Source organism: Myotis yumanensis, unplaced genomic scaffold (assembly GCF_028538775.1).
Source record: "Myotis yumanensis isolate MYYU_CA2020_CCGP unplaced genomic scaffold, mMyoYum1.0.hap1 SCAF_7, whole genome shotgun sequence".
Taxonomy (NCBI): Eukaryota; Metazoa; Chordata; class Mammalia; order Chiroptera; family Vespertilionidae; genus Myotis; species Myotis yumanensis.
In genome coordinates, this window is record NW_027223758.1 from 57,931,920 (window position 1) to 58,177,591 (window position 245,672).

At 39.8% G+C, this 245,672-nt stretch overlaps 3 protein-coding genes and 2 pseudogenes across 5 annotated transcripts; 4 read left to right on the top strand and 1 right to left on the bottom strand.

Annotated features, from left to right (window-relative positions):
* Positions 1-20,163: 20,163 nt before the first annotated feature.
* On the bottom strand, positions 20,164-133,032 carry MYOM1 (myomesin 1). 2 transcript variants are annotated; one of them, XM_070420567.1, is made up of 38 exons: positions 132,890-133,032; positions 129,561-129,897; positions 115,014-115,154; positions 110,445-110,676; positions 108,906-109,063; positions 99,941-100,033; positions 97,892-97,980; positions 97,720-97,782; positions 96,485-96,649; positions 94,473-94,634; positions 88,024-88,165; positions 85,049-85,248; positions 83,176-83,232; positions 78,393-78,517; positions 73,171-73,354; positions 72,147-72,321; positions 67,879-68,000; positions 66,397-66,684; positions 64,340-64,536; positions 61,027-61,153; positions 59,855-60,039; positions 55,013-55,127; positions 46,019-46,175; positions 44,116-44,222; positions 43,949-43,993; positions 41,318-41,454; positions 38,814-38,958; positions 38,013-38,072; positions 37,415-37,482; positions 34,148-34,261; positions 33,439-33,526; positions 32,372-32,410; positions 32,176-32,281; positions 28,875-29,041; positions 26,328-26,364; positions 26,048-26,070; positions 23,731-23,786; positions 20,164-20,936 (listed from the first exon to the last, which is right to left on the bottom strand). In XM_070420567.1, the coding sequence occupies exons 2-38, from the start codon at positions 129,872-129,874 to the stop codon at positions 20,646-20,648; spliced, it is 4,974 nt and encodes a 1,657-aa protein (XP_070276668.1). In that variant the 5' UTR covers positions 129,875-129,897; positions 132,890-133,032; the 3' UTR covers positions 20,164-20,645. The 2 variants fall into 2 exon arrangements, with proteins under 2 accessions (XP_070276668.1, XP_070276669.1); XM_070420568.1 differs by lacking the exon at positions 66,397-66,684.
* A 1,572-nt stretch (positions 133,033-134,604) lies between these two features.
* Positions 134,605-138,278, top strand: LOC139013494 (astrocytic phosphoprotein PEA-15 pseudogene; annotated as a pseudogene).
* Positions 138,279-147,224: 8,946 nt separating this feature from the next.
* LOC139013997 (myosin regulatory light polypeptide 9) lies at positions 147,225-157,078 on the top strand. Of its 2 annotated transcripts, none has more exons than XM_070420570.1 (4): positions 147,225-147,346; positions 152,740-152,938; positions 153,589-153,750; positions 156,581-157,078. In XM_070420570.1, exons 2-4 carry the CDS (start codon positions 152,755-152,757, stop codon positions 156,751-156,753), a joined length of 519 nt encoding a protein of 172 aa, XP_070276671.1. In that variant the 5' UTR covers positions 147,225-147,346; positions 152,740-152,754; the 3' UTR covers positions 156,754-157,078. The 2 variants fall into 2 exon arrangements, with proteins under 2 accessions (XP_070276671.1, XP_070276670.1); XM_070420569.1 differs by lacking the exon at positions 147,225-147,346 and adding an exon at positions 151,412-151,484.
* Positions 157,079-160,456: 3,378 nt separating this feature from the next.
* Positions 160,457-177,863, top strand: LOC139013998 (myosin regulatory light chain 12B). The gene is made up of 4 exons (XM_070420572.1): positions 160,457-160,564; positions 171,942-172,140; positions 174,974-175,135; positions 177,368-177,863. The coding sequence occupies exons 2-4, from the start codon at positions 171,957-171,959 to the stop codon at positions 177,538-177,540; spliced, it is 519 nt and encodes a 172-aa protein (XP_070276673.1). The 5' UTR covers positions 160,457-160,564; positions 171,942-171,956; the 3' UTR covers positions 177,541-177,863.
* Positions 177,864-243,324: 65,461 nt separating this feature from the next.
* Positions 243,325-243,870, top strand: LOC139014610 (peptidyl-prolyl cis-trans isomerase A pseudogene; annotated as a pseudogene).
* Positions 243,871-245,672: the final 1,802 nt, after the last annotated feature.

A 245,672-nucleotide genomic window follows, 5' to 3' on the forward strand; every position in this document is an offset into this window, starting at 1 on the left:
TAATCCTATTCATGAGGGCTCCACCCTCATGACCTAATCACCTGCCAAAGGCCCCACCTCCTAATAATATCACTTTGGAGGTTAAGTCTTAACATAGGAATTTGGGGGAAAACACAACATTCAGTCCATACAATCACAATATTTCAAAGATACCATCATAAGCAACGACTTTTTATTTTATTATTATTTTTCTAATCACCACCTGAGGATATATTGTTTTTAAAATATATATATGTTTTTATTGATTTTCTTGAGAAAAAGAAAGAGGAACATTGACAGGAGAGAGAAACATCAACATGTTGTTTCCCATACCCATGTGCCCTGACTGGGAATTGAACTGGCAACCTTTCGGTAGATGGGATGACACTCAATCAACTGAGCCACACTGGCCAGGGCAGAGTGTTTATGTTCCCCCATGTCCCGCGTGGTTCAGGGTTCAGGATCTGGAGAAGGGGCTGCACACAAATGAAAGAGATGAGACAAGAGATAATTTGAAAATATTGGGGGGACAGGCAGGCAAGCCCAACTCAAGGGGAAGGACTTCCACTGGTGCCCAGGCCTCGCCAGCCTTTTATTCAATATTGGATACACATAAAGCCCTTAGGCAGGCAATTTCGATAGCAGACAGACTATCTTAAAGGTCAGTAAATATTAGAAGGATTTACTCTGAGACTATTTGATCAGGAAATAGCTTGAGCCCCCATTGTCAGGACTAGACAATCGGTGCATAACTCAGGCCCTTGCCATGGGTTCAAGGTTCACCAGTGTTCCGGGATCCTTGTGTGCACTTCTCTGCTAGTGAAGACAATGGGCGGCTTCCTGCAGCAGAGGATATGTTTTTTCTATTGATTTTAGAGGGAGAGGATGGGAGTAAGAGTGAGAGAGAAATATCAATTGGTTGTTCCCAGACTGGGGATAGAACCCAAAACCTAGGTATGTGCCCTGATAGAGAATGGAACCCCCAGCCCTTTGGTGCAAAGGACAATGCTTCAACCAACTGAGCCACCGGCCAGGCCAAGCAACATCTTTTCTGAAAACAAGAGAACTAGAGCACTGAGCCCAGATATCCATCAGCTTTCACTTATTTCCAATTTTCTCCCCCTAGAGCAGTGGTTCTCAACCTTCTGGCCCTTTAAATACAGTTCCTCATGTTGTGACCCAACCATAAAATTATTTTCGTTGCTATTTCATAACTGTAAAGTTGCTACTGTTATGAATCGTAATGTAAATATCTGATATGCAGGATGGTCTTAGGCGACCCCTGTGAAAGGGTCGTTCGACCACCAAAGGGGTCGCGACCCACAGGTTGAGAACTGCCGCCCTAGAGGTACCAGACTAACTCAGATCCAACTAAGGCCCTCACAAGGGCCTTATTTTGTTCCTGCACTTGAAAAACCTTGCCCTAAGTCATGCCTGCATGTCCCTCCCCATCTCTTCACATGCTGGTCATTCCCAGCCTTCCAGCCTGAGCTCAAATGGCCCCTCCTTGGAGACTTTTACTGATAACCTTCTTATCCTTGTTTATTTTCTTCTGTAATTGTCTGTGTTTGCTTGCCATTTCTCTTCCCTGCGGGGCTGTACAATTCATTAAAGCAGGACCCCGCCTATTTTGAATTTTTCTCTCTCTCTGCCCTGTGAGAACACAAAAAGATGCTGTCTGAAAACCAGGAAGAGGGTACTCACCAGACCGCCCGTGCTGGCATCCTGCCTCTGGAACTATGAGAGATAAATTTTTGTTGTTTAAACCACCCAACCTGTGGTATTCTGTAATAGCAGCCTGAATTACTATGACAGTGCTCAATAAATATTTGTTAATTCAATAAACAAACTTCTAAAAGCTCAATGTAGTTTTAGTTCTAGGCTAAATTTATGCTGATAAAATAGGATAACAGTGGCTCATTGCACAAATGTCAGAAAGATCCTTTGTTTTATGAAAAGATTCAAGACAGGTTTTAAAAGAAGTAACTTCACTTTCAAAATTCTTTTAATTTTCAAATTTTCAGGAGCATGACAACAAGAGTACATGAAGTATGGTATATCCATATCTCTCCCACATATGCAGTATTTAACTGGCAAGATTGCTAAAGAGTCTAATGTCTTCCAAATTTAGTAAACTTCTAATGAAATGTTTTCCTGTTTCATTTCATTGGTAAGAGCCATAAAACAGTTGGCAAATCAATGAACAGTAGTGACATTTCTTTTAAACTTAGCATCATAAATCTCCTTGGCTTTAGAGAGGCACACATATGTGGGAGGTTTGGTCTGTTGTAGTTAGTGGCTATTGTTTACCTTTTGCAAAAATTTCAGAGGTGAATGAAAGTAAGAGGGAAAGCACAAAGCAGAGAGGTGCTATGTATAGATGTGTGTGTTCTGAGTGTGATATATGTGTGCAAACATGTGTTAAAGGATAGAGCTGGGCCCCACCAGCATGGCTCAATGGTTGAGTATCAAACTATGAACCAGGAGGTCACAATATGATTCCTAGTCACATGCCTGGGTTGTGGGCTTGATCCCTAGTGTGGGGCATGAAGGTGGCAGCCAATCAATGATTCTCTTTCATCATTGATGTTTCTATCTCCCTCTCTCACCCTTCCTCTCTGACATTTAAAAAAAAATTTTTTTTAAGAAAAAAATAAAACACAGGAACTGAATTTATAGAAGCCCCTTAAAAGAATATGGAATAATACAGTAGGAAATATACAATTTAATTAAAGCTAAAAAAAAGGTGGTAACTATTAAATAGATTTTCAATAAAACAGAAGATTGAGGAAGAAAGATGTCCTAAATATACAGAAACTAACAGTGGAATTTGGACACATAATAGAAAATTTATTATCCTATATAATAAAAGCCCAGTGACCAAAACAGTGGAATGACCACAACGACCAGAGACCAGAACAACCACGGCCCCTCCCCCAGCTGGCCCCATTCCCCAGCGAGCAGTTAGGGGTAATCGGCAATCAGGCAGTCAGGTGAGTGGTTAGGGGCAATTAGGCAGGTTGGTGAGTGGTTAGGGGCAATTAGGCAGGTTGGTGAGTGGTTAGGGGCAATCAGGCAGGCAGGCAGAGGCGGTTAGGGGCGATCAGGCAGGCAGGCAAAGTGGGTAGGGGCGATCAGGCAGGCAGGCAGAGGCAGTTATGGGCTATCAGACAGGCAGGTGAGCAGTTAGGAGTCAGTGGTCCCAGATTGCGAGAGGGATGTCCAACTGTTGGTTTAGGCCCAATCTGCAGGGATCACTGTGGGATAGGGCCTAAACTGGCAGTAGGACATCCCCTGAGGGGTCCGGATTGCGAGAGGGTGCAGGCTGGGCTGAGGGACACCCCCCCCCCCACCCCCCCGTGCACAAATTTCGTGCATCAGGCCTCTAGTACGCTTATAATTGTATGAAGAATAGAATAAATTAATGTTTACAATTACATATAGGTGAGAAATTTTTAAGAGTTTTACTAAATAAATTTAAAATACCTATTATGGGATAAGTATTTGCGAGTTACACATATTGTGAGTACACCTTATTGTTGCAGGCCCTCCCTTGGTTTCCCATGCCTCCCGCTTTGAGTCCAGAAACATTTTATTATTCCTGCTTGGTTGGTTCCTGTGATTAGGCTTGCTCAAACTGCTGTGCCTGCCCCTGCCTATGTTCCACCTGCTTTGTTTTTCCACTGGACCCCTGCCCTGTCTGCCTGCGTTTCAAGCTACCTTCTCTCAATAAGAAAGGGGTTTGGACATAGAGCAGCCAGCAAGTGAGAAATACCTACTGCAGGGCCAAAACATGAAGCAGAAGTTATAAAGTGAAGACAAACATTTTGCTTCTTAAAAATTGCTCTTTATTGGAAGTTGGTCCTAAATATATGTTAGCTTTATATATCAATTAAGTTAAATACGGTCTCCATCTCAAACATGTGGTTTACCATTTCATGTTTTAACTTTTTGCAAGAAACTTACAAAGGAAATTCATTTTTTACACAGTAACAAAGAGCATTTAAATATATATTAAATCACATTTTTACATAAGATTTATTTTAAGTATTCAAATGGGCATTACCTATAACTTCTGTGGCTTCTCTGGGTAACATTATAACTTATTGGATAATAATAAGATCATAGTCTTAATAAGTGCTTTATATGTATATTAACCCCATCCTCACAATAACTCTAACTGGCAGACATTATTATTATCTCCATGTTACAGATGAAAAGCTGGTGCCCAAAACATCAAGTAACTTGCAAGGTCACACAGCTAACAAGTGGCAATTGGCTGCAGGTTGGCAGGCTCCAGAGTCTCCCCAACATATAAGCCAAATTAGCATATGTAAGAACGTGATCATCATATATGTTCAACTTTATGTAATGCCTTTGCAAAATTTAGTTTTTCCCATACATTGTTTTCTGCCTTGCCCCACTAAAATGTTATAAACCAGGGAAATAATGACATCTTAATCACTAGGAGTACAGAAATAGGAAACTTTTAATATCTGAACAAATCAGTGTAAACAGAAGAAATCATGAAAAAGGCACAAAAGACAGAAAATACTCTTTAAAAACGTCTTAAGGGCATTGCTAAGTCAGCCAATCTCCTTCACCTTTCAACCATAAAGTTTATTTTTAATTTCTTGGGAGACAGTGGTCTTTTCTGTTTTTAACATCTCACAGTACTATAGACAAACACACAGACATAACAAAAATGAAAGAACAAGTCTGAATTTAAAATAAGGCAAAAAAGCACAGGGCTTTTCAAAGGCAAACATTAAATAGATCACTACTGAGCATCTATACTTTCACTATGTAAATCAGAAACGTTAGAGACTCTAATCAAGTTAAGTATGATGACACACCTTAGAGAGACACCATTTGGAAACCTCATTTTATATCTTTCTAGCTCCTGATTTTACCTGACATCTTTTGTTCAAAGTTTTCGTCCATGAAGTATATCTCTGCACACATTTCCATGTAGGGCCCTTTTGTTACTTGTCCTTACAGGTCGCTTTCTTACTCTTAATCTTGTGCTTAATTTCTCTTCAGACCTTTGCAACTCAGTTCTTGCTTCATTGAATTTCAGTGTTTGTGTTGTTGTTTTTCTGGATATTCCAGTGGAGTCATATGGAAAGATGCGTTCTCTCTCTCTCTCTCTCTCTCTCTCCCCAACGGGCTGAGTGAGGCGATCTCTGTGTGAGAAGATTATTTGGGCGGATCCTCACCACTGTTTATCAGCAATCAGTTGGCTCTGCAGGGGCAGCATGGATGGAATCCTGAATGACCCTGCTGCCCTAAAACATGTTTCCTACCATGGACCCCAGAGTTAGCATTGGGGGCCTATGTTAAAATAAGATGAGCTTTCAAAAGGGATTATTAGTGATTTCCACTAGGAGTCCCGTCACTCACCTTGAAGTACACTGAGGGAATGGAGCTCGGGACAGGGATGTCAGGAGGGGGCTGGTTCTTGGGACAGGAGGGCTGCAGCGGAAGATAAGCCTGGCCTGAGAATCAAAGCCCAAGGCGGGGGAGTTTGCTAAGAACTAGCATCAGGTAAGTGTGCTCCAGGCAGAATGTACAAAGGAAAGGTGTGGAATACAAAATGGAGGAATAATGATTAGTTCCCAGCTTGATTAACTGCTCTAGGCTAACTCGGATTAGTTACATTATACCAGGAACTGTTAGTACAGAAGAAATGAATACCAACATTTTCCCCCTGTGTCCCCATCAAACCTGAGAAAAACAAAGTAAAATTCACTTCATAGAAAGAATTTTTCTTATGTAAAGTGAATGGAGAAATTTGTTAGGCATCCCATTATTTTTTATTTTTTATTTTTATTGATTTCAGAGAGGAAGAGAGAGGAAGAGAGAGGGAGAGAGAGAGATGGAAACATCAATGATGAGAGAGAATCATTGGTTAGCTGCCTCCAGCACACCCCACAATGGGGATCGAGCCCGCAACCCAGGCATGTGCCCTGACCGGGAATTGAACTGTGACCTCTTGGTTCCTGGATCAATGCTCACCCACTGAGCCACACCCGGCTGGGCACAATCCCATTCTTTAAATGAAGAATATGATCAGTACATTAAATGAAAATATGATCCTATAATTTAGTGGCCTGAAACTTACTCAAACCAAAATGAAGAAGGACGTGGGAACTGGAAACATAGACAGCTGCCATCTGAATAGAGGAATCGCTGTTTCTGCTTCCTGTTGCATTTATCCCTTGGCCCTCACCCAATCTGGAAAGCCTCCTGGAGATCAAGACTCTTTTCCAAGTTCTATTCTCTCCTACTTCACCCCTCCCACCTTTCCTCTTCCGGTCAGAGGCCAAGCTTTCACTCACCTCACAGGATACAGAAGTAGCACCAGGCTCCTTGGGGAGGGTCATGGGAAGGTGGGTTTTTCCATGCAGCATAATAAAGGAAATCAACAGGTGCTTGAGGCAGCGGCCACTTTCACTCACCATCCTCGTCCAGGACGTCGTTCTCCTCATGCTCTAGCAGCAGGTCACAGATCCATCTCACAAAGGCTGGTGAGAGAAAGTAACTGGGTCACCTGACATGTGGCCTGGGCACAGCGCTTCACCTCCCGGAGGCTTACTTTGGCCATCTGAGCCTGAACTGCCTTATCGGCTGTATGTATTGCTTTATGGACACCAAAGTGACATCCCAGCTAGGAAGCACTCAAAAACATATTTCACACAAAAATAAATAGTAAAACTTTTTTGTAAACTACTAGTAAGAAAATTCCACAAAAATAAATTCCCGATTACATACAGTTCAAATTATTTCTGTTCTACAGAGGGGAACAGAAGCCTTTCCCACTTTCATAACATGTCATTATTTCCCCTTTGAAAGGTTACCCTCAGGAAAACACGGCAGGGAGTAATGAAGGGAAGTGGGAAGAGAAGCCCCTTACTGTACACCTACTATGTGTCAGACACTCTCCCGGCACTTCTTAAATGAATTAACTCATCAAATCCTCACAAAATCTTCATGTGGTAGACACTGCAATATCCCAGTTTTCCAGGGGCTGAGGTGGGGGATCTAACTTTCATACAGTCAGAAAGTGGAGGGTCTGAACCAGTCTGTCTTTGTGATTCTGCCACTACACTGCGGCTCAGCTCACTTGCTGATCTACAACAAGTGATAACAGTCACCAGGGGAGCAAATTTACACACAAAGGATTTATTTTTGTGCCAAATGGCCTCTAATCAGTCAGACTTTTAGCATAAGACAAAGAACTTTTGATTGTGAGTAGCAAGATTTGAATAGATTCACTTAATGAAGTGAATAAGACCCCATCTCCATTGCAATATTTAATAAGATAGGATAGAATCTGATAAGAAGTCCCATAGGTCACCTTCTGTTCCAGTCAGATTTTTGGTCCAGCCTATTGATTGGCTCTCTACAATATTTTCTGTGCTTTCTTCCATTGTAATAGCCTGGATTCCTACTTAGGGAAGAAAGGAAGTTATGAAAGATTTACTGAAAAGCTTTGAAATGCATATATAATCAGAAGTCAGGGCTTCTGTTCTGGCTTCTCTTGCATGGCTGTCGTAGTACCAGTAGCTTCACCTACACTGTCTCATGCCCTTAAACTACCTCTGAAAAGACCTCCATTGTGGAAAAGTAGTCTGTGAATTTCAGAATAGCAGAGTTAAAGGTTTGAGAATTATCATAGGTCTGGTCTAGTTCTCGCTTGCTGAAATGGGTGAACTGTGCAGATGGGCCACCCACAGATGGCCCAGGCTTGGGTTGAACAGAAAGTATTTTCTCAAGAATGTCTGAACAGAGAGCAGATCCTGGTGGAAGGCAGCCAAGATGGAGCAACGCAATGCTGAGCATCCTGGGAAGGAGTCCAGAGAGGGCAGGGGCTCCGTCTGTGAGGAGGCAGGTGGGAAAGGCCACTCAGGGTCGAGGCTGGGCTGTGCTGGGGTGGTGTGCTTTGAGGGATGCTTATGTAAAAGACCAGCGGAGGATGAAAGGGATAAAGGCTAAAATGATAGTAAGGAGGCTGCCCAGGCAGCTGTTAAACGAGCAAGACAGTTTGGGTGAGAGCCAAGGGATAAATGCAACAGGAAGCAGAAACAGCAATTCCTCTATTCAGTAAGATCAGGCAATGGCAACAAAATACCAATTACGGCTTGGTTTGCATTCCATTCTGTAAACATACGTGGAATGTCTGCACTGTGCAACACCCAGTGCCAGATGCAAAAGAGGAGCAGTTAACTCTACTAAAGTCATAAAAGAAAGATCAGAAGGACAAAACACTAGTGGCAGGAAAAAACTAAGAGGAAGTCTCTCTATAGAGTTCTCCCAACCGTCTGACCGCCATGGCCTGAGGTGACCTCTCTTCCTCTGAATCTGCCTGTATTATCCAGGAGGCACTTTCTTGAGGCTTCTAACTTATACTCAGCTCATTCATTGGGAATGAAATATTTATGGAGAAGCTACTATGTACCAGGAGCTGGGAGCTATAATGAGGCATTAGACTCAGTCTCTGCCCTCAAGTACCTTTCCTCCCTTGCCTGGCTCCATTGGTTTGGGGCCTAGTCTTTCTTTTCAGCTAAGCTCTTGCTATCACCCCAGACCCCTGACCCCTCGGTTCCCATGTGAGGGTACATGCAGCACTGCATTTCCAGTGCTTGGTGCCTCAGCTGCCACACTGCTGACAAAGCTGCACGCCACACACCAGTTCCACCCCCCACCCCCACCCCCCCAACACACACACCCAGTTCACCTCTTCAGTCTCACCGGGCGATCCTTTACACATCCTGTTCCAAACCCTCCCACCCTTGCACTTCTACTCCATCTACCACCTGCTCCTCACATTTTTTGGAATCCTGCCCAAGTATATCAAGAAATGCAATTGCCTTCACGTTTTCTCCTGCCTTTCCCTCAGGCCACCTTTCCTGCTCTTCTGTCCCCGAGGAAAAACTACCCCTTTTTTGTCATCCTGTAGCTTTTCCAGAATGCCTTGCTTTGTGCTTACAAACATACATCTCCTATCCTGCTTTCATCCCCAGCTCTTCCGTCTTCCCAGTGGCCACCGGAGCTCAATCTGCTCTCTCCTACCTCACCCCACCCCGCGTTCTGCAAAGGTCACTGCTCCTGAAGAGGTCACTGGTGAGAGAATCACCACTCACCTGCCTGTGAGTCTTGGGCTGTCGTCTTCCATGATTTCTGTGCCACAGCGCATTCCTGTTTCTCCTTCCATTTTTCCACAGCCCTTTTCCAGGCCCTGTCCTGGATCCTTGTTCCATCCAGGAAACAGGGGTGTTAACTAAGATTCTGACTCTGGTACTTGTTTTTTCTTCACTACGTCCCCTTTCCTGGGGAGATCTCATACACCCTGCACTGCTGCTGTCACACCGGGCCAGTGTGTCCTAAATGTGTGTATAGGGACTTGATGGTCTCCTCAGTTTCAGACCCGAGTTTATAATTGCTTGCTAGATATCAATTGTAATTCAACACATCCAAAATCAGATGCATTATCTGTTCCCCAAATTCTACTTCTTCTGACTTGTATATCTCAGATAAACACATTACTGTCTTCCCAATGTTCAGGCATGAGGTCTCAGTTGTCTTTGATTCCTCCCCTGTCTTTCCTTCCCCAGCCACACCACCTAACACTCACCAAATCCAGCTCTTCCAGAACGTCCTCACATCTCTGTCCTCTTTCCTATTCCTCTGCTACTTCTGCAGTTCAGAACTTGGAGGCATGTGGTACAGTTGGAAGTGTGGAGGCTTTGGAGGCTGACAAAAAGTGCATTTCCTTTCTAAATATTTAAAATCCGATAGATAAATGCAGGGGGAAAAGATGAAGGCGGCATACCTGAAACTGTTAACAATGGTATAGAGTGGGTTTATAGGTGATTGTGTTCTTTTTTCTGTCTTTGTGCTTTACTATGTTTTTGTATGAAAGCAAAATCAAATATGAGTATGTTTCGTCATCAAGGAAAATTCCAACTGATTTTATTTCCTAGCTGTGCATATATAATTCTGCCATAAGACTTTATTAACTTTAACAAATAAAGTTTTTAATTTACAGTATTTATTCTGACAGCATCTATCATAAAGAAGCAATTGACTCAAAATGAGTTACTTGATTGTAAAAAGAAATGATTCTTGTCAGAAAATAACAAGACAAGAAGGTACAACATTCTTTTCTGATAATATATGATTTTTTTTTGTAATTAAATTAGCCTACTTGGGAAAATGCAGTTAATGCAGCAGCTTGAGCTTGAAGACATCCTGTACTGTAAGGCTTGGCAAAAATAGTCCTGACATCTTCCTGGAGTCAGAGTGGGAACACTGTGGGCAGGAAATGACAAGTTATAATTGCAGTGACCACTGTCCATCTTGCTGGACACAGGAATCAGCAGGCTGCCCTGTGTTGTGCTACCTTCTACCCCATTTCCTGTGCTTCTACCAGCCTTTTCTGAATCCTATACTTTACCTCTTCCTTATCTTCCCCTCGCTATAGAACACGCATTGCATCCCTCCTCTGAGTTCAGATAATAGCATGTTGTCTGTACTTTCCTTATGAACTTGTAGTTTATGTTATGATTCTTCATATTCCTGTCATTGCATCTGGTAGATGTAGCACCCTGAGGGAAAATCTCCATCTTTGTGTCCTCAGTTTTTGCTCGATAAATATCTGTTGAAGGAATAAATGTGTGATAACAAAAACAGTCAAACTCACCTATATTTCCCACCTGAAGTCAACTGTTGAAAAGTTACAAAAATCTCTGATCAATAATTGACTAATTTTAAGACATCACATGCTTAGCAGAATTTTTGCCAGTTAAAAAAAGAAGAAGGGGGGGGGAGAGAGAGAGAGAGAAAGAGAGAGAGAGAGAGAGAATGTCATGCTGTAACCCTGTGAAATTATCACTGGCTCGTGCAAGAGGTCCATGGCAGAAAAGAACTGAGTTAAAATATTTTTTTTCCCAATGATTTGCCTGATTTCTATGTAAAATACTTTCCAGTAAACACTTTTTGATTTTTTTTCCATTTTAAAGGGAGTTCCCAGAGTTTGACTCTTATTTTGAATGATGTCTTTGTAACAAACTGCCTCAGTTGACAAAGCACACATGGCATTTCTGTAACTGTGGCTACCATAGAAATGAGGAGCAGTGCCAAATGTTTTACTATTTTAAGGTCCTTACGTAATTTTTTGAGAGCTCAATTCCTCTAATCTTTAGCACATATGTATTAGATATAATATGACTATAATACAATAACATACAATTATATATTTATTTATTTTTATATAATACATAACTAATATAATGTTAATAATATTTAATTATATCTCTCTAACCCACCACTATAATAAACATTTCAAGTAGTGTGAGTTTGGTGTTTTTTTTTAAACTTCTAGTCTCTTATTTTGTTTTAAATTATTTATCAATAAAGGTCTGAGGACTTACTGGATATCTTCAGCCTTGTGGTGATAAGCTTTTCCCTTCATTGTAGTTTTGTATTATTAAAGTAGGGTGGAAATGGGACAAATTAGCTTTGCATCTGTGCCTTCCAGGAGATCAATTTGCCTCCACTTCATAGAAGTTCTTCACCGGTCATTGACTCAGATTCTAGCAGAACTAGGGCCATCAAAATGTGTCTTGTTTATAAGATAGAGTGATTTTAGCATGACCATATTTTAAAACACAAATAAAAAAATTTTGCTACTCTAGCTAAAATAGTCTATCATATTTTTATTCATAGCTTTTATATTTCTTTGGTGCCTTATATTTTTAGGCAACAACCTTCTTTTTTTAATCCTCATCTGAGGATTTTTTTCCATTGATTTTCCAGATAGAGTGGAAGGGAGGAAGGAAGAGGGGGAGAGAGAGAGAGAGAGAGAGAGAGAGAGAGTAACATTGACATGAGAGAGAAACATCAACTGATTGCCTCCCGCATGTGCAATGACCAGGGCCAGGCATCGAGCCCACAACTGAGCTAAGTGCCCTTGACCAGGAATCAAACCTGAGACCCTTCAGTCTGTGGGCTGATGCTCTAACCACTGAACACACCAGGGCCAATGACCTTCTCTAATACAGCATTATAAGTACCGAGCAATTTTATGAAATGTTAACAACCATAAGGTAGCCTAGATAAGAAACAAAATTGCTGATTAAAAGCCTGAAGAAATATAAAATTGACAAAAGTCCAATTAAAAACCTTTATAGAAAATAGTCTAACTCTTTATAGATAAGCAGTTTATGCACTAAAGCCAATAAATGTTCCCTTCTCTTCCTTTTCTCCCTTCACCTCCCTCTCAGGCACTAACACACTGAGCAACTCTCATCTTGCCTCACTCTGTCCAGTGAGATGGAAAAAAACAATTCTGTCCCCAGTTCAATTCCATGACTTCCAAGAATGTCTGTCCAGAGGTCAAAACTTTCGGTGATTTTCCACTCACACCAGACATGAACCTGGCTGGAAGGCAGGATTTTAGAGTCTGAGGGCGCTCTACCACTGTGGGCCAGCCTTTGGTGCCGAGGGGCTGACCCAGACCAGTGCTAAGTCAGTACTTGTTGGATGAACATATGAGTAGAAAAAGTGATGTATTGTATTTGCATTAGTATAAGGTATAGGTAATTGCCTTCTATTTCAGTTTTAAGAAGAAAACAAGGATTTTTTTTCTTTTAATCATTTCTTCATCTGCACTTCAACACTGCTAAAACTTTCTCCTGAGAGGGAGATTTCAGATTTCTAGATTCTGTTCCAGCAACGAGTTGTTCTCTTCTCCCTCTGCCCAGTTTTCTTTTCAGTGAAACAGGAAGTTCCTCTTTGCAACGTGGTTCCTGGTTTTGGATGTGTGTGGAAGAGACACGACTCATGTGACATTTTGGTAAAGGGGACTGGACTCTGGAAGCTCATGAACTGGATAGATGCCTGTACTGACGTAAATCTGAGAGCAAAGAGGGTTCTGAGGCCTGGTTATCTTTCCATCTGGAAATATTAAGCTGTAAAGAACCGAGGGGACAGAGGAGGAGGTGTGTTAATACATATGTGCTGCAGTTGGCATGGAGACCTACGTGGAGAGGTTTTCTATGGGCAGTTACTGGGCAGACTCAGTAGAGAGATATCCTATATAATAAAAGCCTAATATGCTAAGTGTCCAGTCATCCGGTCGGCTGTTCAGCCAATCAAAGCGTAACATGCTAATGATATACTAAGGCTGCTCAACTGCTCGCCATGATGTGCACTGACCATCAGGCAGCAGTCAGTCAACCGGTCGACCAGTTGCTATGATGTGCACTGACCACCAAGGGGCAGATGCTCCAATCGGTAGGTTAGCGTGCTGCTGGGGGTCCAGCCAATCAGGACTGAGCGAGATGGGCCAGACATGCCCTGGAGCCCTTCCACGGTCCCTCCCTGGCTGGCCAACCTCCTGCGTCCCTCCTGGGCCCTGATCATGCACCGGTGGGGTCTTTTGGCCTAGTTTGTGCCCTCTCACAATCCAGGACCACTTGGGGGATGTCAGAGAGCTGGTTTTGACCTGATAGCGGAACAACTGGTTGCTATGACACACACTGACCATCAGGGGGCAGACACTCAATGCAGGAGCTGCCCCCTGGTGGTCAGTGCGCTCCCACAGGGGGAGCGCCACTCAGCCAGAAGCCAGGCTCATGAGTGGCAAGCGCAATGGTGGTGGCAGGAGCCTCTCCTGCCTTCATGAGAGTTGGACATCCCCCGAGGGCTATTGGACTGTGAGAGGGCGCAGGCTGGGCTGAGGGATGACCCCATCCCCCGAGTGCACGAATTTTGTGCACCGGGCCTCTAGTGTTTAGATAAATAGGATCAACCTGAGTGATCAAAATAAAATCTACATAATAAACACTCTGATTCTGAGACATGTTTCCTGGTCTCTGAAAGAAAACACTTTGACCAGCAATGTGGTTTCAGGGGTGTTGGGGTCCTGCCCCAGCAGGTCCAGGGGTTCCCAAAGGTGTGGACAGAGTTGGCGAAGAAGGAAGGACACAGAGACAGCATTCAGTTGGTCATCCTAGCCAGGTTCTCCCATCAGGTTCTCCAGCCAGGTTCTGTCTTTTATTGTCTTGTTACATCGGTATTTATATCAGTTGATTTTAATCCTGTCAATTTCTATTCCAAAGGTTAGGGCGTTTCTTATCTCCATTCCAGGGAGTAAAGACTATGTAGCTTAAGGGTGATTGTTTGTAAAGTGATTAACTACCCCCCTGGCATTTAGTTAAGGGGTTTTATTCCCTCCCTAACTTCAGGGAAAAATCCCTACCTGGGGAAACAACCTTTCTTGGAGAGGTGACCTTGGTTAAAACACACAGCACCCAAAAAGGTGAGCAAACATATTAAGAACAGTATGCCATATACGCCAGGTCCCTTGAAACATATGCTGTGCAGATGTTTCTTCCCTGCAGCGACTGTGTCAAGCAGCAAGGATGGACCGGCTTCCGGCACAGGGGTGCCAACCTCTCTCTCATTTAGAACCAGCTTGTGGCAAATGGTGGCTTGCATGTAATATCATGGGCACTAGTAACACTTTAGGCTGAGGTCTTGTTCCTATGGGTTATGCTCCTCGTCCTTTTTACTTTATTTATTTTGTTAGTTTAAAAATTTTTTATCTTTATTGTTGAAAGTATTAGAGATATTCTCCCTCCTTTCCTTCATTGACCCACTCCACCTCCATCCCGCTTCCCCACCCCCAGACCTTTACCTCACTATCATCTGTGTCCATGGGTTATGCACATATGCATACAAGTTCTTTGATCTCTTTCTGCCCCCCTCTTTCCTGCTTTCCTCTGAGTTTCCTCAGTCTGTTCTATGCTTCCATGACTCTGGATCTATTTTGTTTGCCAGTTTATTTTGTTCATTAGATTCCAAATATAAGTGAGATCATGTGATACATGTCTTTCTCTGACTGGCTTATTTCACTTAGCATTATACTCTTCAGGTCCTTCCATGCTGTTTCAAAGAGTAAGAGATCCTTCTTTTTACATTTGCATAATATTCCCACTGTGTAAATGTACCACAGCTTTTTTACCCACTCATCTACTGATGGGCACTTGGGCTGTTTACAGATCTTAGCTATTGTAAATGGTACTGCTGTTAACATAGGGGTGCATATATTCTTTCTGATTATGTTTCAGGATTTTGAGGATCTATTCCTAGAAGTGGGATCCCTGGGTCAAATGGCAGTTCCATTTTTAATTTTAGAAGAATCTCCATACTGCTTTCCAGAGTGGCTGAACCAGTCTATATTCCCACCAGCGGTATACTAGGATTGCTTTTCTCTACATTCTTACCAGCACTGGTCATTTGTTGATTTATTGATAGTAGCCATTGTAGCAGGTATGAAGTGATACCTCATTGTTGTTTTAATTTCCATTTTTCTGATGATTAGTGACTTTGAGCATTTTTTCATAAGTTTCTTGGCCATCTGTATGTCCTCTTTAGAGAAGTGTCTATTTAGGTTCTTTACCATTTTTAAATTGGATTGTTTGTCTTCCTTTTGTTAAGTTGTATGAGTTCTTTATGTTTTTTAGAAATTAACCCCTTATCAGATATTTCATTGGCAAATATGTTCTCCCATGCAGTGGGATCCCTTTTCATTTTATTGATGGTTTCTTTTGCTGAGTAGCTTTTTATTTTGCTGTAGTCCCATTTGTTTATTTTTTTCTTTGTTTCTTTTGCCCTAGGTGACGTATCAGTGAAAATTCTGCTACATGAGATGTCTGAGATTTTGCTGCTTATGGTTTCTTCTAAGATTTTTATGGTTTCATGACTTACATTTAAGTCTTTTATCCATTTTGAATTTATTTTCTTATATGGTATAAGTTGGTGGTCTAGTTTTTTCCTTTGCCTTTTTTTTTTTTTTTTTGCATATACCGGTCTAATTTCCCCCACACCATTTATTGAAGAGACTGTCTTTATTCCACTGTATGCTCTTGTCTCCTATGTCAGATATTAATCGAACATAATGGATTGATTTCTGGGTTCTCTGTTCTGTTCCAATTATCTCTATACGTGTTCTTGTGCCAGTACCAGGCTGTTTTGGTTACAATGGTTTTGTAGTATAATTTGATATCTGATATTATGATCCCTCCTACTTTGTTCCTCTTTCTCAAGATTGCTGTGGCTATTCGGGGTCTTTTTTGGTCCTTTTTAAAGGAGAGAGAAGAGGCAAGGGAGACCAAGAAACTCAAGATCAGGGAGGAGAATACTCCTTTCATAATGTATTCAAGGCAGGGTATATTTTGTTGCCAAAGTGTTTTAAATGACACTGAGTTGCATGTTCTTCTCTCCCCTTTTCAGAATGAAGACATTTGTCCTTAAATAGAGATAGAAGGGCACATGTAGTGTCTCTGGGTACCTGCAGGATATGTGTGAGCTTTCGGACAAGTGTTGTATTCTTATCTCTTCTCAACACTAGACTATGAGAAAGAATGTAAAAAATATAGTATAAAAAGTCACTTAGGCCCTAATAACTTTGAGCTAGGTAATTCTGAAATTTTACCTAGCTCATAGTTATTTTAGAGACTGAGATTTAAATAGACATATTCAGTTAATTCTTCAGAAGTGTTTAAATCATCTAAGACTTTTGTTAAACACTTTATCTATAAAGCCCTCAGGTAAAGGTCAAAATGCAAATATCTAAGGACAGGACATAATTATGAAATTACAAAAATTCAGAGTTCCCATAAAATCTGTGAATTTTATCTAAATGTGTTTCTACGGATAGGCAAAGCAAGGCTGAGGAGTAGAACAGAATAAACACTTGAAATTGTGCCAGTGGTATCATTAACGCACAAATCACTTTTCAGTTGAAGTAGTGGATTCTCAGAAGTAATCAGAACACACAGTTTGTGCTAATAACAATACACTGTTAGTTTGTACCAGAAAAACTACAGAGTACCTGGAAGTGTTCCAGTAACTGCCAAAGCAGTAAAAATAAATAAATAAAAATAAAAAATAAAAAAAATTCCTGATTCCATACCTGAGAGAACTGGATTTTATTTCCTCTGTTGTATAAGATTTGCTGCCCTAATGCAGGTTTATTGATGCATCACAAAGATGGGAAGGTTTTGTGTTTTTGTTTGTTTGTTTTTTAATATATGGCATAAAAATTCAGAGTTCCCAGTATTTTCACTCACCCTTTTTCTTTTTTTGTTGTTGTTAATCTTCACCTGAGGATATTTTCCCATTGATGTTTAGAGAGAGTGGAAGGGAGACACAGAGAGAGAAACATCCATGTGAGAGAGACACATCAATTGGTGCCTTCACACAGGCCCTGACCAGGGCTGGAGATCAAGCCTGCAAGTACATGCCCTTGCCCAGAATTGAGCCTGGGACCCTTCAGTCCCCAGGCTGACACTCTTTCCATTGAGCCAATGCCCCATATATTTTCCTGCCCCATATAGTTTCCCCCCCATATATTTTACCTGGTTTTCTAGTTTATGGTGGGAGGACAATTTCCATAACAGTAATCCTTTGTGGGAAGACACAGCAGTCCCTTGTAGTATAGTTTTACATTGGCTTCTCTGGGGCTCCGGACATTAGCCATTTTTATGGTAACACTGGGCTTAGGATGCTTAAACCATGTGGTGCTGTAAGTGTGGATCCCACAAGTATTCAGTACTGGCTTGAGGAATCGTTAACTTTGTTTTTCTACCCAGAACCACCCCCAGGCAGATGGCAAGTTTCCATATAGCTTCTCCATGTCAGTTGGTGATATTGTTACTATTCCCTTTTGTGTGTTTTTTACTACGCTACCCTTTGTGCTCACAGCCTTGTGCAGAGATGTTGGTATGAAGCTCCCCATTATGAGCAATCTGAGTTCACGCCTCTCGTTCTGACGGGTATTAAAACTCTAGCCCCAGGCCATAGGGGCTGTAGCTGGGTAATATTATTTTTGCATTATGGTATCTGTGCATATTTGGTTTCTATGTACTTATAATGGCTTAGAAAATTTATCCTAGTAAGTAGCTTAGTTTTATGATTCTGACTTAAAATGTTCAATGATTGTGATTTTTATGTTACAGTCTTACTAAGTTTATCTACAAAGAAGTACATTTAAGAGGACTCAAATTTTTCCATATTTATGTACTTAATTTTATAGGTAATTAAAGTTATTTAAGGTCTTGCAAAGTTTTTGTTTGGTAAGTCAGAAAATAGTACTTAAAATGGAAAGAAAATATATTAATTTATAAATACAGTTTAACAAATTAAAGGGAATTTAATTATACTATAAAGTACCTTCAGTATAACTTTTCTCAATAGATAGATTTTTAAATGAAAAAAATGAGATTTTAAAGCTCAACTTCAATAATTTAGGAAGCTCTAGATTTTTAATTTTATTACTTTAATATATTGAATATTAATTTTATAAAACTAAACTCTGAAGAGTATTTTCTGTGCTCCCATATAATCCTTTGTATACCAATAGATCACATTTAGCAGGTCACAGATTCATGAATTCTTATGTTAAAAGGACCTTCAACATCAAATTGATAGATGTGTAGTTTTAGTTCTTTTTCCCCTCTAGAAGCAACAGCTTTTTATCTAAGCCATCAAATAATAGTTGATTCAGTTTGGTCATTATAATGGCTGAAAAAATTCTAATAACCACTTCATTGAACTATGAATATGAAAGCCATTTTTCTCCCTCACCGTTACGGTGTTCCAGAAAGTCTCTGCTGGATGGCGTGCACCTTAGTGATAGTCTACTTTGATTTCCTAAGCTTTCAGACAATTTCAGAATTTAGAACACATTGTTTTAAATGCTGTTGTTTTTAATCCTCCCCGAGGATATGTTTCTGTTTGTTTTAGAAAAAGAGGAAGGGAGAGGGAAAGAGAGAGCAAGAAACACTTATGTGAGAGAGAAACATCGATTGGTTGCCTCCTGTAGATGCTCCGAACAACCAGGGATCAAACCCACAACTATGTGCCCTGACTGGGAATCAAACCTGAGACCTTTCAGTGTAGGGGATGGTGCTTCAACCAACCGACCCACACTGACCAGGGCTAGAACACATTGTTTTAAAATTGTGTTTTTATTGGATTCAAAATCCTTCTTGTTTTCTCCCCAATTTGACTCGAGTGGCATGGAAATGAGAAATGGGGTAGTGGGTTCTGCTAGCACACACCTCCCTCCCCACCTTCTCCCAACACTGGGACTCTGCTGTTGGTCTCGTGAGGGGTGCATTTAGGTTCTGTGTAAAGTCTTAGGGGCCTCTCACCTGCACAGCTCCTTGACACACAAACCCACCCCTACTTCATCCCTTTCTCCTCTCTCTGCTCCCAGGCTGTGTCCACTTTCCTTCTGGGTCCCCTTGCCCAGAAGGAGCCTCCTTGCTGAGGGAGGGAGAGCTTTAGACTGCTTAAGGTCAGCGGCCCTCCATTGGGTCCCCTTGACTCTCAGGGATCTCATTACTTGCCGTGCCTGCTAGTGACAGTACAGCATCTCTCTCCTGCCCATGTTCAATGTCACAGCAATAGCTTGGGGCACTTGGCTGGACAAGGGAATTGGCAACAGTCAAATGAGATGCAGTTTCCAATCCAGAACTTTGAACAGGAGAGGATTTGTAGGTGCCCCTTCTAACAGTGTAAGAGAATCTGTTGTCCCATTCCTGACCCTTGACAGGAAGAGGGAGAGAGGAACCTGTTTTCACCATTACTATTTTCCTCCAGTGGTGTGTGAGCAATTGTGTGTGTGTGCGCATGTGTGTGTGTGTGGAGGGGGGCGGGGGGGGCGGGGGAGAGGACTAGGAGTTGGAGAAGAACCAAATTTTCTAAAGCAGAATGCTGCCTGTAGGCATGTCCTGCGAAGAGTAGGCCCCGAATCTGGCAGTTCTCTGAATTTAGAATGAGGGCTCTTTTTTCCTTAGTCACCAATTCCAGCACTAGACATCCCTGACCCTTTTATTATCCTTAATTGACACAACTCATTCAATTACTTTGTGTATCTTAACAATGGAATAAATTAATTGTCCAGTAAGATAGCAGATGTACAGTGACAGAGCAATTTCACACCTCTGAACCTCAATTGACCTTGGGTGACTTACCTGATGTTACTCTGAAGGTACTGCTCTAAACCCAAAGGAATTTAAATCAGAAGACGAGCTACAAGAAGCGACAAGAGAGATGCAGCAGAGACCCAAATGAGCAGCCAAACAGTAACAATGAGAGAAACACTGATGAAGAAGAGAAAAGGTGTGAGGACTGTTTATTAATATCGAGGAGGTTCCAAATCAAAAGACCGCCAACCGAAATACACACTGCTATCTCCACAACACACGAACATACTGGTTTGCTTAACAACTAGTCTCGTTCTCGATAGGATACTGGAGCATAACTGTAATCTACATCCAAACTCTGCTCCACAGCACCTTCGTCTGCTTTCTGATCATTATTCAATGTCCCTCTTTTTCTGGTCTTTTGCTTAAAACCCTTTCCTAATATCTGTGCTACCAATGGTATTTTCGTAACTATTAAAATATTAGTTGGTGCTTTTTAAAAATATGAATAAAAGATTTGACCATCCCCACTCCCCTCCCCTAAGCCAAAAATAGGGAGTAGAAAGCACAAAGACTTCCTTACACTTAACCAAACCATTTGCACATGAGTAGTACAAGGTAGCCTAAGCAAGATTCCTTTGTGTGCCCTCCCAGCGGGTCTGGTCACTTGGACTTATCGCCTTTCTGAGGCTTCGCGGGAGCCATCCTCGCCTCCTCCTCTGGGATAAACACACTGATGGTGAAATCGATTGTCTCCGAGCCATACTTGTTCTTCACAACCAGCCCGTACTTGCCGGAGTCGGCAGTGGTCACCCCGGTGACAGTAAAGAAGGCCGTCTTGCCGGCTTCGAACCTGAGGTTGCAGTGGTCATCCGAGTCCAGGGACTTCTCGTTCTTCAGCCAGGAGATCTCCGGAGTTGGGTCGCCCCACACGGTGCAAGTGAGATTAAGTGTCTGCAAAACAGGTTTTATGAGAGGAAAGGAGAGATATCAGATATAATGATGATCCAACTTCAAAGTTCTTCTGATGGTGTGGCATGACTCAATGGAGGATAAAGATAAACCTCCCGGATCAGGGTTTGAACTTGTTATGTATATGCACCTGTGTGAGTTACAGTTTGAACACAAACCTGAGAAGGTTTCTTAGGGACTCGGATTTGAGAATGCTTATTCCAGATCCCATCTCCATTTTCACTTTCATAAACACGTAAATAGATGCCTTTTACTCTAAAATGGCATTTCAAACTCTGTCTCAGTAGAGACATCTCATTGCCACAATCACCACCTGCTCACATGTGCATTTCAACTGCGTCACAGGGCCCAGCAGCAGAATCCTAACAGCTGTTTCAGATAATGTGACTAATTTTCAAATTCCATTTCCTTGTTTTATTTCTCCCCCAGACTCTACCCAATCTGTTTCATATACAGTTGTAATAAATAATAGAGAGATCCTGTGTACCCTTACCCAGTTCCCCTCATAGTTACATTTTGCAAAACTACAGCATAACATCACAACCCGTACAATGACATTGTACAATCCATTGATCTTATTTAGATTTCCCCAGTTTTACTTGTTTGTGTATGTTTACTTCTATTTAATTCTATCACCTGTCTAGATTCATGTATCCATCACCTCCATCAAGATACACAACATTTCCATTACCACAGGATCTCTCATGTTACCCTTTATAACCACCTCTCCCCACCTCCCAATCTCCCAATCTCATTCCTAATCTGTCTTCTGTTTCTAAAATTTTCTAATTTCAAAAACATTATATAAATAGCATCAGACAATATGTAACCTTTCTGGATTGCCTTTTCCACTCAGCATAATTCCCTGCAGATTCATCCAAATTGTTGCAAGTACCAATGATTTGTTCCTACTTATCACTGAGTATGTGCCATGTTGTGGTCATATCTCTAAGGGTTATCCGGCCCGTTTTGAGCTATTAGGAATAAAACTGCTAGAAACATTTGTGTACAGGTTTTTACGTGAACATAAGTTTTAATTTCTCTCTGATAAGTGCCCAGGAGTGCAATTGCTGGGTCATATGGCAAATGCATGTTTCATATTTTAAGAAATTGCCAACCTGTTTTCCTGAGTGGCTGTACAATTTTGATTTACATTTCAACCAGCAATGTGTGAGTGATTCAGTTTCTCTGTATCCTCACCAGCATTTGTTGTCACTATTTTTTATTTTAGCAATTCTGATGGGTGTGTTATGGTATTTCAATGTGGTTTTAATTTGCATTTCCCTGATAGCCAAAAATGTTGAATTTATTTCACATTTTAAATTTCATTCTCGCATTTTTTTCTTCCTAAAATCCAGTAATTATAAGAAAAATAACTAGGGCACACAGGGAAAAGGATATCCTTCTAAATGTCCTTCTATAGAGTCTTACAGGACCACCTGTGATCTCTTCTATAAGAGTATCTTTTAAAATTGCATAGATTAAGAAATCTGTTTTCTTTCCAGGATTAATTAGCATTTCTTACTGAATTATTCTACAAATACATTTCAAGAAAAATATGAGTCAACCTATTGCCATTAGTCTTCTCCAAGTGGGCCAGGTTTTGGAAACTGTGATTACTTGGGGGTTAAGACTTTTAACAAAACCAAACAAAACTAAGTACCTTAGATGTTATGGAAAACTATTATCCATATTCTAGATCTGAGTTATAGATCACAAAGTATTTTCACATACACACTGTCTCTTAATTTTCACTATGACCCAGTGAGTTGCTTATCTTGAACCTCGTTAGGTGAGGAAAATGGAAAATAGAGTTTAAAACAAAAGCAACCCTGTAAATGGTTGAGCTTAAACTGTAGTCATGTTTCACTACGAAGAAACACAGGTGGATGAAACCTACCTCTCACTAAACTTTAGATATACCTTGTTTTATCACTCTAGTTCCAGTCACCCATCATATGTCTTCATTATCATTTTGAGGTGAGAAAAGGTTTTATTCTACTATAAATACCCATACCCCTATGGCTGGTATATTAAACTTGTTTTTTGTTTTTATTGATTTTAGAGAGAGAAGAAGGGAGATGGATGGAGAGATAGAAACATCGATGAGAGAGAAACATTGATCAGCTGCCTCCTGCATGCTCCCTACTGAGGATTGAGCCCGAAACCTGATCATGTGCCCTGACTGGAAATCAACCGTGACCTCCTGGTTCATGGGTTGATATTAAACCTGTTTTAATGAAACAGGGATGAAGAAAGAGAATCCAGGTTAGAAATTATGTTCCTTGCTTTTCAGAGATTATTATGGAGCTAGGTGATACTAATTTAAAACTTACGAACAGAAATCAGTTTTCAACTGAAATAGAGCCTATCACCATTCATGGAGCAGCATGTCTCCTTTCAAAGGTGAGGTGTTTAATAAGACAGCCCCTTTGCCACTAGGTGTTAGAAGTCACTTCTTTCTTCAATTACACTTGTCATGTAGTTATGATTGAACATTTTCTACTCCTTGTGATTTTAGAGGGTAATTCTAGAAAGATACTAAGTGGTCTAGATGTGCCCACATTAGACAAACTTGCATCCTGATGCTTGGCCCAAAATATTAAGATGATTGGAAAAATGGCTGCATTTTGAACCTCGTATTGGCTCTTCTGAAGTTAAGCATAAGTAGCCATTGCATAGGATGGTATGTATCTTAAAAGATAGAACAAAGTCTGAGGCACTGGAACCCATTCCTAGTGTGGAAGAAGCAGGGACAGGAGTGCTCCATGCTTACCTTGCCCTCCTGGATGGTGACCACATCGGGGAGACCACCCACCACCCGGGCGCGATCTGCAAGAATAGGCATTTCTGGTTAATCACTGAAACATTGAGCATCAGCGATCACATTCACAAAACCACCCCAGGGAACTAACTTTCCAACTTAGTCTCCTTCTCCTTACAGTAACTTTATACCTGCTTTTAACATGCAAAATTTAAAAATGATCCGGTGATGCTGAAATGTTAATCCTTCTTCACACACATATTTCATGAGTGCAGAAGCCTCTATCTGTGCCTAAAATATCAGCTTGAGATCTCTTTGTTGGATCAAGACCTGCTCTATCATTTTCATGGCTATTTTCAGTCCTGGCCCTTCTGTAGCTCAGTGGGGCTCAGCTCGACAAGGCAGAGCAGATCACTATGGACAGCCTCCAAGCTCAGTGTGGCCTCTTTTATGGGCTTCCCTATGATGAAAAAAAGGTTGCATAATTGGAAATGTTATGTCAGGGAGATCTGGCGGTTCGTGCAGACATGGGCTTTCTTTGAGGCTTTCCCTATAAACCTTCCCTTTCTCGTATCCTGATAGTTCTTGGTAGCACTATGCAGGGCTGCTGTCTATGGCCATGAGTATAAAGGCTTCAAGGTGAAGGGACAAAGTGCAGCCAAGGTGCTGAAATCCAGGGCTGACTCCCTAGCCGAGCCATGTATCCTGTGTGTGACTGCTCAGCCCCAGGGAAGGACGCCTTTTGTAATTCACTCAAAATCACCCTCTCTGATACCAATGCTGTGGCTGCCGCTGTCTCATTTGTAGGCCTACTTCATGAATGTGTAGCTCTTGACCCATATTTCTACAATTCGCTTCTCCACTAAGTCAGGCTAAAGCTTTAGCTGAGTGTTGACTGCATTCTCCCACTGATTTCACTGCACCTTACACCACTTATAAGCCCAAACCATCATCTGGGTCCCTGTGCCACTTGCTGTGTGATATTAAGCGTGTCACATCACTGTGTGGACCTCAGTCTTCTCATCTATAGAATGGGGGGAGGGTTGGATTAGAAATGTGCACAGAGTCCATGGGATTCCTCTGAGGGGGCAGGAGAGAAGGTCAAGATGGGGTATTGAGTCAAGGAGCCAATGAAGATAACTGCTTTGACCTACTTTATATATTGGGTCTGTGTGGAAGATTTTGTGTGAATTAAGTGTTCCGTGGCTTGTAAAAGTTTAAAAACACGGAGCTAGAAAAGCTCTAACATCTCTTCCAGCTCTAAACTGCGGTGACCCAGTGATCTTAGGAAACTGTTCATGAACTTGAGGGAAGGCCGGGCTTCTTGCCCACAAGAGAGTTCAAGAATGGGGCGTGGCTGTCAACTGCTGCTGCCTCGGGCTTGGCTTTGCTTGTGTGTCTGAGTGGGAGGGACATACTCGGGTGCCAACAAGAAAACTCCCTGCCCCTGGACACTCCCCACAGGCCCCTGGTGCTGCCTTCTGCCCTATTCACCACCAGCAGCCACCTCACAAGCCAGGGCCTGAGCGGGAGAGGGAAAGAGCAGAAGGCGGAGGACAGCAGCACATGGCAAAGGTGAAAAGTTCCATTCTGAGTCGCCTGGAGCCACTGCGAGGCAGACAGATGACTTCACTTCCTACTCCTTCCCCTGCTCAGGCCCTTTCCACTCCAGCTCAGGACAACTCGAAGTTTTAACCCTCAACATTTTTCAAGTCATGCCTCCCCCACTGCTAAGGAACCAGAGTTATTATGACGAATCAGTCTGTGACTTGTGGAATGCCATAAGACCGAGTCCTTCTCGAAATCTCTATGTGTGAAGCAAACAGTTGATAGAACTCGTTTCTGGGTGGACTTGACAGTTTGGTGTGTGTTCACCGGGACTGTGTCCAGTGAAATGAAAGGGAGGCCTTCCTTACTGGGGGCTGTCTCTCCTATGGGGCTCTCAGGAACACGTGGAGTGTTTGTGATTTACCTGATGTAAATGTACGAAGATTCTCATTTCTTTTTTTCTTTAATGTACCCAAATGTTTCTGATAAGCTGTGCCTGCTGCAGGTGATTAACAACCTATTTTATGAGTTGCAGCCTGGAGATTTTTCCAAATCGCTGGCTCAAGTTAAGAGCTGGGTGACATTCCTATACTGTAACCTGAGACCTTCTTTTCATAGACATCCTAACTCAAGAGACTAAATGAAAACATATGTAGAAGGCCTAAGATTAAAAAAAAGAAAAAAAAACTACTTTTACTCTTTTCTATCTGCAGTTATAATAGAAAATAAAAGTTACATTTTGAAACTATGCTAGGAATAAACAAGAACAAGGCTTACTTACTTTTCTCGGCAATGGCAGCTTGTCTGTGGTTGAGAGAAACAAACACACACACAAACAAAGAAGAACGTGGCGTTAGTGGTGTTTCAGAGTAGCTAACCTTGACTGTGTCTCATTGCCCCACAGACATCCTGCTGTTCAACAAAGCAGTGGGGAGACTGGTTTCACTGCCCTTGTCTAAAGGAAAGCCCCTCCCTGTTATTCAGATGGGGGAGCAGCACGCAGGGTGTTCCAGAGAAATTAGTGCATGCACTTGGCCTTTGCGAGGCAAAAGAAGACTTACTTTAATCTTTGGAATTCGGCATAGGCTTCCTCATAATCTTTAAGGGGGAAAAGAGAAGTTAGAATTTGCTCAGCCAGAATTGACAACACAGAGGGGCTGTTTAAATTCACCACATGAGGTCAATGTGATCAGTGCAGACAAAAATAAGCTGACCCTGTGCCTATGTGTTCACTCTACAACTTGATGGACTTAAGTAAATACTTTCTAGGTAGAAAATATGAAATAGTGGACTTCAGAAGTTCTCAGTTCTGTGAGAGGCCTTCAGCTCTTCAAACGGGAAGGCCAAGAATTAGCTCCACCAAAGATAAAAAGGGAATAAAGGTCTGTTTCAAATAAAAGTTGGTTGTCTAATAAGCATCCTGAGCTTCAAATAGGCTTTTCTCTTATTAAATTATCCCACATGCCATCGCCTCCTAGCTGGACAGTTAAATGTTTCTATGTCCCGTGGTCTGGCCCACCTATTTGTATTAAAGAGCACAAGGAATTCCTGCAGCCACAGCGCGTGCCCGTGCTTGCCTGAAACAATGCTTCTCTGTCGTGCAGAGAAGAGATAAAAGGCGAGTGAGACGTGAAAGGAGAGCTACAGAGTTCTAAATAATCTGTTTCCCTGAGCCTGCGGGGTGAGCCACTTGGAAGACTTCAGCTGAAAAGGCAACTTCGTTTTGAAGTCTCTCCCACCTTGCCTTTAAAGAGCCTCTGTGGTCCAGGAATCATAATATTGCACAGAAAACATTTATATAACACTAGTCCACCCCCTTCCTTTTCCAGATGAAAAAATGAAAGCATAAAGCCAGGCTTAATGTCTCTGGAGGTAGACTAGTTAGGCTAAACCAGGCTAAGAGTTCAGTACTCTTTCTGCCCACACCAGACTGAGAGAGTCAGGAACGGGCGAACCAATCTGCGTTGGGTGGCCGTGTCCGGCTGTAAGACAATCCACAGCCTTTTGCTTAAGGGGGACTTGAGAGCAGGGTAGTTAAATAAGCCCTGATGGGCCAGAGGGTAAAAGAAAACATTTTTAAAGTTTTAAATCTATCCACTTCTTATTTTCCTTTTTCTACTGTGTTTCAAAGTATCCAATAGTCTGCAGAAGGAATCCCCTGTCACTGTGGGATGTGACCCAGGCACAGTGTGGCCCTGCGAGTGTAGCCCCGGGGGGGGGGGGGGGGCAGCCTCTCATTCCCTACAGAGACCCTTCAGCAATGATGGTGGGCGGGGCAAGGTTAAGAGACATTACAAAACCTCTCAAGGCAGGGTTGAAAGACTGTTCTCTAAATTATGAATCTACTCTCTGAGGATTACAACACTGAGAGCTATTACATATTTAGGTTGCATTTTTTTTTTTTTCAGAGAGGAAGGGAGAGGGAGAGATAGAAACATCAATGATGAGAGAGAATCATTGATTGGCTGCCTCCTGCACACCCCCTACTGGGGATCAAGCCTGCAACCTGGGCGTGTGCCCTTGACTGGAATCGAACCCAGGACCTTTCAGTCCGCAAGCCGATGCTCTATCCACTGAGCCAAACCAGCTAGGGCTAGGTTATATTTTAATATATGAAGAAGTGGAAGAAAAAGTCAGTCCCCAATCTTTTCTGGTAACTTCATACAGACTATTTTTTTTTAAGGAAATAATAAATAAGATGAAGAATACAGTACTAGGAGAGAGAAATGGCACAGTGTTTTTAATTTTTTATTTATTTGACTGTATGTTTTAACTTTTTAAATTTTAAGTAATAGCTACACATCGCCTTTCTTCTATGTTCTTAGGTGGAAGCCCTTTTTCCTCATCTCCTGTGACTTTCTTCTCTTACCTTCTCTCTCCAGAACCACCCCTCCACCCCCATTCTTTCAACCGATAACCATAAGGATCCAACTTTCCAGCTTCTTTCTGTCCTCAGTATTTGTCATTGCTTAGTCACACTTATTCCCACCCCTGCCCTGGATCTCCACCCTTCCATCCTTCTGAACTCTGATACATCAATTATTCCCTTCATTCACATCTTTAGTCCTTCCAACTCAGCGGATTTCTTGGAATCCATGAACATGATCACATTTCAATCCCCATAAAAACTATGCTTTTCCAGTGTTTGTCCTTGCTCAAGTGACAGTAAATCAATCTGCCTTTCTTTTGTATGCATCTTGAAAGAGTAGTGCTTACTTTTCAATGATTCTCCAACCATTGAAATTCTTGACTTCTACCACTGTGGTTGAATTTAAACTGCTTTACTAAAATCTCCAATCATCTTCCAATAGGTAAGTGTATTGACCTCTTATCACCCTTCATTATTTTTATTTATTTTTTAATATATTTTTATTGACTTCAGAGAGGAAGGGAGAGGGAGAGAGAGATAGAAATATCAATGATGAGAGAGAATCATTGATCGAACCCAGAACCTGAGCATGTGCCCTTGACTGGAATCAAACCCGGGACCCTTCAGTCCGCAGGCTGATGCTCTATCCTCTGAGCCAAACCACTAGGGCTCACCCTTCATTCTTTTTAAAAAGCTCACTCCTCTATAGTAAGTTTGAACCTGCAGAATATCCATTTACCTTGTCCAGAAAGATCCACTGTCTTCTGGTGTCCTGTTTTGCCATCAAAAAGCTCCATTACATATTTCCCTTGGTCATTCGGAGTGGGCTCACTGATTTGCAGCCAGATCTGCTGCTCCCCGGTGACTCCGCTCTTAACTCTGTCTGTGTACTTAATAGCAGTCCCACTGTTCAAATCAAAGAAAACATCATTATTGTTTGCTTTCATCCAGAGCTGACCTTTACTTTGTCTCTTATTGATGGTCTTACCATAAAGTTTTACAGGCTTTCAAATAATATGGGATCCACATGTGGTCTACAGCTTCAGAGCAATGATGGACCCCGAGTCACTAAACTTGGATTTCAAGACCCAGGGTGAAGGGTGAGGGAGAGCGTCTGAGAGGCTCACATTTAACTCACAATAGCAGTCTGGGGCCCAGGCAGATTGCAACATCAATACTTCTCAGTGGTATTAATTATCTTTGGTTTCGCTTGGGCTTATTTGTAGGACTAAGGGAATCTTTAAAGTGAAAAGGCCAGGGAACATATTATGTTACTGTATATTTCATGCAGATGCTCTATGAATATAAATCGGATTTTACAAGCTAATCAAAAACAGACCTAAGGAGGTTCACATGTGGCTGGCATCTATTGACATATGTTGTTAGAAAGCTATTTAAAACACAAGTAATTATGCACTAGTAAGGCCAAGAGTGAATGAAAAGGAGAGTTGCTGCCAAAATGAATGAGGCACCTTCTCTGTCCCTGGGTGTGAGTTTTGCAGTGTTCTACAGTAGGTCAAGAGCAGACCCAAGCATTGTGTCCTTTGCAAGAGAATACAAGCAAATAGAATCCTTTGTTTTGTGATCTGAGGATCTAGAAATGTCGCTGTTATAGAGGAAGTAAGAGAAAGGTAGAGGTAGATGTACTCTCAATGATGTTAAAAGTAACTTCAAAGAAATAAGGGGAAAAGGCACTAGAACTACTTAATTTTATTAACAATTATGCAAAGAGAAAAGACTAAGGTATAATCCCGAAATGTTCATAATATGACTAGGAAAACTATGGATAATATATTATAAATACTTTCTAACTTATAATATGATATTATAAACGTATTTTCTAATTCTGTTTATAGTTACAATATGCAAAATAAACTTTAAAAAAACCTTGAAAAATAAAAATCTCCACCAAAAAGTTTGTTTTCAAATAGTCAGCTTTTTCTTATACAGTACATTCTATAAAAGATATTAAAATTAAAATGCCATAAATTGTAAGACAAAGGAACCTATCTGTATCCATAGACTTTAACCTGAGCAATATATTTGTCTTAGAGAGCTAGAAAGACAGTTCTCTGCTTTGCTATAATAAATGTTTGCATTCTTTAATCTCTGGCTAACATGCATAATAGTACCTTAAATTTGTAAAGCACTTTATGGTTTACAAAGTGCCATTAATTTCATTCATTTGTTGGATCCATCAGTGTTATGAGATAAAGCAGGTATTATTCAGTGAGACTCAGAAAATTAAATAACTTGCTTAATATCAATGGAAAGGGAGGAGCAATGTCAAGACTAAAACCCATTTCAAGTATTTTTTTCATCATGTCACATACCTACATAAAAACAGTGAACACAATCCTTGACTCCTGAATCTTTCATAGGCAGGTGGATACAAAAAAACATTTATTTAAATGCCTAGTAAACCAAGTGATGTAAGAAGTTTATACCTTGTTAGTCTAATAGCAATTTGTTCAGAACTCAGTGTTCTAAGTTTTCTGAACAAGTAATTCTTTTAGAGATGATGTATAAAGCTTTTTGATTGATGATTCAATTACCTCATCTTCTCTTATTCTTCAGACTGATATATTAGAATGTCTTAGATGTCACAGAGGAATTTCCTGGGATTTGATCTATTTTAATTTATACTTTCCTACAATATATTCTGAAAGAAATTGGATCAAGGAATGAAACCCCAAGATTTCTACATTGGACTTTCACTTCTCATTTTTTAAGAATTCAGGAAATTAATAATAATAATAAATAAGACACTGTTCTACATAATAGGAAAGTCATTTTAAAGAAAACACAAATGGTTGTTCTGTGGGACCCAGCTCTGGTTAAATGTTAACCAAGACTTCTAATGCAACTTGAACACAGGGCCAGTGCCATGACAGGGGGCCTCTGGAGCCAGGCTGCCTGGACTGAGCCCTCCATCCACCACTTTGCTGTGTGACCTCAGGCAAGTCACTCCCCCAGCTGGAACTTCCTCTTTACTGAAGTAAGAAGTATCTCTTCCAAAGAGTTGGGTATGTTAAATGAATTCATACATCTAAATGGCTTGGAAGTACCAGGTATATTGTAAATACCCACTGAAGGGAAGATATAAACATTGTTATCTGTGTCCTCCTGGCGGTGCCGCAGTGACCTACTGCTCAGGGGGTCTCATCAGACTTGGGGAATGAGTGTCAGCTGCATCCTTAGTGTGGACTGAAGGCGGCTGTGCCCCATCAGATTTCTCTGCCAGGCCGCTGCTCTCTTTCAGCTCAGGAAATTTCAAGGAAGCACAGAGGTTAGGGTAACATCCACAGTATAAATGGGAGAACTGGTTTGACTTACAAACCCATTTTGGCTCTTGGAATCCCAGAGGTGAACCTGAATGGAACCCCTCTAGAACTCCACAAAGGAAGCCCGAGTTCAGAACAGATCTTCAGGCTCAATTCAGTTCAACTACATTTTCCCAAAGTGATCTTGAGACCTTCAAAGCCTTCCGAGGGAGGACAAGAAACATGCTAATGAACAACTATGCCAATTGCTACAAACAACAATAACAAAGCTGGGCACTTCTCAGATTAGGCTTCTTTGGTGAATTAGGCCACTAATTAATATAGTGGGAAATTTAGTGTCTCTTGGTACATGCTGCTTCAGTTTTGTTCCAGATCATAGCGTGGGTAGCTGTGTGTAGAAAGAGAGAATCAGCATCTGGCTCCGGATACTTGCAAAGCAGAAGGAGCCCAAACACAACCGTCTGGAGGTGGAGGTCACATTATAAAGATGTGCACGAATTATGGCACTTCCCCGGTCACAAAGACATGCTCCTAGGCCTCACCGGTTTCACCCTCTATGTGTTGAGGCAAAGTGTTAACTCACACAAAGGGAATAGCCTGGGTGCTTCTGTCCTATACTCATCAACGTCAGGCCTGAGAAGTCAGAAGACTCCTTAGCTGAGAGTACAGAGAGTTGCTGTTGTTTTTCCAACTTTTTTTTTCTTCACTTCAATGGAGAAGGAATTTCTACACAGCAATTAAGTTCCCATTACTTACTTGTGGGACCAGTTAACTTTCAGGTCATCCAGGTAGTAGGTAACAAGAGAGTACAGCCGGATGCCCTCAGCCGTGCTCTGAATTTTCAGGTCTGACGCAGACAAAGCTGAAAGAAGAAAATAGCATATTTCATACACCTGTAAACCCATCCAGAAGAATAATGAAGCACTGTCACGGTGAGAACATTTTAACTTACCTATTTTTTTACATACTTCAGTCATCAGTTCTTGAAAGGCTGTGGATGGAGATTCACAGACAAAGCTTTAGCAAAGAAATGCTCATTTTAAGGTCAAATCTCGGAACTATCAGCATTGTGCTCTCAAAAATATTCTGTCTGGTGGAGGGTACTGGTCACAAGATAAATTTGTTGACCAATTGAAAATAAGTGTTCTTGGAGTGAATAATTCCATTTTTATCAAGTTGTAAAATATCCTTGCTCTTATTTTGATATTTTCCCCTCCAATTCTCTAACTTTTGTCACATTTACATTCTAGAGAAAGAGCCACAATAAGATTTCCAGGAAGTTCCTTGGCTTTAAGAGTCTCTTCTTCTTAAGTCCCAGGAAGCCTTAGTTCCTATTAGAGGAAGTTTTCTTATCTGTGTTATCAATTCATAATACATTAACCATCTATAAATCTGATATTTTGCAGCCTAATAATGTTTTTTGCCAATAAACACATTTAGTCCTGTCTCCACCAAGAGTTAGGAAGGTGAAATCAAAGTCAGACTTCTGCTGTTTGTTAGCAATATTGTTAAAGATCTTGTTCAGAAACAAAATTGGAAGTTTGTGGGTCACATATAGGTCTTTGCTATCATGATGTATTATGTCCTTAGTAGTCTCTGAAAAGTGAAAATTACTTTCATGCTCTGCTAATAACTTAGAGGCTTAGAGTTTCATATATAAATCTTTCTTGTCATCATTTAAGGGTGGATTATTTTGCAACATGCTTCTCACAGTTTTTGATCCTGTAACATTTTTTATAGGGTTGAAACAAAAATGATGATTTATATTGAAAATAAACCTCTGGTGGACTGTGGACTATAAATTCTCTGAGGATCAAAAGTACACTTCTGATTTCTAGGGGAACTTAGAATGAAGTATTTTTCAATATAATAATAGTTCACTCTGCTGGGATTTCCATTAAAGCAAAATCTGTGGATAAAAAAAAAGCATGACTTTGATCACCAGCTCAGTCTCACTCATAATTCTGGTAACCTGTATGTAGAACACACAAAACAGACCCCAGCAGCTGCTGGACTGACCTTCATCCACAAGCTTCAATCTGCTCTTATCTTTTCCTCTGTCGTCTTTCAGAATAACTTCATAAATCCCAGCATCTTTCTTGGAAAACTAAGGAAGGGATACATATACCACATTGTAGCTTATTGTGGCCTCAGAGTTGGTGTTTGCATTTTTAAAGCCCTGTTATTTACAGAATTGCCATCAAAACACACACTGAACAACATTTAACCATGTGAGCAATGAATAGTTTGCAGATAAACCTATCCATTATAATTTGACCTAGCAGTCCTGATTTTTCACCCTCTATGGCTATAATTGATTTGAGACTTAATAAGCCCATATCTTTTACTCTGCCTTCATATATTTGAAAGGTATGCTCTTTTAAACAAAAAGGAGATAAAAATCTACACTTATGTGAATACTATTCTGATGGTACTTTTAGGAAACAAGTTATCGTTAGGTTCAAGAGCAAATGAAGAAGGATCCACTTAACTCCCAGCTGATATTGGTTGGATACGTGAAAAATCCATGCATATCACAAGGTGAGTGAGGCTTTTGTGTTCCTACAGCTTGTTTTTTAGATGAAGTCAGGGCACGGATCTTTGGAGCAGTTAGAAGTAAGATACTACAAATGCCCAGGACAAAGGAATACAGAATCTAGTCTCTGGTTTTGGAGAGAAAGTAGGGTGCAGAACTAATGTATTACATTTTACACTTATAGTCACCTACCTCTGTTATAAGCAGGGTACATATACCATCCTTAAAGTCATGCTTTTCATCCACCGATATCTCCCTTTCATCTTTATACCACAAAATATGGGTCTCCTTCTTAATATTTGCCACCTAGAAGAAAAACCATAATTATACTTCTTGTAATAAGGGAATGCAACTCTTATGAGTAGTTGTTAATGTGGCATCAGATAGAAGGAAAAGCACTAACCTTAGAGTTAGAAGATGCTAAAGGAATTAATTCAAAGCAATTTTAACTGGTAAAGAGTTTAGAATAAAGTGAATACAAATGGATAAACCTAAATCAGTAGCATCTTTATTTCCAGCAGTAAAACTTGACTTTAATAGTTCTAGTGGACAAGAAAAGAAAAAATAGATACATACACACTAACATACAGACAGATTTAAATGAAAATAAAGATCTGAAAACCATAGGAAGACAAATCCTATCAGATTAAAGTATGGTCTGTGTCACATGATAAAACAAATGGCTTATCAAAAGAACAGAACAAGTAAGCCTTGAAATATATATCTAAATATTTTTAAAAAGATAAATGAAGCTTTGCAAAGAAATTTGGAGGGGGATTATGTTTAAATTTTTAAAAATAAGATTACAAATTTTCATCTGTTTGTTTATAGTTGTATTTCCTCTTTGGGGAATTGTAAATACATTTGTCCAGTTATTCAGTTAATCATCTCACTATACATATATCTAATCATTATGTTGTAGACTTTAAACTTCTGGGTTATATGTCAATTATAACTCATTAAAAACAAGAATATTCAAGTTTTAAAATGTTAAAACATTTTGGTTAATAAAATAAGAGCCAACACTGGTAACAACATAGTAAAACCAATACAAATGCTCTTTATGATCCTGTAAACTGGTTTCTGAATTATAGAACTTGTGTTGCTAGGCGACATTGCTTACAATAGAAAGTACCCCTGATTGGAGAGCTGCATCCCTCCCTCCCAGGACTGGAAATGGACCCCATAGCTTTGGGCTTCCCTGAGTGTATTGATTCTTGTAATTTGTGCATGTCCCTTGTGGGGACCCTGGAAGCTCTGTCTAGGGAGTTGTTACAAAGGGTATGGGCTCCTTGAGGAATGAGGTATTTTAAAAGCTACGGTGTTTCCTATACCTGACCAAAGCGGATCTTATCTCCTTGCAACTGAGCTGTCATCTGGAGGTGGTGCTTCCAATATGCACTCCTACAGGAGAGGAATGCCCCGTACCGCCCTGCAGGCAACCTGGGGTTCTTACCCTACATTCTTTTGAGTAGACTAGTTCCAAGTGGGGCCCATGATAGTCCCATGAGTCTGAATGTTTGGCTACACATACTGCATTAACTATAATGAATATGTAATTGCCAAATGTACGTAAATTGCTATAATAATGCAACAAAGAGCTATGAAAGGACAGAGGAAGGTTCATTCTACCTAGACTGAGAAGGGGAAGGCTTTATGGAAGAGATGACTGACATGGGCCTTGAGAAAAGATTTTATCAGAGAAACTGAAAGAAGGCAGCCATTCCAGACACTGTAACAACATCAATACAGTATTATGATTATTCAGAACCTCTTTCTAGGCTCCCCTTGCTTGTCCAGAATCTGGGTAAGAGGCTAATTCTCCTGAGGAAAGCCATCAGATGGAACACTAGAGCTCACCACCCAGAAGGCTACTGCAATAGGTAGCACAGAAAGAAGGAAGATGGACATGTGGGTCTCCCTGGTTTATGGGGTAGGCAGTGTGCAGGAGAAAGTCAGTAGGGGGCAACATGGAACTGGACAGCTAGGAGAAGAGGTAGTGAGGGTTTTAGCTGCTGCCTGAGAAATTGTTTTTTAAGCTTTGCCATTTCCTGAGAGGATAAAACCTACAATTTATTTTTCTTTTTCTTTTTTTTAAATATATTTTATTGATTTTTTACAGAGAGGAAGGGAGAGAGATAGAGAGCTAGAAACATCGATGAGAAAGAAACATCGATCAGCTGCCTCCTGCACATCTCCCACCGGGGATGTGCCCGCAACCCAGGTACATGCCCCTGACTGGAATCGAACCCGGGACCCTTCAGTCCGCAGGTCGACGCTCTATCCACTGAGCCAAACCGGTTTCGGCAATTTATTTTTCTTATAGATTTATGGTAGACTGCTGTTTCTTTAAATTTCATCAGACCTAGAAGAAACTAGGGCACGTGGATTCTGGCTTTTATATGACAACTACATGCCAAATGCCAAAGCCTCACTTCTCCCTTGGAGTACCTGTTCACCATCACAACCTTCACACTTCAACTTCATCCAGCAGAGTTCCTTATCCAAAACATTTTGATGACTCACTCAGCTGAACACCACCATGTGCTAAGGTACAAAATAATTCAGGACGCAATGTGAATTGTTTCTTCTAAATCTTTCCAAAGGCCTCATTAAACAATTGATTCTGGGCTGCAAACACTTTACCTCTCCCTCATGGCAGCATGGTGATCTCAAAACCAGTAGCAGAGCTGGCCAATACACAAAAGTATTATCGTACTAGTCACACAATTTAGATAGGAAATTGCTAAATTTTCATGGAAAGCAGTGTAGCTGGAATGATTCTGGAATAGATCTACCACTTAAAATGTAGATTTGACCTAAAACGAAGACAATGTGAGATTCTTCTGAGATTAACAATTTAAAAATAAAGGGGGTGTGTTGAACAGGTGGAGCACAGAGGCTTTTGAGAGCAGTCAAAATACTCTGTACAATACTATAATGGTGGACACATGTCTTTTACACAGTTGTCCATGTCCACAGAATGTACATCAAGAGTGAAGCCTAATGTAAACTACAGACTGTGGGTGATAATGATGGGTCAGTGCAGGCTCCTCAGTTGTAACACAGGAACCACTCTGGTGGGGGATGTTGTCATTGGGGGAAGCTGTGCATGTGTGGGGACAGGGGGTTATATGGGAAATCTCTATACCTTCCCTTCAATTTACTGTGAACTTAAAGCTGCTCTGAAAAAAAGTCTTACTTAAAAGCACACACAGAATAGTCTGTCCTTATTGACTAGGGTATGTGTAATGAATAAGAATGATCATGTTGCCTTCCCATATTTTTATGTTAAATGTTTCTTACAAACCAACCATTACAGTAACATTCAGCAGTAAGGATGTGTTACTTATCATTTGGTTCAAATGGAGGAGATGAAAAGTTGATCTTCCTCTTCTCACATTCTATTTTATCTTTATTTCCCTTGTTTCAAATGTTAAAAATTTATCTCCTTCTTACCTTACACTTCAATAGTACATTACATTCACCAGTCACTTCCCAGCTCAAATACTCAGCAAAATGTGGACCTAGAAAATATTAATAATATCAGTGATCACTCTATTAGTCATGAAAGCAAAATCAAAGCTCATTCTTTTTTTTTTAATCCTCACCCAAGGATGTTTTTATTGATTTAAAAAAATTTTTTTAGAGAGAGACAGGAAGGGAAAGAGAGAGAGAAACATGAATGTGTGAGAGAAACATTAATCAGTTGACTCCCATACTCGCCTGACCAGGATCGTAACTGCAACCCAGGCATATGCCCTGACCGGGAATCAAACCTGCAACATTTTGGTGTTTGAGACAATGCTCCAACCATGAAAGCTCATTCTTAAATTCTAATGTGATTTATATTTGAAGTGAATTTTTTATAACTCAAGATTCCGTTTTTAAACATTTTAGATGAATACCTATTTAATAATACATATTTTCAATTATTTTTTATTTGTAGCCGTATTAACATAAGTAGTAACATTGATTTTAATTTGTTGTATAAATTATCTTGGAATATTTTGTTCAAGAAACTGAAGCTATTTCTTTATTCACTGATTGTTTTTACCTTGTTTCCTGATCCATTCTTGCCTCTGGAATTCAGCTTCTTTCTGGAGATTTTTATAAACTAAAAATTGAAAAACAAGAAAGTAAGAAACTGAGTGGAGTGGTATAAATGTGCATGACAGTCACTGTGCTAAGTGATTTATGTTCATTATTATAACATTAGTACATCATGACCACTTTATTCATTTTCAGTCTTCATAGATGAAGAAATAGGCTTGGAAAGGTTAAGCAATTTGTTCAAGGTCATGGAGCTAGGAAATAGTGAAATAGTACTGGATATTGGAAGTGAAGAGAGAAGGCCACGCTCCCATTGCTTTGTTAAATGCCACATTTTAAATCTTGATGGTTCCCACAGTGGTTTATGGCAGCTGAAATACAATCTGATGTATGATTAATTAATGAGGTATGCTCTACTTTTGCATATTTTTCTTCTTAATTTAAGCAATTTAAGATAAGCACACATCATAAGATAGTATCACAGTTTGTTTCTGAGACACATATACAATCTTGGTTGTATTGCAATGTCTTCACTTTACTACTTTTAGTAGTAAATATTTGTTTATAGATGAGATAATTTTTATACAGTTCTGCCTGTAGGCCGGGGATAAATTTGGTATTCTTTGAAATTAACTTTCACTTCTATGTAATGAAGTACTATGGAAAGTATTAACTGAGAATTGTATTTCAAGCAAGGGAATCCAAACAAGAACAATTCCTACTACCTTCCACATGACCACTTTTGTGCCATTTTCATTAAAGGGAGTAGCAAAGTATCCCAGTTAATGTTCCACAGAGTTCTTACCATCTCCAATGAGAACAAGAGTAGAATGGCCAGTTGCTCTTCCATCTTGAAGCTGGAAAGTATATGTTCCCTCATCCTCATCCAGAAGCTTGTCCATGAACATTTCAATTATACCAGTGTTTCGGTCAATATGCATCTTATATTTCTTCAATGTGAAAAGGAAAAAAGAGAAATTAATGAGGTAGATATGATGACAATAAGCCTGATAAAAGAAATACAAACTCCAAAGAATCATAATTTTAAAAAAATTTCTTGTTAACACTTTTTTTAGATGAGCACATTTTCAAAATCTTGTATCCAGGAAAAGTAAAATATTATGTGGAATATATGACTGTGACCAGAAATGATTACTAAAGGACTGAAATTTAATTTTTAAATATAAATAGAGTTCTGTTGTCCCAAGTCACAAAATGTTATCCAAAAGTTGTTTTTAGCTTAATCTCTTCACCTTCTTTCATAAAAAACATATATGCATAACCCATGGTCACAGACAACATTGTGGTGATGACCAGAGGGAAGGGGGGTGGAGGGGGGGTGAAGGGGGGGTGAAGGGGGGGATGGGCACATCCACAATAGGGTCAACAATAAAAATGAAGAATAATTAATTAATTAATTAGAAAGTCCAACATCTCCAAATTTAATTACCCACTCTTAATTATAGCGGCATCTAATAAATCACGTGAGTAAAAAAAGTTGTTCTTAGATTTCCATTTACATTCCAGATTACATTTGTTTTAATTATCAGAATAATGCAAAATTAATTATAGGCAGTATGAGGGAAGTATTTGTCTCATTATGGCTATAGCCCTAGTATCTAGCACATGCATGGTATGTAGCAGGCAATGAATTAATATGAGAAAAAAATGCTTCCAAAGCATTTGAAATCCATTGGCTCCTAATGAAATTGCCCTGTTAGACTACGCTTATTTTATCCTGTTGCTTGGGCAACTGTTTTTTTCAGTGTAAAGATAAATCTTAGCCCATGGGCGTACCAGTCCAAGTTCCATAATGAAATTGAATTAATAAGTTTTTCTATAAAGTGCCCATGAAGACTCAGGTCTGGGATCAACTCTGTGGTGCAATTCAGGTCCTGGAGCCTCCCCCAAGGAAGCCAGTCTCCATCTGAGATCACTTTTTGCTTAGCTTTCTTCTACCTCCTTTGTTTCCCTGACCCTCTACTCCTGAGAGTACTTCCCCGTAAATCACTTGAAACTCTACTTCAGAATCTCCTTCTAGAAAACCTGACCTAAGACAGTATTTTCCACCCAGTAAAACAGTATGATTAGAGCCTAATGCAATGACAATAAACTGTGTGTGCATGCAGCAACATGTAAGCGTGTGTGAGCACATGACAGGGAGTGGGTCTCTGCACACATGTGCACGAGTGTTCCCTCAATGGCTGTGGTGGCACAGAGTGGTGCCAACAAAGTTTTTCCTTCCTTTCCACTGGCCAGGTGGTGGTCACAGCAGTTTATGAGAACATTTGAAAACAGGGAAGAGATGGGCCATGGTGGATCCGTATCTACACATAATTACTGTATGAGTTGAAAAGGAATAAAATGCATACCCATCTACTCGTTATAATACTCATTCTTTCCCTCACTAATGACCCCTCAAATGTTTCAAAAACATCTTGATCAGAGGAGAATAGGTTGTTAATAGTGGCCACAAACCATATCTCTCCCCTGTCTTTTCAGTCTCCCATTTACACCCATGGTAACATAGGTGAGAGCCAGGGCCCCTAAACCCACGTTCTTCAGTCCCACCAGGCACTGGCCAGATCCTGGTTCTACTGATGTCTGGAGAGGGCAAATAAAGCATAGATGTTGTCATTCTTTCTATGGAAACTATGCTTATGTTAAAAGCAAAGAAGTAGATATAGATATACACAATCACCTATGTAAATAAGATACGAATGGACATATACACACAGATGTATAGAAAAAGACCAAAAAGTACATACCATTATGTACATCAAAAAGTTATAAAAATTTGTGACTTGTTCTTTCTAAGTCTTTAAAGTTTTTTACAATAAGGATGTATTGCATTTTTAACCAGAAAAGCAATAAATATATTTTACTGCAGTTTTTTTCTGAGCCATTGAAACAATTGAGGCCATTTCCTCCATATAAAGAACCAAGTCCCTGCTGGGGATTCTGAATTGAGTATGTGAGTTTGGGTCAGGGTGCTGGCTCCTCTGCCTTCTAAAGGGAGCAGCTCTATTTCATGGATGATTAAACTTCCTGATTTGCCTGAGACAGCTGTGTTTTATGACTTTCGTCCTGGGAAAATTACTAGTATCCTCTTTCATTCTCAAAAGTGCTCCACTTTGGATAGTATGAGACAATCAATTTATGTTTTTCTCTGCATTTTTTACATGCGAAATTTAGACTCCCCACCCCACACCTAGTGGTTTTCATAACAACTTACCTGCATTCTAATAGGCTCCCCCAGCACATTCTATAATAATATAGAATATAATATAATAATAGTGTAAAACCTACCGGCCCTTCAAAAACTTCCTTCTCATTAAATACGTAGTTGACTTTGGCATTGCCAGACAGCTTCTCAGCCTGCATCCAAAACCGGACCTGACCTTTCTCCAAAATTTCAACTGCCAAATCTGATTTAACTGCGACAGCTATGACAAATAGAAATAATAATTATATTGGTAACCAATTTTATTGACACAGATTCTTCCAACAGTGAAAACACACTCAATGGAAATGGCAATGGAGCACCTTGCTTCTTGAAAAGCCTGGAGGTAGTGAGAGCGTTGGAGGGAAAGCATGGCATGGAAGGATGGAAGACCTGGGTTCTAATTCTGACTGTCACTCTGGGCAAGTCATCTGCCTTCTCTGAGGTGCAGATGTCTCCACTGTAAAAATGCAGAGGATGAACTTGCACCCTGAGGCCCTTCAGTTAACCTTTGTGACTCTCTACTGTGGCTTTGGCTATGTATACCTGGTGTGTAGGGACGAAAACAAAGTGCAATGAAAAGAGTCTTGAGCTGGCCCCAGGAGAGCTGGAGCCTAGTCCAAGGTCAGCTACTAACAAGCTGTGATATTAGGCAGGCCATTTTGTATATCTGGGCCTCATTCAATTCATTTATAAATGAATGAAATTGAACTGAAAGCCCTAATTAGTCAAGATAGTCTCCTGTTTCACCATTCTGTGATCTTAGAGTTACTTCAAAATATTTGGAAAGGAGTTCAATTTTATTTTTTCAACAATTTATCTCCCTCTGGAGGTTCTTTAAAATGTTTTTAAAAATAAATTTTAAAAAGAATTAATTTTAATTATATATATAAGATGAATCTAGCTTGTCATTTAAACTCTACCTACCCCCCATGGTATACCAGTTCATTTAAGTTCTCAGACCAAACAAAAAATTTCAGAGGCAAATAGCGAGTCACTATTGAGAAGCTACATTAAAATATCACATGGATTACCTCACAAAGAAAGTGAAAGAACCATGTATCTCTGATTTATACTTGTATCACTTAAGCCATTTGAGTCTGAGTGAAATTTTAGAAGTTGGCTGACATCTCTTAAAACTAGTTTCTAAATTTCCTGTAATGTGAAAATGTTCTCTACAAAGCCTCCTTCAGTCGATAGTTCTGTACTAGAGGTGGCTCCAGGGCATACTTTGCAGGAAAAGCATGGTTGTTTCTCAAAGTTTAGTAGTCCTTCTACTTCCTTTAGGAGAAATCATCACCCTTAAACCTATCTCACAATTTTATGTAGCACTACTACATTTTAAATTATAAGCTTCTTAAACTTGTACCAAATGTATATTAATATTTATTTGTATTTATCCTAAAACTACCCTTTTCAAGCTTTAAGGGATGCCTTTTATTTGCACTTTTATATTCACTGTAAAACTCAGTTGTTCCAATACAAAGCTAAAAAGAGGTTCAGACCAAACCTCTACCTTCCATACAATTTTAAAATATATATAACTGTTAAGACACCACTCATGGTATTATGTTTCCAGTTTTATGGTGACTAAGCATACAAAAGAGAAATGGTTCTCCCCTGGAATTCAGAAAGTCTGCGTCCTACATTTACACCTTCCTATGCTGCTTTGCTGAACAAAGTTGGTTTTGAGAACATTACAGCTGAGGCCAATAGTCATCAACCTCATCTATCAAGTACAATGATCAATCATTCCTTAGGAATGGAAAAAGATACCAGGAAACTGATTTTAGAGCATCAATTTTTTAAAAATTGCAGTCTCATTTGAGAATTTCAGGAAAGCCATGCACCCTCTCCCTAGAAAAATGCACATATACAAACATACAAAGTTTTGTCTATAATCTGGGTCACAGTATCGTTTCCTGGTTCTGAAATTCCCATAGTAGTGAAGGAGTTATAGTTTAGGGATTAATGAGTTTAAAAAAATCGTGATGTAAAAGAGTGAGTATGTGAAATACCTTTCTATTTGTTTCTCGAACTCTAGGGTGTAACTTTCTGGATAAGTCCCTATTTTGGTCAATAGGTACCAATGACAAGAGATCTTATCAGGCCAGTGGAACTTTCCGAGTGTCATTTCAGACTTCTTTCTCTTTTAGGTGTCAAATGTGAAATTTAATCTTTTATGTGGAAAATGTTTTATTGGAAGGTTTGTAGATAGTTCAGAGAAATTCTTTTTCTGACCAAGGCATCTTTGACTTATTTTTCAGGACGTTAAAGTGATCGGCAGGTAATATCTTTATTTAGAGGTATGATTCTTCTATTAAGTGCCAACATTAAATTGATTAGGAGATTACTTTGCCTAAAAGACACAGGAATTAATGTGCCCAGAAAAAAAAATAAATAAATATATGATTCTAAAATGTGTAGGCAAAAAGAGAACTTAATTATGAAGCTGTTATGCCTATGTAATCTGCCACTTCTCTATGAAACAGAGCATGAAATATGGTTCCTATTTTAGTATTCTCTTCAGCTCTTGAGAACAATGACAAAGATAAAAGCAGCACTTCTAGAAAGTGCATCTGTAGCTACCAAGCTATGTTCCATTATCTGTTCTCTAGAGCCTCTTCTCTTAATCCTGTCAGAGTTGTTATCTGCCCTATTCCAGAAGTCACCACCTAGTAGGATTGCTAAACTGTGAAAGCATTGTGGACACTTACTTGGGAACTTGTGCTCTTGGCTGAGAGCAAGTAAACGTTTCAACTCTGTAGGGAGAAAAAAAGAACAATTAAACCTTGAATTACTAAAACAAACGTCACTTGATGATAGAACATCATTGAGAACTCAAAGCAGCTTGGACTTGTGAATGAACTGGCTTTAAACTTACCTTCCTCATCTATCAAGTAGCTTGCTGCTATTCCATCAGTTTCTGTTACATCACAGGAGTAAATGCCCAAGTCTTCCATCCCGAGTTCTTTGAAGGTAATTTTTGTCCTTAAGAACAGAATATTTTTGTAATAAATGACTCCACATGGCATCTGGAGACCTGGGTCCTGCATTGTTTCTAGGCATTTGCACATGCTATCCCCTTCCTTTGGAGTCCTTATTGACCTAGTCATTCTTGCTGTTTCTCGAAGTCTTTCCTGACATTTTCCTAGGGGTGATGGTGATTGGAGTGGGGAGCTGGTACAAATTTCCCATCCCCAAGCTATGCTCCATACCTATACACATGTCAAATAAAGACAATTTTAGCTGATCAGCCCTTGCTAGGGAGCCTGGGTCACTCTCTGGCCTCCCCACAACAGGGCAGAACCTGCTGTTGGTAATTCTGGTGCCTGAGTTGTCATCCCCTGAACTTCCCTTTTTGAGGCAATCAAACATTCATTGGTAGTGCCTATTTCATTATCTCTATGACTCTACTGTGTGCTTTTAGGAAGGAGATCTATTTCGCTTACTGTTGTATCTTCCAGCATCCAGTGCCTTCTCTGGCACATAATATGTGCTTAATAAATATCTGTGGAATGAATCGGTCAGTGGTCTAGTTCACTGTGTTTTCTAACTTTGGTGAGTCATATTGCTAGACAGTGTCTAAGATGAACCAAGTATTCAAATGTTAGTCAAATGCACAAAGTGAAAGAAAAACTTGTAGTTTGATGATCTTTTCTTGGGCCAATGTATGTTTTACTTCAAGGACTTTATAGCACAGCAACAGTAAAATGTCTTTTAATGATATTCTTGCCATTCTCTAACAAAATTATTATTTTTTTAATTTTTGATATATATCGGGGTACTTTATAATAGAAATAATACTTGGGAATATTTTGCAATCCAGTGTGATTGGTATTATAAAGATATACACCTGGGTAAGTGAGGCAAAGTGAAAAGAAAACTCAGACGCTTGGGGCTAAAAGGATTAGATCATAAAATCAATCCCCTTCACTCTCACCCATTCTACAGGAAAGTAAGCGGAGGTTCGTGGAAATTAAAAACTGCTCCAGGTCACACAGCCAGCTCCTGGCAGAGCTGGAACTAGAACTCATCTATTCTGTGCTTCCCACATAGAGTTCTTTCCAGTGCATTACTGTGTCACTCACAAGTGGTGGTGAAAAAAGCAGAGCAGATTATACCTACCCCATTTAATTTACCCTAACTTGAATTGGCAACCAGCAAGTTCTTCCTTGCTCCCTCCCCATAAGCATCCTCACCATTACTTTAAGATTTAAAAATCTGTAGAATAATGAGAATCATTTTTAAAGCTTACTTTTAAGTCAATCAAAGCTCTTCTAATACCATAAATGAGATAGCACTTTAAATGAAATAATGTGAAAAGTACTTTATAAAGATTTCTTTGTTGTTGTTTGTTGTTAATTCTCACCCATGGATATTTTTTCCTTTGCTGTTTTTAGAAAGAGTGAAAGGGAAAGGAGTGAGGGGGAGACACAAACACACACACACACACACACACATCGATGGTTGCCTCCCGCTTGCACCTCAACCGGGGCCAGGGATTGAACCTGCAACCCAGGTACATGCTCTTGACCTATTGACTGGGAATTGAACCTGGTATCCTTTGCTGCATGGGCTGACACTCTAACCACTTAGCAAAACCAGCCAGGGCAAGGTTTGTTATTTTTTAAGGTTTATACTGATTACTACTTTTTATATTACATACCAGATATAAAATATTTATGATTCATCTCTTTATACTATTTGAAATGGAAAGCAAAGAGCTTACTTCACCCTTCTATTATGAAAAGGAAACCCATGATTATAACTGAAACAGTCCGTACTTGTTTCCTTTGCTTTCAACTTCCAAACGTGCAGAGTCCTCAGTGGCTACATAATCTTTGGACCAGGTGAACTCAGAATTTGGAGCCATCTGATCACACTCAAAGTTCAAGGAAATGATTCCATCATCATTCACACTTACAACAAGCTCTTTGGTTCCTAGAAGAAAAAGAAGAAGAAAAAAGAGGCACTGATATTTTCTGGTAAAAATCGACCAAGAATTCCTTGATATCCTTTACTTTAGCCTTAAAGCAGGGCTTTGAGCTTGTGCAGGGAAAAGCCCCAACTGCTCACTGTGACTGACATTTTGTTCTACAATTCAACTTTTATACTGTAACAGGGGATTAAACAAAAGTGTCATGTTTGGCCAGGACTGAATAAAAACTAGGTGATGTGACTGATGGCTCAGTTATGGGAGTGGGTTGATCATAAATAAGGAGAGAAAGGCAGCATTGGGAAAAAGGAAAGTTGAATGATCCTCATCAGGACTTAATTCATGACTTTGCATTAGAAACACCTATATCTAACTCATCATCAGTTAAGGATAGATAAGAGATAAGAAAACCAAAGAGAAATTGAAGAGGAGAAAGTAGAGGCGCTAAGAATTGTCTATAGTCACATGTTCAAATTTTGTAGATCATTTAAGAATGGAGAAATAGATGAAAACTTGTTCTGCTGATGAGGCAACCATAAATCAATCTGAAGATGCCCCTCTGGATGGGAACAACAGCAACCTAGAAATGACTGTTATGAAACTGTACGGAAATCTAAATGAAAACAAATTACAAGAGACCCATATGTTTCAAGATTGGCATTTAGAATTTAAAAGAAAACAATTCTGTTCATGTTTTGACTTCTTTTATTTTTGAGAGTTATACTAAATTGCACCTGCATGTAATATAGCAATTCAAAGAGAGTTTGTACAGCATGTAAAATGTTCACATCTACATCTAAATCCAGTTTGAAAGGTAAAATGCTCTTTTTGAATTGACATGCATTAAATGACCAGTCTAAATGTGGTGTGTTTCCATGTATCAGAAAAAATATATATTTGATCTCAAAAGGTGCAACTTTATTTTTTAAAAGCACAAAATCTTTTCCAATAGATACTTCCCAAGGGATTGAAGGTTTTCTCTTTATACGGTATCATAAGATACCCTGCATCCTGGCCTACTGTCAGGGGAAAAAATTGCAAAATGTCATTCAAGGGAAGGCCAAAATAATATGAGTGCCCAAAGAGTGAGCGGTGACCCGAGGCTCCTAAGCCTGGCAGTTGATCTAATTTGTGTCCTTGTTGATGGCAGTGTGTGCTTCAGTTATAAATGTCTAAAAAGTGATTTTTAACACATGGGAAGCTTAGGGAAGACTAGGTCTAGGAGATTTTAAAAATGACTTTTTAAAAAACAAACAGGGTTAATTTTATATTTGGCTATATGGGTAAAAGGAAATAATGATCAATTAAAGAATTCTTTCTTAAGTGAAATGTCTATCATGTATTACTTTGAAGGGGCTGTGTCTACTCCATTGGACAGTGTAGACCATGTGTTACTTCTATTCCCAGTAACACATGACTAATCCTTACAATCCATTGTTGTATAACAAATAGTGAACAAGTACTGTACTTAAAACCTAAGAAAAGACTAACACCTAAGTGTGTTGAGGTTTAGGCAGTTATAATACACAGTTAGCATGACTGAGTCACAGTGAGAATGTAAATCGGAAATATTCTATATATCTGTATTGTTATGAAGAGGGAAAGAAAGCAATGGACGTTATCTAAACCTTTCTTGCTATTTGTATAAAGCCCATTTTGAAGGCATGGCAATTGTTCATATTAATCATTCATTGCTTATCTGTAATCCCTTTTAAAAGGAAGTGAATCACCCGTATGATTGCTGTTTATTATATTAGAGGTACGCCTTAAGTTTACAACAGAAAAAATATTGCTTAGGTTAAGAATCTTGTTTTTTACTAAGACAAACATTTGACTTTTCTGGCAAAGGAGTCACAAACTTAAGAACTAGAAACAATTTAATTAGCTTAGCCTTTCTCTCAATTCCATAGATAACCTTTGCGCTCTAATACTTCACCCATCTGGAATATTGCCCAAAACCAAGAAGTAAGAAAAACAAGCCTCTAAAAGCTAGTGCTGATGTGACAAAGTCCACACATTAGTAGTATTTCTGGTAACTCACTGGAAAACTCCATAGGTTGTCACTTGGAATCTATACTTAGCTTGAGATGATTCTAACAAGCCTCATTGGTTGGTTTCTCTCAGTAGATTAAATTCCCAAAAGAGGGAGAAGTAAGATGCTACTATTAACAGGCACACTGAGAATAAGGAACATGACAGCAGGAGAGGAGACAGAAAATGAAAAAGCAGGCCCAAAGACATTATAGCAAGTTTTAGATTAAAATTTGTAATTTAAAAATAAGTGATTGTCGGGAGAGTCAAAAGATGTAATGTCAACTAGTACATAAGAGAGTTTTTCTCATCTGTGAAGCTTTTCTTGATCAATCAGGTCAAATCAGCACATTGTAGACAATATAGTGGATCGGAAAGAGAGGCATGAATATTTCTTCAATTTGTGCACAAAATTGTGGCTCTGATGAGTGCTATTGGTTGATTTATTTAAACTATATTTAACACTTCAGTTTTAAAAATCAAATACTCATTAAGATGAGTATTTTATTAGATTTTCACTTTTCAAAAACTTCACTGGTTGATTATTTTATTGAGTGTAGGGTTAAATTCTACGAGAGTAGGGATTTTTTTTTCCATATTTTCCATATGTATTTATATGTGCCAGGGATTGGATTGAAAAAAACAGATTTAAAAGAAAAATGTCAGTTTAGAATTGCAACATTTATTTATTGGAACTTGTTTTCAAAACTTGAGTGTAAAAGCAAAATTTTGATAGATAAAATGAAAGTCGCAATAAAGAAAACATTCTAGGCACAGTGGGTTTCCTACTTAATTTTATACTCAGAATGCAAAGTTTGGTTTCCTCTTTGACAAATCAGTGATGCTGTCAACTTGTTACAGGACAGCTCCCTGAGTGTGTGTGGAGGGCTCTCCTCTTCTCTATGGTTCTTGTCACTCTCATGAGAGGAATACAGGCAAATGACATAAAGCAGCATCAAAGCAAGGCAAGTGAATTTATTAAAGAAGCAAAGCAAGCCAATTTATTAAAAATATACTTGGCATAAAGCACAAGTGGGCAACTCAGCTAGGCTGAGTGTGCCCTCCTGTGGAGGTTCAAGGGGTCTTACACCCTTCCTTCTATAGGTTTCAAAGTCCCCTGCCAGATATCTTGGGTAGCAGTCTAGGTTTCGAAGTTCTCTTCTACATTGTTGGGGCTTATCTTGGAATGTTTGTACATACATCTGGTTATCTTGTTCTAAGCCGGCTGAGTTTTTTGCTTAGTGGGTGAGATAAAATTCCCACTTCTTTTCCCCTTCCCCACTTTGCTGCCCTAGCAGCTATCTATCCTGCCTAACATTCCTCAAGTGATATTTGTCCTTGGGTTTAGCTGGCACAAATGTCATTAATTGGATCTTTGTTCTCTATTTTCCCAGAACAAGGTGATTTAAGCTATGTATTATCTGGTTAGGGAGGAGAGGTATAAACCATTTGCTCTCAAGTGTCCTTGGTTGGGGAAGATAAGGTCTTTTGATTCACGAGCTGCCTGTAAGCTCTCCAAACTGTTTGGCCTTGTTTAATTTTCTTGTCTCAGTTTTCCCATTCCACTTGCCCAGGAATTTTTCAAGTTTCTTACTATCCTGCCACAAACTGGCCGAAAATATCATTCTAAAAATAATATAATCAGAATCTCAAAACTTTGAAAAATCAAATTTACTGAAAATAATTGCAATATTAGTTATTTAAGCATATTTCTTGAACTCCAACAATTCTCATTAGAAAATAATGTTTAGTTAGAATAACTTAATACTGTATTGTAGAGAAAGAATGCAGTTTCAATACTATCTCTGTCCGAAACCGGTTTGGCTCAGTGGATAGAGCGTCGGCCTGCGGACTGAAAGGTCCCAGGTTCGATTCCGGTCAAGGGCATGTACCTGGGTTGCGGGCACATCCCCAGTGGGGGATGTGCAGGAGGCAGCTGATCGATGTTTCTCTCTCATCGATGTTTCTGACTCTCTATCTCTCTCCCTTCCTCTCTGTAAAAAATCAATAAAATATATTTAAAAAATTACTATCTCTGTGTAAACATAAGACAATGTTATTGGGTTATTGTCTTAAAAATGGTCAATGCTACAAGCTTGTTGCCTATTTGTCACATGAATTACAATGCTGATGCTATCAGACTCTTTAAATAGGCTTTTCAAATTCAAAAAGTTCTGTTATTAAGTTTTAATTAATTTGTTAACATAATTCTTTGAATAAAGGTGCTATTTTTTTATTTTTTAAAAATATATTTTTATTGATTTCAGAGAGGAAGGGAGAGGGAGAGGGAGAGAAACATCAATGATGATGAGAAAGAATCATTGATTGGTTGCCTCCTGCATGCTCCCTACTGTGGATGGAGCTCAAAACCCAGGCACATGCCCTGACCAGGAATCAAGCTGTAACCTTTGGGTTCATAGGTCGACACTCAATCACTAAGCCATGCTGACTGGGCAATAAAGGTGTTTTTAAAGAGTGACTCAGTAGACCAAGTATTTTACAATAATACCTAGAATGAAAAATTGGAGTTGCATTTGGAAAAAAAGGTAGACCTTTCTTGCATTCTGGGTATTTTTGGAAATACTTTAAAACTATTTGAAAAAAAAAAAACAAAGAATAAACGAGAAGAGTTTAAAGCAGAAGACATTTCTTGGAAAATTTTAAAGTAGACTAAAAATTTTAAAAATGAGCTCAGAGTTTTTTGTATCTGAAAAGGAAAGACATGTTGGATTGTAGATTTCTCTTTGTATAATAAAGACAGTGTATATGTTAATCTGGAAGGGCCAATTTTTCCACAAATTAAAATCTCAGAGAAGTTAAATAGTAAGATTCCTTAAATAACGGGGTACTGGATGCAGAGTGGGCAAAAAATTATATTCCAATTTTACAAAAGATATATAATACACTATTCAAATGAATGGTTCTTTTTATAAACACTTAACGAAAAAAAAGTGAATTAATGTAATCAGTTACAAGTAATACTGGGCTCCCCTATATTTAAGAGGAGGACCGCTGGCTGACCCACCACTTTGCTTCCATATTGCAGCCCCTGTTGATGCTTCTCTCCCAGCTTCTCTTCCAGCTTCAAATATACACTAAATAACATGACCAGGGTGTTCATTACAAGGTATCTAGGGTTCAGTATACATGCTGTGGCTTCAAAACAGAATCACACTCACTGACCTAAACGTGGTAGTCATTCATTAGTTTTTCATTTAATAAGTGACTACTATACACCGGGTACTAGGCTCTCAGCATATAGAGAGTAAAGACAGTTTCTATTTTGAAGGAGGCCATAGTTTACAAGCCAGTTTCATGCTATAATGTTCACCCAAGGAGCTAAACAAACAAACAAACAAACAAGCAAACAAACAAACAAAAATGAAACTGTGCCCAGACTCAGTACTGGAGATTCTGATATAATGGCCTGGAATGGAGTCTGGAATGCAGGCAGTATTTTCAGAAAGTATTTGCATGATTCTAACGCACAGCCAAGGTTGGGAAGTACTGTTTTAATGGATGAAAGAGACCAGTGATTAAGCAAATACAAGTGCAGTTTTCTAAATCAGTTGACTTAATCTTTAATAGTAAGCCTGGCTTCCTCCTCCAGAATCCTTCAAGACCACCATTAGGCCACTGAGCACATATTTACATTCTCAGCCCTACCATGTTCTATGACTAACCAGTTTTTAGAAACTGGGATTGGTTAGTGGGATGTCAGCCCAATCCCAGATCATTATTTCATCTGGTGCTGTGTTCTTCTAACCTGCCTTGCTCTAGGTGACCACGTACTAATTTCCAGTAATCCAGTTTCTGCCTTGTGTCTGGGTTCTTTTGCCCATCACCTGAAGCCTCCTGCCCACTGCTGTTTCTCTGCTAAGAATAGCTGTAGCCTGTACTGCCAGTTATTTGTTGCCCTCCAGATCACCTGCCACACCTTGGCAGGTCTCTTTCTTGTCTCCCGTCTGATCTGGCTCACCTTGCTTCCATCTCCATCTCACCCCAGGCCTGATGTAATCAACCCAGATACTGTTTGATAAATATCAAATATCAAGAATAGAAGTGCCTGTCATGTACCAACAAATATACACTAAGTAATTTTCAGCTTATTCTTCTTGTAAGTATTTTTTAGCTAATAGATTTCTTGGTAGAACATGGCATGGTCCATTTTCTAGATCCTCATTACTATTAGATTTTGTGGCAGTGGCTGAGCTATTTCTACTGGCATCTTAGTTGACATCAAAGGGATACCCGTGATCCTACAAACCCAGTGGATTAGGTGAACTTTTAAGTGGAATTCAAATTACACTTGAGGTGTCCTGTTAGATGTATTCAAGGTTTGCTGTTACATGATAAGCTTTATTTTCTATCAGAAATTTTAATAATGCATTCCAAAAGAAGTCGTTCTTCTGAAATAACAATATGGGTTTTATATCCCAAATCTTGAAATTGATAACATGCTCCCCACCTCTTCCCATCCATTCTAACATAAAATAAATATCTGGTTAAAAGTAATATATTAGCATTTAACAAAATTAACAAATACAGACAACCTTATGCTACATATAAATTTTTACAAGGAGTTATAAAACTTTAATACCTAGCTCATGGCCTTTTCAGCTATAGGAAATATTTTATGAACATCTATCTAGCTCTCACATGTTGTAAACTCTGGCTTTTCCACCAGATCATAAGCCTAGTATACATGACAAATGCCACATTACTCTACTTCTGGTGTCTACACCACATCTCAAAAATCACATGTTGCAAGAATGAATGTGCCTGCTACATATGGAACAAGTCTAAGTGTCTCCTGGGTCTTGGTGCTTCTTCATGGCAAAACATTTTGACTTTGTGCACTCCAGGATTCTTTTCTAGGCTGGGGTCCAGTGGTTCCCAAGTGGGGTTAATCTGGTGCTATTTTGTGATAATGTCTGTAGCTGTTGTTTGTAGTTACATTCTGGGGATGGAATGGCCATACCAAAATGACTTTTGGTGCCTATTCCAAATCAATGAGACAAAACTCTACCCAGGAGCCCACCAGCAGATCCTTTTTTGGTGATAAATTTTTCATAGTGAAGGCTTCATTATGGCATGCATGGTCACCTACCACTCTGAAGCTATTGATGAGAAAATAATAAATCAATTTAAGCTTTCTTCAGCCAACCGGATTTGGATTCCGGTGCTTAAAGTGACTAGATTAAGATTTTAATTTACCCATGACTAGATTAAGAGTTTACTTTTATAGTAGTTTCAATGTTCTACTTACAGGGATAGACTCTGTAGTTGGGTCCTTTTACATGTCCATTTGCCACCTTATATTTCCTCCTAGTTGGCACATGAAGGATCTGATTTCTATAGGAATATGTATGCTGGTGTCTTTGTGTGTTCCCTTTTACTGGCATATATGTTCCTAGCATTTTTTTCTGTTTTCTTTGCAAAGGGGACTTATAGAGGTATGGCACTCTCACCAGCACACTTACCACAGTTTGTTATAAGAAGGTCACTACTGTACCACCTAGCTCTAGAGAGAAGTAATAAGAATAGTTGAAAGCAGGTTATGAATAATAGGATGAAAGGGACAAATACTTCCTTCAAAGGGTACATTTGAGGTACTCTCCATATAACAAAGTGAGAGCAGAGTTTTCTGTGTTTACATTGTTTTCTCATCATAAAAACAAATACTACATTATTTATTTCCATCTGAAAATAAGGATAAATTAAAGTGTAACTGCTTAGATTAGAATGAATATAAACTTAAAATAACTGGTTAATATTTTTTTTATCCTTTCTCATTTCTAGTGCTTTCTCTTATGCAACTTTAATGAACTGAAATATATAACACTGAAAAGTGATAGCGGTTAAATGACAAAGCAAACAATTATTATATATTGATTTGAAACTATTTGCACAGTGAACACTATAGACTTTGTTCCCATAACAAAGGGAAAGACTGTCTTGCCTAGTCCAATCATAACAGCTCTTAAAACTGTGAAGTGAGGGCTGCCTCAACTCTATAGATCATTCAGTCAGGCCTGCTGTTAGTTTAACCCAGGGGTCAGCAAACTATGGCCTGTGGGCTAAACATGGCCCATTGCCCCTTTTTTTATGGCCTGCAAGCTAAACATGATTTTTACATTTTTAAACAGTTAAAAAAAATCAAAAGAAGATTAATATTCCAGGACATGTGAAATTATTGAAAATTCAAATTTCACAATGCATATAATACATTGTATTATATAATGCATATAATGCGCACAAGAAAGTTTTCTTGGAACATAGCCATGCTTACTAGTTTATGCACTGTCTATGGCTGCTTTTGAATATTGCAACAGGAACCAGGTGGCCATAGAGTAAAAAATATTTACTATCTGGTCCTTCACAGGAAAAGTTTGCTGACCCCTGGTTTAAACTAATTTAAAAATCTTGCTGTTGTTTAAGAATTGTGATTGCTAACTGCTGTTCTAGCTTTCCCTATGATTGGAAAAACATTCTTGTGGACTTTATGACCATGGTATAATAGGAATAATGTCCCAGGAATGTATGCTTCAAACAGTCAGTCCAGGACTCATAATTTGATCAAGAACATCCCTGTTTTTAGGTAGGAACCAGAATAGCCCTGGACCATCTCAAACCTGGCTAAGCCCTGTACTGAGGCTCCTATGATGTGGTAAATGACTGTCATGCCTAAGGTAATACTTATCAACTCATCAAATACCCATATATTGATGATTTTAAAAACTAGGGAAAGCACAGAAAGTTAGGTTGAATGTTACTTTGGTATCTTACACATGAAAGAGCAAAAGCCCACCTGGTCGAGTTTCTGCCACAACAGGCCCAGCAAGGTCGGACGGCTTGCCAACACCTGCCTGGTTTATGGCTCGGACACGGAACACATAGCTCACACCCTCCTGGAGGCCTTGCACCTGGAAGAAACAGGTATAAATACAATGGGCATTTTGTGTCACTTAAACGTAAGTGCTCTTCCTCTGTAATAACAACTTACAGTTGACCCTTGAACAACATAGATTTGAACTGCATGGGTCAATTATGAGCAAAGTTTTCTTTCTTTTGAAAAAAATTATATTGAATTTATGATTGGTTAATAAATTACATAGGTTTCAAATATACAATTCTACAATACATCATCTATATATTGTATTGTGTGTTCTCCCTCCAAAGTTAAGTCTCTTTCCATCACCATTTATCCCCTCTTTGCCTTCTTCTATCCCCCCCATACCCCTTTCCCTATGGTAGTCACCATATTGTTGTCTATGTTTATGAGTGTTTGGGGTTTTTTTGTGTGTTGTTTTTTTTTTTGCTTAATTCCTTCACCTTTTTCACCCAGCTCCCCAACCCTTCTACCCTCTGACGGCTGATAATCTGTTTTCTGTATCTATGAGACTGTTTCTATTTTTTGTTTGCTTGTTTTGTTCATTAGATTACACATATAAGTGAAATCATATGGTATTTGTCTTTCTCTAACCAGCTTATTTCACTTAGCATAACACTCTCCAGGGCAATCCATGCTGTTGCAAAAGATAAGATTTCTTTCTTTTTTTACAGTAGTATTCCATTGTCTAAATGTACCGCTGCTTTTTTATCCACTTTTCTACTGATGGGCACTTGGGCTTCTTCCAATACATGGCTATTGTAAATCACACTGCAAAGAACATAGGGGTGCATATATTCTTTTGAGTGTTTTGAATTTCTTCAGATACATTCCTAGAAGTGGAATTGCTGGGTCAAAAGGCAGTTCCATTTTTAATTTTTTGAGAAACCTCCATACTGTTTTCCACAGTGGCTACACCAGTCTGCATTCCAACAGTGTACAAGGGTTTCCTTTTATCCACATCCCGGCCAACACTTGTTTGTTGATTTATTGATGATAGCCATTCTGACTGGTGTGAGGTGATATATCCTTGTGGTTTTAATTTGCATTTCTCTGATGATTAGTGACACTGAGCATCTTTTCATGTGTCTATTGGCCACCTGTATGTCCTCTTTGGAGATCCTTTGCCCATTTTTAAATTGGATTGTTTGTTTTCTTGGTGTTGAGTTGTATAAGTTCTTTATAAATTTTGGATATTAATCCTTTATCAGATGTATCACTGATGAATGTGTTGTCTCATTCAGTGGGTTGTCTTTTCATTTTGTTGTTGGTTTCCTTTTCTGTGCAAAAATTTTTAATTTGATGTAGTCCCATTTTTTTATTTTCTTTTGTTTCCCTTGCCCAAGGAAATACATCAGGAAAAGTATAAATGTCTGAGATTTTCCTGTCTATGTTTTCTTCTAAGATTTTTATGGTTCCAAGTCTTACATTTAAGTCTTTAGTCCATTTTGAATTTTTTCTTGTATGGTGTAAGAAGATTCTGTAGTTTCTTTTCTTTCTTTTCTTTTCTATTTCTCTTCTTTTCTTTTCTTTTCTTTTCTTTTCTTTTCTTTTCTTTTCTTTTCTTTTCTTTTCTTTTCTTTTCTTTTCTTTACATTTTTGCATGTACCTGTCCAATTTACCCAGCACCATTTATTGACTGTCTTTACCCCATTGTGTGTTCTTGCCCCCTTTGTCAGATATTAAGTGACCATAGACGTATGGGTTTATTTCTGGACTCTCTATTCTGTTCCATTGATCTGTGTGCCTCTTTTTGTGCCAATCATAGGCTGTTTTGATTACTATGGCCTTATAATATAGTTTGATATCAGGTAATGTGATACCTCTAACTTTGTTTTTCTTTCTCCAGATTGCTGAGGCTATTTGGGGTGTTTTGTGGTTCCATACACATTTTGGGAATATTTGCTCTACTTTTGAGAAATATGTCATTGGTATCTTGATAGGGGAATTGCATTGAATCTATAGATTGCTTTCTTTGGGTAGTATGGACATTTAAATAATCTCAATTATTCTTATTCATGAACAGAGTATTTGACTTCACTTATTTATATCTTCTTCAATTTCTTTCTTCAGTATCTTATAATTTTCCAAGTATAGGTCTTATACATCCTTGGTTATATTTATTCCTGGGTATATTTTTGATGAAATTATATATGGGATTGTTTTCTAAGTTTCTTTTTCTTTTTAAAATTATACATGGGATTGTTTTCTTAGTTTCTTAATAATAGTTCATCATTGGTGTATAAATATGCCACTTATTTCTGGATATTAATTTTGTATCCTGCTACTTTACTGAATTCATTTATCTATTCCCGTTGTTTTTTGGTGGAGCCTTTAGAGTTTTCTATATACAGTTTCATATCACCTGCAAATAATGACAGTTTTACTTCTTCCTTTTCAATTTGGATGCCTTTTATTTCTTCTTCTTGTCTGATTGCTATGGCTAATATTTCCAGTACTATGTTGAATAAGAGTGGTAAAATCAGACATCCCTGTCTTGTTCTTAATCTTAAAGGAAACCCTTTTAATTTTTGCCCATTGAACATAATATTGAATGTGGGTCTGTCATATATGGCCTTTATTATGCTGAGATATGTTTCCTCTACTTTCACTCTGGTTTCAAATTTTAAACCCCAAGATTTTCATTGTTTAAGAAGATGTTTGCTAAGAAGTTATTACATGTGTGTCACTGACCTAGAGTTATAAGAGTAAAGGGTTATAAGAAAATTTAAATATGTTTTTATATGACAGTTCCACTTTATAACTTTTTGTGATTTTCTTTGGGTTCAGCACAATCTTATTACTATTATAAAAAGTGTTACTATTTCACCAAATATTATCTTTTTATTTTTAAAATATGTGATGTTTAAAAGCTATATTTCATTTGAAAGATAAATTTATTACACACAGAGGGTGCAATTTTTCCCCATAATGTTGGGATAGAGATCATTATCCAAAATGTGATTTAAATCAAACAAAACTAGAATATATTTATTCAACTAAGCAAAGTGTTTGTGACTATTCATTTAAATGAGCTACGTGTTAAATCATTAGGATTTTAATCTAATAATTTAATTGTATTGTGTTTATGATGATGGAATGTCACAATGTAGTGATATCTTTCACTGTAGCTAATAGAGTTTTAAAGTGAATTTTCATCTGTAAATGAACTTGATTTAGGTACAGGCTAAATTTACAGAGTTTGATGTATTTAAATTCTATGTTTAGAAATAATGCCAGGTAAGTGTGGATTTACAGAAAGGAACAGAAACATTTCCTTGTTGTGATAAAAATAGAACAGTTGCCAGGTGTGTGCCACATCTGCACCTGCCACTAAGGTAACATGTGGCTGTGAGTCAGATTTCTGCATCATGACACAGGCGGTGAATCCACATCCTAGTGTCTAGTCACTGGAGTGACAGTAACACCCTTCCACTCTTAAAGGAATAATGACCTCTGGCCTTACTTCACCCCAGTCAGGTCCAACTTCAGGCTCTTGGTAGACTGATTTAGAAATCATCCTGGCCCTAAACATTTACCACCATTATCCAGGATGCGCCTGGCCTTTATTTTACATTGGCCTCTGGGGGTTTCTTTGCATCTAGAGGCCTCCTGACTCATCTGGACAATTAAACAGCATCCTTGGCTCCAGACCGTCCTTGACCTTTTGCTAAATTGGTATATGCTAAATTGAGTCAATGGCATAGTGGGTGTAATGGCTTAAGGGTCATTTCTCCTGGAGCACATATATACATTTTTTTATGGGGGCTATAAATGCCTTCACTCCAGAGATTAGCTGACATATGGTATGAACTTTAGTCCATAGTAACAGATCTACAGGAGTGATCTTTTAGACCAGGTATACTTTGAATATCTTTTAAGGCCCACCCTCTAGGCAGTGCCTATTTTGTCAACAGATGGGGTGGCACACCAAATGCAGTGTTCAGCTTTCTGCATGACTGCGGTGAAGCCACACTTCATTCTAAGTAACAAGAACTAGAATCAGACAGCCCCTAGTTTCTGAGGCCCTACAGTGGAGTCAGGGTCTCTGGATTCCGCTGACAATAAGGGAAAACATTCTTTTGAGATTTCCATTTGGGACAGGTGAGAGATTCAGTGGTTTTGGCAGAACAGTCTTTGGTAGACAGAATTGGAAACTGGTTCAATTAGAACACTCTAGAGGAATCTGGAAGGCAATGACATAGATAAGGGTGAGGATAAGGTCAAGAGTTGAGTGAACCCATTCTACTCGCCTCTGAGAGCTCACATGAGCACAAATGTGAGGGAGCAGGTTAAGTGAGACTGGGCAAGACTCAAAGGAATCAGCAGTTAAAGGCTTACTGGCATGAGACCTATAAAAATAGACCCTCAAATCAAAAAACACCTTCAAAAGAATTATAGGAAGGAATAAGAAAGTCAGCTTTGAGGAATGGTAAGTAAAAATGTCTTAAGACTGTGAGTAACAAAATGTGAGGTGGGTAAGTGGAGGCAAGAAGGGGAAGAAGACTAGAGAGAAGAGGACTTATGGATGTTTTCCAACGCTAGGCTAAGGAATTCAGGTAAAATCTAACCGAATTGTTTTAAGCATCAGAAACCTTGCCAATCCCCAACCACTGCCAAATGAAAACTTACCAGGAGCCCAATGTCTGACACAGACCAAAGCAGAAATATTGTCTTACCTTGCTAACTTTTAAGTTAATATCATTAGAAGAGCCTTTTATCTTTTTAAACAGGTCTCTCAAATTATGAGCATCCTCCTACCTTCAGGTATTTGTTTGTCAGAGCTGCCTCATTGAGTCCTCGCCATTGGTCATCTTTGGCATTGGCCTCCTTCACGTCCACAAAGTAGCCAGTGACTGGAGTCCGTCCAGAGTGGATTGGAGGCTTCCACTGCAGAACCAGGGAGGTTTTCCTGACTTCACTATACTTGAGATTGTGTGGTGGTCCTGAGAAAGAGAAAGTGCATCAAAATCATAATGGAGATAAGAAAACTCAAATACGTATAAATCTAGAACCACATTTGAGGTCTTACAGCTGAATCTGAGGCTGTTTTTTGTTTTGATTTGTTTTCAAATCTACCATTTCCATGGAAATAGGTATTTTGTGGTCATTACATATCAAGTTTCCTCATTGCTCTACATCAGTGATGACGAACCTTTTGAGCTCGGCATGTCAGCATTTTGAAAAACCCTAACTTAACTCTGGTGCCGTGTCACATATGGAAATTTTTTGATATTTGCAACCGTAGTAAAACAAAGACATATATATATATATATATATATATATATATATATATATATATTTTATTGATTTTTTTGCAGAGAGGAAGGGAGAGGGATAGAGAGCTAGAAACATCGATGAGATAGAGACATCGATCAGCTGCCTACTGCACACTCCCTACTGGGGATGTGCCCGCAACCAAGGTACATGCCCTTGACCGGAATTGAACCTGGGACCCTTGAGTCCGAAGGCCAACGCTCTATCCGCTGAGCCAAACCGGTCAGGGCAAGACTTATATTTTTGATATTTATTTTATATATTTAAATGCCATTTAACAAAGAAAAATCAACCAAAAAAATGAGCTCACGTGTCACCTCTGACACGCGTGTCATAGGTTCGCCATCACTGCTCTACATCATCCTATTAAGACTCTGTATGGACAGCAGGTGGTTAAGGTCAGTTCAAGATGCTCCTCAGAGGCTGGAAGGAGGGCCCCGATCTCGGCCCTGATCGCTGGCCAGGCCTAGGGACCCCACCCGTGCATGAATTTCTTGTACTGGGCCTCTAATTATTTAATAGTATTGTAAAAATATTTTATGTAAACATGAGGAACCAAGAGAATTCATTTCCTGCAGAACTTGTCTATACAGCACTTAAATTTAGCTCCAAGTGGTAGGGTTTATTGGAAGAAAGTCTGAGTTTTCAGGATTTACCTGGAACAGCAATGGTCCACTCTTCACATTTGAAGCATTCGCTTACTGCCGAGGGCACTCCCAACCCAGCGATGTTCATGGCTGCCACTTGGAACTGATACACCGTGTTTTCCTTCAAGTTGCTGATCTGCAACGTAGATAATATCACAGAGAGTGAATGTTTCAGGTTTGTTTTCTCTAATTATTCAACATTTTATTTATTTACCTCCTGTGTTGAACACACTCTAGAATGACTCTCAGTGAATCATACCTTTTTGTAATCTCTCCTTGAGTATGGGCGAAACAAGTGACCTGCTTCTAGCCAACAGAATATGGTAAGGGTATTGGAATATCAGTTCTGAAGTTATGTTACATTATAAGACAAAGGAGAAAGGATATTTCATATGTAATTAAGGTTCTGAATCAGTTAATTTTGAGTTAATAAAAAGAGAGCCAGATTATCCTTGGTGGGCCTGCCTGACTTTGATATTGTAATTTATAAGAAGAAATATATATTTGGGCCCTAACCGGTTTGGCTCAGTGGATAGAGCATTGGCCTGCGGACTGAAAGGTCCCAGGTTCGATTCTGGTCAAGGGCATATACCTTGGTTGTGGGCACATCCCCAGTGGGAGGTGTGTAGGAGGCAGCTGATTGATGTTTCTCTCTCATCGATGTTTCTAACTCTCTATCCCTCTCCCTTCCTGTCTGTAAAAAATCAATAAAATATTTTTTTTTTTTAAAAAGAAATATATATTTGGTCTTTGCCAACATTCCAGGCACAGGGCTCCTAAAACCCTGGAAGTTTTACAAAGTGATGCAAACTTTAAATGTTCTTTTGTTAATGTTAATGAAATGGGGAAGCCCTTAGGTAGTCTAGGTATTGGGCTGGTTGCTAGGGAAACCAATCATGTGATTAGAAGGTTGGAATTTTCAGCCTCACCACTGGGAAGGGAAGAGAGGCTAGAGGTTGAGTTGGCTAATGATTTATTCCATGCCTATATAATGAAGTCTCCATAAAACTCCCAAAAGAACAGGGTTCGGAGAGCCTCCAGGTTGGTGCTGGGGGAGTGGCACTCTGGAGAGGTCATGAAAGCTCATTGGCCTGTCCCATATACGTTGCCCTGTGCATCTCTTCCATCTAGCTGTTCCTGAGTTACATATCCCTTTATAATAAACTGATGATCTAATAAATAAAATGTTTCTCTGAATTCTGGGAGTCACTCTAACAGATTAATGGAACCTGAGGAGGAGGCTGTGGGAACCTCTGATATATAGCCAATCAGTCAGGTCAGAAGCTCAGTGACAACCTAGACTTAGCACTAGAATTTGAAGGGGCGGCGGCAGATTTGTGGGATCAAACCCTTTACCTGTGGGGTCTGATTCTATCTCCGGGTAGAGTCAGAATTGAGTTAAATTGTAGGACACCCAGCTGTTGTCAGGGAAATGTTGGCAGTGTAAAAATAAAGGAGAGCCCAGCCAGTGTGGCTCAGTGGTGGGGTGTCCATTTATGAACCAGGAGATCACGGTTGGATTCCTGGTCAGGGCACATGCCTGGTTGCAGGCTCGATTCCTGGTGTGGGGTGTGCAGGAGGCAGTCGATCAATGATTCTCTCTCATCATTGATGTTTCTCTCTCCTCTCTCTCTCCTCTCTCTCTCTCTCTCTCTCTCTCCTTTTCTCTCTAAAATCAATAAAACTATATTAAAAAACAAAGAATAAAGGAGAAACACACAGGAGAGAGTGGAGTTTTTTTGAAGGACTGACTTTAATCAGATAGGGATTCATAAAATGGGGTTTGGAAACTTCCTGAATAGAAACACTGTCTCAATGGTCATCAAGAAGCAAATGCCATTTTGAGAACCGCCTAGCCCCTGGCATTTGGAGAAGGGCAGCCTCAGACCTACAGCTGCCAGGAACTCAATTCTACCAATAACCTCAAGCTCCAGAGGAGAATGCAGCCCAGCTCACTCCTAGATTGCTGCCTTGTGAGACCCTGAGGAGAGGACCTAGCTAAGCTGAGCCTAAACTTCTAACTTGTGGAAATGGTGCTCTAACAAACATGGATTATTTTAAGCCACAAGGTTTATGGTAACTTGTTATACAGTAATAGAAAACTAATGCATGTACAGATGAAAATTAAATGAATTCTAGACTAGGAATAAAAAAATTCAAATTCTTGTAATGTTTCTGCTCTTTATTGAGTGACCTAATATTTTCTATATCCCTCAGTAGGAATTAGGTTATTGTGAGGGCAAATATATGTAATAAAATAAGGAATATGAACACATTTGCAAAATAGAAATGGTGGAATATATTAGTGAAAAAAAATCCATGGACTATACAATCCTTTAAACATTAAAAAGACTTAATAAATGGAAGTATTGCTGGAAATAGCTGCATTAACAAAGCTTACCTATTGTATGACTTAAGCCAAAACAAATATAAATCCATGATCCAGTCTACATCTGATTTGATCAGAAAGTCATAAGTTCATCCAAAAGTGGGCTTTTCTTGTCAGTTATTTAGGATATAAGTAGAATATAGTGGCTATGTATTATAGTAGCAGATTAATATAAACACCCTTTTTGATTAAACACATACACTCCCTTTAAGAAGAAAACATCTTTTTAATTATGGGGAAACCATGAGGTAGAAAACTTGGATCTCAAAGTCCTTTATTTAGGTACCAGGGTTGCTTTGGGGCTCTATTACTGTGACCAACCATTACAGTTTTCCTGGGAGTACAGGGTTCCCAAGGATGTAGGACATATGTGTGTTAAAATTAGGAGAATCCCAGCCCTGACCTGTGTGGTTCAGTTGGTTGGAGCGTTGTCCTGTATGTCAAAGGGTGGCAGGTTCAATTCCCAGGGCACATTACCAGGTTGTGGGTTTGATCTCCCATCAGGGCATGTGTGTGAGGCAGCCAACCAATGTTTCTCTGTTGCATCAATGTTTTTCTCTCTCTCTTCTTCTCTCAATTAAAAAAAAAATCCAGATTCATTTGGATTCTGGGATTCTTGAAGCTAGTGGCATATTTGTTACAGATATTTTGTAAGTTAATTTTTGTAAGCAACATTAGTCTTCACCGTAAGTATACATTTCATAATAAAGATTCTAAGAAATTATGCTTATGTGTATGAATAAACATATAAATATTCATCCTATTTATCTTCATATACATTTTACAAAACTCATGTCATTGCAGGCAATGAACACTGGAGAAATGACATGAATCTTTTACAAGGTGCTGGGCATATGCATGCATGTGCAAATGTGTGCGTGTTGAGGATGTCACACATGTGACACTCCACACTACAGAAGGTCACATTCTTACCTTATATGCCTCCTCACTGACAGCTTTGATGTTGGCTTCTCTCCATTTTCCTGGTACCCCATCAATGACCTCACGATAGTTCACATAATAGCCAGTGATTTCAGCCCCTCCACTCTTATCTGGCTGCTTCCATCCAAGAACCATTGAGTCACGAAAACTTTCAAGACAAGTGATATCATAGGGTGGAGATGGTGCCGCTGTTGCAATATGAATACTTGTGAGTAGACAGAAATGCATCTATGATTCTACGTACATTAAACTTGTTTCATGGTTCCATGGTGAAGGCACTAGGTCTTGTGGTATAAAACTAAAATGTGGCACCCATCAGTAACTTGGCATTTGATTTGGTGTATGAGAAACAAATTCACGCAGGGCCAAAAAGGCACTGCAATTACTATTCTAAAGAATTTTTTTAAAAAAACTACCTCCCAGCCCCCAAGAGGGATAAGTTTGAAACATTAAAAGCAAAATGGTGCACTATCCAGCGAAATGATTCCGTTCCCCTGAAAAAGGAATATTTTCCTCAAGATATACATTTTTGTTTCATGATGTCATTTTGTTTTTATTTGATCCTTGAGGAAAATGGAATATGTAAATCAATTTCTGCTTCAATTCACTTATTGAGAATTTCCCTGTATTTCCAGAGTTATTAGCATTTAACCATTCAGGCGCAGGTACCCTGGTGAGACATTATAACTATACAGATTCTGTCTACAAACAGGAAAAATCTTCTGAGGTTAAATGTCACCTTTAAAATTTTTTTTATAAATAGGCACAATCTTCTATGTGATTTTTTTTAGTACATAATACTTTTTGTATCATTATTTTTAACCTGATGTTGGAATATTATTCATATAGTACAAAATATCATATAGCTATTTCCGTGTTTATTGGTGTCTAGCCATAAAAATATTTGGAGGATGTTTTAAAAATCTTTCTTCATTTATGTGGCTTTGCTGATCAACTACTGAAATTATAGTTTTTTATAAAGATAGAGAGGATGTGGTGGTAGAAAGAAATCTATCTAGATATGCAATGACTAAAAAGAATTTTCTAAACATTTATTTGGCTTATCAAATATAAAGAGACTATCTCATTACCATTCAAAAAGAATCTCAGAACAGTAAATATTTTAAAAATAAAATACATTTGTTTCTCTCTCCCCAACCCCAACCTCCTTCATTCTCTACATTTTACAAAAGAGCACTCTTACTCACTTTCTCCCTATTTCAGATGTTAAACAAGAATATCCCATCTTACAGTGAGTTGAAGGGACAGATAAAAGTGTCAAAAAAAATAGGAGCTGTGACAGAAGTTGAAGGTGGGGTAGAAATAGAGGATAGATGAGAGGTATGTTTTAATGTATCATTACATGCTTATTATTTCATTTTTTTTTAAAAAAAACACCACATTGTCTGCTAGAATATATGTCACAAGTACCAATTATCTTAATCAGAAAATCCTTAACTTACTGATAGTCTTAAATAAATCCGTATTGGACATGTGGGTCATATATCATAGAACATAGCTATATGTGATTATAATACCCTGTTAAACTGTTCATGGCAATTCAAAGAGTAATGTTACTTTTAATTATTTTAATTAAATATGAAGGGTGATTTGAAAACCTGAGGATGAACAACAGAAGTTGATAACTCTAATCCTGGTAAAACCTCCCTTCTTTGTGAAATCCTTTTCCTATGCATGTACTAAGTAAGACTGTTGCAAAGAACCTCACAAAGCTATGATGATCAAACCTTTCCTGCTCTCATCTCTAACTCCCTTAGCAAAATGAGGCCAGGCATGTATCTGCCTCAGAAACCTAAAAGGACTGTATAACCAAATTACTTTAAATATGCTATTATCATTAAGCACAATGAGTTATGTATAAAAGCCAACCCATAAGAGATTACGAAAGTATTGCAAATAAATAGCTGAAAACATAAAATTAAGAATAAACATGAAAGTGAACACAGATGGAAGAATGTGATCTAGACAATGAGAGGTGAGGATGCTGATGGAGACAGATGGAACATTTTTACTCTTTGAACTCTCACCTATATTCTTCTTCTTTTTTGGATCATCAGACTTACTTTCCCCCTTAAGAGCTGCTTTCTGTGGTGGTGGGGTAAGCTCCTCCTGAACTGTTTCACTTACTTTACTCACTTCTTTTTGGCCCAGGTTGTGAGAGCTACTGGGTAGTGAAGGTTTGCTAAGTTTGCTATCAAGTAAAGCATCTTTCTTAAAGGCTGGCTGGGAGGTTTCATGCATGCCTCCCCTGGAATCTGTTAGTCCACCAGGTGCATCATTCAGTTCAGGCCACACATCTGGAGACACTCCTCCCCCTATAATCGCCAGATAACAACAGAAACACTTTAAGCCCAGGCACAGTGTAAACTGCTCTTACTTAATAGAACAAAGAGAAAAACATTAGCACCACAGACAGAACAAAAACAATCTCGGTTTAATGGAAATCACTTGGGTTTGTCAGAAATATGGAGAGCATAGATTTCACATAATGTACACCAAGGAAATATTTCAATTCTCCATATTCTGGAAAAAGAAGAAATGAGAACAAAAAAACTACAGACGGAACAGGAACAATTTTGGATTTGCAGAACCCAAGTGTACACAAGAGAAAGCAAATCTCAGATATTTCTTGGAAGATGTAAGTTGTATTATTCAACAGAATGAGGGGAAAGAACCATAAAGTACACAAAAGACGTAACATTAACGATCCTGATTTTATAACAGAATGATGCACATTAGTGAAATATTAATGGTCTGTACCTCTCAACCTCAAAGCAACATGTTCACTATTGTCCATATTATAAGGAATATTAAAAAGTAATATGGAACACTAACTGAAGACAATTGATATTTAATGATCTTTCTCTTTAAATGTGTTGCTATATGACAAATTTCATTTTGATTGCTCTGAAATTTCAGGGTCCATTCCCCATGTCATCTAAGATTGCGAGGTACATCATGTACATACATAGAATTACTTTGTTACTGGTTTTATTCTGTTGGTTACTTTGCAAGCAGAGATGAAACATGATTAAGCCACCACAGGTGTCTTTGCAGGAATTGTAGAGGAGTTTATAAAAAGCATGCTAATGTGCTGTTAGTGAAAATAAGCCAGGCTGTGTTGCAGATGAAATGGCTTTTAGGTACAAGATGATCTGTGTTATGGGTGATATACCACTTCATGGAATTGGATGGCCCTTCACATTCCCGTGATGAGCACGAAGTTAGAATGGAGTTTCCCACAATGGGAAATATCTGAGGAAACTTGGACTTGTGAAGATGAAAAGGCTACAGATGCACAGAATCTGGATAAGTGATGAAGATCTGTAAAATGACAGCTATGAAAGGTTAATAAGATGTCACCTGGAGTCAGAGAAAATGATCATTTGAGGGTGGAATCATGGGGCAAAATTAGAAGCTTTAAACAATTTCTGGAAAGGATGGTATCTGCCTTTATAACTTAGAAAAAATCATTTTTTTCTTAGCAAAGTTATGCATAAGGAACTTACCAATAGCAGCTTTTACTTCAATTGCTTCTGAATCCTGTGAATATTCACTAAGTCCAGCTGCATTAACTGCTCTGACCCGGAAAATATAACTTTGACCAGTCGCCAATCCATGGCATGTAAATCTGAAAGGAAAGGAAGTTTCAAAAAACTTTCCTAGGAGAAAATTAGAGAAGATGGTTGTTAACTTAACGAAAGATCTGGCTTTATGAAAAAGAGTCATTTTTTGTTGTTGTTGTTGTTAATCCTCACCCAAGGATATTTTTCCATTGGTCTTTTAGAGAGAGTGGAAGAGAGAGGGAAAGACAGAGAGAGACATCGATGTGAGAGAAACACATCGATTGGTTGCCTCCTGCACGAGCCCCAACCAGGGCCCAGGCCAGGGAGAAGTGTCCAATCAAGTTACATGCCCCTGGTAGGATTTGAAGCCAGGGTCCTTTGGTTTGCAGGCTGACACTCTCTATCCACTGAGTCAAACTGGCTAAGGGCACGATTCATTTTTTAAAAGGAAGAAAAAGATGTAGAGAGATGCAGGTAACATGTGCTTTAGACAAGAAGGCAGTTAAGGCAATTTTCTAAACTCTGTCAAACAATGAGGAGCCCTGGTATTCCCCTGCATAAGTCCCTTAACCTTTCTGAGCCTCTGCGTGCTCATCAGCAAAATGGGGATAATTATATCTACATAATAATTTTGTGTAAATATTGTCCATAAAGTATTTAAAGTACCCATTACAAGAGATTCATTGTACTTGTGAGGGCCTGCATATAGGAGGCATTTAATAAATAATAGGTGGCATAAATAATATTATTAATGGCTATTTTAGGTGCATACTTATAGCCATAAGCATAGGTGGCTCCTCATCACTGAGGCCTATTCCCTGCCTTTCTGCATGCCAGGGGAGGTATAATTATTGAGAAATTTTACTTGAATTTGAAAGTAAGGTGAAAAATTGGCTCCAGAATTGCCATTTAGATATAAAAATTCAATAATAAGGTGTGAATTCATGGACAGTTTCACACAAAACAACCTCACTCTTTAATAGCTATTATGGTTATAAATAGCTGTTTCATGAATCACTGTAACATTTTAATCCGTTCTAAGGACTGTAACCAGAGGAAATAACAGATCTGCTAATGACTCTATTACTATTTGCATGTTGAAATATTTAACAAAGGCAGCTACGATTTACACCAATCCTAAATTTAGGCCAACCCTTAGGCCAGCTCAGTTCAGCGAATATTTACTGAGCACATCAGTGTTCCAGACACTAAGTTGGGTGCTGTAGATACTATGACGAATAAAACATGGTGCCCGTCCTTGAGAAGCTCCCATCAGTTTCTGGAAAGACAGGCTTTCCTCCATGAATGTTTCTAAATAGTCCCAGGAAAATACTGGGAATACAGAGTAAAAGTGAAATGAGCAAACAAAAGCAATGAATCTCTTGTAAAACACATTGCCTTCTCCCATTAATTGGTTTGTCTCTATTCTCTCAAGTTTTAGAAAAGAAGCATCCTATGGGGGCGTCTTTGGACTTACCAGGTACAAGTGGTCAAAGAAGGAGCTGCCTAACAAGCTGCCAATTTTGTGGGTGGAATTCTCCTCTCAGACTGGCCCTAAATCAAAGGAGGCCCAGATTATGGGTGCAGGCCAGAATTCATCATCAACTTGCAATGCTGGTTGATAAATTATTTGAGAGCAAGAAAAATAACCTTCCTCACATTAGAAGCAAAGTGTTGGCAAAATATTCTGAGTGTCCTTGGTTTGGTTATTTATGTCTCATTACACTGAGTGTAATCATGTTGATGTTCAGAGTCTGATGTTTTCTTCTGTTCATTTAAAATACCTGGGCAATTTGGTTAGCTAGTGCCTATTAGATCCTTAGAATCTAGTATAACATTGGCTATTAAAGACAAGAACAGAGGGGTAAAAAAGCAAATAGCATAAAGAACCAGAAAAGACCTACGAAATGAACTCTTATCATAGCTGGCATTAAGTATTTCTAAGTGTTTAATATAACAAGTAAGCCTTTTATCAAATATATTGTAGTAGACGTATTCAATTTTAAATTCATTTGGACATTTAAAGTACAATATTTTTTTCAATCTCCCTAATTTAAATGATAGAATAATGAAGAAAGAAATTAAAGAAGATACAAATAAGTGGAAGCTTATACTGTATTTATGGATTGGAAGAATTAACATCATTAAAATGTCCATACTACCTAAAGCAATCAATAGATTCAACACAATTCCTATTAAAATACCAATGGCATATCTCATGAATCTAGAACAAATACTCCAAAATATATATAGAACCACAAAAGGCCCTGAATAGCTTTAGCAATCAATCTGGAAAAAGAAAAACAAAGTTGGAGGTATCATGCTACCTGATATCAAACTATACTACAAGGCCATATAAAACAGTAATGGAACAAGCATACAGATCAATGGAATAGAACAAAGAGTCCAGAAATAAACCCACACTTTATGGTCAATTAATATTTGACAAAGGAAGGAGGAATATACAATGGGGTAAAGACAGTCTATTCAATAAATGGCACTGGGAAAATTGGACAGATACATGCAAAAAAAAAATGAAACTAAACCACCAATTTACAACATACACAAGAATAAATTCAAAATGGATTAAAGATTTAAATATAAGTTGTAAACTATAAAAATCCTAGAAGAAAACATAGGTAGTAAAATCTCAGCTATCTCTCAGCAATATTTTTTCTGCTATATCTCCTCAGGCAAGGGAGACAAAGGAAAAATAAACAAATAGGACTACATCAAATTAAAAAGCTTTTGCACGGCAAAAGAAACTATCAATAAACTGAGTGGGAGAACTTATTTGTCAATGATACATTTGAAAAGTGTTTAATATCCAACATTTATAAAGAACTTTACCAAAAAGGACATACAGATGGTCCATAGACATGTGAATAGATGTTCAATGTAACTAAGCATCAGAGAAATGCAAATTAAAATCACAATGAGATATCATCTCACTCCTGTCAGAATGGCTATCATCAATAAATCAACAAACAAGTGTTGGAGAGGATGTGGGGAAAAGGGAACCCTAGTACAACTGCTGGTGGGAATGCAGAATGCTGTAGCCTCTGTGGAAAACAACATGGAGTTTCCTCAAAATATGAAAAATGGAACTGCCTTTTGACCCAGTGATTCTACTTCTGGGAATACATTTGAAGAAATCTAAAAAACTAACTAGAAAAAATATATGCAATCCTGTGTTCACTGCAGCATTATTTACAATAACCAAGATCTGGAAACAGCCCAAGTGTCCATCAGTAGATGAATAAATAAAAAAGCAGTGGTAGCCCTGTCTGGTTTGGCTCAGTGGCTAAAGCATCGACCTATGGACCAAAGGGTCTCAGGTTTGATTCCCAGTCAAGGGCACATACCTCAGTTGCAGTTTTATCAGCCCTTGTAGGGGTGTGTGCGGGAGGCAACCAATCGATGTGTCTCTCTCACATGGATGTTTCTCTCTCTATCTATCTATCTTCTCCCTCCTCCTTCCCTTATAGAAATCAATAGAAAAAATATCCTCAAGTGAGGATTTTTAAAAAAAATAGCAGTGGTACATTTACACAATGGAATACTACTCAGCTGTAAAAAAAAAAAAAAAAAAAAAAAAAAAGTCATCTTACCTTTTGTGACAGCATGGATAGACCTGTAATGTATTATCCTAAGTAAAATAAGCCAGTCAGAGAAAGACAAATATCATATGATCTCACTTATATGTGTAATCTAATGAACAAAATATTTTAACAAACAGGGTGGAAGCAGAGGCATAGATGTAGAGAGTAGGCTGGAGGCTGTGTGTGCGGGGTAAGTGGTAGATGAAAAGGAGGTGAAGGGGTTAAGCAAAAAGAAAATAATATATATAACACATAGGCACAGACAACAAATGGTGATAGCCAGAGGGAAAGGGGGTGGGTGTTGGTGGACAAGTGCAAAGAGGGGATAAACGGGGACAGAAAGGGACTTTACTTTGGGTAATGGGCACACAACGCAGTATGCAGATGATGTTTTATTGAGTTGTACACTTGAAATTTTTACGGTTTTGTTAACCAATGTCACCCAATAAAAATTATAAGGAAGTATTGAACTATTTTTAAAAATCCCTCCATTGGATGTTTTTGCTGCTGTGTGGGTCCATGGCTGTATTTCCTCTTCACAGCCTCTGTAGCTCTAGTCAAATGTCCCTACCACCTGAACACACACACACATACACAGAGTGCAGTTACCGTGGGCCCTTCACCGGGTTGTTGTTGCAGGGCTCCCACTTGCCAGAGCCAACAACACTAGACTCTATGTAGTAGCCAACCAGCTCCTTAGCATCTTTGGATTCCTCCCATGAAACTACCACTGATGTGTCTGTATTTCTGCTTGGGATGATGTTGCCTGGAGCCTTGGGGATATCTGAGAAAAGAGAAAAAAAATGTTGAACTCAAGGTCACTTCAAAAAATTCATTCTTAACACATGTGAACAAACACACACACACATAAATTTTATATAACTAATCATATCAAATATATGGTTGCTTTATTTTATAATATACTACAGGCCTGGTGCACGACATTCGTGCACTTGGGGGGAGGAGGATTCCTCAGCCCAGCCTGCACCCTTTAGCAGTCTGGGAGCCCTCGAGGGATGTCCAAAAGTCAGACACCCTTAGCGCTGCTGTGGAGGAGGGAGAGGCTCTCGCCACCTCCGCTGTGCTCGCCAGCTGTCAGCCTGGCTTGTGGCTGAGCAGTGCTCCCCTTGTGGGAGCTCACTGACCACCAAGGAGCAGCTCCTGCATTGAGCATATGCCCCTGGTGGTCAGTGCATGTCATAGCGACCAGTCATTCTGCCATTCAATCAATTTGCATATTACCCTTTTATTATACAGGATTGTTAAAACTAATAAATATATTAGGTTGAGAGAATGATGATAAACCAAATACCCAGGAACACAGTAACCCACTCCAGAAAAAATACATTATCAATACTGTTGAAACTCCTGAAGAAATTTACTTTCAAAATTTGATATACATAATAATAAATTTTAAAAATGTATCTGTCAAATATAGTCATCAATTAAATTTGTAATAGATAAGAAAGATGTCACCACTTTTACTTCGTAATATGTATAAATATGATGAGTATATATATATATATATATATATATATATATATTTATATTCTAATAAAATTTTTGCTTTGGAATTTTCCCTTGAATTGAAGTAAAATAAGTTTATAGCTGTTCAACCAAGCTCTACACTTACCAAGTTTGTCCCCAACCACAGTCACTTCCGTTGCCTCTGAGGGCTCACCAACTCCTGCTGAATTAGAACAGCGGACACGGAATCGGTAGGATTTCCCCTCAGTCAAGTCGAACAGAGCGAAACGGGGAGACTTCACCGGGAGCTCTGTGTTCACCCGCTGCCAGTTTTCTGTTTCCATGTCACACTGCGGCCAGAACAGTGAGACCCATTGAAAGCACGGCAGGAATAAATGGGAACTCTAGGCAGGGCATATCAGGGCTATTTATGTATTTCCTGTTATTTGAGTTGAGAGGGTAACCTCTAAAATCCTCGCAGTGCCTTTCATGATAATGTCATTTGTGTGTGTGAGGGTAGAGAGTGTAAACTCCCCCTAGTTGAGCTGCTGCCCACTGAGGAATAAAATTCTCCCATGCTTTTAATCCGTTAGTTTATGGCTTTCATTCATTTTGACATACTCTCCCCTGGGGAACACAGAAGCAATTATCAGTCATTGATACTTTCTCAATAAAAATAATAGCTGCCTTTCACTGTGCAAAGAGCTTTATTCACCATTGTCAGTCTTCAATCCTCTAACTATGCTCTGAAGTAGGCGTTGTGGGGGTAGTATTTTGTGATTATCAAAGTTTTCCTGAGGGGAGGACTTGGACTTGGGAGGTTTAAAAGCAGCAATGTGTAATAGTTGGGTGTATATGAACCTGAGCCAGACTGCGGGGTTCAAATCCTAGCTCTGCTCTTACTAACTGTGTGGCCTTGGGTCAATTATCTACCCCATGGGTGCCTCAATTTCCTCATCTACAAAATAAGCATGATGAAAATAAAAGTATTTCCCTCTTAGGGTTACCATAAGGATTAAGTGGGTTGACAGGCGTGCAGTGCTATAAACAGTGCCTGGTCCTGAGCAACATTCCTGCTGGTAGGAACAGAGCTATTGAGGGATGCTGTCCCTGTCTCTGACATGACCAGATTTTGACAGGGGAATAAGAGGAAGAGCTCAAGACATAAGACATCCGAGGAAAAGACCACAGTAGGATAGGGAGCCTGGGAGCCCTAGAGACCAATGCATCCGATTCCCTTGTTAATAAACCCCTCATTTTCAACCATTTCAGGGCTTAGGGACATGCTGTAACTGATGTTAAGCCTGTGGCCATGACAGGCAAGTGCTTTATGTGCATGCAAATCCCAGGTAAAAAGCTCCACGGAGAAGTGCAGGCATGGCGATAACCTAGGGGCAGCACTGCTATGGGCCTGAACATTCTGGAGATGGAAACTTGCCACAGAACAAGAGCACGGGGGAATTTCCCCTTGGAGAGGTCAATGTATGGGAAGCAGTTATCAGAAATCATTTGAGACTCAGCTCAGAGGATCTGGCATGTGGATGGTTCTGTGAATGTGGCCCAGGACCTGTGCTGCTCCCCCAACACCTTAGCATCTCTGACTTTTTGAATGTGCCACCTGTGCCTGTGCAAGCTTCTCTACTCCGGCTACACAGTGAGCCTTCACGTAACACTGCCGACAGGTTCGTGGAAACTGCAACTTTAAGCGAAAGGATGTATAATGAAAACAATTTTATCACAGGCTAATTGATATAAACAAGAATTACATTTCTGCCCTAACCGGTTTGGCTCAGTGGATAGAGCGTCAGCCTTCGGACTCAAGGGTCCCAGGTTCGATTCTGGTCAAGGGCATGTGCCTTGGTTGCGGGCGATCCCTAGTAAGGAGTGTACAGGAGGCAGCTGATCAATGTTTCTCTCTCATTGATGTTTCTAACTCTCTATCCCTCTCCCTTCCTCTCTGTAAAAAATCAATAAAATATATTTTTTTAAAAAGAATTACATTTCTACAGCATATTTCTGTCACAAAAAAACCACCAAATTTCTAAATAAAGACCTAAAACACATCTAATATTAAACACTGAAATAAATGTGAGCTATACACAGATTTAAGAATGATTAATAAAAACAAGTAAGATAATGCTTTTCCAACCTGCTTATTCCAGTTCAGGGTTGTGGGCAACCTGATACTGTCTTGGCAGCTCAAGACACAAGGCAGGAAGGTACCCTGGACAGGACACCATTCTGTCACAGGGCCACTCACACCGTGCCCCCCCCCCACACACACACACACACACACACTCACTCAGACTGGGACACTTCAGACACACCAATTCATCTCACATGAATCTCTGAGACGTGGCAGGAAACTGGAGTACCCGGAGAAAACCTACACAGACATGAAAACCTACAAACTGCACGGAGACAGTGGCCCCAGGCCCGGAATCCATTTTCCCCTCCCTTAATGCGATAAGGAAATGACGAGGAGCGAAACTTAGGGGAGTTACAGACTTTGGTGGGGAAATTAGTTAATGTGGCCAGAGGACATGTTCAACAGAAGCCAACTGACTCATCGGGAGAAACTGCCTCAGAACTCGGTGGTTACTATGTCATTCCTACAGAAAAGATTGTAATTGCTGTCACAGTGCTTATTCAGAACTCTCTTCCTGTGGAGCACTTCAAACAGATTCGTGAGGGTGTGTATTAAACACAATAGGGGGTGAACATTTATCATTCTATTCTTGCTCTCCATTAGAAGAAAAAAATATTCGCTAGGGATAAGAAGGAAGTGAGGCATCCTCCTCAAAGGCTGAGCTAAATGTCCTGATCAAAGAAAAGAAATGAATAAAGGGAAACCACAGACCCTAGCATTTTAAGCTCCAGTACATTTTTCTCAAGAGCCACGGATTTGAAATAATTAAAAAGCCATAAAGATGTTTACATATTAATTTTATGATTTTACATAATTTGTATATACCTATATATCTATAGCTATATTTATTTTCTGATAATAATAGTCAGGAAAGGTGACCTAATTAGAGTTGTGAAATTAAATGGTCAGAATAGCATTAAGATAAAAGAGGGGGGCTTTTAGGAAAGTTAATTGAGCTCCACAATATTTTTGCAAAAATATGTATTTTCTCTGATTTTGCTGTGACAATAAATTGTAAAGTAAATAATATGTTATCAAGCTATTTCACACTTTTATAAAATTTTCTCTCAAGGACAAATACTGTATGATCTCACGTGTAGAACCTAAAAACAAGCAAACAAAAAAAACAACAATCCCAAACAATCCTCCCCAAAACCGAACTCAATGATACAGAGAACAGATTGATGGTTGCCAGAAGCTAGGTGTGGAGAGTTGTGCAAAATGGGTAAAGAGATTCAAAAGATACAAATTTCCAGTTATAAAATGTCAGGTAATGTACAACCTGGTGACTATAGTTAATAATACCGTATTGTAAAAAATAAATAAAATACACAAAAAAGTATAAACGCTTGTTTCATTAATTGTTCTAAAAAATGGTGCAGAGCTGCCAATAAAAATGTAAATATTCTTATATATAAACTTATTTTTATTTCATTTTAAAAATTATATCTTAATCAAAACTTTTCTAACAAATGGATTTTGAACCTCTTTAATTAATTTATTATATTTATTTTTATTGAATATATTTGACTTATAACATTGTGTAAATTTAAGGTGTACAGCATGTTACTTTGATACATTTGTATATTGTAATATAGTTGCCAATATAGCAATATTTATCACATTGCATAATTATGGTACAATATTATTGTCTATGTTCATGATACTATACAGTAGATCTCTATGGCTTACTTACTATTCGTTACAAGTTTGAACCTTTAAACACCATCACTCTTATGCCCCCTTCCCATTACCTGGTAACCACAATATTACTCTCTGCTTTTAACAGTTTACTTTTTTAGAGTCCACATATAAGTGATATCATACAGTACTTGGCTTTCTATCTGACCTATCTCCCTTAGCATAATGTCCTCAAGGTCCATCCATGTTGTTTGCAAACTGGAGAATATCCTCCTTTCTCATGGCTGAATAATATTCCATTGTGTATATGTACTACCACATCGTTTTTATCCACTGATGGGCATTTAAGGTGTTTCCATATCTTGGCTATTGTAAATAATGCTGCGATAAACATGGAAATGCATATATCTCATCAAAATCCTGTTTTGCTTTGATATGTTTTCTTCATCTCCCTCCTCCTGCCACCCCCATGCCATGTATTTTTTTAAGACACGGAGTCACCTCGAGTACTACTTGTAAAGTTAGTGTCCTTATCTATGGGATTTACCTTTAAATGTAGCCAGTATCTGATTTCTTTGCCTGGGTGCTTCCTTTAAATCCTGTTTCCATCTACCCAGAAGTGGGATTGCTGGATAGGCAGTAGACATATTTTTAATTTTTTGAGAACTTTTATATTGTATTTTCTAGTGGCTGGACCAATTTACATTCCACCAATGATCTATAAGAGTTAAACTTCATTTTAGTCAAATTCTCTTTACATACTCTTTTCTAGTAGCAATTATCCTGTTGGCCAAGAACTTCTCCCACTCCTAGGCCCTATGCCTGGCAAGGTCTCCTATGTTTCTGGCTTTGCAGCTGGGGCAGCTCCCCAAATAATGGCCCGTGCAGGTATTGGCTCTTCTCCATTTTCTGGGCATAAATACTTCCTAGAACTCTCCTCAAGTATGAGTATATGATAGATTCACAAACAATTCTCATGATTTCACTCATTTTAGGCCTGCATTGTATGCTGCCCTTTCTAACAAAGTAAAATATACTTGTAAGATATTTGAGGGAAAGAACTAGCCAATATGTTATGTTATTTTTTAATCTCTGACCGCATCCTACAAACTGCACATAGAGTAGTGCTGGTCAAATGTGTGGCAGCATGCGAGGACTTTCTGTCTTCAACTCTCTCAGCCATTAGAAAGTATTTTAACTTCTATTCCTCTCACGCATCTACCCTTGCTGATGCTCATTCCCTACTGCAGAGGGACAAGGAGTAGAGAGGTGAAAAGCCATCACTAGAGCAAGGGAGGCAGAGAAAGTATCCAGAAAACAGTGTGCTACAGGAAATCTGCAGTTTCAGGAACCTCTCTTCATAAAGGATCATGATTTGGGGTCCGTGGACCTCTTAGAAGTCTATGGATGAGTCTTAGGGTCCAGAAATCCCCTCAACTTTCCAGCAAAGTTCTGTGTGATATATATTTTTCTGTGGAGGTTGTTCACAGTTTATAAAGTTTTAAAGAATTCGGGACAAAATGAAAATTTAATCTCTGCTTTTAAAAGAAGTCTTCAGAAAGTGGCATGAGGTAATCATGCTGATCCCAGAGTCTTACCTTTTCCACGAAGTACAGGATGCCCTCATGGCCACGCTGGCCAGGGGGTTTCCAGCTCAGCACCACGTAACTCTGGGTGGCCTCGGTGACAGAGAGGTCTGTGGGAGGTCCAGGAACAATACCCTCTGAAAAACAACAAGGAAAGTGAGGGGCACACACTCTGGGAAACCCAGGACACTCAGGCACAGATGTTTCTCTATCGCTGAAGGAAGACTTAGTTACTGCTTCGTAGGATAAAGAAGTACCTTGTTTCTAAAATTCCTCCTGAGACAGTCATTCCTAATTCAAAGCCACAGTTTTACTTTCTTTGCTGGACAATTTTAATTTCTTTATTAGTCCTAAAAAGCAGCTGTAATGACACAAGTTATCTTTTATATATTTACCAAAAGGAGTGGAATAATAGTTTTCTAATGCAATTGATTGATTGATTGACTGATTAAAGTTTTCTAATCTTTAAATTACAATTTACATAATATATTAGTTTCAGTTGTACAACATATGGTTAGACATTTATATAGTTTACAAGGTGATCCCTCTTCCTAGTACCCACCTGACACAATACAGAGTTACTACAGTACAGGGTGGGGCACAACTTCTATTAGCTTTTTTAAAATAGAATATCTTTTCAAGGATGTTTGAATAGCAAACAATGTTGGAATATAGACAGCATATCCTCTAGGGCAGTGGTCGGCAAACTCATTAGTCAACAGAGCCAAATATCAACAGTACAACGATTGAAATTTCTTTTGAGAGCCAAATTTTTTAAACTTAAACTATATAGGTAGGTACATTGTTATTAACTTAATTAGGGTACTCCTAAGGCTTAGGAAGAGGCACACTCAAGGGGCCAAAGAGCCGCATGTGGTTCTCGAGCCGCAGTTTGCCGACCATGGCTCTAGGGCAAAGAGTTGACTGTTTTCTGACCAGGATAACAAGAGGTGATATAGTTCTCCAGAGAAAGTTTGGTTAGGTTTGGTAGACGCCCCCTAATAAGATTGTGGTTTCCTAAGTGTAAGACTTCTCAGCTGAGACACAAATATGTGTGTGCAGCATCCACCTCTGCTGCCCACATAACCCTGTGGGTTGGTGGGGAGGGGCAAGGGAAACCAAAGAGAATATGAAGCTCATGCTGTCTGCAGTGCTGTGAGAAGAGTCCCAGGAGTCTCATGTCTCTTGCCAGTATCTATGAAACATTAGCTCGAAAGTAGGGTAAACTTTTAGACCCTCTGTGGTTCCTGACATCAAAGTGATCCCTCCATGTGAAACAACTACAATACTGAGCAAAATATATGAAATGACTGTTTACAGACATTGGATATTAGTCAACATCGGACAATGATTCCCTATAGATAGAAAACAATTAGGTGAGTCCTGCCATAGTCCTAGCTTGCTGTGTGGAGAGAGTTTCTAGGCAGCAGCTCACGAAGAGGAGCCCAGGTAGAGCCTGGCAGTCTCCCCGAGTGGAGGAGAGGCTGGACTTCCCAGGAGAGTAAGGCATCCACAGAAAGAATCATAGGGATGAACACTGGAGGAAAGGCTGCCCAGAGAGCGAGGCTTCAGAGATCTGCAGAGGGTCCCTCTGGAGTGCTCACATGAGTGCTGATCAGCTCATACATGGGAGGAATCCACCTGAGATGGGGAAAACCCACACAAAAGAATTGAAGGGAACAGTCTTCAAAGCTCACGTTGGGCCTGAGAGAATTCATGTTCCCACCAGCTGGAATGGAAATCTCCTAATTCTTGGGGCATCCGGAACAGTACTCAGGAGGGCGTTTCCTCTGTAGTGAGGCCAAATTACTAGACTAAAGGCTTCTCTGATTACACTCAACAAAAGCAAGCCTTGAAAGGATTATTTCCCCAGAACAAATATTAAGAGTATTTATAAAAATACGAAAATATCCATCACCAAACACTGTAAATTCAAAATGTCTGGCATCTCATTAAAAAAAAAATCAAGTATGCAAGAAAATACAAACCATAATGAGGACAAAAAAATCAATCAATAAAAACAAAACCAGATAATGTCACAGATGATAGAATTAGTAGACAAGGACATAAAGAAGTTATTATAAATATATTCCATATGTTCAAGAAGATAAAGATTGAACATGTTAATTAAAAACATGAAAAATATTAAAATGATACACAAATTCAAAGATTTAAAAAGAAAAAAAACACCACTGGCTGGAATTCACAGCAGGTCAAACACCAATGAAGAAAAGGATGCCCAGCCGGTGTGGCCTAGTGGTTGAGTGTCAACCTATGAACCAGGAGAACACAGTTCGATTCAGGTCAGGGCACATGCCCAGGTTGTGGGCTCGATCCCCAGTGGGGGGCATGCAGGAGGCAGCCAATCAATGATTCTCTCTCATCATTGATGTTTCTACCTTTCTCTCCTTTTCCTTCCTCTCTGAAATCAATAAAAATATATTTTTAAAAAACTGTCCATCAGAATCATACACACAGTGAAGAGATATTTTAAAATGAAGATGAAATAGGGACTCAACAAAGAAAAAATAAAATAAGTCATAACCATGAAGCCAGCACTACAAAAAATATTAAATGAAATGTCTTAGGTAGAAAGAAATATCAGATGGAAATTGAGATCTATACAAAGAAATGAGCAACAGAAATGGTAAAAATGAGTGAATATAGAAAACTTTTTCTTACTTTTTAAGTCTTTTTGAAAGATAAGCTATGATTTGAACAAAAATAATAACATTGTACTGTATGGTTTAAAATAAATACACAAATAAAATATATGATAACAATAGCACCATGGTTCAGAGGGGAAATGAAATAATACCATTGAAAGTTCTTATACTACTTGTGAAGTAATATAATATTACTTGAAGATAGGTTGTGACACAATGTATAATATAAATTCCAAACTACTATAAAGTAAAACAAAGAAGTATAGCTAATAAGATAACAAAATAATAAAAAATACTTAATACAAAAGAAAGTAGAAAAAGACGAAAAGGAAAACAAACAGATGGAATAGACAGAAAACAAATAGCAAGATGGTAGGTTTAAGTCAAATCATATCAATAATCACACAAAATGTAAATGGCTCAAACACCCCAATGAAAAAGCAAAGATTATCAGATTGCATAGATCTAGCTTTTTTGTACTGCCTACAAGAAACATGATTTAAATATAAACACACACATAAATTAAAAGTAAAAGGATGAAAATCAGATGCCATGCTAAACCTAATCAATATAAACTTGAAGGTTATATTAATACCAGGCAAAGCAGATTTCCAAGAAGGAAAAAACACATTACTATGGATAAAGGGACTTACTTCATAATAATAAAGTGGTCAATTCATAAGAGAATATAACAATAAAAATGTTTATGCATCTCCTAACAGCATCGAAACACATGAAGCAAACCTTGTAGAACTAAAAAAAGCAACTGATAAATATATCATTTAATCAGAGGTTTCATCACTAGCAATAATTGATAGCACAGTAGATAGAAAGCCATCTATAATAATAAAAGCATAATATGCTAATTAGACCAGGCATCCTTCTGGATGATCTTCTGGAAGAAGCCGGGGCTGTGAGGGAACCACAGTCCCAGAGGGAAGCCCGGGTCCCGGGTGCCAGGGGGAAGCCAGTGCTGGTAGCCAAGGAAAGGAAGACCTACTCTTGCATGGATTTCATGCATCGGGCCTCTAGTTAAGGATATAAAAGACAATTGGAATCCCAGCAGATTTTTGTAGAAATTTATAAGCTGGTTTTAAATTTTACATAAAAATGCAAACACTTAGAATAGCCAAATAAACTTGGGGGGAGGGGAGATTAGAGGACTTATACTATCTGATTTCAAAACTATGAAACTTAAAAAATAAAAACACCCATAAGGCTTATATAGCTACATAAAAGAGAAAATAAAATTTATCAATAGAGATTGCAGAAATAGATCCACAAACATGCAATCAAATTCCATGTTACTTGGGAAATGCAAATTGAAACCACTATGCACCCACACTATGAAATACCACTATACACTACTAGAATGTCTAAAGTTTAAAAGACTGCATGCCAAGTACTGGTGACAATGTGGAGCAACTGGGGAACTCCCATAGAGAAACTACTGATGGGAATGTAAAATGGTACAACTATTTTGGAAAACAGTTAGCAGTTTCTTAAAAATTAAACATAAACCTACCATATGACCTATCCATTCTACTCATAGGTATTTATCCAAGAGAAATGAAAGCCTACGTCACACAAACACTTCACAAAGCTTTCATAGAAACTTTCAATGGTGAATGGATAAACTGAAATGAATTGATACAAACATCAACATGAATAAAACTAAAAATAATTATGCTGAGTAAAGGAAATCAGACAAAAATGAGTATGATTCCATTTATCTAAAATAGTGGGCAATGCAAATTACAGTGACAGAAAGCAAATCAGTGATGGCCTGGAGATGGGGAAGAAATGAAAGGGAGGTATTACAAAGGGATGTGTGGAAATTTTAGGGGTGATGGATATGTTCATTATTCGAATCACAGGTGTCACACGTGAACACATCTGTAAATACTGTCAAATTGTACATTTTACAGGCATGTGGTTTAGTGTATGTCAATTATATCTCAATAAAACGTTTTAGGAAACGCTTCTCTGACAATATAAGTTACTTTATGATATCCAAATGCTTCAGAATGTTCTTTCCAAAACATCTTAATATGCAGTGTTCCATCCACTACAGCTAACCAGCAAAGCCAAACACTGGCAATAGTATTTGAGGGAAATGTAGCTTTTACCTCTAGGTTCCTCTTCAGTGACAATGATCTGTCCAGTCCAGGGTGCTGAAGGGTGGCCTGAACAGAGATAAAAATTAAAATCGCAAACATTCACAACAGCAGTTTCAACTGCACTTATAAACTGATTAACTGGCCAGGTTAGTCACAAATGGGTTTCTTACTAGTTGACTTATGTATTGTTCTAAAGAATCTTACTGAGCATGTATATGGTATTGTGTCCTTGAAGAATTCACAATCTGCTGGAGCTTGGAACCCACCTCAACTGAAGTCGCCATTTCTAGAATTGTATTTACACAAGGGAGGTAAATAACCTGTGTTCAATTACTGTTCCATATAGATCTCCTGAAACATGTAGGCTCTCTCACACCTCCTTAAGGGAGAAACCTTTCTGGAACAATTGCAAGCCCAGTAGCTATTTATCTGTCATCACAAAGATGAAAGAGGAGAGGAGCGCTGATGGTGCAGTAAAGCTCAACAAAAGCAATTTCTTGCCATTGCATTCAAAAACTGCTGTCTACAAAGGAAACCAGTTTAGATCTTGAGTGGGGGAAATGGCTGAGATGAGGATTATAAACTTAAAAAGGAAATTCATGTCTGTGATCCCACAGATACCAGAAAGAGAAAATTATTCAACTCTTGCTCTAATCAAAGGACTTTTGACCAGATTTTGTGCAAAAACAGAAAGGTAATAAACAGTATAACTTATTTACGCTCAAAGAAATCTTATTTTTATTGGAATTTATAGAAAAAGGGTAAATGAATGTATGAGATGGAATTAGGAAAGAAGCTGGATGTTAGGTGAAAAGTGATCAGAGAGCTATCAAGTAGTGTGATTAGAAAAAGTCTCCAGAGAAAAAGTAGCATTATTTTATGATGCTACTACATGTACTTAAGGTAAAAAAAAAAAAGTAACATTGCAGCCCTAGTCAGTTTGGCTCAGTGAATACAGCATCAGCCTGTGGACTGAAGGGTCCCAGGTTTGATTCCCGGTCAAGGGCACTAACCTTGGTTGCAGGTTCCCAGGCCCTGATTGGGGTGCGTGCAGGAGGCAACCAATTGATGTGTCTCTCTCACATCGATGTTTCTCTCTGTCTCTCCCTCTCCCTTCCACTTTCTCTAAAATCAATGGAAAAATATCCTTGGGTGAAAATTAACAACAGCAACAACAATACTGCAAATAAACCACAGACCAGTAGTCCTCATCTAAGGTGAGTTTGCTCCCCAGAGACATTTGGTAATGTCTGGAGATAATTTTGTCACAAGGGGCGGAGGGGATGGGGGAGCGCTATTGGCTTGTAGTAAGTAGAGGCCAGGGAAGCTGCTAACATCCTATAATGTACAGTGTAGATCCCCATAACATAGAATTATCTGGCCTAAAATATCAACAGGACCAAGGTTGAAAAATCTGGTATAGAGTGAAATGTTAATTTACAACAATTCTTCTAATGCCAGTTTATGGTTCCTTTTATTGAGGGTGCCATATGGGTTCCCATGAAACAAATGCAGAGCATAATTCATGTACCGTAGTTTTGACGTCGATACTTGGAGGCTAATTGGATGAACAGATTATTTTTGACTGTCTATAAGGAAACTCAAGTATAGATCAGATATAATGTTGTTTTTCCTTTAATATAAAGAAACTCATTGTACTGAGATATTAATAGTGAATAGATGAGTCAAAAAACAAATACTTTTTTGTTCTCATGCTCCTCAGTTCTCCTCCCCACCTTAAGGATTTTCTGATCAATAAAGGATTTCTTATTCTCTGTGCCCTCTAGTGGAAGGGGGAGGAATAACTTTGCAATGAGATCTGTAGTTCTATTTTAAAAAAAAAAAAAAAAGGTTCAGGAAGACCCTAATGAAAAATGCTTACTTCTAAGTCTTGCTTTCTCAGCTGGATCCAGAGCAGCTGCAGGCTCAGAAACACGAGATGGTAGACCTATTCCAGTTTTATTCACAGCCCGTACTCGGAATATATAAGAACGACCTTCTAACAATCCAGTGACTGGGAAACGAGCAAACTTCACAGGTGTGTCATTGCATTGAGACCAGCTATCTGTGCCCACCTCACATCTAAGGGAAAAAAGAGCGATCAATAAGAATATTAAGAGAAGTATGGCTAAATTCATAGTTCCAACGCTGCAAACCTACCAGTTGCTTCAGATTTTTCTACAAAATATGCAGCTCAAGTGTGGTTCAATAGTTATTTAATTGAACTCAATTCCACTCAACTGTAATGTATCTTCTCTAACAAGAAAAAGCAGCTCAGCTCCTTCTTGACACAGACATGTCCTTTGACCACACTAAAAATATGCAGCTAAGGGCCTTGGGTGTTAAGTAGAGGAGATATGATCTGGGATGGGTTGCGGGGGGGGGGGGGGGGGGGGGGGGAGAAGCAGGCTGGTATGTACAGTCTCTACATTGAATAGACTAAGGGGGAGGATTGGTCAAACATCTGCCTGGCTGATGTCTTCAGTTCCACCACTAGCGACTTCTTTAGGCATTTTTGTTTAAATTATGGAACTGTTGCTGAGAAAGTTAGCACCTTAAAAGATACTTATCTGTACTGTAGTTTAGAGAGAGCTCACTTGATGGTCACTGCCTGCTGTGCAGGTGGGAGGGCAAGGAGGGTACTGTAATTGTTTCTTAGCAGATGAGATTCATGAGATGCAGTGAAATTCCCAGGCCTGGATTTAAACACTTGAAACCTCAGATTTCTAACTGGGTGCTTTTCAACAGTTGATGCCTGGGGATAGAGTGGCTACACCCCAGGAGACAAAGATGTGAGTTCTATCATGTTATAGCCTGATCCACAGGGCTTTAGAGGTTCAACATGTGATTGAAGTAACTCATCATTTTTCATGAGTAGAGTACTGGACTTTTCATTTATATCACTTCCCCAACACAGCTTTATGTCCAACATCTATAATTCCCAAATGATTCTCATGGAGGCGGGGGGTGGGGGAGTTCTAATGGCAATGCAAAGGTGGTTGTAGCAGGGGATTTATCTTTATTTCCCTACCATCACCCTTCCTCTTTGAGATAAATATTTTCCTCAACTTTATGTAAAGTGTTAGCAAATATAGCTTCACTCCTTGCCTTACATCCACTTTTCCCCTAAATCTTCCTTTGTAGAAATTATGGAGCTGTTATAAATGAATGTGTAAGGCTAGGACAATTCTCCAAACTGCCCCTGCCTCCTACCCTCTCTCTGTAGATTCTGTTGTGGTGACCCAATGATCCTACAGCATGCTTCCTAACCCTCCTTTGGGCAGGACAACGGTGGAGAGCCGCTGCTCTGGAGCTGTCTATAGCATGGTGGAGCAGAAAGAACACGCACAGCCGGGCTGCTCTCTGAGTTCTAGTTCTGCTAGAGTTACACTATGTGACTGTGTTTCCTCATTAGCATGTGGCCTTGGGTCAGCTACTCATTTCCTAATCATAATAAGAGTACCTACCTTTCAAAGGATGGTTATGGGTTAGTGGTCAATATATGAGAAGGGCTTAGAACAGTGCCATTCACATGGCAAATGATGAATAAATATTACTCATAGTATTGTTATTTTTTTATTTTGACTAAGACAAGAGAAAAACAAAATGTACTTATTGTCTCTGTTTTTCAATAATTAAAGTTTGAAAATCCCTTAGAAATTTGCCAAAGATAATAAGGCAGAAATTGTAAGGATGCAAAAGAATCTGTCTAAAACTTCACTGTTCTTCGTTACCAAAAAATAAAATAATGTAGAAGCATTTAGTATACAATTAAATAGTATATAATTTATTATAAAGTTTTCTCTGAATGGTATTAAGCCATATATATATATATATTTACTTACTGCTATAAATATCAGGCTTAATATACCTTGGTACAACTTCGTTGTATCATAGTAGCTAAATTATCTGTTCCTAATAGTTTTTACAACCAAATTTTATTACTCAAAAAATGGAAAGAGAATTAGAGCAACTATTTGAATAGGAACTAAGTCAGACAATAATTTATTTAGGTTGATAATATAAAATTTTTATCTTTGTTGTCTAAAGTTAGTGTATAAGTAATATGTAAGACCCAATTACCATAAATCAAAGTCTCTAAGTTTTAGAGAATGTAAAAAGTAAGAACTTGTAGATAGAACATAATTTAATACTACTGATATTTGTGATTTTTTTCTAATTTGAAATCACTTCCTGAGATTTAAATAAAATTTTGTTAGTATTCATAAAGTATTATTATTCATGTAATATTCTTAAATTGTTGACATACTAGGATTATGGACATTAAATATATTGAATACCACTTATTTCACTTTTAAAGTGACCTCTATTAGATCTATGAATTTATAGTTTTCTTGCCAAATTAGTGACTTGTGCTGGTCATCAAATTCAAAGGTTATCTTTGGAATTTAGGTATATACCTATCGATAGCTATATCTATATCAGTCTACATCAGAGGTCCTCAAACTTTTTAAACAGGGGGCCAGTTCACTGTCCCTCGCACATTCCACACATGCGCACTGCAGGCCCGGGACGAGTCAGCTGCTAAGCAGGACAGGCAGCGGCGGCAAAAACACCCGGCGGGCCGGATAAATGTTTTCAGCGGGCCGTAGTTTGAGGACCCCTGGCTACATCATCTATACATACACATATATATGTATATACATATATATTTATATGAGAGAGAGAGAGAGAGAGAGAGAGAGAGAGAGAGAGAGAGAGAGAAAGGGAGAGGGAGAGGGAGAGGGAGTGAGAGGAGACCAGAAAAGAAAATATTTCACCTAGAAATGGTGGGAGAAATCAAGCATGCATCTCTATGGCCAAATCACTCTAACTAAAGTTAGACTAAGTACTAACTTATCAATAAAATATCCCAGAATAGGACTCCCTCCATCCACAGCTGGCTGTTTCCAGGTGACGATGATATAATCTTTGTTGGCATCCACGCACACCACATCCAAGGGAGAGGCTGGGGCTCCTTCAATCTCTGCATCACCATCTGTGAAGATACAGAAGGATCCCATTAGCCCTCTTAGATGTGCTCTGAAGCACTCAGACTGGGTTCTTAGTGCACACATTTCAGTGGCTACATCTTTGACCCCAGTAGAGCAAGCTTCAGACTTGTAATTCACTTACCAACATAACAATGTGTGCTTTTCACCATCAGTACAAAGAACATTATGTTAGAAAGGGCTCTAAAAAGAACCCATGCCCTTTGCCTCATGGCCCTTGACTGTCCAAATGTTCTAAAAGAAAATAAACACGTAGATGTCGAGGATTGCTATCAGAAAAGTCAAATGTAAGTTGTGCAAGAAAGTCTGTTCTTAAGATATTCATTGTGTAATGTTACTCAGAAACTATGAATGGCTCCAAAGGGGAACAAATAGCCCTCTCTGTTACCCTCTGGATGCATCCACGAGAGAATAAGAACCATGAAGCTTTGCCCACTCCTATGCTGGGCACTACTGTTTTGGAAAAGAAAGGAAAACATTCATTTCAATCAAATGTTTGTTCCCGAACTGAAGATATTTGCGAAAGGAACTCTGATGCAATACCCACATCTGAGTTTGGGTTATCTGAGTTTAGTAAAAGTCCAGGATTATACAAGCAACAGAGGACAGTGATTCTTTATGAAATGGGATCCTCTGACAGTGGGGTCCTCTCAGCAGTGTCTTCAAGCACAGCTAAGTTGCTGAATCAGGGATGTTTTTAGGAGGAGAGGAAGAATAGTAAAAATAATCAGTAGCCTTTTAAAGGAGAACAATTAAGACAGGAGGCAAAGTCCCTGAGGGAAGGAATTCACGTTTGACACTTTCTTCTGACATCTGGTCAACCCTTTCATAATTGGAGTTAGTCTGAGAGGAGGCTGAGCCCTGCAGGAGCCACTTACCCAAGGGAAAACACTCTCGTTGACTGAATAAACACTTTGTTTTTCTATCCGCTACACTTGTGTAAGTCTTCTGAGTTACTAAAACATTTGATATCAGGGCAGAAATATTTGTCTACTTCTGAATTTAATAGGTGCACATTACCTGTGAATAGTTCAAGTCACTTCGATTTTGAACATTCTATTTCTTGCCCCATGAGATCTGCAGGAAAGTGTCTCTGGGGAAATGTCTCCTGCTATAGGAAAACTAATCGGTGCCTGAAACCTAATGCAGAATGCCTACATGCCACACAACAGGGAGTGATTTTGTCTCTAAAATCAATAAAAATATATTTTTTAAAAATGAAGCTCTAGCCGGTTTGGCTAGTGGATAGAGCATTGGCCTGCAAACTGAAGGGTCCCAGATTCAATTCCAGTCAATTGCAGGCTCATCCCGAGTTGGACATGCAGGAGGCAGCCAATCAATGATTATCTCATCATTGATGCTTCTATTTCTCTTTCCCTTTCCCTTCCTCTCTGAAATCAATAAAAATATATTTTTTAAAATACATTAAAAGAAATTTAGTTCACTGAACATCCATTGTATTTAACAGTTGGCACTTAGGGAGTCATTTTTCAGCACTTTTATAAAATTGCTTATAAGATGTGGGCTTGACGATCTTTCAAAAACAGCTTCTCTTTAGCAGCTGCTGCTAAAGAAGCCAAATCCAAATACTGTGTTATGTTACTTCACACTTGTGCTCTTGGCTACTAGCAGCTGCTATGGACTATCTGGCTCACAGCCCCATCAGTCAATGTCAATCCTTTCCTTAGCCTCTGCCCTGCCTTCTCCCAACCCTCCAAATAGCCAAACTTTTTGTAGGTTTGATTAATTAGGTCAAAGACTATCCTGCTACTCTTTATCTTTTGACATCTGACACAGGCTATTAATAACTTTTTCCAAAATGTAAATAATTCTAATGTTTATATATATAAAAGTACTGCATGCTTGTTAAATATATGATAATCAAAAAATACATGAAAATATCTTTTAAATGCCATAACTCAGAGATTACTGCTACTAACAGCCTATATTTTTCTAGATTTTTTCCCTATATTTATAACTCAAAAGTGATTGTTTTTAAAATAAAATGGAATGGTACTATATACTAGTAATTTCATGTAAACTGATTTTTCTTGATATATTATCATATATATATATAAGCATACATCATTAGTTTTCATATAAGCATAAAACTTGTTTTTTCAACTTTGTCCACTCAAGTTCTTAGAATTATTGAAAATGTGCCTACAATGCATAGTGACAAAACACACTGAGAAAAGTCAAGCAGATTTACACTCACTATAATAGGAATTGGTCCCTCCATTCCTTTATCCTAGCCCTAACTGGTTTTGCTCAGTGGATAGAGCATCAGCCTGCGGACTCAAGGGTCCCAGGTTCTATTCCGGTCAAGGGCATGTATCTTGGTTGTGGGCACATCCCCAGTAGGGGTTGTGCAAGAGGCAGCTGATCGATGTTTCTAACTCTATCTCTCCCCCTTCCTCTCTGTAAAAAAATCAATAAAATATATTTAAAAAAATAAAAGTTAATAAAAAATATTTTTATTCTTTTTAATATGATAGATTAACACATTATATCATTTTAATTACTTTGATTGCTAATGATAACTTTTTTACATACTTATTTGCCATTTGTAATTCTTTTTTCATGACATTTCTATCCCATCCTTTATCATATTATCAACTCTTCCCTCCATCCTCTCTCTATAGGGAATGGTGAGGAAAAAATACAGGGGTGGGCAAAAGTAGGTTTATGGTTGTTATTATGGAAAATAATACAATAATTAAAAAATAATAATACAAGAATAAACTGTTTTGTGTATTCACAACTATAAACCTATATTTGCCCACCCCACATATAAAGTCTAGAAAGCTATGTAACAAAATTATAACACTGGATATCTCTGAATGGTAGACTAATGAAAGGCTTTTCTCTTTTTTCTTATTTATATTATCTCTTTTCTTCCCCACGAAGAACACATATTATCTATGGAATAAAATCCTGTCCAAATGAGCACAGCTTTGGAATGTCTTTGTGCAGTGTATAAAGCACCATATGTCTTTGGAAATGACATATGGTGCTTTATACACTGCACGTTATAGTTCGGAAGCTATTTTTTAAGCAGCAAAAATACCAGAGCTCTAGCATTGAAATGGCCTCATGCAGCTTAATGGATACAAAGTTTTAAAAAAATGTCATTTAAATATTTCTTAAAGAGTTAAATATAAATTTAACACATGACACAGCAATTCCACTTACAGATATCTATCTACCCAAGAGAAATTAAGACCTAGGTCCATGAATATGAACACAAATGTTCATTGCAGTCTTACTCATAATAGCCAGAGTAGAAACAATCTATCAGCTGGTGAATGGATAGATAAAATGAGACATATTCATACAGTGCAATACTAGTCAGCAATAAAAAGGAACAAACTACTAACATAATGAACCTCAAAATATATGCTCAAGAAAAGAAGATAGACGTAAAAGATCATATATACAGAAATGTCCGGAAAAGATGAATCTATTGAGACAGAAAGCTGATTAGTGGTTGCCTAGGAGCCAGAACTGGGGATAAGTGGGGAATGGGCATAAGAAATCTCCTTGGTGTCATAGAAATGTTCTAAAGCTGGATTGTGGATGATGGTTACACAACTCCATACATATTCTAAAAAGCACTGTCCGCTTAACATGGTTGAATCTTATAGATGTAAATTATACCTCAAAAAAGATTTAAAAAAAAGAATCTAAAATACATAATTTATTCAGGAATTGCTGAAATTGTCTTTCCAATTTTGTCTTTCTTATTTACCTTTTCAATTCTCTCATATCAATATCTGACAAATTTTAGAATCTTTCCATTTCTTTATTTTATGAATTTGAAAACTGGCTTAAGTATAAATTCCTAATTTAAATCCTCCCCCCCCCCCCCCTCCTCATTTATAGTTAGTTATCTGAAGTTTGGCCTAAATGTGACAGAGAGCCACAGTTCTGAGCGTGGGCACTGAAAATGTTGGGGTACTCTAGACTATGTCAGAGTGCCCAGAAAGAGTCCAGGAGAAATCACCAAGGCGTAACTAAGTATTTTGGGGTCACCAGGGATATTCTCTGGTTCAGGTAAGATAATTGAGAACAAAAGCAAAGACTTTGCTTATTCAGTCCTCATTTAGTCAGGTTTATCCAGATGGTTTGGTTAAAGAAACTTACTTGCTGATAAATTCCCATGTGTCTGTTTTCATTGCAATTTACCCAGAAGGCTAGCTTCTTTCTTCCCTGTGGCAATAATGACTTTTCCCATAATGCTTTCACATAGGAGTAAATCTAACACATTCTTCAGTTGGTATAGATATTCGTGTATCTTTGTCAGTTGCTGGTCAATGGCTAAATTCAATGAACATTGATTGCTGCTGAATACTAGTGTGGTATAAACTGCTAACTGTTCTCAGTATCCACTCTTCCTGCCTCCTTTTAGTACTTAAACTACTGAGCTTTAGCAGGGAACACACTGCCCAACAAGAGACTAGACATCCTAGCTTCCCTTACTGTGAGATGTGTGCATGTGGCTAAGTGTTCACATGCAGAAGTGCTGTGTGCATCTCTGCTCTCCTCCTCCACTTCCTTCCTCTCCTCTTCCCATAGACTGGAATGGGCTCATGGGACAGCATCATAGTGGGTAGTGGAACAACATAGATGGGATCTAAGACTCTGAAAAATAAGACTGAAGATAACTATCTGGACCATTCCTATGGTAAGTCTAAAAAAATCAGCAAGTCAACCTGTATTGTTTATATTTTTTATTTTCTGAACATATATTTTGACATCTTATACACTTTTCTGACTGGAGCTAGCCAATTCTTGGAGATAAAAGAGGGCTCAGCCTGGAGCATGTCTTTGATGTGTAAACTAATTCATCCAGAGACGGGCCTTTTTTGTCTGGCCCATGCACCCTAGGGGGAAATATTCCTCTGCCTTAATCATCCCAGGGCCAGGTACTACGTAACTAGGTACCATCCCTAAATTATTCACACGACTCGATCCTAAACTGCTTTGCTGTCTTGCCTTTCCCACAGAAACTTCAGTAAAGGCCATGATCTAGGCTCACCCTAACTCCTGCCTCCTGACCAATCAATGCAGGTTCTTTCCCATGTGGTCCTGCACGGTATGCCCTGCCTCTGTCTCTGGATTTGTAAGTATAAATACTCGGTTTTGCCTGGCCAGTGTGGCTCAATGGTTGAGCATTGAACTATGAATCAGGAGGTCACAGTTCAACTGCTGGTCAGGCTACATGCCTGGGTTTCAGACTAAAATGCCAGTAGGGGACTTGCAGGAGGCAGCTGATCAGTGAGTCTCTCTCATCACTGAAGTTTCTCTCTCTCCCTTTCCCTTCCTCTCTGAAATCAATAAAAAATACATATAAAAATAAAAAATAAAATTAAATACTCTGTTTGCCTGAGCCTCTCCTCTGACTCCTGTTGTAACTACACCTGGCTGACCATCACATAAAAGAACACAGAAAACCACCCTTGTAGCCTGGAGGTATTAATGGTCCTCCCAATGTGCTAGGGCCTCATGTAGAAATAACATTCCCACTTGTACATATATGATCCATTCAAAACACTGCTGAAAAAAAAGAAAGTATCCTAAAATTGATGACTATAGTTTGTCTTAAGAATTAAGTTATAGCCCTGGCCGGTGTGGCTCAGTTGGTTGGGCGTCATCCTGTGAACAGAAAGATTGTCAGTTCAATTCCCAGTCAGAGCACATGCCTGGCTTGTAGGCTCAATCCCAGGTAGGCAGCCATCACTGTCTTGCTCTCACGTGGATGTTTCTCTCTCTCTCCCTCTCCCTTCCTCTTTCTCTAAAAATCGATTTTTTTAAGTCTTAAAAAAGAAAGAATTAAATTGTAGCACTTTGTTTACTAGTTCATTAAAGCTAAAACTATTTTTTTAAAAAGATAAGAAATAATAAATTTGCTCCCCAAATAGATATTAAAGAGTAAGTTCCCAAATAACACATCATCCTTTTGTTGCAGCTCCCATAAACTAAGATGGCTTTTCATAAAGGATTTAACATCTCTACTCGAACACCTATAGAGAACTGCACTGTTGGCTCATTGAAGACGAGGAAGGTACTGACATTAGGGATAATAACACAATTTTGAAACTAGTTAACTTTTGGGTTGGTGCCTTCAGGGTTAATTTTTTATATCAGGTCTGGAAGTTGATATGCCTATGCCATGTAATCTGGAAGAATTTCCAAATGGCTCTTTTATCATTACATAAAACATGTTTTGGTAGATTGATTTGGTCTCGGTGTTTTAAATATTCTTTAAAGATGCTTTCTGCTAGGTCTTACCTCGAACAAAGACATAAGCACTATATTGTTCATAATATTCTCCCATTCGTACACGGATTGTGTAGAGGCCTTCATCTTCTTTATTGAGATGAGAAAATGTCAGTGTTGCCCGATCTCCACTCCAATGGGGTTGCACCCATTTTGATGAAGAAACAGGTATTCCTGGGGAGAGAAGTCAACAAATTAACTGATTTTTTTCCTCTATTTCTCCCTTCTTCCTCTCTCCCCTCCAATGCTCTCTCTCTCCCCCTCTACCCTTTCTCTATTCCTCTCCTTCTATATTGAAGGCTATTTGACTACAAGAGCAATTCTCTAGGGCTTTGAGTCATTCTGCCATGTTTATATTGGTAAAAATACTAGACCAGAAGCGAGGGACCAGTGCCAGATGCATAATCTCCAGTGCAAATGAAATAGCAAGGCCTCTTGTTCAAAAAGCAGAGAAAAAAGTACATTAAAAAGTATAAGGCTTTTTCTTCTAAAAAAGTTTATCACTTATAAAATATAATAGGAATGATACAAACTGCAAGAACTAATATTTTTGTGCCATGATTTTACAAAAAATAATACTTTTTTACTGTGATATCTTGACTGTTAATAAATATTTCTGGCTTGATTTTCTGCAAATTCAGTTAATTAGGCTATCAAATTCATACCTTTAACAATTTCATTTTAAGTGGATATAATTGAAAGCAACATCACTCATGCTTTACAAATGCAAGCTCACAAAGGAGATTTAAACATTTTTTATTTTGAGGAGAATCTTTCTGCTGATGCCACTACTATTGCAGCTGTTAAGAGTGTTACTTACTTATGGTATTACATAAACTTATATTAAATAGTACCATATAGTTAGGGTATTATAAAGTTAACTTTCTGATAAACTATTTTAAAATATAAATTTTACTACTCTAGAGCTGATTATTCTTGAAAAACAATTTTTCTAAAAAGATTTAACTCCCATTTGTATAAGTTTCATGTATATCTAAATTTTATTTAAATATAATTTATATAATTGCATCTTAATGTTTTCTTTACATGTCCCGTAATTTGTGGTGGTCATACAAGAAACTGAAAATAACTTCATGGTTTGTATATAATTCAAACACCTATTTATGCATTCTATCATTATCTCTTCAATTAAGAGGAAAAATTAATTTAAAAATTGTCTTCCGTGTTAATAATTGCTTCATCCAAAGTTTCATACAAAAATAGCATTCTTTTACATTGAATGGGACAATCTTTAAACTTAGTTTCTATTTCTAAGTCTGTAGATAGTTGCTTTGCAATGTTGTGGCAATTTTCATAACCAGAGATTCTAAATTCTTTGAAGAATCCTAACAACTACCTTATGTGCTTTATTGCAATGTCTACGTACACACATTTATTTTGTAATATTTTACTGACAAAGTTTACTGCCTGATTGCTGGCAGTTCTTGACAGCGTTCAGGCCAGGGAGTTAATATCTATGCAGATGCCACAAAGGTAAGTCCTGGGGATGGACAGGCAAGCTGGCCTCCACGGATGGCTCCCATGCTGCCCCTCTCCTCCTCTAGGGACATGTCCACATCAGTGCTGCTACTGCTGCTGCCATGCTGGTTTCAGTCTAAGCCCAGGTCCAGGTCCCAGCCAATGCCCTGGGACCCCACGCTGCCTCAGACTACCCAGGTGCCCCATGCACAACTGACATGCTTCCTAGTCCCACTGGTTTATAAACTTCATTTATTTTACCAAATAAAATAACTTACAAAATGAATGTATATCCAACTTACAACAGCAAAAACACATTTTTTGTAATCCTTTCCATGTTACTTGATGATGTTATAATTTTCACAAATATTATGAAAGTTCTACTACTTTGATATATGTGTAAAAACTTTTTTAAACATCCTCTAATGTTCAAATTCTGCCAGCCCTGATAAACAGTCTTATGGACGTTCATGCTATGGTGCCAATCCCAGTCTGTGACCTTCTGTGAATAAGAACCTAAGTGAGAATTCATTATCAAGGCTCACCATTTCTGTACCACTGGATCTCTGGCTGGAAATGCTTAATTTCAGGAGTGATAACTACACGGCAGCCTAGACTCAACGTCTCGCCCTCTCTCCCAAAAGACACATCAAACTTGTCATCAAAGTGGATATCAAACTTGGATGCATAACCATAAGGGGTCACGGCAACTGGGTACAACAAAAACAAATATCAGCAATTTATTTCTTTTCATCAAAGAGACACAAGCATTTTAATAACCACAGGCAGAGAGCAGTCACAACACATACTGATCAAATAATTTATCTAAGCAAAAAGTAAGTCTTATAAAAGAAGTACATTGTGAGAAATGGAAATTCTATGCATGAAAATTCTTGCTTCATTGGTCAAAAAAGCTTATTTATAAGTAATATAATGTAAAGGTCATTTCATATAAAATATAAATTAATACCACATTTAGCTTAGACTTAGTTGCAATATACATATGCACTTTTTAATTTTAGATTCTGAGTTCATTTAAACTTTGTTGCTTGTAATCTTGGAACAAATAGCTATATCAATTCATCATAAAAACTGAGTTTTTCAGTAGGTTGCTTTAGTTTCTTTAAAAATCTGAGTAAAAGATATATTACAAGAAATGTCAATAGAGAAAATGAAAAGCTTAAAATATGGTAACTTTAAAAATATTTTTCTTAGAAATGTCTTATTAATAGATTGTGTAAATGCCTGCATCATAAACTCTCCCAGGTTTTATTTTCTCTTTTCTCAAAGGAAGGGGCTTGAGAAAATAACAACTATTTATTTGTGGGTTATTATATGCCAGGCAAGCTACCATTGGCATGCCATTTAATCCTTGGCATAGATATTAATTTTTCCTCTCTTCCAGATAGGATGTAGAAGTTCACAAATATACAGCTAATAACAAGGTTTCAAAGGTATCACATGTGAAATTAAAACTCAAACCTATAACTGCTCAACTCCCAACACTTAGGCCCTTTCTCTCATGTTTCATCTCTCTTCCTAAGATCTCTTAGTATTAATTTGAAAAGGCAAGCTAACATTTATTGAGTTCAATTTGTGCCAAGTATTGTTCCAAGTGTTTAATATCTATTAACTCAAGCTACATAATAACCCTATTAGGTAAGTGCTATTATTATCTCTATTTTAATAATACTCAATATTATATTAGTTTCAGGTGTACAGCATATTATGCTGTATTTTAAATGGAGATGGCACTTAGCAAATCTATTTTTAAACTTACAGCTGAGAGGCAGGGTGGAAGCCCCAGCATGGAAGCGAGTCTCATCAAACTCTCCCTTATATCCTAGAAAAGAAAGCATAAATGCATGTGAACTTCTTCTAATTTACTTTTTAGCAATGCAAATAAATAATAAAAAGGTGCATTTTGAATAAAACAAGTCCAGCAAACCTACTCTTTACCACAACAGAGGCGTATGCTGAAAGCTCTCCTTTAGCATTCATCGCCGAGGCCCGGTACTGAGCGGTGTCTTCAAAATCACACCTGAAAGAACGTACAGAAACGCGTGGCCGTCACTGTGACACTCCCTGTAATTACTAACTGCTCCTTCAAGGGGTCTTTGCTACCATGGCACACTGTAAGCCAGTGGCTAGCGTGGTTCTAAGGAACTCTTGAAGAAGCTGTTCTCTGATCTGGCTCCCTGTGGGATTTTATGTAGCTCAAGAGATTTACAGCAGATTCAAGCCAGCAGCACAGAATGGGGGAAGATCTATAGTCCATTGTTACCCTTGCCCGGATTCATTTTTAATGTCCAAAAAATGTTAATAAAATGCTAAGCACATACATTACAGCATGAAGAGCATTATGATAGATAAACTGGGGGCACAGCCTCCCTGCTGGCTTCCCTCAGGGTGAGTTTCAGTCTGGGGGCGACAGGGAAAGAAACAACCTCTCCTTGTAGACTTCCACGGCCTCCCTCCGCCCAGACCAGGTCCAGGTGGGCCTAATGCGTGTTTCTAGCCTCAAAGTACAAACAAGTTATTCATCCCTTAATTCTACTAAGGTTTAGGCCACACTTGGAGTTTTGGCCCACAGCATGACACAAGAACTGCCATTTGGAAGGTCTTCTGAATTATAATACAGAAATTGGGATGTCTTAATAGTGGATTTAGGGAGACAATGATCTCACAGAGAGATGAACAGGCTAAGATTACCAAGCAGGTTGTTTTGTGTCTTATCACTACCAGTGTCTGTGTTACTCATTGTCCCTGAATGTTTAGTTTCAGTCATATAAACTTATTTCTTGCTGAAATTTTACAGACATGAATAGAACCCCAGGAAGGTCAATGCAATTGTATTTCTCATAACTATTTAATTATCAAGCAACCACATAGCTCACTGTTGTCTCTATAGAACAACTGACTGGCAGAATTGACATGACTTGAGGTCAGGATCAGAGCTTGGTGAATGTCACATGGTGCCAGGCAACTCTTTGAAGACCAGCACCACGTGTCAATTGCTCTGACCTGAAGAGAAGGCTATAAATCTCTTGAGATCAGAATGCTGTAGGTTTTACTTTGATATCTCAGCATGTCATGGTTTTATGTGAACTGAAGATGGTGGGAGCTTGTTTAACTTTTTTGTCCACATAACTAGGTTTGGACTGCAAAACCATCTGAGGAGACACGGTAAACTTTTGAGGACTTAGAAATTTTAATGTGAGTTTGCTTTCGAATTTTGCTTTAAAAACATCCCAATGTCCACCCTGCCTCCATCTACAGGCTGATAGGCAGATGCATCATTTTCCACAGTCCCTGGTGAGCAGAAGGAAAGAGCAATTTCTCCTAGTCCAGCTTACTTTCTTTCATTGCCACCCACCCCAACCTTCATGGCCTTTATTAAGTAAAGGCAAAAGAATATGATGATGATGATGATGATGTTGATTTGGAACACTAAAAAATAATTGAGCCCTAGCCAGTTTGGCTCAGTGGATAGAGCGTCAGCCTGCGGACTGAAGGGTCCCAGGTTTGATTCCAGTCAAGGGCATGTACCTTGGTTGCAGGCACATCCCCAGGAGAGGGTGTGCAGGAGGCAGCTGATCGATGTTTCTAACTGTCTATCCCTCTCCCTTCCTCTCTATAAAAAATCAATAAAATATATTTAAAAATAATTGAATATTAATGTCTATTTATGTAACTCATTTTCTTACTGATGTCTAAGAAAAACTCTCCAGCATATAAGAGATAAATAAAAAGATGTGAATTTTTTCTCATCTTTGACTAAATTCAAACTTAAGATCAATTTAGTAGGCAAAGTGGGCTTGGTAAGAATGAGTCATGCATACCATTCTCAGCTGGGCACCTAGAGAAGCAATGCATGTGCGTGCCCCCATTGTGATCATGCTGCATTGGGAACAAGGGGGGAGGGCAGCTGTTACTGGGAGGGTGAGGTGCCTCCCTGAGTGACTGTAAGGCAACACACACAGACCCTGATGTTTTCTTACTTGTTAATTTCCAGCGTGTGCATTCCATATCGACTTTCAATAATATACTTTCCAGGGTTTGCATGGACATTTATTGGCACCTGGTTTTTATACCTACGAGACAATGGAAACAAGGGGAAGTAAGTTGAAGTGTATGTAAATAGCTTCATGATTAAAAGCACACACAATTCTTGAAGGAACACCTGTAAACATGGCACTGAGGTCAGCAGCAACATCTGTTCAATAAAGACAAGTCTACAGTAGATTAAATAAAATGCACAGTTAATGCAATAAAACTTCTCAATGTACTTACTTTCCTGTCCTTCATCATAAAAAGTACATTTAAGAAGCTGACCATTCATAACAATGTGGTTGAATCTTGCATATATAATGTTGAGTGGAAGAGCCAGACACAAGAGAGTACACAGTACAATGGTTGCTTTTATATAAAGTGCAAAACCAGAAAAGACCGATTCATGCTGCTAGAAGTCAGGAAAGTGATTTCCCCCTGGGGTGGGGGAGGGCAGTGGGGTGGGTGGGGGAAATATGAAGGAGGCAACTTGGGTGGTTGGTTACATGGGTGTGTGCAGTCTACAGAAATTCATCAAAGTTCTACATTCATATATAATATGCACTTTTTGTGTGCATATCCTTCGTTAAACATCTAAAGAAAAACTTGACCATTGCTGACACGACAGAGGGGAAGTTTTCGTGTTAGGGGTTTATCGTTGGCTGACTATGTAGGATGAAAGTAAAACATTCTTCCTACTAACATTCTTGCATGTTGTGAAAAAACAATATCAGTTGTATTGAAAGCTCATTATATTTAAGTGTTTTATTCACTCATAAGCAAGCATGGCTCTTGGGTTGGAAGAAGTTAAAAAAATAATCATGAAAAAAAATCTGACAAATATAAGCTGAAGGATTCCCCTTTTCTGACTGTCCCACCCCTAGTTAAGCCTCTCAGACCTCAGAGAGAGAGGTTACATGGAAGGGTCCTTCCTGAGACACTGTCTCCCAAGTCTAGAAGTGGCACCTTAATTCTCTACCACGTCCTCAAGGTCTCAATAGCCGGTGGCTATGGTGCCAAACCAGTCTCTCCTGCATAAGCCATTTCCTCCCAAAAGAGGAGCTAGATTTCACTTGTTTTCCTTTCAGACATGCCACTTTATGTGCACAGATAACATAAATAACACGAATAACCACAATTGACACAGAACATTTACTAGAGCCAGGCAAGGTTCTAAGTGCTTTATGAATAGATTGTAAATTCAGCCCTCACAACAACCACATGAGGCAGAACTGTTTCTAACATCATTTTCCAGATGAAGAAGCCCCGGCATGAAGAGGCTAAATAACTTGTCCCAGATCACACAGCTAGAAATAGCAGAGCTGGGATTTGAACACAGTCAGTCCGGCTCCTGACAACATGTGATGCTTCCATTTTCTCTATTTAGCTGCATTTTATTTCTTTAGACTTCTGGAAATGGTTATAAAGAGGTTTGGGATCAGGGAAAGTGGCGAAAAGAGAAAGAAAGAAAATAATCTTCAATTAGTTCCTTCCTCTTGCCAACTGGCACACTCACACACACATGTGTACACACAGGCTCTATGCCCCTAAAACACAAATCCATTTTCTATACTTTGTAGTTATGTTTTATTTTATTTTTAATCCTCACCTGAGGATATATTTTTATTGAATTTAGAGAGAGAGGAAGGGGGGAAGAGAGAGAAAGAGAGAAACATCGATGTGGGTGAGAAACATCTACTTGTTGCCTCCCTACAGGCCTCGACTGGGGATCTAACCCACAACCTAGGTGTGTGCGCTGACCAGGAATCGAACCCACAACCTTTTGGTGCATGGGATGACCAAATGAGCCACCCCACGAGGACCATTTTCTATACTTTTTAAAATGTTATCATTCTCCTTCTCCTTTTAGCAAAATCCCAACTCATCCTTCAAGGTTCATATCCAACGCCACTTCAATAAACTCCTCCCCAAAATCCCACACAATATTACTTTTTCCTGCCTCTCTGCATCAGTGTTACTTGGATCAAATTGCAAGGTATAACATATTAAATTATTGCTAAATATGTGTCACTCCTACTAAGCTCCCAGTACCTTGATGATGGGGACTGTGTCTGATCCATATTTACTTCTATTCCCACTCTCACGGAAATATGAGTCATGGGCACATATTTGGCACTCTGTGTTTGTTAAATTGAATGGAATTGTTGTGTAATGCAATAGATTAATTATAGCTTCATAATTTTGGGCCAAAGAAACAGAGTTCTGGTATGGATAATTTAAAATAAGTGCATATGAAAACAGTAAGTTGAGGCTCTTTGTGTCTCGGTTTTCTCATATCTAAAATGAGAGGGCTGGACTGGCTTAAGAATTGCAGTTGCATGTAAGATGTCAGGTGGGTACTAGATTTATCAGGGTGATCACTTCGTAAGCTGTGTAAATGTCTAATTACTGGGTTGTAGACCTGAAACTAATTTAATATTATACATTAACTGTAATTGGAAAATGAAAATTTTTTTAAGTGGAAAAAAAAAAAAGAATTGCAGTTGTGTGGCAGTTGTAGTGGCATAACCTACCCAACCCATAGAACACATTGCCAGCTGCTTCCTCCTAGGCCAGAAACAGCTTCAGACAGCTGCCTCCCCACAGGGCCCCAGGCAGACAGGACTATCTGATCAGGTGGCTTGTAACAAGAAATCTGCTGGCGGCTTCTAATTTCAAACATTCCTCGTTTTGACGAATGACAGGGTAGAATCTGTTAATTGACATGTTCTTTTGATTGAATTAGGTTAGGTAATTTCACACTTGACTCAAAGCTCTCTCTTTCTCAGTTTTCATGTGTTGGGTGTTTTCAGTAGTTCCTTTTAGCATAAGAAGAGAAATATGACACCAAAGGCTGTGTATGTGCTACTTGACCCAACAACTGGGTGACACTCAATTTGGCTTCTGACAAAAATGTTGTTCATATCTCCATAAAGTTTGAGTTAGAACAGGATTTTGCAGCTCCCAGGGTTGTTTCCCTTCCTTGCTCTCCAGCACTAACCAACTTAGCACCTGACGACTTTTTTAAGTTGACCACATGGCACATGAAATCAGTTTAAAACACACACACACACACACACACACACACACACACACCATTTGAGGACCTTCCTAGTTTTTCCTCTGGTACGCCAGCTGTCACTGTAAGAAATGCCTGTTTTAAATCACCAGGCAAGGAGTAAAAAGCAATTCGACTCTGTTTTCCAAGGAAGTCACCGAGGCATTCAAATTCTGGGTCACTTGACATTGGCTATCTTCAGTATTAAGTCAGAAAAGAAAGGAAGGATGTTTGGCCTGCTCTGTATTAGTAAATGCTTCACAGCTTGTTATTTCTGGAAAGTGAAATTCCAAACTGGCCAGTCATCAGCTAATTCTGGAGAGCAATCTACAACCTGGGATATTTTGTCAAGAGGTTTCGAAAATTCTCATGAATATTCAGATGTATACTATTTCACTTATCATTTTCATGTAGCCTCTATAAACAATTAATGAGTTTGCATTTTACTATAACTATTTCTAGAATAAACTCTTAGTTTATGTGTGTAGAACACACACTAAATGCCCCTAAACAAATGTCTGTTTGGATACAAGGGTAACAATGGAAGGTCTTTGGTGGTGTAAAACATCGTCAAGTAAAAAGGCTTCAACCTAATTTTTTTCTATCAGCAAATAATGCATGCAAAATGGTATTTATCATATTGAATCCCATCACAAAGGTGACTGTTGCTTAGAATTCAACCTTATGTTTTGAGTAAATAGTTATTACCCAATTTAAAAACCAATGAGCTGAGAGAGATCTATCCCATTTGGATAGATTTTGAAATTATATAAATAGAAAAAAAATCTAAAATAAAACCCCAAACCTTATGTTGGGAGGTAATTAAAAATTACAAATAATTTTAACTATTCTAAATGTAGGTTGTCTTCCTAAGATAATATGGCAGCAAATACTAAATTTAAATATATTGTGAATAACTCTACTCTTATAAACAAATTCAATACATAGTCTATAATAGAATTCATAAATTCTCATAGTATGCAAAAATAGAATAGGGCCTTTCCAAATCTCCATTCTTTCTAAGATATATTTATCATATTATTTCATTCCTACATTTTAAATTATTATCATGCCTAATGACAATTTCTTTAAGTGTCTATTTGCCAATGACCTTAGGGGCAATGTGAAGAATTCCAAACATGTATTTTTTAAGTGTCTCGCTTAAGGATCTAGCCCAGTATCCACATATAGATTCAAAAAGGTGTTGAATGAGTGAAAGAATGCTGCTCACCAATACCCACACATGCTCCAGTGAGTTTGTGTGAATCTCCTTGCAGACTACAATCCATATTCTCATTGATAAAATTGATCTAGACTTTGGGTTGGAAACCCAATGAAATCTGGTTCTTTTTAACTCAATTCTTTCCTTCTTTTAAATAGAATTGTTCTCTTTCCAGTAATTCATATAATTTTTAAAAATGACTAAGCAATACATCTGTATGGTCTAAGAACTAGAAAGTATATGGGTGCACAGGGAACAGTCTCCTTCCTCACACTTGTCTGCCTTCTACCCAGCTCCTTCCCCACAGCTTATTGCTCTCCTTAGATTCGTTTTTTTTTTAAATATATTTTTTATTGATTTCAGAGAGGAGAGAGAGAGAGATAGAAACATCAATGATGAAAGAGAATCATTGATTGGTTGCCTCCTGCACATCCCCCATCGGGGATTGAGCCTCCAACCTGGAAATGTTCCCTGACTGGGAACCGAATCATGACCTCCTGGTTCATATAGATCAACTCTCAACCATTTTTACCTCTTCTTCCAGAGTTCCTTTACACAAATAAAACAAATATAATTTTCCCTTGGTATGCATAGGAGGTTGGTTCCAGGACACCTGAAGATACCAAAATCCACAGATGCTCAAGTCCCTTATATAAAATTGTGTAATATTTGTATGTAACCTATATTTGAAAATAGGCTACAATAAAGCATGTATAAACATAATTTCATTTGCGTGGATTCAGCATAGGGCTTGGCATGTTTCAAATTCAAGTTTTACTTTTTAGAACTTTCTGGGATTTTTTTCTCCAGAATATTTTCACTCTGCAGCTGGTTGAATCCGTGGGTGTGAAACTGTGGATATGAAGTTTCCTGACTATACAGATATAAATGTTCCCCTACCTTTTAAACCAATATATAGCCTGCCATACAAGCTATTACATAAATATTGCCTATTAAGAAAAAACAACATGGGACTGACCAAAGAGCAGCTGCTGCATGTGCGTAACATTTGCTAGACCTCAGGGATTTCCATGACCCGAGGGTGCCTAGTGGAAACTTGGAATCAAGTTTGGAAAGGGCTCTAAGGGAGCCAGGCACCAGGCACACATGCCTTTGAAATACGTGGCTAAGGAACTAACTGTTGCAAACAGAGGCAGCATGACTACATGAAGCATTATCACACACTTATTCCTATTATTTACCTCCTTCTATTCAGGAAGGTCATTCTCAATTATTTCTTTCATACTTGTCTTCAGTGTCAGACCCAGGAAGCTGCAGTTGGGAACCATAAAAGCATAAATGCCAGCAAAGAAATCACCAACCACCTGGGTTCTTGCTTGGGCTCTGGGTTCCCTGCTCATCGAGGGGATGGATGACTTCTGAAGATTGCATTAGCAGCATTGCAAAGTAAGTCAGAGCTTCATTAATAGACAACATGTGCAGGAATGTATACTAATCCCACACAGAAGTTTACTTCCAGAAGTGGATTTATTTACCTTGGAGCCAATAAGGCTGAAGTTGTAGGGTCTCCCACTAGCATGGGTCTCCACAAGACTGTATGTCTAATTTATACTAACTTTATATTCTTCTTTGTAAAGAGTACCCCCAAAATGAATAAACCTCATGCCCCACAAAAACTGGATCTGACCTTTTTTATTGCCATAGGCAATTTTCAGTTATCTACTAGCTGATTGTCCACATTTCAGCTTTTAGAAGGAGAAAATCTTGCTCTCAGAAGTATGGTTAAATATTTTCTTGGTGGTCCACTACTTCTTTTGTTTTAATATTTACTTTTTCTTTGACTTGCAGGACAACAGGACTTTCTGTGAAATGCTCTGATCTGTCCCTACTGGAAGAATCTGGGATAAGAATGAAGTTGTCTTCTCCAAGCAATAAAGGGAGTGTAGAAACTAGGGAAGGCTTTTCCAGTAAATTAACAGTCTCCCAATCATTCCTGAGGCAAATCTTGCCTCTGTCCCTTGGTTTTTGTTTAAAAGGAGCCTATAGGACATAAAATTCACATGTTGAGGAAATGAATATTTCAAAGCCAGATATAAAATTTTAGTAAAAAATCATACTACTGCTCAATTCCATCAGTGAGGATAACTGAAAATTGACAGTATTTCTATTTTTCAATTTAACTGGAATTCTAAGAGTCAACATTTTGGTCATCTCAAATTTTTCTGGAGAGTTTTTATTTTTTATATAAATATTTTGTTTTTAAATCACTAATTTTCCAGCCAACAAAACAGAATATAAGAAGTTTAATCTTGGATATATCTGAGCTCTGCCTTTGTGGAGCCTGTAACTCCAGTTTAATAATTAACACCATCAATGTCCACTTGCATGCTTGTACTCTAGTTTCTGTGAATTTAGTAGAATAAATAAATGCTTAAGAAATGAATATTTACCTGCCAGATATTACTTTTAAAAATCATCTTTAACTCTAATTTTTTAAAAGCAGAGATAGGATGCTATGTAATAAATATATGTACCTAACTAAGGACTCTGAGTATTTGTTTATTAGTAGTACATTTGAATTTTATGAAAGAAGAGTTTTTAATGACCAAATAATATTTCTTGGAGCTGGAAATTTGTTATCCTTCATGCATTTCTATAGGAAAGTCTGGATTTTTTTTTTTAGGTGACATGTCATCCATTTTTGAAGAGAAAATATCCTTTTAATAGGCCAAATTATGCAACTCTGTAGTCACAGAGAGAGATGAGGCAAAGATAAGTTGATTTTTAGCTTACTATAGTATACTTTAAAGTTTATAAATTTATTTTTTAAAACTTCATTTGCATTGAAATATGTTCCTACATTTCTCACCTTTGTGTACTATAAATTATTTGCCTTGATAATATATAGCTGGCTTGGATTTTCATTCTTTGATTTTCAAACTCAAAAAACCTGAGAAAAGTTTACATGTAAGAAAAATTGCAAGTAAAGCCAATGTTATTAAAGGCAGGTTGACATCATAGGTGAATTTTTAAAACCTTTCCACCTGCTTCTTAAGAATAACCTTAGTCAGGTAACTGGATCTATCTTGTCAGCGACCTCCATTTATGCTAGCCACGTGTCTGACCAACATTAAGAGATCATGGGGAAAAAGGAGAAGGAAGCAGGGACTCTGCAAGTGACAATGTCCTTCGGTGTAGTGTTTATACTGCAATATAGGGTGTAGTTACCACCACTCCTGATAAAAAAAAAATAGCATGCAAAATATCCATGTCAGAGAATAAAGTGAAAAATGCCTTTTGAGTTGGCTCAATCATTTTCATACTTCTGCTCTCTGTGGCAGATATGCATGACACGAAATAAGAAAATTCTGAGCTTAGGAATCAAAAAATCACTGACAATTGCAATAGGATATACAGGATGTCCAAAACAAGTATACACACTTTAACAGCTGATAGCTCAATTGATGTTTCTCTCTTTTCAGCCAGACTAAGCTTTGAACAAAAGAAATTCATCCTAAAATGCTACTAGAAGTTTGAAAGTGCAGTTGAAGTACAAACATTTTCAAAGTATGTATACATTTATAATTATTCAGAGTGTGCATACATTTTTGGGGTCACAGGGTGTCCCCCCATAAATGCATACATACTTTAACAGCTGATAACTCAATTTTCACTCCTTTTCAGGTTTAATTGATTTGAAATAATGGGTGAAGCCAGACTAAGCTTTAAACAAAGAAAATTTATCCACTAGACTTTTTTATGGGGCTACAAAAGGATAGAGTTTACAGTACAAAACCAGCAATAGTTGATGAACTGAGGGCACACATTATCAGCAGTGCCTGGACCAAAATGGTTATCAGTTTGAAAACAGGCATTGACAAAAAAAGTTACTCATTTCTGTAGATTCTTTTAAAATTTAAAAATGAACTGTATGTTAACAAATACTGACTTTGTAATCTTTCAAAGTGTGTATACTTTTTTTTGGGCTATCATATATAATGGAAGGGGAAAGGGAGCATTTATTCTTTGTGGAAAGAAGATTCCTTCAGGCCCCATATTGAGAAATATTTCCCATAAAATTCCTTCTTTTTTCTTGGCTTTAGAAAAAACACATTGAGACCTCAGCTCAGATGATTAGTAGAGTTGGAACCCTTTGGGTTTTAATTATTTTTTAAAAGGCAGTATTGCTTGTCATCACAAAATGATACCTATATTTAATGAGAACAAATTTTTATGATCTATAGAAATTATAGATATACATTTTCTTTGTATGTAAATATGTTGATAAAATTTTAACACTTTAATAAGATAAAGACCCATCTGTATAATCCTACATAATAAAAGGCCAGGGACCATAAGTGCAACAACCGGAACGACTGCTCCACCAGTCGCCATGAGGTGCATTGACCACCTCTCGGTCCCTGCCCCCTCGGCTCACGATTTCTTGCACTGGGCCTCTAGTATAATTATAATGTATCATAACGTATGCAATACTATTTTTCCCATACATAAATTATTAATCTAAGTATACTTTCTTCACTATTTTAAAAATCTATACAAATTTGTAAATGCTTTCAATGACTCCTGCATATTTATAATGCTGAACATTTTCACTAGAGGTTAAATTAATTTTGTATAGTTGATTATAGGAGTAGTTTTCAAAAAGATAACATACCATGTGACACGAGGTGCTGGCCAGCCAGATACAGAACAGTGTAATTTTACATTTTCCTTCTCCCAAACAGTGTGGGAACGAGGTTTGATGACAAACTCAGGAGCATGGAGAAGATGATCTTCATTCATTTTTCTATGAAATGCTTCAGTTTCTTCTAACTGGAAAAAAATCAAAATATTATAAAATCAAAGTAACTTGTACTATAAAAATAACAAGAAGGAAAAAAATAGCAGCCAAAAATAAAATAACAAGCAGAAACCAAAATTATAATTTTTTGATTTGGAGCCTGATTTTTATATTTAAATCAAATGCATATTCTTTGCTCCTTTTTAAAATAAATACACCATTTAAGACTTCTGGCCAAGATGGCAGTATAGGTAAATGTGGTACTCAGTTTCTCAACAGAAACTTTGCAGGCCAGAAAGGACTGGCATGAAATATTCAGTGATGAAAAGCAAGAACCTACAACCAAGATTATTCTACCCAGCAAAGCTATAATTTAGAATTAAAGGACAGATAAAGAGCTTCCCAAACAAGAAAAAGCTAGAGTTCATCACCACCAAACCAGTATTAAATGAAATACTAGAGTGTTCTTTAAAAAGAAGAAAATAAATTTTAAAAAATATGGCCCTAGCTGGTTTAGCTCAGTGGATAGAGTGTCAGCCTGTGGACTGAAGGGTCCCTGGTTTGATTCTGGTCAAGGACACATGCCCAGATTGTGGGCTTGATCCCTAGTGGGGGGCATGCAGGAGGCAGCTGATCAATGATTCTCTCTCATCATTAATGTTTCTAACTCTCTCTTCCTCTCCCTTCCTCTCTGAAATTAATAAAAATATTTTTAAATGGATAATATAAGACAATAAATATATATCAACAACCAAATCTAAAACTCAAAATAAATGAATGAGCAGAACAGAAACAGACTCATAGACACAGAGAACATTTGGATGGTTGTCAGATTTGGGGGCAGGGGTTCTGGGGATGGGTGAAAGGGATTAGGAAGTTACAAAATAGTCATGGGGATGTACAACATAGGGAACAGACTCAATAATACTCTAATAATTCTGTATGGTATCAGATGGGTATGAGATTTAGTGAGATGATCATTTAGTAAATTATACAATGTCTAATCACTAGTGTGTACACCTGAAACTAATATAATGTTGCAGGTCAACGGTAATTGAAAAATAAACAATGATTTAAAAAATAAGAAAAATTTTAAAAGCTACACCATTTAATTTTTAACATTTTAAGGCCAAGGTACATATTTTACTTCCCGAAGGTGGACTTCTTAAGATTCTTTAAAACCTTAATTTCTGTAGAACCTAAAATTACATGGAGTTTAAAATGATTGTTTGTCTTTCTCTGACCTATATATTTTGATGTCATCTTCTTAGTTTCTTTGTTTCTCCACAAGATCACATATCTCTTCATTTGAAACAAGTCAATGTCTATCTACACACACACACACACACACACACACGCACACACTACATGCATTTCTACTTTTGTAAGCTATATTAACTTGTCTTTTCTTACTGTTTTTCTTAGTGACAGACGTTCTGCCTTTTCTCGAATTGCAACTTTTCTTGACTTCTTCTCAAAAACTTCCTCCTGGTGGAGAGTGGACAAAGACTGTTTCGATACTGTGGACTGCTTGGATGTTGTGATTCCTTCTTCACTAGCAAGAAGATTCCTCTGGGCTATATAAGCAGCAGCTTCTTTAATTCTTTCTTCTTCTGTGTCTGTTATTCCACTGACATGCACTTGGCTAGAATATAACAATGGCAAAATTGAGATATTGTGGATGGCAGTGATAATATTGCCTAATTTTACTAAGTTCAAGGTACCAGACCTCAGACATTGTGCACCCTGCCCAAAGAAAACTTGATAGAAAAACCGGTTAATCAGGAACTAACCCTTCACGTATGAAGTGATTGTCACCTTAACAAAAAGTGGTAACAACGATAATAATATCTATGGTGGCCCTGGAGTTTTGCCAAGTGCTTTTTACACACATTATTTCATTTTACCACCACAACAACCTTATAAGGTAAACTTTAAAACTTTATCATTTCAATTTTAGATATATGATAACAAGGCTCAGAGAAGTTAGATAACTTGCCCATGGTCATTTCCTTGGTGTGTATAAATATGATTGAGTCTATAATAAAAGATTAGTTTATGACTTCCTTCCAGAAAACATCCTATATAATAAAAGCCCAGCGACTGAACTGCGGAATGACCAGAACAACCAGTCAACCAGTCACTATGACGCACACTGACCACCGGGGGCAGAGGCTCAACGCAAGAGCTGCCCCCTGGTGGTCAGTGCGTTCCCACAGTGGGAGCGCCGCTTGGCTGACTGGGATGAGCGGCACTCCCACAGCAGGCTGATCCCTGCAGGCCATGCCCCCCACCAGTGCACAATTCCATGCACCGGGCCTCTAGTGATACTATAAAATAAAATGCAGTTTGTGTGCTGTGATTCTGATACACGACTAATGTGCTTAATCTGAATCTATAAATCAATTGATGTAATGCATTGGCCAGAGCTGTTGCATGTATAAATAAGTTCTAAATTTACATGAGATCCTTATGCCTACTGGGTTTCTTTTCTAAATAATAAAGGTTTCATGTGCATATATGATTGTGTATGTATATATGTATGTGTATATATTTAATAGGATGGTCTTTATACTTGCACATAGTTCTGATGAGATGCTAAAACTTGCATTTGAAGTGACCTTTATAAAAGTTACTTGTTTTTATTTATAATTGATGATAATGCCAAGTGAGTAGTAACACCCAAAAGTGCTCTGCAGTAGTTTATGATAGAATCTGTGCTGTGGTTTATTAATGTTGTCAAAAATACTTGGATTATTTTTAACTTCCTTCAATACCTTTGTCATGAACCCCATTAGATGTTTCAGTGTGGAAGTATATTGATTAGGTTGAAGATTCTTTTGAAATTGAGTCTCCTTAGACCTCTCAAAGCAGAATTGTATATTTGCTTTTCTTATAATAATAATTACCTCTAAATTTAAGCAAACACTGCCATTGTGTTTACAAATTCCTGGCACCTGAATCTATGCAACTTGCTGAAGAGCATGAGTCAACATTTTCCCAAGTTTGGAATTTCTTATGGAATATTACTAAAATATCTGGTAGACAAGACTAGTCTACTCTGTTTCTTACTAAACTTAATAAGTTGTAATTTCATTTTCCATATCTCTATTTCTCCAAATATGAATAACCCAGTCTCTACTAAGGAATTTAGTAGTATATCCAGTATAATTTAGGAAGAGAAAAAGAAAAAGAAAACAATTTTAGCTTAGTGTCTTGATATAATTACCTCTCTCTCTCTCTTTTTAATGAGATTGGGAATGAATTAATAACTGAATACAAAACAAACCATAATGAAAGTGCCTGGAATTCTCTATAGAGGTTAAAATACAATAGAAAGATTTGAAATGAACTTTCTAGTAGGATTCTCTCTCTCTCTCTCTCTCTCTCTCTCTCTCTCTCTATATATATATATATATATATATATATGTATATATATATATACATATATATATATATATATATATGGATTATATTCAGTGCTAGTTTTGCCCTGAGTTTCGATAACTCTATGTAAGAGAACATTAATTTTAACTCACATTACCTCTAAGACATGTTGGCATAGCTCTAGAGGGCAGAATGGAGTCACAGTCTCCATGCCTTTTCCATTTACAAATAAGCTTAACCTAAAAAAAGCTTTAAGTATTTCACATAAGAACTCAAGTACACTTAAAAAATATTTTTGACCCAGAACAGCAAGAATGTTTGCCTTTAAGTAAATATAAATGCAGATCAGTGATAACCCTGCTATAATCTGGGTACAAGAATATGATGCTAACATGCTGACAAACATACGCTGCTACTAATCTATAATAATAAAAGCATAATATGCTAATTAGACCAGGCGTCCTTCCTGATGACCTTCCAGACAAAGCCAGGGCTGTGAAGGGAAGCCTGGGTCCCAGGTGACAGAGGGAAGCTGATGCTGGCAACTGGGGAAAGGAAGGCCTACTTTGGCATGAATTTTGTGCATCAGGCCTCTAGTTTAAAATAAATTTAAAACCTCCCTGATGCTGTGATTATCTCTGATGGTCTCAACTCAAAACCTGTGGTGACACAGTAAACTCAAAGTATGTCAGTATAAGAAGTAGAATTTTCAAGTGCCATGCAAAAAAAATGTATTTTCCAGAAATACACATACAATGCATGTATGTTGCATTGCCCAATGCTAGGGGGACTCTCAGCTCTTCTACCACCTGCCATGAGACTTGTAACAAGTCACTGAGCCTTGATTTTCTGTTCCAAAAATAGATATACTAATACCTCTCCAGGGCTGAATTGAGGATTTAGCAAGATAGTTTCTATAAAGTATGACTCCCAGAAAAAAAATAGGTACTCAACAAATGTTCATTTCCTTCCCATCCTCCTCTTAGATTGCTAATACCATCAGCACATTATGAAGTATTATTTTCAAAATAGTAATAAGTATAGGAGATGACTCCATTTAAAAAATAAAGGAGAACTGGAAATAAAACCTATAAGATATTTTTAAAGTCACATTTTCTTTTATCACAGTTTATTTTATGAATGATGATTTCTTGAGACTGGCCTGGAAAACACAAAACTGTTTGGTGGGAGAAGACAGTGGAAAGCTTCATTTCATGCCCACACAGGCGGAGAAGCATGCCATGGCGGTTAATGCTAAGTTGATGGTTTTTAAATAATTTTTTAAAAACAGTGAGGACAAAAACAAAAAATAAAATAGTTCACTCCTCTCCCCTACCCATCTCCTATAACGAATGTGAATACATATTACACTAACTGTGAAGAGGCTTAAGTCTGGGCAGGCATACTTAGTAATATAAGCAGATTTCTCTGGAGAGTTCACTTAAAAATCAGGTATCCAAAAATCAAAGATATCAAATAAAAGGCTAAAAATAGGATATTATTTTTTCCCTTACCTTCCTAATTGGGTTCAGAGCAATTGTGACATTAGCCTCTGAAACGATTCAGAAAGGAGCCATCAGAGAGCAGGGGGAAGAAAAACACGGGAAAACAAAAATCATAACTACATTATTGCCTACTGAATTTCCTGAGAGAATGACCTCATTTTGAGTATCACTATTAACTCTGTTAATAGTCCTCCATTCAAAGGAAAATCAACAGGGGAAAGCTCATAAAGTTCCCCTTAAATTTTAATTTGGTGTCTCAGACAAGTTTCCTTTCAAGATTCCTTTGGATATTATTATCATTCAAAAAACATGTTTATATTATAAACACTGAAATTTGGCATTACTCAGACTTGTGATTTAGTGATTATTTTGTTTGATATTTACCTCAAATAATCTATTCTATATTCAATAAATATAAGCCAGGCATCAAATTATGATGTAATTCTTTTACTTAGTCTATGTTTTCTAACATTTTTTCCTCCTAATGAATAATAATTAAAACCACACAGGCAACCAAGATATTTTTCATTTACCTAACATATCATTTTATTTTGTTTTTTTAGTTCATCCAACATCTTAGAGTTTTGAATCTTTCTTTCGCTCTATAGTGACTAGATATAGTATTTAATCACTAGCATCCAACAGTCTCTTTCTAATTTCAACTAGTTACATAAGTAGAATAAGTTACTGCCTGGCTGGTGTGGCTCAATGATTGAGCTTCAATTCCAGGTCAGGGCACATGCCAGGGTTGCGGGCTAGAACCCCAGTGTGGGGTGTGCAGGAGGCAGCCAATCGGTGATTCTCTCTCATCATTAATATTTTTATCTTTCTCTCCCTCTCCCTTCGTTTTAGAAATCAGTTTTTCTTTAAAGTTCCTGATCATTCTCTTTTCTCATGTAGCCATCCTGTGTGATGGTAAAGACTTTAACAATGAACACATCTCCCTCTGCATAGAGTTCCAAGGTTCTTCAGACCTTTCTCAATAGTATATAGTGAATGCTCAATAAATGGTAGCTGCTATTATTATTATTACTTGACATTTACTCTCCACTTTATTATAATCAAGGCCAGGAACAGAATGCATACTCACCGTCCTGAGAAAATGGGTACCATATAGTCACTTGGCAGGTTTTCCTTCTCCTCCCCAGAGAGAAGGATCTTCTTCGCTCTCTTCATTTGGGGGCTCAACTTGGATGAATAATCTTCTAACATCAGACTGGAATCTGTAAGTCTGAAACAAAAGCCCTAATATCAGACAATAACAAAAAATGTCTTTAAAATATTCAAAATACTTATAAAATAAGGTTTTAACAGAGGGGCGCAAGGGGGGTGTCACAGAATCCTAGATCTCTATCGTTATAATTATCTTTTATCTTCAGAACTAAAATGAATGAGAAAGCCCTCTAGACAGACATAAGAGAAAAATAGGCCTATAGAAATTTCATGGCTTTCCCCCCTAAGTTTCAAGGGAAAACAGCAGTGCTTTGCCAGAGGCTAAAGCAAACAGCAATTAGCATAAAAGTACAAAAGAGACATTGGAAGACCAATGGACTTTGATATTCAGCAAGGCTGAATATCAGCACAAGACTGCCCTGCTGTGATTGCAATGGCTCAAGGCGATTTCCTGATAATCCTTACATTATTTAACAAACTTTACCTTTGATCTGCCTGTATGCATTGCTAAAGGGCAAATGTGTATTCAAAGTAAATAAAAGCAGATGGACAGGTCTTGGTCTCTGTGTGCCTCTTCACAAAAGAGGTTTCTACCTGGCCCCCAAAATTCATATTTCTTATATAGCATTTTCATTTGTGCATCAGCCCCTCCTGCAGATCCTGAACCCCGCCATGCAGGTCAAGGCAGTGCTTTTGTAATAGTTCCAAATACTCTTTGCTGTTAAGTTAATGTTCACAATGTAGGCAGTCTATATCTATGCTAATAAAAGGGTAATATGCTAATTAGGGCGGACATCTTCCAGACATCCTTCTGGACAAAGCCACAGCGGCTGCCTGAGGCTCAGGCAAGCCGTGGATGGCGGCTGCCACTGTGAGGGCCGGGCCGAGGTTCAGGCAAGCCGCGGATGGTGGCTGCTGCTGCAAGAGCCAGGCCAAGGGTTAGGCAACTGCAGTGGCCGGCAGTGGCTGCAGCAGAGGCGTGATGGGGGTGGTGCCTTCCCCTGATTGGCTGGTCGCCTCCCACAGAGAAGGTAGTGGGCCTAAGCCGTCAGTAGGACATCCCTTGAGGGCTCCCGGACTGTGAGAGGGGGCAGGCCGGTCTGATGGACACCCCCTCCAGTTCACGAATTTTCGTGCACCGGGCTCTAGTATATATATAAATGGTTTGTATACACTGTGCATCCAAACCTTTTGGGGGATTAAAAAATATTCTGGATAGGGAGTCCAGGCAATTCAGATGCAGGGCCTTTAGGCCAATGAACTGGGAACCGTTCTCAACTCATTCTATAAGGCCACTATCTATACTAATAAAAGCCTATGTGGTTGTCACACCCTCAGGCTGTGATGCCCTCACGCCCTCACACAGTAACAATCCATCACCAGGAGGCTGTGTGCACAGTGGGTGTGTGTGGGTGGGCGGGGACTTTGATGCTGCATGTGTGGTGCAGAGACGGATCCTGGCAGCTCTGCACAGCGACACTGGGGGCGGGACCCCCAGCTCTGGCCTACCTCATTGGGGCAATCCATCGAGGAGCCCCAGATGGGTGGGCAGGGCCTACCTCTTTGGGAAGATTGATTGTGGGGCTCCCACACTGTGAGAAGGCACAGGGCAGGCTGGGGGAACGCCCCCCCCCCCCCACCTGAGTGCACAAATTTCATGCACTGGGCCTCTAGTTACCTAATATCAAAACTAAACAAAGTGCCCTAGCCAGGTAGCTTAGTTAGTTAGGGCATAGTCCCGATATGCCAAAGTTGCAGGTTCCATATTCAGTTAGGGCATATACAAGAAGCAATCAATGAATGCATAAATAAATGAAACAACCAATCAATATTTCTCTCTCCCTTCCTCTCTCTCTCTCTCAAATCAATTTTTAAAAAACATAAACATTTAAAAAAAATTTTTTTAAACTAAGACCAATGTTACTCATGAACATAGAGGTAAAAATCCTTTAAAAAATGTTGGCAAACTAAATCCAGCAACATATAAAACCAAGTGGGGTTTATCACAGGAGTGCAAGGTTTATTTAACATTTGAAAAATCAATTAGTATAATAGAATAAAAAACAGAAACCACATTATCAATTAATAGATCCAGAAAAAATACTTGGCAAAATTCAGCATTCATTCATTTTAAAAACTCCTGCCAAAATAGGAATAGAAGGAAACTTCTTCAGCCAGATTGAGGCCATCTATAAAAAAAATTTATAGCTAATATCATATCTAATAGTAAAAACTAAATGCTTTCCTCCTAAAGTTAGAAACAAGGCTATAACATTGTTCTTACCACTTCTATTCAACATTTTATTGATGCTTCTAGCCAAAGCAATTTGTCTAAAAAAAAATTTACATTGTAAGGATAGGCATATAGTTCAATGGAACAGAATTGAGAGTCCAGAAATATTGGTAAACCATTACATTCATGGTCAATTGATTTTTGACAAAGGTGCTAAGGAATTTAATGAATAAAAGGATATCTTTTCAACAAATGGTGCTGAGATTATTGTACATCCATTTGCCAAAGGATGAATTTATAATTTTACTCAACATCACACACACAAAATAATTCATAATACTAGTAGATTATATTTTTAAATATAAAAGCTAAAATTATAAAACTCTTAGAAGATAAGAGGAACTCTTTATGGTGCTGAGTTAGATAAAGAGTTCTTAGATATAATAGCAGAAGCATGATTCAAAAAGAAAAATTGGAGAATTAAACTTCATTGAAATTAAAAATTCTGGTCTTTTTTTTCTTTTCTTTTTTTAAAATTCTGGTCTTTTAAAGACATTGTTAAGAGAATGAAAAGAAAAGGCACAGAATAAAAGAAAATATTTATAAACTGGACTCCTCATACATGGTTTTGGGAATGTAAAATAGTATAACTATTTTGGAAAACAATAGTGTAGTTCCTTATAAAGTTGACCATAAACTTAGCAACCAAACCAGCTGATACTTTAGAAAGTACAGTAATAAGTTGAATTCAAATGTTATGGAACAATAGACTTTCAGATTGTGTTATATGTTAGAGTACCACTGAAATTTTCAGGTTTTATTTTTGAACTTTCTATAGCAATTTCATTTTTCAGCGTTCATTGTGTGAAAAATACTGTGCTGTGCTTAACACTGGGATGAGAGGGTGCTATGAAGATAAATACCATTGTTTTCTGAGAGCTTTATATCTAGTAGGGGAGTAAATACTACCAGGCCTGGCAAGTTGTATTATGTCAATGGAAAAAAGGATGGAAGAAAAGAAGGAAGGTGGGCAGATAAGCAGAAAGACAAATGCAAACAAAATTAGAATTCACAGGCTTGACAGAGAATTTCTGTCTGGGCTTATCAGGGAATCCTTTGTGAAAAGCTGGGCACTGGAAGATGGGTAAGACATGCCAGAATGAGCTGTATGTACAAAAGCCTAAAAATTAAAGCTTAATTTTTATTGCTAAATTATCTATGTTTTGCCATTAGACTTTACTGAATGGCCATTAAAGAGCTGAACTCATTTTTATTATTCTAAAATTTTCCCTTTAAAACTAAAATCTTTATATACATTTACAACTTAGTACTGTTGCTTATAAACAAAATGCTCAACTATTTACCAGAGGAGAAAGAGGCAGTGGTTTTAGTGACCTATGGGACAGCTTCTCAAGAATGCACTTTTTGGCTATCATTGCTCAGGACTTCTGGTATCTGAAGTTCCATTTATTTCACCTTCAAAACTTCTAGGAGGGTCAGAAACAAGCACTTGAACTTCACATTCTATTTTCTCATCTCAACTTTTCTATCACCCACATTTCCTCCTCTGAAAGAAAATACTTTCTTTAGGCTTTTGTGAAAAAGTTATTTTGGATATACTTTTGAATTAGAGCAGTTTTATTCTATGCTGTTCCTTTGATATTGGCATCATGTCAGCCTCAATACTGTCTATTGACCTTTCATTCTCTGGTTTCCTAATATGGACACTTATGTAGGTCTCAGGAAAACATCAAAGTTAGTAGACATGTATGATACCAAAAAGAGCCCATCTTGTGTTAATACACTTTGCAGAAAACATATCTTGTAAGATACAAGCATGAACTTATTTTCATTTTTTAAAATATATTTTTATACCGAAACCGGTTTGGCTCAGTGGATAGAGCGTCGGCCTGCGGACTGAAAGGTCCCGGGTTCGATTCCGGTCAAGGGCATGTACCTTGGTTGCGGGCACATCCCCAGTGGGAGATGTGCAGGAGGCAGCTGATCGATGTTTCTCTCTCATCGATGTTTCTAACTCTCTATCTCTCTCCCTTCCTCTCTGTAAAAAATCAATAAAATATATTTAAAAATAAAATAAAATATATTTTTATTTATTTCAGAGAGGAAGGGAGGGAGAGAAAGATAGAAACATGAATGATTAGAGAAAATCATTGATTGGCTGCCTCCTGCACACCCCCTACTGTGAATCGAGCCTGCAACCCAGGCATGTGCCCTGACCTAGAATTGAACCATGACCTCCTGGTTCATAGGCTGATGCTCAACCACTGAGCCACACCAGCTGGGCAAGCATGAATTTAGTTTGACCAACATCACCCTTGAAATTTATTGACATGTAGTGTCATAATAAATAAGTATCCCTTGGCTTTTTGTTTTTATTTTTTGCATTAGTTACCATACACTTAGCTTTTTTCCTCCCTTTTCATTTCAATCTCATGGCCATAAAAATCTCACTCTTAGTTTTAAAAAAAATTTTTTAGTTAAGATCTCCCAACTTGAGGGACTATTTCTTTCCTCATTTTACAGATGAAGAAACTGAGAGGTTAAATAGAAATATAACCACAGTTTTTTCTTGTAGTTATTGCTTTTTTATTATTTAAATTTCCACTGAGAAGTAATATTGAACTCTTCTTTTTAGTAACTCTTCTCAGCTGAACTAAAAGCAAATACCATGAGGGTCCGAAACACTTCTCACCATGAATGTAGAACAGTCATGTGTTCCAGAAAGGGTAGGTGAGTAAAACACTAAGAGATTTAAATTTTTCATGGTTCTTATCTACATACACTATTCAGTTTTTATCTGTTTCTGACTATTTAAGAAATTAATTTAACTAGACTAGCTTATGACCTATTTTTAAGCAGAAGTGAAAGAATTTACTTCATATTTCCTAGAAATCATATTATGCAGGACACTTGACAATGGTATCGGGAGATGCCTTAGGGAGTCTAAGTCTGCAGACCAAACATTGTCCAGGGCTTTTATAAAGGTTAGTCTTATTAACTTATTTACAAGGCCGCCCAGAAACCCACATCCCACTCCACTTTGGGGATGGTCCCTGTGGTTTACTAGACATTTTATGAAAGTTCCCTTCCTCATTTGAGGTGCTCCTGATTTCTCTTGTTTCATTTAGAAAGGCGGCTTGTGGAAAAGGTCAAGCCTGTTGCAATGGATCCTCTGACCCTCCAGAACTCCGAGATCTCTGCAGGGAAGCTCAGTTACACCCAACTGCGTGGCAGAGCTAACAGTGGACACAGCTAACATTTCACCTCCAAGCTCTGGGAGGTAACGGCTTTGTCCTTCCTCTACCTTTAGCTGACTCATTCCATTCCTACTCTATTAAAGGACTGCTTTCCTTCTCACAGCATAACTCACCTGCCTATGGAAGATTAATGTCATTCTGAGAGTATCTGGTATCATCTAAACTTGAGTTTTACCTGCAAATAGTATTTGCACAGGAAGCAGAGAATGAATCACGTCTTTCTGGGCCTCAGTTAAAATGCTATAAAAGGAGGGGCTTGATTTAGGTGAACTTTTGGTCTCTTCCTGCTTTAACATTCCACAGTTCTATTCATCTACAAATTGCTGATTATATGAAACCGGTATCACCAGAAGTGAGACTCTTTTTCTGCCAACGAGCTGCACATTTACGGCAGTGAGACTGGAGGCAGGAGATTGGTGCCTGGTGAGAGCTCCTCTCCTGGGACTCAGCGTTTATCTTTGGGATTCAGAACGTAACTGCCTTTTAAAGAACTCAGTGGCTTTTCTGCTTGCATTTGATTTTCCTCTGACCTTCTCCTACTGAATAGGAAGCAATGCGACTTGTCAATTTCTTAAATTTCTTAAATTCTGAAAGATAAATCCCGGAATGTTGTACAGTACATCCTCACTGAACATCTTTAATAGGTCCTTGGAAACTGCAAATTTAAGTGAAAGAGTGTATAATAAAACCTATTTTATCATAGATTAATTGATATAGATAAGAATTATGTATAATCCTTACGTTCCTACAGCATATTTTTGGTCACAAAAACATCACTAAACTTCTGAATAAAGACTCAAGCACTTCTAATATTAAGTATTGAAATAAATGTGAGCTATACAGACATTTAAGAAAGATTAATAAAAACAAGTAAGATAATAATTTTCTAACATCCATATCCTAGAACAGGGTCATGGGTGGCCAAAGCCTATCCTGGTAGCTCAGGGTGCAAGGTGAGAACCCACCCTGGACAGAATGCCCTTCCATTGCAAGAAGTACCCACACCCACACTCACTCAGACTGAGACAATATAGACAAGCCAACTCAGCTCACATGCACATCTTTGGGAAGTGGGAGAAAACTGGAATACTTGGAGAAAACCCACACATGCATGGGGAGAACATGCAAACTCCACACAGACAGTAGCTTCGGCTGAGAATCAATTTATTTTTCCTCGTCAACATTATAACAAAATGACATTGAATGAAACAAAATTATTTGAGGACCTGCCGTATTGATTATTCACCCGATATATAATATTTTTAAGCAGAAATGAAAGTGTTATATTGGGGTAGGGTGCAGGCTGCAATACCCAATATACAATATATGTGTATTTTTCCTTGTGTATAACTAGAGGCCCAGTGCACGAATTCGTTGGGGTCCCTTGGCCTGGCCTGCTCCCTCTCACAATCTGGGACCCCTCAGGGGATGTTGGAGAGCTGGTTTTGGCCCGATCCCCATAGGCCAGGCCAAGGGATCCCACAGGTGCACAATTGAAATCAATAAAAATATATATTTTTTTAAAAAGATATTGAAAACCTATTTGACAGAAAACCTCCCCTACCTGGTGAAAGAAAAAGACTTACAAATCCAGGAAGCACAGAGAGTCCCAAACAAGAGGAACCCAAAGAGAATCACACCAAGATACATCATAATTAAAATGCCAATGGCTAAAGACAAAGAGAGAATCTTAAAAGCAGCAAGAGAAAAACAGTTAGTTACCTACAAGGGAATGCCCATATGACTATCAGCTGATTTCTCAACAGAAACTATGCAGGCCAGAAGGGAGTGGCAAGAAATATTCAAAGTGGTGAATAGCAAAGACCTACAACCAAGATTACTCTACCCAGCAAAGCTATCATTTAGAATTGAAGGTCAGATAAAGAGCTTCACAGTCAAGAAAAAGCTAAAGGAGTTCATCACCACCAAACCAGTATTGTATGAAATGTTGAAGGGTATTCTTTAAGAAGAGGAAGAAGAAGAAAAAGGAAAAGATAAAAAATATGAACAACAAAATAGCAACAAATACATATCAACAATTGAATCTAAAAATCAAAATAAAAAAATAAGAAATCTAATGAACAGAATAAACTGGTGAATAAAATAGAATCAGAGGCATGGAAATGGAACAGACTGATGATTCTCAGAAGGAAGGGGGGTGAGGGGGGACAGGAAGAGATTAAACAAAGATCTTATATTCATTACCTATGGACACAGACAATAGGGTGGTGAAGGAACTGGGTGGAGAGGGGGCAATGGGGGTAAAAAGGGGGGACATCTGTAACAATCTCAACAATAAAGATTTTTTTAAAAGAAAGAAAGAAAAAAATAAAACTTATGAATTATTTATTTCTGGAATTTTCTATTTAATATTTTTGGATGGGGGTTGACTGTGGGTAACTGAAACTGTGGAAAGCAAAACTGCTGATAAGGGAGGACTACTGTATACATGGGCCTGTTTGACCCCAAAGATTATGTACTTCCCAATATAACATCTAGAAGTGGGTATGTAGAAAATGGACACTAAACTGATACCAATCGTTGAAATCAAGACACAAAAATGTCCACAAGGCAGTGGATTTCTTTGGTAACATCCTTTGAAACTCTATTGCAGTGGGAGATGAAGCAAGTTTTCAGGCCCCTCTCAGACCTTACCATAATCAGATCCACCAATAAAAAGTGGGGGTTTCTGTGTTTAGTGGTCTCTATTTTTAGCACTGGTATCTTGTGTCTAAATTAGAATTAGTTTGAGCATTAGCATGTTCTTTGAAAACTCTAGTAATTCCAAAAGAGATTATTATCAGGGCAATAACAGAGGGGAGCTGATTAGCAGGACATGAGTATAGATAAGGGGCACAATTTAAAGTTAGGCAGTTCCCTGGACAAGTTACTGAGGCCTCAATTTTCTCATCCCCTAACTGGTACCTACCAGAGTAACTTGTGAGTCTCTATGTCTGATTCTAAGTGACAAGTTAAGGAATCTGTAAGGTTCCATTAATAAATGCCCTGGGATTTTTTTGTCTTAGAATTTCTGCCTTTCCATCTATTGTTCCCTGCTCTAAATCTTGGTTATTTTGGTGTTTAATGGCTTCTCCAGGAGAAGGGCAAATAAAGAAGCATAACACAAATGTATATATTGATGCTTCAAGAAAAAACTGGTGGCAGTGTGGTCAAGGGGGGTTGATGACCATTAACTGGCTCATGTTCCCATGGAAAGGGGTGGGGAACATTCGTAGAGGGGGTCAAATTGCTATTCCATCCCTTCTTCATGTAAGGAAGGTCATTTAATCTTTTTGGCCTCCAATTTTCTCTTTTGTAAAGTAAGGATAAGAATTTCTACTTCTCAGAGCTAATCTTATCTAATAATAGACAAACATAGTAATTAACCATACCTCCGCTACACTTCCCATTGGCTAATCGGGGCGATATGCAAATTAACTGCCAACCAAGATGGCGGCCGGCAGCCACGCAGCTGAAGCAAACATGAGCCTTGGTTGCCCCGGCGATGAAGGAAGCCAAGGTTCCCTGCCTGCCACAGTCCAGCTCTGAGCTGCACTCTAAGCAACAATGTTGCAATTATAGAAGCTAAACAAACCCCAGATACCTGCTTTCAGCCAGCCGGCCTCGGAGCTGGAGCCGCAACAGAGTTTCAATTACATAAGGTAAATAAATCCCAGAATAATAAATAAATAAATAAATAAATAAATAAATAAAGGAGAGACTGTGAGCTTCAGTTGCAGGCTTGGCCCGCCTTAAAACGGCCCTCAGCCCCTCATCCAGGCTGGCCAGGCACCCCAGTGGGGACACCCACCCTAAAGGGGGTGTGGCCAGCCTGAAAACAGCTCTCAGCCCCTCATCCAGGCTGGCCAGGCACCCCAGTGGGGACGCCCACCCTGAAGGGGGTGCAGGCAGCCTGAAAACAGCCATCAGCCTCTCATCCAGCAGGCCAGGCACTCCAGTGGGGACCCCCACCTTAAAGAGGGTGCAGGCAGCCTGAAAACAGCCATCAGCCCCTCATCCAGGCTGGCCAGGCACCCCAGTGGGGACTCCAACCCTGAAAGGGGTGCAGGCAGCCTGAAAACAGCCATCAGCCCCTCACCCAGGCTGGCCAGGCACCCAAGCGGGACCCCCACCCTGATCCAGGACACCATTCAGGGCAAACCAGCCAGCCCTCACCCGTGCACCAGGCCTCTATCCTACACAGTAAAAGGGTAATATGCAAACTGACCCTAACAGCAGAAGGACTGGGAATGACTGGTCACTATTACACACACTGACCACCAGGGGGCAGGCGCTCAATGCAGGAGCTGCCCTCTGGTGGTCAGTGAGCTCCTACATGGAGGAGCTGTGCTCAGCCACAAGCCAGGCTGATGGCTGCCAGTACAGTGGTGGTGGTGGGAGCCTCTCCTGCCTCCTCAGCAGTGCTAAGGATGTCTGATTGCAGCTTAGGTCTGCTCCCCGTTGGCAAGTGGACATCCCCCGAGGGCTACCGGGCTGCCAGAGGGATGTCTGAGTGCCAGCTTAGGCCCAATCCCCTTGGGGAGCAGGCCTCAGCCAGCAGATGGTCATCCCCCGAGGGGTCCCAGACTGTGAGGGGGCACAGGCCAGGCTGAGGGACACCCCCCCAAGTGCACAAATTTTTGTGCACCAGGCCTCTAGTATAAAGATATAGTAGTACAGAGGATGCTATGTTAATTACATTATGGGGACTGAATTTTAATTTGTTTAGAATCAGACAATTAAATGTCTACCATTACCACAGAAGGTTGAGACATCCCCAAATCCTTCTATCATCCAAGAGCTATGTGCTATGTTGTTACTATTTTTTTTAAGTTATTCATTCCTACTTATCAAGAATAACAAAATATTTTTTATTTCCATATTTTTTTTATCTTCACCTGATGATACTTTTTCCATTGATTTTTAGAGAGAGTGGAAGGGAGGGAGGAAGAGAGAGAGAGAAAAAACAACAACATTGATGCAAGAGAGACACATTGATTGGTTGCCTCCTGCACACAACCCGACCAGAGCCAGGGATGGAACTGGCAACCCAGGTACGTGCTCTTGACCAGGAATCTGAACCCTCGATCCATCAGTGCACAGGCCAATGCTCTAACCACTTAGCAACTCTGTCCAGGGCTATTATTTCCACCTTAATGTGTGATCCAGCTTACTCAAAAGAAAAGATGGTAACTTATTTTCCATAATGCCATATTATCTGTAGACATCTGCCTTATTTCATCTCAACTCCTAATACTGTTGGCATTAGGAAAGGGATCCTCAGGCCATGCACTGGGCTGTCTGGTACATGTGTTGACTTTCTAGTGCAGTGGTTCTGACCATTGTTGAGTCACAAAGTTCTCCAAGAATCTGATAAAAGCTTCAACAACAAAAATTCTCATCTGTGCCTAATTTTGCACATAATTTCAGATCATCCAAGATTCGGTTGAAACCTATCTATGGACAGAGTTTAAGAACCTTTGCCTAATGGTTATAAAGTGGCCATGAGTACCATTTCTCTTTTAGTCCCTGATAATATTTGTGGACTGCTAGCATAAAACAGTAATTTGTATCATTTTGTTTTCCTGAATTACTTTTCTTTTGTCACTGTGACTAATAATAAGGCATTTAGAATAAGCCTCCGGAATTTATTTTATAACCCTTGGCTCGGAATGCAATTGGTAACTGATCTGTGCTATAACCACATTGACTCTGGATGAGCCATTGTTTTTTTTTTGGTGTTTTTTTTTTAATATATTTTATTGATTTTTTACAGAGAGGAAGGGAGAGAGATAGATAGTTAGAAACATCAATGAGAGAGAAACATCAATCAGCCGCCTCCTGCACATCTCCTAATGGGGATGTGCCCGCAACCAAGGTACATGCCCTTGACCAGAATTGAACCTGGGACCCTTCAGTCTGCAGGCCGACGCTCTACCCACTGAGCCAAACCAGTTTAGGCAAGCCATTGTTCTTAAAACTGAGGTCAGCCAACTCCTGAGCACAGTATAAATCTCTGTAGTTTCCACTTTAACACTAGACATCTAACTACAAAGCAGAGGCTAAAATTAGATCACACCTAGTACGTATATATACTCTATAGAATTGCAGTTCCAACCCTAGGGGTTTTAATAAACAACATTGACCACAATCTAAAGAGAGATATTTCATTTAGCAGGAAAAAGTTGCTCCACTTTGAAAAGGTTAAATAGGACCTATAGGAATTATGAAGATTTTGAAATGTTCAAGGAATATTATCTGCACCTATTAGCTCTAGGTCTAAAAAAAGAAAGACTAAAATACTCCCAGAATTAGGTTGGCTTTCTTTTCATTTACATTGCATTATACAAAGGAAAAATATTGGCATTTTCTTCCCGCTCATTTCTAGGTCAACATGTTTTTACCAAGAAGTTTGAGTTATTCAAATATAGAAAGCAATTAATAAATACCTACCTACATAAATACATACATAGCAGGAAGGAACAAGATATGAGTTTGACTATAGAAAAATAACTACAGTACTGTTTCCTATAGAAAGTTTATTATGTGAGTCTCTTTATAGCTAAAATGGCTAAGTCTTCCAATGATTACATAGAGCAAATGTTTTCTAAATAAAATATAAAAACTCTTAAAAGTTTAATTACTAATGTTTGGTGTAATAAATCAGATTATGAATAAATATAAATACTGCATATGTGGTTAAAAGTATTTGTGTAAAGTTAAAATAATTTTAACTTAAAATTTAGCAATAGAGTTGAAGAAGTAAAGAACACAAAAATACAAATTCATAAATTCTATAGATTCTACAAGCATCAGTAAGTACACAAGGAGTTACATTAATAGTGGTATGATAATGAAAATACCCATCTTCTATAGACTCAGCACAGATAGTCCAGGAAAATGGATATTTAAAATACAACCCTCCTCTTTTATAAGACAGCTGCTTTCCTAAATGAGGTTATTGAACATATCTATGGAATATTGTTCAGGAGAGCAAAATGATGCTATCACATACAGATGGTGTTAATTCCTCCCAACTTTCCTTTGCAAGGCAGTTCATTTGAAGCAAGTGCTAAAAGAAATGAATTTCTCTCCGTGACAATATTTCCACATTTGCAGCCAATTTGAGATCCTAATGAATATCCTATGGCAGAATATGACTCATGAAAGTGAGATTGCAAAATGAGCCTGTTCCAGTTTAAATGGAATTTAAGAATGTTGACATCATACATTCCAGGTAAACCCCACTGGACTCTGGCTCTGTTACTGAACATAGCAGAAGCTCCCAGGAGGTCACTGTCAGTGCCCATGAAATGACAGCCCTACATCAGGTGCTCCTTAATCCCAATAGGAAATCAGGAATTTCTGCCTTCAGAAACCTTCTTCACTTCTGTTCATACAAACCACTGTGTTATTTCCTCAATAACTATTTTAATTCCCAGAAATCCCAGGTGTCCTAACAGATATTTTGTGGGCTCAAATTTTGTAAGGTTTAAATTTTCATTATGTTTAGAACAAAAATGCAACCTATGTCAGATGGTTTGGAAAGAGTTTGAGGCAGCAGGTCATTATTTACCACATAGCCCAGTGTTGAAATTCAGCAATTCTTTGTGAGGACAATAGATTGATTTTTTAATAAAATCACATGCATCTTGCCAGGGGGCTTTAATCCCCTGAAACATTTCATTCTGGGTATTGAACAAATTAAAATTAGCTTGGACTGAGAAAGTAAATATCTACTCAGCAGGCTGGAACAACAGACAGAGAAGCCAACAGCAAAGTCACAGGAAACATTTCTCCCAAGGAACACTATGGCTAGAAAGTGTCATGGCAACTTCCTTCTTTGAGTGACCACTGAAACTTTCATCTCTAATATAAAGACTATCAGGTTGGCCCTGACCAGTTTGGCTCAGTGGCTAGAGCATCGGCCTGTGGACTGAAGAGTCCCAGGTTCGATTCCGGTCAAGGGCATGTACCTTGGTTGCGGGCACATCCCCAGTAGGGGGTGTGCATGAGGCAGATGATCGATGTTTCTCTCTCATGGATGTTTCTAACTCTCTATCCCTCTCCCTTCCTCTCTGTAAAAAATCAATAAAATATATTTTTTTTAAAAAAAGACTATCATCAGGTTGCTGTTTGAAATTTTATCAGTAAGAATGTGACATCGCACTCTTGCCTGGAAGACCTCAGGAGCTGCTGACACAGAAAAGCAGCTTGATCCCCAGCCCCAGAGCTGATTCCACATAAAGGGTTTAATAGGACAGTCCATGCTTCCCTCAACTTCACTGTTTCAAAAAAAACAACATCCTGGGTTCCCTTTGCAGACCAGACTTGCATCTAAATTCCACTCTTTCTAGAATCCTATACTAACTCTTTCTTTGAAATGGGTCGATACATCTAATTTTGTGGGACTCCAGGTTTGTTCCTGGTATTCTTAGGCTGAGTGAGTGAGGTGGGGCATGTTTTAATAAAATGCTCCAGCTGGAGAAAATGTCTGCTGCCTGAATAACAGGGCTGAATTTTAACACGGGCTTTCAGATACTGAAAAATTAGAACCCATCTTCATGGGGGTGTGGATTCCTGTGACCTGTGAATTTTAAATTCTCTACTGCCTTCTCATCTAAGTAGAAACATTCTGAAAGCCAGGAATCCTGTTGTGAGGGTTGAAATGATATTTTCTGGCACTCTGCTACGAATGCAACCTGTGGCAAACCGTATCTGCTTCTAAAAATCAAGCAAGGATCCCCAGGGTGACTGTGAAGCACTTTGAGAAACTCAAAGAGATGGGGTGAAGGGAAATAGGAGGTCCCAGTTCTCCCAAATACACTCATTTGCTCCACACCTGGTTTAAATGCAGAGGTGCCAGATTTAAGAAGAAAAGAAAACGTGATGTGGGAGGGGTATTTGAAGAATGAGCCTTTGACCTAAGGTTGGAAGGCTGCTTTTGACATACCCGTGGGAGTAGCCATAATCATAGGCTGAGGTCGCCTTCCGACTGACTGCAGATGCCAGGGAGGACTCGGTGGTGGCCTGGGACGCCTGCTGCAGGTAGGAGGCTGATGACGATGACGCCTGGCTAAAGGCCTGGGATTCCTGGCGGTGCGCGGCCAGTGAGCGGCTGCTGTAGGCCGTTGAGCCATGTGTGTAGATGGCAGAACTTTTCTTCTCCTGCTCATAGTACTGGCTCATGGCGGTGCGAAGGTCCTTGTTACGGTAGCTGCGATCATAGTGCTCATGCAATTTCTGGTAAAACGGCAGAGACATCATGTGCCCCCAGGGAACCAGGCAACCTATAAGAAAGCAACCATTTTTTAGTAAATTATTAAGGAACAAATCCTATAGAAGAAGTAATCAAAACCAATGTGTAAGCATTAAAACTCTTATCTTTTCCCAAGGGTAAATGGAAAATGATGTGAAATACAGCTTAATTGGCTACTCAATGAACTTCCAACTTCATGCCCAGCTGTCTTGTGCAACTTTCTTTTTCCTTTCTTCTTTCTTCCTCTCTTCCCCTCCCTTTCTCTCTTTTCCTCCTTGCCTCCTTCCTTTCATATATATATTAGGTTTTTACAAAGTTTCCCTTTCCTGGCTATTGTGCCTTTCCTCAGAGATTTTTTTTTTTTTTAATATTTTTATGATTTCAGAGAGAGGGAGAGAAACATTAACTTTGAGAGAGAATCATGGTCAGCTGCCTCCTGCACGCCCCCTACTGGCGATCGAGCCTGCAACTACAGCATGTGCCCTGAGTGGAAATCCAACGTGACCTTCTCAGAAAAACCAAGTTTGCCAACACCTTGATCTCAGATTTCTAGCCTCCAGAATTGTGAGAAGATAAATCTCTGTTGTTTAAGCCACCCAGACTATGGTACTTTGTAATGGGAGTCCTAGCAAATTAATACGAAGGTCATTGCAATAGTCCAGGCTAGAGATGATAGCGGCAGCAATGGAAGTGTGAGAAGTGATCAGCAATGGAAGTGTGAGAAGTGATCAATCAGACTCCCCACATGTTTTGAAGGTAGAACCAGTAGTATTTGCTGAAAGTACTGGTTTGGGATGTGAAAGAAAAAGAGTGAGAAATGACTCCAAGGTTTTTGCATAATTGCAAGATTGAAGTTGCTACTAACTGAGATGGGCAAGAGTGTAAGAAAGTAGCAGTTTGGATTGAAAATTAGAAGATTAAGACATTGTACGAGATACCTGCTAGACATCCAAGTGGAGATGTAAAATGGAAAGTTGAGTATGTGACTTTGGAGTACAGGATAAAGGTCCAGGATGAAGACCAACATTTGGGACTCACCAGCTTACACATAATATTTAAAGAGACAGAGAGAGAGAGAGAGAGTATATGGAAAAGGAAGTCCAAAGACTGAACCCTGGAGTGTGCTTATATTGTATAATGAGCTCTCACAAATACTTTAAAAAGGTATAGTGTCAAACCATAGAAATTTGCTCCATTAAGAATATGAAGGTTTCTAATTCTCTAACATAAAGAAGTCAGTCATCAGTGTAGCAATTTGCATTGTGAACTTGAGCTAACAGTTCTACTGAAAGTTAAATATGTTTGCTCAGCAGACTGGGGAGGTTTCATTAGTTTTCTTGAATAATCTGCCCACTGACAGAAGCCTATCAGCCACACTGACAACCCTGGATGTAGTAATAGTTTTATGGAGTCCCCATTCCAATTTTAATGCTTTTCCTGTGTTCTGAAATGTTATTTTTAAATTTATAGAAGTAAAATTGTCATTTTTTCCAAAACTTTTTCTTTAAGTTCTAAATGAGGAGTGAATCCTTCGAAATTTGCCATATTGTTTGTCAAAGTTTAAATCTACTTTTTCTTTAACCTATTTAAAAAGTCAGCATGTATTCCCTAGAGAAGAAAATCCAGTAAACTTCACTCCAGAAATATTTATCTTAGCGCTCATGAAAGATATCAGTCTATATCACATTTCCCAAGAGGAAAGAAATAGTGACTAGCAAGCAACTTTGCTTCAACTCTTAAATAGATTGCTGTTTTCTGTTCTAAAATACACATAATTATCATTTGTAATGGATAATTATTACATAAATTTTGATAAAACAAAAGGGTTAGAAGATATTCATATAAAAGCATATCATGTTTGGAAGTTATAAAGATATTAGATATTTCTGTAATATACATACTGCACTGCAACATGGCAAATGTTATTAGAATAAGATTCAAATAAATAATTAATGACCTTCCTATGTATTATTTTATAAGCTAAATTCACAACTCAGATGACTTGAAATGCTGTTATTTTCACAAAATAAATTTTTTAAATATCTTGCCCCAATTACACTTTCCACTCGATTTCTATTTTCCCCCAATATATTTATTTTTAATAAGACCTAATATTCCAAGCACATAGATAACAAATTACAAGTATACAGGGTTTGGCTTTAAGTCAGCAGAGCTGATTGTGACAGCTCTGACCTCTGGAACCAAGGTACAATTACTGTCTCTTCCTCAGTAAGTGAGGATTATCCCCAACACAAGACATCTAGAGTATGTGGGGAGGAAAGACGGTTTGTTTGTCTTCTGTTCCTCTAAGACCTGTGTTTTCTGCTGGAAAATAATTTGGGAATTTAGGAAGAAATGCTAACCCCATAGTTGAAATCCTGATATGATACTTTGTTACAGACATTAGAGGCCAAAAGTTGATAAAAATTATTCACAGAAAGTGTTAACTTCAGGGTCATTATGTGGGGATCTATAGTGCCTCTGAAATACTGTCTGACCATTCTCAGGTCAGGAATATCGTAATAATGCACTCTTACATTTACCTACATGGCACTGTCAGAGCAAAATCACTGAATTGGAAACTGGTGACTTCAGAGTTAATTTACCTCCTTTAGGTCTGATTTGTAATCAGGGAGTATTGTGGGCAGACAGAGGATAGAAAGTACATGATTTCCTGTCACCGCATCTCCATTCCATATTTCAACCAAACCACTGAATTGTAAGTTGTAAAGAGTACCTAACTCACGCTTACAGTTCCATCTGAGACAGCCATTATTTCCAGGAATGGTAGCCTGATTTAAAAATAATACAATGAGCTGAGCGAATACCTGTGCCAGCAAAAACTGGCACTCGGTTGCTCTTGTCTTCCTTCCCAGGGCCTCCACTTTCCTATTTCTCTGCTATTCTGACATCTCTTTGAGAAAACTGCTGAGCTCAGAAGATAGTAAGAAACCACACACACCATAGTATTGTTAAGCACATAAAATATCTAGTGCATTTTTCTGTCTCAATGTCACACTTACCAGTTTCCAAAAGAGTGACGGCGGTAAAAACGTTCCGACGTGGTTGTAGGACTGGATGAGAGATGAAAAACCCACGTAGTTTGAATCCCAGAAAAAGTTAAGAGGCAGGGCTGAAGACAGGACCCTGGGGGCCAGTTCAAAAATAATGCATGTGGTCAGGCAGTAGAATGTCAGAGCCACACAGCCAGCCTTTTATGGCCAAGAAGGCAGATAAATATAGCAGCCAATGAGGGTAGTCCTAAACCGAGAGGAAAAGAAAGGCACAGGCTGGTAGCTGCCTCCCTAATGTAATTACATTAATGCCACTCAATGGGTCTGGCTTGATTAAACCAAAGTGAGGATATTTATTTGGCTAGAAGAGCTATTTTCAATATCACTTTATCACTGGATATTTAAAAGTGCAATGGAAAGAGTACAATGTTGAGAGCTAAAAATAAGGGTAGTAATCTGATTCCCAACATGGACCTCATGGAATTTTAATGCCAAGATATGTTTCTGGGTGTGCTGTTCATAACGCATGTAGAGTACACTTAAAAGATACAGGTGAAAAAGAACTTGAGGCTAACCAGAGGCAAAACAAGTAAGAAATGGATTACACGTGATGGCAATTGTGACCTGATGATACAGCCATGGGTTTGCTTTTTCATTTCAGGAAAACTTACAAAGTCAGAGCTTAAAGTTTGAATGTTTGATTTCCTATTCATTAACTAAAGCCTTTGAGAAGTAACATGTTTTATCTTTGCTAAAGGTTGAGTAGGGTCATTCTATCTAACAAGAGATTCTTTTTCTTTGTTTTTTTCAGACTGTATAACTAAGTAAGAGGTGGTAAAACCTGGTAGTGAGAGCCTGCACTTTTGATTCAGACTCAACCTAGATTCCAGGCCATTTTTTGCACTTAATAGCCACATAACCTCAAGCATTTCATTTCTTCTCCCTAAGCTTCATTTTCCTGCTCTCTAAAATGGGGATGACAACATCCAAATGGTGGGACTGCTGTGGAGATTAAATGTGATAATGCAGAGAACACACAACCCAGGATTGCCATAGAATAAAGACTAAGTAAATGTCAATTATTATGACTGATAGCAATAACCTTAAAGCTCATTGTATTGAGCAGCTTATGTTCTGATAGCGCTATTATATTGTAGTCTACTTTATAAGTACTTTCTTGATAACCACAGTTAACACTATTGAGGACCTATCAAGTGCAGACACTGTGATAGGCACTTTAGATACATAACCTCATTATTTCTCATAATACTCTGAAAGGCAGGTATCATTAGTTTCAATTTATAGCTGAGAAAACGGAGGCTGTGAGAGACCAAATCATTTGCCAAAGAGCACACCGCTGGTGAATGACATAAATGCAATACATTCAGAGATATTTGAATTCCAAAGCCCATAAACTTTTTGTCATGCATTGTCATATCTACCCTCCAGTGACACTTTGTTTATTAGAAACTAAATATTTGGAAATAGTTTTTCAATTGCAGTATAGGTCTCCACTTATAACTGGTCAGCTTCTGAGCTTCCTAAAGTATATAAAAGAATATATTTCACTTAGTTCTGATAAAATTTAACCTGGCATTTCTTTATCTAAATACACCCCTTGTTGGTGTGTATAAGTGCATTTTAGTGGTCTGGAATCCACAGGAGAATTTTCCAAGCTTTATGTTCCCCAAGTATTCATTTGTTCTCTAGTCATCCAAAACAAAATGGCAGTGGCTCTTCTAAGTTTTGTCCACCAGCCATTGGAATGGTTCCCATTGAGCTATTTCTCTAAAGAACATGGTAAATTGCTACAAACCCCAAACAGGAAAGAGGAAAAATAAACAAAAATAAGAGATATAAATGGTCACAATACAAGCTAATATTTAATGACCACTTGCTATATGCTACTTAATGCTAACTGCTTTACAGTATCTTATTTGATCATCACACACACATAAAAACTTTTTATGAATTAGGAAATTGAGATTTAGAGAGATTAATATTCTTAAAGTTACACAACTAGAATACGACAGAAAGTTCAAACATAGGTCTGTTCTACACAGAGCCCGCTCTCCTATATGTCATATTATATTGGCTTTTAACCATTTAGCTCTTTGTATGTGTGTGCGTGTGTGTCTATAAATGCATAGATAGATAGATAGATAGATAGATAAATAGAGTGAGCCATGTGCCAATAATGTCAATTAGAAGGAAAAAAACTATTACCAAAGGAGAGTTTTAGTTATATTTCTTATGTAACAGATTACTACTAATTATTAGATCAAGATGAACTGGCTACAAATATCAATACATTAAAGTATTTAGTGAACTTTTATCCCTGTTAGGAATGCAGAATGAGAGAAGTCCACACACACTTGTGGAAAAACTAAAATATCATTTACTTATTGACACTCAGGGTCCCAGTGAAAGCCAAAGAGCTTATTTCAAACAAATATACAAGTTTGACAAAAGAAGTATGAGCAAGACATAAGTGATCTTTCTGCTATAGCACCATCGTGATATGTTTTCTAACAACATATTTATCCAAAATATAACTACTCAGATAATAAAATACATACTGTAAAGTACTACATAATAAAACTAAAATTTTAAAAATTTAGTTGGGCTCATACAAATAAATTATTGTGATTTAATTGTAATTTCCTTATAGATGTATAATCATTCTGTTGATTACTCTGATTTAATCATAGTGTCCTATAAATATATGATTATTCTGAATTTAATGGAATGATAATCAACTCTAATTTCAAATTGCTAAGAAAACCATATAATGCAAAATACTTTTTAAAAAGTGTGTAGCGCCCTAACTGGTTTGGCTCAATGGATAGAGCTTTGGCCTGCGGACTCAAAGGGTCCCAGGTTCGATCCCAGTCAAGGGCATGTACCTTGGTTGCGGGCACATCCCCAGTAGGGAGTGTGCAGGAGGCAGCTGAATCAACGATTCTCTCTCATCAATGTTTCTAACTCTCTATCCCTCTCCCTTCCTCTCTGTAAAAAACCAATAAAATATTTTTTTTTTAAAAAAAAGTGTGTAGCTACAAAAGTCTGGAAATTAAGAAAATATTTGCTTCCAGAATTATAGTTCATTTCTTAAGAAATTTTTAAAGTAGATACATTTTCTCTTTAAACTAACTGTAAGCATATTAATATTTTTATAAGTGTGAAGTGATGAGTTTAACTAACAGTATTGTATCCTAAAAGCTAAAATAAATGTCTAAATTATATTTAGCCACCTAGCAATTTTTGTTTTAGAGTAGAAACAATGAATGAACAAATAGGTCCAGAGACATGGATGCATGGAACAAAATGACAGATCCAGAAGGAAGGGAAGTAGCAGGGAGGGAAGAGATTAACCAAAGAGCTTATATGCATATATGCATAACCCATGCGCACAGACAATAGTATGGTGAAGGCCTGGGGTGGGGCAGGGGCTGGGTGGAGGGAGCAGTAAGGGGGGAATGGGGGACATCTGTAATACTGCCAACAATAAAAAATAACTTTTTTTAGAAAATAGAGAGCAATCTACCTTAGCTGGTTTGGCTCAGTGGATAGAGCATCAGACTGCGGACTGAAGGGTCCTGGATTTGATTCTGGTCAAGGGCACATACCCGGGTTGCAGACTCGATCCCCAGTGCGGGCATGCAGGAGGCAGCCGGCCAGTGATTCTCTCTCATCATTGATGTTTCTATCTCTCTCTCCCTCTCCCTCCCTGTCTAAGTCAATAAAAAAATATTTTTTAAAAAATAGAGAGCAATCAAAATTGGTTTAATATTTTTTAGTGCAATAGGATGGTAAACATGAGGTTCATGTTATTTCAGAATTCTGGCAGATGTCCCAAAGGCTGAGGGCATTAATAGAAGATCTATTCAGGACATGCTAAATCAATTCAAGACATTTGAAATCAATTTTGTGAGTTTTAGTTAATTATCTACCTCAGGCCCGGCCGACATGGCTCAGCGGTTAAGCATCGACCTATGAACCAGGAGGTCACAGTTCGATTCCCAGTCAGGGCACATACCCAGGTTGCAGGCTCGATCCCCAGTGCGGTGTGCAGAAGGCAGCTAATCGATGATTCTCTCATCATTGATGTTTCTATCTCTCTCTCCCTCTCCCTTCCTCTCTGAAATCAATAAAAATATATTTTAAAAATAATAATAATCTACTTCAGGATGATAAGAGGCAAAGAGATCAATCTTTAGACCTGAGAGAATTTAGAAAGACGAGCATCCAGAATTTTCTGGAGGGAGTTGTAAGGATTTTGTGAATCAATTCCACACATGCATTGTGTGATGAGTGGGTGGTGCTTTTCATAGCACTTTAAAGATATTACTGCACCACCTTCAGCATGTATTACTATTGCTGAAGGAAAGCATACTGCTGGTCTATTGTAGGGAATCTGTCTTTTCTTTCTGGAAGTTTTTACTATTTTCCTTTAACCCTTCATGTACATAAGTTTCACTGTGAAGTGACCTAGTATAGATTTACTTTTATTTTTCCTGCTTCATATTCAACGTGCACATTCAATTCTGGAAAACTCTCACTCATTATCTCTTTTAAAATTGTTTTCCACCATTCCCTTTTTTATTTTGTTCTGGATTTCCTATTATATATACAATGGATTATCTCAATACATCCTCCATGACTTTTGACAGCTCTTTTATATTTTTATCTCTCTGTGCTATTTTAGGTAAGCTTCAATACTGTCTTCTAATCCACTACCTCAAACTGTCATTTCCTACCATTACCATACCCCATATTCCAAACTATTTCTTCCCATGTTCCTTATTTCAGTGATTGACATTATTGTCAGATATCCTGATTCCTTCTTCTCCTAGGCTTACCTTCTGCTAATCCGCTGTGCTATCAGAGCAACTTAAAAATGATACAATTCTGGGGTGGTGGGAGCCGAGGAGGAGGTTCCAGACACTGCTCAGGAACCAGGGACCCTGGAGTGCCTGTACCGTGTGCAATCAGCTCAGAAGTGTCAAGGCCAAGTACAGGGCCCTCCTCCAGGACCTGACCAACAACATCACCCTTGATGATCTGGAACACCTCAAATCAGGAGGACATTCCCAGGTGAGAAGCCTGAGGAGATCACAACAGGCAGTGCCTGGTTTAGCTTCCTGGAAAGCCACAACAAGCTGGACAAAGACAACCTCTCCTACACTGAGCACATCTTTGAGATCTCTGGCCATCCTGACCTACCCACTATGGTGGTTGACTATACAGCCCATGTTCTTAAGATCTCTGAGGAAGAGGAGCTGGTTACCAAGCTAACCCACATCCCCAGTGGTACAAATATATTATCTGGCAGCCCTCTAAGAAAGAGATAATAAAACTGGCTACGACAACCCAGCCGGTTTGGCTCGGTGGATAGAGCATCAGCCTGCAGAGGGAAGGGTCCCAGGTTCGATTCTGGTCAAGGGCATATGCCCAGGTTGCGGGCTCAGTGCAGGGACGTGCAGGAGGCAATGATCAAATATTCTCTCTCATCACTGATGTTTCTAACTCTCTCTCTCCCTTCCTCTCTGAAATCAATAAAAATATAAGAATTTTTGAAAAACCATATCAAAAACCTGGCTACTCCACTGAAGAAAGCATGCACAAAAGGGAATCTTGGTGGGCACTCCAGCGGGAGTGGTGTGAAGAGCAGGCTGATTCTGCTGATAGTCTGGGGCAAGGACACAGCACAGGGGTTCTGCCAGGCAATTGGTGTTTCAGACAAAGAAATGGGACCACAGAGCCCTGTCACCCCTTGTACTCCCAAAACTCGCCTTCTGTCGCCCTTGGTGTTGGGTTGAGGAGTACATTACCTATAAATGGACAGCTATTGTAGCAGAATCCCTCTGTGACTGATCCCCAGTCGGATGCATCGGGGGTGGGAGGGAGAGTACCCTTTGGAGGTCCAGGGTCACCATTACAGTGAAGGCAAAACAAACCCCATCTCCAAGCAGCAAACAGCATGGCTATACTGTCTAATGGCAGCCACGGAAGTTAGCTGAGGTAGATCACAGAAGTAAAAAATTTTGTGATTCAGCGCCACCTACTGGAAAATAGTAGAAATACCTCTTCAAAGAAACCTGCTAGAGAAGGGTCAATAATATACATAGACTAGAGGCCCGGTGCACAAAAATTTGTGCACTCAGGGGGAGGAGGGGTCCCTCAGCCCGGCCTGCGCCCTCTCGCAGTATGGGACCCCTCAGGGGATGACCACCTGCTGGCTTAGGCCCGCTCCCCGGGGGATTGGGCCTAAGATGGCAATCAGACATCCCTCTGGCAGCCCGGGAACCCTCGGGGGATGTCCACTTGCCAGCGGAGAGCAGGCCTAAACTGCAGTCGGACATCCTTAGCCCTGCTGAGGAGGCAGGAGAGGCTCCCACCACCACCGCTGTACTGGCAGCCATCAGCCTGGCTTATGGCTGAGCACAGTTCCTCCCATGTGAGAGCGCCCTGACCACCAGAGGGCAGCTCCTTCATTGCGCATCTGCCCCCTGGTGGTCAGTGTGTGTCATAGTAACCAGTCATTCCCAGTCCTTCTGCTGTTAGGGTCAGTTTGCATATTACCTTTTACTATATAGGATAGAGGCCTGGTGCACAGGTGGGGGCTGGCTGGTTTGCCCTGAATGGTGTCCCGGATCAGGGTGGGGGTCCCGCTGGGGTGCCTGGCCAGCCTGGATGAGGGGATGATGGCTGTTTGCAGCTGGTCACACCCCCTTCAGGGTGGGGGTCCCCACTGGGGTGCCTGGCCAGTCAGGGTGAGGCGCTGAGGGCTGTTTTCAGGCTGGCAGGTGACTGAAGCTCCCAACCTCTCCTTTCCTTCTTTTTTTTTTTTTAATTCTGGGATTTATTTACCTTCTATGGCTGTCACTGGAACTGAGAGCCGGCTTTAGCTCTGAGGCTCGGCTCCAGCTCTGAGACCTCGGCTGCTGAAAGCAGGTATCTGGGTTTGTTTGACTTCTATAATTGAAACACTGTTGCAGCTCCAGCTCCGAGGCCAGCTGGCTGAAAGCAGGTTTCTGGGGTTTGTTTAGCTTCTATAATTGCAACATTGTTTCTTAGAGTGCAGCTCAGAGCCCAGCAGCGGCAGGCAGGGAACCTTGGCTTCCTCCATCACTGGAGCAAGCAAGCCTCCTATTCACTTCAGCTGCCTGGCTGCCGGCCGCCATCTTGGTTGCAGTTAATTTGCATATCGCCCTGATTAGCCAATGGGAAGCGTGTTGGAGGTATGGTTAATTACCATGTTGGTCTATTATTAGATAGGATGCCTAGACAGAAGAGACCAACACATACCATGAATAACCATGGTAGTGAGGTAGCTCAGAAAGAAAATGCAAATTCCAGAAAGCAAACTGGAACACATGGCAACTGATCAATGATTCTCTCTCATCATTGATATTTCTCTCTCTCTCTCTCTCTCTCTCTCTCTCCCTTCCTCTCTGAAATTGATACAGGATTTTTCAACTGGAACATGTGGTGTTCCCTTGGGCAGGATGGTTCCCCAGATTATTTGTTCGTCGGAGTCAAAGAATGAATCCACGGACAGAAGATGGCATAGGAAAGGTGGAAATTTATTGAAGAACAAGTACAGACACCCATGTGGGGAAGGGGAAAGAATCTCACAGCACAGACTCCCACATAGGGAGGGGGAAATAGTCCCACTGAATTCCTGCAGCCTTATAAAGGCAGCAGTTCCTGTGTTCTGATATCCCCTTTGATTGGTCAATATTCCCTTTGATTTGGTCACTACAGCAACTCCTGAGCTCATTGTTCTCCTATTCCCTCACATGGGACATGTGAAGCCCTCCTCCCTCATTGTTCTCACATTCCCTCTTCCTCTTTATTTTGTAAATATAGACCTTTTGCTACTCCCAGTTTCCTTATCTAATGGAAATGCAACTGCTGCCTCTCCCTTGTCTTATGAAAATGTAACTTCTCCCAGTCTGTAGCCCTGTGTTTTTTTCCATGGACCTCTTTCATTTATTAAAATTTCCTAAACCTGCCTATATCCCCCTAAAATTCCTCTTTCAAAATCAATAAAAAAATATTTTAAAAAAAGAAAGGTTAGATGAGGGTCATGAAGAAAAAGAAGTGACAAAGATAAGTCAAAGGTTTTTGGCCTGAGCAACTTAAAGTATGGAATTGCCATTGACCTACGTAGAGAAGCTAGTAGGAAGACAAGGTTTTAGAGGTAAGATTAGGAGATCCGTTTTAGAATATAAAGGCTTAGAGGCCTAGTAGATCTCCTCATGGATATGTTAAGTGAATATTTAGATAAATAAGTCTGGAGTAGAAGGCAGAAGTCTTGGTCAGAGATACATACTTGGGAGCACTCACTATTTAAGGAGTATGTAAAGCTTCGGAGTGAATGAGATCAGCTAGGGAAGGAGTGTTGACAGAAAGGAGAGCCAAGCACTGAGTCCTCAGCTACTCCAAGGGACTGGGGAAATTAGGAAGAACTGGCAAAGGAAACTAAAGAGTAGCCATAAGGAAGGAGGAAAATCAGGAGAGTGCAGCATCCTAGAAGAGAGAGAAGAAAGTGTCTCAAAGGTGAGGAAGTGAATACCTTATCAAACCTGTTTGAGGAATGAAAATTGGCCATAATGACATGGAGGTCATTGGTGTCCTTGATAAGCCCATGTTTTGTGGAGTGGTTGGGGAAAAAAGCCTTATTATAAAGGGTTAAAAGAGAAATAGAGCCAGTGAGTATAGGTGCCTCTTTTGAGGAGTCTTACTAAGGGGGGAAAAATATGAGCCCGGCTGGCATAGCTCAATGGTTGAGCGTCAACGTATGAACCAGAAGGTCATGGTCGATTCCCGGTCAGGGCACATGCCCAGGTGGTGGACTTGATCCCCAGTGTGGTGCATGCAGGAGGCAGCCAATCAATGATTCACTCATTGTTGATGTTTCTATCTCTCTCTCCCACTCCCTTCCTCTCTGAAATCAATAAAAATATTTTTTTAAAAGAAATAGGACAATAGCTGAAGGATCATGCATCAGGAAGACGGTTGATGTTTTTGTCAATATTAGTTTTCTATTGCCGCGATAACCAATTACTATAAATTTAGTGGCTTAAAACAACACATCTTAATTATCTTATAATTTGATAGTTTAGAAGTCCAAACTGGGTCTCATTGGGGAAAAAAAAAAGGTGTAACCAAGACTATTCCTTTCTAGAGGTTCTGGGGGAAATCCATTTTCTTGCCTTTTCCTGCTTCTAGAGGTCACCCACATTCTTTGCTCATGTCCCCCTTCCTCCATCTTTAAAAAGTCAGCAATACTGCATCACTCTGACCATTCTTCCACTTTTCTACCTCCTTTTGTCTCATCCTGCCTCCCTCTTCTACTTTTAAGGCCCCTTGTAATTATATCAGGTCCACTGGGATAACACAGGATAATCTTCCTATTTTAAGATCAGCTCATTAGCAACCTTAATTCTCTTTGCCACATAACCAAACATATTCACAGGTTCTGGAGATTTGGATGTGGACATCTCTGAGGAGTCTTGGTTCTGCTTGCCACATATAAGACATTTACAGCATACCTGTTGATGGGAATACTTGGAGGGAAAGAGATGGAGAGAGAGAAAAACAGAACTCGATGATGCAGGAGAGGACAGAATCATTGGAGTGACATGAGAGCAAATGGAGGACTGGTTTTCCGTAAGAGCAAGAAGAGTTCTTGCTCTTATGGAAAGAGAGGAGGGTGAATGTTGGGGTCCAGCTCCAGCAGGTCCAGGGGTTCCCAAAGGTGTGTACCAGGGGTCCTCAAACTTTTTAAACAGGGGGCCAGTTCACTGTCCCTCAGACCGTTGGAGGGCTGGACTATAGTTTAAAAAAAACTATGAACAAATTCCTATGCACACTGCACATATCTTATTTTGAAGTAAAAAAACAAAACAGGAACAAATACAATATTTGTATTTGCATGTGGCCCACAGGCCGTAGTTTGAGGACCCCTGGTGTGGACGGAGTTGGCGAAGAAGGAAGGAAACGGAGGCAGCGTTCAGTTGATCATCATAGCTAGGTTCTCCTTTATTGTCCTGTTACATCTATATTTATACCATTTGATCCTATAAGCATGCCTCTATAATCACATCATGGTATGTTTTGGGTAACGTTCTACAGTTCCTTGTTTCTTATCTGATCTTTGCCAAAAATCCTGTCTCTATCTAGTTCTGTTGATTTTAATCTTGTCTAGTAATCTCTGTGTTCCATTACAAGGGCTATTCCAAGGTCACTGCTCTACTGATAGGCTACAAGGAAGTGACTGAAGGAGATTATCCTACCCAGTAAAGGTTATGTCCTCCCAGCCTCGCTCCTTGCCTTCCCTGGGACTGCCCTGTGTCGGTGGGTCTCCAGGGGTATAGGCTTTGGTGCTTTCCCTGGTGGGCAGACCCCTGGGGATGTGGGCCCAACAAGTCCCAAATTTATTGCCAACAGTCTTAGTCCAAGTTCTTCATAAGTCCTTTCTCGGGGAGGTGGCCCTGGCTAGAACACATAGTGCTAAGAAGGGGAGCAAACGTATTAAGAACAGTATGCCAGGTCCCTTGAAACATAAGCTGTGCAGATGTTTCTTCCCTGCAGTGACTGTGTCAAGCAGCAAAGGTGGGCCCGCTTCCGGCAGGTGAAGATAATATATGGGGACAAATGCTAGCTGGTGGGTAGATGTGGTGGTGGGGGCTTGTGGGAGTCATTTTTTACTCTCAGTGACTTAGAAACAAGAGCAAGAATGGGAGGCGTTGGAGGTGTAAGAAAACAAATTATAAAACTGACATCTAATGTTCATAGCAGCACAATTCACCATAGCTAAGATCTGGAAACAGCCTAAGTGCCCATCAGTAGATGAATGGATTAGAAAACTGTGGTACATCTACACGATGGAATACTATGCTGCTGTTAAAAAGAAGGAACTCCTACCATTTGCAACATCATGGATGGAACTGGAGAGCATTATGCTAAGTGAAACAAGCCAGTCAATGAAGGAAAAATACCACATGATCTCACTCATTCATGGATAATAAAGACCATTACAAACTTTTGAACAATAATAGATACAGAGGCAGAGCTACCTCAAACTGATTGTCAAACTGCAGTGGGAAGGCCAGAGAGAGATGGGGGGCAGGAGGGAGGGGAGTAAGAGATCAACCGAAGGACTTGTATACATGCATATAAGCATAACTAATGGACATAAGACACTGGGGGGTAAGGGAGGGTAGGGGTTTGTCAAGGGCGGGGGGGAAAAAAGGACACTTATGTAATACCCTTTGTAATACTTTAAGTGAAAAATAAAAAAAAATAAAAAAAAAAATAAAAAAGACCTGAGAGTGAAAATCTAAAAAAAATAAATAAATAAAACTGACATCTAAGAGAGCATGAGCATTAAAGAACTACAGAAATGTTATGATCATCAAGGGCCCATTTGAAGTCTGTGGTCACTAATGTAAAGTGTGACCATTCAGCCTGTTTCCTCTAGTAGAGTAGGCAAAGCACTGGTATGTTAATTAGTCAGGGTAGGCTAACTACTCTACAAACTCCAAATTTCAGTGCCTTAATACAACCAAAGATTTTTCACTAAGTAAATAACATGGATTGTCTCAATTCTCACAATGGTTGAATATAGTGGGTATTAATTCTATGCCCCTTTTCAGATGAGGAAACTAAAGCATTTGTTGAAGTAAGCCTAAACCTTAATTTTTGTTTTAGGTATTGATTTGTGGGTATTTAAAAATATTTGCCTCCTGATCACCTTCATACAATCAAACATGTAACCCCCTTTGCGTGGAATCTCTCCTCTCTTTCCCACTGACTTCTAGAATCAATTCTTCAGTAGTCCTCCGGGGGACACCTTCCACAAGTCTCTATAGACAGGTTTATTTCCTCCTGTGTGCTCCTTCTATAGGCCTTACCTAATTGTACTGTAATGATTTGTCCCACAATTATTTCCTGGCAGCCCCTGTGCCTGTGTGATCCTTTCTATGCCCTCCCTCTCCATCCAAGAGGTAGCAATGATGTTCTATTTAAAAAACCATAAACCACAACACCCACCACAGTGCGTTGTCAATGCAGTCACTGTTCACCTGTTCATTGAGTGGAAAAAGGAAGACGAACAAGGCAATTCTCTGACACTGCAGAAGGAAAAAAAGTTCCTGCTCCCTTTGGAACTGAAGGGGAAATGAAACTATTTCCTTGTTATGGGTTAAAGTTTTCTTTCTCAAGGACAGCTGTGGAAGGCTTGCGCTCTCTGTGGTGGCAGACCTCCACTCAGTGGAGCTGTGTGTGCACTGCAGGGTGCTCAGCTGTAGGGTCCTTTCACTGCTGCCCAAGCCAAACTCCAAGAACTGGAGTCTCCCGCCCAGTCATTTGGAGTCTGAGTTGTCACTGCCTAAACCTTATAGACCCTAAGCCAGTGGTTCTCAACCTTCCTAACGCCTCGACCCTTTAATACAGTTCCTCATGTTGTGGTGACCCCCAACCATACAATTATTTTCGTTGCTACTTCATAACTGTAATTTTGCTACTGTTATGAATTGTAATGTAAATATCTGATATGCAGGATGTATTTTCATTGTTACAAATTGAACATAATTAAAGCATAGTGATTAATCACAAAAACAATATGTAATTATATATGTGTTTTCCGATGGTCTTAGGTGACCCCTGTGAAAGGATCGTTTGACCCCCAAAGGGGTCGCGACCCACAGGTTGAGAACCACTGCCCTAAGCCATCTAGCTCTATGCTCCAACCTTTTGTGATGAGTCACTTAGAACTCCTGTTAAATTAATGACTGCCTTGAACCTGCCCTAGTAGATTCTCATTCAGTTGGTTGAATAATTTGTATTTTTAACTAGTATTCCAAGTGATTCTTACTATCAAGGCAGTTTAGGAAATTAATCATCTTTGTTTCAGTCATGCTATAGAACTGGGGCAGTTATTTTTCATTGACTTTGATAACTTTAAATATACAGGGTGTCCTCCCAAAAATGTATATGCACTTTAACAGCTGATGGCTCAATTGCTATTTCTTTCTTTTCAGATTTAACCCATTGGAATTAATAATTATTCAAAGTGTGTATACATTTTGGGGGGACACCCTGCATGATTGCTCAACAGATGAAATGCTTCTGAAGTCCCTGAAAGTGTAGCTCGATACTTAGAATATACTATTCTGCAGCTTTACCTTTCTTTTCAGCATGGTGAGTCGAGTGAGAGCAGCTCTGAAGGAGAGGACCCTGGGGCAACTCCAAGCTTCAGAGCTGTTCTAGCTCAGGAGCCAGGCCAGGCACTGGATCCGAGCGCTGACCCGAGTGTCATGGCAGCCCATTCACCCTTTTCTTCGATGAGGTCAGAGAGCTGAGATGCCCAGCACCACACCAGACTTTGGACGGGAAAAGATAGAATCGGGGGACATTCTCTTTTCCCCTAACAAGATGCATTTTCAGAGCTGTCCCTAGGCTAGGGGAGCTGAGGAAAAAATAGCCCCGACTTTTTATTCCTATTTGCAACAGGCCACAAATCTGCACCACAGTGAGGTTGGGGCGAGATTTAGCAAGCCCTTGTTGCTGGTCGCCTGTCTTCCAGGCCGGATCCAGTCAGCTTTCCTGGTTGTCAGAGGGGCTCTTCTGATCGGAAAAATAATAGCAAACGTTTTTGAAGAGGAAGGAAGTCTTCAGCCGCTTGTGACCTTATGAAATCCGTCTGGGCCGAAGAGATAGTGACCGCTTGGCTGAGGGCCCTTGGGACTTCACAAAATTGTCTCCCGGGTGGACGGGGTGGGACTCCTCATAAAATAACACGGTACACAGAGGTCAAATCGCTCGCACGAAGGCCACCTACCCGCTTACGCGAGCGCGCAGCTGTGGGACCCACAGGCGCAGTTCCAGGCTCTGAAGTGCGTCTACGCGCAGGCGCACGACCGGGAGGCCGAGCCGGGCGCTGGGGGGCGGGGCGAAGGCCAGTCACGTGGGCCGCGCAGCCCTCGCGGCGATTTCCCTTACAAGGACTTGGACTGACAAGTCCCGCCCCTGGCCGTACCCTGGTAGGTGTGGAGAGGCAAACCCATAGGACAGACCCAACCATCTGCTCACGGGAAGGGGGAGGAAAAGAAATACATATAAGAGTGGGCACAAAAAACACAGAAACTCAGGCGTCATACCCGACGAGCCACTACACATTGCTCTGTTCTAAGTCGTCGCTTTATATTCCTTCCTGTGCACTCGGTCAAAATCGCGCCCTTTCAGCACAGTGGCAACTGCGCCCCCCGTCGCCTTTCCCTTAAGTCAGGCCCATCCTGTTGGCAAAGAATGGTGACTGGGCTTTTTTCCGGTTTGCTGAGGGGAGGCCGGAAGTGTAGTATTTTAGCGGCTCCGGTGTAGAAGGGTGGTGATCGCGGCAGCGAGGGCAGCGAGGAGGGTCACTGAAGCGCTCGGTTCTCGCGGCAGTGCAGGGTGAGTGGTGCTCGCGGTCCGGCACGTGGGGCGCATCTCGCGGGCCCGTCTCCGCCGGGCGGCTGGGAGGGCAGCGGCGCACCTGGGCAGGTGCACTAGCCGGTGACCCGGCTCCGGGAGCGAAGGCCGCGGCCAAAGTGGCCCAGTCGCGAACGTGGCTCCTTTGCCTAACTCGGAGCTTGGGGAGTGTGGCTTAGCTCGCTGGCGCCGCGCACTGGGGCGATCGCCCGGACGGGAAACCCGAGCTTCCCGGCTCTTGACTCCGGGACTATGTTTAGTTTCTAACGTAAACTTGCCCGATTCAAGAGGATTTGCGTAAAAACCCAGCCCGGAGTCCTCGCCCCGCCCCACTGCTGCAGCTGTTGTCGCAGCTGCGGAGCTACGTTTGGTAGGAAGAATTAACTTAAATTAACTTCCGCAGCTCAGTTTTCTTTTCGGTAATTAGAACTATAACTATATATATATATCTATATATATATATACACACACACACACACAAAAGGGGGGTGGGTAGCTTGCGACTTGAGGAAGAACTCCAAAACGCAACACTGTGTTCCTTCGGAGTGGAGACTTCGGACTAAGTCACTTTGCCAGTGTTAACTTTTGAGCATGTGAAAACACAAATTAGTTCTTTACAGAATTTTGGAACAGAAATAGGTGTTTGGTTGAGAATTTAACAAGTGCAAAAATTTTTATATCCAAAGCTAAAGGAAGTGTTTCTGAAAATTGCTATTATTTGTTTCATGTCCTGGGAGGCTTTTGATAAAACTTAACCAGAAAAACGTTTTCTTTTCAAACGTGAGGCTTTACTGGCAAGTCAACCCCGACAACGAATTGCCTTTGTCAAGTGCCGAGAACTTTTTGGGTGTGGCAGTCGTAAAAAAACTAACCCTGCCGTCCACCGGAAGTGTACACAGGAATTGAAAACTTGGTTTAGTTAGAACAGAAGCACCAACTTGAAAATGTACTTTTAAAAAACTGTGCTGGCATCAAAAATATTACATATAGTTAGCTTGAAAAAAAAGGTGCACTGATTAAATTATTTGGTCTGTATTTGGGAAGCTGACCAAATACTAGGAAGTGTTTCTAAGATGGGAGTTTTTCCTTAAAGAATAGATCATATCTCCCACAATACTGTCAATTTGAGTGGTGATTCTGTAGGAAAAGTCGTAGGTTATCTTACATTTATTATTACCACTTTAAAAGTGTTGGAGTCTAGGATTCTACCTAGAGTAATCTAATGTAATATCACTATGGATTAATCTCATTTTATAAATGAAACCATAGTATGGAGAGATTCTGAAAAATCTTCTGGTTTGCCGTTGGTGTGTGGGGAAATCCTCTTTGAGGATTTTTATTTTTCACTTATACCATTTAATCTAGGCTAACATCTTCCTTACATGTATTTCTCCTTTTGTCATAACCCTAAATGATTTTCTATTTAATCAAGCAAAAATAAATAAAATAAATGAAACGACAAAGTCATTGTCACCGACACTCCACTCACTCCCTTGATTTAAAACATTCTGCTCCTTTAGATCTGTACACTGAATCTCCTTGTCCTTTGTTGACTGTTTTATTGACTTGCTCATGCATCTGAAATCTTTATGTATTTCATAGAAAGAAGCGTGCTCTGCAAGTCACCCTGTTTTTAAGTTTCATACAACACATATGCCTTCACACCAAAGATCTTCCATTAAATGCTTGAAAAATAGACTCTAGAATGAGTGAGGGTCCTCATAATTTGGAATTCTGATTTGCCTACGTGGTAATCTTCCCATCCTAAATAAAGAATACCTACATTGCTATATGAAATATTTTCATTTTACCCCAGATTTCTAAATTTCTTTGAGAATTGTGCATTTTCTGAGGTCTTGTTAAAATAAGACAGTTACAGTCTTAATTGTTTGGGGAAAGTGAAAATGGACAGAAAACTTAGTCATAGCAAGGAATATAATGACAATATCATACGTAATTTGCTCCTTGGGATCATAGCACAGTTCCTGATTTGGCTCCCTCTCCTCCAGTGTTTATTCCACCCCATACTTTTAGTTTGGTAGGAAAAAAATACACTGACTTTCCTTGTTTTGGAACAACTAGCTGTGAAGCTAAACTCCCTATCCTTGAAAGGCCCAGGATTTCTGGTGGGAGATAAATGCATAGAACAGACTATAATCTCCTTGAAAAGGTAGTAACTTGCCCAATTTACACTACCAGTGTTTGGTAGAATTAAGACTAACATCTGCATCTCTTAATTTTAATAATGTCTTGTAGCTTCTAAGTGGAACAGGGTTTTTCAGGGTCTTCTTATCCCCCTCTCTGAGTCTTTTAGAAACAAAGATCTTTTCTGAACTCACAGTATTTGATAATCATGTACCACCTTTGAGTTATTTTCCATTATTGTCACACATTGTTTTGAGAGTCATACTTCTGGAATGAAAACTATGTGACTCATTTCATAAGTTGAACCAATCATTTTATTTCTTTATAGTTGCCTCCCCAACGAAATTTTAGGCTCCTTGAAGATAGGACACTTGCTTTATATTTCTTAATTCTTAAATAGTTTTCAACATTAGTGACATTTGATGCACATTATTGCCATTAACTGATTATATTAAAGGTTCTCAACCTTCTGGCCCTTTAAATACAGTTCCTCATGTTGTGACCCAACCATAACATTATTCTCGTTGCTACTTCATAACTGTAATGTTGCTACTGTTATGAATCGTAATGTAAATATCTGATATGCAGGATGGTCTTAGGTGACCCCTGTGAAAGGGTCGTTCGACCGCCAAAGGGGTCTCGACCCACAGGTTGAGAACCGCTGTATTAACGGTTGATGATAAATATTGAATAAGCTAAAGAAAAGTTCTAGGTAAGATCACTGTCAGTGCTGACCCAAAAAACTTTATAATTTTAAAAAAACTGTAACTCATTTACAAACTTAAAGAATGCATGATTAAAAGAAAGACTAATAGGAAATACATCAGAACTCAACATATGTGTATTACTTTATAGCCCAAATTAAGTATTTTTAAAAAGTACTTAGAGCCCGCCCCCCGCGGCCTCCCCCCCCCCCCCCCCCCCCCCCCCCCCCCCCGCCACTCCACCAGATACAATATGAGGTTTTGTAGATTCAAAAATCAGTTGTCAACCATTTGACTTATAATTCTCATCCGTTTCTTTGGTCTTATAATAACTGACATTCCTGCATCATTAGAGGAAGACAATGTTGTCAAACAAAACAGACTATTTTTAAACATGTACTTTGGTTTGCAATGACATGGCATGCCTAAAATAATAAACAGATTTGCACTGGTAAATATGTGCCACTCATCAGGTTTCAACCACTTACCCTAAGTCCCTCAGAACATTTAAGAGATGACGGGATAATATACTCCATACTTCTTGTAGTTTTTAAAACTACATTCAGAATAGAGGGGAAAATTACAGCTTTATGTAGTTAATAATGGAATTTACTATCCAGAGAAGGTGTTACAGCATGAAAATAATGCTTTCGTGAATGGTTTAGGTAAATTATGAAAGACAGTCTCCTAAAGGGTGATTAAAGGCAACTTGGAAATTGGGAAAGAGTATGTATCCTAATTTCAGTGTCATATAAGGAATACCTTACCAATAACACATTCCAGTGTTTCTCTACAGGGTGCCGTATTGGATGGACTAGAATTTGTGACTTTTCTTTGTGGAATTTCCTACTGAAATCTAAGAACAGATTTAGCTTGGGGGAGGGGAAACTAAGGCAGAGCTTTTCTAATTATTCCCATGATTGAATTTAGTCTGGAAGATGTGGTATAACCAAGGAAAGAATGTAAGAAATAACTTTAAACTCACACAAAGCATTGTATTCTAAGGTCACTTTGCAGTGCTGAGATCTAGGTAGTGCTTCATTCTTTGCAACCCACAGACTTATTTTTAGATCAAGGGCATAGTGTTTTGCTACATCATAGCTAAATGTTGTTTTCAGAACGTAAGCTTTAAAATTGTTATCCTGGTCAGAGAATGAAATCAGTGGTGCCTATTTTAGACCTGCGTGGAAGAATATAACTCAATACAGTGTCTTAGTCTTGCTCATTAGAGGTTTTGCAGACTACTGTCAACACATCAGCTCTGAAGGATGGTACGGTAACATTTTATCTGATGATGGGATTTTTAACTCCAACTAAAATTTTATAGTGTGTGTTTTTTTTTTGTCTTTTTTTAAGACTCAGCCTTTTCATTTTAGGTATGAGATATTCTTCTTGCTTTTAACTTAAATTTTATAGGGATAAATTTAGATTATTAGAGAGAAAAGATAGTTTCCAAACTTAAAAAAAAAAACTAAATTAGTTTTAAAAACTACTGTGCTCTGATTTTTGTATAGATAACTTAGTCACTTCAAGCTTGACTCTGTGCAAGAAATTGTGGAAATATCAGTAAAACTTAATTATAGATTAATTAACTTCAGAGTTTTCTATACTTTTCAGTTAGCCTTTCAACAAATATCTTTCTTTTTTTAAAATATATTTTTATTGATTTCAGAGAGGTAGGGAGAGGGAGAGAGAGAGAAACATCAATGATAAGAGAGAATCATTGATTGGCTGCCTCCTGCATGCCCCCAACTGGGGATCGAGCCTGCAACCTGGGCATATGCCCTTGACCGGAATTGAACCTGGGACCCCTCAGTCCTCAGGCCGACGCTCTATCCATTGAGCCAAACTGGCTAGGGCAACAAATAACTTTCTTGACAAAGATTCCAGAAATAAGGGTGCAGTAAGAAATGCTAGTTAGAAGTGAAAACAATATTTGGCAATAAAGATTAAGAGATGAAGATGTGTTCCATCAGTTAGTCATCCTCCTACTTTCTGTCCACTTTAGAATGGAATAACTAGTATAGGCTAGGGCTGTAGAAGGATTCACCTATTGAAAATGAATTAGTATTCCTCAATAGTTCCAAGTCACTAAAGTATAGAACTGGAACTGCTTCCCCAGGGTACCTACATTCTTTTGTGTCTTGTTTCTATATTGCTATTAAACCAATAGATTTGGTTATCAGTTCTTATTAGGCTGTAAAGCAACATGGGGATATGCAATCTTGTTGATATGCTCTAGGATTTGAATTAATGTTGGTTATAGTTTGGAAGTTAAAGTTAGTGATCAACTATTGATTAAATGTCACAACTGCTAAATGAATGAACTCAAAGCATGATTCTGGTTGTTCTCTTTGTAGTTTGGTTCCATGAGTAATGGTATCTATTAACTGAGAGATATTTTTGCTAAGTGATACTATCCTGCTGAATAATTTTTAGACACATTCTAAGTAGCTTAAACATATAAGGAACGTTCATTTCACCTCTTGTTGTTCTTTGTCTCCTTATATTTCCCTTCCTAATTAGGAACTAACCACCACCATGTCGAGCAAAAGGGCAAAGACCAAGACCACCAAGAAGCGCCCCCAGCGCGCAACATCCAATGTGTTCGCCATGTTTGACCAGTCACAGATTCAGGAGTTTAAAGAGGCCTTCAACATGATTGATCAGAACAGAGATGGTTTCATTGACAAGGAAGATTTGCATGATATGCTTGCCTCCCTGGGTAATGATCAGTTTTAATATTAATATACTAGACTAGAGGCCCGATGCATGAAACTCGTGCAAGGGCCTTGGCCCTGTCACTGCCACAGCCGGGGCCTCTGCCGCCTCTGCCTCAGCCCCGCCCTTGCCTGCTGCGGCTTTGTCCGGAGGGAAGGACATCCAGAAGGACGGCTGGTCTAATAAGCATATTATGCTTTTATTATTATAGATAGGATTTTTGTAATGTCTTTTATGTTTATTTCTTAAGTCTTAAAGTTGTATGAAGCCAATCTACTGATGTTATAGTTTACTAAATAAGATTCAAAGTCTAGAGCAGTGTCTCCCAAAGTGTGGTCCTTGGACCACCTGCAAATTTCTGGCCAGATCTCATGATTGGGCTAGAGGCCAGCTATTTTTGTGTGTATTGCAAGGACTGATCTTGATTATGAGAGCAGTATCATTCCTTTTGATATTACAATGGAATAGAATATAATCTCCACTCTTAATATAGGCCCTGTTCATTAAGAAGACTGTTTTCCTAATAGTTTTGCTATCATGAATGTAAACAGCAAATTATATAAATAAGTCTTTTTTTGTCAAAATGTTTACTATGATGAATAGGTGATACATTTTGTGATGTAATCAGAATTATGGCCCTCTTTTTTTATTTAGGAAAAAATCCAACTGATGAGTATCTAGATGCCATGATGAATGAGGCTCCGGGTCCCATAAATTTTACCATGTTCCTCACGATGTTTGGTGAGAAGTTAAATGGCACAGATCCAGAAGATGTCATCAGAAATGCTTTTGCTTGCTTTGATGAAGAAGCAACTGGTAATTACCATGATTTAATTTTTAGTTATGGCAACTAAAATATATAACTTGAAATATGATGACACAATACTCCCAGGTTTATACCATACCTGTTTGTTCAGTTTTGTTTAGATAGGCTTCTTGTATGGCATCACTCAGTTTACTGCCTCTGCATTTAAATATTTGATTTAAAATTTAATGGGTATATTTGAAAGTTTTTAGTAAAGTTATACTCCATAAGGGTTAGGCTCGAAGTAAATATGTATTGAATGAATAACTTTTACCAGTGCAGTCTTGGGTAAAGTGTAAATTGCTATAGGCCATGACACCAGTACAGTCCTATGTTTGTTTATCAGGTACCGATCAGTTCTGAGATTGTTTAAATCTGGTATAAAACTCTCTGGTTTCATATTCCTTTTCTGCATAATAACTGTGTGAGTTGGGGCAAGTTACATAACTATCTAGATCTCTGTTTTCTTATTTGTAAAATGGGCAATAATATTACCTACCTCACAGGGTTGTTGTAAGGATTAAATGAGGAAATGAGACAATAGCATACTGCCTGGCCCAGAGTTAACTCTCAGAAAAACCCAAAAAGATAACTACAGAAATGCCTGATCCTTTGACAGAAGTGTATATAAAGATAAGAGGGCAAGTTTTTAAAAGGAAGGCACACCCTTTGGTTATGCATTACTTGGAGTAGTTTACCAGTAAATAAGCCAAGCACAGTTTGGTAATGGAAGCATACTGTCCCCACTTTGGCTTTCCAGGCTCCCCACAATATGGCCTCTTTTGGCCTATTCAAGTATACCACTCTTGACTTTTATATCATCTTTCTAACCTCCTTCCAAGCTACTCTATGCATTGGTGTCCTAACTTACCTCCACCATTTCTGCCTCTATGTCTCCCTCATCATACCACCTCTTCCTCCTCCTGAACTCGAAACTCTTAACTTTTTTTTTCTGGGAGGACTGGGGAAGAGGCAGGCAGAGGAGACTTGCTTTTTTTCTCCTAAAGACACTTGTGTATTGATTGAATTTTTAAATTGTAAGCAGGTGTTTTTTTAATGGAGGGGAATAAAACCATAAAAGAGTAAAATGTCTTATCCATTCTTCAAACTCCTCAATTGTCATATTCTTTATAGAGCCTAGTCTATATTTTCCTACTATTTTTTCCTACTCAGAAAATTTAAAGTCTCATTCTTTTTTATAAATATATTTTTATTGATTTCAGAGAGGCAGGGAGAAGGAGAGAGAGATAGAAATATCAATGATGAGAGAGAATCATTGATTGGCTGCCTCCTGCATGCCCCCTACTGGGGATCAAGCCTGCAACCCTGGGCATGTGCTCTTGACCAGAATCGAACCTGGGACCCTTTGGTCCGCAGGTCAACGCTCTACCCACTGAGCCAAACCAGCTAGGGCATCTTTCCTTTCTTTCCACTTCCAAATAATTTTATTTATCTCTCTTCTGATACATACTGTGTGTACTTACTTCCAATCGTCACAGTCTCTCCCTGTTTCCAGGGTAATGGCTGTGTGTCTTCAACGGCATTATTTTCCCATCTCTGTAAGCCCTTCTACCACCCACCACAGTCCATTGCACATAGTCAATGATTAGTTCATGTGATAGTTGAATGACTTGGCTATAGATGATGATTTATTTCTACAAGCTGAAAATCTAAGATTTTTGGTACTTGTTTTTTTATCCTCACCCAAGGATAATATATTTCCTATAAAATTAGTTTAAATTATAAGGTCACTTCCCATAAGAAACTCTAGAGCTATGGTTCTTGTTGTTGTTTTTCCAGTTCAATCCGAGATTTAAAAAAAAAAAAATATCCCTGGCCATGTGGCTCAGTTGGTTGGAGTGTTGTCCCATACACAAAATGGTAGCGGGTTCAGTTCCCAGCCTGGGCACATACCCAGGTTTCAGGTTCGATCCCTGGTCCAGGTGTGTGTGTGGGAGGCAACCAATCGATGTTTCTCACATTGATGTCTTTCTCCCTCTCTCCCACTCCCTCCCTTCCTCTCTCTTAAAATCAATTTTAAAAAATAAAAATATCAATGCCAGATAATAAATCAAGAGAGACATCAGGACTTTTTTTTTAAGCTCTCTGGATGATTCTGATTGTCATGTGCAGTTAGGTTTTATGAGAAACCTGCTTTCACACTTCCAGAGTAGAAAGCACACCTTTTGGCTCACCACTCCCATCCCCAATTCTTAGCCCAGTGACTGTGACATAATTAATGCTCAAACATTTACTCAGTATTTTTGCACACTCTGGGCCTGGCCATATTTGTTATGAAATCTAAATTAGATTTGTTTAAAAAAACCCAAACATTTAAGAATCTCATTTTACATATTAAAAAACAAAGTCAGAGGTAAAGTGAAATATCTGAAATAACATAGCTTGTTAGAACTGGACCTCAAGACTCCAGCATTTTTTCCACTGAAGCACTTTATTGATTTTATAATGTGGTATTGATTTTAATGTTATTTACTTATAGAATAAGTATGACCATTCATGCTACTTTAAAGAACTATAAGGCATAGATTCCTTAATCATACTATATTGCTGTTATTTAGGCATCAGTTTAGCCCCTATTATCAAGAGATCAGGAGATGAATGTGGAGGAAGATTGATAGAGCAGAGCAGGTTAATGCCAATAGGCAACTACCCGTTTTCTAGGCAACTGCTGAGGCTGACTTAACCATGTAGAGACCCTTATTTCATGTATGTGCATATTTATAGTTCTTAGCATAGAGCATGCATAGTCAAGTGTAGATGCTCCTTGTAATTAATCCTCAGAGTAGTATATATTCTGAACCCCAGTTCTTTATTTTTTAGGCACCATTCAGGAAGATTACCTGAGAGAGCTGCTGACAACAATGGGAGATCGGTTTACAGATGAGGAAGTGGATGAGCTGTACAGAGAAGCACCTATTGACAAAAAGGGAAATTTCAATTACATTGAGTTCACACGCATCCTTAAACATGGAGCAAAAGATAAAGATGACTGAAAAGAACTCCAAATTTCAGCCAAATGTTCTATGTCGCCACATTGGGTATTTCTGAGACTTTCTCTTAGAGTCCATAACATGCCCTAGCTTTGCAGCTTTTGCCTTTCTTGTGGTATTTATTCTCAGCCATTTTGGGCACAGCCATCTCTATAATCAGACTGGAAGTAGGACTCTTTGTTATTTTGAGAATAGAAAATAGGTAATTGAACTTACCAGCCTCCCCCACCCCCCTATAACTGCAATCTACACAGAGTCAGTATATTTTTTCAGAGAAAGTAATTCACTCAATTTTTTTCTGAACCATAATTAAATTTTATGATCAAAACTTACTTGTTTAAACTTCTTTATTTATCAGAATTGACTTTTATTTGTTTTAGTTGCATCTTCCAATGAAAGGTAGATGAGGCAAAAAACCTAGAAAATGGTGTGGTTGTTTGACCTTTTCCTTACTTCTCCCAGTTTTCCTAACAATCCTATCTCCTCTGCTATTCATTCGTCCCCTCCCAAAGAAATACAAGTTTAACTGCCTTAATTGGGTTTCCTGCACTTTGTCTTCCAATTTTAAAAATAATTTGCTATAGGATTTGCATATATATGATAGTTTTAGTAGCTTTAAATCCTTAAGTTTAACATACCTACCAATGTTCCTCATCTGTCCTAAGCTTTTCGTGTCATTTAAAATTAGACCAGGCCAATGAGTTTAATTTTAATTTGTCCTCATTTTTAAAACTATTTTAGACTCAAAGTGTCTATGGAATGCTACTAGTGAGATTTTTTTTATATATATATATATATATATTTCAAAATGTTGGAAATACAGTACAGCATTTTTTATTATATAAAACTTTTTAAAACACAGTACTGCATATTGAAATACCATGTTTGTTTATGCAGAGATTCACCATGAGTCCAAGTGTGAATTTTGGACATTCCTGCCCTGCCCACAAACAAAACAGCTGAAGCTAAGTGCTAGGGAAAGTGAGATCATTATTTCAATACTCAAAATAATTTCTGCTGTTTCCAGAAATGCAGGACTGTTTCAGAGTTAATCAGGAAATGGTTGACACTTTCATTTGCTTTGTACTTCAAAAAGCTGAAAGATGGATGAGTTTAAAAGTTGAAGCATTGTGGGGGGAGTTGGTTGAAAAATTTTACAATTAGCCTATAAAGATGAGTAATTGACAATTACTCTAATAACTTTACCTTTTATGCTACTATTAACCAAACTATCCTTGGACAAAATCATTACCTCACTCAATAAATAATTACTGAATGCCTTCAGGGTGGCAGACCTTTGCACTCAGCAAGATAGATGAGTCAGCTTTATAGAACAGGAGAAGGACCAGTACCACGACTGCTCTTGCCCCTTTTAAGTTTAGAATCTTACCACCTGCCTTAAGTACTTTTTCCAGGCTATAGCCATGATGTTAAACTCTTATTTTGCTGAATCGAATTTCCATTTCAACTGAAAAAAAATCACTTCTGCTTTAACAGATTTCTAGTGAAGAACAAGTAACATTGTTTTCACTTAGAAAAAAAGTGGCCTCATTTACTAAAATTATTTCCTGCAATGACCCCATTTCCATTTCAGATAACTGCTCAAAAACCTGGCTGCCATTAGGAGCAGTGCATGGTCTCCCCGAGTGAAATAAGTCTCCTCATTTAGTAATAGCATTCTCTATGTAGTAAGTAGGCTTTGCTTAAGGGAAGATGACTGCTTAATAAAAAGCTAAAGCATCTACTCCATCAGTGGAGTTGACTGAAAACCAGTCTCCATGATGAAAATCATACTTGAAACAAACCATTTCAAACGTTCTTTGAAACCCACCTAATAGGGGCAGCATTGTTAGGATTATATTGTCATTTGGACTCCAGATCCCAAATTTTACTTGATCCAGAAGCCTATGACTGGAGAGCAGGAATTGATGAGTGCTACTGGGAAAAAGGGTAGAAAGCCAGACTCTGAGTCAAAAGCAAATTCTGAAAAGGAAAGGCAATGATTTTCTACAAAGTAGGAGAAAAAGGACAGCAAGAGGTGTAACGCCTAGACTAAGGGAGATGCCGGCAAGTTGTAAGAAGAATCAGAAAACAGTAAAAGGGCTTAAGAAAGGTAGAGCCACAAAACATGAAAACCATAAATTTAAAATTTAGTTCCTCAGTTATATTAAACACATTTGAGAAGGATATGCCATAAATAACCATTTCCCAAGTGCTAGATATTTAGATACTCAGCTTTTCATTAATCTTTTTCTTTTGAATCTTGAGAGGAAAAATATACCTTAAGTTATTTTTTTTAGAACAGTGTTACCTAGTAGAACTTTCTGTGATAATGGTCAAGGTACAGTCAGGGTGTCTCAGCTATTAAGGTGGCCAGCGTGAGGGTTTATGCAGTGGTAATAGACCATTCTTAGAAGAGCACTAAGACAAAGACCTAAGAAGCCAAAATCTTATGTTTGGGGGGAAAATTATTTAAATTATTGGACCAAGAACAGAATGTAACTACGGAAAATCAAATATTTTAGAACCCAGGTATGACTTCTCTGCAGTTGGTTTTCAAATTTTATTGAGAGAATGCATTCAGTTAGGAACTGGACCTTGGGCTGGGACGAGGACCACAGCATCAGCATCCCCTGGAAATACAAATTATCACCTCACCCTCCACCTACTGAATCTGAATCTCTCGGGCTGGGGCTCAAGAATCTACCAGGCCCTCCAGGTTTTTCTCATGCATGCTCCTGTTTAAGAACTGCTGTATAGAGCGCCGAACACAGTGTCTAGGAATTTCTGATCAAACATTTCTACAATATAAATGAGTTATTCATCTCCCCAGCATCAGCACGCATTCAGGCAATCCCAAGTGCTCCATAAAGGTTTGCTGTTAAGTTGCCTATCCTCCCTTCAGAAATAGTGCTGTCCATCTTCTTCCAGCCGAGGGAACTGACGGCCATAGCCACAAACAGGAACCGGGGCAAAACGTGAATAATGTAGCTTCGCGGGTTCCTTTTCGGCCAAGAGCATTAAGTAATGTGTCTGCGCGATTGTATGCGTGTTTCTGACATCTCCTTAATGACCCAAAGGAAAGCAAGTAATTTGAATAAAACCTTGTGGTTGGAAAGGGACTGGAACTGCTGTCCCTGGCCTGGCACCATAAACCTTACAATCTGAGGGTAAGAAAAAGGGAGCCAATGATGCGTCGGATTGGAGCGCAGTTTAAAAGGTATGCCAGCGGACAGGAGTCCGCGCCCCTTTCCCTTCCCCGGTGTTCCGCGGGACACACCTAAAAAATTACTTGTTTTACCTGAAGTTCAGATTTAACTAGACCCGCTGCGCTTTCATTCGTTGACTGTGGCAGCCCGGGTGGGCGGTTTCCGACGCCCGGGAGCCCCTAACCCTGAGGAGCTGCGCCCCGCCCCGCCCGGGTCAAATTCCAGGCCCCACCCGGCGCCCGCGGAATGCGGAAGGACGCGGGAACCCGCGGCGGCGCGGGGGGGCGAGACGGGCGGCGGGGCTGCAGCCGCCCCGGCCCGCACACACCAGCCGCGCGGAGGAAGCCAGCGAAAACCCCGACCGTGCTCATCCGCCAGCCCCGCTCCCGGTGGCCGCGGCGGGCTTCGCTCAGCCTGACTGCGAACCGCGCAGCACACGCACCCCCTTCCCGAGTTGGTTCCCGCCGCGCCTTCCGGTGCGCCTTCCGGTCCGCCTCCCGAGGCAGGAAGTGCCGGGCGCCGCCTCTGTCGCGCCACAGCCCCGCGATCGTCCTAGTCGCCTGTCGCCTCGTGCAGGACATCCCGCGTTCTGGTGTCTGGCGGCGGTGAGTGGTGCTTGCCCCCGCGCGCGACACCCCTTGGGCCCCTTGGCCACCTCTCCCTCCCGCCACACGCCGGGATCAGACTCCGACCGAGAGGGGAGGGGAGAGGAGGGGAGACGGGTGAGGAGGACCGGGGCGGTGGGAGCTGTCAGGGTGGGCGCGGAGGCCCTGGCCACCGCCCGGCCCGGCCGGAACGGAAGCTCCCAGCGGGGGAAGCGGCCTGGGGAACGGCCCGGCTGGAAGAGGCGGCCGGGCTCCCGGCCTGCGTCACCCAGGATGACATCACACACCTGGTGCCCGCGACCGCCCTGCCGGCGGGCTGCCCGCCCCCGCCGCTGACCCCGCCCCCGCCGCCGCCCCTGCCCCCGCGGGCCCAGTCAGTGGATTCGGGTGCGGAGACCCTGTTCTGTACCGCACACAGGGCTTGATGCTCTGGGGGTACAGGACTCTCCTGATGCGTGGTTCTTGCCTTGGGTGAAACGTCCAAGGAGAATCTCAGAGAAGCGGCACCGGGTGCGTGGTTAGTATAGGTCAAATGTCATGATGTGCATAGGCGGCGTCTCACTGCATCTTGCATCTTGTGAAGATTTAGTGCATTCGTGTTGATTGGAGAAAAGGATAAATAAAAATCAGGAAGGATTTCAATTGAATTGTGACCTCGTTGAAAGCCTTGGAGTCAGCCCTAGAAGGGAGGATTTAGTATTTCCTGGCTGGATCTGTGGTAGGAGGGAACGAGACCAAAAGCACCAAAGCGGGGAATTTGTGTCGAGCGGAAAGGAGATGGTGGGAAGACTAGCCTGAATGGAACAGAACTATAACGAATAACAGTTGGAAATAAGGGTGGGTGGATGGATAGGTTAATGTGGCCTTTTTATGGATGCCTTGAAAACTTGAGTAAAAATAAAAGATTATGTAAGAGGCATTAGGGAGTGAGTCATTTTGGATTCTTCACCAAGGAAGTAATAGGAAGAAAGGGTGTTTAAAGATTAGTTTGGCCGCCTTTGTTTAAGATGAAATTGCATTGGTCCTTTGGTAAGAAAAACATTTTAAAATATATTTTATTGATTTTTTTACAAAGAGGAAGGGAGAGGGATAGAGAGTTAGAAACATCGATCAGCTGCCTCCTGCACATCTCCCACTGGGGATGTGCCCGCAACCCAGGTACATGCCCTTGACCGGAATCGAACCTGGGACCTTTCAGTCCGCAGGCCGACGCTCTATCCACTGAGCCAAACCGGTTTCGGCTATCTTTCATTTTATAATTGAGGAAACAAACCAGGAGAAGTGAGATAACTTGCCTAAGATCATTTGAGGGATTCACAAGATGCCACCCATTTCCTCTGTAAGCATTAGGTGGACCCTCCTGGACTTCATAACAAGTATGTAAGTTTGTGTTTGTTCAGGTTCTGTTGAATGAAACAACTTCTACAATGGCTGAGTCAACATTCATTTATGTTTCAATAGGACCAATTTAGATAAGACAAACTGGGACTTTGAAGGAAGGACAATCCTCAGATCAGGGCTGTAGGGGTTAGAAAGATAAGAGGACTTGGACCCCTAAATGAGGCTGGTTATCCCTCTCCCAAGATCCAGACACCAGATGTCTAGGAATGGTTTTCATTGCCACCAACTTTGGGATCTTCCTCATTTCACGCTTAGCAGTGTGGCGGCCTTGCTTACTACTCCCATCTGGCTATGTATATTTTCATGGCGGAGAATTTCAGTTGCCTATATGCAGGATATTATGGACTAGTGATACAAGCTCTGGAGCTAGACTTCCTGAGGACAGATCCTGGATCTAAGCTCTACCTTTTTCTAGCTGCATGGCCATAGGCAAATTGATTATTATTTTTGCCCTGTTTTTCTCATCTAAGAAGTGGGGGATAATAGTTTCACCTATATCGTAAGTTGTTGTGAGGATTAAATATGTTAACACGTAAAATGCTTAGACCAGTGCCTAGCATATATTTAGCACTTGATTATTAGCTACTATTAGTACTATTTCTTCCAGGTATAAAATAACGGCAGCTGGTAATTTTGGTAAGGATCTCTGCAGGAAAGGTTCAGTGGAGTTTATGCTAAACCATGGGTAGACCATAGAGAAAAGCCTTGTTTTGGGAGTCAGATCCAGGTCCTACCTTATAATATGCATCTGTAAATGTAACTCTATATGTGATAGGAAGGAAGCATGTTTATGTATTCACATAACTAGTATTTATTGAGCACCTGCCGTGTGTAAGTCACTCTACTAGACCTACAATCCAAGGTAGGAAGGCTAAATGTCATAAAAATGTATATGTAAATGGCATGGCAATGGAATACTACTGGGCAGTAAAAACAAGAATGAGCCACTGGTAGTCGAATCTCAAAAACATTACATTGAGTAAAAGAAGTCAGGCATGTAGAATGTACACTGTATAATTCCATTTATAAGAAGTCGAAGACAAAATGAATCTATGGTGATAGAAATTTGAGCAATGATTGCCCATGAGAGAGGATGGTTGACTTCGAGGGAACTTTCTGGAGTGATATTAATATTTGTTACTTGATTAGGGTAGTGGTTACATGAGTATACACATTTACCAAAACTTATTTTAAAATCTGTGCATTTCATATATAAATTTTATTGTAATAAAACAAAATTATATAGGAATTCAAAGGATGGTAAGTTTACTGCCAGCTGGGATAATCATAAAATCCATAATGAAGAAATGAGAGCATTATTGTGGCCAGGTGACTCAATTCATTGGAACATTGTTCCGTATACCAAAAGGTGGCAGGTTTGATTCCCTGTCAGGGCACATACCTATGCAGGTTCCATCCGCAGTTGGGGCATGTACAGGAGGCAACACATAAATGTTTCTCCCTCTCTCTCTAAAATAAATTTAAAACACAAGCAAAAAAAGTGTCCTTGGGTGAGGATAAAAATAAATGACAGCATGTGCTAAATATTAAAATTTAACCATGTATTACAAGGAAAAGTTTAACTGGTGCTAAGAAAAAAGATGTAAAAAATGAGTAAAGCTCTTGGGGAAAAAAGATCATTTATTGAATTGATTACATTTTTGCCTAAATATGTAGCCATGTCATCCTATATAATAAAAGCCTAATATGCTAAGTGCGGGGTCTCCTGGTCAACCAAAGTGTAATATGCTAATGATATGCTAAGGCACTGAAGTGCACTGACCACCAGGGGGCAGATGCTCCAACCGGTAGGTTAGCTTGCTGCTGGGGTCCAGCAGATCAGGACTGAGCCAGACAGGCTGGACATGCCCTGGAGCCTTTCCGCGGTCCCTCCCCAACTGACCAACCTCCTGTGTCCCTCAGCCTGACCTGCACCTTCTCGCAATCCAGGACCCCTTGGGGGATGCCAGAGAACCGGTTTCGGCCCGATCCACAGGACAGGCCGAGGGACCCCACTGGTGCACAAATTCGTGCACCAGGCCTCTAGTTAAATATATGAGGTAAATTTTGTGGGGTATTTTAACTTAAGTACTAAATTTTTTTTAGGATTGCTGTTTTCAAACTGTTGCTCATATATCCAGTTAGCACAAACATTAGTCTGAACTATGATAATGACTTTGGGAATCTGTAAGAAATTTATAAAAACAGACCTTGGTGAAGATGACAGTTGAATCAGAAATGATCTTAGGTTTCAGCCCAAGAACTGCTGCTCTCTGCTTTTTCGTGTTCATCCATTCTCAGTCTCACCCTGTGCCTTTGTTCAGAAGTTGGCTTTGCCGAAGGAGACCTCTTAAGCATCCTGCTGCAACCTGGCCAAAACGTGAACTTTTTATCATCCCTTTGCTCACAAAACCAGTTCCTCTTTCCTCTTTAATAACCTCATTTTTGAGTTGTAACTTTGTGCTACCAGTTTTTCAACCAGTACTTTAAAAGCAAAGTCATTCAAGGACTGCCCTAAAGGAAATTCCAATTAGGAGGCATGCACTAGCAAGCAAATCAGCAAGAAGAGCAGGATAGTGGTGATAGGAATGTTGAAGAAAGGGTGACTCTGTTGCAGTTAAAAGAGGAATCAACAGAAGCTGGAGAGAAATTGAATAGAAGAAATTGACGTTTTCTAACCAGAAATAGAAAATTCCCTAACTAGTGCAAACTTGATTGTGGCCCCTTTGAACTTTTGAAAATTCTGTGGTTATAATTCTGACATAAAGGTATGACCTGTTTTAATATTAAAGAGACTAAGGAAACACAATGGCTTTCTTAGTTTTCTATTGCTATATAACAAATTACTCCAAAACTTAGCACCTTAAAAAAAACAATAAACAGTTTCTGAGGGTCAGGAATTCCAGGGCAGCTTAACTGGGTGGGGTGGTCCTTGCTCAGGGCCTCATGAAGTTGCAGCCCAGATGCCAGCTGGGTTTGCAATCTTGAAGAAAGATCAACCTCCAAGATGGCTGATTCACATGACTGGCAAGGTGATCCTGACTATTGACAGGAGGCCTCAGTTCCCTGCCACATGGACCTTTCCTTAGGGTGGCATACTACCCTAATAACCTGGTGCTGGTTTCTCCCAGATTGTGATCCAAAAGAGAGCAAGGCAAAAGCTGCAATGTCTGTTATGACAAAGTCACACTATTATTTTTGCAATATCCCATTGGTTATGAAGGGTAGCAGGATATGTCATTTCAAAATATGCCACTTGGGCATAAATACTATTTGGAGCTGAAGGCAATTTAGAAGAACCAAGCAGGACATAAATTTACAAAGGTTTCCTTCCCTCTCTACCAGGAAGGACAAAGATTACTCTCTGTAGCTAACTTTAGACTCTTACCAGTGAAGAAGGCCCTGATTTAAGTCTACATGACAATCCTTACTCTTGTTTGCTTTGCTTTTCCTGGTAACCTTCCATAACTAGCGTCTACCCCTCACATATCTTTCTTCTTTTGTCTTCAGCTGAAGATGATATTTAAGCCTGAATTCTAAGCCACCTCTGATAATAGTTTTTTCCCTGGATATCTCCCATGTATACATGAGGTACACATGTTAATAAACTTACTTGTTTTTCTCTGGTTAGTCTATTATTACAGTGGTGTCAGGAAGAACTCAGAAGGGTAGAAGGAAGATAATTTCACCTCCCTTACCGTTTCACAGGCCAACAATCTTTTTTATTGTTGGAGGGGACTACACGAGGACATGAGGAAATGTTGAGGGCCATTTTGGATCCTGGCTACCACTGTAGTCAGGGAACAAGTTCAACGCAGGGTACAGGCAGTAACATAAACAAATAAATACTGTGGCCTTTATCGGGTGCGTGGTTGGTATAGGCTCAAATGTCATGTGTGCATAGGCGGTGTCTCACTGCATCTTGCATCTTGTGAAGATTTAGTGCATTCGTGTTGATTGGAGAAAAGGATAAATAAAAATCAGGAAGGATTTCAATTGAATTGTGACCTCGTTGAAAGCCTTGGAGTCAGCCCCAGAAGGGAGGATTTAGTATTTCCTGGCTGGATCTGTGGTAGGAGGGAACAAGACCAAAAGCACCAAAGCGGGGAATTTGTGTCGAGCGGAAAGGAGATGGTGGGAAGACTAGCCTGAATGGAACAGAACTATAACGAATAACAGTTGGAAATAAGGGTGGGTGGATGGGTAGGTTAAAATGAATCTATGGTGATAGAAATTTGTCAGGAAAATAAGGGAATAGTAGGAATTGCTCACGGAACATTCATTATCTACAGGAATTTGGGAATGCTGGTCAAGTGATTACTATCATATAGTTTTCCAAGATGTCTGAAATTTGTTTTTATTAAAGTAAAATATTCAGGTTTTTAAAACAAATTCAATAATTTAAAAAGGCATTTAAAAGGTTATACCTGGGGGTACTAAATGAATTTCCTACAGACTGCATATATTTTGGTGCCTGCCAGTTTGTGACTTCTGATCTACCTAACTTTTATTTTATAGTTAAAAAAAAGAGAACCAGGAACGATAAAATAACTGAAGGCCATACAAATTGAAAATGACAGAACGAATTAGAATTCAGTTCTCCAGCATCACTATTAAACCATAATGACCAAATTTTTAAAACTAAAGGGAACTAAATACACAGTCAGCCAATACCTTCTACGTAATGTAGTGATTCTCAGCCTTCAAAGTACATTGGAATTACCTGGTACATTTTTTAAAAATACCCCTTGAATCACAGAAGGACGCCTCAAGAAGTCGAATTAAAGAGTCACATTTATTGCGATCCGGGACTATAAGGGGGCATCTTGCTCTCCCAAATCTCAATAGTAATAAGATGGCCGCAAAACCAGACTTATATAGGCAAAGATCACAAAGGTATTGATTACATCCCAAGGTTTGGAATGAGGAACCTGGTTTGCAAAAAAGCAGTTTACAGAAGCAGAAGCAGCATGTTATCTAAATTATAGTTTTGGGTCTCTGGATCACTGAATTGACAGAAACACATTATCTAGAGCCCTCGGGTCTGGAATGAGGAACCTGGTCAGGCTTAAGCATGTTATCTAAATTACAGTTTTTGGGTCTCCAGAACACTGAGTCCACAGGGACACGTTAACTGGAGCCCTCTGACCTTGGGATAATCGTGCTGTCCTTCCCAGGTAAAGGAAAATGTGCTTTCTAAGACCAGTATGGTCACTACAAATGGGATAGTCACAGTACAATCAATAGGGTATTTAATCGAATGGGATGATTTGTATAATTCAGAAAATCAAAATAACTTTTCTATTGTTAAACAAAGCAAATAAGTACGGAAGCCAGACAGCAGGGTTAAAGTTAAACTATAGTTTCTACCTGAGATGATTGCTACCATACTTCAGATTCCTGGGCCCTGCCCATAGATATTCAGTTTAAGTTTAACTAGAGTAGGACCTAGGCACCAGTTTTTCTAAACTTCCAGGGTGATTTTAATGTACAGTCAAGATTGAAAGCAGAAGATTAACTACTGTGAGAGCCATATTTACTTGCCATATGGTGACAGCAATTAGCTAATTTAAGATACTTGAAGAAGCCTTTAAAAAATGTCAAGGAATTCATAATTGCTGACAGAATATACCCCATCACCATATTCACAGGCTTCCAATAAAGCTATATAGGCTGATTGATGTTCACAAGCAGCTTCTGCTTATTAATGATTATGGTGCCCATGTTTTGATTTGCACATTAGTATTGCAGGTGATTTTGCAAATATTTGGTTATTTGAATATTAGAGGCCCAATGCACAAAATTCTTGCAATAGTAGGCCTTCCTTCCCCTGGCTGCCAGCACCGGCTTCCCTCAGGCACCCAGGACCCAGGATTCCCTCGAAGCCTCAGCTTTGTTCAGAAGGTCATCAGGTCTAATTAGCATATTACGCTTTTATTATTATAGATGTTGACGCCACAGCCACCTATAATATCAGTTTTTTTATATTCCTGCTCTTGTAACCTCTGTGAACACTACTTACTACCTTAAGTTCACTTCATATTGGAAATTTACCAAAAATAATTAAAAATTTGAAGAGGAAGTAAGAAGTCTTTCCTGCTATTGAGGGTTATTCATTACATTATGTGCTATGTTATATATGAATATTATTTTCTGTAACTATAGTTTAAGGGTAAGGTTTGGTTGTTTTTTCTTTACATTTATAGGTTAAACATTAATTTGACTGTCCTAGGTAAAGGTTTTAAGCCTTTACCTGTCATGTCAAGCCACGACTATGACTGATAGGAAATACTGCCACTTGGTCAAACCCAAACTAGGGCTGCTACACTGCACAATTCCGGAGTGTCATTTATATTTTATTCTCTTACCATTCCACGATGCAGTTGTATTCTGTACATTGGTTTTCCCATATAGTTTTCATTTATTTGAAAACTCAGTTTGTCTAGGATCTGAGTTTGGAGGAAAGTAGCTGCTCAGAAATCAGTGTTGGATTATACTGGTAGTATTGAAAGATTTTTTTTTAATGTGATAAACTCAAAATATTAGAAGAACATTTAATACAGAGAAAATATATAGGTAGAAATAACCTTGAGTAAAGGAGGTTTGACTCCCAGCTTGCCAGTAGGTGACCTCTGGCAAGCTATTTAATATCTTTGATCTTCAGTTTTTTCATTTGTAAAGCAGGCATGCTAAATTTAATGCATATAATTTGCTTAGCACATGAGTTGCTCAATAAATGGTAGTAGCCATTAGTTGAGTAGGCCTTTAATTCTCTCTCTGGTCTTAAAGCATTTTGGACTAGAAAAATAGCAAAAGCAAAAGTACAGTACACAAGAAACTGCATGGTGCCTTGGGCCCAAACAAGCAGTGTGATTGCTGAAGGAAAAGTACAAAGCAGAGGTCTAGAGATGAGGCTGGAAAGGTCATTCTAGAGGAGACAAAGAAGGATCTGGTACGCCATGCTTAAGAATGTATACTTTGTCCTATGAGGCAGTAGGAAGCCAAAGAAGATTTTTAAAGGGGGAATGGTAATGTCATAATTATGTTCTAGACACCTCTGGCTGGAATATAAAGGGTAGTTTAGAGGGAACTAAGAAGCAAGAATATTGGTTAGTTGGCTATAGAAATGCACAAAGAGATGATGGGGCCCAGCTGAGGAATGAGGAAGATGAACAAATGTGAGAAATATTTAAGAGGCAAGGCTTGATTCATCAGGGATAAAGATGAGTCACGGTGACTCCTCGATTTCTGGTTTGGTCAGTGGGTAAGTGATGGTGCCATTAACTAAGAGAAAACAAAAGGATGAGAAAGTTTAGGAAGGAGAGGATAATTCAGTCTTCAGCACATTGGTTATGAGTGACTGGGATATTCAAATGGATACCTTTCACAAGCAATTGGGTATTTGAGTATGTAACTCAAGGACAGGTCAGGCCTGGAGATAAGAGACTTGGGAGACATAGGTGTTGTCAGAACAGTGAGAGTCAATGAGATCATCCAAGCAAAGCAAAGTCATGACTGCTAGAATACATGAATATTTAATATAGGTGAGCGGAGGAGATAAAGGCTTAACAAGAAAATGGACCAGCCATACAACTGTGAGAGATGATGTGGGTCACACCAAGTCAAATACAGCATTTTACATAAATCAGTCTTTCCAATATAATGTTTAGGAGCCTTCCTCACTAGAGTGTAAGGTCTTTAAGGTTGGGAACTTTGCAGTCTCTTTCCATTGGGACAGTTCATTTCTACTGTGACTGTTCACTAAGACCAAGAATTTGGGGGGCTCTGAAGAAAATGGTATAAAACATAGCAGAGTGGTCCAAGGAGATTTAGACTGGATTTGGTAATTTGAAAGTAGTTGCAGTAGAGAAAAGAAAGCCAGATTGTGGTGGGTGGAAAGTTAGTGGGAAGTGAGAAAGTGGAGGAAGCCTACTTCTCTCAGTAGATAATGAGACCAAGTTTCTTTGGGGGCCAGAATTCTCTTCGGATTGATTGTTTTGCTACAACTTTGTCTCACATTTTTCATTTTATTGTCTATATGTATAGTTTTTATAGGTACTATCTATATACATGTATAAATATACTGTTTTTAAATGACGTACAGAGGAAAAAAATAAACTTTTTTTTTTTAAAGAAATGATGGTGTTACTACATTGAGCCTGTATCTGCTCTGTTCAAAGCTGCACCATTGAGCCAAGCTTCAGAACACCCAAGTGGAATATTTTATAGATGGAAAAAAGAGAAGGAAATAAGTAGGTTAAAAGTTCAAGACTAGAAGTCCTAGAGACCCAGGTCCAAAATTCCCTTGCTCAGCCACTGCCCCAGCTAGTCATCTGCTTTCACTATGTGGCTGCAGAGTTAAAGAACAGTCCTCAAGACCACCCTTATTTCTGACACCAATGGCAAGTGGTGGGTTTCCAGGATAACCCTCAGGTTCAATAATTTGCTAGGATTCACAGAACTCACTGAAAGCTGTTATACCCATGGTTTGGTACAATAAAAGGATTCAGATTAAAATTATCCAAGGGAAGAGACACATGGAGCAGAGTCCAGGAGTCTTCTAAATGCAGATCTTCCAATTGTCCTCTCTCATGAACAGTATTGACTTCTGACAGCAAGGTGAGACAGTCTGCATGGAGTATTGCCAACCAGGGAAGCTCACTTGATCCTTGATATCCATAGATTTTATTGGAGCTCTGTCACATAGATATGGTTGACTGCTGCATAGCTTACCTCAGTCTCCAACCCCTCTAGAGGTCAACTGATAACACATGACCCCAAACCCCCATGGTAAATCACATTGTTAGAAATCTAATGTGACCCAAGATTCCAGATATCAGGTGTGGCATTTCAAGGGCTTAGAGATTACTTCCCAGGAGCCAGGGACAAAGGCCAAACCTTTCTTTTGGCAAAATTAAATTCTTTACTGCACGAGGGTCCCCCCCCCCCTTTTTTTTTTAACCTAGGTAGTATCTATCTCATAGGGAAGTTGTAAAGATTGAATAAACATTGGATCAAAAAATTTACTCTGGTATCCTTGGGTTTTCTGAGGTTATATGTAGTAATAATAGTGGAGCTAAGATTCAGACTCAGGACTTTGTAATTAAAATTACAAATAAAAAATGGAATGAAAAGTGTTCATTCTTTTTGGCATTTAAATTATTGGTGGCTTTCAATAGAGTATTGGAGGCTACTACCAACACCATTTTACAGAGAATTGAGTTATTGGGAAGATGAGAAAATGGGGACAGTTGAGTATTAATCTAAAAGTTTTGTCAAGGGAAATGGGAAATGAAAAGGTAGCAAGAGGGATGCAAGATTAAAGAACAGATTTTGATGATTTTTTTTTTTAAAGATAGCCTTTTTAACATGCACCATACATGACTATACTAGTTTCTTTGTGTATGTTATCTCATTTAATTCTTACGTACACTGGAGTAGATACTGTGTTTTGCTGTAAAACAGAATATTGAATGGGCTTCCCTTCTTTTCAAACCTTGTTTTGAAAATATTGAGGCTCAGAGAAGTTATGCAACATTGGTAATAAAATGGAGGATTGTTGTGAGGATTAAATGAGACAATCCTTGTAAAAATAAGATATCAACTTTAGAGCCTTTCTCTTTAGGGGAGCCCCATGTCTTCATAACAGTGCTTGGCACATAGTAAGCACTCAGTAAATGCTAGGTTGTTACATATTTTAAAATTAATTCCCACTTAATAAATATGGGTTTAATGAAATTTTAGGAGAAGCTACATCAGTAATATCTATTGTTTCTTAATTTCTTCAGAACTGCTTTTTTCCCCTAGCCATTTAATTGTCAGATTGGAAACAGAGCTTAAATATTTATTTATTACTGCTCAAATAAAGTAATAATTCTACATTAAGATATTTTTACTCATTAACTTTAGGTATTATAAATTCTGTTTTTGCTTTATGTTTTATGCATTCTTTTTTGCTTTTGCTTTTTAACTCTAGAATTAAGCAGCCACAATGTCGAGCAAAAAGGCAAAGACCAAGACCACCAAGAAGCGCCCTCAGCGCGCAACATCCAATGTGTTCGCCATGTTTGACCAGTCGCAGATTCAGGAGTTTAAAGAGGCCTTCAACATGATTGATCAGAACAGAGATGGTTTCATTGACAAGGAAGATTTGCATGATATGCTCGCTTCTCTAGGTAGACTTTTATATTCTTAATATGCCTGCTTTCAAAAAATAATAATTCAGCATTCTATGAATTATTTTCTGTGTGATGTTCAAATATTCCTGTCCTGTCTCCAAAGCCTATTGAGAAATGCCTGGGTGGGAGGTGCCATGTTGGGGTTTGGCCAGTCATAAGAGGGTAAGCCCGTGGGGTTGGGAACCTGGCAGATACTTGGCCAGGTGGGCCTCAGTTCCTCTCGGCTAAATACCATAGGTCTACTAGGTGAACAGGCAGGAGATGGCTAGGTGGCAAAATATTGTAATTTATAACAAAATGTGTAACTAATAATATAGCACAGTTAGGAATAAATGTTGAGGACAGTTTATAGGTAGGAAGTAACAATAATAAATGATGATAGTATCGGGAGGAAGGGCAGTGCTACTGGAAAAGGGAACACAGGAAAGGGGATTTTCACAATTTTATTTATAATTTTTTTTATAACTAAAAAGAAAATGGAAAGATAAAGGATTTAAAGTAGCCCAGCAGGTGTAGCTCGGTGGTTGAGCGTCGACCTGTGAACCAGGAGGTCACAGTTCGATTCCCGGTCAGGGCCACATGCCTGGGTTGCAGGCTTGATCCCCAATAGGGAGTGTGCAGGAGGCAGCTGATCCCATGATTCTCTCTCATCATTGATGTTTCTCTCTCTCTTTCTCCCCCTCTCCCTTCTTCTTTGAAGTCAATAAAAATATATTTTAAAAAAGTAAACATAAACTGCCCTTTATTATTTTTTTATTATGGGTATTATTTTAATATTCCTTCTATGATATTGTTGTTGTTTGTTTTGATCTTAAAAAGAAGGCCCAAAAGGCCCTCTGTGTTGTGCACCCAGTCAGCACTAATTTTATAGATGTGGAGAAAGGAATAACAAGCCTGCTTCTTGATAGACCAAAGTGACTGGCAGGGAACAGGGTGCAGCTCAGGGATGGCCTGCAGTTAGGCTCTGCACTCTGGAGTCTTCTTGTGCTGGACTGTTAGCCAGAGAGCAAAGAAAAAGAGGTGGTTATATTTTTTCTTTTAGTTACCACAATGCGATTTGTTCCTCTGTCTTATTTTTATTTTTTTCTCCTAACATATTATTTTGAAAAATTTAAGCCTACAAATATAATGAACATGTGCCTATCTTTTACCAGTGTTAACATTTTGTGACATTTCCTTTATTTAGAGTAAGAATAGAATCAAGATACTGATCTAATTTGTTGACTTGCAGGTAGGTTGGATCCCAGTGTTTTCCACTAAGAATAACTAAGGGTACTCTCTGGGCAGGTCAGTACTGAAGAAGCCCATTGAAGAAAATTGAGAGACTTAGTTATATTACAAAGATTGAACACTCAAGCCTATATCATGATCAGAGTACATGCTCACATAATTTATGAGTGATGGTAGTATAAGAAGTTGACTTTGGGGCCTTCTATTTTGGGGAGCCCCATCCATTTAAGGCATGTATTTACATTTCAAATCAACAAATTATAATGTATGCCTTGAATGGGTCCATAGGTGTTTAGCCTAAACCAATTCATTATAAATCCCTGTGTCTTTTTTTATACCCCTGTTCTCTTGACACCTTTGGATTATACTTTTTCAAAAAAAAAAAAAAAAAAATGCTGCAAGAGAGTTGGATTAAATCTGAAGGTAAAAAAGTAGATCATTTTCTTTATTTTTACTTATTCAATGAATATAGAGATAATTTCGGGCTAATCTTTGTATTGGTGTGTTGAGTAGGTATGAGTGAAGATTGTAAAGCAGTAAGACAGATACCAAGTTGGCATTTAAATTTCACCCAGATTCCCAGGATTAAAACTTTACATATGAACCATAATTCTGGATTTGACTATCATTAAATGCACTTGGATGTAATATTGAGGTGCCTCCTTAGATATGAATATCTAACTTACAGATGTTCTTTTCATGGAGAATCATACAAACTTAATGTTAGAAGGAACCTTTCAGATACCAAATTTAATCAGTCTATTTTACAGATTTAAAAAGTAAACCCTAGACACCTGCCAGTTTCTCCCAGTTCACACAGCCAGCGGCAGAACTGAAATTCAAACCACTATTCCAGACCTCTCATTCATTGTTACTCCTACCATATGTGGCCATTCCAGAGTAATTACTCCCAACTTTGAGAGAAGGGTCAGGGCACTTCCCTCATTACTGCACTAGAAGAGGGAGAGTGCTCTTAGTTGGAACCAAGATTAAGATTTCCAATATGAACAGTACTAAACAAGAATGAAGTTAGTGGCATGAATCAACAGCATTTGGCAGTATGTATGGCAATCAAACAGTTTGTAACATTGTTCAAAATAATCATAATCTCCCAATTTTAAACCAACCTAATAGTTTTCACTTAAATGACCAACAGATAAAATTTTAAAGCATACCAATTCATGGGCAACTATACCACAATTGGATATATGAACATTTAGGTTTTTTTTAATAACTGGTATTGAAATGCCCTGATGGCCTTTTATGTTATCAACATTCAAGATGAATAACATGGCATTGCCTGGACCATAGTTTTAAGTGTTTGTTTTGTTTAAAATAGTGAAAGAAAAGTTATAGAAAATAGCAATAAATGAGCAACATTCAACTTAAGCCCATTTTTATACATACATTTTTATAATGGTGTATCAGATTTTTTTATGATGTCATAAGTTGTCTTTTAAAATGGCCTTAATGCAATTAATCGAAAAATTAGTTTCATATGAGGATGATATACCTTTTAAAATGTGTTGGGGAGAATAACAGCAATTATTTGTTGAAATTAGATCTTTGTCCTTAAATGTTATAATGTGAACTCTTATAGGGAAGAATCCAACCGATGCATATCTTGATGCCATGATGAATGAGGCTCCAGGGCCCATAAATTTCACCATGTTCCTCACAATGTTTGGTGAGAAGTTAAATGGCACAGATCCAGAAGATGTCATCAGAAATGCTTTTGCTTGCTTTGATGAAGAAGCAACTGGTGGGTGCTCTTTGTTTATGTCCTTATTCCAAACTGTTTGAAACATTTTTTCGGAAATGAAAAATATTAGTTGCCCAGCCGGCGTGGCTTGGTGGTTGAGTGTGGACCTATGAAACTGGAGGTCAAGGTTCGATTCCTGGTCGGAGCACATGCACGGGTTGCGGGTTTGATCCCCAGTGTGAGGTGTGCAGGAGGCAGCCGATCTCTCATCATTGATGTTTCTGTCTCTTCCTCTCCCTTCCTCTTTGAAATCAATAAAAAAATTTTTTTAAAAAAGAAAAAAACATTCGTAAATTACACATTTTTAAAAATGAATAAAAGGAAACTATTATTTACAATGGGACCGTATAACTGAGAATAGCTAGGACACAGATGTATGTAGGTTATAAAACTACACAATTTGTGGTGTTACTCTTTGAATTTGGATCTGAGCTTCCTGAAAGCCAAAGAGAATGTCTGTTAAATAGTAGTTCTGAAACAATAAAAGCAACTTCTTCAAGAGACTATATATCACACCAGAAAGTGTACAGTCATGTGCCACATAACAGTTGCTTCGATCATGACCAATAGCACAGTAGTGGAGTTCGCACAAGATTATAATGGAGCTGAAAAATTCCTGTCACCCTAGTGATGTCATAGCCATTTTAACATCGTAGTGCACACGTTACTCATGTGTTTGTGATGAGGCTGGTATATACAAACCTGCGCTGCCAGTTGTATAAAAGCATAGCACATACAATTATGTACAGTACAGAATACTGATAATGACAGTAAATGACTGTTAATAGTTTATGTATTTACTGTGCTATACTTTCTTTTAAATTTTTATTGATCGATTATATAGAGAGAGAAATATTGATATATTGTTCCACTTATTTATGCATTCATTGGTTAATTGTTGTATGTGCCCTGACTGGGGATTGAACCTTCAACCTTGTATCAGGATGATGCTCTAACCAACTAAGCTATCTGGCCAGGGCTATATTACACTTTTTATTGTTATTTTAGAGTGTACTATTTCTACTTATAAGAAAAAAAGTTTGCTGTAAAGCAGTATGCTGTGTGTTAGACCAGCAGCAGCCTCATACAGCTCATGTTTATTGCATCCCTTCATTGCATCATTTCATCTTGTGCTTGATTTAATCTCATGTTGTTTGTACAGGCTTGTAGCCTGGAGCAATAGGCTATACCTATAGCTAGGTGTATAGTAGGCTATACCATCTAGGTTTGTGAAAGTACACTCTGATGTTCGTATAACAATGAAATAACCTAACGATGCATTTCTCAGAATGTATCCATTAAGCAGCGCATGCCTGGAGTTAACAAACTTTAGTTATTAAAATTTTAGGGTGTTTTCCCCTTCTCATTTTGAAGTATGTAAAGCCTGGCTATTCACTTTTCTTACTTCTCTCATTTTCGTCTTGTCTTCTATATTAACCCTACATTAACTCAGTACCCACATCACCTCCTCAGATGTACCGTGCACCCTATTCCTGCTTCCCCATTTCTGTCAAAGCTGTACCATCATTCATGCATATAATCTGTTAACTAAACTTTTAAATGATCCTATATAATAAAAGCCTAATATGCTAAGTGTCCAGTTGTCTGGTTGACCGTTCAACCAATCAAGGCATAATATGCTATTAATATGCTAAAGCTGCTCAACTGCTCGCTATCATGTGCTCTGACCACCAGGGGGCAGACAGTTGACCAGTTGCTATGACGTTCACTGACCACCAGGGGACAGATGCTCTGACCAGTAGGTTAACTTGCTGCTGGGGTCCGGCTGATTGGGACTGAGCATGACGGGCCTGACACACCCTGGAGCTCTCCTACGGTCCCTCCCCAGCTGGCCAACCTCCCTCGTCCCTCCCCGGCCCCGATCATGCACCAATGGGGTCCCTCGGCCTGGCCTGCCCCCTCTCGAAATCCGGGACCCCTCAGGGGATGTTGGAGAGCCGGTTTCGGCCTGATCCCACATGCCAGGCCGAGGGAACCCCACTGGTGCACGAATTCATGCACCAGGCCTCTAGTTTAATATAATATTGTAAAGAGCTCTAAAAGTAATAGGAAAACATAATGATATAGTTACATAATATCTTAGTTCACTTTTTTTTTTTGTTTGTTTAAATATGTATATTCTGAAATACTTTGTAAGATTGACCTAGTGTAGAAATTAACCATTCAAGTTCCAGGAAGTATTCATGACTCCCTTCCTTGTATGTCTTCCAGGCACCATTCAGGAAGATTACCTGAGAGAGCTGCTGACAACAATGGGAGACCGGTTTACAGATGAGGAAGTGGATGAGCTGTACAGAGAAGCACCTATTGACAAAAAGGGAAATTTCAATTACATTGAGTTCACACGCATCCTTAAACATGGAGCTAAAGATAAAGATGACTGAGAGAACTTTAGCTAACACCTTCCAGTTACTTTGTCTTACTCTGTTTTATTTCCTCGACACTTTCCCCCATCCTCACAGACCTGTTGCATGCAACTTAGTTTCACAGCTTTGCCTCTTTTTTTTTATGTATTTATTCTAGACTTTTCTGCCACTTAGCACTTGTATAATCAGACTGCAGATGGGGATAAGGTTGTAAATTGTGTTGAAAAAGAGTTTGCAAATAAAAATCAACCAATGTGAAAGCCCAGGAAAATATATTTGGTATTTCTAGTTTTGCTGGATTTTTACATTTTTATATAATAAAAATGCTATTTTGAAATAAAGATTATGCTGACTCAAATGGAGTATAATGAAAAGTTAAGTGATAGGTGGGGGTAGTCCTATTTTCATATTTTCAACTTTATGTATTTTAGATTTCATGGTTAAACTGATTTTTTAAGTATAGCCTTGCCGGTGTGGCTCAGTGGTCAAATTAACATCATTATGCAATAAAAACTAGTTAGCCTTTTTTTTTTCTTTCACACTTCTAGGAAGTCATATGTTTAAACTACTAAATTACAAATATAGAATGTATCTGAGAAAACACTCAACATTTCATTGATCTTAAGAGTCTAAGAAGATGAGGCGAAAAACTAAAAATAAGAACCTTTACCGTGTGTAAAGTATTGCACATAGACGATTTTAATTGAATCTTCCCAACAACCTTGGGAGATAGATTTCTACTAGCCTCGTACTCCTGGTGAGGGAACTGAGCTCCGAGCAGCTGAGTGATTGATCAGAGTCACTGTTAGGAAGTGAGAGTTGGAATTCCAACCTGGGATGCCTAAGTCCACAGCATAGAGTGCTGTTTCTATGAAAAGCCCCAAATGCCTGAAAGGTCAAGATATTTCCATTACTTTCTAACATAATTGTGTAATTTATTGAAATTTAAAATCTGTTTTGGAAATTGATTATGTGAATAGAATTTCAGAAAATTCTATCCAGGTAAAAAATAGAAGACAAGATTATAATGAATTCAATCTTTGAAGGCAATCCATGTGGTGTAAACTGTAGGAAGGACTGACAAACATAGATAAGGCCGCTATGAGCTTGTTTAAAATCTTCAAGGCGCCAAGCAATATTACAAGTATGGGAGGGACCTAAGAAGGGGGGAATTTTTTTAAAAGTTTCCAATGTGGTTTTAACATCTATTCCCTCACTTCAAAGTGTTCTTTTGGTATAATGTCTGCTTAAAATTACATATTTAATATTTGTGTGTTAGAGCTTAGTGTGTTAGGCAAATCCTGGTCACTTGCTGCTGTCACTCAATTTTTTTCTGGACTTCCTTTTCATCTTTAAAATGAGAGCAGTTCCACTCTTGTGGTTAGTACAGTGTTTCACAGTTCATAAGAGCTTTCATATTTGTTATCTAACCCTCACAGCCTAAAAGGTTAATAGGGGAGGTATTATTCCTTACTCTTTTATGAGGGCTGAAGTTTAGAGAAACTGAAGCATCTGTTCCTGGTGCCACAAGGACAAGAATCCACACCTGGCTTTGGCCGGGTGGGTAGCCCAGTTGGTTGGAGCGTCATCCCATATACCAATAAGGTTGCAGGTTCAATCTCTGGTCAGGGCATGTGCAGGAATCAACCAATGAATGCATAGATGGGTGGAACAACTCTCTTCCCTCTTCCTCAAATCAATTTTTTTAAAAATCCCCATCTGGCTACCTTTTCTACTTCCAAGCTGAAAGTCACCGTGCAGTGTCAAAACCAGTGATGACTATGTGTAAGGAAAGGGAGAAATAGACTGGGGTAATCTTGATCATGAATAAATCAATCACCTGTTATGTGCCAGGCACTGTTTTAAGTGTTGGTGATAAACAACTGAGGGGTGGGGGGTGGGAGGGAGAACAAACAAGGATGCTGCCCGCCCCCCCCAACCCCCCCCCCCCCACCCCCGCACCGGGAGCTCACATTCTGACAGGCTCATATTGAAGTCATATTGAAGTACTATGGGACAGAGGGCCTCAGGAGTGATGGGTCCTTTCAAGGCACATGTGCCAGGAGCTTTAGGACAAGAGAAGAATATAGGGATGGTATTTGCTGTGTAATCTAAGTGGGAAATCAGGGCTTTGGGCAGGGAAGAAACATGAAAACTCGACCTTGCTGCTTTGTATGGAATGGAAGGGCAAGAGTAGATAAAAGCAAGAAGGCTTCCTATTAGGAAGCTGTCACTGTCCCGGCAAGATATGAGGGCGGCTTGGGCTCGGCAATGGTAGAGGAGGTGGCTGTGGCATGCCTCTCCGAGTCCTTCCTATTTCCTCCATTCCAGCCCTGCCTTGTTACCATCTCTTTGGCATCATTTTAATTACATTTATTCTATTGCTCTTGTTTGAAGCCAGATTTGAAAAATTGGGGTGGGGGTGAGGAGAGTGGGGGTAGAGTTTTCAAGAAACAAAACAAGAAAAATTTAGTTGTTTCTTAAATGCCTTACGGGTTTTTTACATTGTAATTTTAATTGGTTCAATTACAGTTGACATTGTTCCTCTCTAGGGTCCAATAAATATTAATGATGACAATGAAAACCCTCTATTTAATATTTTTCTTGAGAATCACATAGTGACGATCTCCTAAATTGACAATTGATCCCTTGGCCATTGAAGTGGGAATGTGGTGTGTGTGTGTGTGTGTGTGTGTGTGTGTGTGTGTGTAATCATGTAGTTAAAACTACTGAATGTTTACTGTGTGCTAATAAGCATGTTACACTACTGCCCTTTGAGATAGGTACTTTTATTATCCTTATTCTACACATGATGCACTGAGGAGTAGAGAAATAACTATCCAAGGTTACCTAACTAGTAAGCAGCAGGACCATAATTTGGATTCAGGCAGTCTAACTCTAGCACCTGCCCTCCCAGTAAAATGATTATTGGCAATAACACCCCTAATTTCTTACCTCCACAGAGTAGTTTTAAAAACATTTGCTGTTGCATTTGTTCCTCAAAACTCTAGTAGGTAGATAAGTTAGTGATTGTTATCCCATTATAAAGGTGGGAATACTTTACTTGCTCAATTTATATACCTAGACACTGTCTTACCCAGGACTTTTAAAAATATATATATTTTATTGATTTTTTACAGAGAATAAGGGAGAGGAATAGAGAGAAACATCCATGAGAGAGAAACATCAATCAGCTGCCTCCTGCACACCCTCTACTGGGGATGTGCCCGCAACCAAGGTACATGCCCTTGACTGAAATTGAACCTGGGACCCTTAAGTCCACAGGCCAATGTTCTATCCATTGAGCCAAACTGGTCAGGGCTCCAGGTCTTTTGAGTGAGATACAGTGCTTCTCATTAAACCTACAATTAATTAGTGATTATTGATACCTACAGCCTGACTAAAATTTTGTTTGACTTTAAATTTATGTATGCTATACTATATATATCATATATGTGAAAACCATTGATATTTTCAACAGTGAAATTATACTTAATTATATATTTAATGAATCACCTTTCCTGATCAAATATTTGCACAAAAATAATTTTTAAAATTCAATATGTATATGAATAAATACTTGAGTAATAAAATTTATTGTAAATTTGGTTTGTTTCTGTGTTTTACATTTTAATGTTTTTGAAAACATGTCTTACAGTCAATGTTTATATTTAATATTTTTTATCCTGAAAAGTAATTGTATCAATGTTGCACCTTAAAATTGATAGATCTTAAAGAAACATAGTCTCTGAAATATAAACATACAAACTACTGAAAAATCTGGAGTGAATAGGCCCCATAAATATGTCACCTGGGAAGTATGAATGAGGTTGTGAAAATTTATCACGTAGTAAAATTTTGAGGAAAGATTTCTTGGGAAACAAAATGGTGAGGATCACAGGTTGCACATGTCACACTCTTGTCCTTAATTTCTTAAGTGAATCTTTTTAATAACAGATGTCATGTGCAATTTTAGAGACAATAACTAGAAGTGTCACTAGATGGCACTATTATTCTTGATACTGTAGGAACCTATTCCTTAAAATGAACTTCAGGGTGATAAAGCATGAATATGAATATCTAGAGAGCACTAGTCCCAATAGTGCTGTAACTTTGTCATTGATAAAAAAAGTCTATTACAGTGACATTCATACTATCTCCTGAACCCTAAAATGCAAGAAGCAATCTCTAGGACTTCTTTTTACAATGCTGTATTCATTCCTTCATTCACTTACAAATATTTATTGTCTGCAAAGTACTGTGATCTCAGTGATGCTCTGGTTATTTTCACACTGAAGTAAGGACTTTTGTTGAGAATAGCTTTGTTCCTGTAAGACCTGAGTCTGCCACTTACTGACTGGGTCATCAGATGAAAGTCACTATTACTATCATTTCTATTTTAGAGATGAGAAGACTATAGCACAGAACAAATAAATTTACATGAAATGTTTTGTAAAATCAAGCTATCTCTATGAATATTAATACTCCTTCAAGAATGTTGAGAACTATTTCTTTTTTTTTTTTTAAATCTTTATTGTTCAGATTATTACATTTGTTCCTCTTTTTTCCCCCCATAACTCCCCTCCTTCCAGCTCCCACCCCACCCTCCACCCTCACTCCCCACCCACTGAGTTCATCCATAGGTGCATGATTTTTGTCCAGTCACTTCCCGCATCTCCCACACCCCTTTTCCCCCAAGAATAGTCAGTCCATTCCCTTTCTATGTCCCTGATTCATTATAGTCACCAGTTCATTCTGTACATCAGGTTATTTATTCACTTGATTCTTAGATTCATTTGTTGATAGATGCATATTTGTCGTTCATAATTTGTATCTTTACCTTTTTCTTCTTCTTCCTCTTCTTAAAGGATACCTTTCAGCATTTCATATAATACTGGTTTGGCGGTGATGAACTCCTTTAGCTTTTCCTTATCTGTGAAGCTCTTTATCTGACCTTCAGTTCTGAATGATAGCTTTGCTGGATAAAGTAATCTTGGTTGTAGGTTCTTGGTATTCAGCACTTTGAATATTTCTTGCCATTCCCTTCTGGCCTGCAAAGTTTCTGTTGAGAAATCAGCTGACAGTCGTATGGGTATTCCCTTGTAGGTAATTGAGCCTCTTTCTCTTGCTGCTTTTAAGATTTTCTCTTTGTCTTTTGCTCTTGGCATTTTAATGATGATGTGTCTTGGTGTGGTCCTCTTTGGATTCCTTTTGTTTGGGGTTCTCTGCGCTTCTTGGACCTGTAAGTCCATTTCTTTCACCAGGTGGGGGAAGTTTTCTGCCATTATTTCTTGAAATAGGTTTTCAATATCTTGCTGTCTCTCATCTTCTGGCACTCCAATGACTCTGATATTAGTCCGCTTAAAGCTGTCCCAGAGGCTCCTTACACTATCTTCACACTTTCGGATTCTTTTTTCAGTTTGCTTTTCCAATTGGGTGTTTTTTGTCGAATCTTTGGTTTGATTCTTGTGCTCCTCTGGTCTGCTATTGGGTATAATATTCTTTATTTCAGTCCGTGTATGCTTACTTTCTAATTTCTTTATCGTAGCATCGAGGGTCTCATTAGTTTTCGTGAGGCTCTGCACAAATTTATGGCAAGCCCTCAAAATTGCGATTCTTAGCTCCATATCCTCCATTTCTGTCATGTTTTTTTGTCTCCGCATCTTTTATGCTTTCTTGGTGCACCCCCTTGTGGTCTCTGTGCGCAGTCTTGTTCTAGCCAAGCCTTAATTGTTGTAGTTAACACTAGAGGGATTTGACCACCAGGCCGACTGGCGGTGGAAATCAGCTGTGGGAAAACTTCAGTCCTCAGGAGAGGCGCTAGTCCAGCCCTTGCCTGAGGCGATCGGCAAATGGCTGTGCGCAGGGTTTGGGCGGGGCGGGCTCAACAGGGCGGGGGGGAGGGAGCAGCTATGGTCGCTCTCAGTCCGTCCCCAGGGGCTCTGCCTCTCTGTCCCAGCAATCGCTGCAAACCTCGGAGGGGCCGTAGCCAGACAGTCCCGCTTCTCCCGTTTGAGTCTGGGTCCCTAGAGACTCGCCCGGATCTGTAGCCCAGAGTCTGAGACTCGCTCCTGATTGAAAACGACAATCGCGCCCTCAGCCGCCAGCCCGCTTTGCGCGCGCACCCTCACCACCGCACCGCCGTACCTTTAAATTTTCCACACTGCGCCTCCGCTGAGCATCGGAATGCTGTTGTTTTTGCTTCTAGTTGAAGAGACTCTCCTCAGCCAGCCTTCCCGTGGTTCTGGTTGATGTCCGCTCCGACTTTTAGTTGTATTTTTGAAGTGGTTGTCCACGGCGGCAGTCTCCGGTGTTTACCTATGCCGCCATCTTCGATTCCCCCCCCCCGAGAACTATTTCTATTAGTTCTATATAATATACTCTATTGAGTCACACAATCTAAGCTTATTAAGATTAGCCCCAAAACAAATGACCATGAGACAGCTTCTTGGTGTAGCTGTTCCCTGCTTCTACCTACTCTTAGAAATACTATCAGAATAAAAAATGAAGTAGATAGGTCTGAAGTGTTTTGGCGGAAGGTTACTTGAAGCATGCTGTGGGGTGTGTATGGATGGGTGTGTTTGAATCTTTTTTTTTTTTTTTTTTTTTTTTTTTTTTTTTTTTAAATATATTTTATTGATTTTTTACAGAGAGGAAGGGAGAGAGATGGAGAGTTAGAAACATCGATGAGAGAGAAACATCGATCAGCTGCCTCCTGCACATCTCCTACCGGGGATGTGCCCGCAACCCAGGTACATGCCCTGAATCTTAAAAAAATTGTTTCAACCTATCTTGCAGGGTGCCAACCTAATCTTTTACAAGTCCCACTTCCATGGCAGTTGATTTTGCTCCCAGCACACAATACTGCCTTTCAGATTCTCATTCTGAATAAACATGATGCCATTGCATATTTCCTCATGGACATTGCTGACTAGCTCAGCAAAAAGAAATCTGAATGCTTTATTCACATTTTGTAATAAATCTGAGTATAAACTGACAATGGCTTATTTAAGAGGTTGTGCTCATTGTACTCTTCTCTAGTAATCTTTTTATTTGTGATCTCTTTATTCAGTTCTCACTCTTTGAAGTGGATGTTGTGTTCTAGTGTTGCGGGAGATACAAAGATTCTGATCCTACTAGGTGTTATGCTAAGTGTTAAGGATGCACGTAATAAAGGTTAGTTCTCTCTCTCTACCAGAATCCCCAAAACAGCTGCACTCTGGCTGGAGCTATGGTTGATGTCTTAGCAGTTCACTAAAGAGGTAAGATGTTTGTTTTTTTAAAAAGATGCTTCTCTAACAATGATGCTTGCTTTCTCCGCATCACCCGTGTTTGCCTTCATAACAGCCAATTATATAGTTAAGAATTCAAGCAAGCACATGAAAAGAAAAACAACCTTGATTTTTAAATTTTTATATTGAAAATACTCAAGATTTTCTGCTTACTTTAGAGACAGTTAAAGAAATTCAGGGTATTATTTATGTTAAGTCCCTACCAGATTATAAACAGCTGAAAGGAGGGTGCGCTTGCTGAAAGGCATCTTGACAGAGAAACTCCCACTTCTCAGGTTGGAAGACTGAGGCCTCCAATCTCACAAGTCTCCCTTGAGGTGTTTTGCCAGTTGTGGCAGAACTAGTCTCCTCCTCCAGGCTCTTTCTATCTCCATGCCTCACCCAGTCTATGAGGCAGTAGGATTGGCTCTCTCTACCCAACTCAAGACCTCTTCCCTTTGTTTTTAAATTGTCTTTGAGTTCACTATGCTTCCTCTCCCTTCCCCCCCACACAGTGTTTTTACAACTTGGGGCCCAAACTTTGAATGTAAATACAAAGAGACAAGAATCTTTAAACAGAGAAGCAAATAGGGAACAATTCCTACATTCATGCAGACAAACAGAGCAATCTCAAAAGACAATCTAATGGTGAATTTTAACAAATGATTTTGAGAAACTTCCCAAGCAAAAAAGATTTATGTCTCAGTCTCTCTTCCTACCCTCATTTTAGGTCATAGTTCCCAGCTCTTAGAGAGAGAAAGTTAGGAGGTGTGTGCAGCACACTCCTTCTTGCACCATGTCACATTCCCATAACTTTTTTTCTGGCTTTGTGAGTCTGGCTATTTCTTTCCCTGTGAAAAAGACAAAAAGCATCTATAGCCCAGACCTTTTCATAAAACATCCACCCAAATTAGAGCAGGACCCTCCTCCCTTTACCTAACAGGCTTGCCATTCCAATGTGCAATCCATGAAGAGTTGTTGGCTGTTTGAGCTGAAGCAAATCCATCGCGTACTCCTCAGGGAAGGGGTAAAGGCAAACCCATAGTCAGTCCAAGATGGTCACACGGAAAGAGCTGCAAATCCAGGCTGGCCCTTCAAGCCGGCAGGATTGGCAGAGAGCCAAGTGAATACAGTGAAATGGAAGGTAAATGGAGGCAACCAAATTGCTACAAAGATGACATAGACAAGGTTATCTTTAAAAGATGAAAAATAAGCACTTCTCCCCCACAGTCATGGGGACTGAACACGTTAGTCTTCTTGCTTATCTGTTTGTGTGTGTTTATCCGTTTATGGGCATATGGTTTTTGTTGTGATTTTTTTTTTCTTTTTTACCACCTGTATTCCAGATGTCTGTCACCATCCTGACTTTGCTACTTTCCTTGAGTATTTCAAAACAGACCTCAATTTTCAAACTCTCTTGTGACACGTTTTTCTTTTATTTGAAAAGATGTGTTTGATTTAGAAAATATAAAAACATTGCCCTACTTTCTTTGCATCTGGGCTAAATTGGAAGTGGGCAGCAAAATGGGTGACCTCCTGATTAGAGGAAGAGATGTTTATCAAGAGGCTGCGGACAGTGCGGGCTATGGGAGAGTAGGGGCCAGGGCCAAGTGCATTGCCCCAAACTTTGTGCTTCATTGTGTCATGAAGGCCAGGAATGACAGAGGATATGGAAATCTGAGGCTTCAGTTTAAAATAGAGTCCAGCCCTGGCCAGTATGGCTCAACTGGTAAGAGTGTCATCCTATACACCAAAAGGTTGTGGGTTCAATTCCTGGTCAGGGCACATACCTGGGTTGCGGGCTCAATTCCCTGTGGGGCATGTACAGAAGGCAACCAATCAATGTTCTCTCTCTCATCAATATTCCTCTCTCTCTCCCCCTTTCCCTTCCTCTCTCTCTAAAGTCAATAAAAACATAACAATAAATAAATAAAACAAATAATTTAATTTAATAGAGTCCATACTATATTAAGAAATCTACTTGCACATAATATGTGTTCTACACATGTGCGAACACACATGTATTCATGCAGACATACATTCATCAAACATCCCTGGAAAGACACAAGAAGCTCGTCACTGCTGAGATGGAAATCTGGTAGCCAGAGGTGTGAGGGAGACACAATTTCACCGTAAACACTTGCCTTTTAAAAATTTTTCAAACTTTTGCTTGCATTTCTTATTAAAAATTAAAACGTTTGGTAATCATAGCAAAAGAATATATCCCACAAGACTGGGCAAATCTAAAAGGAGTTCCCCCAAACCATTTCTCCCTTTGCATAGGAAAAAGAAAATCCCACTTGTCACCTCAGTTTGAAGGGGGATTAACGTGGCATGTCTATACTCCATGGTTCTTCTGCAGAGATCTTTAAGTGCTGGAGATATGTATGTAAGAGATGCATGTATGTTCCCATGTATGTAAGCAAACGGCTCTTGAATACCATGGGTTTGGCAGCTCCTGATAACAGTGCTATGAGGACTTGGGTGTTTGCGTTGGTTGGGCCTGGATGCCACCTTCCTGCCCCTGTTGCTGGGAGGCCATGTTCTTGGAAGGACCTGAATTAAGGCTCGAGAAGTGGGGATTGAGAAATGAATGAAATAGAACATACTGAAGGAGCAGATTGTGGAACCCTTATCTCCCCCTCCTCAGGCAGCAGGGGCTGGTGGAACATCCAGATACATAAAACCTTTTGGTTATGTCATCTTGATTCACTCTTTGCTGCCACCCTTGATGGGCAACCTGTCTAGATTCCTGAGACATGAATGCAAGCTTTTCTCTAATTGACAGTGATTACTTAATATCATTACCTAATAGTATTCAATCAGCATTCAAATTCCCTCTATCTTCTCTAGACAAAATCTTTTACAGCTGGTTTGTGCAAATCAGGATCCAAGCAAGTCCCCACATTGTATCTTGTCAATAGAGTTCTTACTCTTTTTAAATCTATATGTTTTTTTCTCTCTTTTTTTCTTGCAATTTATTTGTTGACGTTATTGAGTGTCTTATCCTGTAGAGTAGTAGTTCTCAACTGGGTATACTTTAAAAGATACACAATTCACTTGGGGATCTTGTTAAAAAGTAGGTTCTGCTTTAGAAATATCTGGGACCCAAGGGCCTGCATTTCTAGCAAGCTCCCAGGTGAGGGTGGTGCTGCTGGTCCACTCAGACTAGCAAACTCCAGAGCTGCCTGTAGTCTGGATTTTGATGATTTCATTCCCATGATGTCATTACCATGTTTCCCTGTCCTCTCTCAACTGGTGGTTAGCTCTTCTGGATTAGGTGCAAGTGACTTGTGTGTTAAGCATCCCTTTCTTGTGTAATCTTATTAATGTTCCTTCCAAAATGTATATGTAAGCAATTTGAAAGTTTCCACTAGTACTTTTATAGCACCCCCAACTCCTTAATATTCTCTCCAATTTAAACTTTATGCCCAATTTATATGAACTCATTTAAAAAAGTACTTTTTAGGGAAAAGAGGGAATATATCTGGTAGTTGTGAAGGGAAAGGACATGCCAATTCGACGTGAAAGAAGGCCTAGATCGGGCGGAAGACAAGAATAAAAGCAATTATAAAATTTACTTGGGTAGAAGGAAGAGCCCTTGGGCAGGGGAATGAGGCAAGGTGAGGGCTGCCTGATAGAAGTGGGGGGTGGAGAGTGTGGAAAACAACCGCACACAGTGATCCTCAAAAGCCAGTCCAAATCCCAGAGGCACATGAGGGGCTTGTGAGAAATAGTTTCCTGTTCTGACCCATCAAATCAGAATCTCTGGAGAAAGAGCCCTGGAATATGATTGGCAGGTATCCCCTGGATGTCGAGTGGGTTTAGAAACCACTGAACTACATGTGGTGCCTTACCTTTCCACAGTGCCTGCGGTTTACAATGTACTTTCATTCTTGGTAGGCACTTGGTAGTCTATCTATGTGTTATTTCACTTAATGGCCGAGACAGTAAAGCACAGTGGTTAAGCACTCCAACAAATGTAACCCCTGGGGACGAGTGTGGGGTTTACACTTTTATACGTGGCACCATTTATATAGCAATTACGCCCATAGAGTACCAGGCTCAGAAGGAATTGGATCTTGGACAAGAAAAATTGAAATAAAATTTGTAAATTATTTACAAGTTTTAGTACTCTGTTTTCAGTCATGAAACTTGACTTCACCCAAAAAGAAAAAAGACAGAGAAACATTTGCACACACTGGCGCGAGCTTGCTTGCCTACCATGATCCGTGGGCCCTTGACCTTCCTGTGTCCTTGGTCTGGGTCTCTCACACAGCCCTAATTTGCAGCAAACTGCTGGCTTGATTGTGAATATTATCTTTATATGGGCTTTGGTCACCCAGAGGGCAAACGGGTTTTCAAAAATTTGAAGGAGCCTCCTTGTTAAAATGTTTACATTATTTCCTTTTTACAGCTGCATAAGCCAACTGCACACACTGCTTCCTACTCTGCAGATTAAATTCCAGCTCCTCTTTCCTTGGCTGAAGCACTCATCACTTCCTTCTGATCCCGCCTGTTGTTTCTTTGCTTTTGTCACATCTGGCTCTGACCCAACAAGTTCAGCCTGCTTCCGAGAGTGTGTTTATTGGCCTTCCTAAGCACTTCGAGAAACCCTGTAGTGTTTCTACTGCAAGGGAACATTTAGATTACGGGAGGAATTGAATTGATGATGTTGATTTTTTTCATTACAGTTATTCTTTGGTCAGCATGTCCAATAACACGAATACATTTTAAAGCCAAGTAAGTTTTACAGATGTTCTAAAAAGTGCTCTTTTCCCATTGAGACTAAATGACATTTTGTTAAAAATGGAATGCCAACTTTATTCAATATTCTAAGCCAATAAAATGGAGGGAGGTCACTGGTGCCGCCTGCAAACCTTCCCGTCTTCCCACCTCCTTCCTTATACATTGGAAAGTCATGTAGTGCCTTCCATTGCCAATTTGAAATGATTCCTGAATTATCCACTCCCTCCTCCTCTGCTCATTGGGTAAAATGTTGAGAGTAAAGGGAAGGACTCAAATCAGACTTAGGTTTGAATCTCAGAAGTTTTTAGCTGTATGGGTTTGGATAAACTTGTAAACCTCTTTAAGCCTCATTTTTATCTTCTGTAAAATGGAGATAATGTTAGCGTCCACTTTCAGAGGCATGTTGTGAGCATTGATTATTATAATCCATGGTAAGCACATAGTGTCTGGCTCACTATAAGTACTCAAGACACTTCGGTCATTAATATTTCTCCAAGTTTTGTTATAAATATTCTGCCTTTTAGCACAGTATAATCATGAATTATAAAGTCATTTTTGGTTAAAAAAATTGCTGTCAATAATATTATTACTGAGATAAAAAAAAGACTAAAAACATAATCAATAAACTAAGTTAAAATTTTTCTTGACTTTGATACTATTTAATCCTATATGTTCCTTATTTATGCCTCTTACAGTCTTTGGAACACATGGACTGGCATTGTAAATTGACCTTGAAATGATTGTTGTGAGCCAAAACACAGACTAAGTCATATTACCCTGATAAAAGAATGGTCACATATTATCATCACAAAGGAATTCCCGAAGACCTGCTTATTTTAATTTTCTGCTTAAAAATAAAATGCCACAAAGACAAGTATTTGTTTGATATAAAACATCAAGATCTCCCTTTCTATATATCTCAAGTCATTCAGTGAGGAAATGCTCTCTGACTTTGTTTTAAAGTAATAAAATGCACATGACTAAAAAAATGTATAATAAACAAGGATGTAAAAGAAAAAGAACAAGTTTCCCTACTTGAGCCTCCTCTCCACTTCCCAGAGAGAACCAAGACTGACCATTATGTGTTTATCTTTCCAAAAGTTGTGTCATGTATATGCATAAGTATATATTCTGGAAGCTCTGTAGTTCAGCTTGGCTTCTGTGTTCTGCCAAATTCTGCTATTTGGTTTCATTTTAGACCTGTGGAAGATTGCATAGTCAACTGCCAATTTATCATCAATCCTGGCATTCTCAGTCTCTTGCATGATTAATTGTCATCTAGGTCAGGGGCTCTGCAATTTACCACCTTCAGGCCAAATCTGTTTTTTTGTGTGTGTTTTTTTTAAAAAATATATTTTATTGATTTTTTACAGAGAGGAAGGGAGAGAGATAGAGAGTTAGAAACATCGATGAGAGAGAAATATCGATCAGCTGCCTCTTGCACACCTCCTACTGGGGATGTGCCCACAACCAAGGTACATGCCCCCGACCGGAATCGAACCTGGGACCCTTGAGTCCACAGGCCGACGCTCTACCCACTGAGCCAAACCAGTTAGGGCCCAAATCTGTTTTTTATAAATAAAGTTTTATTGCAACCCACCACATCCATTTGTTTAGAGAATTGTCTATGACTATTTTCACACTGTGTGGCAGAGTTGACTAGTTCAGAGATGGGCCTGCAAAGCTTACAATCTTTCCTATCTGGCATGTATAGAAAAGGTTTGTTCACCAACGATACACCTGATAAGGGGTTAATATCCAAAATTTGTAAAGAATTCATACACTTCAACCTCCCCAAAATGAACAATCCAATTAAAGATGGACAAAAGACCTGAATAACACTTCTCCAGGAGGACATACAGACGGCAATAGACATATGAAAAGATGCTCGATGTCACTAATCATTGGGGAAATGCAAATTAAAACCACAACTAGATATCACCTCACACCTGTCAGAATGGCTATCATCAATAAATCAACAAACAACAAGTGTTGGCAAGTATGTGGAGAAAAGGGAACCCTTGTGCACTGTTGGTAGGAATGCAGATTGGTGCAGCCAGTATGGAAAACATTATAGATATTCCTCAAAAAATTAAAAATAAACTGCCTTATGACCCTATGATTCCACTTCTGAGTATATGTGCAAAGAAACCCAAACACTAATTTAAACAGATATATGCACCCCTACTTATAATAGCCAAGCTATGGAAGCACCCAAGTGCCATCAATAGACAAGTGGATAAAAAAGAGGTGGTGCATATATGCAATAGAATATTAGTCATTGACTGAGGACAAGTTGAAGGAACATCTATTAGTTAGAAATGAACTTGACTTTGGGGGAGGAAACTCAAAGTAGCAGCGGCTTAAATCAGAAAGAATTTTGTTTCTTTCTCACTCAGAAGTCTGCACCAGCCATCACAGTTAATATGATCTTATGTAGTGTTTCAAGTTCAAGTTTACCCTGTGGCCCCAGATGGTCACTCTAACTCCAATCATCACCTCTACTTAGTCAGGAAGAAAGAGAAGAGGAAAGGGGAATGCCCTCTCTATTTAAGCACTTTCCCGCGAATTGTACACATAACTTCATCTTATAGCTCATTGCCCAGAATGTAAAACCTATGTTGTTGTACCTAGCTACAAAGTTGGCTTGGAAATGATTTTTTTTGGGGGTGGCTTTGTGCCCAGGAAAAATATATATTCTAAGGAAGGAGGGAATTGCAGACAGTGAGTGTCTGCAAGGATGAGGGGCTAGTAAGAGGAGAGGAGGAGCTTCAGGTAGGGCATGGGCTCTCATGACTGGTGGATCTGGTCATTGCTCTTTTGCTATCCTTGGGTTAAAACTCCTGTACCAAAATTCATTACGCTGTATTGGTAGAGCATATTTACTTTTAGATTATGACGTTCTCCAGTTAAGATTAGAACCATGAAGCCTTTGTTTGCAGCCAAGGAGAAAGGTAGGCATTTATTTCCTCCTCTTCACCTCTGTTTCACCTGCCAATGCCTCTCCCTGGCAACCATGCTGCCACTCCCCTAGCGATGGAGGAACAAAAAGATAAATGAAGCGTGTGGGTTTTGATAATCTACAGTCAGGAATGTGTATTTCTTTCTTGTTAACTTCATTTAATTTTAGAGGAGATTCTGTGACCTAGCTTCACAAGTGTCTCATCTTATCCCCAAGTTGTCTTCACATAGCCCTAGATGGAGACAAAATGGGTAACTGTATATTGAGTGGATACATTTGTCAGAATAAGAAAACCTATCTTGCCCGCGTGGCTCAGTGGTTGAGCATCACGGTTCGATCCCCAGTGTGGGATGTGCAGGAGGCAGCCAATCAATGATTCTCTCTCATCATTGATGTTTCTGTCCTGCTCTCCCTTCCTCTCTGAAATCATTACAAATATATTTTAAAAAAAGAAAATCTCTTTAATGGCTCTCATGTCTCCCTAATGGAAGCTCTGATGGGTAATGAATGACTCTTACCTGTCCAAAGATATACAGTTATATTTTTCTTAGAAAACTAATTACCACATTATTTATAAAATTAAAAATTTACTGAGAAGTAATAATACGTTCCTCTCCTGTGCCATCAGCTATTTTCCAGCTCCTAACTCTGTTGGTTATGGTAACCCAAAAGTATTTTTATTAAATAAATGAAGGCATTTTATGACACTTTAAAATATACCTTCAGGGAATCTTTAAAAACTCTTACTGATGTATTTTATTGTACGATATTCATCTTTTGTATTTTCCTCCTTAGTTAGCTGTCTCCTAAAACATCAGCCTGACCTAAAGTGATAATCTGACTAATTTGAAAGGCCTGATTAGAGTGAATAAAAATAAATATAACAGCTATTACTAACATATATTGAGCCCTAAACAATAGTAGCCTTACTTAAGCACAACTTAGTGTTTCACAGGTGGCTGGAACCCAGAGCAAACCTATGCAGACAGGGTAAGAGCATGCAAACTCCCTACAGACAGTAGACAGAGTTTTTTTCTCATCAGCATAACAAAACAATGTTGAACAAAACATTATTCAAGGATTTCCTGTGCATATCAACTTTCATTTTTGCTTCAACATTTTGAATTTATACTGAAGACTGATTTTATCATTTCACACCAGATCTTTGCTACTCACTACAATACTACCTGACGTTTACATTCAACTGTTTTCTGAGCCTTTCCATTAAAGTCCTAGTTCTCTGACCCTTAGTGGCTGGGTAGGCACAACTGTCTTTGTCATTGCCACCTCCAGCCTCTAGAAAGTTATTTCTTAGCTTCCTTCAACACGGTGGAAAGGATATTGCAGTTGGAGTTTTCTCAGAACCTGAAACCCTACAGCCCCAGAGGGGATCTGCTCTGGGTAGGTGGAACCACATGAGGTCAACTGATGGCCAGATGCCAAACACTGGGCTGTGCTTGTGCTGTACCTGGTGGGCTCCCGCATCCCATTGGTCTCCCATACCAGACAACTCCCTTTGGAAAGGGTCCGATTTCAGCACAGGATTTCTGAGTCATTACTTCAGATTTTAAGCAAATCCATTTTATGACCTGCTTTCTCCCTAAAGTCTTTCTTCATGCTCACACTCTACAATCCTACTGCATTTATCCTTAATTGTTAAATAAGAAACAATCGTGTTTCAGTATATGTATTCTTAGATGTTATACACACATTTTGGTGACTATGTAGAGGTAGGCACTGATTTCAGGTATAAGCAGCAAGAAATATAGCAGGTATGAAAAACAGTATTTAAGACTAAAAAAAATTAATGTGCTCCTGTAATTTTTTTCCTCCTTCTGCATTGTTAAATTTTCTCTGATCTTTAGAGCATGACAAGTTCAAGCACAAAGAAACTATAAAAAGAGAAGCCTAGAAAAAGGAGATATATTAAGTCTAAGATCTTTCACACAATAATTTTTTAAAAGAACACAGTGAACAAGGAAGATAAGTTAAAATATAACAAGAAGATTGTTTTAATTGAATAGATTAAAACATGTTTCACCCCTCTTCCTTTTCTAGCCCACCACCCCATATGATCAGCTGTGGGGCTTTTTGCTTGTTTTATATTTTGTTGTTGTTTTTAATAACAGTAACCTTTGATGTTAAAGGCCAGAATAGTGGTTAGCTTTATGGGATATTGACAGAAGGTGGCCTGAGGTAGCCTGCTGGGTGCTTGATCTGGGTGGTGGCTACAGGGTGTGTGTGTGTTTGTGTGTGTGTGTGAGAGAGAGAGAGAGAGAGAGAGAGAGAGAGAGAGAGAGAGAGAACTCATCAAGCTGAACACTTATGACTTGGCCTATTACTAAGTGTAAGTTATATTCCATAAAGAATTTATAAAGCAGTGACGGTTTGACCTAAACTAACTTATTAAGAGGTCCAAAGAGCATATCTAATCACCTTGGTGCAATGCACTGTGCTGCCTGACAGCTCACATGGTATGTTTGAGGGCACAGTGTTGGACCCGCACTGCAGGTCTACCCAGGTACCAGTGAATCAATCAGGTAAGTGTCTACACACCAGAACTAACCTCAGTGTAAAAGGGATTGTTTTTTCCATGCATTTAGGCCAATTCAAAATTATTAAATGGAAAACATTTAATAACCATGAGGTAATTTTCAATATATGTAAAGTATCATACTTTTCAGGAAATGGTTAACAATGACATCTAACTAATTGGAATTTCAGGTGCATTTGGAGCAATTTCCCAGATGCCACAACATCAAAGTAGCAAAGTGCAAGGGTCAGTAGCTGGACCAGAGGTCAGGTAACCTGACTTCTCCTCCTACCCTTGTCACCAGGTGACTCAATCACTTCACCCAAGTCACCTGATCATTCCATCTCTGACCCTCAATTTTCTTACTTATGAAGGGGGATCATAACTCTAAAATTATAAGACTAAACAATTTTGAATTTTACAAACTTTTTGAATGGATATATTGAATGCACCCAAAGGAGAGGCATTTCTTTAAAAAAAAAAAAAAAAAAAAAGACATGTACATAGTAAAAAAGAAATTCAGACAGTACAGAAAGATATAAAATGAAGTCTCCCTCTTTACCTACATCTAGTCCTCTGGACTATATTGACCAAATATAATTAGACTATTTTGATTAAATATAAAGTATACTTATCCTCCAAGAAATCTTTATGTAAATATCAATGTATATGTATCTAGACTTTACAAATGACATCACACTAAACACTGTCTATATTTTGCTTTTGTCTGCCCTTAATAACATATCTTAGAGATCTTTCACATGAAACATACAAATTCACCTATTCAAGTTTAACAGGTTCATATTATTTCATTGTGTTTCATAATTTATTTAATCAGACTCCTACTAATGAATGTCTGGGTTATTTCCAAAATTTTGTTATTATAATAAATGCTGTAATAAACATCTCTCTATACATAAAAGAAGGACATGCTTTTGAAAATATATTTCATAAAGTAAATAGCCAGTAGTACAGCAGTTCTAAACCTGTGGGTCACAACCCCTTTGGGGGTCGAACGACCCTTTCACAGGGGTCGCCTAAGATCATCGGAAAACACATATATAATTAAATATTGTTTTTGTGATTAGTCACTATGCTTTAATTATGTTCAATTTGTAACAATGAAATTGGGGGTCACCACAACATGAGGAACTGTATTAAAGGGTCGCAGCATTAGGAAGGTTGAGAACCACTGCAGTAGTAGAATTACTGGCTCAAATGATAAGCACATTTTGTATTTTGGTAGGCTGTGTTAAATTACCCTTCCAAAAGATTTACTAATTTATTCTTCAACCAACCCTGTGTTAGAGTGCCTATTTCCTCCCTCTCTTGCCAACATTATCAATCTTTTACATTTTTGGTCAATTATACATAAAAGTGTGGTGAGGCATAAATTTTAATGTCAGAATTAAGTGATGTAAAATTACTAATCTTAATGTATTTCCTCATATTTGGTCCAGCAGAGAGGTCACTTTCATCTTTAAGAGTTTCTTGCTGCCAAAACCGGTTTGGCTCAGTGGATAGAGCGTCGGCCTGTGGACTGAGAGGTCCCAGGTTCGATTCCGGTCAAGGGCATGTACTTTGGTTGCGGACACATCCCCAGTAGGAGATGTGCAGGAGGCAGCTGATCGATGTTTCTCTCTCATCGATGTTTCTAACTATCTCTCTCCATTCCTCTCTGTAAAAAATCAATAAAATATATTTAAAAAAAAAAAAAGAGTTTCTTGCTTTTCATTTTTCAACCTGTCAATTTATTCCATGATAACTTTAAAAGTTTAGCAATTAACCAGGTTTGCTTATTTTACTAAAAACTAGCAAGACACATCTTTCATCTGCATTATGTTTCAGTCCCTCATTTAGTTCCAGAAAATTTGCCCTAATGGGAACATCTTCTGCAATGTAGCTGATATGGATGAAAACATAATGTATACTTCAATGGGTACATTGTGTCCTAAGACTTGAACAGTGAGTGATATGGCAGCTCCCAGAACAACCAGGTTGAAAGAAAGAACAGATTATGCTTTGTAGAATATGTACAGTTTTCCCAGGTAACTCATTGTAGATTTTTCTCTTTGTTCCAGCAGGGTTGTTCCTAACAACTACTTGTCAATCTTTCTAGAAGGGCTAACTGTAATGCCCTAACATGCTATTATTACTTTATACAGAAGTGTAAGTGTTGAATAGCAACCATGTTATTTTGCATCTGGCTTCCCAGGCTTCCATGAACATAGTTAGTAGGAACATATCTACTTACAGAAAGGAAAAATGACACTTAGCAACAATAAGTGTCATTAGGTTGAAACCAATGAAATGCAATTTCAGACTTGAAAACCTTCAATGCTTTGACAATTATCACACATTATTAACTTTCACTATTCTTACAAGAAAATTTTATTAATCTCTAGAATTTCTATGTCTTCCCTTTGAACTATAAAAATAAGCACCTATTTGCCAGAAACAAATTGCCAGAGTTCACTGATACTGTCATTTAAAGCCTCTAAAAAGTATCTGAGAATATATTTACCAAAGGTAAGGTTTTTAAAACAGTCACAATGAAACCTGGAAAAGAAGAGATAAAGGAAAAGAGATGAGGAAGGAAGGAAGGAAGGAAGGAAGGAAGGAAGGAAGGAAGGAAGGAAGGAAGGAAGGAAGGAAAGAAGGAAAGAAGGAAGGAAGGAAGGAAGCTCTCAATGGAAGAATGGGTGAAGGAATGAATGCACAAATGAATAAATGAATGCCTACTCACATCTTTTTTTAAAATTAAATTTATTGAGGCAACATTGATTAATAAAGTTATATAGGTTTCAAATGTACAATTCTATAATATATTATCTGCATATTACATTGTCTTAGCATACCAATGTCAAATCTCCTGTCAAATCTTATATGTAAACTAGAGGCCTGGTGCATAAAATTTGTGCACTCGGGGAAATCCCTCAGCCAGGCCTGCACTCTCTCGCAGTCCAGGAGCCCTCAGAGGACGTCTGGATGATGGTTTAGGCCCGCTTACCAGCAGTAGGACATCCTTAGTGCTGCTGTGGAGGTGGGAGAAGCTCCCACCACTGCCACTACGCTCGCCAGCCGTGAACCTGGCTTCTGGCTGAGCAGCGCTACCCCTGTCGGAGCACACAGACCATCAGGGGGCAGCTCCTGTGTTGAGCATCTGCCCCCTGGTGGTTAGTGCACATCATAGCGACCAGTCGTTCCCCCGTTCGGTCGATTTGCATATTAGCCTTTTATTATATAGGACTAGAGGCCCGGTGCACAAAAATTTGTGCACTGGGGGGGGGGGGGGGGTGGTCCCCCAGCCAGGCCTGTGCCCTCTCACAGTCTGGGACCCTTCGGGAGATAACGACCTGCTGGCTTAAGCCTGCTCCCGGGTGGCAGATGGCAGGCCCAATCCCTAAGTGTAGCCCCTGGTCATGCTCAGACAGGGCTGATTGGGGAGTTGGGGTGCCGCCCCGTCATGCACAGAGCAGGGCGGATTGGGAGGTTGCGATGCCACCCTCAGTCACGCTCAGGGTAGGGCCGATTGGGGGGTTGGGGCACTGCCCCCTGTCACACTCAAGGCAGGGTCGATGGGGAGGTTGGGGCACCTCCCCCTGTCACACACAGAGCAGGGCGGATAAGGGGGTTGGGGCACTGCACCCTGTCACACTCAGGGCAGGGCCAATGGGGAGGTTATGGCTCTACCCTGTCACACAAAGAGCAGGGCCGATCAGGGGGTTGGGGAGCTCCCCCCTATCAGGCACAGAGCAGGGCAGATAGGGAGGTTGTGGCCCTGCCCCCTGTAACACACAGAGCCGCAGGGCGATCAGGGGGTTTGGGCGCTGCCCCCTGTCACGCTGATCCCGGTGCCGGGACCCTCGCTGCTCCACTGATCCCGGTGCCAGGAGGCATATTACCCTTTTACTATATAGGATAGAGGCCTGGTGCATGGGTGGGGGCCGGCTGGTTTGCCCTGGAGGGTGTCCTGGATCAGGGTGGGGGTCCCCACTGGGGTGCCTGGCCAGTCTGGCTGAGGGGCTGAGGGCTGTTTTCCGGAAGCAAGTGACTGAAGCTTCCAACCGCTCCTTGTTTTCTTCCTTTTTTTTTTTTTATTCTGGGCCAGCTTTAGCTCTGAGGCCTGGCTGCTGAAAACATCGATACAAAGTTTCGGTCCGCCTGGCTTTCAGTCCAGCTGGTTTCTGGAGTTTTGTTTATCTTCTTATTTGCAACATAGTATATAGTTGCTTAGAGTTGTAGCTCAGAGGCAAGTGAGGCGGGGAACGTTGGAGTCTGCAGTCACTGAAGCAAGCCTCATGTTCACTTCCAGCTGCCTGGCTGCCGGCCGCCATCTTGGCTGACAGTTAATTTGCATATACTCACTGATTAGCCAATGAAAAGCGTAGCGATCGTACGCCATGTTTCTCTTTTATTAGTGTAGATATCGAATAAATACATTCAGAAATGTACATGTAAAAATTAATAAGTATTGGTTGCTAATACTTTGCTGAACATGTTAATTCTTACTAAACAATTAGTTATTGATGTGCTAAAAGATAGAACTGAAAAAAAACTTTTATACATACTCCTTCCCAGAGACTATTTCTAATTACACTGACTTATTTTCTATCTGGTTTTTATTTTTTTTTATTATTTGTGTTTTTTTTAATTAAATCTTTATTGTTCAGATTATTGCATTTGTTCCTCTTTTTTCCCCCCATAACTCCCCTCCTTCCAGTTCCCACCCCACCCTCTGCCCTCACTCCCCATCCACTGTCCTCATCCATAGGTGCACGATTTTTGTCCAGTCTCTTCCTGCATCTCCCACACTCCTTCCCCCTGCAAGAATAGTCAGTCCATTCCCTTTATGTCCCTGATTCTATTATAATCAACAGTTCATTCTGTTCATCAGATTATTTATTCACTTGATTCTTAGATTCATTTGTTGATAGATGCATATTTGTTGTTCATAATTTGTATCTTTACCTTTTTCTTCTTCTTCCTCTTCTTACAGGATACCTTTCAGCATTTCATATAATACTGGTTTGGTGGTGATGAACTCCTTTAGCTTTTTCTTATCTGTGAAGCTCTTTATCTGACCTTCAATTCTGAATGATAGCTTTGCTGGATAAAGTAATCTTGGTTGTAGGTTCTTGGCATTCATCACTTTGAATATTTCTTGCCACTCCCTTCTGGCTTGCAAAGTTTCTGTTGAGAAATCAGCTGACAGTCGTATGGGTACTCCCTTATAGATAACTGAGTTTCTTTCTCTTGCTGCTTTTAAGATTCTCTCTTTGTCTTTTGCTCTTGGCATTCTAATGATGATGTCTCTTGGTGTGGTCCTCTTTGGATTCCTTTTGTTTGGGGTTCTCTGCGCTTCTTGGACCTGTAAGTCTATTTCTTTCACCAGGTAGGGGAAGTTTTCTGTCATTATTTCTTCAAATAGGTTTTCAATATCTTGCTTTCTCTCATCTTCTGGCACCCCTATAATTCTGATGTTGGTACGTTTGAAGCTGTCCCAGAGGCTCCTTACACTATCTTCGTATTTTCGGATTCTTTTTTCATTTTGCTTTTCCGGTTGGGTGTTTTTTGCTTCTTCGTATTTCAAATCTTTGACTTGATTCTTGCGATCCTCTGGTCTGCTGTTGGGAGTCTGTATAATATTCTTTCTTTCAGTTTGTGTATGCTTAATTTCTAGTTGGTTCTTTATCACAGCATCGAGGGTCTCATTAGATTTCTTGTAGATCTTAATAAGTTTATCGGCGGCTTCTAGACAGTTCTTGAGAGACCTTAAAAGTGTGGTTCTGAACTCAATATCCTCCCTTGATAGTTTTGTCCTGTTTCTTTGTCTCCACATTTTTTACGCTTTCTTGGTGCACCCCCTAGTGGTCTTTGTGCGCAGTCTTGTTGTAGTTAAGCCTTGATTGTTGTAGTTAATAATAGAGGGATTTGACCTCCAGGCCGACTGGCTGTGAGAATCAGCTGTGTCTGCAGTGGGAAAACTTCTGTCCTCTGGAGAGGTGCTAATCTAGCCTTTGCCTGAGGCTATCTGGCAAATGGCTCTGCGCAGGGCTTGGGTGGGGTGGGTTGCACGGGATCAACAGGGCAGGCCGAGGGAGCAGTTATGGCTGCTCTCAGTCCCGTTCCCAGAGGCTCTGCTTCTCAGAATCCCAGCAACCGCTGCAAACTTCGGAGAGAAAGCTGCCCTCACGTTCCGACTGATGCCAGACAATCCCGCTTCTCCCGTTTGAGTCTGAGTTCCTAGAGACTCACCCGGATCTGGAGCCCAGAGCCTGGCACTCCCTCCAGATTGAAAATGACAACAGTGTCCTCAGCCACCAGCCTGCTCCATGCGCACCTCCGTACCTTTGTATTTTCCACACTGCACCTCCTCTGAGACTCGGTATGCTGTTCTCTTTCTTTCTAGTTGAAGAGTCTCTCCTCAGCCAGCCTTCTTGTGGTTCTGGGTGATGTCCATTCCGTCTTTTAGTTGTATTTTTGAAGTGGTTGTTCGAGGCAGCAAACTCAGGTGTTTACCTATGCCGCCATCTTGGTTTCCTCCTCTATCTGGTTTTTAATCAGGAGAGATTTTCCTAATGAGTTTATAGATTATATTTTGAAGATACTCTTCTTTCTATGAATTGAGTAGCTACTAAAAAAAAAATACCTTAAGATTTTGTGAATTACAGAGATCTATGGGTTTTCCTTTTTATCCAATAAAATCTTTTAAATAAAGTAAATATCTTCTTTTATCTATTAGTATTGACTATTCTAGGATGCTATTAGGACAACCCTACTCTAAAACCTTTGATTTTTATAACATGGAGTGCAATGTATTTTATTTAACCCAATAAAATATAATTAATTTATTTAGTTTTTGAAGAGTCAGTATAAAAATTTAAATTATATGCCCATAGGCTACCTTATAATTTTAGTTTCCTATCTTTCTAATGAGTAAAGAAAACAGCTGTTTATTTATTCATGGCAAATAAAATTTATTTGTTGGTATTGTACTCTGAATGTTACTTTTGTAAATGCAGAATCTGGCAGCATTTTAATTTCAAATTATCACATGTACTGGAATGAATGTTTAGAGAGACAACTGCCAATTTTGAAGGGCTACTGAAGGTACTAAAATATTCATCAGACAAGAGGTCTGCCAAACACTTTCAAAGTCCAACTCATTCCTCAAATTACACACTAGACATAGAAGATTTAGGAACTGTTAACAAAATGAGAATATTAGTTACTTAGACAGTTTGTTTGAAATCTGAACTACTGAAACTGGAAGTAGCTATAGCCTCATCCAAGGTTAGGAGTCAATGAGAAAGTGTCTTTCCAGAATAAGTAGAATTCTAAATATGATTCAGTGACCACCATCACTACAAAGCTTGCCAACTGGGAGTTTGGAAGAGTGGAGAAACTTAAGGATTCTAAAAGAGACCCCTAAAAATAGTCAAATTTATAAAGATTAGGCTTGTGAATTATTCATTCATTCATTAAATAAAGATGAAGTATCTATTATACTTGCTCGCCAGACTATCTCCATGAATGCAGCTGCTTTGAGGCCAGTGATGGATTTGTTGTTGTTTTAATCAGGAACAAAGCTACTTGCACCACATGCTTTCTCATTGTTTATAATGTAGGTGATTTCTGCCAGTTTTGCCAACCCAAACCCTTTTCCACCTTAATGCTCCCCAAACTCACATCATGCCCCCTCCTTCTTTTTTATAATACATATATTTTCAAAATTTGTTTTTATTGATTTTTTAATATAAACTCTTTATTTGATTTTTGTTTTCAAGAGAGAGAGGAAGGGAGAGGGAGAGAGAGATACAAACATTAATGATCAGAGATAATCATTGATTGGCTGCCTCCTGCATTCCCCTACTGGGGATGGAGCCTGCAATCTGGGCATGTGCCCTGACCGTGAATCAAACCAGCGACCTCTTGGTTCCTGGGTGGATGCTCAACCACTGAGTCACAAGGGCCAACAACCCACCTCACCCCCCTTTCTTAAAAAAACACACAGACACACAAACTGGTCTGAGATCATTGGCTCTCAATCTTGTCTGCAAATTAGAATCATGCGAAAAGTTTTTAAAATATATAAAGCCTGGGCCCACCCTTAGAGATTCTAATTTAACTGCTCTGAAGTGAGGCCCAAGCAGGGGCATGTTTTAGAAGTTTCCCCAGATGATTCTAATGTGTAGCCAGCGGTGAAAGCCACTACCTTAGATCTCTGCTTTTTCTGCAGAATCTCTTCCTCTGCCCCGCCCCCGCGCCTCCCTCCAGCCCCTGCCCCCAGCCCCAATCCATCTCACAAGGGCCTCCTCAACAACATTCCACAGCAGCCCAAGCATCACCTCACCTCTGAGTCATTTCCAGGCTGCCCCAGGAAGGAAAGCCTCTCTCTCGGTGCCCCATTATGTGTTCTGCAGAATTCCACCACAGCACTTGTAAGTTGATGAACTTTTTTCATGGACAGGTCTCTGCTTCCACTGGACTGTGAACTTGTGAGTAGGATCCGTCTACTTACCCCACCCCCCCTTCCCGTGTCAATATACATTGCCAGAAGGAATGAGGGACAAATACAAACTGCTTTTAGAATTCCATCTGCTCTGGTTTAAACTTGCAGAATCCCTTGGGGGAGTATTTCCAAGACTACTGGTATTCCAAAGACCCATACATTCTTCAAATTCTCCACTGGAAACCTGCAGTGGAGGCAGGTGATAGTGAAGACAGGGGAGGGAATGTCCAAGGTTGTAAAAATCCACCTTTAGGCCCAGCTATTGGGACACTCCCTTGGGGTCTTTGTAGTCCAGGCACTGTTCCAAGATCGTATTTTCCCCCAGCTTTATCGAGGTATAATTGACAAATAATCATTTGGTATTTTTAAAAATATCATTTTTTAAACCTTCATGACAATCATATAAAATAGTAGCACATATAAAATAGTCCCTGTGGCAAGTTGAGTCCTCTAGAAGCAGAAAATGAGACAGAGTTTGGGGTGCAGGATGTTTATTAGGGGTCAATGCCTATGAAAGGAAGGTCCAAGAGAAGCAGGATTGGACAGAGGGAGAAGTTGAATTTGATTCAGGCCTGAAAAAACATTGGTCAATTTGGTAGGGAACTCTAGAGCAAGTGCTACCCATCAGAATTGCCCTATATTGGGCTAAAATGGCCAGGCCTTTATACCCTGCTGTGCTCAGCCATTGGATTTGGGCTGCCCTAGGAAGGGCCTGACCTTGGACAAAACAGCCGTCTGCAACTGATAATGACCCTGAAAGAGCCAGGCAGCTGAGTGGTCAGCTGGCACATCGGCACATTGGCACATTGAAAGGGGATGTGAGGGGGTGCATCTTTGTGTCCGCCACCTACCTCCATGGTAATTAAGTTCCATGAGGGCAGAGACTCATCCCATATAATAAAAGCCTAATATGCTAAGTGTCCAGTTGTCTGTTCAACCAATCAAAGTGTAATATGCTAATGATATGCTAAGGCCTCTCAATCGCTCGCTATGATGTGTACTGACCACCAGGGGGCAGACGCTCCAACTGGTAGGTTAGCTTGCTGCTGGGGTCTGGCTAATCAGGACTGAGTGAGATTGGCTGGACACACCCTGGAGCCCTCCCTTGGTCCCTCCCTGGCTGGCCAACCTCCCATGTCCCTCCCTGGCCCCAATTGTGCACTGGTGGGGTCCCTCAGCCTGGGCTGCACCCTCACACAATCTGGGACCCCTCAGGGGATGTTGGAGAGCTGGTTTCAGCCCGATCCTGCAGACTAAGCCAATGGACCCCACTGGTGTACGAATTCTTGCACCAGGCCTCTAGTTCTCTAATGATTACTGATATAGTGCCAGCATATAGAACATGGCCTGGTTCATAGTTGGGCTCAGTAAGTGTTGATTGAATGATTGAATGAAAGAAAGAAAGGAAGGATGGAAGGAAGGAAGGGGGAGAGAGAGAGAGAGAAGGAGGGAGAGAGGCAGGGAGAGAGGGAGGGAGAGAGGGAAGGAGGAAAGGAGGGAGGAAGGAAGGAATCAGTTACTAGATTGGAGACTTTATTAAGATAATATGTGAAATGGTGCTTTAATAATTTCATTCCAATGAATAAGAGAGCTCCTTTGATCATTCGACATGAAAAAGTTTCCATCAGTTTTCCCCACTCCTGTTATGTTATGGAACCACAGAAAAACAGCATAATGATGCATCTAACAACCTGAAAAAGTCTGTGTTCTCTTCAGCCAGATTTCCTTTTAGACAGTGTCTTAGCCTGCTTGAGCTGCCATAACAAAATACTGTAGTAGAGTGGGGGTCTCTTCCCTCCTCTCCTTCATGCTGATCCCGTGCTGTGCAGGGAAGTCCAGTACTGTAAGGAAGTTTCTTCATGGATTTGCCTTCTGGGAATAAATGTGCCAATCAGCAAACATGAGTATCTGCCCCACACAGGTGTCTATCACTTAGTATTTTATTTTTATTACTCAATTGATATTATTTGATATTCTATTTAACACATTTACCTCTTGTGAATTTGATTAGTGTGAGTCAGATCTGAGAAACTGTTCACCTCTGGATCCCCTGACAATGTCATAATTCTACAAAGAAGAAACCTTAGACTGGACACAGGGAGGACACCTCTGTGATGCTGTAAGGGGAACACTCCTTTTGGTAGTGCCTCCTGCTTACAGCAGCTTGTAAGAAAAGATCTTTTTAGATATTGACTTTTTTGTAAAATTCTTGTAAACCTGTGCAAGCCTTTCTCTGTTTACCTAAATGGGAGTTTTATAGAGTTAACAGATTTAAAATTTGTTTTACAAAATTTACTTTTAGCACTTGTCTTTTGAGGGTAACAAGACAAGAACTACTTTGAGCTAATTCATACCTAGCACACATAATTATCATGTAAATGTAACCTCCAGGGCAATTTAAGTCTAAACAATATGCTCACATATGCCTGTGCTTATTCAACAATGCATTGCATTTAGATAGGGCTTTATGGTTTCCAAATGTGTGCAAGCTCACTTGTTCCTTGAGGAAGTTAGGAGGGCTGGGGTTAATCTGCCCAAGGTCACTTACTGAGAAAATGGAAGAATGAGGCTTTAAATTCCAGTCTTCGCCTGGATGGGGACAGCTTTCTTTTTTATGGTTTAACATTAACACTGAATATGTTGATCCCCTTCTTCAGGGTTCCCAACCTTTGGCATGCTTGTGAACTTGTCCTAACATTCTGCAGACATCTCCTAAGCCTACATTTCCATCCAACCATGCACCTCATGGGAACTGTGAGAAGAGCAAATCAGACCAAGATCATTCTAAATGATCTCACTTTTCTTTTTTATTATCTAACTAGAGGCCCAGTGCACAAATTTCATGCACTCAGGGTGGGAAGGGGGTGTCCCTCAGCCTGGCCTGTGCCCTCTTGTAGTCTGGGAGCGGTTGGGGGATGTCCGACTGACGGCTTAGGCCTGTTCCCGTGGGAGCCGTCAGTCGGACATCCTTAGTGTTGCTGTGGAGGCGGGAGAGGCTCCCGCCACTGCTGCTGCGCTCGCCAGCCATGAGCCTGGCTTCTGGCTAAACGGTGCTCCCACTGTGGGAGGACATGGACCAACAGGGGGCAGCTCCTGCGTTGAACATCTGCCCCCTGGTGGTCAGTGCGCGTCATAGGGACTGGTCGATTTGCATATTAGCCTTTTATTATATAGGATAATTCTAAGTTATAGCTAACCCTAAATTCTAAAGTTATCACTAAAGTGTAGTTCATTTGTCTTTTGATTTGTTTCTTTATTAGGTTTTTATAAATTAAAAACACAAACAAAAAAATGCCCACACCACGTGATTTGTTATTTGTGGGCAGATAATTCCTATTAGGATGGAAGAATCTTCTGCTTGGGAGGATTTTTAAAAGTTCTGAAATGGATAGTGATGATAGTCGCACAGCATTGTGAATGTAGTTCATGCCATGGAATTGCATACTTAAATATAATTTGAATGGTCAATTTTTGTATGTGTATTTTACGACAATTAAAAGTAATTTTTTAAAGGCAGAATGCCAAGGCAGCGAAGAGACCTTTAGACTTTCTTCAAACATCTGGAAGCCTTAGGAGCGGGAGACAATTAGCACCACAGAAAGAGCCTGGCCTTTGGAGCCGCACAGATCTGAGCTCCCAGTGAGTCCCCGTCCTCATTAGCTGCGTGACCTTGAGCAAGCGACTCAGCTCCTTGGCTCTCAGCTTCATACAGAGAAGAAAGACATTAATACTAAGCAGGATTTTTGCTAGTATTAAAGAAAATAATGTAAGTGTGAGGATTTAGAATAAACCCAATTAGTTACTCTCAATCCCTGGGGCTTTTGGAAACTACCCACCCTCAGACTCTACTCCAGCTGGACACCCACCACTGTCCCGTGGGCCTGAGAAGTGATGACTCCTGCTGTTTAAAGCAGGCACCCGCACCCAGTGTTAGTACAAAGCTCTTTATTTAGTGCTTCAGTGTGTGTGTGTGTGTGTGTGTGTGTGTGTTGTTGTTGTTGTTGTTGTTGTTGTTGCTGTTGTTGTTGTTAATTCTCACCTGAGGATATTTTTCCATTGATTTTTTTAGAGAGAGTGGAAGGCAGGGGAAGATACAGAGAGAGAGAGAGAGACATGGATGTGAGAGAGACACATCGATTGTTTGCCTCCCGCATACACTCCCACCAGGGCTGGGGATTGAGCCTGCAACTGAGATATGTGCCCTTGACCGGAATTGAACCCGGGACCCTTCAGTCCATGGGCCAATGATCTATGCACTGAGCCAAACTGGCTATGGCTAGTGCTTCAGTTTTTCATACTTCTTCCCATTATCTACATTTCACTTATCCTATCAAGAAGCTTGGGTCTCTGGTCTCCACACCTGCTGGCACTTAACAACACAACAGTCCTTTATATTAGTGCTGTGGTTGGTGGGTTTTCAGACTTAATTATCAAATCCTCTCTTGGTGATAACATCTTGGACCTGAGAAAGGAAGGCAGAGTCTGGGTGATCAGCCCTGCGGGAGGAGCGGGATGAATTCCATGGGCCTTGCCTGTGCGTAGTCACAGTGGACCTCACTCTGAGTAGTTCGGGGTCTCAACACTCCTGAGTCTCCTATTTCCCTCTGTTCCCAGGAATGGAAAAGGTATGTCCGCCTTCCCCATATCTTTCTTTGTGACTTGGAAAAATTCCCAGATTTGAAAAAGGAATCTATTCCTGATGATAACAATTTATACTTTTCCTACCCGGAATGGCCAAATTCTCTAAGAACATGCACTCCAAGAGAATTAACTTATGCCTGTAGAAATCATGTAGGTTAGTTGGAACAGTAATAACCACTGATCAAATGGCATCTAGAGAGAACAGAAAAGTGCCTAGAATGGAAGGCATGGTCTATTGATTTGTTTAGCAGACATTTTGCCCTGGCTGGATTGCTTAGTTGGTTGGAGCATCATCCGATACACCAACAGTTGGTGGGTTCGATTTCCAGTCAGGGCACATACCCAGGTTGCGGGTTCAATCCTAGGTCAGGCACATGCAGGAGGCAACCGACTGATGTTTCTTACTTTAATGTTTCTCTCTATTTCCCTCCCTTCCTCTCTAAAATAAAAATAAATTTTAAAAAAAACACACATATTTACTGAGAGCTGTTCTGAGAGCTTTGCTTTTCTTAACTCCTATGGATCCTAATACTAACAACATTATCTTCCTTTGATATATGTGAAAACAGGCATGGAGAGGTTAAGTCACTGCATTTGGACACACAGGCAGCAGGTGACAGAGCAGTCAGATGCTGGAGCCCATGCACCTGTCACCGCTCAGTTACTACTGGCTTACTACTACTATCCAGCCTCACTGGATGTGTAGGTGCTGTGCCCAGATGGAAATGCGAGGGAGACTATTAGAAAGGCTCTTCATCTGTCTATAGAAATGCACTGAATCTCAGCTGCAATGGCAGGGGAGGCGGGGGGGGGGGGGGGGGCGGCGGGGAGAGAGAGAGAGAGAGAGAGAGAGGCTGCCGTTCACCTCTTGCTCACATGTTCCAGAAGGCAAACATCAGACAACAAATGTTTAATATGCCTAAATAATGGGGCTTTTGACTAAACACCATTCTAAAGAATGATATTCCAGTAAAGGGTATGCAAACCAGAATTTTAAAATAAGGAGGCAGAATGATTTTATGCCAATGATCCTGTCCCTGAGACTGAAGGAAGGTGGAGAAAATGTGACTGCTTATTTAATAGAGTTTCTAGAAAGCAGTATCTGATTACCACTTCCTCTAGTTGTCTTGGAAAGTGCATTCCTGCACAAAGGAGAAAGAGAGAAGGTCATCAAATCCAAATAACTTCAAACCAACTCCCAAAGCAAGCCTGGCAAATAACTCGCTGCTGGAAACTGAGAGGAGCTCCCAGGAGAAGAGCTCAGCTGGGCACCACCCAACGGGGCTGCCAGAGTGAGCCAATGGAAATGCAGGACACCCAGTGAAATTTGCATATCGGATAAACAATGAATAATGTTTTTTATAAGTATGTCCACGTTGTTTATCAATTCAAATTTAACTGGGAGTCCTGTATTTTATCTGGCAACCCTACTCCCAACACTAAAAAAGTGTACATAGTATAGCTTTCCCTGGAAGCATTAGCCTTCCTGCCTCATTATACCCCAAAGCGTTGACCTTCTTTTACTAAAAAGAAAAACTGTCTGTGAGATGATATAGGAACATTAAATGTCTTATATAAATCAAATCAGGGCACCAGCGATGTAAAGTGAATTTTATTATTGCTGCTGTTCTTCCCAAGTCAAAGAAACAAAAGTTGTGCAGAACTGCTGGGCTGAGAATGAAGAGGAGCAGGGTATAGTCCTGTACCTGATCCAACCTCCACCCCCAACTCCGCTCCCACTCAGATCTTGGGAAGCGCTGAGTTTTTTCCACTTGATAGCTGGGGCCCACTGAGTGGTGAGGGCTGAAGGAAGAGGGGTAGAGATGGGAAGATTTGTGTATGTTCATGGGACTTGCAGGTCAGGAATAAATTACAGTTTAACTAGAGGCCCAGTGCATGAGTTCGTGCACGGGTGGGCTCTGACTGGGCCCAACCCCAATGGGGGGCGGGGGGCGGGTGGTGAGGGGGACATGGCCAGCCAGGGGGAGTTGTTAGTATCACAGATCTTTGCAGAGTGTATACACGTTTGCTGTTGGCTTTCGGATGAGTTGAAGCTTCAAAGGTGCTTTAGTGTCAGGGACACAGCTTCTGTTTCTAAGCCTCTCCCTAGACAGGTAATGCGGTTTAGTTCCCTGCTGACAAACCCTCTAAAGAGAGGCCGAGGTGTGATGTGGCTGCCCTCTTTGGTAGGAAGCAGTGGAGAGAGAACGCAGGAAGATGGTGGTTGTGCTGGGCACCTCTCCTGGACACCTGACTGACGGTCCAGACCGTGAGCAGTTTTCCTCCTGATCACTCATCATTCAGGTTCCTGGTCTATGAAGGCTGGAGAGCGTTTCCTTACTTAGAATCACTGAAGGGCCCACTTCAGTGATCTGGGTTGGGGGTGGGGCTGGCAGGGGGAGGGGCTGCGGGCGGTTGGCTGGCCGGCCCTGCCACCAGTCGTTCTGGTTGTTCCACTGTTCGGTCGCTTGGCTTTTATATATAGAGATATTTAAAAGTTCACATTAATTAATATAATTAGATATTTGAGTGATTATATCACAATGTATGTGCCTGCTATTTTAGTTAAAAATAAAAATGTTACATATCTGTCCCTGAAGAAAGAGCTGGAGATAAATAGGTGTCAGTCCAAGGGTCTGATTTATTTCTGAGTGTCAGATTCCTCACACGTAGCACAGGTCTCTTCTTGCTCTAGAACTCTTTGATGGGACAGTTCCTCAATGGGCTTTTTAGGCTGAAGGAATTTCATAGCTCAGAAAAGGGAATTAATGTCATTACTTAGCAAGTTTCAGCTGAGGGATAGAATCATTCTTGCTTTACTACTGAATAACCATCATAAAGTAAAAAGGACTGAACTTAACTCTGCCCTCCCCGCCCCCGGCCCCCCCAAAAAAATCCACATGAAATAATAGTGCCATTCATTCTCCTGCACTAGCAAAACTTGCCAAAGAAACAGTTGTTCAAGGGCAATTGCCTCCAGGCCTTTGCTCACCAGCCTTCTTTTAAAGAAAATGAACCGCTTTGAGTAATGAATGACACAAGTATATTCACACTCTAACTTCGAAAGGAATAAGAAATTGTAATCACAAACTTTCCACCCCTAACTGTTTAAGCAAGTTGGGGGGATTCTGAAATTACTTCATTACTTCCACACAATCACTGTGATTTCTTGCTTCCTATACATAATCCCAGTGGTCAAGGTTTCCAACCCACGACTGTCCACTGGGCAAGTAGTAAGTTTTCTTTTGCCCACATTTGTATTGTTTCTTGATTATTTAATTCTAAATATCAACAAGATCCATTAGTAGGTGGCTGAAGGTGGTAGAAATCCTATAACTCCTGTTTATTTGGTACTATGAGTAAGAGAAAACATAATGGCTATTTAAATATGGCCAGGCAAAGCCAAAAACCATTGAATTGTACAACAAAGTTCTAGTGAATCCAAACTTTAAACTTTTGTTTCAAAATTCCAAACCTTAGAAAAGTGTATTTTAATAGCATTTTTAAAGATATTGGATTACAAATGAAAGATTCCAAGTTAGAAAAACTGGATTGCTATTTAAGTGACATTAATAATAATGAAAAATATTACTATTATTATAAAAAATGTTTGAACTTAAAGCATTCCTTTCTTCTAATAATTTGAAGTACTTAACAATATGCTGTATTCTACTTGTCTTCATGACTGAAAATTATTATAAAAAAACAAAGTGCACCCTAGCTGGTTTGGTTCAGTGGATAGAGTGTTGGCCTGCAGACTGAAGAATCATGGGTTTGATTCTGGTCAAGGGCATGTACCTGGGTTGCAGGCTCAATCCTCAGCCCAGCAACAAATCAATGTGTCTCTCTCACATCGATATTTCTCTCTCTGTCTCTCCTCCTCCCTTCCACTCTCTCTAAAAATCAACAGAAAAATATCCTCGGGTGAGGATTAGCAACAACAAAAATATGGAAAAAAAATGACTTTGAATTATTCCAGCTCTCTATCAATGCTTAAAGTAAAAGGGAAGAACTTCTTTCTCTATTTTCCTTCTCATAAATATGGATAATTAACCAAGATAAATTAGTTCCCAAAGTAGATCTAGGGTAGCTCTCTATCCAGTTTAAATTCACTAGATAATTGCCAACTCTCCCATATTCTTTTTCAACTCCTACCTATGCTCACCATATACCTTGGGATAAAAACAGGTAAAAAGAGAGATAAGCTCAGGTCTCTCCTCGGGATCTCTGGAGAAGAGCATTCTTTGCCTTTTTTTCATCTGTGGGGCCAGGGTTATGACTGACTATCTGCAAGGGTCCTGTGATCACTTTGGAGTCCTACTCGCCCCCAGTGGACTAAAGAGCACCTCTGAGCTGCTGGCCAGCACCTACCAGCAAGGGCGCTAGACTACTGCAGAGGGCTCCCTGCTATGCGTACTGCGAGTCTTCCGAAACCACTAAGGTTGAGGCAGGATCAGGGAGTAGACAAATTATGGTTACAAAAGAGTTACTGAGACCATTCAAAAGGTGTTCCTGTGTTGGGATTCAACCCCAGCAGGTCCAGGGGTTCCCAAAGGTGTGGACAGAGCCGGCGAAGAAGAAACGACACGGAGACAGCGTTCAGTTGATCAGCAGCCTAGCCAGGTTCTAGCCAGGTTCTGTCTTTATTCTCCTGTTACATCTGTATTTATACCAGTTGATTTTAATCCTATCCATTCTATTCCAAAGGTTAGGGCATTTGTTATCTCCATTCCAAGGTCACTACTCTATTGTTCTGTTAAGCTACAAGGAAGTAACTGAAGGAGATTATCCTAAGTAAAGATTATGTAGTTTAAGCGTGATTGTTCATAGTTATAGTGATTAACTACCTGCCTGGCACTTAGTTAAGGGGTTTTACTGATTTATTCCCTTCCTTAGTCCTGTTAATCCCTAACTCCAGGGAAAAATCCCCACCTGGGGAAGCAACCTTTCTTGGAGAGGTGACCTTGGTTAAAACACATAGCGCTAAGTAGGGGAACAAACATATTAAGAACAGTATGCCATATACGCCAGGTCCCTTGAAACATATGCAGTGCAGATGTTTCTTCCCTACAGCGACTGTGTCAAGCAACAAGGATGGACTAGCTTCTGGCATTCCTGAGTGTCCAGCTTGGGTCCTTGATTTCCTGTACGGAGAGCCCAGGGTTCAGCCCTTTGCCTCCCAGGTTAGAAAAATCTGGAAAATAATTATCCTTTGGGTTCACTCAGTGTGACCATTTTTAACACCCCTCCTGCTTCCTGGGTGCACTCTCAGTGAAATCAACTTTGCGATCTAGAACTCTTCCATGACTTAATCTTTAGCTTTCCCTTCCCTCTTCCTTCCCCGATTTCCTTCCTGAACTTCTTTGTTTCCCTTTCTCTCTTTCTGCCTTTGCTAAACTTTCCCTGTCAGTCCTGCTTCCCAGGCCTGGGGCCTGTCAGAAGACCTTAACTGGTTTTCTACAGCAGCACTACCTAATGCCAGACACGTGTGGAATTTAAATTTTTCTAGCAGCCACATTTAAGAAAAGTAAAAAGAAAGAGATGCCATAAACATTTTATTTAATCTGATATATCAGAAATATTTCGACATGTAATCAATATAAAAACAGATATTTTACATCCCTTTTTATGTGAAGTTTTTGAAATTCTGTGTATATGTTATAATGATAGCACATCTCAATTTGGACCTGCCACAGTTTAGCTACCCAATAACCCCAGGTGGTTGATGGCTGCCCTGTTGGACAGTGCTCACGTGGAGACTAATCTGTCTGCCCCAGTGCTACTCCCAGCATTCTTTTCCCCTTTTTAGCTTAATAATAGAACCCCAGTGGTTTAGGTTCTATCTCAGCCTCTTCTGCAGTTCAGCATAGCATGTAACCAAGTTCAGGCCAACCAGATATGACAGTGTTCAGTACCACCAAGATGTCTCCTTATGGGGAAAAGGCACCTATACTTTTGTTGACTCCTTCCGCTTTAACATCTGGCTTGGAATTTTTAAGAAATCTTTTAAAAGCGAAAGTGAGCTCAGTGCTCTCCTCCAGAGCTCTGGGAGGCAGAAGAGCATGCTTGGCCTCCTTTCATCTGTTGGAATGAGCTTGGAAAGCCATCAGGGAGCTGTCGTAGCCCGAGGCTGCTGGTGTCTGGACTCAAGCGAGAGTGAAATAAACGTCTGCCTTATTCAAGTTATTGAAATGTGAGCTTTTTCTGAGCCCCATCTTAACTAATGCACTTCCATAAGATGGTTTTTGTTTATAATAAGATCAGTCATAGCAAATAGCGGGCAACCTCGGGCAATACTTTGTGGAAATGTCCTCCCCAGTGTCATACCTTACTATGGTCTGCCTCCAGGGATGTTCTAAGTGTCTACAGGCATAAAGACCCTTTTGACTCACTGAATAACCTGGAGAAGGGAGCTCTCTCTAGCTGGTTATCAGCCTCATTGAGAGAGAAAGAGGCTTACTTGAAACTACCTACTGCCATGTGTTCCAGGGGATGAGAAAATGTCAGTAATATAGACTAGAGGTTCAGACTATATTTCACTTTAACTTTAAAGCTGAGAAACAAAAATGTTATTGTCCTGGCTCTCAAGGATCAAGTGGAACATCATGATGCACAGAGCTGTCCATTGTCTCATTCATCATGAAAAGGGGCTCCTCCATCTTTTAGAACATGTTTGTTAAAAGGAAAAGTGCTCCAAAGACAATTCAGACCAAATAAAAAGGAACATGAAGTGCAGCGAGCCGTGTGCAAAGTTGCCTAGGATAACCCCTGGGTCACCAGGACATGAACTTTTGCAACCAGAAACCTTCCTCTTGCAAAAGGGGCTGTACGCAAACTTGGCTTCCCACAGGACCAGGGGCTTCCCTGGCAAGGGGCTAACACCAGGACACAGCGGGCATCGGCTGGACAGTGGTGATCATCAAGAGACCCACCTTACACAGCTGAAGAAATTAATTACTAAAATTTTAAAAATCATTTTCTCAGTCACTTTGGGAAGTATCTGGGAGTTTCTTTATAAACTAAGCGGACATCTACCCTATGACCCAGCAATTCCACTCTAGGTATTTGCCCAAGAGAATTGAAAACATATGTCCACACAAAGCCTTGTACAAGAATGTTTGCAGCAGCTTTATTTATAATAGCCCCAAACTGAAAACAGCTGAGATGTCCATCAAGGTGGTACTGGCTAAACAAACTGTGGTATATTCACTCAATGCAATTCTGATAGACAATAAAAAGCAATGAGTTACTGTGATATACTCGACAATAGGGATGAAAGCTCAAAACAATTATGTGGAATGAAGAAAGCTTTACACAAGAGTCCATGCTGTATGGTTCCATTTACATGAAATTCTAGAACAGGCAAAACTAATGTATTGTGGGAAAATATTAGAACAGTGGTTCAGACAAGAATTGATTGGGCAGGGGCAATAGATATATATTCTATATCTAGAGCGGGGTTTGGTTAACACACATTTACACTGTTGCCCAAACTCATTGAATGGTGCTTTTAAAACTTGTGCAATTCATTGTATGTTATTACTGTGGTAAAATGTACATAACATACTAATAAAATTTACCCTTTTAACCATTTTAAAATATACAACTTAGTGGCATTAAGTAAACTCACTTTTTATGCAATCATTACCACTATCCATATCCTGAATTTTTTATCATCCCAAATTGAAAGTCTATACCCATAAATAATAATTCCCCATTATCCTCTCCCCATAGTCCCTGGTAATGACTATTCCACTTTCTGTATCTATGAATTTGACTATTCTAGGTCCCTCATAAGTGGAATCATACAATATTTGCGTTTTTTAGTTTGACTTATTGTATTTACTATGTTTTCAAGGTTCAAGCGTGTTTGAAATGTATCAGAATTTCATTCCTTTTTAGGGGTGAATGAACACCACATTTTGTATATGTAGTCATTCATTGGTGGACATTTTGGTGTTTCCCTCTTTTGGTTATTGGGAATAATGCTGCTGTGAACATTGGCATACAAATATCTGTTTAAATCCTGTTTTTAATCTAGAGATGGAATTGCTGGATCATATGGCAATTCTATGTTTAATTTTTGAAGAACTGTCATATTATTTTTCACATTAGCTATACCATTTTACATTCTCACTGGCAACACACAAGGGTTCCAATTTCTCTACGTTGCCAAGTCTTGCTATTTTGTTTTGTTTTTATGATAGTCATTCTAATAGATGTGAAGTGGTATCTCATTGTAGTTTTGATTTGCATTTTCTAATAATTAGTGATGTTAAGCATTTTTGTATAAGCTTATTGGCCATTTGTATATCTTTTCTTAAAAAATGGCTTCTCACCTCCTTTGCTCAGTGTTTTGCTCAGTGTTTAATTAGATTGCTTGTTTTTTTGTTGTTACTGAGTTTTAGGAATTCTATATGCATTCTGGGTATTATTTACAAATATATTTTCCACTTCTATAGGTTGCCTTCTTACTCATTTGATAGTATCCTTTAAAGCACAGAAGTTTTGATTTTTATGAAGTCCAACTTTTCTATTTTTTTCTTTTCTTGGCTGAACTTCTGGTATTTTATCTAAGAACTCACTGACAAATCCAATGTTATGAGTCTTTCCCTCTAGGTTTTCTTCTAAGTGTTTTATAGTCTTAGTTCTTAAATTTAGATCTTTGGTCCATATTGGGTTACTTTTTGTATATGATGTCAGATAATGTTCCAACTTCATTCTTTTGCATGTGGATAGCCAGTTTGCCCAGCACCATTTGTTGAAAGTTTCTCCTTTCCCTGTTGAATGGTTTTGGCATTCTTGCTGAAAATCATTTGACCATATATTCAAAGGTTTATTTCTGGACTTTATATTTTATATGATTGATCTATGCATCTATCTTTATGCCAATACTATACTATTTTGATTAGTGTCAGTTTTTTTTTTTTATTTTGGGCCTCATTCAAGCACTTCTCCAAAAGCCTTCTTGAGATCCTGTAATTTTTTTTGCAAGATTTATAATTTCACTTTGCAGTTGATTTTAATTCCTGCAAAAAGATAGCTATTAAATGGGTTCTGTATCCAGCTCATCCAGGTTGAAATCCTGCTCTATCACTCACTTGACCTAGTACATCAATTTCCTCATGTGTAAATGGGTTAATAATAATGTTTACCATATAGATTTTTAAATTAATATTAAATGAATCATAAAACAGCACTGGCACATAATAAACATTCAATAATACAGTGTTTATTTTTATGGTTGTGTTATACAAGCAATTAACAAAGACATTGATGCCTTCAATTGAGACACATGCTGATATTTAGTAGTGTTATGGGCTGAACTGTGTCCCCAAGAATTCATATGTTGCAGTCCTAACCCCTGTACCTCAGAATGTGATGATATTTGGTGACGGGGCCTTTAAAGAGATAATACTGTCTGTCTGTTAAGAAGAGGTCATTAGGGTGGGTCCTAATCCAAAATTAATGGTGTCCTTATAAGAAAAGGAAATTAGGACACAGACACACATAGAAGAAAGACCATGTGAAGACACAGGGAGAAGGCACACACCTACAATTCAAGGAGAGAGGCCTCAGAAGAAACAAACCCCATTAACACCTTGATGTTGGACTTCACATTCTCTGAAATGGAGGAAAAATAAATGTCTGTTGTTTAAGCCACCCGGTCTGTGGTATTTTGATATGGCAGCCCTAACAAACTAATACAAGTGAGGAGGAATGCTGAATGTGACTATCTCACTTTAACAAGTTAGTTTTTTAAAGTTTCATTAGTAAGTCTTTCTGTTCTGATCATTTTATTTCCCTTTCACCCTTGTAGCTAAGGTTTCCTGTAGTGAATACTGGAATACAGAGGGCCCTGGTATCACCAGGCACATTTCTCTGTCCACAAGGATGTCACGAGAGGCTTCTGGCAAATGCCTCGCTAAAATACGTCATTCTGACTGCAAGACGTTCCTGCTCCTCCAGTGAAGCAAATGGAAACGAGGTTGGTTGGAGTGAGTTCGGGTTTCAGGGGGAGTGCCTAGCAGTCACTACTTTTTAAACTAAATAGACACAAAGCCACTTTAATCATCCATGCTGGCTTTTTTCTGAAGCTCATCATTAAACTTAACCAGTGCCCCAATCCATAAGTCACCTTTTCTGTTGTGTTGGAAAATCTGGAACTTATTTGCTCATCTCTGGTCTTTCGCTGTCTCTCCCTCTCTCCCTTCCCTGATTCCTCCTGTTCAGATAGCCCTGTGATCACATCTGTAAGTTCTTTCAGGACTCCAGGGTGTCATTTATCTAAGCCTTACTCTCAGTTTAAACAGTTAGAAGCTCTCTTGGCATCTGTCTTGGGTTGGAGATCACTGTGCTTGAGGGAGAAAACTAAAGCTTTATCATTTGTGCTGTTTTGTTATACTCATTGCACTCTTTTCATTTACATTGATCATCTTTCTTTTGTCTTTCCTAGTTTTGTCAGTCTAAAATTTTGTTCACTGTCACAAATATCTTTTAACTGCAAAATCTCATTAGGTTAATATCAGTTTTGTTTTGTTTTTTAAATATATTTTATTGATTTTTCACTGAGAAGAAGAGAGAGGGATAGAGAGTTAGAAACATCGATGAGAGAGAAACATCAATTAGCTGCCTCTTGCACACCTCCTACTGGGGATGTGCCCGCAACCAAGGTACATGCCCTTGGCCGGAATCGAACCTGGGACCTTTCAGTCCACAAGCCAATGCTCTATCCACTGAGCAAACAGGTCAGGGAGCGGTTAATATCAGTTTAATTCAATATATACTATTGAGAGAGGTAAGATCCATTGATATAATATAATAATTTGTATAAATATACTCAGGAATTCCAAATATAGTTCTATTTCTTGCTACTCCTTTGTCTTGAACTAATCTTGGGCCATTGTCATATATTACAAACAATATATTTAAAAGTGCAAGTATCGCCCTAACCGGTTTGGCTCAGTGGATAGAGCATCGGCCTTCGAACTCAAGGGTCCCAGGTTCAATTCCGGTCAAGGGCATGTACCTTGGTTGCGGGCACATCCCCAGTGGGGAGTGTGCAGGAGGCAGCTCATCGATGTTTCTCTCTCGATATTTCTAACTCTCTATCCCTCTCCCTTCCTCTCTGTAAAAAATCAATAAAATATATATATTTTTTAAAAAGTGTAAGTATCAAAAGTAGTGAATATCATGTACTAAATCATACCATGTTGTTCTCCATTAAATGATGCCAGTTTGGGAAGGTACATACTTTTTCTCCCTCCATGTGTCCTGTACAGTGAACATGTTTGCATGCTTGTACCTAGAGCCCTTTCAGTGACTCATCTATCAGGTCCCCTAGACACCAGAGAAGGTTGGCAAATCCATACACATTAACTCCCTCCAAGATTGAGGTAACTGAAAACCTGCACTCCCCACCTGAGCCCCAGCTTCTCAGGGGATACAGTCCTGCCACCTAGCACTGATGCCACCGTGGGAGAGGTCTCTGCCACCTCCAGAGCTGCTCTAACATTTCCACTGAAGGGCATGGCAGGACCTTCTCAAGGGGTCTGCAGAAATAACCCAAGAAACCTCTCCCCGCCCCCCAGATGGAAGCAGTTGCTGCATGCTCCTCAGGCCATTGCAGGGAAGGGGAAGTGAGGAGAGGGCTAATGGGAGAGAGTCCCCCTTATCCGTGCTTCAACTTGAGCAGATTAATTTTTTAAAATATATTTGACTTCCTTATAAGATTTTGTTTCAGCAAAGCTTACAAGATGGTTAATTAGTATTTCTAGAGGTTATTCACATCTGCTCCCACTTAAGGTTGCTAGGTTTAGCAAATAAAATACATGATACCCAACTAATTTTGAATTTCAGATAAGCAACAAAAGGAATTTTAGTATAATTATGTTCCACATATTACATGGGACATACTTATACTAAAGAATGATGAGTTGTTTTCTGAAATTCAAATTTGTAACTGTGCCCTGTATTTTATCTGGCACTCCTATCCTACACCCAATGACCAACAGCCATTTCTTCCACTCAAGAGCCTGAAAAAGTGGCAGACTGATTCCTCAAAGTAGTCATTTGATTCATTAAAATGATATGCATAATAAAAATTTAAAAACATCCACGAAATATTTGGAAAGTAGAAAAAAATGAGAGACACTACGAGTCGATCAGAATGGAAGACTGGGTCCAACTCTTTTAACAACCTTTCTGACTCTTACCTATAAAAGATAAATTATAGTATAAACCCTACTGTCTTGGATTAATTATAAGGGGAAAATGTGGTATGTGTAAAGATTTTGTATATTCAAAACACCATAGAAATATAAGCAATTGTATTGATTAAGAGCATGAAGCAAAATGTAGCATAAGAAAACTAGTTTAACACCAATTAGCAATTGGTTCTTGTTTGCAGACCTCAGCAAACTTGAACCAAAAATCACTGCCATGCAGAGATACAATGGCTAAGCCTATGGAAGAGAAAATGTTGCTGCCTTCCACAGGGCACTAAGGTTGCTCTTATGAATGTTCACGGAGTTTGAAACCAAACTTGTGTTTGTAATGAGCACTGGGTACATAATCAGTGCGTACCGTAAGATGTTTTCTAAGGTGGCTCCTGAGCCATTTTGCCTAGATAACCACATAAAAATGGCCAAGTCTGTAGTACAGTTAATAACATTGTACAAATTTCAATTTCCTGATTTTGATACTACCTGATTATTATGTAAGATATTGTCATTGGGGGAAGCTGAGGGGACGGAAACACAGAAATTCAATGCACTATTTTTGCAAATTCTTGTGAGTCTAAAATGAACTCAAAGCAAAAAGTTAAAAAAAAAAAAAAAGAGTATCCAGACCCAACCAATACCCAGAATGAAAGGAAACCCAAACTACTTCTAGAATGCAAAGAAGCCATAAACCCTACAAGAACACTGGATTATGCTACATTAAGGACAGGCTGCATCAACATCCTCACAGGCTGCTCTGTTCTTGCCAAGAAAGGCTAGCCTTTCACCAGCTCTATTTTCCTGAACCATTTGCTCAATATCTCCCCTCAAATCACTATTTTATGTCTTCCATTAAGAAAAATTAGCAGGTATACTCATTTATCTTAAAGAAGAAAAAGAGTATAATAATTTTTCTTATTTTCAGATAACCAAGTAGGCAATCAGATGTCCCTAGGTAACCTGTAAAAATGCCAACTTTGTTTTATGTAAGAGATGCCAAGACTCCCTGTGCCACTGGCACTGTGGGTGGAGGGATTTCCTGCATGCTAAGTCACTAATGCAAGATGCATTAGCTCTTAGCTTTAGAAGACTCAGATTTCTTGGCACCAAAGGGTTATGAATAATCCTCTACACCTCTCTTGACTGTTGGAGGCCTTTCCAAATGTATCCTAGCCTTCACCACTCCTGCCCTTTGATCTTGTCAGGGAGAATACAAGATCTCAAGTTGTTTATACCCTAGATTACCTGCACTGCTTCTCCAACTTTAGTGTGCACTAGAAGCATCTGGAAAAATACAGATTCTCAGGTCACACTCCCTGAAATTCTGATTCCACAGCTATGGGCTGAGGCAAGTCAAGAATACGGACTATAGATCACACAATGAAAATCACTGGCAGAGGGTAGTTGCTTATAAACAATAAAGAAAACGGCTTAGTATATATGAGGTTTCATTAAAAATGATATGAAAATCAAAAGGTTTGACATGAGCATTGAATCATTAAGAAATGAAAATGTGATCATGGCTCATCAACTCATATTTAGACTTAATACTCCGTTCAGAAATTAATTGTTTAAGAATAAAAATTTAGAAATGTCTTATTATTTTCACTTGTTATTTCAATGGGACAAAATAAAGTAGAATTCCTTAGTGCAGTGGTTCTCAACATTCCTAATGCTGCGGCCCTTTAATACAGTTCCTCATGTTGTGGTGACCCCCAACCATAAAATTATTTTCGTTGCTACTTCATAACTATAATTTTGCTACTGTTATGAATTGTAATATAAATATCTGATGTGCAGGATGTATTTAGGCACCCCCTGTGAAAGGGTTGTTCGACCCCCAAAGGGATTTCGACCCACAGGTTGAGAACCACTGCCTTAGTGGTTCTTCCCTAGTTGTGAGTATTTGCATCTAAAGTGCAAAGACTTGGGATGGTGCACACACAATAAAATATACAGAATATGTATAATAGAATTGTACACCTGAAACCTATATAATTTTATTAACCAACTAGAGGCCTGGTACACAAATTTGTGCACAGGTAGGGTCCCTCGGCCTGGCTGATGATTGAGGCCTTATGGGGGTGCTGGCCGGCTGTAGGGAGGAACCTGGGAGGTTGGCTGGCCAGCCCCCTGATTGGGGCCGATAGGGGGCCAGATGAACAGGGGGGAAGGGGAGAGGAATTGTGGAAGCTTGGCCGGCCTGGTGGGTGGGGCCCTGGGACGTTGGCCAGCTGGGGCAAGGGGCCACTGGAGGTTGGCTGTAGGAGCACAGTATCAGGGGGTAGTTCCTGCGTTGAGCATCTGCCCCCTGGTGGTCAGTGTGCATCATAGCGACTGGTCAACTCGTCGTTCTGGTCGTTCCAGTCATTCGGTAGTAACAGTTGCTTAGGCTTTTATATATATAGATGTCAACCCAATCAATTCAATTAAAAAGTAAAAAATAAAGTACAAAGACTGACTTCTTTTTAAAAGTGACCACAAGGAGAAGAGTAGAAATGAATTAACACAGAGACTTATTTAGTTTACATGGGTCATGATTATTTAGGAAAGTTTGAAGAACAAGTTTCATTTTAAAGCTGGGCAGTTTTCAAAGAGGCTTTTTTTTTTTTTTTTTTTTAATTCCAACCCAGTTCCTATTTCCTTCCTGAACAACATTCCTCTTAACACCTCATTTACCTTCAAACTTGACCATTTATTGTTTTAGGCTGGTTTAATTATTACTGATTTTGGCAACTACCTTCTGCTCTATGTGTTGAACAGGTCTGCATTAGACACTCAGAGCTCATTTGGCAGAAGGTACTTAACCTAGTTGGAACTGAGCTTATATGCTTCTCTGGTCACCAAACTGGGAGAAAGTGAACCAGGATATTGCCAGTTACCTTTATAGCCACGGGAGGAGATTCTGCAGGAAGAAGCCCCAAACAGGAGGCATTGAAAAACAACAACAAACCAGGCTGATGACATTGTCAGAGTCCTGATGGCGAAATTTTCTGAAGTGGGGCACACCTTTGGGCATACAACTTCCAGGAAGCATTTTTAAAAAAACAACAACAGCCGGAACCGGTTTGGCTCAGTGGATAGAGCGTCGGCCTGCGGACTGAAAGGTCCCAGGTTCGATTCCGGTCAAGGGCATGTACCTGGGTTGCGGGCACATCCCCAGTGGGGGATGTGCAGGAGGCAGCTGATCGATGTTTCTCTCTCATCGATGTTTCTAACTCTCTATCTCTCTCCCTTCCTCTCTGTAAAAAATCAATAAAATATATTTTAAAAAAACAAACAAACAACAACAACAAACTTTGTGCTACATTGAACTGGGGTTTTAATCCCTGCAACTGAGTCCCAGCCTGTCCAGGGCTCAGTCTGCCTAAGCAAAAAGCTGCCTAGCCGTCCATGATGAGTCTTTCTTTGTTCCTCAGAGGCCTCCGTGGGGACACTGCAATTGAAATCTTATTTAATGGGGCTTTCCTGTTGCTGGCTGAGCCCTTGCTCCATACCCTGGAAAGACTCCCACTGCCCCCGCCTGCCCCAGCACCTCAGAAGGCCAGATGAGGGTGGGATGTTTGGATCACCGTAGCCTTTTAAGCCTGGGGAACCCAGGTTGGACACAGGGCCTTTATGAAATGGAAGGTATTATGTGTGTGATCCTCTAATTCTAAGGTTACATCATCTCCTTCAGCTTGTCTGCTGTGGGGTACAAACTATGTAAGAAACAGCCAAACCTGAAGAGAATTTTTATGAGTTTATTTGAGCTAAACTGGTGATAACAGCCGGAAGCAAGATCTCAAGGGATTGAGAAAATGCTTCAGAGAATATTTTATACATTACAATCAAAGAAGGAGGCAAAAGGGGGTTATGTGAAATCCATTGATGACAGATTAGGGAGGTGGGAGAATGCAAAGCGGGGGAAATCTCTAGGATTGGATAAAAAAATGATAGACACATACTTCTTTTACATATGTGGATATAGGATAGTTAACAGTTAACAATCCTATATAATAAAAGCCTAATATGTAAATTGTCCCCTCTGGAGTTCAACCAGGAGTTCAACCAGGAGTTTGACTGCTCACTATGATATGTGCTGACCACCAGGGGGTGGCGCGGAACATGGCAGGTATTGGTGATATGGCGCTGGCAGCAGGCGGCAGTGGAGGTGCTGACAGCCCCAGTGGGCCCTGGCGAGAGTGGGACCATGGTGGGATGGTGGAGCAGGTGAGAGGGCGATGCCAGGCCAACACAGGTGCAAGCGGGGACCTAATTGCCCTGCTGATCACCCTGCAGACAGTGACCAGCGGCAGCAGTGGGGGGGCGGGGGGGGGGGGGCTGCCACCGGGCTCCCAGGCACTGAGGGAGCCCGGTGGGGGCCCAGCTCCTATTGGTCACCTTGTAGGTGGGATGGTGGAGGAGGTGAGAGGGTGGCACCAGGCCAAGGCAGGGTGCCAAACAGGGTGTGGGGCTGCGAGGCTGGGGGCACAAGCTGGGGCTGCTGGCCCTGATAAGCCCCGATTGCGACTGGGCGAGATGACTCCTATTGGCCCTGATCGGGAATGGGTGAGATGGGGCTGGACACACCATGAAACCCTCCTGCGGTCCCTTCCAGGCAGGCTAATCTTCCGCAGTCCCTTCTCCTCCGCCCCCCCCCCTCCATGCACGAATTCGTGCACTGGGCCTCTAGTTAACATGAAAACAATGTCAATGAGGAGTTTTGTGGTCTCTGCTTTGGTGTAATGATTGTGTCCTGAGGGGTTTAGAAAAGGGAAATTACCCTGACTTTCCAAAGGTATGGTGTTATCGTAGATGTAGAAGACAATAGTCTCAGTTAAAGTAAAGACTAACTTTTGTTAAAGAAAATACTGGCCTAGGACCTTACTACCCACATGATCCACTTCTAGTTAGAAAGTTTTAATTTCACGCCGAAACCGGTTTGGCTCGGTGGATAGAGCGTTGGCCTGCGGACTGAAGGGTCCCGGGTTCGATTCCGGTCAAGGGCATGTACCTGGGTTGCAGGCACATCCCTAGTAGGAGATGTGCAGGAGGCAGCTGATCGATGTTTCTCTCTCATCGATGTTTCTAACTCTCTATCCCTCTCCCTTCCTCTCTGTAAAAAAATCAATAAAATATATTTAAAAAAAAAAAAAAAGAAAGTTTTAATTTCAGAACACCCTATGATTACTTTAGGCCTCTGAGTTTGTAAGGCCTGCCATGCGGGTCTCCCCTGAGCTTGTCAGGTTTAGTATGTGGCCCCTTTTTCATCCACAGCATGATCATCCTCTCCCAAGCCAGGGATCTTCAGCAAGTGGCTGTGTTAGACACCAAACATTTATTAGAAAATTCACCTTTTAGAATACCTTCTTATTATTTTGGAAGTACTTACATGATTAACATAAAATTATTTATTCCTCTGATTATAACTTCTCAGTGAGAGAGTGGTAGGGCATGTTTTGGAATAAGATCATTAGGTAGCCGCTACTGGGGATCTAGCCTGCAACCTGGGCATGTGCTCTGACTGGTAATTGAACCTGGGACCTGTTGGTCTATGGCAGTGGTCGGCAAACTCATTAGTCAACAGAGCCAAATATCAACAGTACAACGATTGAAATTTCTTTAGAGGGCCAAATTTTTTAAACTTAAACTATATAGGTAGGTACATTGTTACTAACTTAATTAGGGTACTCCTAAGCTGGCCTTTACTAAAAACGTCCCAATCTGAGGTTGAGCCCTTCCAATTCTCCCATCCACACTGGTCTTGTATACTTGTTTCTGTAGGATTTGCAGCTGATTGGAAAAATACAGGTAACTTTATGCTTCGAGTAGGTACTTTTGTCACCCGCGCGCGATTTGCAGACACGACTAGCACTAACCACTGCACATGAGACTGCTGACTGACTGGCTCACTCAACTCGTGCATGAATCGTGCGCGCCTGCCCCGCGCTGCGTATCCCGCGGCCCGCCTGCAGCACGTCTCCCATCGCCCGAGGGACCGACACCCCCCACTTCTTCTAACGCCACTTCTTCAAAATAGACTTGCCCAGGCCAAAAACCGACTTCTGCGCATGGGCCACGAAGTTTCAATCGCACTGTATGTGCGCACCTGCACGTGGTATTTTGTGGAAGAGCCACACTCAAGGGGCCAAAGAGCTGCATGTGGCACGCGAGCCGCGCTTTGCCGACCACTGGTCTATGGGATGATGCTCAATCCACTGAGCTACATCAGCAGGGCAAGACCATTAGCCATATAGGTTTCTCTGAGGCTGAGTTCACAAAGGCTGTCCTATTTAAAGATTTATGCATGTTAGATACATATTTCTTAAAGTGAGGGTAGACTTCTGACCTTTTTAAAAAAAATCCTCATGGGAGGACATGGTTTTAATTGACTTTTTAAAAAATCCTCACAGGAGGACATGTTTTTATTGTAGAGGGAGAGGAAAGGAAAGCAAGAGAAAAAAACATTGATATTAGAGAAAAATACTGGTCAATTGATTGCCTTCCATTGCCTCCCCTGTGTGCCCTGATCGGGGATTGAACCCGCAACCTAGGTATGTGCCCTGACTGGGAATCGAACCTGCAACCTTTTGGTGCACAGGATAATACCACAACTGACTAAGCCACCCAGCCAGGGCTGATCATTCTTTTACCAGTGAGAAAACTTGGCCTAAAGATCTGAAGAGCCCTGTTCAAGTTTGAAAGAGTTTACTTCCCTGAAATCTACATCCTTGGACAATATCATGGAAGCTATAACTTCCCTCTGCCCGATATCCTTGCCTTTGAAGGAACCACCTCTCTACTGTGTGATCATTATGGGGTGCTTTGGTCCCTGTTGTTCCCTAGGTGACCCTAGGAGCGGGGAGGTGCTCCAGTCAGGGAGCATCCACCAATAATGTGATTATAAAGGGGTGGTGAGGCTGAATCTACTGATTCCATAGACCTCATCAACTGAACTTGGCATAGGCATAGATTCATTAGGCTTTTATGTTTGTTTCTAGTACCTGCTTTATATTCATGCTTCTCACTTAAATTTTAGTGACTACTTCTAAGAATAGTTATGGTGATGTAGGAAACAGGATCTGTTTACTTTAGGGCAGTGGTTCCCAAACTTATTTGCCCTACCGCCCCCTTTCCAGAAAAAATATTACTCAGTGCCCCCTGGAAATTAATATTTTAAAAATTTTAATAGCAATTAAACAGAAAGATATATGTATTAATGTTTCTACCTTTTTCGTAAAATATAGTAAAGAAAGGTGTAAATTAGAAACATTGAAGTTTGAAATTATGAAACTATTTATTGAACTCAGAATAGAAAGGTAATACAAAAAAAGTTAAAACAAATACACCTGTGGCCATCACCGCCCCCCTGGATCGCTGCAGCGCCCACCAGGGGGCGGTAGCGCCCACTTTGGGAATCACTGCTTTAGGGTTTAAGTTCTTTCCATTGAAAATGCTCTGTTCTAAATCCTCCTGAGAGATAGGGTGAGGTTTTTTACAATCGGGCATGTAGAATTTGGGGGTGGTGGTTACCATTATATGTGTTTGTCAAAACTCATAGAACTAAATACCAAAAGTTGTGAATTTTACAATCTGTAAATTTATACCTTGAAGGGAATCAGAATATCCTATCCCAAAATATGCCACTTTGGCATAGGATTCCTTTCAGCTAAAGAGTATTGAGAATCAACAGATGCAAGAAGAGTTATTGCCCTTCTTTACCTGCCTAAAAGCAGGACATAAATTTCTCTTCGTGAAGGTGTCTCCTTCCCCTTCACCAGGAGAAGAGCAATTCTTATCACTGTGGACAAGGAGTTGGCACCGAAATGAGTTTGCATAAACATACCTTCCTGAAAATAACCTTTATATTCCATTATTTCCCACGTTTTTGTTAGCCATTTCTCCATGATTTATCACCCCTTGAAGCCCAACCTTCTTTCCTTTCTTAAAAGAGTATATGTTCTAAGTTTAATAGTTGAGTTCCACTGCTTTTCTGTAAACTCTTGTGCATGTGAATATTAATTAAAATTCTATGCTTTTTCTCCTGTTAATCTGTCTTTTGTTGGTTTAATTCACAGGTCCCTAGTTATTAAACCTAAGAGGATAGAGGAAAAGTTTTTCCTTCCCAACAAGCTTAATAAAAATAAATAAATAAATACTTCCCTGAGAAGTGTGTATGTAATGTTAGTATTTGGGGGTAAATGGAAAAAGATCACAAAACAACGTGCTCAGTTTGATCTTATAATGGACATCAGTGCTTTGGATTTATCCCCAAATTCCTTCACCATAGAAATCTGCCCCTTCCTGATTCCAACTGCCCTGAAAAAGACAAAGTTAATTTGTATTTGGGAAATATTATTATTAAATATTTAAATATTCAGACATATTGAAATAATTACAAGAGTTCATAGAATTGCTCTCATGACTCAGCATTTAAGGCTCTCTCATGTACCGAATATCAGACAGACAATATAAAATACCAGAAATCATTGTTTTCTGTATCATATCAATGAATCATTCAATTAAGTAAACATGACCAATCCCAGTAGGGGTCACTGCCATTCATTGCAAAATCATATAATATTGATTTAGAAGAAAACTTTGACATCATAAACTAAGATTATTCATCTAGGATGCAAATTATTTTTTTCAAGTCTTCCTCTGTATCTCATCACATTGAATAATCTATTTTAAATCTGTGGACATATATTTTATAAAAGTTATACAAATTACTTTAAGGACAACATGGCTGATAAAAGATAAACAAGAACTAGTTAAAAGTTTTAATTGTTTGCCTGGCCGCTGTGGCATTCACACCAGGGGGTTAGATTCCCTGTCAAAGGAGCCACCTACCGGGTTGCAGTTTGCTCCCTGGGACATGTGGGGGGAGCCAACCAATCAATGTGTTTCTCTCAAATCCATTTTCCTCTCCACCCGCCTCCCCTCCACTCTCAAAAAAATCAATGGAAAAAAATGTCCTCGGGTGAGGATTAACACCAAAAAAAAAAGTTTCTTAAGATTTTATTTGATAAAAAATCAGTTTGAATCAGGCAGCACCAAACTACAATTAGGAATGCTCCAGTAACAATAGCCAGGGGCAAGGCTTTTATAGAGAAGATATAGAAGTAAAGCAAGGAAATTATCTGAATGGCTATAGCAGTGATGGCGAACCTTTTGAGCTCGGCATGTCAGCATTTTGAAAAACCCTAACTTAACTCTGGTGCCGTGTCACATATAGAAATTTTTTGATATTTGCAACCATAGTAAAACAAAGATCTATATTTTTGATATTTATTTTATATATTTAAATGCCATTTAACAAAGAAAAACCAACCAAAAAAATGAGTTCGCGTGTCACCTCTGACACGCGTTTCATAGGTTCGCCATCACTGGGCTATAGCTTAGATTTGCCTTATTTGGGAAAGCCTGCTTGGCTGTTCTTGACCAGCTGTCTTTAGTTTTTGATGTCTTTGAGGCATTTCAAGCTTAGGTTTGGTTTGCTTATATAGCCTACGAAGGCATTAAAGCCACTTCAGTCTAATGACCTCCTTGTGGATAAAGGGGAGCAGAGTTGGCCACCCCAAAATGTGCCTTTTTGGGGATATTGATTATTTTAGGTTGGTTAATTTTAAGAAACAGCAGATATGGGAGAAGCTTTGAAAACCAAGTAGAAGTTGCCCTTTGTAAAGGACATTTACATTTATAAGGGAAATATCTCCACTTGTAAGGGTGTTTCCCTCACTGTACCAGAAAAAGCAGAATATCTAAATCTCTAGAACTGTTGTTGACTGAGAAGGCATGAATTTAAATCTGCATAACAATCTTACCCTTGTTTACTGTGATTTTCCTGGTAATCTCCCATCAATGACTCCCCATCTCCTTCTTTTGACTCTAGCTGAAGGTGGTATTTAAGGTCACAGCTTCTGCCATTTTGTTGAGTTACTCTGTGTCCCTGACTCTTTGTTAGTAAACTTTAACTTGTTTTTCTCTTGCTAATAGCTTTCATGTCAATTTGATTATTAGATCAGCCAGAAGAACCTAGAAAGGTAGAGAAAAAAATCTCCCTTCCTTGTCACACATTTCATTTATTCATGTTTTTACTTATCATTGTCTTTGTTATTACCTAGTCTTTTTAATTTTACCTTTATCATTTGTTTCTAGTACTTTAAACACTAGTTATTTTGTACTACATGGAATAGATAACTAATACAGTTAGATTGTCCCCGCCTGAAGATTATTCTTTTGGCAAAATACATTGGAAAAGGGATCTTTGTAAGTTCCATGTATTAGGTTTATAAGGAAATTGTCTACCTATAAAGAGCACACATTCCACCTGGTCATTAATTTCTGTGGTTGGCTGATGAATTGGAAAATAAAATTGGGTTCATGGAATTTTAAGGCTAGAAGGGATCTTAAGAATTATGGATACATCATGGTTTTTGCTATTCAGTGGCTCCATACCTACAGCAACCAGTGAGTGAGTGAACTGCAGGAAGCTGCATGGTCATTCGGATATACACAACCTGGAAATACAGACAGGTAGCACACCATGGAACAACTTTTTGTTCTCATCATAATTAGCTAGTTAATATTAATAATAGGAAGAGAGCAAAGGGAAGGCCAGACATTAGAAGCATGGTTATCTGAGCAGCTTCATCTGGAAGTCGCAACTTCACACTCCGCACAGGGAATCATGGGTTCATTCCCTGCAGATCACTGGGGGGAGGGATAAAACAAAGGGGGAGATGGGTGCATGCACAGTGAAGCTGAGATAACATAGGAAAGGTGCTTTTCTGTTAGTCTAAAGAGCCAAAATTCTTGGAATTTTAACTAGAAATGCACTGAAACATGATGGTGCACTGCATACAGGAAAAACTATCCAGATTCTATAATCAATTTCCTTGATATATTTTCTTTATTATAGATAGAGTCATACCCACACACAAAAATTAATTAAAACTTGCCAGGACCGGTTTGGCTCAGTGGATAGAGCGTTGGCCTGCGGACTGAAAGGTCCCGGGTTCGATTCCGGTCAAGGGCATGTACCTGGGTTGCGGGCACATCCCCCCGTGGGAGATGTGCAGGAGGCAGCTGGTCGATGTTTCTCTCCCATCGATGTTTCTAACTATCTATCTCTCTCCCTTCCTCTCTGTAAAAAATCAATAAAATATATTTAAAAAAAAAAAAAAAAAAAAAATTAATTAAAACTTAGTTTTAGAATGATTCCAGAAAAACAGTACTTTTATCTCATGAAGAAAGACATATAAAGTTATTAATGAAATTATAAAGATAAAAGTTGAATGAGCATGCTACTCATGGAACAAAGAGGCATTTTCCTAAAATAGATTTGTTCTTTGTTGATCTTTACCACTGTAACCAGTGAAATTAATGAGAGAAAAAGAAAAAAAAAGAAAGAAAGAGGAATCACTTTGCCCATGCACATATACCAGATAATTTGTCAACATTAAAGAAATAGAAGTAATGGGAGAATCAATGAATAGAAACACTTGTCAAGAGGTGACTGAATTAAATTTTATTGTCCCAACATAAGAATATTATTATGACATTAGAGGCCTGGTGCACAAATTCGTGCATGGGTAGGGTCCCTTGGCCTGGCTGGCAATCAGGGCCGATCAGGGCCATGGGAGGTTGGCCAGGGGGAGGGGCCGTAGGAGGTTGGCCACCTTGATTGGGGCCATCGGACTGGCCAACTGGGGGCGGGGAGGTGAAGAGGGACCAGGGGAAGTTGGCTATGGGAGTGCACTGACCACCATTGGGCAGCTCCTGCATTGAGCGTCTGCCCCCTGGTGGTCAGTGTGTGTCATAGTGACCGGTCATTCGGTTGTTCGGTCGCTTAGTCTTTTATATATATGGATCATATTCTAGAGTAAAGAAGCTGAAGGATTTTTTGTTTAATTTTGAGTAGATACCTCTTGTCTACTGCTGGTCACATCAATTATAGTTTCATCCTCACCTTCCAATGGTGTGTGGGTGTTTGACAGTTAATCAATTGAGGATTTGATCTTTATGACAAAACCTGCTTCTTTTCAGAGTAACTTTCTTCTTTCTTAAAAACCTTCTTAACAACTTACCACACCTGGAACTGGAAGTGTGTTGGGGGTGGGGACATTAGAACTCATTTTCTTTTTTTTTCTAAAAAATATATTTTATTGATTTTTTTACAGAGAGGAAGGGAGAGAGATAGAGAGCCAGAAACATTGATGAGAGAGAAACATCGATCAGCTGCCTCCTGCGCATCTCCTACTGGGGATGTGCCCACAACCCAGGTACATGCCCTTGACCGGAATCGAACCTGGGACCCCTCAGTCCGCAGGCCGATGCTCTATCCACTGAGTCAAACCAGTTTCGGCTAGAACTCACTTTCTACTCTTACAATCCACTCAGTCAAACTATGGTTTTAGTCAGAGTTGCATTCAGGTGTTTACATGATGTCATCAGAATTATATTTTCTACTCTTCCTCTGAGGTTATGTTTCTCTCTCTCGCTCTCTCTCTCTCTCTCTCTTGCCTAATTCTCTTCTGAAAGAAATATGCTCATTATTTGTGGCAGGAAATATGGCTACTGGTACCCAAATCCTTCAGATAAACTTACAATTTATGGTACAAAAAGGAGACACTCCCTCTCTTTCCCAGTACTTCATATATCAAATCTCTTGGAAGAAATATGAATGGACTTATATGGGTCAAAGCCCAATTGCATTGTGAAAACATAGCTGGGATGTTATGATTGGATAAGGTGGTTAGTGTACCCATCCCCATGGCCAGTCCCATGGGATCTGCGAAGACCAATTTCCCAGTGTAAGAGGAGTGCTGTGTTGAGAAGACAAAAGCAACAGATTTACCATACCTCATACTCTCTGGTGCCTTAGCTGTGTTTCCTTTCTCTCCCATGGCTCATCCTGCCTTTGGTTAAGGGTTATTTCCAGGACCTCAGAACCTTTTTACTAAAATATTGTTGGGAAACAACAACAACAGAATTAAATAAAGTAAATTTGAAAATCTAATTGGCTTTATTGAGTGATTTGTGAATCAGGCAGCATTCCATCTAGCAACTAGAAGGGTACTCCAAAGGGTTGTACAAAATGGGAAGTTTTTATAGAAAGACGGTGGGGCAAGGGAACTATGAACAACAGAAAAGAAAGGATTATTTTTATTTTTTATTATTTTTTTTTAAAATATATTTTATTGATTTTTTACAGAGAGGAAGGGTGAGGGATAGAGAGCTAGAAACATCGACGAGAGAGAAGCATCGATCAGCTGCCTCCTGCACACCCCCCACTGGGGATGTGCCCACAACCAAGGCACATGCCCCTGACCGGAATCGAACCTGGGACCCAGGCCGATGCTCTATCCAGTGAGCCAAACCAGCCAGGGCGAAAGGATTATTTTTAGATTAGGACAATTTCTTTTTCAGGAAAGGGAACACCAAGCATTTTTATCATGCACATTGCCTCTTCTTTCTATGGGAGATGGAGGGAGCCCAGGTAACAGATTACCTCATCGGTGTTGACCAGAAAATTCCAGATTGGTTTATTTAGATTACTAGAGGCCTGGTGCACAAAAATTTGTGCACTGCGGGGGGGGGGGGGGGGGGTCCCCCAGCCCGGCCTGTGCCCTCTCGCAGTCTGGGACCCCTCGAGAGATAACGACCTGCTGGCTTAGGCCTGCTCCCGGGTGGCAGAGGGCAGGCCCAATCCTTAGGTGCAGCCCCTGGTCAGGCTCAGGGCAGGGCTGATTGGGGAGCTGGGGCGCCGCTCCCTGTCATGCACAGAGCAGGGCGGATCAGGAGGTTGTGATGCCACCCTCAGTCACACTCAGGGTAGGGCCGTTTGGGGGATTGGGGCACCGCCCCCTGTCACACTCAAGGCAGGGTCAATGGGGAGGTTGCAGCGCCACCCCCTGTCACGCACAGAGCAGGGCCGATCAGGGGGTTGGGGCGCTGCCCCCTGTCATGCACAGAGCAGGGCCCATCAGGGGGTTGGGGAGCTCCCCCCCGTCACACACAGAGTAGGGTCGATAGGGGAGTTAGGGCACCGCCCCGTCACACACAGAGCAGGGCAGATCAGGGGGTTGGGGCACCGCCCTCTATCACCCACAGAGCAGGGCCAATCAGGGGGTTGGGGCACAGCCACTGTCACACTCAGGGCAGGGCCGATGGGGAGGTTATGGCTCTACCCTGTCACACACAGAGGCAGGGCCTGTGGCGGGGGGTGGGGGGGTTTGGGGCACCGCACCCTATCACACACAGAGCAGGGTCGATCAGGGGGTTGGGACGCCGCACCCTGTCACACACAGAGCCGCAGAGCGATCAGGGGATTGGGGAGCTCCCCCCTATCAGGTGCTGGGGTCAATGACAAGAAGACAGCCTTCAGTTGATCAGCAGCCTAGTCAGGACCTATAGCCAGGATCTCCAGCCAAAGTTCTGGTCAGAGTTCTGGTTAGGAACTGATGAGGATCTGATGTTTATTGTCTTGTTACATCTGTATTTATACCAGTCGATTTTAATCCTGTCAATTTCTATTACAAAGGTTAGGGCGTTTCTTATCTCCATTCCAGGGAGTAAAGATTATGTAGCTTAACTACCTGCCTGGCACTTAATTAAGAGGTTTTATCCCTTCCTTAACTTCAGGGAAAAATCCCTACCTGGGAAAACAACCTTTCTCGGAGAGGTGACCTTGGTTAAAACACATAGTGCTAAAGGGAGCAAACATATTAAGAACAGTATGCCATATACGCCAGGTCCCTTGAAACATATGCTGTGCAGATGTTTCTTCTCTGCAGCGACTGTGTCAAGCAGCAAGGATGGACCGGCTCCCGGCAACCAGGCACAGAGCAGGGCTGATCAGGGGGTTGGGGCTCCTTCCCCTGTCACGAACAGAGCAGGGCAGGTAGGGAGGTTGTGGCCCTGCCCCCTGTCACACACAGAGCCACAGGGCGATCAGGGTGTTTGGGCGCTTCCCCCTGTCATGCTGATCCAGTGCCAGGAGGCCTCGCGGCTCCGCTGATCCCGGTGCTGGGAGGCATATTACCCTTTTACTATATAGGATAGAGGCCTGGGGGCTGGCTGGTTTGCCCTGAAGGGTGTCCTGGATCAGGGTGGGGGTCCCCACTGGGGTGCCTGGCCAGTCTGGGTGAGGGGCTGAGGGCTGCTTTTAGGCTGGTGGTTGTTGACTGAAGCTCCCAACTGCTCCTTTTTTTTCTCTTTTTTTTTATTTTATTCTGGGCCAGCTTTAGCTCTGGCTCTAGCTCTGAGGCTTCCGCTGCTGAGCGTTCTATAATCGAAACAATGTATAACTCCAGCTCTGAGATCCCGGGGTTTTGTTTAGCTTCTATATTTGTTACAAAGTTTCAAACTGCCGGCTCAGAGGCCAGCAAGTCAGGCAGGGAACGTTGGAGTCTGCAGTCACTGCAGCAAGCAAGCCTCATGTTTGCTTCCAGCTGCCTGGCTGCCAGCCACCATCTTGGCTGACAGTTAATTTGCATATACTCACTGATTAGCCAATGGGAAGGGTAGCGGTCGTACGCTAATTACCATGTTTCTCTTTTATTAGTGTAGATATTTCTCAAAAAATTGAAACACGAATTAAGTCAGGTATGAAATCTAGGTTTAATATCATGGACTTTAAGCACAAATGATACCATTTTAGACCTGTGGTGTTCTCTTTAACAATATCAATATTTGCATCCTATTAAAGAGTTGGGGAACTAGCATCAGCTTGTGTTTTTGTCTCTTTTGTGATTGTTTTTTTCTCCCAGTAAATTTCAGGGGGAGGAGTTAACAGGGGAAAGTTACTTTTATGAAAGGTCTTTTGTTTTTGTTTTGCTTGTGTGTGAAATATGGTGGAAACTGAAAAGCAAATGAGGATTAAAAGAATAAAAAAAAAAAAGATGGAAGGAAAAATGGCCTCATAAACCTCAACCTTTCAAAGTAAAATTATAGTTGCTGCAATGGTTCCACATACAGGGGGCTCAGTGAAATGCACTGAGGCAAGTCATGACAAAGCAAAAAATGCTAAGTCACATAGGTATCTGAGTGGTACTACAGTCAAAGAAAAACCTTGCTTTGAAGCTGTTTACTGAAAGCAATATACATTTATTGAGCACTTAAAATTTGTCAAGCACTGTGCTAAGTTCTGAGTATAAACATAGGTGATTAAAAGAGACTATGTCTTAAGAGCTTAAAATCTAGCTATTGTGTTGTATAAATCATTTACTTCCTCTATATATTTTATTCTTTATTATAAGTGATGATTTTAAAAGATTCTACTGTATTTCCTTCTTCAAAAGTACTTTTATGTATAATAATAGCTACCATTTGGTGAAGTCCTATTATGTTATACAGTATACACTTTATATACACTATCTCTAATCCTCCCCAAAACCCTATGAGGTAAGTGTGATTATCTTCAAATTACAATGAGAACAATGAAATTTAAAGGGGCTAAGTCAATTCCTCAAGATCAAGTGGCATAGCCAGGATTGGAACTCAAATCTCAGGTCTCTTTCTCCTATTGTGTTTTTTGCCTCAAGGCTTCTATCTGCATCTTCTCATCTTTGCCTCCCTAGTGTAACTGCCTCCTGCTCTCACAGTTTCTCAATCTGACCCAGTTCATCCTTTCCCACTGACTCGGGCCTACCCTTGGGTTGGTGTCCACCTCTGGCTCAATCAGTTGTGGGTTCAAATGCGACAACTGATTGGTCTGTGCAGCAGGGATATCTGAGGCAGAAGTCCACTTAGAAGAGGATGTCAGCCTTAGTGAAGATGATTGGCCTTCAATGCAGTGCAGAGTAGTAGAACATGCCTCCTAAAATGTGTTGCTTTGCCCTAGCTCAGTGGTCGGCAAACTGCGGCTCGCAAGCCACATGCGGCTTTTTGGCCCCTTGAGTGTGGCCACGAAGTTTCAATCGCATTGTACGTGCACGCCCGAACGTGGTATTTTGTGGAAGAGCCACACTCAAAGGGCCACAGTTTGCCAACCACTGCCCTAGCTGGTTTGGCTCAGTGCATAGAGTATCAGCCTGCAGACTGAAGGGTCCCAGGTTCGATTCCCATCAAGGACACATGCCTGGGTTGCAGGCTCAATCCCTAGTTAGGGGGTGTGCGTGCAGGAGGCAGCCGATCAATGATTCTCTCTCATCGTTGATGTTTCTATCTCTCCGTCTCCCTCTCTGAAATCAATTAAAAAATAAATTAAATAAATAAATAAATAAATAAAATGTGTCACTTTGACAATGGAGAAATAGCAAATACAAGAAAAGCTCTGTTCTCCCCTTATTTGCCAAAAGTTGCAGCATAAATTTATAAAAATGTACCCCCTCTGAAGCCCTCTTCACTAGAAAGGACAGAAGCTAATCACCAGAGACAACTTCTAGACTCTTATCAGCCTGGAGATGGCACCAAAGAAATCTACACAACAAACTTTACTAATTAGACTTTATCTTCCTTCCTAGTTTGCCCCGAACATTTGTCTTTCTATAATTTTCTACCCTTAGAAGCTCAAAGTCATTTTCCTTTGTCTTGTCACTTTTCTACAAAATTATTACTTTTTTCTTAAGATGCTATATAAGCCTAAGTTCTAACCACCCTCTTTGAGTTATTATTCATCAGAGTACTCCCAGGTATGTTCAATGCACATGTCTGTTTTTCTCTGATCTGTCTTGACAGTCTGACTTGCAGGGTCCCAGCCAATGAACCTAAGATGAATAGAAGAAACAGATTATTTTCCTTCCCTACAGCAGACACACACTTTTATTAATTTATTAATTAATATAATTTTATTAAATTTTGTGTCCTAGTTAGCAGGGGACTTGCCAGAGTCATCCTCTACAGATGAAATGGCTAACCAACATGTGAAGCAGATGCAATATTGAAAAGTGACAATCCAATGTCAAAAAATGGGATGGTTAAGCAATCATGGTACATAAGTAGTCACACTATGAAAGCCTCAAAAGTCATGTTTTCAAAAAAATTTAATGACATTGGAAATGCCCAAAATATACTAAGTAAAAAAAGCAGAATAAAATTTATAAACACATCCCATATTAAATGAACATAATGTGCATTTATAACTTATTAGGAGGCACTATGAAGTCCAAAAATAAAGAGAGAAAGAAAAGAAAGAAGATATTTTCCTGGAAAGTGTCAACCAAGAAGTTCTAGAAACAGGAAAGAAAGGCAAGAAAATATATGCTCTTCTGCATCAATGTTGGGGAAGGGGGTTCTGGACCAGGAGACAGACATTCCAAAGCAGACAAAACATCATTGGTTCCTGCATCTGGTAAAAATACTGTGTTATAGAGTTAGCCCCCTTTGTTGGCATTCTGCATAGCCAATTTATGATTCAAAGCTTACCAAGTACTTTGGCATAGGGAAGGTAATGCTCTCGCAAGTATGTCTGTCTCTTTGAGCACATGCCACTGTTGTGCTAGAATACTAGGCTCGCTGTCTGGGTGACAAAGCAGCCCCTGTTTGTATAAAGTAAGACAGTTACTTCATTCACTTCAAAGTTCACCAGGGAAGCTCTGAAACTTCAGGGCAGAGAAAGCAAACCCTAAACTGTGGTCAACCTGCCCCAGCAAAAAGAAACCAAACAGGTTCAACCTGAAACTGCCTACCAACCTTTCCCAGTTCCTCACCCCAGAGAATTCTGAGATCATTCAACTGAGGGGACAGCTTTTTGTGTTTGTAAATGACATTTGGCCCAAAGTAAATGCTCATGTCCTGGGATCTTGTGCATAGGTTGGCTCCAAAACACAGCGTCTCTACTGTTTGCCCTTGATGGGCACACCCACATACATTTTGAGGTTACAGAGGTAGATTTTTGTGGATAAGGAAGGAATAAATTCCATAAACACAAACTGGACAACCATTGGTTAGATGGAACCAGGGAAAAACGCCTGGGAAAGAAAGCAGACCACAAACTGAATGTGAGTCAACAGAGTGATAGAAAATACACATAAACATGGACATGCACACACACACACACACACAGCATTTTAGGATGTTCAATGAAAGTATTGTTTGTCAGGCAATTCTACCCTTTTCTCTGTCTACCTCCACTGAAAACACAAGTGGAATACCGTTGCAAATAGAACCACAATGACAGCATGCATGTAATCTGGAAAACAAATTTTGAGGAAGGAGTGAATAAAAACAAAGGTGTTTACAGAAATGCAATAGTAATCAATAAATGTATGAGTGTTTATAATGAAGGAAACAGCACCGTAGATGAGAAGGGAATGATTATAGGGGTTAGTTCACACCATTTGCTAGCAGAAGCATAAAGTACAATCGAACTCAAAGGTTTCAGTTAAGTATTTTGAACTTACATAGAAAAGTCTCCTCAAATCGGGATAAACTATCATTAGGCTATCTAGATATAATAGTGGTTAATATTTTTTGTATGATGCCGTTTTACAGGCAACCTTTTAAGGACCTTAATGCATTAGCTTACTTAATCCTCACAGACACACTATGAAGTGGGAGCTGTTATACCTTCATTTTACAAATGAGAGACTTGAGGCACAGAAAGGTTAAATATCTCCATCATGGTCTTAATGCCAATGGAAGTTTTTGAACCCAGCAAACCTGACTGTTATCCAAAAGCCTGGAGCTCCAATTTTCATACAGTGGACTCCTCTGTGGAGCTCATTCCTTGGCTTTCCTTTTGGAGTTTATTATAATGCCTCGATCTGCCCAGCAGCCAGGCATAATAATTTTGGATGTTATCAATGACTTTGCATTCAAAAGTGTCCCTTTCTTCCTTCCAGCTTCCAACTAGCTTCTGGAAAGATCCTGGAATCCATAAAAAATACTTTCCACAATATGTCTGCTGCTTGTTACAAGAATCTCTTAGAGTGGACTAAGATTTAGTATTTATAATAATACTAGAGGGCCAGCGCATGAAATCATGAGTGGGTAGGGTCCCTAGGCCTAGCCTGCGATCAGGCCCATCTTCCGCCTGCTCGCCAGTCCCCGGTCCCGCCCTGCTGCCTCTGCCAGCCACCTGGTTCCCTTCACCTGGTTCCCAGCCACCTCATAGCGACTGGTCGAGCGGTCGTTCCAGTCATTACGCTTATGATTGCTGGCCTTTTGTTATATAGGATGCATTTGTATACAATTTTATAAGCACTTACCTTCTTACAAATGTTCTCACTTCTTGCAAAATCCTGAAAGCATGTCAAGGCTATTATTCTTCTTCCCATTCTAAGGTGAAATAACTGAAATCCTGAGAGTTCAGGTGGCTTGTCCAAGGACATATAACTAACATGTGACAGAATCAGAACTAGAATCATATTCTATGAGTGGTCCCCTGTGTGATGGAAGCTGTGGAGACCAGGGACAGTCGTTGGGGAATTTCTTTGGAATCTCTCACATCACTAATATGGTAATACATAACCCATAATAGATCTTCAATAGAGTGTTGAAAGACTTTGGTAGCAGGAAGAAATGTCAAGGAAATAGTGAATAAAAACAATGATGTTTATAGAAGTGCCATAAGTAATCAATAAATGTATGAGTGTTTATAGTGAAGGAAATAGCAAGGTTATGGCTATTGACAATATGAAAGCACAGATGACAGGCATACTGTGGAGATATTGTGAGTTCAGTTACAGACCATAGCAATAAAGCCAGTATTGCAATACAGCGAGTCACACAAATTTCTAGATTTCCCAATGCATATAAAAGTTAAGTTTACACCCTGGCCAGTGTGCTCAGTAGTTAGAGTGTCGGCTTGCGTACCAAAGGATTGAGAGTTTGATTCGTGGTCAAGGGCACATATCTGGGTTGTAGGTTTGATCCCCGGCCTGGTGGGAACTCCTGCAAGAGGCAATCAAATGTGTGTCTCTCACATCAATGTTTCTCTCTCTCTCTCTCTCTCTCTCTCTCTCTCTCTCTCTCTTTCTCTCCTTCTCCTTCCCTCCCTCCACTCTGAAAATCAATAGGGGAAAATATCCTCCGTTGAGGATTAACAATAACAACAAAAAGTAAAGTTTACACTATACTGTAGTCTATTAAGTGTGCCATAGCATTATGTCTAAAAAAACAATGTTCACATTTTAACTTCAAAACACTTTATTGCTAAAACATGCTATTATCTGAGCCTTCAGCGAGTCATAATCTTTTTGCTGGTGGAGGGTCTTATAAAAAAGTCGGGATCTGTAAAGCACAATAAAACGAAGCTCAACAACACACAAGCAGAGATGAGAGGAAACAGATCATGTCAATGACATAACAAGAAATGAAGGTGCTAATTTAAAATGATAAATGTAACCAAGAGAGGAACTTAAAATGAGAACCTAACTCTATTGAGAAAAGTGACAGGGGAGAAGTAGAGGTGAGTGCAATCTTCACCTTTCATGGTAGGAAGTCACAGGCAATTTCAGAAAATACTACATCAAGAAATAGCAATGTTAGCATATTATTTAAGGACATGGGGCTATCACCATAAGAATAAAAACAGAAATGACTAAAATAGTTTAAAAATATTTTCATCTTGGAGTAGGGACTGCTTTTTTTTATTAGCCCTTCTCTACAATTCTTTTTTTTTATTTGTTTGTTTAGTTTACAGAATGCATTCCTATGATGAAATATTTTATAATCACGTTTTCAGAAGGAGGATACACAAAGTGGGACAGAGTCCTCCTACAAAGAGATTCTTTGTAAAACTGCTTTGTCCAGGAATGGCATCACCAGAAAGTAAACAGAGCCCCAGACGGACCTGTCTCATGAGCTTTAAAAATGGTTGGATTGGGCCAGGGTTTCTGACAAAAGGCCCTCTCCTCATTAGCATAATCCTCTGGACAGCTGTATGGATGCATGTGTGGCCGGAGGTGATGAGGACCAGCTCTGCATGGTGGGTTGACAGTCTTGCTGCTTTTGGAGGATTCCCTGTCTTGACCACCCCTGCCTTCTCATTCAGATGTGGAGCATAGAGCCGTAATGGTAAGGGATGCTTTCACCAGGAGAATCATCCTCACTAGCCTCTTAGTTCTAATAAGACAGCTGTCTGTTTGCATCACAAGAAGTCATAACATTTCAACAATCAATTGGCCCAAAAGCACTTGTCCAGACAGTAATGGTAGTATATTTATTGTAAAAGGATAAATTAAACCACAACTGTGCCTTTAAATTTAGCTGGCATGTTTCCTCCTACCATACTGTCATTTTTGTGATTTATTTTGTGCCCGAAATTACTTGTCCCACAAGTTGATGTCAGGCTCTTTGTTTTCAACACCAGGTAATTATGGCTGGAAATGGGGGAGGTTAAAGTGGTTTGGGAGCAGTGTGTGTAGGGCAGTGGTTTTCAGATTGTTTTCAGTGGAGCCTGGGGTGCTGCAGAGACACCTTCATGGGAGTGTTCCAGGGAGTGGGGGGGAGTGGCCAGCACTCTGGGCCCCACCTCACTCCCAGTTAATCAGAATAGAAGGCTCCAGAAATAACTCCTTGAAAACCACTGGTGCTGTGAAGTAAACACTGCGCTAGGACTCAGAAGACCTGGTTTGGCTCATTATTTTTCTCATCTACTTGGTAGTGCAACAACCATGAACAATCATATTACCTCTTTGCTTCTGCTTCCTCACTTGTAAAATGGAGAAAATGGTATCCTATTCCCCTATTTCACGAGATTGACTCTTCGAATTAGATTTTTTAAAAAAAATCCTAGGTTATTATAAAAATCCAAAAGTATTATTACCTAGAATAGAGAAGAAGCAATCTCTGAAGAGTTCATTTAATTTGGCTAAATATTAATGGAGGACAACACACATTTAAAAAATTTTGTTCAGTAAAGCAATGGAATAGTATCATGTGGGAATAGCTCCCACCCCTTCTCTTTGAACACTCTTTTCCCTCAATTTGTATTAAGTTACACATATATATAAAAGACAAGTGGCTTTGCAGACGCCGCCGCCCCGAAGTCGCCCGTGATCAGCCATGGTGAACCCCACCGTGTACTTCGACATCGCCGCCGACGACGGCGAGCCCCTGGGCCGCATCTCCTTCGAGCTGTTTGTGGACAAGGTTCCGAAGACGGCAGAAAACTTCCGTGCTCTGACCACCGGGGAGAAGGGATTTGGTTATAAAGGTTCCTGCTTTCACAGAATTATTCCGGGATTTATGTGCCAGGGTGGTGACTTCACACACCACAATGGCACAGGCGGCAAGTCCATCTATGGGGAGAAATTTGAGGATGAGAACTTTGTCCTGAAACATACAGGTCCTGGCATCTTGTCCATGGCAAATGCTGGACCGAACACAAACGGCTCCCAGTTTTTCATCTGCACGGCCAAGACTGAGTGGTTGGATGGCAAGCATGTGGTCTTCGGCCAGGTGAAGGAAGGCATGGATATTGTGACAGCCATGGAGCGCTTTGGGTCCAGGAATGGCAAGACCAGCAAGAAGATCACCATTGCTGACTGTGGGCAACTCTAATAAATTTGACTTGTGTTTTATCTTAAAATAAATAAATAAATAAATAAAAGACAAGTGACAAGCATCCTGAAACCCAAGGGCTGTGTATGTGCCCCCAGCTCCCAAAGGCCCACTTAATTTTAAATCCAACCTTTCAATTCCTATGATACAGAGGAAATCAGATGCAGCAAGATTGTAAAATTACACAAATCAGATGTGAAAAAGAATTTCGAGTTTGTTTTTCCTATGATTGCTCATTTCCAAACATATGTCCCTCTGCCATGCCCTTCTTCACTTCTCAGGTATCAGGGGGAAAGCTTCATTTATTTCCTTCACAGTATTCCCATCTCTTCCCGCTTACACAGGTTTGTTCCAGTGTAAGCATTGGGTCCAAAGTTCAACTTCCCATTAGGGCTGATTGAAATCTTTATCAAGTGGAGTGAATGTTTTTAGATAAACTATCTCTTAAATTTAGTCTCCTCCTCCTTCTCTTCCTTGATCTGGGAGACGGGCAGGACTTATACATCCTCTTGATGCCTTTGAGATAAAAGGGGCTTGGATGGCGCAGTATCCAAGCCTCCTCTGGCCCCAGAGGCAAGGTCCTCTGTCTGCTTGGTGAAGTTTGCTGCTGGAGTAATTTATGGCTTGATCGGTGCCTAGTGGGCTCGCTCTCTCTGAGCTATGCCCCACCTCCCACCAGGCCCCTGACAGTGGGTCTATCCAAACCTCTGCTGTCAGGTCCGCTTATCCTTGCCCTCTGGGGACACCACAAGTTCCCTGGTTCTCAAGTCAACCACCTTTGTGTCTTCCCCAATCATGAAACTTGCTTTCAGAATATTCTGGGTTCCATGAAACTTCCTGGAATCAAGAGCAGTTTGGGAAACTGTACTCCATTCTCCTCTGTCCCAACCCAGTGTGTGACCTGTCTCAGCCCAAAACGAGAAAACCCGAACACGTCCAACCATCCACGCCCTTACCGCAGGCTCCTCTCCTCTCTCTGCTAGGACCCTAGGAAGAAAGGTAGGCTTTTGCCCTCAGCTTCCCTTCTTCAGATCCTTTTTCTTCTGGAGATGACTTCTGCCCTTGCCCCAGGATAAAAAGGGTTCAGGAAACAGAAACTAGCTTATCATAAGGAAACATAGCCAGGAATTGTTCAAAAGCATTTTATCTGTTTGGCAAAGAAGCCTTAGGACAACAGCAATTTGCCTCAGGTGGGAAAGGCCTGGGCCGGTGTCAGAGACCAGCCTCAGAGAGGCAGGAGGTGCCCAGGTTCTGCACCAGGCTCACCCTGCCCTGTCCACAGAGGCAGCCCGGTCAGCAAAGACCCAGGTAGGAAGGGGCGAGGCCTCGTCCTACTGCCTCTGCATCCGCCTGACACAGGGTCAGATCCCGAGATTCCCAGGGAACGTTACATTGTGTGGAATCCCCTACTTCTGGCCTTTGCACACTTTTTTTACTTTATCAAGCTTCCTTGCGTAAGTCTCAGTTTTTCACCTCTATGAAGTAGAGATGATAAAAAATAAAATCTACCTCATAAGGTTTTTTTCAAGTATGAAAAAGATAAGGTATTGAATATTCCGTAGTGAACTCAGAATTGTAAGGGATAGCACTAGCCGGTTGGCTCGGTGGATAGAGTGTCAAGGGCATGTACCTTGGTTGCAGGCTCCTCCCAGGCCCTGGCCCCCATCGGCGCGTGCAGGAGGCATCCAATCCATGTGTTCCTCTCACAAAGACATTTCTCTCTGTCTTTTCCTCTCTCTTCCACTCTCTCTAAAAATCAAAGGAAAAATATCCTCAGGTGAGGATTAACAAAAAAAAGAAAAAGAAAGAAATGTAAGGGATA

What these genes read in the sequence shown, in the direction of transcription:
- MYOM1 (XM_070420567.1), bottom strand. Translation starts at nt 129,874, where the DNA reads ATGATGTCTCTGCCGTTTTACCAGAAATTGCATGAGCACTATGATCGC. An exon ending in AAAGTTAACTGGTCCCACAA is followed by an intron (nt 29,042 to 32,175) that starts GTAAGTAATGGG and finishes TGATTTGAACAG; the next exon opens with TGGGACTGCTATTAAGTACA. An exon ending in AGCTGCCATTGCCGAGAAAA is followed by an intron (nt 23,787 to 26,047) that starts GTAAGTAAGCCT and finishes CTATTCTTGCAG; the next exon opens with ATCGCGCCCGGGTGGTGGGT.
- LOC139013997 (XM_070420569.1), top strand. An exon ending in TGATATGCTTGCCTCCCTGG is followed by an intron (nt 152,939 to 153,588) that starts GTAATGATCAGT and finishes TTTTTTATTTAG; the next exon opens with GAAAAAATCCAACTGATGAG. An exon ending in CTTTGATGAAGAAGCAACTG is followed by an intron (nt 153,751 to 156,580) that starts GTAATTACCATG and finishes TTTATTTTTTAG; the next exon opens with GCACCATTCAGGAAGATTAC.
- LOC139013998 (XM_070420572.1), top strand. Translation starts at nt 171,957, where the DNA reads ATGTCGAGCAAAAAGGCAAAGACCAAGACCACCAAGAAGCGCCCTCAG. An exon ending in TGATATGCTCGCTTCTCTAG is followed by an intron (nt 172,141 to 174,973) that starts GTAGACTTTTAT and finishes GAACTCTTATAG; the next exon opens with GGAAGAATCCAACCGATGCA. An exon ending in CTTTGATGAAGAAGCAACTG is followed by an intron (nt 175,136 to 177,367) that starts GTGGGTGCTCTT and finishes TATGTCTTCCAG; the next exon opens with GCACCATTCAGGAAGATTAC.